Consider the following 265,595-nt stretch of genomic DNA (forward strand, 5'->3'; position numbering starts at 1 on the left):
TGTGTCATATCACAAAGTGGCAGGTTTTCCAATTGTCCAATAATGATCCATCTGCGGCGCAGACGAGATGTCAGGCGGATGTAGAATGAATAAAACATTGAATAGAGGGAATCGTGACAGTTTCATTTCAATCTCTCTATTCTCTCTCTGTCAGAAAACGTCTGAGACGACTTGTGAGCAATTGAGGTAAATAAGTAGTTGGACAGTTGCCTGAGTTTCTGCGCCTGTTTCTTTATCTCGCACTAGACGCCTACGTCGCACCGTCCTCTACATTTTCATACATCTGCTCAGTAAATTTGCCAACGTTTATGGAATCTGCAGTAAAACGTTTTTTGGCTAATTGGACTTCAGGGTCCAGAATAAAAAAGGGTGTTAAAATAAAAGCGTTTACTGTAAAAAACCTTGATATGATGAGTTTGTTTTTGTTGAAGAAAACTGTTTTTTTTATTTTATATGTACTAAATGCAATTACCATTTTCATTAAAAAAATTAAATACATAAATACAAGTTATTAAATAAAACCTTCTGGCCATATTATCATCATCATGAATCGTGAACTAAATAAAATCAAATATTAAAAGTTAATTTTTAACACGAGTTTATCAACGTAACCGGTGATATAGTAATTTATATGGATATTCAAAACACAAAATGCTTCCATCTTCATGGTTTTGGACAATAAAAGATTGAAAAACACTGGTTCCCAGCGAGAAGTTCTGATTTTTGCAAGAAGAATCATGTCATATGCATTTCATTTGACTGAAGGGATTTTGTTTAAAAGAGATTTTTATTTTTTTAAATTTTTTGACCATTACAGTTTCAATATTGTTGTCGTAGTTGGTGTTGATGTGCTCAAGACTGGTCTGCAGACCACTCATCTCTCATGTCTTTGTCTTCAGCATCTTTAGTCTTATCTTAGCTTCCCTCAGGTTCACCTTGTCTTTGGCCTATACTAGTGGTGTAAAATGTTACCTTTTTTTTTACTGTAACTTCTACTGTCTTTACTCCAATGGAATGATGGTTTGCTCTTACTTTAGCAAGTCATTGTGTTTATTGTGTGATTACTTTTCTTTTGGGGTTCACAGCCGTGGTCTTTATCTAGTTATGTCTTGGTCTTGATCCTGTCTTGGTTCTAGTCTTAACACTCTCCAATCCTGGCAGTGTCTTGATCTCATCAAAGCCCAGTTCTGGTAGTGTCTTAGTCAGGGTCTCAACAATCTCCAGTCCTGGTAGTGTCTTAGTCAGGGTCTCAACAATCTCCAGTCCTAGTGGTGTCTTGGTCTTGTTCTCAACAATCTCCAGTTCTAGTGGTGTCTTGGTCTTGTTCTCAACAATCTCCAGTTCTAGTGGTGTCTTGGTCTTGTTCTCAACAATCTCCAGTCCTAGTGGTGTCTTGGTCTTGTTCTCAACAATCTCCAGTCCTAGTTGTGTCTTGGTCTTGTTCTCAACAATCTCCAGTTCTAGTGGTGTCTTGGTCTTGTTCTCAACAATCTCCAGTTCTAGTGGTGTCTTGGTCTTGTTCTCAACAATCTCCAGTTCTAGTGGTGTCTTGGTCTTGTTCTCAACAATCTCTAGTTCTAGTGGTGACTTGGTCTTGTTCTCAACAATCTCCAGTCCTAGTGGTGTCTTGGTCTTGTTCTCAACAATCTCCAGTCCTAGTGGTGTCTTGGTCTTGTTCTCAACAATCTCTAGTTGTAGTGGTGTCTTGGTCTTATTCTCAACTGTCCCCAGTCCTAGTGGTGTATTGTTCTCAACTATCTATAGTCCAGGTAGTCTTGGTCATATTAAAGTATATTAATGCCACCCCCCCCACGTTTGCCAAGAGTGTGCAGGGGAGTAAGAATCTGATCCGTGCATAACTAATAGGATAAGATTTGCGAACAAGAAAAGAGGATTTGAAATATGTGGAAAAGGTTTATAATGTGTGAATATCTAAGAAAATCAAAGATGATATTCTGATGTATGACTCCAAATAAATTCATAATTTGTATTATGGGTCAGCATTAGAAGAAACAAGCTGTTGAGCAAACAGATGTTATAAATAAAAGAATCCCCAAAGTCAAATCTTTCCCGTCATTTTTGTTAAAAAATAAAAAAAAGGGTGTCATGAAGATTTTATTTTTGGTCTACCTTTTGACATTATACATCTTTTTTTTTGTAGTAAATCTCATCCATTTCTCCCACCTGGCTCTTTCCATTTAATGATCTGCAGGACACATATTGTGTATTCAGTTTTAGATTGAACTTTATTGGAAAAAACACACCAGTGAGCACAGATTTAATGCAAGACCGAGAGTGTGAAATACTCTTCTGAAATCCAGCTGCACAAGGCTGTTAAAATTCACGAGAAACACTCGACGCTGGGATACACACACGCGCAGACACACACACACACACACACTCTCATGAATTGGGTACATTCTGATGCCCCTCTCTCTCTCTCTCACTCTGTTACACACACTCACACACACGTCGTACATGTAATTTTAAAGAAGAAAAAAAAAATGTCCCAATTTGATCCGATAAAAGTGATATTTACAATCACGTGACAGCTCGGTCGACCCTCGACAGGTCATTAATATTAAAAACAAAACATTATTCTATCTTTTTTTCTTTTTTTTTTGTCAATGTTTTGTTCTTCCACCATCCCAAAGTCTAAATTTTTGGAGGCAAAGCTTCCGAGACACGGAGGCCTCCCTTCGCCCCAACCTACAAGGAGTTAATATTTCTCTACAGGACAAGACAAATTAGCCAGAAAACAATTTAGCAAGCCAGAAATAAATAAAGCAACAAAATATGAGCGTAGCGACGGAGTATTAAGGTCATGTGACGAAGTAGAAGTTGTATTTATGTCCAGAAATGTTACTGCTAATAATGCTAACAATTAGCATTGACTGCCCGATACGCAGAATTATGACCCTTTTTCTTAAAACACCCGTAAACTAAATATTTTCTTCATCTGTTGGCCGTAATACTCCGTCGTAATTCATACATTCAGTACTCAACTGGGAACTTAAATAATGTATGAAAAACAAAAACTGCCAGTTTTCAAAACGAACTGGTGCAAAAATTCTTTTTACTTAAAAATAAAAACAAGGAATAGAGGTCACGTTTAATTTGGCTTTGCAACTGAGAATGTAGAGACTTCTTTATGACGTGAAGATGTAAATAAATACTGCATCTTAGGTTATCCTAGGAGCTCCGAAGTAACTGTAAGAATATTTACATAATTTAATGTATCAAACACAGTGACTTTGTTTAAATACTAGATTTTTTTCAAACATGGTTTTGTGAAGTTTCTAACAAATAGGCCATTTTAATAACTTTTCTCCACCAGAAATGCATTTTGAAAAAAAGTTAGTTTTTACTCTTTGTTTTTAAATAAAAACATATTTTTTTGTATTTCTAATTTTTTTAAAGCAACATTAAGTAACATTTTGTCTTATTTTTTTTTCAACTTTATATGTTAAGTTCTTTTGAAGACTTTTTTAAATTAACTTTTTAACGAGAACTAAGACGTTACGACATTGTAGTATCATTGTTCCTACACACGAGGGAGCCAGAAACAATATTTAAGAACGTACTTATTGACGCTTTAAAACATGTCTGACCAAATATGTTTTCTGTAAAGATATATTTGGCTCTCTTTGCACCAAATCGATTATTGATTTATTAATTTATTTTCCACTGTGAGTCCAGAGCACATGTTTCAAACTAATCGGTTTATTACTAATTTAAAGTGCATTTAGAAATCAGTTTTGCTGTTTGACATGCTATATTCTAGCTATCTTAGATTGTTAATGCCAATTTTAAATTGGGATTCTTCAAAAAACGTTTCTCCAAAAGGAAGGAAATCTAAAGAAAGATGTAAAGTGGATGATTTTAATGAAGAAAAAACAGCAAAAAGCGGTAAAATCGTGGCTTTAAAACGCTGTGTGATGTCGTTTGTTTCATGTTATTTTACTTCTTATTATACAACACTTTCAGAAGCTACTAAACTTGAATTCCAAAAAAAAAAAGAATAAATGTCAGTGCAGCGCTCGTCGTGAAGAAGTCTTTACATTCTTTTCATATACAAAAATGAATCCATAAATCTTCTGACCGTTCACAAAGAGTTTCAAAATGTCTTATCGCGATATATTTCTGATAGGAAAAAATAAACAGATGAACAAAAGTTAGAAAAGAAAAAAAAAATCAGCTTCAAAAAAAACCCCAGAAGGTTTTCTTTGCACTCTAATTAAAGCTGGATGAGCTCCCTGTAACTTTGACGATGATGATGAAGATGATGATGATGAGGATGAGGATGAAGGGGAGCCTTATAAAGGGCATCAACACAGCAGAAGAGGGGGTATAAGGGGGAGAGGAAGGTGGCATTTATAAGTGCTTGGCAAAAATGAAACAGCGAGAAGTTTGCTAATACATTGAGTGGTTGAGACAGTAGTCATCTAGTCAAAAACTCTGGTCACAAATCTGCCTAGAAACCCAAAGAAATGACAGTTTCACTGGTAATTCTGGTATTTACATGAATGTGCACTGAATGTTACGCTGTGCATCGGGGGGGTGGGTGGGTGGGTGTGGGTGGGTGTTTTTTCGGGGGGTGAGCGTTGACTCCTCGCTGCTGTGTTTGTCGACAGTTTGATCTTCAGTTTCAGGTGAGGTAGAGGGGCTTGTCCCTGCCGATCATGCTGCCACTGCGAGGGGAAACACAACAGAGGGGTCAAAGGTCAGCGAGGCGAGCGGCAACAACAAGGATCGGATCGTAACAAAAATGACAGATGGTTTCTGTGATTCCGACAAATGAAACGTTCAATCAGCTCACCTCCCGAGCCTTACAACCCATTTAGTACAATAAAAGTTGTGTCGAGAACATCTGTTTTCTTTTCTTTCTTTTTTTTTTTGACGTTTAAACACACGACAAGCTCTATTATCTCACCATTACCGCCGCAGCTGTCTCGCTCGCTGCAGAGAGACGGCACTTTCTTAGCGTCGCGACAGCAGCGGGAGAGACACCTGACGGGCCTGTGGCGGCGTCATCGATCCCGGCGCTCGGAAAACCGACAATGAGTCTAATGTGCGGCGGAACATTATCGAAGAGACTCCGAATAACTGTTGAAACGGTTGATGGATAAACGCCTGAATAAAAAACCAACCTGCTTAAAATGTACAGTTGTTTGTTTTTTTTATCACATAAATAAAATGTCTTGCTATTATACGTTTAGTGAAAGAGCCAAACTGCCACAATTGATATTTAAACGGTTTTTCTAATATAATCTTTTAATAAAAGGGGTTTTTATTCAGTAACTTTTCCTTGAAAAATAAATGGATCTAGTATGAAAAAAAAACGTACAGATTAAAAGAAAAAAAGAAAATTAAAATCAATGTGATTAAAACAATATTTAATTGTTAAATTCTACTTGAAATAATTGGTTGGTTTGGTATAAAAATGTAGTGAAGTTATGTTGATGAAGCCTCATGATACAGCATCAGTTGTATCATTATACAGTGTTTTCATTTTGAAAGGCCACTAGATGGCACTCTCTACTTTATAATCTTTGAAGCTCTGATCTACTAATTCAATGAAACCTGGCATCGTTTTAACTAAGACTGCCATCTAGTGGCCATTCATAATGAAGACACTGTATCATGATTCATCATCAGCTGTTTCATGAAGCCTCAACAACCCATCATTACTTCTACACGCCTCTGAATTTCTTTTTGTTAAACCTGAACCTTCAAGTATTGCAGATGAAAGACAACAATGGAAACCAATGGTTTTTTTTGTTTGCATGCTAGATTTTTAGTAAAAGTAATAGCAATACATATAGTGTAAAAAAAAATAATTAAAATAATATAAAATAATAATAATAATAAATAAATAAAATATTTTTTTTTTTTTTTTTTAAATAGTGTAAGAATATTTGAGAAAAATATACTTATATTAATTGTGTAATTCTAATTGGAAGAATTGGTCTTTAAACATAATTTGGAGCTAAAAAAATGGAGTTTACTAATGAGGTCAATGATATTAAAATTGTGTCTTCGCTGATCATGTTCTTGATAAACATGGGAGTCATGTGTCACATGATGCTTTGAGTTAGGAACGTCAAACTTCATCACACGGGGGTTCCTAAATATAAGATCATCTATAAGTCATGCACCAAACAAAATATATATTTTTTAAAAACGTGTGTATCATGAAATATGACTCGGTGTTGTGATTTCAGGAGAATCGATTTATCTGAATTATCCTTCTTTCCCGAAATACATTTTATTTCGTACTGGTATTATAAGTCTATAGTTCTAGACATAAATCATCTCTGTGGCTGATCTTAAATTCTTATAGTTTAAAAAAACAAATTTCTTGAAATGACTCCGGGGGGGGGCTTGAGTCCTCACCTGCAGTGGCTTCCACACTCCCGATTGCAGTATTCACTGTCCCACTCGTGGCTCTGGGCCGGTCCAGGACCAGGTCCAGAAGCTCCTGGAGACTGGGAACCCCCGATGCTTTTCTGATACTCTGACTGGAGGTGGGCAAACCCCTGAGGACGGTGAGAGAGAGAGAGAGTGGGTGAGACGGAGAGAGGAAAAAGAGAGGGGAAGGAGGAGACCGGGGGTACCTGCTGGCCAGGTGGGGGGGAGTGCAGTGACGCCTGCAGCCCCATCTGGTGAGAGATGATGGGCTGGGACTGGACCTGCTGCATGCGGATGGGCTGGTTGAGCAGCGAGCTCTGGTGCAGGGAGAGCTGCTGGTGGGGGTGGAGCGGGGGGCTGATCTGGAAGGAGGAGGGGGGAGAGGCACTAATGCTGGGCAGCATCTGTGATTGGCTGAGCGTCTGGGACAGGGCGTGGCGGGGGGCGTGGCCGGCGTAGCTCTGCAGGTCTGAGAGCGGGAAGGCCCCGGGGCCCAGGTAGGGCGACGAGGGCTGCGGGGGAGGGGGCACGCTGTAGAGAGGGGCGTTGGCTGGCATCATGTGGGGGGACGTCTGGCTGCTCTGGGGGCCTTTGCTGTCCACCGGGTCGTTGTACGTCTGCGGAGGAGAGTCGAGTCAGTTAGAGGAGGTTTGACACGAGAACGTTTCCCAGGGAGCTGAACCCACAACCTCCTCACTCCTATTACATTGTCCTGCTGTAAGCTCTGCTCCACGTCTCACATGGATGACACCATTAGTAGATGTACGGAGGTGGACTCGCTTTTATTAGTCGATAAAAATGCAGCTTCGATCAACACATATTTACCATCTAAAAATAGATGTTTTAAAATTCTTGTTTGCAATTCAAAATAGTTTACTTATTTTTGCACCATATTTTGAACTTTTTCTTTTTTTATTGAAGAGAAAATAGTTTTGTCTAAATGTAATTCAACTGAAAAAAAAAAGGGTTTTATTTTTCATATTCGTTTGGGTCTTTTTTTAGTGATTTCTGCAAGCTTTTTAATTGAATTGAAAATTGAAAGTTTTGACGTAAATATTTTCAATCGAAGGCCTTTGTTACTGAAAAAATACGTCAAAACTTTTTTTTAACTTCAAGACAAAAGCTTGCAGAAATCACAAAAAAAGACAATACTTCCATCAAAATAGGTGCTTTAATTATTATAAGTTGCTTCAATAAAAAAATGTTCAATAAAAAAAAAAAGTCGCTCAACGAGTTGCTTTACAAAACAAAATTATATTTTATTTTTTATTTAGTTCAAGCACATTTTTTAACAGAAGTGAAAAATACTTTTTGAGCAACTTTTCTTTTTGATTAAACATTTTTTTTAGTGGAAGCAACTTAAAAAAACAAAACAAATATATATATATTTTTCATTCAAGCACCTATTTTGACTGAAGTATTACCTTCTTTGAAAGCAGTTTTTTTGTGAAGTCAAAATAGTCTTTTCTTTAAATTTCTTTTTAATAAAACTCTTCTTTAGATCGAAGCACCTTTTATTCCGATTGAAGCAGTTTTTTCAATTGAATAATAAAAACACAAATCCACCTTCTTAAAAGTGTACTTAAGTCAACTTTGTTCTCCATGTCTCTGATGGATCTGCTTCTTAACATGCCTTCTGGCTCAGCTCTCACAACCCAATCAATCCCGTGTTTTTTTTTTACAAACATAGAAAGGAAATTCATCGAGAAGAAAGAAATGTTTAACCACGTCTCGCTCGCGTTCTTTCACTTTTAAAAGCATATTTTGGGAACATTATTTTCACACATTGCGTGTTTATTGCCGACTCGGCGACACAATCGAGTCATTGAAGGGTTTTGTAAGATCCAGGGCAATATTTGAATAATCAAGGCGAGGGTTACGTCGATACTGAAACCAAGGTTGTTCCACGGCGATGTTTTTCCCCCGGGGGTCTATAAAAGTTGGTTGACATTTAACTTTCTTAAAAACGGGGGTTAAAAAAGAAAAAAAAATGCTCCTCATTCAGGATTCAATCCATTCGTCTCTGGATCCTGACGCGGCTCCTGCTGGAATAAAGGCAACAGGTGCTCGGCTGAGACGCTTTTGAATGACGCTCCAATTACCTCCAATTCCATCTCCGCCATTTTTTACTTTGAAAAGATTTCTTTTTGCTGGTAATTTAGAAAAATAATATCTTTTGAATGTTTCTTCTTCTTTTTTTTTTTTTTACTGGCAATCTACCAACTTATATATCAATCAAGCGCGTCTTAAAGCGCGGGCTGACATGAATGTGTAATTGCAGCGGCGACAAGAGATGAGAATGCAGCTTTATTTGGAAGTGCACACGTTGAAGAGGCTGATGAATTAACTATTCAAGCCTTAATCAAGGTGCTTGTTTTCGGGCCTGAGGAGGAAGTGTGGAGAGGGTGAGGTGGGGGAGGGAGAGGCCAAGAGTGGGGAGGCTCGCTATATGCTAATGCAATTTGGAGTTCTGTTTTTTTTTTTTTTTTTTTGGTTTCAAAAAAACAATGCAGAACCAGGAATAAAAGGTTGTTTCGGTCCCGGCTGTGAGTGTGTGGCTCACGTTTTTAAAAAGTGTGTTTCAACTGAAAAAAATGTATTTAAATTGACGACGCAATCTATCAATAATGAAGTAAAACTGAAGACGCGCTAGTCTTATCTTATATCACAAATATGTGTCATGTATTAGTGTAGTAAGTAAGTAAAAATAAGTTTAAAAAAAAGTAAACAATTTCCTGACGGAGAACTCCTGAGGGATCAATAAAGTTCTACCTAACATAAGTAATTAGCATTTGTAAGTAAGTAAGTAACTAGTTTTTATCTATATAGCGCTTTTCCAGACCAGGGTCATAAAGCGCTTAAACAATCAAAACAATATATATTTTAAAGATCAAGATAAAACTGATAACATAACAGGAGTTCCAGAAAATCCAAGAAAAGCCTGAACAAATATAAACGTCTTAAGATGTTTCTTCAAGGAGTCAGTAGACTCCATCAAGCGCAAAGAGAGAGTATAGCGCTTTTCCAGACCAGGGTCACAAAGCGCTTAAACAATCAAAACAATACTCAATAAAATAAATACTTTAAATGTCAAGATAAAACCGAGACAAACACAAGAGTCTGAGAGAATCAAGGAAAAGCCTGCACGAATAAAAGTGTCTTGAGATGTTACTTGAAGGAACCAGTGAAGAGATTTAAGGATCGGAGGAATGTGAGTTCTTCTACTAGAGCGGGTCAGAGTTCTCGAGTTTTGTATCCACTGCAGGCGAGACAGCTCCTTCTTGTAACATTTCACTCAATTAAATTGAATGTAAAGCGTAGAAATCATAACAAAATTAACAAGAAACATACTCTTCAATAACAAAATGTTTTTTTTCATGATACCGACAATACTCTATTGTCTGTATTCTTTTTTCATATTTAATGCTCAATATTAAAAATCAAAGTGTGCATAAAATAAAACTATTTTTTATTAACAATCCAATGAAAATACTCGAGGCCGCTCGCTTATTTTAGTGTCGCAATTAAAAACTCCGTCCACTAGATGGCAGCAGTCATTATGTCCATTCTGCAACACCAGAGTCAAGTACTCGGACAATACTACATATATATTTTTCGTTCCTACACTATCACAACATACATTGTTTTCCCTGTTTCACGATATGAAGCATAACACACCTATTAGCTGATACTGCTGCAACATTTTCAGTTTAGATATAAACATAAAATGTTTCCTAAATTAAATGAGATACAGTTATAAGTAGTTTAGTAGTAATTAATCTCAAGGAAACAAATATGTGTATATGTTATTAAATATATAATTGAGGCCAATTGTTTTCAAATTAATTACCAAAAGACCTGCGCATGGAGTTTAAGATTAAAAATAAGATTAACGAGTTTAAAAAAACAAACCAGAATTAAAGGCAATTCATCAGATAATTTCGTGCTAAAATAAAAATAATAAACCCTTTTTTTTCTTCTTTAGAGCAAATGTATGTATGACAGTTATTTATCTATAACATGAGGATAAACTCTTTACAACTGTGCCCTTCAGATCCAAAACTAGTCTAAAACCTTGATGTATTCCAGATGGTCGTATATAAAAAAAAGAAGCACATGATTTGTGTGTAGACGGACAGTGTTGAACGCACACATGTGAGCAAACATGTTGTGTGTCAGTCTCTTCTTCTTCCTCTACACACACACGGTTGTTGACTTATGACCCAATCATGCAGCTTTTTTGTCTCGGCGAATATGACTGAGAGCGATCCCGGCCGTCTCATTTATCATCCCGCACATCTGCGCTGACCCATGTATATCAAAGACGTGACCCCCGCGGTTACCTTGGAAACCAGACTGGCTCTGTAGGCGGCGAGGGCTTTCAGGTACTCCTTCTTCGCAGCCTCCGTTTTCCTCTTGTAGTTCTGCAGGAGCAACAACAACCATTGATTAGGAGGTGAGGACGAGAGGCTAAACTGATGCTGCTGGTTCACTTCCACAGGTGCCAGAGACATTTTTGGAGATGCCACAGGATGCCAGGAAATGATTCATGATGGAACGACTTCAAATAAAGGCTTTCGTTGAATCATTTAAAAAATATAAAAACTATATTTATTATTAGTTCATGTTTTTATATTGTAATTTTTTCATTATAATCTTGTATATTTACAGGTTTAAAATGATACAACTGTAGGAAACATCTCTTATATTTCATATTCTAGCATTTAAAATGTAAAAAAATTAGGTTTTTCCCGGCATAAAACACCTGAAGAAGAGCTTTTCATAGTTTTTCCGTACTGACTTTGTCTGCTTAGACCTACATTGCTAAATCTTAGAGACCATGAAATAGATTTTATTTTATTGATCCCTTGAGAAAGTTCCTTTGGGAGGTAAATACTAGTGGCCCCTAGGGGGGCGGGGGGCCAACTAAGAAAACATTTGTTCAAAAGATTGTTTTGAATAAGTGTGAAAATGGATGATAAAAACGAAATTGTATAGTTTGTAACGTCACCAGTGTTTCAAGAAGCACAATTTGTCCTTAAAACTTAAATAAAAGTTTTTAAATCTAACGTTTTGAAACAGATAAAAACTTCTTTACATAGTTTTACATTTTGTCGCAGTTTTGGGTTTAAAATGTGTTTTGTTGCATTATTTTTTCAACGCAAGAAATTTTGTAAATTGAAACACAATGAGTGAAATTCTCTTAGTGCCATTTTGAGAGAATCATTTGCTGTAGTGAAGTTCTCTCGGTGTAATTTGTAATTCTTACAATATGAGATACATTCTGACAGTGTAATTTTGGGGCAAAATGTTGTAAATTCTTACAATCTGAGATACATTCTGTCAGTGTGATTTTGTGGCAAAAATTATAAATTGTAACAAACTGAGATACATTCTGTCAGTGTGATTTTGTGGCAAAAATTATAAATTGTAACAAACTGAGATACATTCTGTCAGTGTGAATCTTGAGGAAAATCCTATAAATTGTAACAAATACTAGATATCTGTTAGATGCAACATTTTCACACCAATTCCCAGGAATTAAGTGTTACTTTTACCACCCAACGTCTTAATCAGAAACTCATTTGGTCTGAAGAACTACTTGTTTTTGATAAAACAGTTTGATTCTGAAAGGCAAGATATTCTTCACCACCTGACAACTCTGTTTAAAGTACAAAAAACAAAGGACTTGCGGAAGAAGTTTTAGCCTGAAATTGACTTTATTAAGATAAATTGAACTCAAATATCCTGCAGCAGCGAATTTAAAGAAGAGAATGTTTTTTTTTTTTTGTTGTTGGCTAGAATCCGAACATAGTGTCAGTGAAGTGGTTATTTAGTTTTAAAAATGCTTTGGAAAAAAAAAAAAAAGTCCATCAGAGCTCAGACATAAATGGAGTTTGCTACATAAAGGAGCCAAATGAACAGAGAGAGTCTGTTTGTGTTCACTGCCTTTCACTCTCATCTTCTATTAAAGCTGCTGCTCATCTCCTAATCAGAGCTGATGTCCCTGCAAATCACTCAGATGAGGAGGGAGAAAAAAAAAAAAAAATAGAATTGAAAACAACATTAGCAAAGAGTGCAATCTCCGGCCCCTGAATGCACCTTAGATGATGCGTTAAGACGGGGAGATTTGAGTTAATGTCATCATATGTCAGTCACCGGCTCAAAAATACATAAATACATGTAAAGAAAAAGTGGTGGATGATGAAGAGGAGGGAGATGAAGCTCTAGGTTTGTACGTGTGAACGCTGGCGGGTAATTACTGATCCTCTCTGAAAGATTGTGTGCGGGGTCATTTCTTTGAACGAGAGAAAGCAGGGCTAGAATAACCATTAAGCATTCATGTGATACCAGCGGACGCTGCCAGTCGCTAACACACACACCGTCGATTGAAAACAAACACAGAGGAGCAAACAAACACAAGAAGAATACAATCTCCTGCTCAAACAGCTGATGTTTATCCTGTCACTCGTATCCGTTTACGATATCTCAATTTCTGCTGCAGACGTGACGACTCGTCGACGATGGGGAATATATTTGCGTTAATATGCAGGACCGTAATCTTGTTGCTGCTTCTTTAGCGTCGAATGAGTCTCGTCGTTTTACAACGGCTACGTTTTTACACAAATAAACAGTCACATCGTTCACAAGAATGTTATTGAAAATGTAATTGTACTACGAATAAGGGGCGAGAAAAATAAATCGTAGACTATTTCTGTAAGAATTCTACAGCCATGAAAGCATAACAAACCTGTTTATTAGTGCGGTATAGAGATAAAATATGATTTAATCTCACTTTTAATCACACCTTCATATGGATTAGGAAAGCTCTTTTTTCATTTGAATTGTGGCAGATGAAAAGACTAATATCTATAAAGGGTCTTCATGGGATCATATGCAGTTCTAGTCATTTCTATTCTGCTGTAGTTGAGACTCACATGTTGCCTGCGACCTTTAAAGTACTATAGTTAACATGACTATTGTTTTTAGGATCTTAACATTATACCAGAATTTTAATATCATCTTCATATTGTTTTTTTTTATACAATCTTAGAACTAGAATTAGACAATTTGTCTGTAATCAACCACTTATATACTGTGATAAAGCAATTTTCTACTTTAATTAAACTATTTTTAACTGTAATCAAACAATTTTCAACTATAATCAAACAATTTTCAACTGTAATCCAACAATTTTCAACTGTAATCCAATAATTTCCAACTATAATCCAACTATTTTCAACTGTAATCCAACAATTTTCAACTATAATACAACAATTTTCAACCGTAATCCAACAATTTTCAACTGTAATCAAACCATTTTCAACTATAATCAAACAATTTTCAACCGTAATCAAACAATTTTCAACTATAATCAAACAATTTTCAACCGTAATCAAACACTTTTCAACAATAATCCAACTATTTTCAACTGTAATCAAACAATTTTCAACTGTCATCAAATAATTCTCAATTGTAACTAAAACAATTTTCAAACAATTATCAACTGAAATCAAACAACTTTCAACTGTAATTTAACAATTTTCTACTGTTATCGAACCATTTTAACTATAATCAAAGAATTGTCAACTGTAATCCAACAATCTTTAACTATAATCAAACAATTGTCAACTGTAATCCAAAATCTTTAACTATAATCAAACAATTTTCAACTGTAATCCAACAATTTTTAACTGTAATCAAACTATTTACAACTATAATCAAACAATTTTCAACTATAATCAAACAATTTCAACTGTAATCCAACAATTTTCAACTGTAAACCAACAATTTTCAACTGTAAACCAACAATTTTCAACTGTATTCCAACAATTTCCAACTATAATCCAACAATATTCAACTATAATCAAACCATTTTCAACTGTAATCAAACAATTTACAACTATATGCAAATTCCTTTACTAGTTATATCTACCAAATGTAAAGCTGTAATAAAGCCGAGACAACAGTTTATTTATTGATTCCTTCTGTCTCCACTTTACTTCCTCACTGAACAGAATATTTCCTTCCTCATCAAATAAAGTTACTATATCATAATAATAATTTCAACCTCTGTACTTAAACATTCTGTTTATCACAAGATCATTCTTATCAATAATTAAACGTAAACAAATATCCAAACATCCCAGCGCAGAGAAGGGAAAAGCCCCACATTTTTCAATGGTGCTGGTGAAATATTGATACCCTGATATTCCCAGCAGCTCACATTCTAAATGAATTTGAACACGGCTAATGATTAACACGGCTACTCTTAAATAAATTAGCCAGCCCGAGGAGCTCTAATTATTATACGAGTGGATTTGTTAGCAGTCGGAGGCGCGCCGAGCCGGAGGTCAGAGCGAATTAAAACTAACAAAGCTGCGAGTAAAGCGAGCGTCTGCCTCCACCTCTTCGTCCTGACACCAGGGGTTCCCCCCAGAATTAGCCCCCTAATTGTAGCGTAATGAAATGCCCTTGTTTGATAAGCAGTTAATTACAGGAGACAATAACGCGGCGACCCCGCTGACACGGACGGCGGCGATTAAGACGAGGAGTAACGGGGCGGCGGAGGACAGGTGGAAATTAGGAACACCACGAGGGGAAGGAAAGAGGAGGATGTGGATTTGAAAGGGAGGATGGGAATGAAAACGAGAACACGAAATACTGTCAATGCTGCCTTTCTGGACGTAACTTTTGATAAAATATAAGTATATATAATGTTTTTAAATCCTCCTAACGCTTCTCTAGTGTTAATATATTTATTATTATTGTATTTATTATTGTGTTTTATTTATTTGTTTTTATTATTGTTCCATGATTATTATGTTTTATTATTTTAATGTTGGTATAATTACAGTTATAATAACAAAGTATTGTTATAATAAAAATATATTTGAATGTTTTGTTTTGATGAGCGTCTTCTTCATTTTCTAAACGTGGGGGAAAAGTGATCATTTATTATTATACATAATATTTAAAACTTTACATCGAAACTATACTTTCAATTTCAATTGTATTTTTCATGTATTAATATTTTCTTAAATGTTTATATACTGTAAATATTTAACTTTTAAAGTGTAAGAATGAAAATGTTATGATTTTCAACCTGTAAATATTCAAGTCTAATATCAAAATTTGAAAAGGAAATAAAAAAATATATACTTTTAAAATTAACTAATTTAGGAAAAAATATGTTTTATTAAATGATTCATGTCTTAGTACTGTAGTACAATAAAACAACATACACTGATACTTCTATAACCCACAGACCAAATAATTAAATGAAAACTTACACCGTATCACGAAACCTCATTGGCTGTTTCATGAAACCCATTAAAACCATGTGGTAATCAGTTCATACTATTACATTTTTATATATAATAATAAGATAGTTAATATTTTCTATACTATAATATTAAAACATTTGGGCTGGAAAACTCTCCAAAATGAAGCTTTTAAAAAAACACAATGAAACTTTTGATCAGTCGTCTGTTCGCGGCCGCCGTAAACACACCTGTGTTTAATGTGTTTATCTTTGAAGAGCACTCCAGCTAATTGGAACCAGAGGGCCCAGTTCTGAACTGTGTATAGGGGCCGCCGGTGTTTACATTCTCCGGCTGCTGCTCGGCTCCGGCGGGTCTGACTGGGCCACTATAGAACACACCTCAGCCGGAGAGAGATGAGGTGACTAATCACAAATGGAAAAAATGTGCACAGCAGATTTTTTCGTAAATGTGGGTTTTTTCAAACGGAGCGATTAGACGTATAAATGTTTGGACTGTGGCTTTAATCGTGTACGAATTGTGCAGAAGTGTTTCCTTGTGATTTCTATTCAAATGTTTTTCTTTATTCGAGCGTTTATTATGGGATTAAATAATCTAGGATGGTTAGCATGTTGCGCCACATTCACCAAGTTCGGGCGTTCAACAACGTTTTGTAGGGAAATACATTCCTGTGAACAGGTTTTTGTCTTTTTAAAGATTAAATTAAACTCTGTAGATTTCAAAATCTGTAACTTTATATCTTGATAAGGTAGGAACTGAACAGTTATAGGGTGTATAGTCTTAAATATGAGTTAAATATGTACTGAGATGAAACTGTTTTTTCAATGTAAAGTTGAACTGAACAGTCCAAATGGGAGATATAAACAATGATATATAATTTTTGAGGGGTTTATTCTACCCAAATATACACTTTTGTAGGTTTCATGTTTGTAATGGTGATCATTTATCTACAGATGATTGTAAACTGCGACTGCGAAAAACAATGTATTATTAAATAAAATATGAAATATGAATAACAACATTTTTCTTTGTGAATAAATGATATTTTGGTTGTCAATAATTTGAATTACTATTGTATTTGTATTTAATTTATTTTAATTTATTCAAGTCATTGTTTTCATTAACAATGTTGATTTATTTACTTTGGTTTTGTTTCAGCCTTTGTTTCAATTCTAAATTTAATTTTATGTTTAGTATAGTTTGCTGCCAGAGGTGTAGATGCTAGGGCTGTTAATTGGCAAGAATCTGGCGATACACTACGTATCACGATACATGTGTGATGATACGATATATTGTGATACTGTAGTAACAACAATATATTGTTTCTTTTAAAGAAACACCACTTTTTCTGGCTTTTACAGCAAAGAAATGAGCAAATACTTTCTCTAATAAAATCTGAAAGTGCTTGTAGGAAAGTGCTTCTCAATATTAAAAAATAAATGTAAAATAATTTTACTTTAACAATGAACAATGAAGTACATTAACAGTTTCAAACAAACTGGAGCAATGTGCAATATCCAGCATCTGTCAGTGTTTAATTTTTCAACTTTAAACTTGGTTTTAAAGCCAAATTAGTCCAAATGTATCCTTTCTTTTCCACTCATTGCTGCCATTTCGCCGGTTTTGTTGTTAATTTGGCTCGAAGGAAATGACGAACTTTGCTGACTAGTGGCCAGAGGTGTAATTGCAGCACATAAATGAATAAACCCCATGAATATTTGAGTGTCAACTGTAATACAAAACATAGAATGAATGGGTTTTTTTTTATAATACACACACTATTGCAATATAAACCATAAAATAATTTTGAATTAAAATAAGATTTAATTTCAAGGGGAAACAAAACATGTAGATATTTTTAAAATATCACTACAAATACAAGCAATTTTAAACAGGATATGAATATGTCAAAACATGGATAAATAAATATATTTTCTACCAGGCAAATTATCAGTTGACAGAGACCGCAGCTAAAATGCATGTTTTGTTGTTGTTGTCGGGGGATTTAAAAAAATAAAAAACGACAGAAAAGCATCAAAGCAAATATTTTTGAACAGACGCTTTCGCTCCCGTAATGAGCAGCGACGCCGGCGTATCCATTAGTTCTTCGGCGGAGGCAGGTGACATTTGTGGAAATAATTAGAGCAATCGCGGCGTTATTGCCTAAACACTGTAATAGTACATTACATGTATAATGACATCATTACTGTTACTTAATTAGGTGTCCTGCGAGGTGACACATTTGATTTAACACATGGATGCACAGACAAATGAGAAAGAGGGAAAAAAAAAGAAATGGCGGCACAGGTGAGGAAGAGAAGGAGGGAGAAAGAGAGAGAGAAGGGAGAGAGAGAAAGAGAGAGAGAGAGAGAAAGAGAGAGAGAGAGAGAGAGAAAGAGAGAAAGGGGGGATTTGGATGAAACTAAAGGTGACGAGGAAGAAAAAGAACATGAAGGGTTAAGAAGCACAAACAATAACATTTCAGGAGCAGATGTCCTTGAGGCGAGAAAAGCAAGGACGCGGCGATGGCTAATCTCGTATTCGCAGCGTGATGGGATCACCAGGCAACAGATATAAATAAAGGGACAGGAAATGAGGAATTCACATTCAAGGGTGTCAGCGGCCAAATGAAGATTCATGGTGAAGAGCCGCGGAGAAGGCGGCAAAAATTAACTGCAAATAAAAGGGACAGACAGCCCGGCAAAGTCCGGCGAATAAACCATGTTTGCTGGGAGAAAACACACACACACACACACACACACATCTGTAGAGGCGGGGAGAGGGGAATGGGCTGCACTTTGTCTTGGAGACAGGTGCTTTTATTTGACAGCCAATAGTCTGAGTCCTGACTGGATATTCTTAAAATATGAGTCTGCGCATGATCATCAGACTGTCTCGTTTCCTCTTCATTTCACGCCATCATTTGTTACCCAAACACACAGAAATGGCTTTTTTTTTTTTTTTTTGTCTGTTGACGCTGAAAGTAAATCACCGGGCAAACAAACGACGTAATAAAATATCTCAAAATGAAGGATGAATAATTCTCCTGCACTGAAGGTGTGGATTCATGTAGACTATTATCAGCTTATAAGGAAATATTGCTAGTATTAACTGCTTAATATATATATATATATATATATATATATATATATATATATATTATAATTATAATATAATTGAAGTCACAATTTGCTGTGGATTCGGGTATAAAATAGGTATAAAATTACTTAAGATACTTTAAACTACTGATTGGTTGACAAGGTATCATGATACAGTATTTTTATCTTTGAAATACCACTAAATGCCACTATCTGATTTTATTATTTGGCTCTGATCTACTAATTTAATGAAACCTGGCATCATTTTCAATAACTGAGAGTGCCATCTAGTGGCCATTTTAAAAGACACGGTTTCATGATTCTTCATGTGTTTTAATGAACCTCATAAAACTCATCACTATTTTAAATAGCATAAACTAATTCCACGTTAAAACCACAATGGTTTTTAATGTGTTTCATGAAAACAGCCGATGAGGTTTCATGATACAGGCTCAGTTTAAAGCTAAGGGCGCCATCTAGTGGTCTTTAAAAATGAAGACACCGTATCATAAAAACCTCTAAGAGCCTTGGGTCTAGAAATAGCAGTGGAGGCCATAGAAATGATACTATTTCTATTAGTAATGCAACATTTATGGAGATTATTATCATGAATTTATTTAATAATTGGTCTACGAGTAAGAATAGCTGGCAAGTACTTTTTTGTATTCAGTACTAAGACAAAACAATGTTCAACAAAGAACATTATTCCTAAATTTCTTTGAAATTGTGATATTAATCCTTACAGTCTACACATGTAAATTATTGTCTTTCTTTTAAAATATTTATTTAAAGAAATATATTAAAAAAATATCTGTTATGACAACGATAACAGTAATTACTTGTTCTTCAGGTAAGTTTTAGTAACTAACATCTCTTTCTTTACTCTGGGTTCCTTCAGAGAAATGAAATATATCCGGAAATACACTATTATCGCAACTAATTTACTAACTTATAAACGTGTTGATTTAAGTCAAATCAATTGCTTTAAAATGATTTAAAACCCATTTTAAGATTTGAATTCTAAATAACTTTCTTCCTCCAAGATTTCTTAACAATACCATAAATAAAATCTCATAATGTAAATGTGTGTAGGAGGAAACCGGAGTGAACCCATGGAGGCTCGTTGAAAACTCTGGATAAACTGTATAAATTAAGCTTATTTACTTACTATAATAATGTCTGTATACAATATATTTAAGCATATCAACTTTAATTTTTGCTTGATGGCAAGTGTACAAAAATGAAATCGTCCACCACTGACCGACGCAAGTGAAGTGGTCGTAATGTTTCGGCACCCACCTGTTTCTGCTCCTCCCCCAGCCCGTCCCACATGGACGCCACGATCTTGGAGACGTCTCCGAAGGTGGCGTTGGGATTCTGGCCCTTGATGGCGGCCTGGGTGTCCCTGAAGAAGAGGGCGTACGCCGACACCGGCTTCGTGGGCTCGTTGGGGTCCTTCTTCTTCTTCTTCTTCTGAGGTTTGGGTTTGGGCTTCATCATCTCCGACAGCGGCCGCTTCTCTCCCGTGATCTGAAAGACCATCAACAAGGAGCAAAAACAAAAGCAGCTTATTGACACGGCACAGGCTGCTGACACGGTTCCCCGAGACGACGACGACGACTCACACTTGTTTAAATATTGCAGCAGCGGCTCACTGCCACTTTTCAACACATTCTCCCAGAAAAAGAAAAAAAAATACTCTTACTTGAATCTATCAAACCTTTTTTCAGTTGTTCAGCGAGTCATAAATACAGACTTTTCATGCTCGAGGTGAGAGGAATTTTAAATCACCTTCTGTATCTGCTGTGGCTTTGATGTGCTCCCGAAATGAATTGGAGGAGCAAATGGAATTACTGACTGATAGGAGAGATAGAAATCATTTTGATTCACACTCTCACTCAGACACACACACACACACACATGCAGCAGCAGCAGCTGCGGCGATAGCAGGGAAGTATTTTTAAACTTAAAGATCTAGTACATGATTCTTGCTCCCGATGTAACACGAACACGTTCGTCAATCGAAACAATTTATCGATGAGAAAAAATGGATTCTTGCATTTGAATGTGATTGCTGAACGTTAGCTAATGCTAGGTTTGTAGCATTTATACGCAGTAATTCGATTTAATAATACTTTTCAGTATAATGGATTATATACATTTCAGAACGGATATTTAAAAGTACATAAATATTTTCATTATTATTATAATTATAACTGTTCATGGTTAAAGGGTGATGTTGGGTTAAAAATAGTATGAAAAATAATACACTATTTATATTCTATGGATAGGAAAGTATTGACTCAGAACATATTTTTACCGAAATATTTTTTTTAATCATAAATGTAATGACCTTGGCTAATATAACATATTATTATCACATATTATATGTAGATGTCTTTTGTGTTTTGTGTTACTCTTGTATACAGACTCTCTCTCACAGTGTAACAGGACGAATAATCGTTTCAGTATCTTGTCTTCGTTCTTCACACATTCTCGATATACTTGCTATATTTACATCTTCGACGTCAATTTGCAATTTTGTCTCTCTTGTTTCCCCTTGTTTGTCAGCCACTCCTCCCTTCACCTTCTGCTCAGAGTAGGTCCACTTTTGCCCAATCATAACAGAAATAATTACAGCAAAAAAGAGGTAAAAAAAAAAGAGTAAAAGAAGAAAAGAACCGGCAGTTAATTGCGAGTCGGCTCTGTCACTTCAAAGAGTCCGGTTCACTTAATACACATGTGTCAAACCCACGGCCAAATACAGCCCCAGCACGTCATTATATGTGGCTCAACCGGATTGGTTCGCTCAAATCAAAGTAGAAAACTTGTAGATATAGTTATTATTTATAGATGGATTAATGTGATATTGTGACCTTTGAACCCAGGAATACAGGCTAGTGAATGTTAACAACTATAAAGAGACTTATTGAAGGATTAAAACCAAGGTTGGAGGAATTTGATTGGCATGTTTGATGAACAGAGATATCTTTAACAAAAAATCCAAACAAAAGCGACATGGAAAAAGATTTTGCCGCCCCGTGTGATTGACTTTAAAAACCTTTGACTTACTCTATATATAGCAGTTTAACCCCTTTTTCCCCCTTTAAACAAGTGAGAGAATGAGAGTGTGAAATTGTTAGGTATATATATTAAAAAAAAAACAAGCAAACAAATAAAATGTAAGCTAAGATGCGAATAACTAAAGATTTATCATATTTTTTTGTCCATGCAACATCTGTTGAATTGAGTCAAAGTGTCTCAAACTGGACGTCTATCAAGAATTATTCGATAAATAAGGGAAGATAGCATCGTATGCGATGATATGGTAAAATTTCAAGTAGCTGTCTTCGACATGCAAAACCATCTCAGAACAGCGCGGGGATGCAACGTCCAGTACCTTCGAATGAGGATCAGTCTCCTCTTCCTGATTGGAGCTGGAGGGGGAAGGGGTGGCCGATTTACTCCCGGGAGGTGAGGGGGAGCCGTGAGGCAGAGTGCTCCGGCTGACCTGAGGGTTCAGCTGGGACAGTGCGCTCATGGGATTGGTCAGTATCGGGGGTGAGGAGTTAATCAGGGGGTGGTTACGGGCGTGGTCATAATGAGCGCCGTCTGGGTGCTGGTGGTGGTGTTGCTGTTGTTGGTGGTGGTGGTGGTGATGGTGGTGGTGGTGCATAGCCATCTCCTGCATCTGGGACGAGAGAAGAACACCAGCTTAGCGATCATCTTCTCTGAGTGTGGTGAGCGATTATTTCAATAGAGGAGATGACAAGTTTTAGGGAGAGTGTGTGTGTGTGTGTGTCTTTGTGTGTGTGTTAGTGACAGAGGCTGGTGCTCCACATGAGATGCCTGTTCAATCTTTTTCATTTGGTTATCTAACCCGTGTCTAAAAATATGGTTTTCCTTCATCATGTAAGAGGAGAAGAAGTCATGCAGTCTTCTTCATGTCAATGATGCTGTCATTAAAGGCCTGGCAAGCTAGGGTAGCTGGCTCAGAATCCGATACTTCATCACAGTCAGAGGCAAATCTGGACTTTGATTGTTTGAGTTATTCTACAACACTTGGTTTTTTTTTTCTCCCACTTCGCATCTAAAGGAAATCATCACGGACAAGCCATTTTTAAGACAAAATATATTTCGCCAAAACAATATTTAGTGTAATTTTTCTGAAAGCAGATCATTTTTTATCTTTACCAGCCTGTTACAGACGTGACACGCTATAGCCGAGCTAAAAACCTCAACACAAATTATTATCATTAAAGACAAACTGGTCCGAACTATCTGTTTTCCATACATTTCTGAACTTAAATATACATTAAAAAGTGTTACGGGGTGCAGCTAGCACTAACTTATAAATAAAGATTCATTTTTTGAATGTGTATTACTTTAATATCGAACACATCATATAACCAGATCTAAACTTAAATATACAAAGATATAAAGTGTTACGGGCTGTTGCTAGCTGAGCTTGCAAGTTCTGTTTAGAATCTACTTGACCTATAAATAAAGATTAATTCTTTCTATATGTATTATGTCCATACTGACATATCAATGTAATATAAAAAATATCTAGATAAGTTTACCATAAATGTCATTTGAAAAAAAAATCGGAACACAAATATATAAAGAAAGAAAGTGTTACAGGGCTAGCTGGCTAGCAAGTAAAACGTTATCTATAAAATCTCCTTCACATAAAATGAAAAAATGTATATATACAGTGATCTGGTTTGGCTCAACATACACCGTATAGCTATAAAAAACATAATCTATAAAAAACAAAAATGTTTAAATAAACGTTACGGCTCGGTACCTTGGCTCCTGCAAGGGTTTTAACAATTCCATCTTCTATCTGAAAATTGTTAATGTAGTAACCTTACACAGAGTTAAGATATGATATATAAAATTCCTGATTTAATAAATTATGAAGAAAATACACGTTTATTTTAGTGTAGGTTGAAGTACATAGTTTAAATGCTAGGATTTCAAAAAATACAATAAAATAGGAGCTTAAATGGGTTAAAAAACAGCTAAAAAGGAGGAATTATATTCACGACGAGGTCACAATTAATATTTAAAAATGAATGATATACATTTTTGTGTGATAAAAGCAAAAAAAACCCTCATGTTTCATAGAAACACCCCGACATCAATAGTACACAAACACGAAGCAAGAATAGAGTAAAATGTCGGTGAGACTCTGAAGAAGTCAGTGTGAGCCGAAGATATAAAACAGTGGGAGCGTGTAAAGAAAGAGTGTAAGGTGCCGGCGGATCACTCCAGTTCAGCTCCGGGCCCAACAATCGTTCTGTCAATATTATTGATCAGCAGGAATGATCCCACTGCGAGGAGGAGGAGTGAACTATTACTAAGTCCAGGTTAAATAACTTGCTTTTGTAACACGGCCTCCGCAAATAGCAGCTAAAAACCGAATCGCTCAGCTGGATAAATGAGAAAAAAAAGAAAGTGAAAAATCTCTCTCACTTAGATCGGCTCTTTAATTACATCAAAAGCTTCTCTTCAAGATTCATGCGGACTGAACACGAGCGAAGGAGCGCCGCGTGGATTTAACTGCGGCATATGTGGAAAATGTTTGGCAATTTACAGATCAGAAAGTGATGAAATAGCATTTGTTAGCTCTCTGAAACATTTATGAGTTGAATAAAACATTACACATTAGCGCGCCGCTATAAAGATCAAGTTGAAAGCAGCCGTGCATACGGGGTCACCATAAACACAAGTAGGAGTTCAGAGATGAAGGCTAATCACGGTAGGTCCGTGGTAGATTCCCTCCATTAAAAAAAAAGAAAAAAAAAGAAAGAAAGAAAAAACGCACTTCAAAGTGGCGATGTTTTGAGGCTCCCGCCCGCTTTGAAAACTCATAATATTCACATTAGATTGGTCGCCGCAGCAGCTGCTCACAAAAACAAGATCTGTGACAAAGACATTCCTTTTGCATTTCAAATAAACCAGCTGTAACCTCCCCCCATCCCAAAACTTCTAGTCATAATTCAAAACACCATCAGCGCACTTGTTAAAAACACCAGGAAAAAAAAAAGGAGGCACAGAAAGAACGAGGGGGGGAGACACAGCAGAAGGGGAAGAAGATGAGGGGGTAGGGACTCTAGAAATCCATTAATTTTCCATTTTCCATGGGTTTGCTCTTTAAGGCTCCTCAGAATTGAAGAAGCATTGGGAAAGAAATTAATCAAACATGAACAGCCTATCATAGCTACAGCAGTTACGTCGCCATGGCAACAGCACGGTGGCCTGATTGACACCCTTTTTAAACGTACATATTTAACGCGGCAGCGAAGGGTCGTACACAAATCACTACTATTATTGTGTCTCACAGGTTATTTCTTTTATTATTAGTACAGTGCCGTGTTCATAATTTAAACACTTTAAAATAATATTTCAGTTTAAGTTCTGTTTTTAATTTCATCAAACTAACTGTATTCATTTCTATTAAAATTACACCTCAAAAATATATTTAAACAAATATTCTTCTATTTTAATTGTATATTTGTTGTACTTGATGATGAATAATTCGATAAATATGTTTACTTTATATATATATTTGCAACCCGGTGTTTCAGATACTCTCAAACTACTATTCATTTCAATTCAAATCTTTATTTCCAAAATCATTTAAATATACTCTTAATAAAAAAAAAATATATATTTTACTGTATGAACTGTATATTGTTCATGATGGATATATATAGTTTTTTTTATTTTCATTCATACAATCACTGTCTATCAGTTCAGTAGCTTTTATATGATAATAATATAATTTATTTGATGAATAATATTGATCCATGAGTAAAAACATCGGACAATGTCTATAATACTTCCACAATTCCGCGTCTTTATAAAGAGTAACACTCTTATATAACTCAAAGAAAGTTTCCTTTTAACAGTAGCCAGTGACATTTTCAAAAGTTCATTATGTATTTTTACCAACAAAAAAATAGAAGGAAAGAGAAGTTTATCACATTGATCCATCAAGCTAAAGATAAATAAAGAGAGTGGCAGACGGCTGCGGTGGACGGTTGCCATAGTTACTGTATGATAATTCCTAATGGAATCATCTAAATGCTTGGCCAGGAGAAGAAGAAGAAAAAAAAAAGAGGCAGAGAGTGGGGGGTTTAGTCAGGAACAGAAGTTTCTCGCTACAGTATATGAAACAGAATAAGTGATGACGCAGTTAGAGGAAGGATATATTGAAGTAATTCATGTTTTGAATTTAAAACGTTAATTTCTGCACAGAAAAATCTGTATTAGACAAATAATAACATACCAGCCATAAAACAGTATATTGTAGCTTCCTTATAAAACATTAAACATTAAAAACATACAAAATATGCTACATTGTTATCTTACTGTACGTGCGCTAAAATAACCATAGATCTACATTTCATTTTCCTGATTACTAAGTTGTTTTTGTAGCTAAGTAGCATAGCATTAACAAGCTAATGTTTAAGACGGGGGAATTGTTTGAATGATTATTTAAGTATTTTTATTATTGTTAAAGAATTAATATATGTTTTTTTATTTATAGTTGTTTTTTAAGGTTTCTAGAATAGACATTGTAGAATTGTTGCCAGCAAAGCTTAATCTCTAAGTGCGGATACCTTTTCATTTTGCTTTTGTTCCGGATCAATAAAAGATGATTATAGATCAATATCTATAAGTTTTTAAGACGGAATAAAAACACAATCAACAGAAAACTAAACCGATAATAAAGATGAAAAGAATACAATAACGTCGTGGAGCTTAGATAGCTATAACTGAGATCAAACGTGACGACAAGAGCATATTAATGTATTTTCCTCGTCATTTCGCGCATGTTTGTTGACGGCGGCGACAGATGCCACTCGGCTCTGATCACCATGAGGACGCACCAAGGTTAGCCATTCTAGCCTGCTCTGGTTTGAATCTCATTCTCCTTGTATCTGTATGACTCCCCCCTCCTCACTCGCCTCCCCCCGTCCCCTCCTTCTCTCATCTCAGTGCTGGTGGTCAAATCCCCTTAGCTAAATCAAATGGTGCAGGCAATTGGAGCGGCTCTGAAACCATTTCAAAGGTAAGGTCAGCAGGAGCAGAGGGAACAATGGCTTTGTGATATTCCATCTCACACACAATGTGCTGCACATAATTGGAAAGCCTTTGTTATTTGACTCCCATTTGACTATGATGTACAAGATGTGAATACAAACACGACAGGCGTAACGATGGGAGAGGAACACGTTCACAACCGGTTTCCTGCCTTTACATCAGCGTTTAGCTGCGCCTGGCCACTCATCACCATGCGGCCAAGTTTGGAGATGGATTTTTTCCGAACTTTTAACTTTCAAGTAACCTCTTGTTCCTTCCTGACACGGTTTTGGAAAGTAGCCGAACCTTCAATCAGGTGTTTTTAAAAGTTTTCAACTCAAGCGTTTGGTCATGTCTGACGACGGTCGAGCTCGTGCCTCAGATAAGATCTTCCCAAAAGACTTCGGTAGGTTGTTCGGTGGATGAGTCTCAAGGCCATAATTCCCAAATTCTGGGAATCAAAAGTTTTTTTTTGTATATTTTGCTATCCTGCCTTAGTTCAGTTTATCTTACCAGGTGTTACTGTGGGCTTTTATTGGCAAGAATCTGGCGATACCATACACGTCACAATACAGGGACAACAACACAATATATCACGATGTATGGCAACAAGGACATATTTGTATTGTTGAGTTCTTGACACCAATTTACAGACCACTTGACTCTTGACGAAGTTGTAACTACTTTTATGTGTTTTGAAACCAAAATATGTCCAAACATTCGCTTTAAAAGATGCTGGAGTCGACTGTATCCTCTCGTCCTCAGTCATTTTTGGGGATTTCATTGTTCTTTTAACTACATAGGGCGTAATGTCTGCTGCCATCTACCGACCAGAAGTTTAATTGCGACACGAACAATGAACAAACTGTTTGTACATTTGCATATTAATGGTTAATAACAAAAGATTAAAACATGAATTTCTGCAACAAAAAAAATCTGTACTTGACAAATAACAACATACCAGCGAGAAAACATGGTAATGCTGTGTTTTCACTTACTCATGTGAAAGTAGGTCCTTGGCAGAGGTATGCTCTATCTCAGTGCTTCTTCTTCTATGTCTCTTTAAAGAACATGTGACTTTAAGATAAAATGACGTTTCATTGGCTTTTCAAATAACCTGCACCACATCACCTTCCTTACATATCGCCAGCATCGAACCAACACTAAAAAAAATGAAATCACGTTACAAATGGTACCAAGAGAAGGACGGCAAAAATATTTCCCCTGTATTTGATCAGTGTATAACAAAATATAACATAATGGAAAATAAGTGTGTAATAAATATGGATTAGAGAAAACAGAGCATCTAAATCCAAGAAAAAGAGCAGAAGTAAACTGAAAATCAAGACAAAGCAGTGTTGTTTTCCCCATTGATTGCCTGCTACTTGAGAACTCTTTGAGTATGATTGGACCGCCATACGCCCGCCAAGAAAAACAAACAAACAAAAAAATGATGTGTGTTGGATCTAGTTGTTGCCTTATGTGACCTCAGGCAATAAAGGCGCTGACATAAATGGAATGACATCCTGGGAGCAGGGAACTGGAACTAACAGCTTTTAGTTGGATACATTATTGTGCTTCTAATGGCTACATAAAATGAATTTAATGATGAATAAAAACATCTGATTTGTCGTTTAGTAAAGAGCCCCAGACATGGTAAAAAAAATGATGAAGCCACAAATATTCAGATTTTTTTTTTTCTTTTTAAATGTAATCTTACGAATAAAAAAAAGAAAAGGAAATGATGTGAGAATAAAAAAAATGCCTAAAAGAAACAGTTTGACTTTTCTTTACCATTTAGTTATTCCTCAAAATAATGAATTGTATAGAGTCTAATGACAAACATATATAAAAAGCCCAGCAAAATAAGATTTCACTAATAATCACATAACAATTATAATCCTTAGTTGGGGATTGAACCCGGGGTTTGGGTCCAGAACGGTGTGCTTTAGCCACGAGCTATACCAGCTGTTGACATTGAGTGGGTAAACTGCCATTGATAAGTTACATGATTTAAATGCACTTAACTTCAGATGAAAACAGTAAAAAATAAAATAGAAAACCACTTTGTGACATTAAGCGCATTAAAAATACATCTCACCATAATGACGAATCAGAAGTAGCTCTAGAACTGATAGTCTGAGATATAATTTTTTTTTTGACAGAAACAAGTATCTTGACGTGTCATTAGTCAAAACCAAGTTGTGTTGATAAGGGATCAGCTGATCGATGCAGTGTCATGATACAGTGACTTAATTTTGAATACTTATAATCTTATTTGCTTAAATTAATTATTAATTAAAAAAAATTTAAAAATAAAAAATCAACACACTAAAATGACTAAAACACACACACAAAAACAACATAAAAACAACCAAGAAGTCCTTTGGAGGAAACAGTCCAGAATCAACGAAAAATCACTTATAAGCCTTGATTGAATATTTCAAATTAAAACTGGCATCATTTACGAACAGAGAGTACCATCTAGTGGCCTTTCAAGATTAAGACACTGTTTCATGATACTGCATCAAACAACTGATGCTGTATCATGAGGTGATCATGACTAACCCATCACAAGCTAATGGTATTTCAGAAAAAATGTTGTCTTAAATAAAATACCTTTGAGACAGTATTAACATATAAGTATTTTAAAAACGAATTATATTTTTTTCTTGCTGTTTGACCAACAAAACGGTCCCCAAACCCACTGGTTTAGAACTTGCATAAAGTACAACCGTAACAGTAAGTAACTGGATTATTTTGGTGACGACAAACTGAGCTTTTGTACAAGTGAACGAGATTGTAAAAGGTGCAATAAATATCTGGATATAAAAAAAAAGAAAGAATAATTCTCAATGAAAAGGGTTCAATTCTTCGACTTAATAGAAGCAATAATCCAGCACCAGCATGAATGGAACCACAGTAACCGAGGCAGCCAATAGAGTAAACCTCCTCCAGCTTGTTCCACTGTGATCAATTCCTCTCCGCGGTTTTGCCGCTGCTTCCCCGGCTCCTTCCCCGGCTGGCTGCTCGACTGGAGCCATCTTGTTGAGAATGATGGCTCACTCAGGCAGGTTCACGGCTGCTATTGTAAAATCAGCCAGCGTTTAATTGAAACAAATGACTATAATAATAGAACATTATCCCTGCAGGCAGCCAGCCATGACAGCTTTAATTAGAGGCGCGTCGCAGACTGATCCTTCAAAAGAACAGCCGCGGCACAACACGCCGGTAAACACGTCTTTAGGTGGGGAGGCGAGCCGTGGCCTCAAAGGTACTTCTCATTCACCCCGAGGGCAAAGCACTAACAACTCTCTTCCTCCCGGTGCCAACCCCAAACCCCCCTCCCGACTCTCTCGCTTTTTCGTCTCTGGTTGATCAACCTTCCCCCCGCGAGGGTCATTTGCACGAGCGGGCCCCGGAATTAATAAGTTGGGATTTATGAATCATCTGTTACTTAAAGCAAACTCCCGCCGCCTCCTTGTGACGCCAGACAGATGCCGATGCAAAGAGAGATGAATGGTGGCAGATGCTGGATGTTCACCAGAGAGAAACACATGTTGCAGGAAAACCCCTCAAAGCTTGGACACGTGTTGAAAGATCACGTCGGTACATCTTGTCCGTTTTGATGCTTCTGTTTTTTTTTTTTATAATGTCCGAGGAAGCATTGAAATGTGCAAGAAAGCGATCTTTCATATTTCCATACTCGTCTGTAGACGCTTCGTGTTCTTGTTAATTAGAAGAACGACAGGAGATGCTGCTCGGCTTGTAATTGGAACTTGGTTTGAGGAACAACATCTCAGATATTAGCTTTTTAGATAAGATTTTAGCTCGGCCTCGATACACAAAATTAAATCCTGAAGTACAACTTTTCATCACACATTTCCTTATTTTATCGTTATTATTTGTTTTCTTATGTAAAAGAAAATCAATTATATTGGTTTTCACCAAAATATAACCCAATGTATTAATTTGTTTTTTGGGTTCACTTCATTTTCAAAACCTTTGTGAAACCAATTTCGATATCTGTTTAGTACATGGATATTTTATACTTTAACATGTTGTGTATAGTGAGTGTGGTGTAGATAATATAAGAGCAGATGAGATATATGTTTTGTTTGGATATGAGTGCTTGTATATTATGTTTTTTTATGGATATCTGTGTAAAATTATGTGACAATTTGCTAGAATTAAAGAACAAGCTAAAAGGAGTTAAACATTTAAACAAGCATTTTTTCTTATTTCTACTAATTTTTCGAACTACAGTGTTTGGTTATTGTTGCTATTTTTTCTATTTGTACAAATAATTATACATTTTATGTATGTTCATTTACATTCTCATTATCCATTCTCAATTTGTATTGAATTACTGCATTAATCTATTTAGAAGTAACATTTTTTAAATTACATTTTCTCCCGCTAAAATAATAGTAAATTAACTTTTTTTTCAATCCTTATTAATAACTATTATTTAAATCGTCATTTTTATACTTATGATTTCTTCTCTTATTCTCTTGACTTCGCTTGAAATTCATATTTCTTTTCATTCTTTTTTAGATACCTTGTAACTAGTGATGATCTGATGAAGCTTCATGAAGCAGTGTCATTATTTTCAGAGTCCACTAGATGGCATTCTCTGCACTATTTTCCTTTTGTTTGAACAACTGAAACATCACATTATTTTTAAACTGATGGCGCCTCCTTCAGACCTCTGAACAACATGACACTGCTTCATGAAGCTTCATCAGCGCATCACTACTTGTAAATAGTGATGGGTTGATGAGGCTTCATGAAACATTTAATATTGTATCATGATACATTACCTCAATTTTGAAAATCTGATGGCGCCACCTACTGACCTCTGAACAACAAGACACTGACACTTCATGAAGCTTCATCAGACCATCACTACTTGTAACTAGTTGATGAAGCTTCATGAAACATCTAACGATGTATCACAATACATTGAAAATCCACTAGATGGCTCTGATTCTCTTATTCAATTAAACCTGACATTATTTTAAAACTGAGAGTGACAACTAGTGATCTTTCAAACCGGTATCATGATACAGCATCAAATGTTTCATGAAGCCTCATCAACCCATCACTACTGGTAACTATCAAATTGATTAAGGTGATTCATTCATTTAAAGGCTGATGTATTTTACATAAGTCTATATAAATGGATGTTCTTGTGGATATCAACTATTTATAAACATTCATATTTACGTTTTATTTTTAATTGGATTTGAGTTGAAAATTCAACTCGTATCATAGATATCGTCCATTTATGAATAGAAAGTAGTTCCTTTTAAGTAAATGTTTAAATATAAAAAACACGACGATGAAGGGAAACCTGAGACCGTTGGATTTGAAGTGCCGAGTGATTCCGAGACGAATGTTCGGAGCCTTGCTGATTTGCGAATGGTAATGTCATGATGTTCCCCCCTCGGCACCATGTTCCTCATTACTGCTGATGTCAGAACCTCCTTTTTTTTTTTTTTGCTTTTATTCTCCCCCCCCCACACCACCACCACCGCCGCCCTCCTTCTTCTCCGTCTCCCCCCACAGCTTACTCTTTTGTTCCTCAGTCATTTTTATCCCCCCTTTTTTTCTCTCCCTCTCTCTCTTGCTCTCCGCCCGGGTGTGTCTCGGCGCTCACCTCACAAAGCCGGGCGTCACACAATCAGAGGCTGGCTTGACGTGACATGTGGAAGACAGTAGTGAGCAGTGGTGGCGACACACACTCCTGACAGCAGAAGCCTCCTCTGCTCCCACTAATGAGACTCCTCACTGCCGTGTCAAACACACTCTCCGAGTGTGTCTGCGCCGTTGTGTGCGCGGGACAAAAACAACAACAACAAAAAAACAACACAACAACAACAACCGAGTTGCTGAAATAATGAACGGGGGGGGGGAACACAAGAAAAGAGCAGACAATAGAAAGTGCGTTCATGAGATGGAAGCAGAGGTCGTGTCAAGGTGATTGAATGAAAAAAAAAATTGATTGAAAAAAAAAAAAAAAAAAAATCCCATTACAATGAATTCCACTATTTAATCGAGGCTGTTTTCCATCAATAGTCTGGAGATTGTTTCGGGCAGAACCGACGAAATTAAATTGTTAGAGGACATTTACAACGGCTGCAAAGTAAAGCACTTTTAAGGGAAGATAAAGTTTTGCTTTTACTGGTTCAATGTCACTTCAAGCAGGACACGGATTTAACACGCAAAAATAACGGCTTCTTTATTCATAATTTCACGGATACGTGTTGAGGCAAATATAATTTGCAGAGGATTCTACATTAGCTACAGAAGTAGTGCTATGATTTATCATAATTCAAGTAAGGATGTGTATCAGCAACAATCTGATACGATATGGAACAAAGGATATATGTGTAGTATTGTCAAGTACTTGACTCTGGTGTTGACCAAACATCAGCTTTAAAAGATGCTGTATCCTCTTGTCCTCAGTCATCACCGGGATCTCTCATGATTTCCATGTTCTTTCAGCTGCATAGGAAGTAATTACTGCTGCCGTGTAGTGGCGGGAAGTTTAATTAAGTAAATGAATTGAATAATTTTATTTTATACACTCAAAAGAATGTTATCAATCCTGTGCTGTGGAATATTGACAGGGTATCATAAAGAAAACTTAAATTGCGATCTATGTGTATTGATTTCTTTTTTTGTTGTCAATACGATCCCTAACTTTAATCGGTAATAATGTTTAAAATGACGATGTTGTTGTTGTCCAGTGATTGGTGTTGTACTTTTTCTGATGTCACGCCTAAGGATAAACAGACCGAGGATAGTTTAGAGGGGATGAAAGATTATCTCGAGTGCTAACGGATGCTACTGCTAGCTGCTAGCTTTTATGTGTTCTCAAATCAATACACACACTGCCATACAAACAATTTCATATCACAAAATATAGGTTTGTGGAGATTTAAATAATTTAGTTTTTGGTCTTATTCGAAATATACAAAGAGACAAAGTGTTATGGGGTGGATAGCTGTTATTGACAAGCGACGCTAAGCAAGAATAGCTATTTATTTAATTAGTCAACAAATTCCAAGATACAAGTGCTAAGCTTGCATTGCTATTCCTGAATACTTAATGCTAACATCAACGTTTGTGCGTATTAATTGCAAAGCAAACCCCCCAATAATTGTGTTAATGCGGCAGGTTAAGCTAAATGTACCCAAGCTGAAAAAAAAGGTCATAGCAAACTGTCAGAACTTGCCAGTTTTAGACCTTGGCTCCTGCAAGAGTTTGAATGATTTCTACCAAAGAAGCCAGAATATTTGTTTCACAGGGTGGTGTGTACAGTTGCAGGTTGGCTTAAATCATGACTTTTATTATTAAAAGTGTCTACTTTTATTTTAAAGTTCAATTACATTATAACTGGGATTCATGTTGTAATTGTTTATTTCCTTAAAATCGTTGGCATTTATGGCTAATCGTCTGCCGAGCTCTTAAAATCGAGCGCACAAAAGGCACTCGATGGAAATATAAGTTGCGCCATCAAGAACGTACAGTACGTGTCCGTCCGTGCCCGCTGTGTGTTCCTGCAGCATTAATGGTTACGAAGTGTCTCGCATGAATAGAAAGTGTTTAAGCACTCGGGGGCTGGAGTCACACTTGTCAACGTTTGCCCCCAGTGGTGTTGAAACGGTGGCTGGTGGCACCGCAGGGGGGACGTCCCTGAGTGAGATGACACGGGTTGGGTTCTGCTCAGCCACACCAGGCCAGAATCATCCCCGGCGCTGAAAAGCCGAATGAGCTGATGGATGGTTGAGATAGGGCACAGTGCAATATGGACATGATTTCACGGCGTGATAAGTCTCAGCAGGAGCCCGTAGCTAAGTGTAATATGAAATCTCTTATCTACGTATCGGCTTCATAACAGCAGCCTATTGTTTCTTTTCTGCATTCCCTTCTTCTTCGTTTGTTCTTCACCAGGAGGAAGAAGATGTGTGTAATAAGATGTTTGTTTTTTTCCAAAGAAAAAGATGTGGCATTTTAAATTCAAATCTAAACTAGCATCAAGTCGACTGTATCCTCTCGTCCTCAGTCACCACCAGTACCTCACTGGATTTAGTTTTTCATCTTTCATGTTTAATTGCAACTCAAAAATGAACAAACTGAAAATATGCCCATGTTAACTGTAAATAAAATAATTTATACACACTTTATTCATACAATATTATTGTAACCACAACATAACTATGATAGTAGAAAACATTACTTGAAAGCAAAAAATAAGATACAAATATATGTTTATGGGATTTTTTTTAGTGTATCTATTTTTTTTTTTACAGTATTTACTTTAGCTCATAACTAATACATATTTCACTGATATATAATTTTAGCATATCCTGCTGTTATTTCCATTTTTAAGCTAAATGGTTCCAATTATCTTGGAGAAAACAAAGCTAGCAGGCTAATGTGGTGTTAGCTTCGTGTTCAAGTAAACACACTTGAAATTATATTTGTTATGATATAAACGTAGTTAAAAATGTGACATTTTCCATGGCGTGTCTCTGGAGTGTTCCTCTTCACTATTAGCGAATCAAAGTAGAGCCTCTCACTCCCGTTATCATTAATAGTCTTTATCGCGATGTAGATAAAAGATGAGCCGTCACTCCCGCCGACAATAAACATCGCTCCAAAATGGGAGAAGAGCTCATATTCCTTAAAAGACGATTCTTAATATATAACTACACTTTCATATCACATTGCCAGGAGAAAAAAAAAAAAAAAAAAAAAAGCACTTTCTCCTGGGAGATGAGAAAAGAATTGAATTTTTCCTTATCGGTCATCTATTTTTCCACAGAATGCTATTACTTGCTGCCTGCCGTTGCCTAGCAACAGGAAATATTAATAGGAGCTTTTATTAGCTGAGCTTTAACAGTACTAAAATGAGGAAGTGGAAAACACGAACGTGTTACATAAATCTCAGAACCTTTCGGGTTCTGCACAAGTCGGTGTTTGTCGGCTGATTTATGAGTGTGATGGTTCATTTATGGGAGGAGGAGGTGTGAAATGTCAGAGTGGAACGACTGGAAATTAATAATCACAAAGAGAAAGGAAAATAAAAACGTTTTTTTTTATTTTTTTAAAGCAGGTAATTATAGGTAACCAGGATTTTATGTATTTGCGTGCGCATTGGTTTATTATGTCTATGGCTCTTTTCCAGGGTCTTTAATGGTCACATTTTTGTGTGTTTCTCAGAATTTGTGTCGTACAAATGTTTTATATGCGTTATAAAGGGAGTCGAATGTAAGTGGAACGGGTTTTGTGGGTTTTTTTCTCTCTTTTTTTATATGACTGTTAATCTTTCGTTTTTATGCTTTTTGAGGATCTATAAATCAACAACACACATCTCACACATACACACAGATACACACTTAACTCATAAATAAGCATAACAAAACAAACTAAATTGGACAAAAGTCTTGTTTTGGTTAGTGTAGATGGTAGTTCCACAATATTTTCCTTGTGCATATATGTGTTCTTTACATGTGTGTTTTTTGTGGTAATTGTTTTTGTAGTGTGTTTTTTTTGGTTTGTCTATATTGTGTTGTTTTTATTTGATGTATATTTATTGTTTAGTACAATGTGATTTACTTTGGGGTTTGTGTGTATTTTAATCAATTGATGTGTTGATTTTAGTGTTTGTATATTATCTAATATATTTTTTCACATGTGTGTACTGTGTGTTCACTTTATCCGCGTCATAGTTATACATTCATGCATACGTTATTTTTAATTTGTGTTTTATGTATGTTTAAGTGTTTTCCTTATTTGTCATTAGAACTGACAAAAAACCTTGGATTGCGCTAACAAACAGCTAATGCTAATTTTGATTTACCTGCCAATCAGGTGAGTGACCTCATTTTGGATGTTTTTGTCTGTTTTTTAAAAAAAAGGAAACCTAGAGGGAAAAAACACATACTATGAGAGTCAGCTCACGGACTAAGCATGCTCCCCGGTCCAGTAGTTGAGCCCCGTCTGCAATAAACCTTCAACCAAACTGTTTTTTTTGGACGTTCAGAATGTTTCAGAATCAAAAAGTAATACAAGTTCTGCTCCATCAACGGGCTTGTTGAACTTTGGAGAAAAGCGACAGCCATTTCATCATTTTCTGCAGATGCTCTAATCTCCTTAAAAAATGACTGAAAAATGAAGGTCTTTGAACGAAGAAATGGGTTTTTCTTATGTGAAAGAAAAGTAGAGAATGAGGCTAAGCTTCAAAGAGCAGAGGGTCTTTACCAGAAAAGGTGCATTTAAGTCTATATTGGAAACATTTCTTTAAAAAAAACAAAAAAAACAAGGACTTGCTTGTATTTGTCTGAATGTCTCTGCATATCTGGAACCACTTTCTGTCCGTGTTTAGACAAAAAAAAACTGGGAGTACAGCTCTTGATAACGCAGAGACCTTCCGACAGCGAGGGAGCGTATTAAAACACACCTCTGCTCTTTTATCATTAATTCATACACGCTTGTTGGTGACAAGTGTTCGGTCGACATTGCAGCTCATATTTCATTCACACAGCGCTGGAGGATGAGAAGCTGCCAGTCGCACTTACATCTAGCAGCAGCTGAATCAAACTTGATAGGTCGAAGAAAACCTACTGGCGGTGTAATAAACTAATATTGTGGTTATGACTTTTACGATCATATAGAGCTTCTTTGTTATTTTTTCTTTCGTAGAACTTATCTGGAAACTGATACTTAGCTTAAAAATAATGATTTAACTCAAGTTTTCTCAATCTTTCTTTTTTGTGAATCAATATTTTCGTCTTGTATTCATTATTTTTTTCAACATGTATGAGTAATATTACTAGTTTTTTTTGTGGTTCTTAATTTAAACAGGACACTTTTTATTATACCATAATGTGATAAATGTTAAATGATAATATACTACTTTAAAAATAAAAAAAATCTTATATAACCACAAAGATTACTTAATAGAATTTGTGGAAAACAATTCATGTCATATTATTTATTATTCATTGAGGGAGAAGAAGATGAACTTTTCAACAAAAGGAAAATTTAAAAAAAAAGAAGTGTTTTTTTTGTTGAAAAAACAACGTACTTTTATTATTTAATAATAATTTGAAATAATAGCAAATCCACTTTGAGTATTGTTAATATTCCATTTGTAATAGTTTATAAAACTACTTATGTGTTCACAAATGTGGTCGTCGGCAAAAGCTGTTGAAATATTGAGATTTTATTTTTAGAATAGTATTTTACAACGTGGCTGATATTCTGTATTTAATGTAGGTTCTTTAATTAAAAGAGAACATGTGGTCCTTCAAATTTGTACTTTTATCTCAAGTTTAGATATTTCCATCATAACTTCCAAATGTCCAAGAATTAAATGTTTACTTCAGAAGGAAAACAAGAGATTCATCTTTGCATGAAATACAGAATAAAGGTTAAGAAAAAGTAAACGCTAACATAGTTTTATACAAAACTACACACACCCATTAAGATTCAACAGCTAAACACAATACGCTAGCAATCAGAACTAACAAAACCTTGCTAGCTAATAATAAAACATCAAATAATGGCATTAATCTACAACTAACCTAATAAGCTAAACAATAATTATAGGTTCATGTCTTTTCGTGCCATCTCTAGATTCACATCAAGTTGTAAACGTCAAGTACGTAATCACGGTTAAAGCTACAAGAATAGGTTTAATCTACGCGTCTATAGCTACAATCAAGGTGGGATTAAAACCGGATAATTAACCTGACCAGGAAAAAGACAAAAGTGCAGACGAAAAGACGACATCCCTACAATGATTAATTTGAATATGAATGCAGATATTTAGGGTTTTCCCTCCGAACCTCATTACTGACCCTTTTCGTTTGGGCCGAGTCGCTAAATGGTAAAGGAGATAATACCTGCGAGATGAGCCGGAGCTGCTCTTGCATATAGTCCTCACCGCTAATAGAACCGGAGTTATTCATAACATCTCCCAGCTGATTATTCATCATCTGTTACATATTCAAAACATCACACTCGAGCCAGTTTGATGATGGCTAATATTTCATGCATCATTGAGGAACATGAGCTAATATATTCTGGTAGAAGGCTAAACACACATCAGTCCACAGATGTTCGGAATAAACCCCTCGACCATCATTTACTTTCACGTATGCAGGACATGTTTTGGGCAAATAAGAAGCAGATGGAGTTAAAAAATGATTTGGAATGAGAGCGAGAGAGAGAGAGGTGTTAATCTGTTTGGGCCGTATTGATAAGATCACAGCAACCCGATCGCAGCTATTAAATGTCTAATGTGTTTTGAAAGGATGGAGGCATTAACAGGAAAGGAGGGAGAGAGATAGAAGGGATGGAGGTGAAGTGCATCAGAAAAAAGGGAGGTTTGGAAAGACACTACTTCGTATCTCTCCGGGTTTTAACTCGAGCCAACATTTCAAACAAGTCGTGGGCTGATGAATAATCGTTTGCACGGAACAATTCAAAAGTGTAATTTGGTATTCAAAAAGAATGACTCTGAAGTCTTGGTATAGCTTCTTCTAGCGTGCTACTATGGTCACCATTAGCTGCTCAATGAATGTTGGTTGTTTTGTTATTAGTTGTGGCTAGCATGCTACTATAGTCACCATTAACTGCTTATTGAATAATGGTTGTTTTGTTATTAGCTAAAGCTAGCGTGCTACTATGGTCAGCATTAGATTATCAATTAATGTTGTTTGTTGTGGTATTAGCTGTGGCTAATGTTCTACTATGGTCACCATTAGATGCTCAATGAATGTTGGTGGTTTGGTATTAGCTGTGGCTAGCATGCTACTATAGTCACCATTAACTGCTTATTGAGTAAGGGTTGTTTTGTTTTAGTTAAAACTAGCGGACTACTATGGTCACAATTAGATGCTTAATTAATGTTGTTTATTGTGTTATTAGCTGTGGCTAGTATTCTACTATAGTCAGCATTAGCTGCTCAATGAATGTTGGTTGTTTTATAATTAGCTTTGGCTAGCGTGCTACTATGGTCACCATTAGATACTCAATGAATGTTGGTTGTTTTGTTATAAGCTGTGGCTAGCATGCTACTATAGTCACCATTTAATGCTTATTGAATAATGGTTGTTTTGTTATTAGCTAAAGCTAGCGTGCTACTATGGTCACCATTAGCTGCTCAATGAATGTTGGTTGTTTTATTATTAGCTCTGGCTAGCGTGCTACTATGGTCACCATTAGATGCTCAATGAATGTTGGTTGTTTTGTTATTAGCTGTGGCTAGCATGCTACTATAGTCACCATTAGCTGCTCAATGAATGTTGGTTGTTTTATAATTAGCTTTGGCTAGCGTGCTACTATGGTCACCATTAACTGCTCAAAGAATGTTGGTTGTTTTGTTACTAGCTGTGGCTAGCGTGCTACTATGGTCACCATTAGATACTCAATGAATGTTGGTTGTTTTATTATTAGCTCTGGCCAGCGTGCTACTATGGTCACCATTAGATGCTCAATGAATGTTGGTTGTTTTGTTATTAGCTGTGGCTAGCATGCTACTACAGTCACCATTAGCTGCTCAATGAATGTTGGTTGTTTTATAATTAGCTTTGGCTAGCGTGCTACTATGGTCACCATTAGCTGCTCAAAGAATGCTGGTTGTTTTGTTACTAGCTGTGGCTAGCATGCTACTATGGTCACCATTAGCTGCTCAATGAATGTTGGTTGTTTTATAATTAGCTGAAGCTAGCGTTCTACTATGGTCACCATTAGATACTCAATGAATGTTGGTTGTTTTGTTATTAGCTGTAGCTAGTATGCTACTATAGTCACTATTAGCTGCTCAATGAATCTTGGTTGTTTGGTTATTAGCTGTGGCTAGCATGCTACTATGGTCACCATTGGATGCTCAATGAATGTTGGTTATTTGTTATTAGCTGTTCTTTTGGTATCTGTCAATTTTTAATAACTACAATGTCGAAAACAGTGTTGAGTATCAAATATCTTCCTGAATATACATGTAATATGTTTGAAGTTTGATTGTTATAACCTTCTGTAAAAAGTTTTTTCTGAAAAAATGTTTTATTTGTAGCAAAGCACCACGAAAAAAAATGTCTACATCTATTATTAATAAAAGAAGTAGTGCTGTCGTGATCTGAAAGGTTTAAGCTGTTGAAAAGTTAGTTATATAAAAGCCCCCTAAAAATGAATAAATAAAAATAAATGTTTCTAAAAGGTTGTGTACCTGCTGTCAGGAATTTGAGTGTTTTTCGATGTGACATTTCAAATGCTAAAAAAAAAGGCATTATATAAAAACGAATGACTCACGTTATGGGTCAAAATGAGCTGCTTGGTTGAGGTCCGTGTGTTATTCTAGTCATAAACGTCTCTGCCTTCCTTTGAAACACATCATTTCCTAACTAAATCATCTCAAAGAGTAACGTCTGATAATAAAAATCCAGAACATCAAGGAAAAATGAAGCAATATACTCATTTAGAGGAAGAGGCACCGCTCTGATCTATGTAATTTCTTCTTGCTCTCTTACCCACAATGCCCTCTGTTCTGCAACCCCCCCCAATCCCCTCCTCCCTTCATCCAACTCTATTGCACTCTCTTTTCATTGCCCTGCTCACGTATTGAATCTGCCTGATGAAAACAGATCTCACTGCAGCACCACAATAGAATGGCTGATGCAGGAAAGATGAACCCTAATGGATTTTTTTTTTCAATGTGCTCAAGATTGAATATAAGGCCTGACCTCCAGATGTAGTGGATCCATTTCAACAGCAGTGATAGTGCATGTGCCGAAGACACAGATTCGCACAGACGCGCATAAACAAGCCCGAAACCACAATCACACTCACGACATTCGTTGTGTTTTGAAATGAACCTTCATTATCTATCTGCCGGTGTCAAGTGAAGTTCTCATAATGACGACTCGGGATTGAAGCGCCGAGTTTGCTTAATTACTCTGCTCATCAGACTGTGTCAAGGTGAAGCTTTTAATAGACACCCGCTCCTCGGCACAAATGAACCTCTGCCACGGTTTGATAGTTTTGCCGGGGTTTCATTTAGAAATTTCTCAGTTTGTTTTACGTTTAGCAGCTGAACGGAAGCTTCGGTGAGAGGAGCTTGTCTGAGTGCCAATTAGAAATGTCAACATCACTGAGAGTCAAACATGAAATATATTTGGTTTTCGCTGGCGCATTTTCTTTTATGATTTTATCAAATAAAACTGCACAACATGTCCTTCATTCTGGACTATAGATGAGCAATTGTGGGGTCGGTTTGTAAACAATATATTAACCCATAAGTAACAAGTTTTTTATCAATTCAATCGCACAGTTTTTATATATATTACAGGGAAAATACATTGATTCTGAATATATATTTTTTGTCTTCTGTTGTTGGAAAAAAACGTATAAATAAACATCCTTCGAGCCAACGTTTAAACACTGAGAATGTGTCAAAAACCCTCGTTGTTACAAGTACCAAAAGATTAACGACAATAGTGCACTTAATAACCGCACCACAGATTGAGGGTGATTGACTAAGATTAAGATTGACTAATTCCATTGTTGTTTACAAAACAAAGAAAATATGAACCAAAGTGTCCTCGATCTTTGAAAATAAACGCTGCAGTGGAATCTATTTATCAAAGTAAAGTAAAAATAAAATAAAAAATATATATAATAATAATAATAATAATAATAATAATAATAATCTCTATTTATATAGCGCCTTTCTAGACCAGGGTCACAAAGCGCTTTGACAGCCATTCACACATATATATATCCTTAAAGGCATTGTTTTTAACACTGAAACTGTTTCCAAAGTACTCATTGTTACCAGTACCAACTACGGTGGTGTTTTTTTGCACAAATACCTGTACCACAGCTTGAGGGCAATAGACTAAGATTGGGGGCTCAATCTAAAACAGGTGCAAAACGTCAAAACAAGCCTATTTCAATAAGTATTTATGTGTTTCGTAGTTGCGTAACAAGCTAGCTCAATGAAGAGATTGTTAAATACTTCTCAAGTCATGAAAATACCTTTAATAAAACACACACACAAAAAATAAAATTGGATTAATAAGTGAGTGTCCTGCACAAAATTAAATGTTTGAAACATGTTTAATTTCGTTTCTGATACAGTGTTTTATTAAAAAAGAATTCTGCCAGATATTTTAGAAGTACTAACTCGGCAAATATGTGTTTTTGCAATTTACTTTTCTTTTTTGTCAACAACAAAAATTGTTTTATTTTAATATGAGCAGGCCAATTTTAATTGGACATTTAAGTAAGTGTTTCAGACAAACACAAGCTTCTTGAAATATTTCATAGTTGATTGGTTGAGTCTTTGATTCAACGTGCGAGTCAGATCAGTTTAAGGGAAGTTGTCGTCTTTTGTGGACTCATGAAATTGCATCAGCAAGCAAGTTAGAATGAATGAAAAAAGCTGATGTGCACACAACTGTGACACTGGTCGGCGTACAGCGGGTGTGCGTGACTCATGGAATGGCAAAGAGCCACACACTACTTCCACACCGGTTCAGAGCTAACTGACCAGATACGAGTTGCTCACTGTTGACTGGGTTTCATTTTAACTTAATGTGGAACAAGAAACACTTTTCTTTTCCTCTTAAACTAAGAAAAACATCATTTTGAATAGGGAATTGGTTCCAAGTTCTGATTTCTTTTTGCTAGCAGAAAAGATGCAAGAATTCAGAAAGCCCTGAAAATACATTTGAATTAAAATGAGAAATCACAGCAGCCCTTAAAAAACAAAAGGCGTCGATCTCTATAGATGGGATTTCATCAGGAAATAAATGAAGGAAAATCATAGTGCACTACATTCAGTGACAACATCATCAATAATTCAGTGGTTATTGTGATTTACAGCAGCTCCTGTATACTGGCAGTAAACGACGTGAACTGAAAGAAACAAATGCATTATTGCCATCATTAATCAGCAGCTTGCCTTCTTTTTTGCCATTATTGTATCAATAAATATCATTATTCTAACTTATTTCCGTACCTTTCCACCATCACCGTTTGGCCGGTGTGAGGACCGGCGCTGACTGAAGTACAGCAGACATATAAAAATGTAATTACAATATGAAATGGCCCCTATATGTTCAGCCACAACAAAAAAGAAAAACAGCCCAGTCCCACCGTTTGAGTAACAACCCCCATCATTTACAGTGAATGCACTTAAATTAAGCATGTTGATCACGCGCAGGCTTAACATTTCAAATCTAATGCATTTTTATCAGGCAACCTGCAGTATTCCATCTATTAAAACCACAGAGTGGCCCCTCTGTAGCAGTAACAAATAACCTAAGTGCTGAGAGAATGACTGGCCAATCAACCACTGTCTCCGCCATAAAGGTCATGACCAAAATGCGAATTGAATATGAAGATAAATGACACACGAATCCATAACCTGGAGCGATATCCCCGCACTAAACCTAATACACACTGCATTGTATTTAGATTTCAGATATGTATCACTGTGGATTTTTGCCTTTGTGTCTTTGCTCTTATCTCTGTCTTTTAAAACAAATGGTAAAAAAGTGCCCCTCGGCTTGATGTGTATCTGTTCAAATCACATTTTATTTTTTTGGGATTTATATTACAACAGGACAAAGAGGAGAAAATATCCACGACAGGGAGACGAAAACAAACCGATTTTTTAAAAGGGTTTATACATTAATATCGAATTCGATCTTTAATCAATTTAACATTTTTAACAGTTGCTTCAAAACTATTTCTTATGTTTATCAACGGTACAATACTGAGTTATTATTAGGGTTTGTCAACTTTTCAACTTGATACCGATACTCAAGAAAATATTCATTAATACCATTTTAGATACAGGATTAAAAAAGAGACCCCCACATTTAAAGTGTTCCTTCCATGGCTATGCTTGTCGCACAAACACCTTAAGACGTTTCTATTTGTTCAGGCTTTTCCTTGAATTTCTCGAGCTCCTGTGTTGTTCTCAGTATTATCTTGATCTTTAAAGTACAGTATGTACTTTTTTGAGTATTGTTTTGATTGTCTAAGCGCTTTGTGACCCTGGTCTCGAAAAGCGCTATATAAATAAATATTACTTACTTACTTACTTACATAGCAATATTGTATTGATACTTTAAATACTTTTTTGAGTTTTGGTACTTGTTGTACAGCAATGGCAGCCATCTTTGTGAAGTCACGTGACGGCTAATGTTAAAGGAGAGTAAAGATACAGAATATGCGGATTAACAAACATTTTTCCCAATAAAATCTTACCCAAATAGCTACTTTCAGTAGCATCCTGACATTATAAAGATGACAGGAGCCATCATGCAAATAAGCAAATCTCAAGACACAGTAAAACCAAATATTATTAGTATTCTTTTTTCTGCTGGAAATATTTTGGAGAAACTTTAAAAGCTCAAAAAGCAAAAAAAATGTAACATTAATTTTCTACAATTACAGAATTATTGGAGATGATTAGGTTTAATGTCTTTTTGAATTTAATTTTTGTCAAAATAAGAATGATACGCAAATATAGGACAATTAAATCAATTCCCTTTTAAACGCAGAATAAAAGCTGATCCATTTTCTCGAAAAACAAACATTTGTACGGCGGAAACTAGTTTTGCATTCTTCGCGGCTCCCGCCGATCCAATTATGGTCATAAGATGCTAATTTGTTGAGGTGGAGTGTGCGGCGTCGAGGGAGTAATCAGCCCCGTATTCAAGTTTGATGGCTTGACGGATTGACCGACGCTCGGTGTCCAAGCAGAGATGACGACGATGATGATGATGGATTCGCCCGCAACGCTCATCGTCATGCGGCATCACGGCCGTCACGGAAAACCGCCGTCTGATCATTCGTTTCAAATCGTGTTTTTGATTCTTGCGTCTGGTGATGCGGATTTTTTGACAGTTTACAAGCATCGAAAAGAAACTCATATTTTTTATGATAATATAAATCAATAAGAACAAAAGATGTGTCTAGAGTTGAGCGTGTACATCTGGCTGATGGACTCCGTCACACCTCAGTTTGGATCATGACCCTACAGCGAAATACTCTGGCAGTTGAAAGTAAAGTGAGGATGAAAGCTTTTGGCACAGTTTAGGTTTGCTTTGGTCAACATATGACGTAACACGGCAGGTTGGAGGAGGAAACGTGGAGGCTGGTGATTTGTTTTGAGCTCCTATGAGGGCAGAACGAGGACTCACTGGACGGGAAGAGAAGACTGAGCCTAAACTAGATGATGATGAGGCTTCATGAAACAGTTGATGAGGTATCATGATACAGTGTCTTCATTTCGAAGAGGCCACTAGATGGTGCTCTTTTTTGGCTTTGATCTACTATTCATTGAAACCTGGCATCATTTTCAAACTGAAGGTGCCACCGACTGTTCTCTCATGAAGCTTCATCAACGCATCACTTCAGAAAAGTCGTGGTAAAAAGCGATGAATGGATGGATGACTCCATACTTGCAGCCCTGAGGACTAAATAATGCTTTAAAATTACCTTTTAAAAGGGGTTTTCCAATGGATATCAAACTAATTTCTCAAGCCTACATTAATATTTGTTTCAAGAACTTTTTTCCATTCTTTTCTTTATCTATTTGTCCCTTTTATGGGTATTGCTGTCATTGTTTGTGTAAATCAACTGCTTTTATATTACATTTGATCTTGTGGTTTGAGAAATTAACTTATATATAATATAACTTAACACTTTTTGTTGCAAAAAAAAGGTTTTGACGATTCTTTCCAATATTAAAATATATAATAATAATAATAATAATAATCTCTATTTATATAGCGCCTTTCTAGACCAGGGTCACAAAGCGCTTTGACAGCCATTCACACATACTGATGGGAGTAGGCTGCACCACATGGCGCCGAATCTGCCATCAGGAGCAATCAGGGTAAAGTGTCTTGCTCAGGGACACAACGACACAAGCTTGTCTCATTTTTATCAATATAAATAAAAAAGATTTAAGGAAATTAAATAATGCAAATAATAATATACAGTCAGATAAAGACTTCATCTAATACCTAATTTATTTATTAAATTATTTATCCCTTCTTTCGTTTGGCTTAATTTCCATTCACAACAGTATATAATGTTGCCCAGGAGGACATTTATTTTCTCCACCCCTGAGCTAGTGGCTACATTTTGGGAAATACCATTAAAATTAAAAGAAAATGGAGCCCATAATCAACGCAGACTTCATGAGCAACAGTGGTCATAGCTCCTCTCATGTAGACAGCAGGTTAAGTGGAGCACCGCTGAGGTGCTTCTACTCACCGAGGGCATCTGTCCTGAGACAAGGTGGCCGTCCTGGGCCAGCATGTTGGACATCATGAGCGTGGGCAGCTCCGGGTAAGAGTACGGGTTGATGAGCCCGTTGTGTTGCAGTGAGTGGCACAGGTAGCCGGAGGAGTCGTGCTCCATCAGGTGCAGGAGAGGAGGCTCCGGGTGGTTGGGCGGAGTGATGGGAGGGATCTCGTAGTCCTCGTCCCCGTTGCCGCCGCCGCCGCCTCCTCCGCCTCCTCCGCCGCCTCCACCGCCGCCGCCACTCTGACCCGTGTAGCTCTGAGGAAGGAGGAGGAAGATGAGTGAGTTCAGGTCGACGACCGGCAAAATATTTGGGGTTATACATGAAGGGATGGGTTGATGAAGCCTCGTGACGCGGCGTCCTTATTTTCACAGCCCACTAGAGGGCAGTATTTCCTGGATAATCTTTTGCATTAAACTATTTGCTGTTTTATTGAAACCATAATTAAGGTTACTGCTTCATGAAGCTGCTTGAAACTAAATTTCTGATTTTTTTTTAAACTTATTATTAAGTAAGTAAGTAAGTAACTAGTATTTATAGAGCGCTTTTCTAGACCAGGGTCACAAGGCGCTTAAACAATCAAAACAATACCCAATAAAATAAATACTTAAAAGGTCAAGACAACACAGAGACAAACATAAGAGTCTCAGTATAATCAAGATGAAATTTGTTATAAGAAAATGTTAAACAAAATATTCAGATTGCTAGAATTTCAATGGCAATATTTATTAAATATTTATAAAAATTATTTGATATAAGTATGACAAAAAGTATTTTTACAAGGCAACATAAAAAGATGTTTGAAAGGATATTTCACCTAGAATTCAAATCTTGCTCGTGGCGACTAATTGTTGTGATATTTCTGAGTAATAAGTAAGAATTAATAAGTAAAATTGTCGTCTAAAAACACACACTTACAAACATACTGCCTGTATTTAACAAATACAAGAGGGACACTCTTGTATTAAAGCCTCAACGTGAGAAATTGTTACGAAAAAAACCCTCTAAAAACAAGACTAAAATAGAGACCTTATTTCTCAAAAGCAATTCCAAAAATGGAGGCTTCAATGCAAGATGGATGTTACAGACAAGCAGTATTTGGATGTTTTTGTGTCTTTATGGACGAAGATGAAGACGAAGACAGCATTTTTGCCTATAGCTATGAGGGTGAGAAAAAAATGAGTGAAGTTTGAATTTAGGGTGAACTATCACTTTAAGCTATTTCCTTTGTGATCAGTCTTCATTTGATTAAACAAGTCACTGCGGGAGCTTTCGTGGAAAGTTAATAACAACTGGCCTCTATATTTGCGAGCACGTCCCACTAACAATCCAATCAGATCGGAGGAGCAGCGAGAAGAAAGAGAAAAATAGCAGGGAGATTCAAAAGAGAACGAAAAAGCAATTTTGTCTCAGGCGATCCAACTTGACTCCCATTGTAATGACTGCGTGGAATTAATCATCACAAATAATATTCTGGTGTCAGCCATTCAAGGGTTTTTTAATAGAATTTTTATGATTCATGTCTGGCGGTATACATCAAACAGTCAGTTCTGCAACATTTCTGAAATCAATTCAATATCATCTTTGTGTAGGCTGTCAGCCTCGCCAGCAGACCGGTCATTTATCTCTCAAACAGATACTTTTGGAAAATAAAGGGAGTCGGCAGATGGAAGAAAAGAGGAGAAGCATGAAGGGCACATTTTTCTCTCCTTTCTCCCACCATTTCTCTTAAGTGAGATCTGTGAGGACATATTGTCGCTTCATGCAGATTTAAGAGGCTTTTTATTTTCTCTCTTGCTTTGCAGATGTATTCTCTTTTTATATCTCACTCTACATGAATTAAATATGAGGCTCATAAATCATGAGATTCATTAATTACCGTCACGATTAGTATTTTTTAAATCAAAAATATGTATTTACTGTTTTTGCTTAAAGGTTGCATTTTTGGAAAATTTTTTTGTTTGTGTGTCTTTTTCTGCTTGAGCTGTCGGTTGAAATCAATGCTCATCTACACCCTGAAGTAGACATTGATTTGTCTGGTGAATCGTATAATATTATTTTTTTTTATGTGTTAACTAACAGCACTCTACACAGACCTGATGCTTTATTTTCATTTTCTTAAAGATTCAGACGAAATGAAACAATATTCACCTGCTGGTGGAAACTAGAGGTCGCAGGAAACACTTGAATTTTAATTATAACAGAATGTAAATAACTATAAAGTATACATTACTCTGCAAATCAGCCACGATAATGGATGTAAAAAATAAAAAAAAACTTTTTAAGTTGCTATTTTTTTTTTAAGGTGGAATTAGATCAATTATTTCCAGATCAGAATGTATTTCTTAAAATCTCTTGCAGAATTCTTAAAATAATAATACATATATACATACAAAAGTTTTCCATGATACTTTTCAAAGTACACAAAGACTCATACATAAACCAAAATAAAAATAAAGATTACATCCATACAGAACGAGATACTGAGAAACAACAATTTGGGTTGGTGTGAAAATAGATGAACCTGTACATTAACAGATTTATTCAGAAGTACACATGAGATAAAAATGAATGAACTAAATACATAAGTGAGCAGTCTTTCTTTCTGGAATCACAGTGAATCAAGGTGGTTATTTCAACAGTGTGTACATTAAAATAATGGAGCTAAAACAATACTTTTTACCCAAAAAATATTTTTATTCTAGTATTGATTATTGTTGGTGTTTTTTAGATAAGGTTTTGATCCTACTAGTATCTTTTTCTGATTATTTAAGTATTGTCATGTCAGTAGTCGTAGAATACTAAGATATAAAGATCTAGATTTTTCTTTTTTCAATCGAATAACAATTTCTTTAGGTACAAATGGTAAAGAGTTCTCTTCTCACAGCTTGTAATGGAAGACACTGAAGTGAGTAACTTAATCTCTTATTCATCTTAAAACCACATTAAAATAAAATGCTGGACTCACAACAATAAACTAAACATAGTTTTTTAGAAAGTAAATATTGAAAAAAAAGGAAGATACTGCAGATAAGCTGACAATTATAAAATGCCAATTAAGATAAACATCTTACAAAGAAAGTGCTGCTAACCAAGATCTAGCATTAAAAGTACACAACTGTCAATAATAATAATGCGTTAAAGCGCTAATACTGATGAAGAACAAGAGATAATTAAAATAAAATTCAGATTAAGTGTTCATTAAGCTACTTCTCAGTACATTACATTATGTTCTTTTCATGTATAATTTGTAGCTAGAGACATTCAAAAACGATATTAAAGCTAATATATTCAGAGTTACATGCAGTATGCTTTCCTCCAGACCGAGCACTCTCAGATTTGTCGGCGCAGACCTTCATTGCTATTTGGCTCACAGATTGTTCCTTTTAAAAGGACATTGCTTTCTATCCCCCCCTGCCCCCCAAGAGCTTTCTGCTGGATTAAAATGTATCTAATGTTAAGTTAAATAAATACCAATCTGAGCCTGGCCAGATAAAAGCAATTTCATTAAAATACAATATCTTAACCAATCCAAACTTTATCTTTTAATTCTGACGTTTGGAAAATAAAAAAAAGATGTTTCATCGCGAGGAATTAGTGTCAACAGCACTTCCATCTTCTTAAATGGAAAGAAGCGTGGCTTGATTTACTTTGACCCGACGTGCACTGTGAGTGGGTTTGATATTAATTTTCGTGACCGTCCTTTTGAAGACAAATGGTTTCTGTGAACCGTCGGGGGATACTGTTATTGTTTGGTCTAATGGTCAAAAAAAAGGAACATTTCCTGAGATTCAATTTCCCTCATAATTGTTGGAAGGAAACTAGGTTGTCAGCTGTAAACATCCATGCCATTGTGTCAAGTGTAGTTCCCCCCTTGGATCCTGCTCCGCGGCGCTGGTTCTGACAGTGAGTGGACGTCGTAAACATGTGAGGGATGTGGAAGCCCGAACAACACGTATGCTTTTTTTCTAATTACCATCGTCCCATTCCAACAAATGTTATTAAACTAAATTAAAAGTTGCAAAACCTTTATTAGCCCTTGAGAGCTACTGAGTCATTTAAAGGGCAACGTGAAATCACAATTTCCTGACTCACTAAAATGTTGAAGTCTTCCTCTCAAAGAAGCAGAACTTTATAAAGTTCTCCCCTGTCTGAAATCCTGTCGAGGGAGAGGTTACGAGAGCAAAGTCCATTATGACGTAATAATGGCTTCCCTCCTCCTCTAGCCAACTGTAATCACGCCCTGCTTTGATTATACAAGGAGTACCTTAAAGGTGGAGACTTCTGGGATTGATGACCAACGTGATAAAACTTGATGCTTGACCAATCGCACCAGAGTGGGCGTGGTTTTGGCAAACAAGATTATAGCTCCAGAAAAACGTTAACAAAAAAGTTTTTTTTCTGTGGGCGGGGCTTAAGCATGTTTTCTAATGTAAATATTTTAATGGAAAGAGAGTTTTTACAAACAGACACATACTGATGAGTACAATAAATCTATTTAAGACACACTTAAATCAAAGCATTAGCTCATCTTTAATCATGATATGTTGTGATCATAGTTAAGAAAAAATGGTGCTAGCACTCTTTAAAGTCCATGCAAGCATGTTAACTGCTGGTTCATTTCAAAAAAATAACTGCCAACCTTTAAGCATTCTGACTAGAAATATTTTAATTCAAATTTCTGTACAAGCATGACTCAAAAGCCAGTTTTTCCAGAACTTGTTGAGTGAGACATCTTCTTAAATAAATGAAAAATAAAGGTACAGTAAACACACGCAGAATTAGCATCTTGATTTAAGACCGAACCTGCACTAAACTGCTGCCGCGTGTTTCCTCAGGATAGATAATTCCTCATCTTCTATGCATCCATATGTTGCCGCCACCGCCTCTTCACTCATTCATCACTTATGCATCCCCATCATTATGACTTCCTGACGGATGAAAAGAATGAATCCTGGTTGTGTGCGAGCGTGATGAGGTGATGGTTGGACGTCGGCCAGGGAAGAGAACTCCAGGCGGGGGGGTGGGGGGGTAGTTTGGTGGCAAAGGGAGTGTGTGGGGGGTTGAGTGTGTTTGGGATGAGCCAGACCAGTGAAGGAAGGAGAATGAGAGTGGAGGTGTAGGGTGACTGTAACCGAATCCCTCGCTCGGTTCTTGTCTGCTTTGGCTGTCTGAGATGTTGTGGTGTCCTGATACTCTCCTGACATGATGTCGCAGCGCAGCCATGGTTTTAATTAAGCCCGGGCTGAAAAGAAAAGAGGAATAACTAGCCTAGGGTACTTTAAGTGGGTTGTTTTTGAAGCTTAAAGTAATTAGATTTAATGTTGTTTTTCTTTTGTTGTTTTTTTATTGCATAATTACACCTTTATCAAATAGGTTTGTTCTTTGTTTAAAAGTATATTAAAAGTCAAATAACTACTGTATATTTATGAACAATACAATTAAATACCATTATTAGTGATTTATGAAACAGCTGACGACGTATCCTGATACAGTGTCCTCACTTAAAAGACCACTAGATGTCACTCTTTGCTTCATAATCTTTTGCTCTGATCTACTAATTCAATGAAGCCAGGCATCATTTTCCAACTGGGATTGACATCTAGTGGCCTTTCAAAACGAAGACACTGTATCATGATACCTTAGCATATCCATCGCTAACTAATATTATTCGTTTGAGAAAAGCTGTTGTTAAAAATGTTAAAAAATGATGTTATATCATCAATAAAATATAAAAACTAGAAAATCTGTCCGTATAATTCAACCCCCTTTTTAGCATTTGAAATACCGTTGATAGCGCTGAGCTATAAGGGACAGCAGATGGCAGTATTATTCTGTAACTTGCTTGGGCAACAAACAGGGGAAGTGAAGAAGAATAGGGTATTTGAGTGGCTATCCCTCCACCACAGAGAGTGACAAATCCATAAAGAGATTTGTGGCGCTGGATTGTTATCTGAACACTGGAGTAATCTGTTCATCTTTCTATCATCAACGTTAGCTAAAGCTTTCGCACAACATCAAGACGAATCACGTGTCAAGAGTAGGGATGAGGATCAGCTCCTCCAAATGGAAGATCATGATTGGTCATCGGAAAATTGTGGAATGTCCTGCCTCAGTTGAAATGTAGAATTCTAAATTGATTGGGATTTTGTTCACGAGTGGAAAAAAGTAAGTAGAATTAGATTAGCCATCGGGGCGGGGACTTGGAGGAAGGGTTCTGGGGAGTCTTTATCAATCTAACTGCCACCCCATGACCAGACCATAAATACGCTTTGTAAAATAGTTGAACCAAATTCAACTTGGCAACTGATTTCTCCGTTTTTTAACTCATGGAGCCGGATGTGTATTTAAATTTAACACCTTTGTATTGATAGTAAAAAGAAAACGACCAGTAAAATTGCTTTAAACCAGGATCGTGAGCAAAAATCTGTAAAGAAAATCTGGCATTTACCTTGACCTGCACTTCTGTCTGGTACAACACAGCCCTTAATAACAATCTAATATGCAAAGAACGCTCAGATAACGAACCATTAGCTACAGTCAATATCATCTCCAGAAGGAATTGAGCGCTCGGGCAGAGTTACAGAGCCACGTCGGTGCCAAGGAACGAAGAAAAAAAACAAAAAAATAAAACATTCCCCTATCAATGATCCGTTCAGTCCCACACCAACTGTCCAGTCATCTGTTTCCTTCAAGTAAAAGGTGCACTGCTATGTAACAATCGCTGTCCAGAGATCTGTGTCTTAATTAAAACCACACAGATTGTGTTTTCGCTCGTCGTGCTGCTCCGACATAATGTGTTTTGGACATAATAGAGGATGTTCTGGCGACGAGAGTGGCTGGTCGTACACTTCTGAAGCATTAGCTTCCGTGCGCATGTGACGGCAATAAAACATGCACATACAATAGAAGCGTATGAATAATTTATCACATTCCACGAGTCCTTGGTATTTACATTTTATCATCAAGGGCAGTGAGACGAGCCGGCGCAGCAGCCTCACACGTGACACGCCTCCTCGGGAATGTTTCGGAATCTTTGAAAACGGCTTTTTAAATTTAAATAAACATTCTAACGCTGAATGCAATCATTTGAATTGAAAAAAAAAATCGATTTATTGTCAGTTTTTAACAACAAATCTGAAGCAATAAAGTAGATTTTTCTTTAACCCTTGTGTTATCTCAGGGTCAAGGTGACCCGAGGGCACGATAATATGTATATCTTTTTTAAATCCCTTGTGTTGCCTCTGGGTCAACATTTATTTTCATTAAGCTAATGAAGCTTGTTTACTTTCCAGGCAGTTAATTTTATTTTGAAAGGTTTGCTTTTATATATTTAACAAGCTTTCTTTTCTACCATGCTTGCACTGCGCTGAGCTGAATTCATGGATTTCTGACAAATATTAAAACCTTGTGGGCCACCAATTAAAGTATCATGTTTTTCTCTGTAGCAGCCTTTTTTGGTGGCCTCAGCACAACCTGTACATCAAAGTCCTACTTTGAACTAACCGTTATAACAAGCATGTGATATCATGTGACCCACTTTCTCTATTATAAAGCATATTAATCCTTGAGTTTGACACGTGATCGATATTTAATAGAAATCCGAAAATCATCTTTTCCTTGCAAATTTCATTGAGCTTTGGCACGTTATCAAGAATAATGGAGCAGTGAACAAGGATCAGCTCACGAAAGTGCGTCAGGAAATTGTGGAATGACCTGCCTAAGTTGAGAATGAGAGTAAAAGTATGTTGGATCTTGTTCATGACCTGTCATTACCTTAGGTAAGATGAGGTAAAAAAAAAAAGTTGAACAAAACATATTTTGGTTCCTAATTTTGATCAAATTGCTTTATAAAATAAGCAGCTGATTTCCCTTTTTCTGGGTGTGTTTTTAACTCGTACATCCCAAATTGCTCTTAAAGATTAATGAAGTGATAAAATAAAACCTTTACAAGTTCAGTCAAGATCATTGTAATGGTTAAAACCTTAATAACACATATGGCCAAAGTCCAAAAGCCCAGTGCTACTTACTGCCCTTCATCACAACTTCTTGTGGCCCTCCATCTCAATTTTAAACAACATTATTCAAACCAAAACTAAAAACCAAACATTAATAATAGTAAAGTTCACCTTTTTAAACGTAACATACACTTTTTTTATTCCGGGACTAGACAAATGAAAACACAAGGAGTCGATGCTAAATACTGTTTCTTCTTGTATTGGACTGATAAATGGGCTTTTATTTTGAAGTGGAATGAGAATACTCTTGGAATGATGTCACTGATCACATTCTTGTTCTTTTTCACTTCATCAAATGTGGCCCCGTTCAAAAAAAAAAGTTTGGACAACTTTGAGCGATACGCAACCCATCCCTACTTTGAACCTCTTTTGAGTTCTGGTGAACTTTAGACCCTTCATTGAACTTCTTTGTTTTTCACAATTCACAAGATGACGTGAGGTTACCGAACCTCTCGCTCTTAACCCGAGTGCATGAAGAACCTTTCCTCCATGAATCTAAGCAGTATCTCCAGCGACTCTGCTGTGGGACTCATTAACTCATTGATCACCAACTAACCTGCCACAGACCAGCTAATTGGATCCACTTCCTCCCTCTTTCAAGTCTCCGTCACTCCTTTCCCCCCTTCGTGGATCCCTTTCCCCCCCCCAACGCTGGTCTCACTTGTCAGTCGGGGTCAAAGGGTCTCCCTCATCTGATCCAGTGTCGGGGCAGATTAGAATCAGAGCTTTTGTGCCACGTCATATTTCATTAGGCAGTTGACTCATCTCCCCAGTCAAGGGGTCAGTGGGATTTGATTGGATGACAGAAATGATGTAATTTGTGTTTAACCCGCGGCTGTGTGAGCCTCTGAGTGGCGTACTAATGCATTTTACAAAGACGGGGCCGAGCCTCTCCACCAGCCACTAATTTGAAGTGGCACACCGCGGAGTTGAAGGGGAGACGGCTCCGTTGCACGACATGTGTAGAGGTTGGAGGGGGAGCTTTTTATCCAATAATGAACGCAAACTCACCGTCTAACTTTGTTTGTCTGGGTGGCCCGGATCAGGGCCTTAAAAACACAATCCGGGGGGTTTTCTGCATGGCCGAGCTCAAGAGGGGGGGGTTATGACATCACTCATAAGTCATAACTTTCTCTGAATGTTACTCATGCTATGTCGTGGAATCTTTTTCTTATCAGCCTCAATGTGACAGAAAATTATCGGTACTTTTAAGATGAAAATAAAATGACAACTTTTAAAATAATCCACTTTATATATATATATTAAGTAAATAATTTGAAAGGTTATATACAGTATATATAAATATATAAAAATAATTAAATAATAATATGATATTATATAATAATATTATATATATATTTATATATATATAATATTATTTTGATTATATTTATATTATTTGTATTTAAAATCAATTGTCTATTTGAATCTATTTAAATATTGATTGCATTTTTATTTATTTGTCAGTTCATTACATTGATAAGATCTCAAATTAAATTGATTCAATTACTATTAAATGTTTGCATTTTCAAAGAAAACAAATGATCATTTCAATTTACAATGTTAATTGCTGTTTTTTTGTCAAATTAAAAAAAAGTTCCTAGATTACAGATTTGTGGTATTTACTTTTGAACTCAAAATGTACAAAATCAACAATTAAATAAGATAAGTATAAGTTTGTGTTTTTTTGTGTACTAAACATTTGACAATGATAACAACTGGTTTAAGTTTGCCAACAGTTTTTTGAACCATTGTTTATAACAAGGGTATCATTAAGGTTTTTGAGAAAGATCCCAAAATGGTTCTTGAAGAATATATAGTACACATTTTCCCACTCATTTTTGTTGTTATTTTGGAGCTAAATTGTAATTGCGAGATGGTTTTCGCTCTTACATTTTTGAATCACTGTCATGACTATTTATTTTTAAAACGTGTCGATTTTAGCATTGCAACATTTTTGGAACAATTTTAGGGGAAACTGAATTTAAGTGACATCTTGTAATTATACCACCAACTTTTGTTTGAATAAAAAGAACTGAAAGCAAAACTATGTCCAAACATCAGCTTTAATAGCAGCTGGAGTTTGTATCTGTATCCTCTCGTTCTCAGTCATCTCGCAGGATTTCATTGTTTCCTTTAGCTGCGGAGGACTTAATGACTCCCTGAGGTTTCATTTCACCACCAAAATGAACAAACGCTGTTAATAATTGCATGTTATTTGTTAGTATAAGAAAAAAATTAAACATTTTATTTTACACAGACTTTATGGACATACAGTATAACAATATAAGAAATATATACAGTATATATATATATATACTGTAAATATATAAAAAGATAATTTGAAACCTTAGCCCTCCACAAAGTGACATTTTTTAGTTTCATTATATAAATATACAGTACTGTTGAATATGGATACGTAACATGAAAAAAAATATCGATATGTTGCCTTTTTTCTCTACATTTCATTAAATTATAACTGAGTGGATGAAGCTAAAAATACAATGTCCCAGAGAGAAAAGCCAACAGTGAAAACTGACTAAAAATAGCTCTATATTTCCATACATTATCTCACAAAAAGTCAACCTTAATCAAAGAAAAACATTGAGCTAATATTATTCAAGATTAATTCAAAATGTTAGCATATAAAGGACTTAAAAATAAAAAATATTAAGAATAGTAACATAATCCAATGCGGTGGTTAGCTCAACAGTGACACTCGGCTAAATGACATGTAATGTACGGCGATAAAATAAGTGCTTCACGAACTAATTGCCGCTGCTTCGTTCCAGTCATCAAGGCCCGGGAATGAATCTACTGCCGTGTCACTAATGGTGCCAACTATGTGATGAACCACAGTGAGGGCTCAGTGTGTTCTTAATATGGACTTCAATCTACCCGTGATTTACAATCCTAATGTAACCCTCAATCCCCGGATCCAGATGTGAACAATACGGCATCAGTGTCTCGCTGACAAAAGCAGTGATTGTTGCGACATGAAAAAAAATAAAAAAGACAATAAAAAAAAAAAAGGCGCTGGTGGATCTGCACTGACTGACTCTAACAATGTGGGGAGCAACAATGGGATCGCTGATGATGCAGTCATCCAAACAAACGTGCATTATTCCTAGAATTGTTAGGACCCTGTCACCCATAAATAAAGGGAGCCTTACACAAAGAGGGGGGAGGTGGGGGTGTAAACGTGCACGTGGCTTCTGCTGTCTTCATGTTTGTGTGCACGCTCCATCCTTTTTTTTTATTTTATGCTTCTGTTCATTTACTGTCTGCACGTGCGACGGTGGTGTCAGTGTTTGTGTCGACGGACGAGCGAGATGCTGGCACAGCTGGAGGCAGCAACATCTGGACCCTCGCGTCATACATTAACACGCAAGGATCTTTATATACGGTCACAATTATGATATTAGTGGATGTTTAGTCAAATCAATGAGCTGTTATGGTCGTCTCTGACCTGACATCATGCCTTTACCTATCCCACGTTCACGCCCCCCCCCTCTCTCTTTATCTGTCTTTTTCTATCTCTCTCACTCACTACTTCTTTTGTGGAAATGAAAACAAAGAGCAGCCTGCCAAAATATTTCTATAGCCGTCCGCTGACAAAGCAGAGAGTTGGGACAAAGCAAGAAAAAAAAAAAAAGAAAAAAAAAGATGTGCAGGCATATTTGTTGTGGCAGAGCAAGAGATGGAACTCCGTCACCGGCAGGAAATAAAACACCTCCGCCCACTCCATCTCCCTCTTCGGACACTTCAAATCTGTGTTCCGACATACGTAGTGGCGGTGTGTGTGTTAGTGCGGGACTTTAACACGTCGCCCAGCTGTCCGTCACCTGTTGCCCGGGGCGATCGGACGCCACTAATGGCAACGCTAATGTGTTTGTGTAGGTCTCTGACAGAGATACACAATCGTGATGTTCGGTTTTCCTTTACGCCCTTCCCTGCTATCCCCAACCCTACACTGGAACTTACTTCTTTCTTTCTTTTTTAATAATGGGAACAAAATAGAAATGAATAGAAAAAAGGACCCGTTGGCCATTTACGGATTGTTATACCTTCTGATCCGGCCCCTCAGACTATGTATTTTTATTACAGATTTGCTTAAAAACAATCGTATTAAATAAATAAAAAATATATATAAAAAAATCAACTTAGTGTGACAAAGATGGACCATATATTGTCATGCCCCCCACCCAAAAAGACTAACTAAATCTTAATGACCCTCAAAAATATTTAAGTGAATATAAAAAAATATTTGGAAAAAAAATGCTTTTACATGAAATATTATTTGTAAATAAATGTTCTCAGGTATACAATTAAATAATAATGTTAGCATATTTATCTTGATTTTATGAATACTTTGTTTAATACTTCTAGCTCCATTACTTTTGCTTGACGACCCCTAACAACGTCCACTGAAGTGAACGACCACTGCCCTTACATGATGGGACACCTTGAAAATTAGATTAATGAGGAAAAAAATACAATTTTGTATTTATCCAATCCATAAAATGTACATATTTAATTAATAAATATGTTATTTTTTGTAGCCAACTTCGTTCCAGGCTAGCATGTTGCTAGCATGATCCCGATAACTTCACTTATACAAATTGGGTTTCCATGACAGTTTTTCTCACATAATAAAATAAATATTTATAAAAATGTCTAAGAATTGAAAATCTTTCAGTTGTTTCAGACAGAAGCTTCATAAATCTCGGTCGGAACCTTTTTACGTTTACCGTCTAATGAGTAATATTCTGTTTGCTATTAAGTATGATGCTAACACAATTATTGTGTTTTTCTTCTGTGCATAAATCTGTATTTTTTAATATATGTTAATTTAGTGATGGTCTGATGAAGCTTCATGGACCTTTGTCCTCATTTTCAGAGCCCACTAGATGGCACTCTCTGCCCCATGCCTTAGCAACTGAATTAAATGTTACGATATAGAAAGAGAATCACATATTTTAAATTAAATTGTGTATATAATTGAGTTATATCGCTCAAATAACGGTAGAAATGATGAAAATCATTGATCAAATGACTACAGGTGTACATAGGAATGCGAAAAAACAGCTTAGATGTTGAGGGCTCAGTAGTAAGAAAAGGTGGGGAACGATTCAGCTACTTAAGACCTCGGCCTCAATCTAAACAGCAGGAGGAAGCTGTAAATCAGGCTAATGTGACCCGGCTGTAATTCAGAACAGCAGTGCCCGGGCGCTGCCGCCTGGACCCTGAATGGCGGGAGCGCCACAAAAAAAAAAAAAAAACGCTGCCGTGAGGCTTTAATCAGTGCCTCGATCCAACGATACCGTCTCCCCCAATCAGCAGGCTTCCTGTCAGTCACACACCACTGAATCGGACCAATCAGGGCAGCGCCGGACTTCCAGACGGACTGGCTGAGATCTGGGCCGCTGCCAAACAAGAGTATTACTCATCTGAACCTAAAAGGTGGAATGGGCCTTTAATTCAGAGCATAAGGGGGAGCGACGATGTGATGGATCTGCCAAAGGTTGGACATAAAAGTCCACGATGGTTCATCAGAAACACATGGAGGAGAAGACGGCGGGCGGCGGGAGAGGAAGACTTCGTCACTCACCGGCTACTGGGACTTTCAACGACCATGACGGTCACAAACGTTTACACGGCTATGGATTAGTGTGAGAAGAAAATTGTTACTGTACTGAACTGTATTATACTGTATTGATATATATACGCACAAACACACACACACACACATATAGGTAAGGGTAAGCGTTGGGGTAGGAACCTAAAAGGTTGGGGTTGGGGTTAGCGTTAGGTAAATCAGGGGGAGAAAAGGCACGACTGAGTAAAAAAATAAAGAAAGGTCAGTTACAAAACTGACCATTACGACCTGTTGTTACGGACCTTTGTTTATTATTTCTTTACTCGCTGTGTTCCAGCCTGCAACCCCCCCTTCCCCCATTTCCCTTGTAAGATTAGACGTCAACAAACTCCCCCTCCCCACCCTCTCTGGGTCGACTTCCCCTCCCCACTCTCTCTAAGCATGTTGCCTCCTGTGGTGCCACAATGATCGCTCCGTTTACATTGCAAAATGATTGTCCGCAGGTTTTTTTTTTTTTGCCAATCTAGGTAGAAGAGCAAAATGCTGGGACTTCTAGTGTTAAGAGTCATGTGTAGTCTGTAAATTCTGCCACACGAGAGAGGAGTACTCTGACAGTACTACAAATATATCCTTGTTACTACAGTATCATTGGCATTGTTGCCGTTGTATATATTGCAGCTCCTAATTCCAATACACGTCCCTTTACCATTTCTGCATCTTCACAGCGTTTGTGAGATTTAAAAATAAGAGCCGGAGCTTTGAGCTGAGCTCAATCTGTCAACAGTGTTTCAAGAGTCTAATTATTATCACAACTGTTTTCAGCAGGAATAATAAAGAAAACAACACTTGCCATCAATCACTGTCTGTCGGATCTGCAGATCGGCTAATTACAGGAACAACACCCGAGGGGACGACTCGGTCCTCGCCAGCGATGACATAATAACGGAGACGGAAAGCTGGTTCAGACTTCTCGCTTCAACCCTTATTTAAGTTCATTTATTTGTCTTCCCTGTTTAGGTGGATTTGACTTCATTAAAGCAGGAAGTAATCAACGTTTAATCCATTTGCTCCTGGACCACATGGTAAATGAATGAGCTCTCCTTCGATATATATACACAGTAAACTCAAATAATGTAATAATAAAATAAATGTTAGAGACAAGATGTGAGCCACGTGAAAAACATTCTTAAAATCAAAGTTTTAAAAGCTTTAATCCTTTATTTATTATTTGTTTTTAATCACATTATGGGCTGAAGGTTGTACACGAGAACACTGTTGGTCCTGTTGGCTTGAAAAACGTATGAAGGACTTTCCTGCAACATCCACACAACTAATAAACAGTAAATACAGTTCTTAATTAAATCTTTTTAAATAGTTTGATTTGTCATCTATTCAACATTCTGGTCTAATCTGTGGTGTAGTAAGGTTTACTCTGGGCACTCCGGCTTCCTCCCACGATACAAAACGTAGAAGAAAATGGAGCACTTTTAACCGTCGGGTGTTTGAGTGAATGTTTTTCTCCGTGTTTCGAGCAAACCTCCACCAAAGGTTTCACACGACCTCATAAAAAGCAGAGAATTGAATCCATAAAAACGAATTCTAAAATAGAATAAAAATGTGTTTGTCATAAAAGTGCAGCGAATGAACTACTACACCAAACATCTGGTTACTTTAAAGTTTTTCATTTTCCAATGTGTCCTACCAGCTCTTAAACTATGTTCAATAAACAACAGAAATTTCATGAAAAGACCTCATAAACATGAGCATAGAATCAAACCTTTATTTTAAAAGTGTCAAAATCTACCAACAATAAAACTATGTTAAATAAATAAACAATAGACAACAGTCACCACAGAAATGGACTCATAGGGATAAAGTTTGTCTGAATATATTTCACTTTTTTAATATTTTTTTTTAAGCTTGAAAAATACTACCTAACTAAGCAATGCCAGCGAAAAGACAAAGGTCATCTCTCTGTTTGAAGTTCTTGAAAGAGAAATAATCTTGTGACTCCTGAGGTGAAATGCTATCCCGGCTTTTTTGGGGGGTGAGTTCCCAAAGGTATCTTGGTCTCAGATAATAAATAAAAACATAAACCTACAAACAAACTGGCAGGAAAACCCACCAATAAAAAAGAAAACAGGGTCTTAAGTGAGAGAAAAACAACTTTAATGGACTTTTTAGAGAAGACCTGTAAGTGTACGGCCGGTGTAGGAATAAGCTGCGGCTTCGCTCCCGGGGTCTCTTTTGGACGACGAGTCCACGTCGACGCGAGCACACGCTCTGCATGCTAAAACCACATGCAGCGTTATTTGGCAGCGGAGTCGCTGCAGCGGCAGCCAATCAATAAAACCTTGTTACACTAATTGCAAGATCATAATCTCCTTTCCTACTTCTGCTGAATATCCAAACAGTCACTCCATTAGCCGAATTATTCCCCTGTGCAGTTTCTCCATTTCTCCTGCCCTCCTTCCATCCATTTGCTTCCCTCCCTCTCTCTCTCTCTCTCTCTCTTTTTCTTCTTCTCAAGCAGGTTTCTCTTTAACAGCAGTTCTTGCTAAATGAATTCATAAGTCAGGGAAAAAAGACATGAAAGCGGAGCATTGTCAAGGTAAAGTGCTGATGAAGAATACTGTTGCTTTCGCTTCGCCGCGGCGCTATGAGAGGCCGTCTCCACCAGGCTTTATCTTTGATCATGTCGCTCCTCTCACACTCCTCTGTTTAGTATTAGCAAGACTTCACCTCACTTCAAGGTCTACTCCAGTCGGCGTGATGAGAACAGATTCTCCGGCGTCTCAGGTGTTATTTCACCATCTGCTCGGAACGTTTAGTGTCAGCGCCGAGTGGCTTGCTCATTTCTTACGGCGCTAAGTAGCCGCGGGGGCAGACGATGAGTCGCGTTGGAAGCGAGATCGCGATCCTTGACCTTGTCATCCAATCACTGTTGTCGTGTCACGTCCGAGGGGGAGCGAGGGACCCGAGGAGGGAAGGGGTCAGGAAGGGGCTCCCGAGGAACACTGACATGACACTGACCTCCTTTCTTTTTTTTTAAACAATAATCTGCAGAACAACCTCATGCGCACACACAACGTTTGAGTCAGAAAACATCACTTTAATTATCCCTAAAATGACAAAAGTAACATTCTTCTGCTCTAATAAAACTGTTTAAAAGCACAGAAAACTTCCGTCTTGAACAAGCTTAACAGTTTAATGACTCAAATTATGCTTTGAATGTCGGGTTTATTTAGATTTTATGCCTGTATAGTTTTGAAAAAGCAATATGAGCAGTTTTAGTCTAATTTCAAGAAAAAATGTCAACATCTTTTTGGCTATATAAACAGTTTAAATGGAAAAAAAGGTTAAAAAATATGTTTTTGACAATATTAACAGTTTGAATTGAAAAGAAAAATGTTAAAAAAGATTTTTTGACAATATAAACAGTTTAAATTTAAAAATAAAACGTTAAAAAATATATATTTTTGACAATATAAAAAGGTTAAAAGAGATCTTTTGACAATATAAAGTTTACATTTCAAAATAAAACTTAAAAAAATATATTTTTGACAATATAAACAGTTCAAATGTAAAAAGAAAACGTTAATATATATTTGACAATATTAACAGTTTAAATTGAAAAAGAAAACATTAAAAATAAAACTGTATATTTCCACTCAATAACACAATAAAAGCTGTAAAATGTATTGAATTGAGAATAAGGTATTATAGTTATTAAAGCAAATCTTCACCCAGATAAATGTTAACGCTGTCCAACTAGCATTTTTTGTCTCGCTCCCTCTCTGTGAACTCAGCAGTGCAACAGATGCCGTTTTACGTGTTTAATTAAATTTTAGATTCTCTAGTTTTCTATTCACTTGTGATTAAGTTTTGATGCATTACATCATAATTTAATGTATGTTAAGATATTATGCAGAAAGAAAAAAAACAAAAAACTTTCATGTATATCTTTAAAATCTTTGATTTACTTTTATGTTTGAGTTTTCTTTGTCTAAACTGTCTAAACACTAGTTTGTATTTCATAGCCATCTTTTTAATTGTACAAAAAATATAATTTAGTAGTATTTTTATAGATAAAAAAACATTGCAGGTTTTGTTATTGTTAAGTTGACATTTTCTCTTTTGTATTTTGTGCATGAACTGCTTATGAAAGTGGAATAACGGCTGATAAGGTTAATTGTTTCCGTCTTCTATCACACGAAAGCACTTACCTTCCATTATACTAAATTCTGAACAAAAATATAAACGTTGAACTCACTCTCTCTTTTTTACCATGAAATAGTATTTTTATCGTGGCTGGAGATTAAACGTAATTAAATGCAGCAACAAAATGAGATGTACTTTAATATAGGTTGTAGGCGGGGTTGCTGACCCAAATGCATTTAAATGCTTCGGTTGAAGAAGAAAAGTCAAAACAGAGGGGGAGTTTCGTGAAAAAAAAAGGTTAAAGAATAAAGCAGAATGCAGAGAAGAGTGAGCTTCAGGCTGCATGATTTGTTTTGCTTGAATATGCTGAGAACAATCCAGCCGCGGCAGCGATGTCTGCATCGTGTTGCTGGAAACAAACTAGTTAATAAAATATGTCCCTGCAGCGCTCTCATCGCAGAATAACTTTCACATCTATTTTTCTCTTGGAAACAAAACAAATGTAAACACGTTAAGAGACGAACACGAGCCTCTGCTGTCACAAGGAGCAGCGGGGAGACGAGTTTTAACTGTCGATGTGTTGATAGTTGAATAAACGGGATTTGGTTTAGATTTAAACTTAAAAAACGGATTAAATCAGTTGGAAGAATATATGTTTGAATAAATGAAATTATCTAAATCAAATCCAAACTATTTGGAAGAATATTGTTGAAGAAAATATCTTTTTTTTTGAATGTCATATCTTTCTTTTAACCACACAAATAATATTTTACATTTAGTTGGATTTATCTTTCTGTCGCTATGTTCTTGTTGTGTTGTTTAAATAATGGTGATTGTTTTTAAAAACAATTTTTTTTTTATATATTTTTAATCCAAAAATATGTTTTTATACAGTTAAAAATTATTTTTTTTCAATAATAATTTTTATTATCACTTTACTATCCATTTTTACATATATATTATCATTTAACTTTTTTAAAATAGTTTATTCTTTTAAGATATTAAAACATTTGAATTGTATTTTATGCTTTCTTAAATACTTGTTTTCTTTTTTTTTTTGGATTATATATATATATATATATATATATATATATAAATAAATGTTTGATCTAGTCTTGATAGGGTTTTATTAGTCTCTAAAACTATAAAATATATAATATAGTAGTATTTAGAAATAGGTTAAGGTGCACCAGCATCTCATCAAGAGTCAGACCTTGCTGTCGACTGACTGATGAAAAATGTGTCATTTGCTCTGGCGAACGTGTTTCACAAGTACAGGATATTCTGAATCTATTAAAAAAACCTTTTCAGTCTGGTGTGTGTACATGGTAGAAATGGTCTTGGGGAAAAAAAAGGTGCACTTCTTCCTCAATCTTCCGAAGCTTATTTGGGCTGTAGGACTGTGTGTCCACCCGGAGGCCTTTCCTGACTGTCAGATGGAAGGAGAGGTTAAACTTGCTGAAGCGGAGAATGGAGCAAGGCACATGTCAAATTTGAGGGGATCTTGAGTAAACAAAGTACAACACCGAGCAAAGCAAAATCACCTCTCATCCCGTCACTCTCCCCAGATCCACCCTCTCCACTCTCTCGTGTGTTTCTCCCTCCGTTTTCTTCCATGCTTTCGCCGCAACGTTTTACCTTTCTTCCCGTTTTCAGCATACATTTGAAAAAACGCTTGCATCAGCAGAAACGTCGATCGGATCTGGAGTCGACTAGATCTGAGTGACAGACTTTTCAACCTTCCACCTATACGACGGTGTATACCAGTGGTTTTAAAAGTAGGGGCCGCAGCCCGCGAGGGGGCCTCCGGCGTGTGCTCTAGGGATCGCCAAGAAAATTTGAAAGAAGGGATGACTGGAAATTTGATAAAAAAAATATGAAAAATTTCCCCTAAGATGCAACACAACAACTGCCTTAATCTTTTCATTCTTAATTTCCTGATTGTCCCTGAACACCCCATCAGTGACAGTCACATTCTGTGTCAACTTGACTTTTGGGGCCCTTTACCAAGTTAGCCTGTAGCTAGCTAGTAAGCAGGAATGAATGGGCTTCTGACAGGAAAAAGACAAAAAGTAGCAGACCATCCAAAATTAGAAATGATGAGGCAGCAAGTGTGGATTAATCAACAAAATGGCTAAATTGCCCAAAATACTTAACAAAAAATAAACATTGAGTTTAATAGAAGTGAGCAAATACACTTTCTTAATATCCTTTTAGATATATTTCTAAATTTACCCAATGAGGGAAGAATAAAAGCATATCTAGATTTTGAAGCTTTTGCTGACGCTTTTTTGTGGGGCCACTGTGTACTCTTGTTTTCTTCTTGGTTATCCATCAACTAGTAACTCTAGTTGAAAAGCCCTGTTTGAGTCAAAAACATGTAGGACTTGCTTATTATCAAGAGAAACATTAAAACAAGTTTAAATATCAGCTCTTAACTTGAACTTTTATGATATACTTTAGTTGTCCTTTAGCTGTACAAGGCTTTAAACGAGAATGCGAGTACTTTCTACTTCAATATGTTTCTCAATACGTCAACAGATGATAATAAACACTCGCCAACTTTGCCAACTTTTAATCGCATGATCCTTTGATACACAAACTTTGCTCTAAAGCCTTTTTAAATCAACTCATCTGATCACTTCTGTCTCGTTCTGGGCTCCGAGCCGAAATCTAATAAACCCCAGCATAAAGGAAACGACAAGTGCAATAGAACGGCAGGACTACTGTGGTTTTCGGGTCCATTTTGATAATTGCAATTGACGTGGACAAATTCCCGGCTCCCTCTTGTATGTCAGATGGGCTTATTCCCAGACTCCACAAATCCGCCTGTCCAAACACAACCATATGCTCCCCCAGTTGTTGCAGACCAGCTGTGCTACACTGTAGCTGGCAGCGCCGCGATGTTCCCCCGACTTTTATTCTAACTTCATAAATTCCCTGCAACAAGTCCAAGAACTCTGTTTGCAGCTTTCGCTGAAGAGAAAACGTGTTGGGAAAATGGTCGGCGATGCTGTCACCACACAGACTTCCCCGACCTTTATTTGGATATTGATTTGGCTTCACTTAGTCTCAATGGATTCTGTCCAGTAACTCATGTAAATAATTTTAGCGTAACTCTGGAAGTACATTTTTGGGTCCAGTCCAACTGGCTGTGGAGTTTAGCACATGTTGGAATGTTCCGCAATAATGGCAGCAGACTTGTTACAACTAGAGCAACATTGTATTAACTATCTGGAATTTCTAAACTCGGTTTATTGTAGAAATGATCTATAAAGCCTCATATAATTTGATTTAACGTTGTGTTATTGTGAGTGTCTAAAATGGCTTTTTGTGTTTTTTGTTCTTAGTGCTCATAGTTCTATAACTTTAACAGATATAAATAGATGTTAAAGCAAAAGTTCACCCAAAATTCAAAGTCATTTTCTACTCGCGCCCATCTCGACTAAAGGTTTGGATATTTTCAGAGTAATCCATGTCTCTTTGGAGTAACAGGCAAAAATGTATCTTTATCTTAATGTAGCGACCGGAGCTAAAACCTATTTTTCTCTGAAATAACGCACTTAAAAACTTCCACAAAGCACCATGGAGCGCGTCTTGTATTAAAGCCTCGATGAAAGGAATTAAAAATAAAATGAAACAAGTCTTAATTTAAGTTTGTTTTTAGCGGACGCTGCTAGGCTAGCTGGCTAAATCTTGCGCACTGACACTTTTCTTGCGCACAACACTCACGTTATGTTTTTTTCAAAGAGGAACGATTTCAGGCAGGAACTGAGAGACTGATGACGTCAACTTCAAACAAACTCAAATATAGACACTTGTTCAAGGATTTTTCGGAACAATTACAGTATCTACAATACAAGATTGACATTGCAGACGTAGACAATTGAGCTCCAGTCACTACGTTAAAATGGACTCACATTTTTTTGCTATAACTTTAAAAAACAAATGGAAACAATGCCAACCCTTAGTCGACATGAGGGTGAGTAGAAAAAGGGAATTTGAATTTTAGATGAACTTTCACTTCAAACAGATATTAAATTCTGCAGGTTTAAATAGATGTCAAATCAAAGAATGGCTGCAATAAATACAGTTCACTCCGCTATCCTCCGACTTACTTGAAATACAGGCTCACAATGGCCTCAGGACCTCCTCCATGGGGGACCTTGAAGTCCTACTCAGAAGAAGTATCTTCTGGAAAAATTGCCTTTTGTATCGGAGGCTGGTTTCTTTCACCATAGAGAAACGTTAGCAACCTTTAGGAGTCAAACCGTGAACCAATCCTCATGCTGCGACCTGTTGTGCAATTATTTTTTATTGTTTCTTTTTTTTTTTCTTGCTTACAAAACCACTACAGACCTTTCTATGAAACTGCATCTTTTCACGAAGGTGCCAGAAATTTTCCCAGCTACCTGGGGTGAAAGACAAGGGATTCTTTCCAGCATTTCACAAAGCCTTCATATAGAGAAAATATAACATCCTGAAAAGACAGCAGCACCTCAAACCTCAGCACCAACCACTACTCCACCTAGAGAAATCAAATAAATGGATGTTGACACAATTTATGTAGGAATGTATCAAAGTTATTGTAGGTTCAAAAACAACTTTTGTTTAGTGTTTTACTTGTGACTGGAGGCCAACATGTCCCACATAATTAGTTTAAAATAAGACTTTCATACACTCCTGCAAAAAAAAGCATCAGAAACTTTCACCGTTCGTTTCTTTCACATCATTAAAATTCAAAGACGAGATTCCTAGCATCAAAGTATTTCCTTTGTAGCCTTTGTTTTCTGCTCTGAGGCCTTACAAGACTGACTTCCTGAAGTGACCTGATCACACCGAAACTTTACAGTCAGGTAATGTTGCCATTAACTAGCCGAGAACACTGGCGCTCTCATCTGGTTGTGCTCATAGAAGTAATGATTATTGTTAAAGGTGCTGTTTTACAACAGGGAAAGAAAAAGGCTCCCATTGGAAAACCATTTGTTCCTGTGGAAATAAAAACGCTGGGGAAGCAAAGATATAAACACTTGAACAAGCGAAACGCGCCTGTTATGTTCATTTCTATTATCCGTCGGAGCAATTTGGCAAATAAATTCAATCGTCAAACGCAATTCTGCGAAGCGTCGTCATCGCTGGAATGGAAAAAAAATCACGGAAAGAATAGGAAAATTAGGGAATAGAGAGGGAGCCATTTAGAAGGGAATTGCACTCACCTGGTTGGGCGGAAGGAACTCGTGGTTGTTTTCATTCATGTACATGTTGTCACCATCAAACTGCAAGGAAGAGAGAGAGTGTGGGGAAGTGATTAGACGGACTGAAACATCCCGGCAGAGACGGAAAGCTGAGCTCCTCAGTCAGTCATTGAGTGAAGAGGCAGAGCCGGAGTAACACAGCAGCCTAATGACTGCGAGTCCTCCGTTTTAAAGACCTGAATACTCTGGTGGCTGTCAGTAATTACAGTTCATTAGAGACGTGTGTAATTAGGCCTTGTCAAAGCTTGTGTAACTCACACTTTCCCTCTCAGCTTGCCTAAAGCCTGAAGCTGTGTGAGCGCGCACACACACACACACACACACCTGACTGCTGGGAGTCTTTTGGTGTCATGAGTCGACAAAAGACACACCAGCGACAAACACACTTATCGTGTAATGTGTCAACGAGAAGGCATCTCACTTTTTTACTGTTTCATGCGGTGAATGTAAATTCTAAGTTTAGTTATCGGGGGCCACACGTCACACTCTTATTAAACTACACCATGATTATCAGCCAGTGATCTGGAAAACACTGTGACGTCACAACTGTACTCTTAATTATGAATACTTTATCATTTAATTTAATTATCATTTAACAGAAAATAATGTATCATTCTTTGAAACCGGTTGAGCATTTCACAAGATACTCATGACATGCATGTGTTCTTTTCCCCCCCACATTTTTCACCCATAAAACCTGTATTATTTTATTATTTTCCATCTTTACCAGCCCTTAACAAATGCAATTCATCTATCTATGTAAAGTAGCCATTGTTTTCTTGTCATAAAATGTCCTTAATTTTAATCATAGGTCGTTTTTTTTTGTTGAATATTCACAGATTATCTTTTTTTCTTTTTGGACTAACTAAGCTGGCTAGTATAGCATTTAAGTAAAATTGTCCTGCAAGTAACTTTGCAAGAGTATTAATATGTCGATGAGGCTTCATGAAACAGCTGATGAGGTATCATGATATAGTGTCTTTATTATGAAAGGCCACTAGATGGCACCCTCTGCTTTATAAACGTTGGATTTGATCTACTAATTTAATTAAACTGGTCTTTCAAAATAAATACACTGTATCATGATACCGCATCAGCTGTTTTATGAAGCCTCATGAATCCATAACTACTGTTTGTAACTTAAAAAAAGTGTCTTTGTAGTAGCAGAATGTGCATTTTGTGGTCCAATCTCAAGTTAGAGGATGGATGATATTTTAATGAAACAATTTTATTCGGAAAAATAACACTGTATTAGTTTCAAGAACTTCATTCTATTTCAGTAAATTCCTGTTAGGAAATTAGTATTTCAAATAAATGAGTCTGTGTGACTCAAGGGACATGTTCTTAGAAGAAATGACTTGAGTGTTGGTTTCATTTTGCAAAAGGCACATGTACTGTATTTGCTTTTTAATGACTCTTCACTTATACATTTCAATGCATTTAAAATACATTAGGATGCATTTGTTTTGTTTTTTTGCGAGCACATGAAATAGGCTTAAGACAGAACGTATCCGATCGCAACAGAGGAGGAATTAATGCATTAAAAAACAGGTATAAAAATATATATATTTGTCTTGTCTAATGTCATACACCTGAATCTAAATAATCCAATAAACACTGATCTAAAGCAACAAGCAAATGAGTTTCCCAGGGTGCTCGGCCAAAGCCGATCACTGATACAACCCTGATCATTCCTTCTATGATCCAGAGACCAGAAGGTCAAAGCCGTCACGTCCAGCCTTTGCACTCGGCCGCAGACATGACCGGAGTTTTCTCCGTGTAGCTGGAAGATTCACAGTTCACGCGCCCGAAGGGGGGAGAGCGGGGTGAGTCGGAGGCTGACGTACAGGGTCATGTGCAGAGGATGAGGCTGGGAACCCGGAACATGGAGGTGAGCGAGAGAGAATCACCCGTGGCTGTTGCAGTGAAGACGGAGTGGAAATAAATGTCCAGAGCGATGATCGCAGATGAACTGCGATTAGTGGAGCTTACACACAAACCTGAGGGTCACTCTGTTCCTTTGACACTTCAGAACCAGTTGGGTTCTACTCGTGATGCGCTGATGAAGCTTCATGAAGCAGTGTCATGTTGTTTAGAGGTCAGTAGGTGGCGCCATCAGTTTAAAATGATGTGCTGTTTCATTAAAACAGCTTTTTAAAACAAAGGAAAATAGTGCAGAGACCGCCATCTAGTGGACTCTGAAAAATAATGCCACTGCTTCAAGAAGCTTCATCAAACCATCACTAGTATCTATATGAAATATACATTAAAATCAAGTTATTATTTGATAGTTCATGGATAGTTAATATTGCAAATACCAAACTGATTATTAAACAGGCTTTTATATCCGCCTGTTCCTGCAAAATAAATCATCTCATCTGATCCACCAAGAGTAACCATCTGGCCTTCCAGAGGCATATCTGAGCATGCTTTTGAGGGATTATACCTAACCTCATCAGTCAAAGGTCATCATCATGACCTATAAAATACATATATACGTCAATGGTTTATATTGTAACTTATCTATATTTTCTCTTTTTATTCATCAATATATGGAACATTTTTCGAGCAATTACCCAAACCTTCTCTGCACCACTAATGTAGGCATTATTTAACCCTTGGGTAATCTCAATGTCAAGGTGACCCGAAGGCCCGAAAAACAAATGTGTTCATGATCTTAGGGTGAACGACCCCTTTGGCTTCCATAAATACATATGCAGTGGTGGAGGTTTATCACTCTGACCCAGAGACAACACAAGGGATACCTTCGGGTCACCTTGACCCTGTGACAACACAAGGGGTTTATGACCGGCCACACATCATGGAGTATGTGTAGGTAAGTAAAGGTTTTTTTTGTGTTTGGGACTAAAGTAAGGATTACAACAAAAGTGTTTTCTTATTTCTAAAGCAAGACCTTTTAACCCTGTCCTCTGTAAAATCATATTTTAGCTACATTCTAATTAAAACCAGAACGGCGGCCGCGCTCGAGCCGACGTGAGTCAGTCGGAGCTCCAAATACAAAAGCAATTCCTTTCAAGGTAATTCAATCTCTCGTCCCAATTCCATTTCCACGTTATCGTTCAGCCTCTGATGGAGCAGTTAGTTCTCCTGCTCTGATTTCTCTCTGATAGAACTATTAGTTTGCAGGAGGAACAATCATTCTCCTGCAACCCCAAAAAAATATCATTTTTCTTTATTGGTTTTGAAAAGAGATTTTACATGCCGGCCTAATCAAATCAGGCTGAATGTGACTGTGTAACAGAAGAGGCTGTTGTCTCACAGCGAGCCTGGGAAGAAGACAACGGTCGACAGTGAGAGAGAAACATTTGCATTTTTCCGTAAGAACCCAGACGCTTTGCTACAGTAGTCACAGATTTATACGTCTTCATGTGTTTTCTTTTCGTCAGTCTTAGAAACCGGGATCTGGGACAAGTTCAACAAAAGTCTCCAAAGGAAACGGCTTGTATAAAACCTTTATTTACAAATATCTGTAAAGATGATTTAAAGGTTGGACAAATCATTTTGTTTATTTAGATAAATAGTGAAAAAATTGCAAATTTCAGTATAAAACGAAAAAAAATTATAATTTAGATTTTTAAAGTGTCTTAATCGCACTCAATAGAGGCATTTGCTAACATCGTAACATGTAATTTTATTTAGAAAATTGAAGATATTCCAAGAAAAAAGTCAAAACTATACTTACATTACAAGAATAACAAGTGGTGCTATTACAGAGGACAAACTTACTGCTGGTGGACTCAAGTGGTTTGAGATACGACTCTGTAATTTGGAAAGAAAAACCTTGTTCTGGAGAGAAATTGTGATTCTGAGCAGTAGGGGGAGTCTGAGATACTAAGGACTCCAGAACTAGATGTTGGTATGTTTATGTAAATTAGAAGTTTTTATTAAAAGTATTATGGGTTGTGATGCATCAGCATCGTTCAACAGATACTCTCAACCCCAGACCTTTGCCTATAAGTGTATTTGCACCGAAGACATTACATTTATAACATACATGAATGAATGTACTTTTAAGCATTTGAAATACAATACTGCAATTTTTCCAACTGACTAATATTACTTTCTTAAAGCAATGATGGATACTCGTTTCTGTGTACTTAGCTGGTTCTTTCTATAAGATGAAATCTAAGGTACAATATCTTTCTGCACAACACAAATAATGGTATTAATCTCATTAATAAGGAAAAAAAAATCAAACTTAGTAACCTTGAAAAGACACACCTGTTAAGTAAACACTATGGAGGGTAACAAAAGTACATTTTGTTACTTTGAAAAAACTGGAATACATGACAAATTTTTTAGTTATTTCACACTTTTTTTGGTTAACTAGATAATTCCATTTGTGTTCCTTCTTCATTTTAATGTTTTAAGTGAGAATCTATTTAGTAATTAATCATAAAAACAAATACAAGGAATGAATGAGAAGGTGTGTCCCAACTTTGTTCCTGTCAACAACTATAAGTCAAATCAAAAATGAAAAGCCGCAACCAAGAGCAACACATCGTCAAAAAGACCATATTTTAACAAGGATTTATGGCTCAGCAGGCAACAAAACATTTTATCAACCGTTGGATTTCCATTTCTTTAGAATTGTGCTGACAACTAAAAGGCACAACGAAAAATGTGACAGTGCTAACATTAACTCCTTTTTTCTTTTCGTGAAAATTCTGTTGCACCGTTGCCACATACCGCATGTGCATTCGTTATAAATGGAATGCAAAGGTTCTTGTTGTGCCGGTTTCTCGTTTAGTCTTTCCATACTTCATATGAAAACTGACATACTGTTTGAAATTGGACACTCACAGACTCTCAAATAAATATAAATTGCAATAGCTTAACGAAAGTTATTTCTGGAGCTTCAGTCTCCAAAACAACCTTGTATGGTGTGACTGAGAAGTCTTGATCTTGTTTAAAAGACACGTTTGCAAGTTTTGTAGACACATTGGCAAGCTGTTTTAAAAAATAACTAAGAACAGACTTTCTCAAAACAAAATCCTTTCCCAAAGATTATACAAAAAATTAGAAAATCAAAATATGTTCAAATATTCCTTTTAAATAATAGTAATACAGCATGTTTGTCGAAGACTTATTAACTGCAACGTTTATTCCTATGCATCGCCCACTAACTCCCACAGTAGACTGAAACTGAAAATAACTATGCAACAAGTGGTTGATGACGAGTTATTCAAAGCAGAAAAAAAAACATCTCCAGGTGTAGCTTTAGAGTTACAGCATCGTTTTTTTTTTTCTCGCCCAAAAATCTGATTTACCTTTCTGAAGAATCCTTGACCGAGCGCCCACACGTCTGCCTCCATTCTAGAGTCCTCAGACTCTGATCTCTGAGGAGTAGCTTCGCTTATATTGCCGTGTTTATTTAACTTCCTGCGCGCATTAAAAAAAGCAGTAAAAACGACCTAGGAAACGTATTCGTGCTTGATAAAAACCCCTTCTGTGAAACACACAGAAAATTAGGCGTGCGTCGTGTTTTTTTTTAATTTACTTTAGTTCGTTACAAACATGGCAGAGAAAAATGTATTTTCAGGAGGGAAGGGCGAGGATGTCGTGTCTCTCTGTTTGCTTTCCTGAAGCTCCTAGGTCATTAATCATCGGGGTCAAATCTATAGCAAAACAATTGAGCAAAGAAAACATTAAGCTTGTAAAAGGAGAGAGAGAAAGAGCGAGAGAGAGAGAGAGCGCTATGTTTTTTTGTTTGATGTTTTATATTCAAAAGTACACCGTGTACAGTTCTGTGACTTGTTTTGCAGAAAGAAATGCAATTACACGCAAGTGAAAGAGAAACAGAGTGGGAGGGAAGAAAAATAAAGTAAAGAAGCCTCTAAAAATAGTGTTAGTGCAGAGCTGGAGCGTTATCAGTTAGAAACAGGAAGTGGAGTTTGTATGGAACCATTGTTGATTGTGAAACAAATGAAGATATCGGCGTCCAACCTTATTAAACCTATAAGATACAACAATGAAGAAATACGTCTATAGAACTTTAATGTTTTCTTATCATTCTTTAAATTACATTTCATCATTTACAAGTTTTAACTTTTACATGTATTGTGTTCTGGTTAAATCAACCCATCAAAAGCTTTTTAATCTAAATAAGCTAAACCATAAATCAGTAATCAGTCAGTTTTTTAAAGATGACAAAAGATAAAGAAAAATGTACATTAAGGTCGCAAATAATATTGAGCATTATTTTGTTTTTTGGATATGTTTGCGTCGGTTATTCTAGATTTAGTTAATAGACTCTGACTAAATACCGCCATGACTTATTAAAGAGAATTGAAAATACCTTTTTTTTATTTTACTGAAAATCTAAATCAGTTAAAATTTAATACGAGTGTAGTACAGTAGATCATTGGGTCTTGATCTTAAGTCCGATCTCTGTCTTGGACCAAATAGTACCACCTTTATTTGAAAATTAAATGCATTACTAGAAAAATTAGACAATTAGACATTTATAAAGAAGCAAAGTCAAGGACTGATTTTAAAACTCCTGGAAATTTCTAAAATTCTTGAATAAAAAAAGACTTTTTGGTTCGGCAGCACTTCACTGATGTATTTCCTAACTTTGCTTGTGTTTAATTCATTTTTAAGAATGCTAACTAGGGTTGTGTATTGGCAAGAATGTAGCATCATGATACGTGTCAAGATACGATACCATATTATTTTGCGATATATCCCATTTTCTATTCATCCGAAAATGTGATTCAGTGTGCAGTATATAAACTCTATATATCATCCTTCATTTTAAGATGTACAGTATTTTCTTGCCCAAAGATAGAGGTTCAATTCCAGTTTCCCCATTTTGCAAAATCAAACCTAAAATGAATACTTTGATGCTTGAACTGCAAATTTTTTTCTTTCAGATAACATAGAAATCATAACCATATATATTTTTTTTATCTTTGAATTTGTATCTCTAAACTTGATAACCAACCCACTTAATCCATGTTTTTATCATCCACGAGTCCATTTGTTTCCGTTTGGTTTGCGTCCTCCGGAGCTGCTGACCTTTCCTGACCAGAAGCTCGACCGTTGAGGTCACCGTGAACCCAAATATCCTGCTCAATGTTAAATCCTTCAACCGGTGAAAAGATGAAGAGACGACCCGGAGAGCTCTGACTCTCTCTCCCCCCCCATCACCCCTTCCTTTCCCTGTATTTTTCGGCCCACTGTAACTAATCGCTTGTCAGTCAATGCAGCGATGGAAAGAGACAGCAGTCAAAATACTTGAGTCAGGACTGTGGTCATTAGAGCATCCAGTGAGCCGCACACACACACACACACACACACACACACACACACACACACACACACACACACACACACACACACACACACACACACACACACACAAACACACACAGCGATGGGGGGGATGGTTGGCTATAGAGCAGACATGGATTGCAATGGTGTGTTTATGAATATCTGCAATTGCATTTCATCTTCCTATATTCCTAATCCACATAGAAACGCATGCCTTTTTCTACGTAACATCCTGTGTCACAATAGCATTGATCCCGTCCCAAGATAAAGACAACAAAGTTAAACCTTCTTTAATGTTTATTTTCCCATAACGAGCGGCCACGCCCTGTTGGGTCGGACGCAGATGAAATATGGTCTTTATTACCTTCAACAAACAGAGATAACCGGGAGCCCAAAACAGAAGTGGCGAGGAGAGGGAGATAGAAATAGAGAGAGAGAGAGGGAGAGAGAGCTCAATGTGAAGTGGAGCAGCTGAGGTTTTTTTTTACATTACCATGACAAATGTGGAGGAGAGAAGAAGAGAGGGAGGGCGGAGAGGGCTACAGCAGAGGGCAGATCACGTTCAATAAAGGAGGGGGAAAATAAATGACCTATTATCTCAACATATATCGTATAAATACATTGTTCCATCTTTTCTTATCAGTTGAAATAGTTGGATTACATCCAATTATACAACGTTTTCTACTGTATTCATACACGATTCTTCTTCTGGCAAATGTACCCCATGGATAATTTGATGATTTTTGTTAAGGTTTATGTCCATGTTGTTCATTATACTGTGTTTTTTTGGGCTGGTTACCGGATTTTGTTAAAGCATTTTTAAGAATAATTTTATTTATTTATTTTTTTGGGGTCATGTTTTGCAAGTATGCATCAGTTTAAGGAAATATTGCAGACGAGAAAAACAAAAGTATAAAATAAATGCCTCATTTGGTGTGTTTATTGAAAAATCTGAATAATTTGACAATATGGAAGGACAAAAAAAAAACCTGAGCTAAAATCTCTTAACTGTACAATGTATGGAAAAATAAATAAATAAATCATGGCAAAAAAATAACAAGTAAAAGGTAAAACAAATGTTATTACCTAAAAATGATAAAATGTGTTGAATTAAAATCAGAGAAGACAAACATAATTAATGATGAAGGAAAAAAACAAACTGGAAAAAAAAAAAGAATATGTATTTGTTTTGATTGCTCAGGTTGGTTTTAAATAAAATGCATTTGAAGTTTAATCTCTAAGTCGGTGGTCAAAGACTGACGGCTGGAGTCGCAGTAAAAAGGTCGTATTCATCATCTTAAGAAGAAAACTACTTGGAAGTTATTATTGTTGATGTGAACGGGAAGCGGCACATAACCTTAGATGTATTTTTTTGCCACAATTCTTATCATGTGGCAGCAAACGAAGAGACTGAAAACAACATCCACAAAAAAAAAAAAAAAAAGAGTTTCTGAATCCGTGCTTTCATTTCTAGTTCTGCTCTTTTTCTGTCTGCGAGAATCCCTATTTTAAGCTTCCTGCTAGGCCTTGTGTCTTTTAAATAAAGACTTGAGGAGTATCTCACTTCTGCTCTCTCTTTTCTGTCTTTTTCTTGCCTGTTTAAAATTGCACTTTGCAGGAGAGGAAGATCCTCACGTAGAAATTTGTGTTTTGGCTCTTTGTGAATGACTTGAGTCTGAAAGAGAGGCTCCTTTGTTGGCGTGCAGCGCTGCCCTTGAAAAGCTGCTATTGTCCGCGGCCACTACGCTATACGCAAGTGGAGTTAATAGATTTATTGCGAAGTGCAGACGTGGTTCTGAAGCTCTCTTGAGATGAGTCGCAGCTACTTTTAGGAGATTAGAGACACATTTTATCGTAATGAATGTCCATGTCGTTTTCTGCCACGGCCGTGACAAGCGACAGTATTGTTATGAAACGACGCAGCCGTGTTATCGGCTTCAAAAATACACATCCTGGAGTATATTTTACTTGTTTTCATGAATGCATAACATGAAATATTAGACTTAGTTACTACCTAAATCTAGATTTGAAGACTAAAAATGGCTGCTAATGCTAAATACTGTTTTTGTTAGGAATCATCTTCAGTACCGTTTATGTTCGGTAACTATTTGAAAATAAATTATTGAGTTCCTACGAGTAGGACTGCTCATTGACAAGAATCTCGCGATACAATATGTATCACAATACAGGGGCAACGATTCAATATATAGCAATGTGTTGCGATACCATAGTAACAAGGATATATTTGTAGTATAGTCGAGTACTTGACTCTGGTGACTCTGACTGCTGTGAATTGTTTTGAAACCAAATATGTCAAAACATCAGCTTTAAAAGCTACTTGAGTCTACTGTATCCTCTCGTTCTCGGTCATTGCCGGGATATCACAGGATTAAAATTTTCATTTAGCTGCAGAGGACAGAATGACTGATGCCATGAACGTTTAATTGCAACACAAAGATGAACAAAGCATGTACAGTATATTTGCGTTAATAATAGAATTATTTTATTTTACAAACACAATATTGTAACTAAAAACCCTATATAAAAAAACAATGGTTACAATTAAGTAAATATAATGTGCAAACCAAATGTATTTATTTATTTTTTTGATAATCGATACAGCGCTGTTGAATAACAAGTATCTTGTAAAAGAATGTCATGATATACCGCCATATGGATATTTTTAAACACCACTGCTTACTATAAAGCTACTAACCCTGGTTTGAAATGATTAGCATTAAAAACATGCTTAAAATACATAATTTTTAAGTAAAACCTTTTTTATGGGTAGCAAGGGCTAATAAATGTTAGCATGCAAGCGACTGAATTAAGCTTATGCCAGAAGTTACTTTCCTACTTATCTTAAACACATTAGCGATGTTGCGTTAGATGTTAGAGGAATTTGATGCCTTAGTTTGACGGTGACCAACCAGGAATCACAAAGATCGCCCATGTCGATAGTGAACACAAACAAATCTTCTGTTCATTGCTCGGTTTGTATTTGCCAGGAAAGTGTGAACACAATTGTTTTATTGTTTAGCATTGGCATTTGAATTAGCTTGACTTTTTGTTTTTCAAGTTTTGAAGTTACATAATGTTACATATGAATGGAGGGGAGCAACTGGATGTGACCAACATTTTTTGCCATTTGGAGTTAAAAAATGTAATATAAGAGCAGGAATTTTCATAGAAATCGTTTAAATAAAAATCTTTGTCACCTCGTATCACAACAAATTCCTTAGTTATCCTAGTATTTCATGAATATTTGGATTTATAAAACTCCAACAAGTGTTTTTCATTCTGACCTGAGTCGGTTTTGAAGACCAGTGATGTGTTTACTTTGTTTTCATTGTGATAACAAGCGCACAATGGCTTGATTGTGTGTCCATCTGAAACACTAAACCTTCCCCAGCTTATGTGGGTCAGAGGTGGGCGAGATGCGAGTGAGTTTAGTCCACCGACCCATGCATTTTTGGAAGACTGCAGAAACCCAAGAGTAATCCCAGCGAACATACCATCCCAACTGTCCCTATTGACACTGTGCATACCAGCGCTGCAGCTACCACTTGTTGTTTCTGTGGTTCTCTCTCGGTTAATATTAGCTTTTATGTGTTAACATGACGCTTATATAGTCAACATCGCTAACTATTAATCATCTTTTTTAACATCTCTGTTTATTCCCGTCACTTTTAAACCTATCACAGTCTAATAATGTTGACTTAAAAGACCAATTTCTTTACAGTGGCTAATGAAACAATCTAGTCATTCTGAAGGTTGTTTTCGCAAAGACTGCCGTCTCTTAAAGCCCCCGTCCTCGGATGGACAAGCCCATAAAGCTAAACGACAAACCCAAGATGAATGTTATATCTTAACACTGATAGAAGCAATTAAGTCCATCACAGGCAGAAGAGGGAGTGCTCTTCTCTGGGGGCTCGTTCACTTACTTTAACATGATTCTCAGCTAAAAGCCTTTTTTTTTTTCCTTTTTTTTTTTAATGCTCTTGCTTTACAGCTCACAGTTACACGGAAATGAGTGACATTGAATATAAACGAAGCGTGTTTGTGTAAGAAATGAGTGTCAAAGAAAATTATAATTCTCCCGCCATTAAATCAGATAATTGCTTTTATTGAGGCAACATAATGAATAAAACGGAAAATACTAAACTCAGATCAAGACCGGTTGCAAGAGGCACCTTGACCCACGGGATACCACAAACACATTTGTTTCCGAGGGACACAAGGAATAACAATTTAGTGTAAAACTTTTTAAAACAGGTCTTGATCTGAACTTAATATTTTCCATGTTTTCTTCACTGTAGTTTATTCAACACACCACGGGTGGATTTAAACGACTGATGTGAGACCTGTAATTTCAACTCCTTTCAATGACCCATGATCCTTCAGGGCCGAGATTAAAGTCAGGTTTACCAGTTGCAAAGTGTTTAAGAGAAAAGCTACAAACCTCAACTTGTCTTTATTTTCTTAACTGACGATTTGAAAGAAAATTGTCTTTTTACAAGCTTTTTTGTTGTTATTTACAGCAGGACACTCAAATCTTTTTGCACCTCAGAGTGGTTTACTGTAGGCTGAAAAGTACAGAAAAGTACATTATTTTTAGATGAGAATGTTCACACCACCATGATGCAACAAGTTAGAATTTCTACTTCATAATTTTCAATTATTTAGGGGCTGATTTGGTTTAGGTAAACTCTAGCGCTAGGAATTGCAGGCTAATGTAACTTTGGCAAAAAGCATCTGGTCTTTCATGTTATTTAAAACCGTTTCTGATAATAATGCAGTTTTAATACATGTATCAAAAACGACTACGAAAGCTAATAAATGTTAGCGCGTTAACAAGTGTGCGTACGCTAGCTCATTATAAAGATGTTGCCACTTTAAACGCTCAGCAATTTTTCTAATCTCTACTGCTTACGGACTAGAAGATCATGAATGTTAAAAAAAACAATATATATAGCTTCCAGTCATGAGTCATGACCTCTTGCTTGTTGCCGCACAGAAGCCAAAATTGAGTCTGATCCACAAAGTGACTCTAAAAAAGCGTATCCACCAACAAGCTTAAACGAAAGAACATTTTGGAATATTGAACCCTCAACATGTATTTAAATCTAAATGCAGCAGCAGCAGCAGCAGCAGCAGCATCTCCATCCTTGAATGGGGCCGAGAATAATTCACTGTTCCTTCATTCAGCGCCGCGCCGACTCTGCCGCTAAGCATTCAGGCAGATTTTTCTATTACCAATCTAATTGCACATTCCACCCTGACAAGAGCTCATTAAACCTTAATTATACACATGTTGTTTTCTACAAACATCTCCATTTGGGTCTCTCTGCCTTGTAATTGTTCTGCAGGGACATCCAGTTGAGATTTCACAGATTGAGGGGGAAAAGAAATGGAGTGAGAGAGAGAGAGGGAGAGGGAGAGAGAGAGAGAGAACGCCACAAAGAGAGAGGAGTGTCTGGAAGTAGGTCATGCCTCTCCATAAACAAGGCATGGTTTCTAAAATAATATACCCATCCAGTGGAAGTAATGCCAAACAACCAAGTGAATGTGGAGCTCATGTAATATTTACAGAGCACTAATACATAGATGGCAGGTCTTTTTCTCTGCACCCCCCAAACCCCCCCCCCCCCACACCCACCTCCTCCAAACCCAGGGGTTTCTTTCTTTTTCATCTGCTTTGACTTTTTTTTTTTCCTTGCCATTTGAATTTCAGAAAAAAAAGCCAACTACATTGATATGGCAGTGAACAATAAGGGGGTGCGAGAGAGAGAGAGAGAGAGGGGGATGTGGGGGGGTCTTCACTTTCTCTCTCCTTCCATCTGCTCACTGGATTTAGCTGTGATGTTTTTTCACACATTTCCACAGAAAGTAGTGGGCTTTAATCCAAAAAAAAAAAGAGGAACGGATGATAATGTTTCTGGAGGGAGTTATTTCTTCTTTAAAAAAAAAAGAAAAAAGCTTCTTTAAAATCCGTCTGGTGCTGTAAGGTCACCAAACACTTGTTCACCGTGTTTAAACAGCTTTAGCCTGGACCGCTTGTTTAAGAGTGAGTCAGAGATCTTCAAGAATTGTTTGCAAATCTTCCTGTCGGATCGAGGAGATGCACTTCCTATCGGTCCGCGGCCTTTTAGATCAGTTCATCAATCTTTTGAGAAAAGGTTCGTCGATGTATTTTTATTTTTAATATTTAGGATTGACAGAGACATAGCCTTTGACCCGGGTCCCCTGATTCAAATCCACTTTAACGCTCCCCTTGTGGGAACTCTGTTTTCCTCCCTCAGTCCAAATGTAGTTGGTAAAAGTCCAGTGCAAGGGTCGGCAATTCAATTTTCCTTAAAGGTCACATTATTTACTAGGACTGTTATGAGAAGCCGCAGAGCCAGAAGGAAAAAAGAAAAAAAAGATGATGGGAAAACAATGATAAAGAAAAGAAAATAGATATTTTAAAACTAAGAAAAAAAAAAGAAGTGATTTTATTGTATTTAATATAATTCTTAAATACATTTTAAGACTTAATATTACATTTAACATTTCTACATAATCAATCTAGTTTGACTCTGACCAAATGTATTTATAAAAGTTGTATTTGATTTGAATTTATCTTTCACCATAATACGTCAATAATAAGGCATATATAAGTTCATTTTTATATAACCATTAGCACAGAGGTGTCAAAATACCCCAAAAAGGGGTAAAAAAAAAGATTAAATCTAGGTCACAGACTGAAAAGTGTATCCGTCATCGACCATGTGTCTGATTTCATTCAATCATTTCTCTCTCGCATGGTTACAGTGCATTATGGAACTGATAGTTTTGAGTGCAATGTTATCTGTTCCCCCCCCGCACCCTCCCACCAATTTGATGACGAGAAATGTACTTCAATATTGCTACTCAATTTTCTTGGTATTAGGATACATTCCATCCATTTTAAGGTGTTTCTATAAAAAGGTTTTAGTTTTACAATAAAAAAAAAGAAGAGAAAACCTCTTCAGAAAAGGGTAAAAACCTTCCTATGAAGTATATCAGTGCAATCAAAATATTGTATAATAACTATTACTATTATTATTAGTTTTAGTATTGCAATGTTGCTGTTATTAAGCATTGACGTTTAAAAAAAGAAATATATATATATATATATATTTTTTATATTGGAATCTTTCATTTGTTTTAATTATTAAGAAATACAGTTTCTAAATTCAAAATTGTTTGAATCCATAAAGGTGCACATTTTTTCTAATAACAATGCAATCAGATGACACTTGCTAACATGCTATTATTAATTAGCTTCTGTATTTATTTGTTTTAAAGCTTATAATGTCACTTCATGCTAGTGGTTACATAAGTGCTTTTAAAAATAATTAGTCTCTCGCGTGGTTGCAGTACATTATGGAACTGATAGTTTGAGTGGCGGGTTGGTTTTTAATAGCCGATCATATTCATTAATAACTTGAAATGATGTTGATGATCATAAATATATCAATTTATGGCCACATATGGGTTTTCTTTTATACTTGATGAGGTCCATGACCCAGAAAAAAAACTTGGTGACATAAACCCTTCTCAGCTGCAGATGGAATAGTTTCATTGCTCTTAATGCATTTCAGAAAGAATAATAGAATTATTATAAATGGGTTTAATGGAGCCCTGCCTGGTTGCGGAGAAATGAGCCGTGACGTGGGAAAGGTTGAGCACCACAGTTTAAAATTGTCAGGGTGTAAAAAAAAAACAAAAAAAGAAAACCCTCCAATACTTTGAATATTATAAGAAAATATTACCCATACACGACTCAGTGATACTGAAATATTCTTAGATTTCTTTCCGCTCATTGTTAGTGTCTCTCTTTGATTGTCTGTTGACTTAAAGAATTCCATTCTTAGCACAATTATAGAGGAAGATCCGTCGGGTTGCTCGCACATCAGATGTCGCGATGTGAGGCTTGTCAACATAAACAAACATGACATATTAAACAGCAAAAATGAGTCACTCTTTTACCAGCGCAATGAACATTAATTAGAACAACGTGACTGCTTCACCCCTGCTCTCTGCTCGTACACATGTGTGTGTGTGTGTGTGTGTGTGTACGTGTGTGTGTACGTGTGTGTGTGTGTACGTGTGTGTACGTGTGTGTGTCATTCTGCTCCTGACGCCCTAATAGGCAGTCTCTTAGATATTCACAACAGAATAGCGCTCATGCAATATTAATATCACACCAAAATATGGAAGCTGGAGCCCCCACTCTATCTTTTACTCCCTACATAATTGACTATGCAAGACTCCAAATCAGCTCAGAAAGAGAAAGACAGGAACGAGACAAAGACGGCAAGAGAGAGAGAGAGAGAGAGAGAGACACGCAGCAAACAAGAGGTCGACGTTGAGAAAAAGGTCCTTAGATGATCCTGACATCCCTGCAGGCTCTGAACCTACAGCCTATTATTGTGGAGTGTAACTAAAAAGACAAAAAAAAAGAAAAAAAAGAAGCTGCTCAGGTTGTAGTGCGAGGCTATGAAAACAAAAATATTTAAGAAACTTTGTCACATTCCCTTTTTGTAAACTTACATAAACCAAATACATGTCTAAGTTACGATTCTTTTAAATAAACTTGCATATCCTGCTGTGAAGTGTCCACTTTGTTACTTACAAAAGAAAAATACTCAGAGTGCAGATCTCTGTCAAACACTTCATTTACACCGATAATCAGTTTCTTATCGCCCAACATTTGTTATATATAAACATAATTTGACACCTTTTTTTTAGCATTCGAATTACCCTTGATTGTGGTTGAGCTAGGTGGGACGACAGGTCGCAGTAACATTCTCACTACTCTCACAACATACAGAGTAAGAGTGGTAAGAAAGGGAGCTCAAGCTGCAGATCTCTATAAGAACATCACATATTATTTGTCTTTATCAGCATTCATTCTTGTGATCCTTTTCTCAGCATTAAAGAAAAGAAAATAATTTGGTAACAGACGGATTAATAATAGGAATAAAAAAAGGAACAATTGCATTTTTAAGGTGCTTTGTCTTCTTTTCAAATCTTTACTAAAGACAGGCAGACAGAAAGGCAGTCAGAGAAATTAATAAAATTAATATAAGAAATATAAATAACTAAAAAAATACACTTTTAATTCATTAAAGTCACAACAAAGCTGGTGAAACCCCAGGGTGTGTTTAGGGATCTCTGTCTATTTAAATCAATTGCATCACATTTATGCAATTTTATCGGTTTGTTCCTCAGATTAAATAGGTTAAATAAACTTAAATATTGCTATTTTCTGTGTTTCTTGGTATAATGAGACTATTAAACAATATAATAAATGCCTCACTAGGTTTCCGTGCTTTTTTCCACAAAAAGAAACAAGACATCTTTAAAATTGCAACAGTTTTAAGATGGTATTTATATAAAAAAGCTTTATTATTCAATTCATTAAATAGAAAACCTTTTCAGAAAAAGGGTAAAAACCTTTTTCATGATGACTTAGATTTTCTTTGCATTATTGTGAAATGTTGTTGTTGCTTTTTATGCAAAGCTTTTTTTATAATTTAATTCAATAACTTCCCTATTTAAAAGTAGGATTTGTTTGAATAATTTTTATAATGAAAGTTTAAATTTGTTATGTTTTTTAAAATGATGAAATTCTAATATTTTCAACATGATTTCTTTTAGTTTGGTATTCTAATTCCAATAATTGAGAAAAAACAATTCTAAATTCAATATTCTATTATCTGTTAAAAATATATATTAAAATGTTGCTGTAGTAGAGCTCCCATGATTGTCACTGGTATTGTCTGGTGACTATAATACCCAGATTTTTTTTTTTTTAATTTTAAAAGCTACAAACTAAAACATTTAATTTTAAATATATATATTTTATTAAATGTATCCAAGGATGATGGAAACCCAGCTACGATATGATAAAATATAACAATTTTCGATCAACACAAGTAAGGTTGACGGATCAAACTCGATTGCCTTTCTGTTTGATGTTACCACGGCAACGGGTCTCAAGTTATTTAAGACTCATTAACCTCGCCTTCCCCAGGTCGATTCACTTTGTGACGCAGATAACAGAAACCTGCATCATTCTGACCTTTTTTAAGTTTACTGTTGTTTACCTTTAGTTGTTTCTTCGTTTCTTCGTTTTTACTCTTGACTTTGCCAAAGTAAATCTATCCATCCAGTCACACGGACGGGGAAGATAAAAAGGGATTTGTTTTTACATTCTAAGGAAGGGTTAGTTGGTAGGTCGTTGATGTTGTTTATGTGCTGGTTGTGGAAAAGCTAAGTTATGCTAATACATGCTTTTGCTTGGATTTAAACAGACGACCTCGGCTGCCTAGTTTGAGAGAGAAAAGTCTGCGCCGAGTCTATTTTATACCACGAATATGAATGTTAACCGACTCGCAATGATAAGAGAAAGAAAATAGAACACAGTGTGGGTGGATCTGATGATCAGGGTGGTGGTGGTGGTGGTGTTGGAGGGGGTGGGGGGGGCATTGCACCTTGACAGGAAACATGGAGGCGCAGAGCTGGAGGTTGGTTTGACAGTAGGGGAGGTAAAGTGGGTGGGAAGTAGCAGCGGAAGTGCCCGGCCCCCTTTCAACTGAAAACAAAGGTGGCGTTTGAGGGGTGGGGGGGTGCGCACACAGATAGAGATCAGGGTGAAATATGAAGAGGTGTGCAATGGGAGGGGGTGAGGAAGTGGGAGGGGTTGCGAGGACCTTCTCCACCTTCACTTCGCTCTCACCGCAGCACCTGATGAGTGCAGTGGAAAAAAAAACAACAAACATCTGGTTTCCTCAGTGTAAGTGGTTTTGTTCTCTCCTCCCCGTGTGACCTGCTTACAGCTACTGTAATGAGGTCGAGAGACGACCGTGTGTTTACGCCGGAGTGTCTGTCCATCTGTGGTCCAAAGGACGGCGACGTCTCTTCTCAAACGAGCCGTCGCCGTCGTTTACAATCAGAAATGACGCCATTTTTTTCAGAATAAATCTTGTCCCCTTAAATACATTTTGGGGGCCCGGAGCAACCCCTAGCTAACTGGGAATAGAGATTATAGACGAAGAAATAAAGAACGTTGGTAATGAATGTCTAGTTTATACTTTGATTATCCTATTTAATTTGTTTTCTATCTCAATTTCTGCATTTTGTGATCCATTTCCAGCTACATGGGAGAAGAGTTGACTTTTACACCCCTGAAAATATTTTATCCATCAATAAAACCTGTATCTTTTAGGAAAACTAGAGTCCATGCTACTTAATGTGATAAAAAGTAAGTAAGTTAGGAATGGTTATTTGTAAAGCGCATTTCTAGACCAAAGTACTTTTTTTTATTGGATTGTAACATTATATATCATATACGCAATTATACAGATTTCTTAAAAGCCTTAAAAGTCAATCTTATTTTAAGTTAATTAAAAAAATATTCCTTTATGATCAATTTTATAGTTTGACTCTGACTACCTAAGGGCCACATGTACACAGAAAAAAATACTTTACAAGATGTGTCTAAAGAGACTGAAACGGAAAAACAAAAAGCTCCAAAAATGTTTTGCCTTTTGGCTCAGCTCAGAAAACATGCTTTAATTTCTCCATGTGTCTAAGAGGAATCTGTTCCTACGATAGGGTCCAAATTGAAGGTCATAGTCTTGGTGAAGGTGTAGAATAATTGAATGACGTATTTTACATTTCAGCGTGAAGATAGATTTGTGTGCCGCCTTTATTTTTTTTACACTCAAACAAAATGAACGTCCTTGATAAATAATTCAGGACATCAATACAATCTCACTCATCATAATCAAAAAGAGGTAACAACATTACACAGCTTTGTATGACTCCCTCTCTTTCCTCAGCCCTCTCTCCCTCTCTCTCTCTCTCTCCCTCTCTCTCCACATCACCCACTCCTCTCCTCGAGCCCCGCAGCACTGAAGAGATAATTCAAAAAGCACTTGCCACGGAGTGAAACATGAAAAAGCCCTGCATGAAATTAAATTCTCTCTTTTCAGCCCATTGTTCTTTCATTTTTCACTCCTTTGTTACATAAATGCATAAAAGCAAAGCTGGCTAGATTCTAATTATGATTCTTACAATACAAAAGCTTTTTCTTTTTTTTTCTTCATTATTAGTGCTTAAATAATGAAAGAAGGGTTTCACAAACAAAGTAGACTTACTGTTCCAGCACTTTGTCAAAGTCGCTTCACTTCAATAAACTTTATCTTCTACTGTCCGAGCAGAAAATTATATGATGAGAAAATACAAATGCTCTTAAATAAGAGGATTAGCATTAGCTTGTCGTTTTATAGACTTGAAACTCAAACCCTTCTCTGTAAAACAACACAACATTCGTGTCAGTCTTTAACAGTTTTTGTCGAAATTAAGCGAATATGGAATCGGGAACGACGTCAAAGTTTTATTTTAACGTAGTTTTAGATGCACATTAGCTCTTGATTGTTCAGAACATGTGCTCCTTTAGGGTTGTGTGAAGTTCAAATGAGTTTACCGTGTGGAAAACACAAATGTGTGGTCGAATAATTAGCATAGCTTTCAGTATTCATTCACTCCTTTCACTAAAAACTATTACTCATTTCTTCAAACGGTTGTAAGTGCCTGTTTAACCATACATTTATAAAAACGCAACAAGATCTACCTAAAGTAGAAAAGGGGCCACGATTTGTAACATGAGGCTTTTTCCGGTAACTAAGGGAGAAAGAAGCTGACATTTTTATTTAATGCATAAAATCGCTGGTAATGGACCATTTTCCTTAGAAACCCGACCACTTAAAGGTCAAAGGTTACCAGACTATATTCATTGTGCTCATACAGTAATTGTGGGAACACGTGGTAATGTCGTAATGAGGGAAGAAAATGGCGAGAACCGCAAAATGCAATCATTGTGTTAGCATGTTGCTATCCTCATACGAACACGAGTCCAAGTCGGATAAATGTCACCGCGGTCGAGAACTGTAGCTTCAATAAAAAGTGACCCAGAAAAGTCATTATCCATTTATCCCGCCTTCATAAGCTCGCGACGCTAATCCGATGCTTGTAGATAGTGAGGGGGGGAAATATCCTCCAAGTACATTGGTTAAAATACTGACATCTTGTCCTGGGTCTAGCCCTGGGCCTCCACCCAGCTGCACAGGCTTATAAGACCTCAATAGGGAGGTGTCTTAGAGGCATCCCAAAAAAGATTTTCAAGAGATCTCCACTAGTTTCTATTGATGTGAAAGAGAAGTGGTTCTACTCTGAGTCTCTTCCAGATGACGGAGCTATGAACGACTTCATTGTACTTAAGGTAATGCTAAATCTAGCAAGCTAACATGTCGATGTTGATTGGACAAACCGCTTCTGATCTGTTCGTGTAAAGACAGTAGAGTTAAGTATTGTTGAGAGTCTTACCCCAGAAGAGGGCAGTCGCTTGCCGTCGGGGTTCGGGCGCATGGGCAGGGAACTGTAGAGCCTCACACCTCTGTCAGGAGCTCCGTATCTGCTCTGAAAGTGGAGACAAAAGAAATGATTGTAACCATGTTCCAGCTCGGAATCAAAATTGAAAAATCAAGCGTTTCTAGAAGAGCACCTCAAAGAGTATAACCGTCCACCGAACCGCTCATTTCCACCCATATAGTTTTTCTAAGATCTGCTTTTACCATGTCATTAAATAACTTTTTTTTATCATTTTAAATATTGTTTACAGCAATGAGCTCAGTCAGACAGCAGGGGGCAGTTTTTGTGTTGTTTGAGCTTCATTATTTGTTCCTTTTACCATAATTTCCTGACTCTGTTCCTATGTTTATTACCTCCTTAGCAGAGGTAATAAACAGACACGTATAACAGGATGTGTTCCCATATTTTAGTCGCTAACTTGCAGACAATATTAAAAAAAAAACAGACAAGAAAAGCCATAAATGAAGCAGTTATTGAATATTTTGTATTATTTTCCCTCGTTATGAAGAAGAACAAAAGACTGAATCTCTTAAACTCCGTCTTGAAAGTGCTTCAAAAAGCCAAGTTTGTGTGACTCTAGTTCAAAGTTTTCTCTCTCTTGTAAAACATGAAAGCAATTACACATGTATTAGCCTGCATTGTACGTAAAAAAAAAATCCTCTTTGATGTTTTCATAATTGGGATTCGGGATTACAATTTTTTTTTTTTTTTTTTTTATGACACGGCACACATTTCTGCGCTCTCTCCTCGAGGCGGCCGTGAAAACTGAGACCTCTCCCCGGGTGACGATCTGAAGTTTATGTCGCGGGTTCAAAATGATTAAACTCTAAAAGCTCACGGATCAAAGAGGAAGCGGCGGCGCACACTTCTCGTTTTTGCTTCTTGGTCTCATATTGTTTACAAGGATTGTTTCATGCGTCTCTAGTCCGGGCAGGTCCGGCCGCCGTGTTAAATCACATCAGCTCACAGTCGTGTCCCTCACATAATAAGTGGATAAAAGCGGCTCAGAGCTGTTGTAATGGGTCGCCGGGGTTTTTTTGACTCTATTTTCACACTGCTGACTGCGACAGACCGCTGGGTTCTCCGCACCGTGTGGGTTTAAACCCAGAGCAGAAGCAGCGGATACCAAGGAAGCTAACGATTTGTAAAGAGCGGCCTCTGACAGGAAAAGACGAGAGCGTCTCAGTGGGGTTCACACTGTGGTCTGCAGGTCCCGTGCTAAGATCTACTTCACATCATCGCCCAACCAGTCATTCATATTCTGGAAGGTTTGCGGCTGTCGGCACCAACACGTGGGCCACGGTTTTGACTGTGAAGTTTACACAGCAATTACTTTTATCGCGACGATTCATCCATCACTCTAGTTGTTGTTGGAAATGTTTTGAAATGAAAATGCTGGAAGATGCTCAGTAATTTATCACTGGGTAAAAAGACAAAACAGGATTTTTTTTGTTTGTATTGTCAGATGATGTTTCTGTGTGAGTTTTAAATGTCTAACCTCGTTTTAAAAAACATGAATATTTTAATTATCAAATACTGGGCTGCATAAAACTTCTACCAAGTACACAGAATCAGTTGATTCACTTAATCACAATAAAGATACAACTCTTTTGTAACACACAACCTTATTAATTCTGTGTATTATTATTTAAGGTTCTTCTGGAATCAACTACTATATAATATCAGGAGACCAGAGAGAATTTCTTTTTTTAAATAAAATACAATTTTACCCCGTTATCTAGGGGTCAAAGTGACCCGAAGGCCACTTTTGCTTCCTTGAATACAAATGCAGTGGTGGTGGTCGTTCACCTTGACCCAGAGACTACACAAGGGATAAAACAAACACAAGGGTTCCTTTAATCCATACTATATAAATGACTTTCTTACTTACTAATATAACACTTGAGTTTTTTGCTCAGCGTATTATGTGCTCAACTTTGTTAACGATTTAAGTTAAATAAATCTCCTATTTTTCATATATATTTTTATTTTATTTTAAACAGTCTAGCGATGCACACAAACGTTCCAGGTTTCAGATATTAACTTAACACAACCTCTTAAAGTTGGACCAGGTATCGAAAAATGGTCAATCTTTTGAGCAGATCAAGGTGAATAATAACATGAAAAAGCTAACAGCAGAGGACCTTGCCACAAGATCCAACATTACTTACACCTAAAGAAGCACCATTTCAAAGAATATGAGCAATATGACAAAAAAAACACACACAGGATAGGCAGATAACTTTCCAGCTATATTTTAGAGACAAGAGAAGCTTTTCAGTTGATAGTATGAAAGCCAGAAACAATGTCATAAATCTTACCTATTGTATATATACATATATATATATATATACTGTATGCAACTCCCAATTGCATTTAGCATGTAGCATTAGCATTTTTTTAAGACGCTAACTAGCTTCCCATTCCTCTCTTCCAAAATCTTGGCTATATGGAATATTTTGTTAACGGGTAGCTAACTTATTGTTGCAACCCATGAGGGGAAAGGTTAAAAAATTAGTGATTTCTGCTTCGGTTTGCAACAGTCTCCACCGTCATTTCACCAGCATCACTAACCTCACTTTTTACAATGAACCACACCCCTGCAAGATTGTATTTATGGGTCTGCATAAGCATTACCATCATAACCCCGCACCGGAGCACATGCAGCCGGCCATGCATGAAACATACGTCAGGACTCTTGATTTATTCTCGGCGAGAAAACCTCTACGCAGAGCAGCTTTTATGCATTAACACTTTGCTGATCTGAAATCCTCGGGTGGACTGTGCAGACACTAGAGACGGTCCCCCGGGGGGGGGCATGAAAAAAAAAAGTGCTGAGTTGGTATTTGGTTTTGTGAACTCATTACCAAAGATGATGAGCAGACGGCCAACTTGTCGATTGGGTTTATAATAACGATGATGCAGGTTTATTAACAAGTTATCTTTCTCTTGACGCTGCATTACTCTGAAGTGCCACAAAAGATATTGATAGTAATGAGGACTTTTATTGAATATAGTTTATTTGTTTGACTGTTTAGATACAGAGAGTGTTGAGTGTTGTTCATAAAGCCACATAACATCAAATTATAAACATAATTACAAGTTGTTACTTTCAATTATGTAATGTATTTCTTATAAATGTCTTCCGCTTTGTAGCCCGGATAGCTGGACTAGGCATCGTCATTTTTTTGTGTTGCGGCTGCAGTAGCGGACTCGCGCCCTTAAGGGCATTTATAAATGACTTATGTATATCTGGATACAACGGTTTTTTTTGTGGCACGGACCGTAATGCTTTGGTTATACCAAGAATTGAAACATGCTTTGTCTTTTAGTGCCAAGTTTTGCTTCCCATGCATTATCGAAACTTGCTTGTTTTTTTACTAAAGAAAAATGAATAAGTGACAAAGGCAGAAATTGTATATTTTAACTCACCAAAATTGAAAATGTAACTCCAGATTTTTACCATTAGCAATGTAATTTTGTTTTTGTTAGCATTGATCAATAAAATTAAAAATAAATTTGAAAAAGTATCTTTCAGTACAAGGCCAAATTTTTAAGTTTTTCTTAAGTCATGTTCGTGGGAGTGTACATAACGGATTAAACAAGGTTAAAAGGTTGGAAAATGTTAATTAATCCGCCATAAACTACTAAATTAATTATTATTATTATATTATTTCTACATCAATTTGTTATTTAAAAAAAATAATCAAAAGGATGGGAACCCAGTTAGCGTACAGTCACGCTCCACACAATCCTCTCCCCGTCCTTGTGGAAGAGTCGTTGCCTTCATCTCTCAGCAGAGACTTTTTTAACATACGTGGCCTGCCAGCATCACAGCTCAGTTAATGCCTCACAGCTTCAGCCGGCAAAGGAGCCGCGGTAAGTGAATGTTTGATATTTGTCCAGTGTGCCGGGCTAATCTGGCCCTGTGGCGTACCATTACGATGCTAATAACAGCTGTCTGCAGCCTGAAGGGGCGCACAGGCCGCCCCGGCTGCGCTAACTGGCCCTGACAGACTCATTAGAGGCGCTGGCACCCAGAACGCTAACAGCCAAAATCCTCACATTTCCTTGCCCGCTCCTAACAGCGAGTTCACGAAGCGTTGGTCTCGACACTTGTTCCATGTTCGGGTGGGAATCACAGGCCGACGCGTAAAGAGGATGTAATACACGAGAGAGATTAACACAAATTCATTGTGTTTAGAAGAGACTAGATTTCAGACTCATGGTGCCAACAGGTGTGAAAATGAAGCAGATAAATTATACATTTTACTGTTTTAACTAGACTGTAAAGAGTTGATGGTGAGTGAACCGATGTATATCTGATGGGTGCGAAAGTACACTACACAGTGCACTACAACTACTACAACTGAACACAAATTATAGTTCTGTGATCTGGATGTAACTTAAAATAAGTGCATGATTTAATATGTGCATGTATATGACTCCACCAAAACTGTTAAAAAAAAACAACCAAGATGCTTTTTCTTACCTCTTTAGCATTATATTTCGGATGAGAGCAATATAAATATTTAGCTTTACCATAGAGAGTGAGATAATTCCATCTCTATTAGCTTCAATAGATGGTAACACGGTTAGCTAGCTAGCTATCTAGATGGTTGGACAGATGTGTAGATACAGTAGATTGATTGATAGAAACATATTCCTGTTTTTTGTGCAGCTTTTTCACCTATGATTGATAGAAAACGTACTAGTTAGCATGCTGACTTTATAACTCTTTGTATGTTATCGTATCCAACACATACGCAATATCAAATATTAAAAAACTGGATCCTGTTTTCTTGTAATAGGCACATCATGATCTACCAATTGATCAATAAGGCTTCTTGTGTACTATCACATTAAAAAGTTATATAAAAACTCTTCCAAGACCATATTTCAAAAGTTCTGGTAATTTCAGTTCTATAATTATTATATATCTACATTGAAATTATTATCAGAACTTGGTGGCAAACTATCAAATATGATTGATATTTGGTTAAATTGTGAAATTTTGGATATTTTTCTATTTAATTTTTCATGTAAAAATATATAATTAAAGCTGAATAAACAATAACATTTGATGTGATTATCTTTACTATCTTATATACTATCTACTACTATCTTATTATCACTTCCTCAGCCCTTTAAAGTGATTAATTTCACTCATTTTTTACTCACTCTTCTGTCGACTGCCAGTCATTTGTCTTCTTGGAGTTACAGTCAAAACTGTATGTCCTCATAGCGGGAGCGAAGGATACTCATTTTCTCCGTCCTCGTCAAAAATGACACCTAAATACCTCCTTACTGCTCGTCTTTTTTCGCGGGTTCGCGGCCATCATATAACTTATACTGTACATGTCGGCCCATAACTCTATTTGAATTACGTGTGAACTATCGCTTTAACCCAAATAAGATAAGATAATATTTACTGCAACAATGGGGAATTTTCAACAGTCTCAGCTGCACATTATTCACACTGAGTATCAGAATATAAATAATACATATATACAATACAAAGGATATACAGAAATATCCACAACAAAATGCACTGAACAAAAAAAGGAAGTTTGAGACTACAGACATAGGTTCAGTCAATCAGAAGACTTGCATTGACACATTTGCTACTGATTGACATTAGAAACTCATCTGTATTTTAGCCCATTTAAACTTCCTTCAATTTGATTCTAAAGTTCACCTTCTCAGGCTTGTTTCACCGGCGCACGTGTCGGTTCTGATCAGTCTGCGCTGACTTCGGAAAAGCTAGCTGAATAAACACATGAAAAGAATGCCACAGGAAGATGCTGCACCGCACCAGGAAGACGCTGGCATCCTCTCAGCCTCGTATCTGTTACTGTGCGAGGACGGCGGGGACTTCCCTAGACGCGACAAAAGCAAACAGCGGCTCGTTGCTTGGCAGTGCTGACCCAATCAGTATGTGGAGCGGCAGAAGATAAACAATGAAAGACAATAATGGCCAACTCCCCGCGGACACATTAACAGTAGCAGAGAGGAGGGAAGCCAGTTCCATTTACAGTGCTGGTGAATAAAAAGCTGCTTCTTATCGATAACTATAAGCATTGTACTTCGAGTATAGCAGTCGAGAAACAAACTTTTTTTTTGGCTCCTTCTTTTAATAAGTTCACTGTTTTGGAAACATGTCACGGTAGATTATATTTAGCCTAATATGCCTTAACATTATGACCACCTGAACAAAATCGTGTTTACCTAACGGCAGTCATTGGAAAGAAAAACAAAGAAATAAATAAATCATACTAATAAAAAAGAAATTATATATATATATATATATATATATATATATATATATATATATATATATATATTTCATTTACAATTACATTTTTGTGTTGCAAATAAACTTCAGATGTCCTTGGGAGCTGATGGAAAAAATTAAATGCTGCTAGATCCTTGCGATGACTGAGGACGAGAGGATACAGTCGACTCCTGCAGCTTTTAAAGCTGGCGTTTGGACATATTTTGGTGTTTTTTTTTAAATGAAAGCAAATACGAGTCAAAAGTCATGTGGTCTGTACTCAAGTACTCAGACAATACAACAAATATTTCATTTTTTTCCTGGAATTTCATTGTTAAACACATTGAAAACAATACTATAACTATAGATCTAAAGGTTAAAATACATAAAGCAATTGCTAAGGTAGTATAATACAAGGAGCCTCTTAGGAATCTGTCTGCAGGTTTGTTTTTAGAAGTTAGCATCACAGGTAATTCTACAACTTCTAATCTTCATAATAATAGAAGATTTGTATGGTCAAATAGACAATAAATGTTTATTTAATTTAAAGTGACGCTTCTTGAATAATTTTTGCTATTTTCAGTATCTTTTTCAACCCCGGCTGGTGTGAGGTTACGGCTGCTCCTCGCTTGTTACTTTAGGCAGCTTTACCATGTGGTCGCCCCCATTACGGCAAAGCCGCATTTAAAACGTAGTAATTGCGATTGAGTTGTTGTCTCGTACGATTGTAAAGGATCTTATTCATTTGGAATCATTATGAGTTGCTTTGTGTTTTCATAGTCATCAAAAGAATCATGGTCAAAGTGTGTTTCAAACTGATGACTAAGCGTTTGATTAAGATTTCACTCTAGAATCTTTTTTTTTTTTTTACTGTCGTTCGCGGACTGTGTAAAGCCGACCGCGCAGCTGTGTGGCTACAGTTACCTGTAACATTAGCCGCTGCATGTTATATTATTTACGCAGATCTGGACTTAATGGAACACATGTGTGTCTGCCGCCAACATTCTTCCCAGATTAGCAGAAAGGCGGGTTCACATTAGAGTCCATTGATGAGAGGAATGCAAGGTCTCGACGGGCTTACAGGGGGAAACTCTATCACTGGTACTGTACGTACAAATGCACGGCCCGTGTATATACACACACAAGCTTTGTTTATATATAATGGAGGCTGCGGGGCCACAATGTATGTACAGTATGCACTTAACAATGGACGTTGTCAGACATCAGGAGCTCAATAATGAATAGCACGACTGTCAGAGCATGTTATTCACTGCTGTCCCTTTAAGTGCAAATTCTTGATGGAAAAACGTGATCCCGTCCGTGACGCCGCATAAACACGTTAAATAATATCGCTCTGATTTGGAGCAGCTGGAGTCTAACAGCCAATAAAAGCCTGGTGTTCTCTATTGCAGTGTTATTAATGACTTTCGAAGACAGGCCCGGTCGTAAAGGATCATCTTGATCTCTGATGGTCGGCCTTGAATCTTTACTGACCCTCTGCAACTGAGCTGTTTTCTTACCAACGAAATGAAACATAACAAAACCGTCAAGAAGACTGTTTAAAACAACCATATTTTGTGGACTACATTGCACACTTAAAATCCTTAAATAATCCTTATGAACTGTTGTATCTATTAATTATGGTTCAGCCCAAACCTATTCAAGTAGTTCATTGTGCTTGAAAATCTGTCAAATGTTTTAGTACAACTTTGGTTAGCTGCGCAACCTCTGTAGTAATACTCTGCGAGGCGCCTTGGTATTACTGCAAGGCTTTGTAGTAATACTCCGCAAAGTTTTGTAGTAGTATTACGAGGCTCCGTATTATCAGTCCTTAAAGCAAGTATTGCTCTGCAAGACTCTGTAGTATTTCTCAGTGAGGCTCAGTGGTATTACTCTGCAATGCTCCTTAGTATTTTGTACCTAGCTCCTTGGTATTACTCTGCAAGCCTCTGTTGTATTATTCAGCGAGACACTATAAGGCTTGTTAGTACAGCGTGATGATTCGTAGTAAGAATCTGTCGTATTACCCCTCGAGGATTTGTAGTATTACTCCGAGGGACTCTGTAGTGTTACTCAGAAAAGCTCCATAGTATTGTTCTTTGAGGTTCTGTAGTATTACTGTGCAAGGATCTGTAGTATTACTCTGCAAGGCCCTGTATTATTACTCTGCAGGAATCCAACGCAATGTGAGAAACAATACATTTCTAATGTGCTTTAATAGACTCGTTCATTAAAAGGTGCAGTTTATAATCTGGTGTACTTTACGGGCTAAAAAATATGTTAAGGTGTCAAACCAAAAAGAGTTAAAGGGTAATCTTAACCCTAAATCTCCTCTAACAAAACTTCTTAAGTGCTTACATTGTTGTATAAGTCAAACAGTATATTAAGGCTTTAAAACGTTGTATGCCATAATAATTTCCTGCTTCACTGTAAAAATGCAACTCTGGCCTTATTAACTCACTTAGAAATACGCTGACATTTCAAGAGTACATAAAAAAAAGTCAGGGGATTATTTGCAGTAAATAATTTGCAGTTGTAATTTGTCCTCTTTATTGAAAATGTTTCCTCTTTAAGGTGATTTACTGAGGATGTTTTGCCATTTTCAACTCGTTCCCTCGTGCGACCTTCACGACGTTCCCTCCGAGCAGATCAACCAGAGCCAGGACACGAACCTCTGATCACACCATCGAGAACATCCAGGGTTTGAGTCCGTTATTTATAGCCAGAACGCTGCTTTTTACAATCGTTCTCCATCTGTTCGGGTCAGTTTCCATTCAGTGATATTCGGAAACGGAATTACGGCAGCATCAAATGAAAGCCATCGACGCGAACACTGTTGTTATTTTGGGTGATGATGGAGAGGTCGTCCGCTCAATTGCCGACTACCTCCGTAATGAGCCTAACTGTCCTTGAACAAAACTGTTATTGAAATAACACAGATAGAATTTAGATTAGAAGCTGAAAAGTGGCTCATTCCAGATACCCTTCAGGTTGTCATAACAACTGTGTATGTTCTCACACACTGCCAGAAATGTTCAATGATAATCCAGACGTGGTTTAATTAATTTTAATAGGGATAAGAAAAGGAAGACGCACCCTTCATGGACAAAAACATGTAGTAAAATTTGCTTTTTTATCTCTGCTGATTTGTATTTTGTTTCATTTCATCTCTTTTGACAGTGATGTAGAGATTAGTACTGGTTAATAGAGCCTTTTTTTTTACACACACACAACGAGAAAACCTTGAACAACAGATTCAAAGTAAATTGTTTTGCAATTTAATAAGGAAGGAGAAGTGCACCTAGCTTTAACCTTTTTCAATTCCCACTTGAGTGTACCCAGCTTTTAGGCACAATCTAACCAAACCTCAGATCAATTAATGATATAACACACATTAAAACTACATATTCTTTAGGCATAATGCATTTTAGTGTATTCCATTTTATTGATTTGAGTTGACTATGTTAGCTTAAAAGCTAATAAAACGATTAACAGTATATACAAATGTTAAAGATTTTGGTTTTACTGTTAAAAATAAGTAAACAATTGTTGAATTAGAAATATTGATTGTACATCTCAAATTATTACAGTAACAGTAAATTTAAACTAATAGCAGAAACAAATTTGATTAGCTTGTATCCTCATTGCCAAAAAAATATTTTGATGAAAATAAATTGTGGCAAAACCCAAATTATAGCTTTAAAATTAAAATAACTTTACATTTTGAAAAGGTGATTTCAACAAAAACAATATACAAAAGGCTGTAGCCAACCCTGGAGTCTAACACCAACTAAAAAAAAAAAAAATCAGTCGTTATAATTCTGGTAGGAAACAGAGCTTTTCACAACTGTCAAGCTGAGTAAAAAAAACAACTTCTTGTGCGTTTTAGCGTGAGTCACAGCTCGCTCTCTTATCAGTCGGTTAAATGGCAGCGTTATCAGATGAGAAGCTGCACCTGCCAGTCCACCAGTAGATCTATTAATACCAGAATGAAACAAAATAACGCTCGCAATCTGAACAAAACATGTGGAAACAATGCGTGAAATATGTTCGTTTTTTGGGGGGTAACAGACTTTTTCCACAATCTAAAGAAAAAGAAATAAAAGGAACCTGAGGAAAATGAAGCTTGTTATAAAAAAGTATTATTGCAAATACAATGTTAATTAAAAGCAGATTAGTTCAAACCCATCATTAAGAATAGCCTTTAGAACAAACTAATATAAGGATGAAATTAAGATGCATTAGTTTAAGAGAATATAAAATTATTGTTTTATCAATACAGACTTACTTTAATACTGATAAACTTTAAAAATGTATTAATTAGATTATGATTCAACTTGTTTTTCAGCCAATAATGTCATTAAACTTTAATTTTAAATGAGCTGATATGACTCTTTATTCACTTCCATATGAGTAAAAAATAACAAACCCAAACGGACACTAAGAACATAGAGAATATGAACTAGTCTAGTGTGTTGCTCAAGGACACGTCGGCAGTCTTCTCGACGGCCACTCGTGGGAAACATGTCATTCATTCACTAAGATCAAATATTATCGGTGAAACGGCACAGTGTTCAGAACCGTAATGACATGTGAGGTTTTTAAATAAAATATGTGCCTGTGCAAACATGTGTGTGTAGCAGCTGTGTAAAGTCAACCTGGAGGATCATATTTTATTTACAACACCTGCACCAGTTTGATTATTTTCCTCGCCCGGTTCTCGCCGATGCTGGTTTAGCCTTCCGTCGTAATTGTTTACTTAGCACGCTGAACAAGTCGTAATGGAGATGTTGTTATTTATTTGTGTTGCTGTGACTATTCTTTTCTATATAACAACACATTAAACATGGACAATTAGCACTTAAGTTAGCACTTCATTTAAGCTACATTGCACTTTGGCAGCATTAGCACTTCATAAAACAAACAAAAGTGAATTAGCTAGCATTGACTTTCAATTTGCAGGATCATCGAATCAATTTAAAACATTTCAGTATCTTGAGCAGCAGAAACATCATGATTTCTACCATGGTAGCAGCTTTTCTGTGTTAGCATTTAGTCATATCAGTATCACTGCAGCGACATTAGCATTTATACAGTTTTACATTATTAGATTCAGTCAAGCTACATTGCTGTATGGCAACATTAGTGTTTGCATTAGCTATACAAGCTAAAATTAATTAGCACTTTAGCGCTAGCACTTAAACTAAATCAACATTAAAGCTTGTTTAGTCATTTGAAAATGTAAAAACATCAACTTCCTTAAGTTTTATTTAAGGAAGTTCTATTTTTTTATTTGTTTATATAGTTTGTATCTGCTTCAACACGTCAACATTGTAAGCGCTACACGAAGAATAGTTTCTGTTATTAGCATGGTTAGCATCTATTGCCACAATTGTAGAATTAGTGAATTTGCAAAGCATTTAAATGATTAATATCTTGTGATTAAAAATAATGACTTGATAATGTTAAACACAAACAATAAGTACAATATAATTTTATTCATTTTTTAAGTAAATCAACTGTTAAAATAGTTATTTTTAACGATTCAACGATCCAAATGTTTCACACATTGAGACCAAAAAAAAAAGTTGTCCCCGTTACATTATTTAGAGGAAGAATAAACAAACTTCTCCGACTACATCACACTTGAGATTCCAGCTCGACGCAGCTAATGTTTGTCTATGTTTGGGAAAATGTTGTAAATGAAAAGTACAAGACACGGAGAAAAGTGGATGGAGACAGATGGAGGGAGAGAGAGAGAGGATGGAGGGAGAGAGAGAGAGAGAGAGAGAGTGTTAGTGGAGTTGATCTGCTGACTACGGGCAGTTGATTTGGTTTTCGGAGAGTTTCATTGTTGCACTGCTTTGAATTAATGCCACCCAAAGAGTCCAATTGTGATTCTTGGGCTGTGCTGACAGAATATTTGACAGTCGAGGGTGAGCTGCTGATCTCAGCTGAATCCTCTTTTCTATGAGTGTGTGTGTGTGTGTGTGTGAGTGAGTGTGTGTGTGTGTGTGCGTGTGTGTGTGTGTGTGTGTTCCGCTCTATGTATGGTACTCACAGTACACATGCATACACCTCCACATGTTCAGATATGTCTCGGTGTTCGGAACAACCCACACAAAATTCACACTCACACTACTACACACACACACAAATGAACATCTATGGGGACCGAAAATAAACAACAAAAAAAACAAAACAATAATTAGTCGCTGAAATTTTAATGGAAACACATGGGAAAAAAAAAATGCCATTAATCAATACTAAACTGCACAGGGAAGTGTGTTTGTGTAGATGTGTGTATTCCAGCTGGCTGCAGGAAATGTGTTGTCCCCGTGGGCTGTTGAATAAATGAAAAACAGTCGGCTGAATAAAAGAAAGATGTTCCGTCAAAATAAACGAGCGTCACTGTAACGGAGCGACAGGACTCTTGGATAAATAAAAGATTAATTGATAATTGTCGGATAATGTGTGGAGCAAATAAAATCATTACAAGTTTGATAAAAAGTGCTGGGTCGATGAGGCTTCATGAAACAGCAGGTGAGGTATCATGATACAGTGTATTTATTTTTGATGAGCCACTGGAGGGCGCTCTCAGTTTAAAAGTGATTATGAAGCAGAGGGTGCCATCTAGTGGCCTTTTTCAAAATAAAGACACTGTATCATGATACCTCGCCTGCTGTTTCATGAAGCCTCATCAACACATCACAAGTAGTGTGGATTTGTCAAGTCTTTTTTTTCTAATCCTTTAATTCTGGTCAGCTATCTGAAAGAATCTCTTTACCTAAATAATTAATTCCTTTTTTTTAAATGTTTAAATATATATGTATTATCTAAGATTCAGATTCAGAGATTCAAGAGTCTGCATCACTTCCTGTTTAGCGTCTCCAAATTAAAGGATCCTATAAAAGACTGTAAAGCAATACGATCAGCTGTATTTTGATTAAATATTTAAAATATAATATTAGTAAATTAGTGTGTGACTCGTTTTTTCCTCTGAGTTTAATTTGCTTCCTGTTTAGCAACTCAAATACAAGCATTACAATTAAAAAGAAAAGAAAATCACAAGATTTACATTGTTTCCAATTAGTCATTTGATTTTATCTAGGACTTCCTAGCTCGGCGTTGCCCTCTGGTGGCCGACAACTTCAGGGCATACGTAAAGCTAGATCGCCAGATAAATGGATTCAAAGACAGATAAACAACTCCAACGCTTCACTCGTTTCTTTCAGGTCCCATTTTAAAATAAAACTGACGGAATGTTTGAAAAATATGAAAAAGCCAGCTGCACCAGCCTCATCAATAGTTTTTCTAATTCGACTAATTACTTCCCATTTCATGGCCATGAAAGTCCTATTTTCGCTAATTTGATCTCCACACTCTCTAACAACTTGGGTCTGAACTTAATGATGCAGTTTCCCACCGCGAAAATATCAACATGTTTTCATAAATCTGGCCTTGAGGCAGAAAAATAAACCCTTTTCATGCATCACTTTTGGAATAAGCTTGGAACCCGGCGCTTCATTAAAATTAATTATCCTGTGAGCAAAACGAAAAGAAAGAGGGGAAAAAAAACAATGGGAAGATCTAGAGGAGGGGGGAAAAAAATAAAAAGATTGAATGTGGTGAAGGTGTTGATTTCTTGGAAACAATTCTCTGTATATTTCCGGCTCTTCGCTCTCTCACAGCGAGCGCTGATCCTCGCGCTAATTAGAAATTCTTCCTCCGACGGCCCAAATTGAATTGTCCATCATTTGCATAACGATGCCTCGCCGGGCAGACGGCCCGATTTACCGCCAGATGAAATGTAGCAATCACTTAAGTGAGTGACCATGAGGGATTGTGGGTAAAAAAAAGGCTGGCAGAGTTGAGCGAGCCTCAATCACAAATATACAAATATATGTATGCATTGAAAGTCAAAGTTATTGCCTTAAATACATGTGAAAGGAAGATAATTTCAATTAAGATCCGCAGTTTTTTTTCCTCCAGTGAAGACTTTTCGCCGAAGACGAACATTGTCTGCTTTTTTTTTTATAAATGTTTCATTCAGTCATTAAGCTGACAAAAGTAAACTGAGCAAGAAGTGATTTTCATTCTTGTGAGCGTCAAAGGGAGAAAGTACTGACAGTTTGAGAGATTAGGATTCGCCACATGAACAGACTAATTAATTTGAATTACTGTTAACTCCAGTACTTGGATTGGATTCAATGATGTTTTAATTTTTCACATCGTTTTTTTATATTTGCGTACAAAGAAGAGAACGAATGAATCACAACTGCCCTTGGAGGTTAATATGTGCAAAGCCTGGGAAGAACACATAGAACTGTATTTAAAAAAACATATAATATTTGAAAGTTTATATAAGAAAAAACGACTACTGTTGCTACTACAGTCGTGGTGTGTTGATGAGGCTTCATGAAACAGCTGATGAAGTATCATGATACATAGGTCTTTATTTTGAAAGTTGACTAGATGGTTTGAAAATATTGCCAGGTTTCATTGGATTAGTAGATCAGAACTAAAGATTATAAAGCAGAGAGTGACATCTAGTGGCCTTTTTAAAATACAGACACTGTTTCATGAAGCCTCATCAACCCATTACTACTATATGTTATTTTTTACCATGACTCTTTGGACAAGTATGAGATGATATGAGCATTTTGACAAAATATAAACCATGTACAAATCTACGCGTTTTTAAATCATTGAGTTGTTGATGCTAAAAAAAAAACGCAAAATATTTACATATTAACACCCTCCTCTGTCTTTTCTTCTTCACCACAAAAAAAAAAATATATTTATGTATTTTACTTTGCTATAAGCCCATTATCTTTAGAATAAAAAAAAATATATCGGTTACATTTTTTGTTTTGTCATTTTAAATAAGCTGCTATGGTACAAATAATGATTTCACTTAATAAAACAATTTTATTTATTCATGTTATCTTTTTAATTATTCACTTTTGTGGCTTAATTAAAAAAAAAAAAAAGGATTTTAACTCTAACTCTGAGGCAGAAAAAAATAACACTATATGAGTATATTTAGTTGTTATCACTTTAAACTATTACAATTGTGTATCACAAATGTAAAGGGATTAAAGTTATTTTCCATGTATATTATAGTATTACTATTTCTTTTTTTTTTTTTTTAAACCTGGTGATTTGAATCGGCTGGCACATGGGACGAGTTTTTCAAATTCATAGAAAGTAGATTAGACGTACGGGGGGAAGTGAGATATGAGCTCGGTCAATTAAACTCAAGGTCAAGTTATCACTGTATGAATGCGAGTCCTTTTACTGTAAGTGTTACTCGTCATTAATCACATGGTAACTCTGCTGCCCTTCGCTGGTCCACTGAACCTTGAGGAGATCCTTTTGGAAAAAAAGATCTCATTCCAACTAAAACCTGGTTATAATATACAGTTTCTACTATTTGTTTATGACTGAGGAAGTTTTTGTGACATTTACAAGACTGACTGCAGAAAGATTAATTAGGGTTCATGGGAAAAATAAGATGACACTTAAAAACATGGTTATTCAATCAAGTAAAAACTACTTTATGTATCATGTGACTCACTAAAATATGGGATGCCTAAAAAAACACTGTTTTAATAGTACAATATACAAGAAAGAAAAATAGAAATTGGCTCTTAAATCAAACTCTTGTGATATATTTCTGTTGTTTTTTAGTCATATTTGTCTAAAAAAAACATTGTTTTGTTGCAACAGGCTTTAGAATCAACAAGAAATTGAAGAAAACGTCCGTCTTTTTTAATTTTTTATCGATGACAGAAAATTTGATTAATTAAAAGAACTTTATTAAGTCGTAAATAGTAATAGTACACACATAATTGTATTGAAACCCCCTGAAATAAATGTAAGTAAGTAATGGTTATTTCTAGCGCCTTTCTAGACGTTTTTCTCGTATTATTTAACTTTATATATCTTAAAAAATTGACTCTTAAATAAGATTGACGACAGAAGAAATAGAATGAATGTTGTAAATAAGCCCTTGTGTTATCTAAGGGTCAAGGTGACCCGAAGGCCTGAAAACAAATGTATTTCAAGGCGAACGACCTCCACCACTGCATATGTATTTCTCGGAGACATAGAGGTTGTTCACCTTGACCCAGAGACAACAGAAGGGATACCCCAAACACATTTGTTTTTGGGCCATCATGACGCCAAACTGACCTTAAAACATAAAATCTGAACGACAAATCCTGATTTCTGTGACGTTAAAAGGTTATAACCTGTTCAACAAGAGTGTGTGTGGTTGAAGAAAAAGAGAAACTTGAGTGACAAGTGAGTGTCACGGCAGGTACATCTGAATATGAACCAGAAGGTTGTGACCTGCAAACATGGAGACAGATTTGAGTGAGCGGCGGAGAAGGGAGAAATGTCAGAGTGAGAATGGCAGGAAATATGTTAGTGACAAGGAAAAAGCTGCCACTGGTATTCTCGAGCCCCGATGAGTAAAAATAGGGCATTGGGCAAGAAGGCAGGAAACCAGCAGAGCGAGGCCTCTAGTAGGAATTTCTTCTGGGGAGGAGAGATAAGGGACTTAACTCCCTCCTGTCTGCGGCGGCTGATTGTAACATGTGATCACAGTATGCAAAGATGGACCGAGAAGAAAGATTGACGAGGAATATATTTGACTAGATGTCGGGAAGAGAGTGGCCATCACTGATCCGCTCCAATTAGGTCAACTTGAGCGAGAAGTTTTATTTCATTTTAAAGCGACGGCGACACAAAGGTAAGAGGAGAGTGAAGGGGCCGAGGTTCCTCAGGTTAGAAAGTGGAAGTTGGACAATAAACAAAGGCCTTATCAGACCCTCGCCAGAGCTTCCAAGCCCGATAGGCCGCCATATCGCTCCGACTATTAGAAACAAATATGACCTCTACACCACTTTCCCCTCGCTCCCCCGCATGAATAAGCAATTTTGACAGACAGGACCGGAGTTTATTCCGCTTTTAAGAGCGCGGCCATGTCAAGAACCGCCACATTTAATATCACTGTATACATTAACCTCCACTGGGAACAACCCTTGAAGCACTTATCGTTCATTTTTCCTTTTGATCTACATGTTCTGTCCATTTTGAGACCATTTTGAGAGGGTTAAGACCTTTTTTTTATTATTGTTCTCGTCATTTTTTGTCTCAATCTACATTAATCTTTTAGTGGAAATATTATCTGCCAGAACACAATACTAGGAAAAGATGTCGAGAAAGATATTGGATGTGATTTTATCCAAAACTAAAAAATGTCAATTTTCTATCATTTATTAACATGAAATATATATTTAAAACATATCCCCATTGACAAGATTGTTTGGACTTAAATACAGATTTTGATGATTAAAAAAATCTTTAATCCTTGTGTAATCTCTGGGTCAAGGTGACCCGAAAGCTCGAACACAAATGTGTTTGTGGTATCCCTTGTGTTACATCTGGTTCAAGGTGAACGACCTAGAGACATCACAAGGGATAGCATTTGTTTTCAGGGGCTTCGGGTCACCTTGACCCTGACATAAAATAAAGGTCAATTAAATTTTAAAGATATAATTTAAGGAAGAGTTATGCTTATAATGTAAACAATAATGTGCTGTCAATGTTATTGTTTGGAATTCGCCTATAATTTTATGAAAAATTTAAGGAATTTATTTGACAAACTCTTATCTGGTTACAAGTTTATCTGAAGTATTTAGTTTTTAAAAAAAAAACAGCTACTTAACGAGGAGAAAATTTCCTAAATGAGGCGTTGAAGTTGCGTACAAACACACATCAAGTGACGAACACAACAAGCTAATTGTCGTCGTTTTCTCTGCTTTAAATGGAAATGTTAGTTTTCAGATTCGTTCTGAGCAACCAGGGTCAACTAACAAGAGTACTTTGTTCTCGAAATACATAAAAATACCTCTTTTACCACAAAAGAAATGCGTGTATTCATCAGAAATAAGTCCTAGAATGGCAAAAAAAAATGTCCTCCTTTCCTGTAGATTCGATAATTGGAGAGAGATTGTGTGTTTGTCTTTTCAAACACTTATATGTTGATAATGACACAAAGAACATATAATAACATTGTGGTTCTGTAGTTCCATCTGGATCCAGGATAATTTTGAAGGAACCATTTTATTAAAAAATGTGTTGCTAATGTTCATTTAAAATGTCTTTCCGTTTTTTTTTAATATATTTAATATTACCCAGACAACATAGCAATGTGGTTAAGCTAAGCTTAGCATCCTGAACACGATCATTGGTTTTTGCTAGTTTTTGTTGCGTGTACACACAATGATAATTCTTAAATCAAAGAAGATGATTTATCGCAAATCTTATCCTTCACCTGCCAAGAACTATCATATCACCTATTGATACCTACGAATACTTTATGTCTGGTGACTTCTTCTTATTATTTTTTTTGTTTTTTTTACTGGGGATGAAGTATAAGGAAGTAGCTGATACATATTAAAACCAAGTCTTGTACATAAAAGGAAAATATACAATTTGAGGTAGTCAGTTGTTAACCAGTATTGTTATAAGCTGTAGAAGTCTTTCGCTGACATCCCTGCCACTGTGTTTTCACTTACATGGATGTAAAGTAAAAATAATGTCTTAAATTTTAAATTAATTACATTTCACCACAAAAAAATTATCAATATCTCAATATGTTTCTTATTAACAAAGACAAACTGCTTCCTTCTTATTATTTTATCTAGTTTTCCGATTAAAGATGAGTCACACTCTGTGTTGGGAACAGTCCAAAAGGTGAACAAGACTGTCTCATAAATATGATATGTCATAAACCCAGCAGCTGAAAAAACAAGTTTATCACAGGGATGATGTTTTTAACCGACTCGAGATAACCTTCGCATACAACTGGACGTCTCTGAATATTGACCCTGATAGAAATGCTATCGAGCTCCGGCGGCTCGGGTGACAAAGGGAGTCTCCATTTTACATCCCGATCATTGAGCGTTTGTTTGTCGGGACGAGTGTACATGTGGGTTTTCAATCTGAGGAGGAGCAGCAGGACATGTGAGTGAACAGTTCACGTGGTGCCAGTCGTCGGCAGGATGGAAAGAGTGTAATCAAACCATAAATCAGAAATCACTGAACTACCATCCACCCACTTCCTCTTTCTCTCCCTCTCTCTCTCTCTCTCTCTTTTGTTGCTCCCCTCCCACTCCTCTCTTTGTGCATGTACCATGTTCTCACACACAAACCCGCTCCAGGAGTGGCAAAACGCCGATCAATGAAAAATGCATTTCCCACATATCAAAGCTTTCTATCATCAGATCGCTGGAATCGTGGAGTGAAAGAAGAATTCGATATGAGCAGCTTGCTGGAACCTTCTAAAAGATGCTTTCAGAGTTAGGAACGTCTGCTTGTCCAGTTTGTGTCCAAGAGGAGTTTTAAAACAGCGATTTACAGGTCAATTATGAGAGGAGAGGCAGTTTTTAATCTTACGGATACATGTCAGTATAAATAGTAAATCGTTTATATGTTTAAAAAATGGTTGACTTGAACCTGCCCATTTATCGTCTGTAATGAGTTATACTTTAAATCAAGCATTGTTTCAAACAGCAGTCAGCCAACCACTAGGGGGCACCACATGGTTAAACTGCCTAAAAAAACAAGCAAGAAGCAGAGAAAGGTAGCACTTTGTGATAACATATTGATTCACTTGGTTGTAATATAATGAATAGTTTAGTTTATAATAGACTAGTTTAGAATTATTTATTATTAAATATCATAATTCTGCAGTTCAAGCTGTTAACATCTTCTTCCCTACGCTCTTGTATTATTCAGATTCTCACTGGAATTACAGTATCAATTAAAATAATGGTTTGTCATTTTGGCCATAATCCAGAAACCCCTTCCCAAGCCTATAAAATGCTTATTCCATTAAGGAAGTTTTTTTTTTTTTCATCAAACTATTGTTTGCCAGATGTCTCTGTGGAACAACCAGTTGGCGAATTGTTAGATGCACAGTTGGAAGTACAGCACTCCGATTTCCTCCTACAGGATGCTAATTGTTGTCTTTAAATTGTTGTCAGGTGCGATTTGTGTGTTTGTTGTTAGTTTGTATGTCTACACTTGATGATGATAGGTTGATGCTAAATGCATTATAAAATTTAAAAGGCCACTTGATGGCACTCTAAGTTTGACAATGATACAAGGTTTTATTGAATTAATCGAGCCAAAGATTATAAAGCAGATAGCGCCATCTAGTGGCCTCTCAAATTAAATACGCTGCATCATGACGCCTCATCAACCCATCAATAGTAAACACGGCTCTCACCCCATGTAGCTGGGACAGGCTTCAGCCCCCCCTTCAAACCACATGTTTTAAAAACTGCTTATGATGCAAATGTACGGTAATATTCTATAGATATATACACATAATTTTAAATTTTCATGAAGAACCGATGGATTATTACATGTATATGTTACTGGCTACATTAGCATTCCTCAATTCAATCTTTAATAAGTGGCTAAAACACATATTAATACATGTTAGTAAATAAAAAAAATGAACCCTACTGTGAAATGGACAAAAATATTCTTGTCTTTTCTTGTACATAGTTTTAATAGATATAGATAATGTATTACAGGCTAAAATAACATATTCTTTCCTCAAAACTTAAAAAGTTAAAAGGACCTTGACATACAAGTATCTCACGTATTAACGTTGTTATGTACCTGTGTATGCATGTGAAGTATACAAATATCGTTTTTTTCAAGTCCACCTCATATCAAGGTTGATGACGAACACATCCATCACTTTTGTCTCCTTATTCTTGTGGATATGATTTTGCTGGCGAGCCACCTGGTGCGCTGTAACAGCAGCCGAACAGAGGGCTGATTGTGACGGAGCTGTGTGATATCCAGGAGAGTGACCCATTTAGAGCGGAGCCACGGACCTGACAAGCCTCTGTTATGTCTGGGACATCTGGAAAGTCGGGGCCCGCTCGCCCTCCCGTGATCTCCATACAGTACGTGTAAATCTGAGAAAGCCTCACACGGTCATGTGTGTTTCCCACACTCGCCCATAGGTCAAGTTCAGAGGCTGCAGCAGAGGAGTCGCCGAGGTGTCGACGCCGCTTCGCTGATGCACACTTGACCGCGTGAAACAGGATTTTCTACTTGATAATGTGATGCAACGTTGTTAAAATAAGAAACTAACACAAGCTTCCTAACATCACCCTGATTCTCAAAACTAATGACAATATTATTTTAATACCATAAACCATGTTTTAGTTGTTTTTTTTCTAGACATTTTGGGCTACAGTTTTATGATGGGGGTGTATACAAGAATAGTAATTAATGATTTATAAATCCATTACTTACAAAACTACGAAACGATATGAATCAAAAGAAAATGTTTGGTTTATATCTGATGTTGCTTCTCTGATCCAGTAAAAAAAGAAATAAATTATATAGAGTATTAAATATCATTATCTCACTGAAAATAGTGCATAAAGACAAGATGAGTCAATGCCGGTTTTTCAGTTGGACGGCCATTTGGTTGCCAGTGAAAGGACTATTATTTTTCTTTTTGGACACGATCCTGCATCGATAGCATCTTGAGTTCTAAATATTATTATCGCAGCAAGAAGGTTGCTGGTTCACCTCCAGGTCAGGTGCCGAGCTCATTGCTAAGGGAATACATTATTTAGGTAAAATAAATAAAGGGAAATAACATTATTTTAAAAAATAGTTATTTTCCAATATATTGATTGAACTATGCTAATTCTACGCTTGAGGAGCTAAAACTCTCCAGTTTATATTTTCTTAACCTTTTCAAACTGCACAAAAAAACCAAAGTTTGTCCTAGAATTATTTTTGAGAAAAACATTTTGTCTACTGTTTACACTGGGAGCTCCCACGATATTCGCCCCATTTGTTTCCTGTCTGCGTAGCACGTTAGCATTTTAGCTTCTGCTTCGAACAACCTTAAAATAAAGACTTGTTGAATTATTTTCGAAACAATTCCTCATGTCGAGGCTTCAATAAAAGAAGGTTGTTACAGACAAGCAGTGTGGAGGTATTTTGGATGTTTTTTAAGAGTGTCTTTTTGGACAAGGAGGACAAAGAAACCAGAAAAGATGCAGTAGAAAGTGAGTGAAATTAGAATTTTGGGTGAACTATCTCTTTAACCATATACTGAATGAGTGTCCATATAGTATATTAGTGTCTGTTAAAGTGTCCCAACTAGCTGGGATAGACCGTAAGATAAGCCTTTGTTTTTCCCAAATCGTGGAGATTAAGGCTTCATCCTCGGAACTGCATTGAGGAACAACGGATAGAAAATGAACAAATTATTAAAGTACTGAGCACTTAATTCTGAATTATTTTCTATATATACTGATATGATCTTCGTAAAGATTCATCCTCGTGTCGAATCCAGATCGTAAACGGACGAAAAGTCTAAAAAAAACGACACCACTAAACTTGGCTGAGAACCTTAATTTAGGAACTTCAAATTTCAGCACAACACACACTCGCCATCGGCAAATCTGGACGGAATCCAAGCAACGATTTTTCACAGTTCCGTTCATCTTGCTGTGATTCTTTATTTTCCTGAGCGGTCGGTATCGTGAAGCAGCGCAGCGTTATCAGCAGCTCGGCAGAAGTGTCGCTTACAGATCGAGAGATCGAGAGAGAAATTTTCCCGCGTCATTATTTTTAATGAGAAACATTAGAGGAACTATTTTTTTGTGTGTTAAGATTTTAATGTCCCTGTGAACGTCAGCGTTGCATCTGCAGCCTGAGACGCAGTTTATCGTTGAAAGAAGAGAATATGTATTGTGTAAGAGCGCAGTACAATGTTGTTGAAGCGACTGATGTTCGTCCAGTGAGCTGCAGGCTTGAGAAAGGAAACGTAGACGAATGCATAAATGCATAATGGAAGTCGTAAATGAGCCAACAAAAGCAGTCAACAAGATCCCGAGGGGAGGAAATAATTCAAAATCATAGACATGAAAGAGTGTTTTTGGAGAAAGTGAAAGTTTGTTTTAGAAACATTGGCATCATAGGTTTTAGAGAGAACTCCATCGTCTACATAATGTAAATAAATGAACCATAATCGGAATACTGAAACAGCCTATTCAATTTCATAGATCCAAACAGTGGCTAGGAAATTATTTTGGCTAGTTTTTTAAGCAGGTATTTCTAATTTATTGCGGCCTGCGTTCTCCGTAACTATATCTATCTTTTCATTTATTAAAAATACAAATTGACGCTTATTCCTAAATACTGAAAGTGTCGGTCTATCAATAAGTTTTGTACTTACTGAACGGAATAATATATTTATACGGATCTTTTTCACTTCACTCTCTTCAAAAAACAACTTTGGACATCTTCAAGTCAAATAGGCTTTAAATCCACATAAAACTAGTATTCTTCGGTCACTGGATTCTACATTTTTTTTATCTGGTATTCTTTAATAATAGCCAATTTTACATCTACGCAGCCACAGTAAAGCTACTTGAATTCAGTTATTTCATATCATCTTCTCTCCATTATTTTCATGGCTCAAAGGCAACCTGTTCGAATGTTGGACTCGTATTTACAAAAAGGGTGAACGTTTTTACGTCATTTTCAATGAGCTGAGCGTGTATGTGTTCTTGTTTTAAAAGTGGGCAACTTTTATGCACAATCCTCTTTCTTTTTTTTGGCAAGAAAGCTCGAATCTCACAGTCAGGACTGACACGTTAACTTCAGAATCTTCTATGATTTTCTATTTATTTATATATATATATATAGCAGGGGAAAAAAAATGGACCGACAACCATCCTCACACACAACTTGACTTCAACAATCAATCTCTTTATGTTTTGGGACAGTGGGAAAAAAAACAAATTGTCCCGAGAAAACCCAGAAATACATAATTAATTTCCAACAAAACCGAGCTGATATAAAATGTTACAAAAGGATTTTTTGTACTCGAGAGGCTATTAATTTTTGTATGTCGACAGATTTGGCTGCAGAAATTGAATCATCATTCCTTGTTTCATTTGGCATGTAATTAAATCAGGGAGTGAAAAAAAAAAAAAAAAACGTGAATGTAAGCTGGCATACAATTCACGGGAAAATTAGCATTTTTAATCACAGTACATTACTTTAATAACTTGATAAATCCGTGGCAGCTGGAGCATCCGAGAATGTTGTCACAGCCACTTAGTTCTGCATTTGCAGCTAATACAAGCTGATGAGATGCAGCCAGATAGAGAGAATGAAACAAGAGAAGGAGCAGGAAAAAGATGAAGATGAGAGGGGGAAAAGTCCCGGCGTCAAAAAAAAGGAGCGAGGTTTCAAATCCGGAAGAGACGAGGAAGAAGAGCGCGGCAGGTGATAAGCAGCTGAAGCAGCCAGAGGAGGGATGGCGGCGGAGAGTCGCAGCGTTACTTCTTCTTTCTTTTAATGACGCTAAATCCTCAATTAGCTTGTGTTTCACCTTGTTGTCATGCACGAGACCTCCGCTCCCCCAGGACACTTTGTTAGGCTGCTGTGTAGAGGAGGCTTAACCGCATTAGCTGACAAATACACCAAATACCATTCACCGAGTTGTCTGGAAACCACAGAATTAAACTGATACTCTCAGATACTCAATGCATGAGGCATTACATTTGTCTTATCTAGACAAATGTAATATATATTATGGGATTTACACCTCATGCCTTACAGTCAGCACGATGCACTTAATATATCACATTTTATTTTAAGTTATGCTTCAGTGTTACATTAGAAATGAAAAGTATCAAACATTTGCATTATTTAATATCGAAATAATAAAGCTAATTACATTTAATTGACATTTCTGTAAAGTGGATTCCAGACTTGTATAATAATTGACTAGGGACCTATAGAATATGAAATATTATGAAAGTATTGGTGCAATTTTTGTGTTTTTTGTTATTTTTTATGGTAGGGAAAGGGTACTCTTGAAAACAAACATAGCAGCCTTGATGTTTAATCCACTGATTGTTAACTTAAAACAAAAGTCTTAAACATTGACTAATATACTCATGAATGTAATATTTGAACAAAAAAACATTTTAAACAAAGGGCAAACCATTGACTCTTGCAAATAAAATACATGCAATTACAGTTTTGAACTTTTGCTCTATTAAGATAAATGTCTCAGCATGTCAATGATCAATAAAAATGTGTACAAAAACTAAAACTAAGAATAAAATAAAGAATTCTGCAAAGGACACACAAGAAAAAAAAGTTTGAAATGGAAACAAGTGCCTAAAAATATTGTGTCACTGGAGCGCCTTAAACAGTGAATTACATAATAACATTTAAAGTAGCAGTTTTTGGAGTATCGTGTTTTCAACGTTTTACGGGCTAAGGTGCACAGACTGGTCAAGGGTTAAAATTGGCCCCCGGAGCCTAACTTTGAACGTTCCTACCTTAGAATATACAAGAAACAAACCTTAACCCTTCTGTTTTCTCAGGGTCAAGGTGACCCAGGGGCCCTAAAACAAATGTGTTTGTGGTATCCCTTGTTTGTGGTACACCCTTGACTTAGGGTGAACACAAGGGATACCACAAACACATTTGTTTCCGGGCCACTGGGTCACCTTGACCCTGAGAAAACACAAGGGTTAAGAGACGTTGACATTTTCTACAAGGCCTTCTATCAATTGAACACGATCCTTACACCCTCTGCCACTGACCACTGCAGATAAACGTGTGAGTCACAGAATCTCACTGCTACGTCTAAGGTTTCTATAAACAATCTGAGGATGAAAAAAAAAAGATGAATCCAACACTCTGTATGCTAAAGAGATGGAGCGACACTTTAACCTACGGAGAATAAAAACAACAGTTTCTGCTGGTGCAGCCTCTGAAAACGCTGTTGGTTTTTAATGTAAAATAACAGAGAAGCCAATTTACAGTTCATAACTGAAGCACACATCAATAATAGAAAAGGGGGAAAATTACCGTAAATCCACGGTTCAAAAGCTGCATACCTTTGAAATGTCAAAGGGGAAACCACAACGGATAACTCATCTCAAAACTCATTTCAACTGCACAATGCGAGCTGTATTACAAATATTCAACAGCCGAATGTTCCCCGCAGGTATTTTTTCAGCAAAACACTCTATACATTTTCATTTGAAATGAGAAGAAAGGAATGTAATTTTTTTTTTTTCACCGGCAAGCAGCCAAACCAATTTAATTACATTCCAAATGGGCTCAGTCTCCTCACAGCAACCCGCCTGTGTTGCATTTCTCAAACTTCAACAAGCTCCTTGACTTTCTCTGAGTAATTGAAATCTTCCTTGTTATTATGCAGAAAGTACAACACACCAAATGGGGAGAATCTGGCGCACGGCTGCTTCAGCCGGTTCTGTTACTTCATCACCAGATTCTCTGAAGTCAATTAAAAGGATATTAGCAAGGGTTATGTGCTGTCGGGGATGAGGGCCGTCTCTGGTGAGCTCGAATCTGATAAAACGTCAATCACTCGTACAGTCAGTCAAGGCTCGTGGCCACATACGTGGAAGGAAAACTCAAAAATGATTGCTTTTGATTTGGAAATATCTTCTTGATATTCGTCTGAACGAGGAAGCATCTGCATCCAAGACTTTAATAAACACTGGAGAGGTTACAACATTCTGCGGCAAACAGCCATCGTCGCTTTATTTGAGAGGAGAAAATCCTTTTTTCAAAAACATTTCATTTCATAAGTGTGTCTTAAATAGATCTTGGACGTCTATTGTATCATCAGGATGTGTCTGTTTGTACAAAACTCTCTATAAATTGAATTATTTACATTAGAATTATGTCCCACCCACTGAAAACACTTTGTTTTTCTTGAGATTAAGCACGGCCACTCTGTGATTGGTCAACCATCAAGGTTTGTCACAGCACGTCATCAACCACGGAAGTCTCCACCTCCAAGGGACTTATTGCTTAAACAAAGCGGGGCGTGATTACAGCTGGCTGGAGGAGGAGTGAAGCCATTATTACGTCATAATGGATTGCTCTCGTAACCTCTCTTTCGCCAGACGGGGGAGAACTTTATAAAATAATAGCAATAGAGCTAGTACCTAGAATACAGATCAGATAAACTTCACATCTTTGTACTACAATCTTTTGTTGTGTGTCTGACAAAATTGCCAGTTGCATCATTACCCTTTTCGATTTGGCATACTTTTGTACAGTTTTTATGTACTTGATGGAGTTTGTAAGTTTCTTATTTCCACCAGGAACTAAAATACATTTAGTACCTCATGAATCAGTCTTTAAAAAATCCCATAAAACCTCGGAGACATTGTATATTCTCATAAATTACATATTATACTGAACATATTCTTTCCCATTTCCTCCCTTTTTCTATTTTTCTCATATGTTTGCCTAGAAGGTGTTGCTGAGTTAGAGCCTGGCTGGGGAGTTTTACCTGCACACTGCCTTGGTCTTGTCCCCATAAAAGTGCTTTTCCCTGTAACTTCTAAAATATGCCGTATTTTATTTACCTTTACTGCGTTCCTGCAGTGACTCTTCTTTGTCATGTCAAGAACTCTATGTGGCATCTTCGTTTAGCGTTAACGTTTTATTTATTTATTTTTATTGTACTCTACTTTGCTTCCTACCATTGATACATGTTAGGTATTAAAGCCTAATTGAGAAATTATATTTGGACATTTAGTTATGTCAATATTCTATCTCTAAATATATTTGAGGTAAAAAAAAAAGGGTTTTAACTGAAAAATTGATTTATTTCTGCTCTTTAGAAATCGTGAAATGCATCAAAGGATGACTATGGTAGACAAAGAAGGAAGTTTCAAGAGACAAGATGAGTCAATCATAGCAATAAAATCAACTTTACATTGCGTATGCGTCACAAAACCAAATAGAGTGGAATAATCTCCTAGTGTGACAAAACTCCCAGGATGTGAATATTAAAAAAACAAATATCCCTTATGAAGTCTGCGTTTCACTTAGCCTCCAGAATTCCATATAGACAGTGGAGAAAAAAAGAAAAAACAAACACATTTAAATCCTTTAAAATGTGAGGTTTGCTTTCTTTTCAGCAATTATCAGAGTGTTTATGTACTCATGTCCACATGTGCTCTCCCGTTTCTCTTCACCCAACCACATGCCATACACCCTCCCCAGTTCCACTCCTCTTTATTCCACATTAAAATCAACCAAAACCCACTTTCTAGATTGAGAATCAATGTTGTAGATGGTTTAAACTCTAATTTTAATCCTGCAGCTTTAAAAAAAAGAGAGAGAGGAGGGTAAAAACTGGAGGATTACAGTGGTTGCCAAAACAGATTCAGCTCTGATCTGCATTGAAGAGAATGCAATTACATTCACATCTAAGTACAGGGCACAGCTCCTCTATAAGATTATGTCTGCTTATTTGATGCTATTATAGTGGGCTGTCATTCCAAATTACTATGTTGCGTCGACTATCAGCTCACAGCAAATGGAATTCCTGGAAAGTCGGGAAAAGCTCCAGAGAAAATATCGTGAACAAAGAGCAAAAGGGCCTGAGGTGGTTTACGAGACCGAGGCAACGAGGCTCCGGGGGGGACTGTGGGTTTGCGGTGATCGCAAAGGAGAGTAAATTTGGCTCGGAGCGCCACGGAGGCAGAACGTGGCAGAACAACAACCTCACTAACCAGATAAATAATTTCTCTATGATCACGACTGTACTTACAGGTGCTCAGTATCGGCCGTTTATGACTGACGGGATCCGTCCATGCCCCGGCTTCAGTGAGCTCTTTTTTTTTTAATTAGTCCTTCAGCTGAAATCTGCATCTTAGTTTCCATAGAGAACAATAACCAGAAATTCAGATTTCATTATCAGCAAAACACCCACTCACACACTAAAGGAAAATATATCGCATATATAAAATTAAGTGTATTTTCTTCAAAGCTGTAAACCAATGATAATGCCATTTAACATTGTTTTTTAAGAATCTGGATCATTTAAGATAAAATACAGTTTAGAACTGACATAAAAAATAAAGAGAAATTGTGTAAAGAACCAAATAATGTACATTTCAAGAAAGTATTTCTGCATGCATTTTGAAATAATCAAGATTGCGTGTTGTGAATCACAAAAATGATGTTTAAAATGTCCATCTTAATAAAAAAATCGACCCTATTTTTTTTAAAGATAAGCCATTGCAGGAGCCAAAGTCTCTTTTTTTTGTTTTTTTTGTTGTGATCTGTTCAGTTTAACCTTACCACCCCAGTACCAATGACACATAAGGAAAGATAGTGTTGTTGTTTTTTTAATTCTAACCTAAAGTGGAGGGAATTATGGTATAAATAGTATTCTTGTTAGCTTAGCTGGCTAATATGCTAGCTGCACAAAAATCCGCACACTATTACACTTTTTATAGCTAAATATTTTAAAACAAAAAGAGTAAAATGTTTGTAAGACTCCACTTAAATAAATAAAAAATCTATAACCAAAACATGCTTCGAGTAGAGCTGAGCTACTTTTAGCATCAATACTAGCAGTTGCACTTGCACTGAGAACAGAATTAGAAATACAAACTAACAGAAATAATGAAAGGCTGCTAAAGTAACCTTGACTTTAGGGAGTTTCTTTCAAGGCTCTGCAAACAAGCCTTTGATTTATAGATTGCAGTTTTGTGTGTGAGTGCATATAGTACTTTGCTTCTGCTTGAATCTTTATGACAAAACTAGTTTATATATATATAAACTAATGATACCACATTATTGCTCAGTGGCACAAACGCTAAATTAGCTGATCCCCAAAAAATAACATTATAAACTTAGATTTAGAAAAAAATGAATCATTTATTTATGTAACTGGTGGTCACGATTTGTTTGTCTTTGGACTTCATTTTGTGATTCCAACCTTTCTAGCTTCAGGTAAACACCGAGCTAGAAATAAAAGCATGACGTCGTGAGGGCGCCCACATACAGAAATATGTACTATCAACATGATCGCGATGCACAGACACGCTGCCATGCGAGTGTGTGTGAATCTTCCTATGGGACAGTGTATGTGAGCGAGTGTGTGTGTGTACTCAGGTCTGTGAATGTGGACCTGAAGCAGTTTTGTTTGTACAGGACATGCCTCAGGACGCTAAGACAACTGCTCGTGTTTGCCCAGGCTTGTGAACGTCTCTTAATACTCCCGACAGCTGCATTCTTCTGCCGCTCAGACACTGTGTTGATCAGTCTTTTCGTGCATATATCTCACAGAATACTCGTTCGCCTGTCTAAAACTTTACGACCGTTGTTCGACAACTTCATCGAGGCGTCGGACTTTTAGAAGACGCTACTTTAATTGCATCTCTCCGACTCATTATTCTGGTAGATGCTGAACAAACTTTGTCTTTTCACTGTTCTCACAGCATACGTTTCTCTGTTCCTTGCAAATGAGTTGTAGAAAGGTTTTCGACAGTTTGTAGGCAGAACGTGTTTACATGAGTTTCCTCTGTACACAAAAAATGTATAATAAGTAATTTGATAATTATTATACGTTGTCCATACTTCAGTTTTGGTTTGTCTATACCATCCCCTCCATGACCTTATGACCTGTCCACCTCCTATCTAGCTGTTTCTTCCCATAGAAAAGCACTGTGTCAGTGCATACAACCCCCTAGGCCCTTTTTTCTTTCGCTGTACCCACTAACCAAAAACTTACAGTCAAATGAACAAAAACTCATTTACGTAAAATAAAGGTGGATTTATCAAAGTGGTTGACAGAGTCAGCAGGGAAGCCCGTATATATATATATATATATATATATATATATATATAAAAAACAAAAGCAGTTGGCCAAACGTGCTGTACACGAACATATGATAAAACACAAAGTAAAAACGGTTGAAAACACAAAGATAATTCAATAAACTCAAATAAAGTAATTAAAAGGCACTAAAGCAGCTGCAGTCAGAGTTAAAAGCCAGGGAATAAAAGTGGGTTTTAAGATGAGTTTTTAAGTCATACCAGCATGTACAGGTTCTCCCGTCTGGTCTCCCGCCGCTGGGACCTACACTGAAACATTTTGACCTATAGTACCAGCGATCTTGTTCCTTAAGTCGTACCTGCTGTTCATGGTCATAGGTGATGGTACGGACATAGAAGGACCGGTATAGTATATAAGTTTTCGTCTTGTTGGTCCTAAACCTGCAAAAGACAGGGAGCGCCATCCAGTTTAGCCAGTGTCCATTGAAAGGCAGAAGCACTGTGCTATTGCTATCCAATGTGAATTTCAAGATGAAACAACAAAAAGACACATGTGACTTTCATTCTTGCTGATTGGCTAAAATGTGTCCCATGCCACCTATTTACCGTAGGAAGTCCACGGACCGTAAATGTACTTAAACCGGACGATTAAGCATATCCCGGTTTATTGTCCCCGTTTGAATGGATGTTGGAATTCTCCCATGAGCAACTGGGAAATTGCAGTGTGGCGTGGCCGGGGTGCGCCACGAAACTTCTAGTTGGGAGAGCAAGGCATCAACTTTCAGGGAAACCAGGGGTTACAGTAAAAGGCTGTCTCCGGATTGGTGAACACCATGAAAATAAATAAATACATCTGTTCTTTGTCCCATTATAAACTCATTAGAACATTTCCAGAACTTTTGTTTTTGCCTAAACCAGAAATTGAGTCAAAACCCCAAAATGACAAGGCAACAAAACGAGAAGTTGAAAAACACATGTGACCGTGGCTTCCTCCTCCTTCCTCTCTGATCTGGAATTCCAAACCTCTAAATATGCCAGCGACAGTGAGATTAAATGAAGATCAATTTCTGGGCAAACTGCGGCACGAGCGTGAACGCGGGGAGATGATGAGCTCCGTCTGTATTTATCAGGAATGTTGACACGGTTTTCATGTACGATCATTACACTAATTTATACAGCAAAGCCTGTTTCACACAAATCTGCCAAGACCAATAACCGCACTCATAATCTCCCACATAATGAATAATCACGCTGTGGTTTGTTTGTTTGTGAATGAAATGGAGCAATCACACAAACGAAGATCAGCGTCTCTTGTAGTCGCGGCGTCTTTTACACAACAATGCTTCTCCCCTCGCGTGTCGATGACGCCCGGATCTTGAAACAACGGAAGCTTAAAAGACGATCAGATACCAAACGGCGTTACAAGCGAAGGCAGGTTTTTTTCCTCGACGACATGAAATGAGCTGTCAACAACAACAACACAAATGCTGGCCTCGTATTCTTCCACTTATGTCGAGAACGCGAAGGAGAAATCACCGTCTCAGACTGATGATTCAGCATTTTTCTTATAAACAAAATCTTGGCGTCATGAGACGAATACATTTATTCACTGCCAGAAAATGTATGATCTCTTCAAAATAAAAGAAGATTTAAAAAAGATTGTTGCAAGCTAGCTTTATGAGCTACTTTGTGGTCCACACTAGGGTTTAAAGATAATGTAAAGGTTCCTTACATAATGTACTGTGACTGTTGAGCCAATGAAAGAACGTTCAAAAATAAATACCCAAGATGCAATAGTAGAACCTAAAATGGATACATGGAAACGATCTATTTGAAGCTGTAAAATATATATTTTTAGTAATGAATACTCACAAATAAGAAAGGGTCGGTTAAATAAATGAGTTTTAAATAATAATAATCATCAAAAACATCAAACCCAGGGATCAAATTTAACATTGAGGATCTCAGAATTTTGAACAATAACACATTGAGTTCACATAATGCAAGTGTTTTTTCTGGTTTAGTATCTGAACTAAAATCTGAAAGCATGCTTAAATGATACTTAACATCTAGTTTTAGTTAATCTATGCTCACACACACACACCAGAACACATGCATTCTTGAGTGAAATCCATCAATCAGCATTTCATGCAGTTTGGGTCTGAACCGCAGCAATTGCACTTAAAACAATAAACGCTTGTCTTGCAAGTGGTTATCTGGACTGGAACACATCTGGTGGCGAGACCCGGCTCTTGAATGACAGTGGTAGCTCCTAAATAAAGCCCCCCTTTTTGAAAAACGTTCTCCCACCCATCGGTCGCTCCTCCAGCTTCCCATCCCCCACGGACCAATCAAGTGGTGAATATCAAACGGCATCGAAATGGGGCGCGGGTGGGGGGGGGGGGGTGTATGTCGACACAACCCTCCCGAGGTGAAGACAGTTTAAATGTCCTGCCACACCGGACTCCTCGCCCTCTCAAGACAAGGGGATGAAAGACACAACAACTTCCAGCGAGGGGAGTGTGACTGGAGTATCCGGGGCTTCTCGGGGCAGTGACGATAATTAGGGTTAATGTGATTTAATGAGGGCCACGAGCGGGGCCGGCGCGGAGCCTGCTTCAATTTGCAATCAATGTCAAAATCGGAATTTCTCTGGCATCTTGAGATGCGGACGTGTTTTCCCCCCACTGCATACAGTTTGTCACGCGAGTCACAGAGCCCGAGCACTGCCTGGTGATTTATTGTGACCAGTGCTGCATGATCTTAGAACAGAAACACACGTGTCTGACTAACCTTTACAATAACGTTTGCTTTCTTATAATTACAAATTAAGTTACCGTGCAAAATCGGAATCACAGTTCATTCACAATATACAGTTTTGCATTCTCTCAAGTTATTTTGTGTTGTTCTTTGAATGCCAGGATGTGCTTGTGTACATAATGTATGGGGTTTTGTGTGTTTTGGTGCGGTTGTCTAACAAAGGGACTACACTATGTTTAACATTGTGTTTGTGCAAGTGTTGATGTGTAGGAATGTGTTCCATTGATTCACAGTAACCATTATAATGTTGGTTGAAAGGTAAAGATTGAATTACATTTTCAAGTATATGACTTAAGAATATAATGCATTTAATATTAATTTTGTATTCATTGCTCTTTTTAATATTTAATTTTTTAAAAATTATGTGTTTCTTTTGTTAAGTTCTGATGCAAGATTTGGAATTTTAACTTGCGATAATCAAACGTGTGGTTGAAAGTTTTAAAATGTGTACAACCGACCAAGTATGTGAAAATCACGGTCCCAAGGATTGAACCCTGTGGCACTCCATTCTACAACATTTTGATTATATTGTTTGGATATAAATAAGTCAGAATTTGAGATTTAGGAATAATAGGAACTCTCTCATGACATTTTATTATAACCCTTGGTAATAAATGTGTTTAAGTAAAACCAATGTATCGTTTGCCTGACCCTGATTTTAAGGGTTAATAAGGTATATTATAAGGTTATAGTTACTTGGTTGCATTGATTTTACTTGAATTTATTAGTTTGACATTTCCTCGTCAATAACTGACACATTTCTCTGCTTGTACTAAACCTTTCAAATACTGTTTATTTGGCAAACTAGCATCATGGTACCATCTTAATTACTCTGTTTTAAAAGCTTTAATTAAGACTCGAACACTAACAAGGACGCGAGTTCAATCAAATACTTCCACTGCTTTCCTGCAAAAGATTAATGAATTCAGAAGATAATATTCCACATTGAAATTAAAGTTTAACCTTCAAACGTTCCATCTGTTATTCGTTAATGATAATTAATTAAAGCAGCGGCAGAGATTGAGGGATACAAGTGAATTAATATAATTATAAAATATTACACATCAAATACTCACCGTGTTTGTTTGGAGCTTATTTATGTAGATAGTGTTTTTAATTTAAATCCTGACGGCGACATCAAATTTGATTAAAAAAAAAGAAGGTTTAGAGCAGAAAATGCACCTGAGCTCGGACGAATCCTGGGTTTGAGCTGAGATGACAGAAATAGCTGGTGGAGACTGACTGTGGTGATGAAGGAGCTAACCAGCCAAGATAAACTACACTATCTATTTTGGGCCGCACATGACTTATAACCCTTTTAACAGCTTGTAGCTGTGAGTCATGTCTGGACCGGATTATAAAGTAGCAGGTCCAGCAGCAGAACCGGGTTAAAGCTTTGTCATCCTCACCGGCCGCAGGTTAAACCGGAGAACGGGGCTGTTACCATCCAGTTACACATGAACCTGCATCCATCACACGCTAACTGCATTACATCGCTGCAGGTAGCTGCGGGTCAACCTGTTCCAATGTTTCTCCGAATCAACAAGATGTTCCTTTTTTTTAGAGAATACGAGGTGTTTAATGAAGAGGAAAACATCCCAACAACTGATTCCATATTGATGTTTTCGTTTCCAGATACAAAAGCAACGCATAGAAAAGCTGCCTCATTAAAAAAAAAAGAAGTTTTTACCTCATTAAAAACTGTTTTCAAAAATAAACAATGTGTATCGCTCATCATTTGTAGTTTGTTAAATTCGATATATTCTTTTCATGTTCGACCAACGTATTTAAGTCAATATATTCATAACGAAAGATTTACAGAAAGCATTAAAATAAAATGTCTTGCACATTTTTATACCCATATTTGTAGCAATTTATATATATTTATTAATGTTTAGGGATACCTCAAACACATTTGTTTTTGAGCCTTTGGGTCACCTTGACCCAGAGGTAACACAAGGTTAAAAAAATAGATTTTAAAAACTTGTTACAGATGCGTATAAAAGACTCAAGAAGTATTATTTCCCATATTTTCTCTTCAAATGATGACCTATTTTCCTTTCTTTATTTCCAAACAGGAATCCATGTAAAAAATCAATTTAGACAGAGTTGTGTTTAATGTAGTAGAGAATTCTGCACAAATAAACATCATGACTATTAGCAAATCATTTCAGTAATTCCTCGCCATTTCACGATTGACTTCTTGCAGACTCATTCCAGGCCATTATGGTGTGATATTCTGCAAACTAAATATTCTACTTGCTATTTTTTTGTCGATCATTAGCGAAGTAGCATCGATGAGTCGCCATCTTGGCAGTTGGCACTTAAGCTAAGGTCCAGAGGAAGATGCTAACTCTCGCTAAGACAGCAAAACATATAGATATGCTAAAGGAAGTACAAGAGCGAGAAAGGTTTATAAGATTAGAAGAACTATCTGCTTTTTATTTTCAAATCTCAAATTTCCCCCATTTTAATTAATTTAATCGTTTTTAATGAAGATGATATGTATTTTAACATATTATTTTCTCTTAACCCCTGTGTGATTTCAGGGTCAAGGTGACCCGGAAGGCCTGAAAACAAATGTGTTTGTGGTATCCCTTGTGTTGTTTCTGGGTCAAGGTGAACGACCTCCACCACCGCATATGTATTTATGGAAGCCAGGAAGGTTCACCTTGACCCAAGAGACAACACAAGGGATACCACAAACACTTTTGTTTTCTGCCTTTAGGTCAAAGGTTAAAATATCTCAAAAACGAAGAGAATGAATGAAATAAACTACCTTAAAAACGATCAAAATATCAACTAATGGAAGCATAAATAGAAAAAGAAAATAACAGATAAGGAAAAACTAATGAAATTCATTATTATAAACAATGTCTCAGACTATTAAACGTAGATTAGATCTTTCCGACACTCGTGTCAACATGAGAAAATGTTTTGAAGCATCTCATATTCGCAGCAGAAACCTCTATTGAAATTGGCAATTTCTTTAGCATATCTTTATTGACGTTCGTATCAAACCAATTTAAAAAAAAATGGCTGGGCATGTTATCCCCGCACTGCCACGGTCGCTGCACAGAACACAGCCCGTGCGAGCTCCAGTGCGCCGGGGAATATAACACTGTATCATTAACTCAAAGACACAATCAGCCGCGGGCCATGCAGCTTCCCTCCGTGACCTTTTGACTTTGCTGCTGGGAAGGTAAATGAAAGAAACGCTGGACCGCGGCGAGGAGGGCGAGCAGCCGTGATTATAAACACTCTCTGCTAGCTTAACATTTTTTTTTAACGCTGGAATAATGAGTCATTAAGCGAGATAGTTGCGTTACTGCAATAATAATCAGATAAGTGTTTCCACTTTCTGCTGTTTAAATGGTGTTCCCCCGCCCACCCCGGGGTTCATCCTGGAGCTATGCATGGGTTAACATTTTCCCCGGCGTGTGGATATTGCAGCTCGGACTGGCCAGTCAGCAGAATGTTATGAATGGGCACAATGAAAAAACCCCAAGTCCGAGAATGCTTGCCTCCATGTAATTAACTTCAGTGTGTGTGTGTGTGTGTGTGTGTGTGTGTGTGTGTGTGTGTGTGTACACAGAATGAGGCGCTGCTGAAATAACTATTCTTTCTCTGCTTCTATTACAGTAATGTTTGCAGAGGGGGAGGGAAAAGAAATCGACTTTCAGAGAAAATATTTCCACTTTGAAGTGCACCGTGACGAACAGTGATTTGGATAGAAGGAGAAACCAGCCTCAGAAATGATGGTACTCGCTTGACAAGAGCCTGACCTCTTTACTGTGACGTTTTCTTATTTGTATGATGAGACATGAAAAGCCTTTCAATCAAAGCTGCAGTTAAATTCACAAGCATATTTCATCGCAGCCATCTTAAGACTTTTTGAAAGATAAATGAGATTCACTTTGAGGAAGTGTCGAGCGACAGTGACATGAATACGTTTAAACCCGGTTGAAAATGAAAAAAAAAAATGTTATGCTAAATATGAGCTAAATATTTTTTCTTGATTTCTATCACGACTAAATTCTGTGAATTTGACCTGAAAGACACATTTTAACAGATTTACCTCAGACTCATGGTTCAGCTCACTTGCTGTTTTTTTCAATACCTAATAAATCGTAACCAACACATTAATTGTGACATAAGTTACATTTCTAGACCCTCAACTCATGAACGAAATGATCTAAAATCGAAAGGAAAATAGTTTTAGATCAGAAATATGAAGAAGGAATATCTATAAATATTTTAATAATAATAATAAATATGCAAAAACTGGTAAAAAATGTAAACGAGACAACAACTAATGACATTTTTATTAAATACATTTTTTTAAGTATATACAGTATATAAAAAGTGGAAAACTATTATGACTTATTTTATTCAGTATACATTTTCACAATAATTACAAAATCAATATATAAATAAATAAATGTACAAGAAAATAAAACTAACATAAGGAACAAACAATCCTTTTATTATGATTTTATTAGCTGAATACTAAAAAAAACAAGGGGAAAGAAGTAAACTACTACTAAGTAGCTCTAGATATGACATCGTGAAGAGTGATATACTCTACCAAATCAGCTAGTGATGAAACAGAAGTAGATTCTAAGAGATAAATGAAGTCATGTTAGGTCTAAATAAGAGGAACTAATCTGTTGCAGCTTTAACCCTTCGACACAATGAAGACTCTGCAACAATAAAAAGAATGTGTTGTGTAGGAAAAAAATGTTGACGACTCATCCACAATCCAACATTCATAGGCCAATGGTTATAACTTCTCTAGTCACAATCTAATTTACAAGCACATATCTCAACTTAAACGTCTCCTCCAAGGCTGAGCTTGAGTCCAACTGCTGAATTTGACTTCCAAATCAACGAAAAATGCACCATCACTCAAGAGCAAAGTTGTCTTACATGTTTTTAAGAAGGAAAATAATAACTTTTTTCTAATATTACCACCTTTGATATGTAATAAAGTGCAACTATAAGAAAGTTTTCAAGTAAACTAGACGACAGATTTAATTTTTAATAAAGATTCAGGGGATTTTTTCAATGGTTTACTTCAAAGGTACTGCACAACTAACTACAGGTTTTTGGAACATACACCACATTTTGCTGCTACAATGACTATATCTGGCGCAAACTCGACATAATCACTCAAGAACCTCACAGCTCATCAAAGCACGTCCAGCCACAACTATGTCACACGCAAAAGTACGACAAGAATTTCTTTCAGACCACACTTATAAACGCTGTCAGAAATCCATTCCAAACCACATTAAAGTACATTTCAGCAGATTGGTTTTCAAACCAAGCGTTTAAAATGTTGTTTAGGCAACCAATGATGACAGCAAATACACATTAAAGCTTCAGCAACTTTTTTTTTTTATTATGGGATGAACAATTGTGTACAAGTCTGTGTAACGATTGAGTGATCGTAGGCTGGAAACCAATAGAAATGTTTTCGGAATCTGTTAAACTGATAAGTTGATTCATTATAAATGACAAATAAACTGATAATCAGCTCAAAATATATCACTTCAAATGTTAATTCTGTATATTTTTACAATTTATTGACAGGTAAAATCATTTAAAGATTCCTTAGGCCCGTGGGCCATTTATGGCCGTTTATCAGTTATAATGTGGCCGGCTGCCTGCATTATAAAAAACAGAGAATGTAAATAATCAACTTTATGAAAATTTGAAAGTAATGTCACAAGGCCTTTATAACAAAATCAAAGGAAAAAAAGTTTTGCTTCTGCGCGTCAAACACTTTTTTTAGTATTTACACGTTTGTATGGTTGAAGACCTAGAAGCTTTTATTTTGAAGGCCCTTCTCAAATTAAGTGTTGACACTCCTGCCTTTTTGGGGCGTGGTATATTAATTAAATTGTATTGTGGCAAATTCAAATATAAAAGCAAACCTATGTTTGAGATGAGATCAGAGGCAAAAAAGAAGTGTAATATTTTCTGATCAAAATGAATAGAAAATCAAATATCACACAATCAGGCAAATGGAATGCGTATTTTAACATTCTTTGAAAATCATAAACGGTACATAAATATTGTTTATTATTTAAAATATAATTCAGGGACATCTAAAAAAATATAAAATTTAAATAAATGAAAAAACGAGTACAAAAAAAAAAGCACCATTTAGCACCAATGTATCAATAACACGTGGGCCCCGGGGCCCCACTAAGCACTACTCTTCGCTCCAGTAATGGAGTGAGGAAATTGGGGTTTATTACAGTGACATAAAAAAATCAAGTTCAATAACGTCCGCAGTTATCAGCAGGATGAATCAATGTAAAAACGAGGGTCATGATGTTGAAACACGCTTCATACACATCGCCCCGAGGAGCAATTATAAACATGAGCAGCAGCGTCCTTCATCCTTTCCGACATCGATTCAGTGTTTTAGGTCCGTGTGCTTCAATGAAACGTCGGCTCCGCACTGCGACGAAAACACTTTGTCGTATATAAATAATGCACAAGCGATGTGGTCGGAGTGGAGCTATGTAAAGAACAACATCTGCAAACCCCAGGATTATATAGCAACAGTAGGACTACAGTGTAATTACAGCGGGCTCTCTCCTGGGCGCTGTGCTGTTAGAGCGAAGAAGGATGAGGAGAAAGTAGAGCAGCTACAGTAATCTATCCAACTTCATTTCACCAGAGTGATTCCGCCGGAGGGTATGCACAAGTCATAATGCATTTGACAAATAGTCTCCCGCTAAAACAGGCATTTGCGAAGAAGTGGCCTTCAGCGCTGGTACACACAGCTGAGTGTACGCTGAACAAACAAGCCTCCCACTCAGCCTGCAAAGATACAGAGAGGCTTCAAAAAGATTAGGAGAAATCTTGGGTGAAAAGTAAAGATGACTCACGGTGATTGTGCAAGTGCAGGGCGACCAGAGCGGGATGAGTTGAGGAGGGGAACAACACAGCCGAGGGGGGTTCTGAGCTGGAATCGATGTTTCTCTTGATCTAAATGTGGAATTATTCATTTCTTTTTTAATACATGCTCGGACCCTCGAATGGATCGCACTCAGGTTTGAGGGAATGAAATGAAATGTAAAAGAAAATCATCTGTTTAAGATCAAAAATATAAAGAACAATTTCTGTGAAATAACTTAAAACTAAGGACGAACTAAGAAAGAGCAACTAGACAAGAATTATTGAATAAAACTATGGTTGTTATGATTAATTAGTTCACTTAAAAATTAAAAAAAATATATATATATATCTATATCTATATATAGATATATATAGATATAGATATATATAGATATATACAGTATATCTATATATATATCTATATAGATATTTGTATACAGTATATATATATATATATATATATATATATATATATAGAGAGAGAGAGAGAGAAAGAGAGAGAGAGAGAGAGAGAGATACTGTATATATATATATATATATAAACTGTCCATATTCATTACAAAATACATATAAAAATAATTATATGTACAAGTTAGAATATACTATAAACAACAGTACAATATAATAACGAACAAATCATCCTTTTTTATTATGTTATAATATCTTTAAATTAAAAAAAGAAAAAAATGCATAGAAAATAATGTCAGAATACTATGTAGCTCCAGACATACAGAAAGAAAAATCAAAAATATTGGTAGTCATGAAGTACTAATTTGAGTGCAGGGAGTGTTGTCCTCTATCAAGTAAATTTTAAGAGATAAAGAATTGAAAGTATTTAAGGCAACAATTTAATTATATATTTTTTACCAGGTCATATCTGGGGCTCCGTGGAACACACAAAAAATAGAAATATATATATATTTTAAACCTTATTTTACTTCATAGAGATATTATGGTAAAATTATTGATGATTCAAATGTGTTTTTTAATAAAAGTATACACCAAATAACAAAGAGATTCAACAAAAAAAAACGGCTAACGTAGCATTCTTCCATTCCCTTATTAACGCATCAGATACATATGTTTATATAAAGTCGGATACACTTTACTGAAGTTATTGATCAGTTATAGTGGACTTTAAAAAAAAGGGACTTGTTTTGCGATTTATTTTTTAATTCAAACCTGCTGACTTATCGTTAAATAAGATGCTAATGTAGCGTTTTGCTGATGCACTCAGCTTTTATAGCTGCCTCATTATTCCGAGTGTTGCATCGATTTTCTGGACGAAGAAGAAAAAGCGTGTCAAGCCAGTGTTAAAATGATATTTATCACGAGATATAATGAGTTAAAGCCATATATGCATCTTGGCTCCGCTGCCGGGGTCAAGTGTATTTATAGATTATCGATTACATCCAATGTTACTTCAATCACTGCAGAAGTTTCACTGTTTTTCCCTTCAAAAAAAAAAAATGAAAGCTGTCATTGCTGAATAAATTGCTGCACTTGCACGGCAGCAGATTGAAACGTGACCCGGTGATGTAGAACAGGAAGCCGGTGCTTTTTTTTCGTTGACATAACAGCACGTCCACTTCCTGTTGGGTTTAGTGCAGCATTGGTTTGGACTTTTATTTAGAGTTAAATAACATGATGAAAAAAAAAACGTTCGGTGACATCCTCTTGTCACAGAGGGAGGGGGAGGGGCCGGCGAGGGAGGGAGGGGTCAAAGCCATTCAAACATCCTGCTACTGTGGCGACCCGGGCCACGCAGACCAACCACTGCCAAAAACTGTCACGGCGAGCTCCCGCATCATTATTCAACATTAAGTTCAGCGGCAGCGGAGCAACGCAGATAATGTTTCTCTTTAGTCACAGATGTTACTTTGGTAATGACAATGTCACATGACTCTGCTCCTGAAACCCATACCCGGCTCTCATCCGAGGCCACTGATCCATAATAACGAGAGCATTGTGCCGAGAACCTGAGACCTGACCGCGCGAGCCCATGTGATGTTTACTGTACATCTGCGGCGAAAACTGGGTCCAGATCTGTTTGTGTTTACACCCTCGACCGAATCACAAAAAAACGCTGAACGTGTGTTTATCTTAAACATCTGCTGTCAAAGACACACACGTGTGTGTGTATGTGTGTGTGTGTGTTTGCACCATATCACTGAAAACACATTTGTGCGTTTATCTGCAGCAAAGCAGGGATTTGCATGTGTTTATGTGTGTTTGCACTCCACCACATGAGCAGATACTTTCAGAGGAAAAAAAAAAACGCAAATGAGATCATTCATGTTAACTCTACACGTTTGTCTACATGTTCCATTTCGACGTCTGCAGTCCAACATTTTTTTGACGCCATCTTGGAAAAAAACAATTTAAAGGAACGTTCATCTAGAAAAACGCATCTAGTCAAGTGCTCGTTGGCATCCTCCGTGTACAGTACGTGTGTTTGTGTTTCCGCTCCGCGAGTCTATTTGAATAGTATCGATGTGTGTGTGCCGACGCTGTAACAAGGACGAATGAGCGAACCAACGTGGAAACACATTGAGCTGAACCAGCGTCCATCGCTGCTTTTTTTTTTTTTATGCATGTATGTTTGTGCTCGTTCCTCCTAAACACACGTTTATGTTTGACTTGTACGCTCGCGTCATACAAATAAAGATTAATGGCACCTGGACGACTGTTGACAATCGTCAGCTTTGTTGGATTTTTCTTTTGTTGCGCCAGTCAACGGCTGAGATAAAATGTGAATTTGAAGTTATTTCATGTTTCACACAAGTGTAGATTGAGCGATATTATTGAAGTGATGTTATAAATAATATATATTCAATATCGATAACTAAGCGTTGTCTCCAGAGTCTACAAATGGAAAACTAACTACATAATTAATTTAGAACGTAAAAAAAAAGGCAATTTCCATTATATATATCTATATGTATAGATATAGATATATATAATAGCAATATTTAGGAATAAAAGCTGCATCTATAAACACTTAAAAACTGAGAAAAGTGTTGAAAAGGTTTTAATGGAGAGAAAGATTCTCAAATGTAAAAGAAAGAAAGACAAAAAAAAGAATTTTTTAAACATAATTCATGGTTAAAAGGTGGTTGAATTAATCAATAATGTATGTTTAATTCTTATCTGTGGACAGTAGCAAAGTTTCATTACTGTGTTGATGAATAAAAAAGCCTAATAAACAACGTTTGTTTCGACTATTACATTATAAAATGGCGGACTGATGCTAAGAAAACAATCTTCTCTTCCAACTCCATATATCCAGCCATGTTTTGTTGTATTGATCATGTGACTGGTGACGTCAGGTTCTGGGAAGTCAGTATTTCAGTTTTGCTACGTATTTCAATTAGAACATTTCAGAATCCTTTCTCAGTTTGAGTAGATTGAGTGCATTTCAAATGGGACTGGAAACTAGCTAATGTCATTTTCTTCCATACGTCACAAAGCTGCAGTGGGACGGCCACATGCAGCCCACAAGCCAGACTTTCCTAACCACACAAGTGCTGTTCCATAACATACAAACACAAAAACCGCAGATATATAGCAACATATTTCCATTTTGAAAAGCAAACAATTACCGATAAAAGCAGATTTGTGGCCCAGGAGCCACGGAGTCCACCTGATCAAGACTATTTTTCTGAATAATATCAATAACAAATCACAGTTTCACAAAAACCTGCGGCATTTCCAGTTGTTTCTAGTTTAAAAACCATTCTTTCATTCTTGTGTTTATATTTTTCCGTGTAAACAAGTTTTCTAGTTAAATGATTTGTCCTTTAAGTGATTGTGGCAGCAAAGAAATGAACAATACATGAAAACAAATGTTCATTTAACTATTGAAAGTACGTGTTTGGAGGTGTGTTTTTCCATCTGTTGGGCCCGTCACACAAACACAGGTGACGACGTGTGTGTGTGTGTGTTGGTGTGTGTGTGTGTGTGCAGGGATGAGATTACCAATTCAAATATTGTTCTGTGCTCTAATGTTTCACTTTGTCATGGCCAAATGTTGGGCTGCCTGCTGGCTCCGGTCCACGAGCTAGTGGATAGAAAATGCTCTTAGACAAGCTGCGGACACAAATGTTGCTTCTGGTTCCGAATGTTGGCACAAGTTTTCAACCTCGAAAATAATGTCAAATAAAACATGAATATAATAACTACAGTTAGGATTTGATCGATAGATGGATAGATAGATGGATAGATGGATAGATAGATAGATAGATAGATAGATAGATAGATAGATAGATAGATAGATAGATAGATAGATAGATGGATAGATGGATAGATGGATAGATGGATAGATGGATGGATAGATGGATAGATGGATAGATAGATAGATAGATAGATAGATAGATAGATAGATAGATAGATAGATAGATAGATAGATAGATAGATAGATAGATAGATAGATTAAAAAAAAACTTGCGTAAAATACTTCGTATAAATAAATAAACATATTTTAAATCAAACTTTGCAGAATGGCGCGAATTGAACTGGATTTCAAAATGCATTATGTTGGAAAATGCAAGTTATTTTTATGTGGGGTTTTTGTGTGAGTTAAACGTTCCGATAGTTTCCGTGTATTCCCTCGTCGTGCGCGGTTAACGTGGAAGGTGCGCTCCGGACACTTCTGCGCTGTTTACGCGCACGATTTCGCGACAGAAATGCGATCAAGAACAAAATCCCATTCATCCCTCTCTTCACTCTTAAACACTCCTAAACGTGCACGGAAGTAGTTTCTTGTCGACCCTCTTCTGCTCCACCAGGGAACACAAACACACGCACTTGTCAGCGGTGGGGGAAAAAACGGACCGTGTGTCCGGTCCGAGCCCAGAAAAAGAAAGAGAGAGAGAGAGAAAGAAAGAAAGAGAGAGAAGAGGAACTCCTTACCTTGTTGGCGTGGTAATAGTCCAAACCAGAGTCAGTACATGAACCCACGCTTGCAGGGGGAGCTGGATAAAATCTGACGTCCATCTCAGAGTCCGCAAGACTGACGGCATGAAAGCGTAGCTCCAAAAAAAAACGACTTCTCTCTCTCTCTCTCTCTCACTCTCTCTCTCTCTCCCTCTCTCGCTCTTTTGCTCTCTCTCTCTTTCTCTCTCGCTGACTCTCTTACTTTTTTCCCTATTTACCTTGTTTTTCCCCCTCTCTGAGCGAACCAAAAGTAGCAGAAAGAGAAGCGAAATGGAGAGAAGATGCTAGACTAGAACATCCATTCAACTTCAAGAGGAGTCACGTGACCCGCAGAAGTCGCTGCTGCCGATGAAGTGGGTTTTTGTTTTTGTTTTTTCTTATTCCCCCCAGAGAAAGAGGTGAACACAGAGGGAGCATTCGTTCCCTGGGTTTTTTTCCCAGACGCGCTGCACCTTTTGTCATGAGGGAGCGCTCGCATCCACGCACTGCTGCGCGCTCAGCAGCGACCTCAGCCGGCCACAGGTGGAAGAGCACAAGAGATTTGTTTCACAATGATTGAGAGATAGAAAAAAAAAGCACCTAATATTATCGAAGTATATAAGTATTGGGATTTAAATAATGTGTGTTTCAATGTCATCGTAATGTTTTAACTTAAAAAAAAAGAATACATAACATATTCAATTGAAAATTATTATTTGATCAAATATCATTTCATTATTGAAATCCCTTGAAACTGTATATTTGCGTTGGTGTGTGAAGATGAGGTGATTCCACAACAGATATAAACACATGTAGACACAAACAGAAATCGGTGTAAAGTATATTTATAACTTGTTAACTCAGAGGAGAGAAATCCTTCCAGGCTGTTGCTCCTAAGCTTTGGAACAATCTTCCTCTCTCTTTGCGCTTGATGGAGTCTACTGACTCCTTCAAGAAACATCTTAAGACGTTTTTATTTGTTCAGGCTTTTCCTTGATTTTCTGGAACTGCTGTTGTATTATCAGTATTATCTTGACCCTTAAAGTATATATTTGATTAAATATTGTTTTGATTGTTAAAGCGCTTTGTGACCCTGGTCTGGAAAAGCGCTATACAAATAAAAATTACTTACTTACTTACTTACTTCTTTAAATGTTTTTAAAGTTCGTTTTTTCCTATTTCCTATTTCTTTCATTGGGTCCTTTTTTCACTGCTGTAAACCTGAAATTTCCCTAAAAAGGGAACTAATAATGGATGCTTTTATTATTAAGAACAAATGTAAAAATCGTAAACCTGTCATCTTTTACAATGCCATATATGCGACAAAGCTCTAATATGATGTTTTTATTATCAATTTGTCTCAGATTCTACGTTCAAATGTAGTAGTCTGCTTCCTCTAGAAGATGATGATATAGATAGATATGATTGTAACACAGGGAAACGTTTGATTTAATGCATCATAAACTTGCCATTTTAAATGAGCTAAAATGTATTAACAGTGTGTATTTTTTTTAACAATCAATAGATAAGGCAAGAAAATAATTAAATGAGTGAATAATAAATGTGCATTTTACATAGTATCGAGTAAGACTGTGTTGACAACGGATTACGGGGTAGACTTTGCTCTTAATAAGAAGGATGTGTTAAAATGTTGCTACTGTAAGTTACGCTGACGCTCCATGTGCTGTTGTCTTTGTGTTGTTTGTGTACTGGGGTTGTAATTTTAAAGATACTTAGAGACAACAAGGTCTGTCGTATGTTGCTTCTGATTGGTTTATCTTGCGTGGTGCATCCTGTGGTTGAATAGATTTAGGCACAAATGAACAAAGACGAATAAAAAAAAATTAAAGAGTGTTTGAATTGGGTAAACATGTCAAGTTTGCCTTGTGGTCGAATTGTGTGACTGTAGCACTCAAAGTGTGACATTTTGAAGCTGTGCTAAGGTGTTACGACATTAATAACAACATTTAAAATAACCCCTTGGGTCACAATAATAGAGATATGTGGCTGATGTTGAAATATATCTTAATACTGCATGGGCACATTACAAGTTTCATAGCACCACTCACTACACTCCGGCTCAACATCTTCAGGTCTGTGCAAAGTTTTTCAGAAACATTAATACTTGTTCCTCAAAACCATTATTAACCATCATTATACTTCGCTTAAATTCACCTCTCATTTCACAATAATCTCAGCAGTTACAGGAACAGTTAGCCGCTTAGCAACACAAGCTAATTTAGCTGCCCCTTAACCTAGCATCCTCCTTATCAACTCTTCTTTGTATTTGTTTGTTGTTTGTCCTCTTTTCATGAGCTAAATTGAATTTTTATCCTTTTAACTCTTTATCAACATCATCTCAGTGTTATCTTATTTCATGACTTTTAAGATTTTTTATTACAAGGACACAAAGGAATGAATGAAGAATGAAAGGAAAGATTAATTTTTGGAACGATTGTGTCAATCACCATCTCTCTTCATATTTGATCAGTCAGCACCGTGTGAACGATCCTCTTAGCATGAGTTTCTGTTTATACAGCAGCGCGAGATGGAGATTTTAGTTGAAACTGCTGCATTGCAGAAACTAAACAAATGTCAACAATAGCACGGAAGTAGGATGCAATCGTTTTTAAGCAACACACTCTGCCTTTGATGGCCAAATTTAAAACTAGTTTCCTTGTGTTTACGAATCTGAAACACTTTAGTTTAGCCTCTTTTTGTCAATGTAATGTGTTTCAAAATCTTGTTTCTCAAGCGAACCTGGATCTCTAGTACAGCCATTGTTCACAGCTCACCATCTAATCTTGAGAATTATAATTTCCAATAGAAACCTTCCTGAAAGGATTAACAAAGTACTATCTATCTAGATCACAACCTAAGCTAGCTTAGCTGCTCTCTGACCCAGCACAAAGGCATGTAATTATTATTATAGGATGGAACTATGAGAATGTTTTGAACTTGCTAACTAACTAAAGTAACGCTAATTAACCGGTTGGTAAAGAACTCGATAAATAGGTAGGATGACAGCAAACGGTTTATTCACCTTTAAACAGAGACTAAAGCCGATCTGAAAAAAAAAATGTAGTTTGAAAGATTTGACTCCAAAATGTAATTATTCCTCTTCCATAACATCTGTTTCAAAGTATTCCACAGTCCACAGTTAAAATGTGTCCTTAGCTTTACTGATGAGTCTGACTTCAAGGTTAACAATCGCCAGAGCCTTTTTTTTAATTTGTTACCGCATTTAAAAAGCAAAACAAAGACCTTTGTTGCATCAATCTGTGCGTTTCCTTTTCAATCTTAATAATGTCACTAGAGCACTTGTCGAGTCTGGAAAAAGAACACTTCCCACTAAGTATCATATTTTACTGCAAAAGCACTTGTCTGTGAATGGTCTTTAAATGCCAGGACATAACGTTTTTAAAATGTAACCACGTCTTTTTCTTACCAGCATAGAAGAAGCCCCTTCGCACAAGATAACATGGGAAATGTGTTATTTCGTAATTCTTCTTGTCACGGTGAGTGGAGAATACCTGTCCTTACCTGGCCTTGAACCGTCCTGAGAAACACAGGGAGCATCGGTGTATCTGTCAAATCCCTACACACCTGACAGACACAATCTTCCTTCATACAATATCTTCAGATTTCTCCTCATATTCCCTTCACCATCTCCTAAGGCCACCACAAAAAAAGAGGTCTTTTACATGCGTCAAATGCTGCTGGACATGTTAAAAATATCGCCATCCTGTTTCTGACACCAATTGTCACGGTTAAAACTGACTGCAGACCTCTTTTCAGGCTCCTACACAGCCTCAGATATGTCCAACATTTGTAAAAGGTAAACCATATCAATGACCTACTAACTAAGGGAGATTTTGAGTATTTATTTATTTGTTTTTTCATCGTAATGAGGCGCAAAGGGAGACTACCCTAAAAATTGAAATAGGTCCAATTATGATGAAATTAAAACAATATGTATAATTTGTTTTGCAATTTCAATTAATTTCTTTATCATCAACCCCTTACTAAATCAAACCTACTGTATGTGTCAACCTACATATATATTTATATAAAGATTTCTACAAACAACATCTGAATAAAACAGCTTTGTTTTTCTGTGTCAGTCCACTGTTCCATCAACCTACATTCACAAATTGCAACGTATCCAATTTGTTCACGGTCTTTAAAAAAAAAAAAAAAAACGTCCACGTGTCTTCCATATCATGAAAGATAAACTAGACTGGCTCCAAGATTTCTTCTATCTCATCTTTGCTGAGCGTAGCCGATCCCTGAGATAAAAGCTTTTGGAACTTCTTTAAAGCCTCCTTCAGCATCTCTTTTTTTCAATCGCAACAAGAGCCGCAAAAAGAATGTTCCTTCACCCATTCCCTCTATGATGGTCCTCGGAAAAAAAAAAAGGTTTTTTATAGTAAAACATATGCAAGATGAAAATGTGTTGATATAATAAACCATGGAAATAGCTTTCTTCAGTAAGAAACTGTAACAAGAAATAAATTCTAAGATTTTTTTTTATCAACACTTTTTTGGATTAGAGATTGAATGTGCAGAGGCTGTGTGTGTTTTTCTTAAATACGGACAATGGTCAAAGAAAGGCGCAGTTCAAACCGAAGTTTAAACCAGTCCAAACAAAGGCTAATCTAAAAAAAACACTTGGAAATTTTCTATAGACATAACACTGGGGGCACTTTACTCCTTAATAGATCTTTGCTGCCCAGTGGGAGAAAACTGTTCATATGGCTCACATACGTTAAAGAAAAAAAGAAAGAAATGTTACAAAAAAACATTTTTGTTGATACATCAACAACTTCCAAGAAAATATCAACTACCTTTTAAGGTCAAAAACATTTGATGACTATTACAAACGACCATTTAGCATTACATTCAAATAACATTTTAAGAAAACATTTAAGATAAATCTACATCTTCAGGTCGCTACAAAGTTTTTCAGAAACATTAATACTTGTTTCATAACAAATCACTATATTTCACTTAAATTCACCTCTCATTTCTCAATAATCTCACAGCTAAATTAGCAACACTTGCTAATTTAGCTGCTCCATAATCTAGCATCCACACTTTTTTTTGTATTTGTTGTTGTTTATTTTGTCCTCTTTTTGGGAGCTAAATTGGATTCAATTAGAGCATAATTTGAATGATTAGGTTAAGTAGCATTGCTAAAAAGTAAAGGTTTATCCAAAACAGTCCACACAAACCATCTTAAATGATCCTTAATTGTAACATCATTGAGTTTTTTTAACATATTTTTTTAGTCTAGTTATATTCTTTGAATAAAGTAGAAATTACGAACTGTATGGAGTGGAAACCCAAGTGCGAGTGAGAAACCACGATCAAAAGTAAAGCATAACAGTAGAAGTTCTTTTGACGCTGTAGTCAATGACAACAAGGACGATGACACTGGTGTTGAGGTGTAGAAGGGTCGAACGGTAGTCTTTGGACGCGGTGCAATGGAATTCTTGTCAGATAACTGAAATGAGAGAGAAATAAAAGATAGTAAATTGAGATTTGAGCTAGTTTTAGGATCTGAGGAAGGCATTTGCAAAGTGTCCTAACTCGTTATTCCTGTTTTATGGCATTTGATGCAAAGAAAACGACCTGTACTCCTAAACACTTGACTACACATGCATATCTTCATATTTGAGAGCAAAGCAAACAAAATGAAAAATGAAAGCTCCACTGCTATATTCACAAACATACTCAACTTCAAACCAAACAAATTCTCTTTAGTGGACTTTCAGGTTTCTCTTGCTCTATTCAGCTCTGTTCGTTTAGAAACCTGGGCACAAGGGACTGTGAACAACTGCTGTGCCACTCAAAATGATGGATTGATGCAAACTTAGTGCAACACCGACATTGCTTTTAATGTTTCTTATAGAAGTTATAGAACTCTCAACAGGACGGGTCCAACTGACAAACTTTTCTTTGCTGAGATAATTCCAAAGCAAACTAACACTTGGTCAAATGTTTATACCCTGTTGAAAACGATGGCATACAGTCATATTACAATGAGTGTAGCAGCTGCTAACACAAGTCTATTCTTCCCTGGACACATAAATAAATGTCATTTAGTTTTGTGAATAAAAAATTATACATCTGGTTGTTTTGACGAAAAAAGCTAAACTAAACATTATCAGATTAACATGGACGTTTTAACTTCAAACAAAGTAGTCATCTACCGTTTTATAATGATTGAATCAAGCCTTTCGTGCTTGGTCCTGTTTATCTATTGCTTATTTTCTTTGTCGCCTTTTGTTATTATTGTCTTATTTTCTGTTAACACAAAAAAATCCCTGTGTTGTGTTTAAACACTGACAATACAATATGAAATACGAAAAATGGTTACTTAAAAACAAATACATGTTTAAAAATGTATCTAACAACATTAACATCCAGAAAACACAGTAAAGTAAATTATAAATTCCTGTATTAAAAAAAAACAACCCACGGACTATAAAACTACTCTAGCTGGTACACGTTTAATAGCATCACGCACTACTAGCTAAGTTAAATAAAGAGTGCCAGATGTGCTTTGCTGAGGATAATGATGCTGTGAAGTCATTCAACAATTGTCGAAGTGACCATAAAGATATTTAAGAACGCCCCTCCCACCCTTTTAAAACCCAATTATTCGTGTAGAACACAAGTGCAGCAAAGACTTTTTTTTTTATTGACCGGCTCAGAGCTCCCATGTGGGAGAGGAAATGAGATGAAGAAATAAAACAATAATTTTCCATTAAGGTTTACAACCCTTCTCGTGATGTCAGCGGTTCTGCTTTTATCCTACTGATTGTGAAGTTTAAATTTCCCAGTTGGTGATTATTTTTTTATGAGATTCTCTAGAATAAGTTGTTTACTTTCACACATTGTCAAAGCAGTTTATGTGTTAATGTGTTATTGTGATTCCATGCCAAGCTTCTAGGGTAATGCAAATTGTATTGTACGTTCATGGATATTAAAACTAGTTAAAAAAATAAAAATAAACGCTTGGAAAATAGCTTTCCTTGCCGTGATACTGTTCATCATTTATTCTATCTTTTATCCGAAAACAAAGTGTCTAAAGTCACGGAAATAAAATATATAAGGGTAATGGAGGTGAAAAAAAGAGTGCAGCCAGAGTGGAGTTGCAGCTGGAGTGAAAGATAAGAAGCTAACATGATGACGTGATAAAAAACAGGAAGCTTGAATTTTGGAAGAGCCTTAGAGACATGTTTCTTTGGACACATCTTATGAGCAACATACAGTAGTAGTCTCTGGTGATGTGTTGATGAGGCTTCATGAAACAGCTGATGATGTATCATGATACGGTGTCTTCCTTTTGATTAGGCCACTAGATGTCACTCTCTTCTTTATAATCATTGGCTCTGATCTACTCATTTAATAAAACCTGACATTATTTTCAAACTGAAAGTGATATCTAGTGGCCCCCTAAAAATTCAGCAACTGTATCATGATGTTTCATGAAGCCTCATCAACCCATCACTAATTGTCTCTCAGTACAAGGGTCAATTCCAGCTTCAACTTTGACCTTGGAGTAAAAATAGGTAATTTCCAAGTCTCTGTTCCCTCCCCTAGATGTGTTTCGTTTCCATTGGGACCACTGTCTACTCTGATTTCCTCCCATGGTCTTAAACTAAAAAGGTAGTTAGCAGCTTAGTACTGCCTGCCTACAGTATATCCACTCTTTCATATCCACTGTCCACCTGTCAATCATGTCCCTCGCACTAAATACACTTCATATTTTTCATCATAATTTCAATATTAATAATGTGTTTGATCATTTCAAATATGTACAGTTAATTTCAAATTAGGCTAAATTTCTTACATATTTTCGATCTGGAGCCTCGACTCAAAGGGTTGGTTCACCAAAATTCAGATTTCACTCATTTTCTACTCACCCTCATATTGTCCAAGATTTGACAAAACATCCAAATACCTCCATATTTCTCATCTGTAACGTCCCTCTTGTATGGAAAAAAAATCTATAATTTAAGCTTGTTTTTTTTGTAACCTCTCAGTTTCTCAGGGTATTTGTAAAAAGTCTATATTCAAGTTAGAAACATTTTGATTTAAATTGAATCTTGTATTACTCACACTTCAGCGAGACTCGTGTCGTACCAGATGTTTAAGCGATGAATGGTAGATTCGTCCAGAATCCGTTACAAATCGAATCAGGTTGCAAAGCAATTCCAACTGATGTTTGCGATATCTGCCATTTTTTTGGCTTTGATACACTTCAGAAGACGGTCCAGGTGATGTCATTTTGGATATCGGAAAATCAGTTTTGACTTTGCACAACCAGATTACAGATGTACCTCGCTGTTGCTTTGACAGGTCAAAATGCTGTTACACATATCTTGATTGAAAACATCTGCCTAGCAACAATATTGATCGAGGTTTGTGTCAACAGTGACTTATAGGAGCAAAAAAAAAAAAAAAGCTTTTCCTTTTCAATTATTAAGGTTTCTGGCAACAAATACTGGTTTATAAAATATTATTGATTCAGAAATGGAACAAGTAGTCGTTGACTTAGGAAGGGAAGCTCCATTGTTTAATAGTTTGTGGTTTATGAAGCAGCCGCCTCCCCCGCACGACTCTCTCATCTGTAACAAATAAGCCCAGTTACGCAAGTGTTATTTAACGTCGCTATAATAAGAGCTTCTCTCCCAACTCTGTGATAGCAAGTGAAGCTGTCAAGGTGCAGTTGTCGAATGTTGCAGGCTTCCAAAATAGAAACGCTCATGTTAATATGGAATAGATATTTGTTTTTTTTTAGGATAATGAAGATTAAAGCAAATAACAGACAAATCTTGTTAAAAATAATAAGATCATTATTCAGAAATGGCTTGTGTTAATAGATAATAATAAATAAAAAAAAACACAATTTAATCACTTCCTTGTTCCATTTAAAATTAAAAAGGTTAATATTTAATCTGCCCCGACTTTTGGCTCCTCTTTAACATCATGTTGTTCTTGGCCGGCACATGTGTTAAATTTAATTCAGATTATTCATGAGCAGTACGAAAAAAAACATTTAGAGCAGAGAATGGAATAATGAGTGAATAACTTTAAATATGATAGTAAAATAATAATAATAACAATGAATGAACTCCACAAATACTTGTAAGTGATTTAGTTAATGACAGGAAGTGTTTGTCATGCATCAAACCATGCAGGAAATAGGGTAGACTGTCAAGTTATCAGATATAACTACGTCTCTATGACTTTAGAACCTTAGCTAGTTAACCCAGAAGTGTGGTGCTACTCTGGTTTTTTCAGAGCAGGACCACCGTAAAAAAAACAGTCAGTTACCATGGCAACATGCTTCTTGAACCAAACCTGTTGTTTCAGGTTTCTCTTGGTAAAGGGCAAACACTCAGGATTACTAGATCTCAGATTGTGGTTATTGCCTTCTAAACCGAGTACTTCCTGCCTTGTCTATCATGAAATATGGTTTAAATTATAACTTCATCTCGCTATAGCAAACATGTGTCGACCCACAGCACGATAGCATTTCTGCGTTCATGTTAGTAAATGTTCCACTCAGTAGAAGTTGGAGGAGCAAAACTTTATTTTGGACTTACTGAGCAGACATGAGTCGCTCACGCTGTAGACTGGGTTTCACAAAAAGGAGGATGTATTTTTGAGTTTGTATTTTGCCTTACTCCCCCCCCCCATTCCCGTCCCCGTCCCCCCATGCCTGACTGTTTTAGCCGTTGTTTGTTGTTCTTGCAAGGTTTTTGACCTCAGTGTTTTCTTTTCTTTTTTCTTGGTTTCCTGTTCCATCCTTTGTTTTCTGTTTTATTCCCCGGTTTGGTGGACACTTTGGTTTTTGGACTTTTGGAAATGGACATTTGGTTTAATGTGTTTTAGACTTTCCTTTTAATAATTAATTGTATTCATATATTACAGTGCTTCTGTGTCTGCTCAAGAATTTCGGGTTTTGCTTCATTCAGGCCGTGACAGTGTCATTAATTCTCTACATAGTGTTTATTTAATTAAATATATTTAATTTAAATATAATAGGGCAACTAATGTGAAAACCCAACTCTCCTGACTCACTCACATGTTTCAAATGTTTAATTCTTTCTCTCCAGGATGCAGTAAGTCTCTCATCATGACCATGTTTTAAAGCTATTAGTTCTCCCCTGTCAGAAATCTCGGTAAACAAGAGGTTACAAGAGCAGAGTCCATTATAATTATGGATCTTAACTCCTCCAGCCAGCTGTAATTAAGTCCCACTTTGTTACTTTGCAATATATAATGAGTCCCTTGGTAGTAGAGACTTCCAGGATTGATGATGTGCGGTGATGAACCTTAATGTTTGACCAATCACAGCAGAGTGGGCGTGGTTATGGTGAACAAGATTGTATCTGTGGAAATAGTTTTCAGTGGGCGGGGCTTAAACACATTTTCTAATGTAAATATTTAAATAAAAGGAGAGTTTTGTATAAACACACACGTACTGACGATACAATAGAGGTTTAAGATCTATTTAAGACATTTAAATCAACACATTAGTTGATCAAGACATTAGTTGTCGTTAAAAAAAAAGTCATTATTACTTGATAATCACAAAAAATAAGGTTTGAAATGTAAATATAATAATGTTTTTAATCTTAATGTGGTATTTATTTAAAATATACTGTTTATATAAATATATGCTTGTGTATATATATATATATATATATGGTTAAAGAAGTCAGACCATTTCAGAAAAGTTAAATAATTTGAATAAATAATAAGAGCCTAAATATCTTAAATATTATAAGACTTTGTCAGACAGTAGCAATCAAACCTCCTGTTATTATTATCATCAATTCATTGACAAGATAGTGTTTAACCTGGCTGTGCTCTAAGAACCCTGGCTTTATAGCACGTTGTCTCATGAGTTTATTGTCTTCTGCTCTGAGCACCAATCACATTACAATGTGTTCATGCGTCTATGAACTGTGTTTGAAAGCACGGCTGAGTTCAAGTTGCAAAAAAATAAAGGTCTGTTGTTCAGCAAATATGAAATCGAAGTCCGAACTCAAACTATTGACAGAGCGATACTCCGAGGTCGCACTTTTACAAAAAGCTCCGCTCAGATGTGTATTCAAAGCTCGCGTAGTATGTGTTGCCACAAAGAGCCGTTCAGTGATGAACCTTTGCTAACCTTTCCTAGCCGCTGACCTTCAATAATGAGCCTGCGTTGTCTCTTGTTTCGTTGCACAATTGCCTATTGAAACCGGCGTCATTCGCAGAGTCTCTTTCTTGACCCTTTTTCATACATGTAATTAGTTGCTGTTGAACTAGGAACCGACCGGACAGTATTGAGTGTTCATGTTGGGAAATATGATGAGTTATTAGATTACATGTGTCAGTTGAGCTTGTCAGTAACGTCCCCCCTGACTCCATTGTATCTGTATCCTCCTGCTTGTTTCAACGTCATAGTCTTCAGTCATTTTAATATACATACTTATCCCTCTGTCTATCTGCTATATATATTTATATATATATATATATATATATATATATACACATCAAATATTGATAAATGAATGGCAATTTAACGTAAGAAAGTCATATTAGTTGTTTTTTTCCAAGTAAGCTAACTCACAATAGCCTTTGCAAGAGCTTAACCTTTGTTTTATCTCGGGGTCAAGGTGACCCGGTGGCCTGAAAGCAAATGAGTTTGGGGCTTCTAGAACTAGATATGCAGTGGCAACGCAAGGGATACCACAAAAAAAACATTTGTTTTTGGCCTCTGGGTCACGTTGACCCTGAGATATCACAATGGTTAATCATTTGGAGGCCACCAGTAGGTGGCGCTCGATCCTATGTACAGTAGGTTAGTTAGGAGACGATTGTTGACTGGTATGCTAAGAACTGGAGAAGCAAATAGTTTTTATTTGATGATATATTTGATGTTGTTGGAGTTAATAAAAATGTATATCAAAGACACAAAAGATGTTTGAGTTATTGTTGGGTGTCAGATAAAAGACTAGTTCAACCGATCATCACTGGCTGGTTTTATTGAGGGGACAAGCCAATGGAACAAGTTTAATTTGATTCTCAGTACTCAAGATATTTACCAGGAGTACTTCCTGTCTCTGTAGCATGTTAGCCTATTAGCTTCTGCTACAAACACTCTTACTATATAAGAGTTGTTGACGTTTTCTTTTTGGACAAAGATGAAGACAACTGAGCTACATCAAAATGAACATACATTTTTGCTTATAACGCTGACAATAATCCCAACCCTTAGTGATGGAGCATTGAACTATCACTTGAAGGGTATTGAGGCGGTTTATCAGATGTTAATCTAGACAATTTTCTTCATGATGTCACTTCCTTTCAGACCATTTTTTTGTAATGGAAGCAAATCTTAAATGATTGCTATTGCCCACCCATCATCCTCTCATCTGCCTCTCCTACACATCCACCCTCCTCTACATCATCCCCTCATCTCTCCGACCCCCCTCCCGACCGACCTTCTACATCTTGTGTTGCACATGAGAAATGAGAGAGGGGGGGATGGGAGAGAAGATGAATGAAATAAGGAGTGGGGAATGAAAGGGAGGGAAAAAAGGAGGAGAGCAAGATTGGGAAAAATGCCCTTTGACTGGATTTAAAAGTCTGTGGCATTTCATTTGCAGAGAGAGGGGAGCTTCATCTCCTTCAGATCCTTTAAGGGCCGGCCTAATTGATTAATGTTTCCATCTCATTTTGAAAGGGGGGGGGGGGTGCATTTGAAGCTTAACTCGAGCCCTTTTTTTTTTTTCAATCCCGAGTCTTAAAACAGAACCTCGCTGGAGAGAGAGAGAGATGATGACAGAATAAAAGGCAGCGTGATGAAACAAAAAATCTGAAATTCCAGTTGATGAGTGAAATAAGTTGAAGGTCGAAATCTTTTCGACCTAAACGGACAGAAATGGTCGTAATGAAATAACGCACAGAGGGTTTTTAAGCAATTTGGTTTTCAAGAAGACTGTTTAGGGTTCTGCACCTGTCACCGCGCGAGCCGGCGGCGAAGCACTTTGTGAGATTGAGAAATCTAATGTAAGAAAATCCATCGGCAGTCTCCTGGAATAAAGCAAGACGGGAGGAACGAGACGGACATTTAATTTGCAGTCAAAAGAAGAAACGTTTATTTGTATGATTGAAAGACCTTTTAGCTCTATCCCCTATACGTGTACTGCCTCCCATATTGATGTTAGCTTGTGTCGAACCTTTTTACCGACCCTGTGCGATAACTGACGAAAGTATTCACTTAAATTACGATAAAAACTCATAACTCCAGAGCCTTAAATGCTTTGTTAAAATAAGCATATAGTATTTATAATTCAAATGTTCAATGTCATTTTGATTGATATTGAAGATTCTATCCCGTTTTTATTACCTCTTCCAAGAAGATTATGGGATGCAAATAACAAAACATGATATATTCAGCAAATGTTTTTTTATTTTGTAGTTTTTTAATAATGTTGTCACTTTCTTTGGTGAGAATCAGCGTCAGCTCAAACAACTCTTCTTCGCCTACTACATGTGCTGCATGTTAATTCATAAAGCTTCTGCCACCTGCTGTTGGATGAAGATAACTCCAGATGAAGATATTTTAAATAATAAAAGAAAGTATCCAATTATATAGATACAATTTATTTTTCCATTGTGGCGTGAAGACAGAACAAGAAATAAAAAAGTGTTCCCTTTCTAGTTATTTTCATTCCTTAGTTAGATGAATCCCCAAATAATAAGAATAATAACATAACAAGACTAATACAAACATAAGGGCAATAAGTATGAAACTATTAAAACAACAACTGATAACACATTTTAAACAATTAAAAAATGATCTAATGTCACATCAACAAAATGTATAACATCAGTTAAGTAATGAGTCAATAGACTGTTTATGAAGTAGAAAAGTATGAAAAATGGGCAGATATATTAAGAACTCTTCAGCTTCTTCAATCTCTCTCACTTTAGAAAAATACGTATTTAAATCATTGTGTATGTTGTAAAGTGTACTATTATATATAAATCACAGAAACTGTAAATGATGCTTATAAAAGATGCAAATTCCTTTTATGTATTTATGATTCCAACTGCACATGGTAAATAAATAAACATGCTGTATCCCATGCCAACTGGCTCAAAGACAACATTTTAAAAAAGAAGTATGCGTTTGATGCGGAAAAATATATGTAATAAATTAAATAAAAGAAAATAAATGTTATTTAATATCAATAAATCCATAGACTTACAAAACAAGAGTCTGAATTCACAACCTCTTGAAAATGTTGCATTATTTCTGGGTTATTTTTGCATGATCTTGACAGCACCGGGAAAATATTTATATATTAAAGACAGCGTGAGCATTTCCAATCACAAAACAAAAGCAGCAGAGAGAAGCCAAAACACAAGTGACCTTTCGCCAACATGGTATATTAAATATGAAAGGTCAGCAGCGTGGTGGGGGGAGGGGAGTGATCCAGGTCTGAAGCACGGTACAAAGACAAAATACTGCACTGCCTTCAGATGCTGTTTGACTGTGGAGCAGAAACGAACCACGTCTTTTTTAAACCGGCTCCATTATCTGCCCAGATCTCCGCCAGGAGTAAATAAAGCAAAGTGTTTGGTACTTCATAATAAATCCGTTTTTTCAAAAAACTGCCATTCAAATGACTTCTGTCTACTTTAGAAACCCCAAACAAATGTCAGGAAGGCCTCGGCCTATTCAGCTCACAAGATATGCAAATATAAACACGGGGCTCATAATCTGTGTGTCGCCATGGCAACCGGAACAAAACAACAAGAACATAAAGTTGGAAGTGTTTTTTTATTCCTTGTGTGTGTGTGTGTGTGTATGTTATGGTTTACTTTGACCTAACAAACCTTGGCTGAGCTCCTGCCTGTCAGGAGTGACTCAGAAGAGCTACATACTCTTTTCAAAGGCGATAGGAAAACAAAAGTATGGCTGTACATGTGTTGATGGATACAGAAGAGGCAGTTCTAGCTTGAGAAACATTTGACTTTTGTGATTTAAACAAGCATGTATTTATTCAAGGAAAGCATTTTTGTTTAGTTCGAACATCTGTCACTGAGGCTAGAACACACTCTTTATTAAAGGGCAACTAATTTATTGATTTAAGTGTCTCTTAATTGTATCCTGGACTTCTATTGTACTCATCAGTATGTTTCTGTTTGCACAAAACTCTCTTTTCATTGAAATATTTACATTAGAAAATGTGTTTAAGTCCCGCCCACTGCAAACACTTTGTTTTTCTGGAGACAGAATCTTGTTTACCATAACCACGCCCACTCTGCTGTGATTGGTCAAACATTAAGGGTTGTCACCGCGTGTCATCATTCCCGGAAGTCTCCACCTCTGAGAGATTCGTTGTATAAACAAAGCGGGTGTGATTACAGATGGCTGGAGGAGGAGTAAAGACCATAATTATGTCATAATGGACTCTACTCTCGTAACCTCTCATTCGCTGAGATTTCAGACGTTGGAGAACTTTATCAAGTAATAACTTCAAAACATGGTCATGATGAGAGACTTAATTCATCTTGGAGAGGAAGACTTATACACTTGGAACATGTGAGTGAATCAGGAGCGTCAGAGTTTGACGTCAGTTGCCCTTTAAAGTACATAAGGCGCAAAATGAGCTTCAGTACTTTTAAGAAAAATGTGAACGTCAACATCCGGACCAATGAAGCCAAAGTGTTTTATATACTATATTATATATATATTATATACTATATTATTTTGTCTCCAATGTCAACAGAATCTACAACAGTTTTTACCATCTCAATACTAAAAATGCAAATAGATTAGAATTTGATGATAAATGGGAAGTGGTGGGTGTTGAAGAGGTGCCACGTATGTATTCGACACTTGGAACGTAGATGCTATTGTAATCTTTTTAGACTCATATTTCCTGTTTGAGAGTGCCAACAATAATCTCTTATATTATTGTAGCCCCGTGACAGGAAGGGTGTGAATTATGCACCTCTGCTTTGAGCAAAAACATTGTTTTAATCAGCAAATATATTTTAAATACTTAGTTTAAATGACTAGCTTTTGAGAACTAAATATAATTGCAAAAAATACAACATAGATATTTATGAATTATACTGTATAGTTACAATATACATCATACAATAATGATATATGTATATTTATATATAGTTGTGACTTTCAGATGTTGTCACTGTTGGTTTTGAATTCAGTTGAACTATTAATAAACTAGTTACTAACAACTCAACTTAATAATGCACAGAATTTTCTTTTTTCAAAGGCTCTGAATATATATCAGTACATTTTTAACACAACAGGAACTATTGAAAAAGTCCATCAAGCTACTTAAATGAGAACATAACTTCCTGCTTCTTATATCTCAGGATAAACTTAGAACTTTCTTCCGTTGTAAATTTAATTCTTACGTATGTGTTTCTTGGGCTGTTACAGAAGTTAAACTCGACCAATACTGAATGTTCTTCTTTTATATTTTGTATTTCCGTACGTTTTCAAGCTCACCAGGGGTCCCCATCATATTACACAGCGGACCATTTAAAAGTCAGCATTATGTTAATGGTCCTACCTTCAGAAAGATACATTTAAAAATAAAATTTTGTACACTTTGTGTTTCAGTCATTTTCACTTGTTTTATTTTGTGAGTAAACTTAATTGAAACATAAAGTGTCGAGTGTCACAGGCTAATGTTACTCCAGATGAATGTGTGAATTTTAAACAAAACACTTTTCCGTCAGTAATAATCAATAGAACATCAACTATACTTGTGTTTTTTTGGTAACATATTACTTTGTTACTACTGAATATAACCATATCTTTATTAATTTAAAAAAAACTTTTGATTTATCCTTCCTTGAAATAATAACAAATCTATGTACACTTTGTATACATCTAAAGTACATTAAAATAGTATTTAATCATCAACATGATGTTTAAAACTAGCCGAGTTATCTCTTTAAATACTCTATTTAGTCGACTTGATTTGAACTTTTTTTTTTTATCAAACTGAGTTGAGAGACATCTATTAACACGCTCACACTCCTCCCAGAACTTTAACCCCAAAAAATCTAAATTGCAATTTTCATTCAGACTTTGCAAACATCTGAGGCAAGAGAATCCACTTTAGAAATAAATCCGAGGGCCGTCTAATCTAATGATCACAGATAATAATCAGCGAAAATATCCCATGAGTGGTTGCAAGTTAAGCAGGGAGGCATCCATCCGAAGCAGAACTGTTATAGGAGGTCGATGAATCCATCTGAATTCCTTTGGGTTATGTAACGACCTGGCAAAAGTCCAGAGACTCGCAGCGTTTATTATTAGTCATCCATGTTTTAACGTTCTAATGCCACATTGTATGCTCAAGAACACAAGTGTCATTCAACTATTTGGATAAATAAGCCATTGATTTCCTTCTCTCTCTCTCTTTCTCTCTCTCTCTCTCGCTCTCTCTCTCCCTCTGGAACAAACGCTGCTTCATGTTGGTTATAAAAGGAGGAGATTTGTGGAGAAGTGAATCCACTTTACTGAAATTAATCTCATGCGTAACAATCAAGCAGCTGATTCTCTGAGAGCAATTTCCATCAGCTCTAAAGATGTATCGAGGATTTCAGATAAAGAAAAAAGAGGATCTACTGATTTATACCATCTTGTGCGGTTATATAAGCCACTCCGGGCTCATGACACACTTAAATAAGCAAAGGTTACGCAACAGCTCCATAACTGCATTCTGCCATTGAGCGGCAAAAAGCAAATTAAGTAGGTGCACAGGAATTTACAAGAGAAGCAAAAACATCGAGGCAGATTCCTGCTTTTGTTCTCTGTGTACATTAAGCCGTGTTTTTCACATAAAATATAAAAAGCTACAGCTGTAAAGTATTTCCTCTGCTGCTAGTGAGTCACAGGAAGTTGGAGGGAAGGGGGGGTGAAAAATAAGTCGGAGCTGCACAAACAGCGAGCGTGCACGGATCCACGTGCACGGCCGCAACACAAAAGACAGCAAAGCTATAAGTGTGTTTGAGAGAAGTTTTTTGGTGCTCATAAATACACATGGTGAGAAGCAAACATTACACTTAAGTCGTTCTTTCCTTTATTTTCTTCTACTTTTATCTTTCTTTGGGTGTGTAGAGTCGCGGTGAGAAGCAGGGATGTCCTGGACAGGTTGTCTGGGTACATACGTCGCCATTTAACCCCTTTATGTTTTTTGAACTGTGGGAGGAAACCGGAATTCCCGTCGGAAACCCCCTACACGCGCAAGGAGAACATGAAAACTCCAAATCCAGATTAGCAATCTATACACAATTTTTAAAAGATTTCTTATAACACAAAACCTTTTTTTTAAATCTTTCCTCAACGATTGAAAGTATCCTGACTGCATACCGGGCAGTGGTGGCTTGTCAAGAGACGTCAGAGGGGTAACACTTGTACAAAAAAAAAGGTTTGGGATATAGGTATTCTTATTGAGGCCTCGGTTGGCTCCACCACTGCATATGTATTTATGGAAGACAGGGAGGGTCACCTTGACCCAGTGACAACACAAGGTTAAAAGAGTTTGTTCATCTATTTTTAAATACTGTCATATGTCATATGTGTAATGAACAGGCGGAAGCGTCAGGCAATCATGTGACTCCTCCATTGTTTTCCGTCAGTCCTACATAAAAGTCAATGTTATCTTTAATTTTGGAAGAAAATATTTTCATAGGGATGTCATTTTAGATACTAGACTAACCTTTAAATTTCATGAATAATAGGAATGTATGTTTGTTTTAACCCTTTTCTTGTGTTGTTGTTAGATAAGAAAATGGTTAAAAGTTTGTGGTGATAGTGTACAATTTATTACAATGTATTTTAATGTTTTATGATAGAATTTAGTCACCAGCATGATAACACATTTCGTGGTAATTGACTATCTAGAAATGGATTAAAAAACATGTCTCAAACTCAAGGCACGTGGGGCCAAATCTGGCCTACCAACTGATTTTATTTGGCCCGATAGATGGTTTGCTCAAAAACAAAATGTATCGAAGTTCATGGTGACACCTGTGTTTCAGATAAGATAAGGAAAAGAGATTATGGAGGTAAACAACCAAACAGAGTAAGGTAAGGTAAGGTAAAACTTTATTGATCCCTCAGGAGGTCTCCTTTGGGAAATTGTTTGTAGTGATGGTTTGATAAGGCATCATGATACACTTTGAAAGACCACTAGATGTCACTATCAATTTTAAAAAATGATGCCAGGTTTTATTGAATTAGTGGATCAGAGCCAAAGAATATAAACTAGAGAGTGCCATCTAGTGGACTTTCAAAATGAAGACACTGTATCATGATACTTCCTCAGCTGTTTGTCTCATCAACCCATCACTAATACTGATATTTTAAATAATGAAACTGGTGTTGAAGTGAATAAATGTAATGGCAGTGTTTGTTGAAGGGGGACAAACTTAAAATTAATATATTTTTGATTATTTTTAGAGTAATTCGTTCCTTTTTAGAGTTATAGGCAAAGATGTATGTCAGTTTTAATGTAACTACTGAAGCTCAGTTGTCTTCATCTTCATCCAACAAACAACAAACTTAAAAACATTCAAATACCTCCATACTGTTCGTCTGTAATGTATATCTTGTATTGGAGCCTTGAAATAAAGAATTGTTTGGAAAAAACACAAAATAAACAAGTCTATATTTTAAGCTTGTTTGTATCAGAAGCTAAAATGCTAACATGCTACACAGACAAAGGGTAATCTGGTTAAACATTGCTAGCTCCAGTCTACTTTAAGATAGAAAAGGAATCTAAGAATAAAAAAATATATATTAGACACATACTTCCTGTTCACGACCTTGACTAGTAAAAGATTTTGGCTCTTTGTTTCATTGGGTTTGACACCTCTGTCATGGATGAAGTCATTTGACAATAATGGACATTGCTTTGACTGTTACCTAGCAACCAGTGGGCATGTCAATGTATTTAGATCACACGGATGGCTGCAAATATGACCTATATTATGAGCATGAAAAATGCTGGTAAAAAACACGAAACAATTCATCAGAGCGTGCATGTGAAATGTGCCCCACAAGCTGCGATGTAAACAGTGATGATGAAGGTGTTTGTGGTCGGACCATTATCTTTATAGGTGCAAGTCGGTTGTGCAGCACTAAACAAGAACAGCCTGTTTGCATTATCAGTGATGGGACTATAGTGCACGTTGCATCTGCTTTCCATTCTCCGTCCATGTCCATCAGGTACAGAGTACACAGAATGACGTACTTGGCCACGGCAAATTAATGATAATGGTGCAGATGTTAGAAATAATTGAGGTGCGCTGGTAAACGCCGTAACAACAGGAAACTGTGACTGCAGCAGATGCGGGTCCGAGGTAAAATAACTGAATGCGTTGTCTTCTAAAAAAAAAAAAAAACGAGGAGAAATCTTAATTCACGAGAGAAAGCCTGCAGATGGAGCAACAGACCCGAGCAAGATAAAAGCAAAACCCTGTAACGCGCGGCGACACAAGGCGTACATCAACGGCAGAGCAAAGAAATGATAAAAATGTTCATCTGATAAAAAGGCCATGTTTTCTGTCAAATATTAATGACACCATAAAAGGCTTTACTCATAACTGTATCTCTGCTGAATTTATGAAGGGGTCGTAGTTACTACAAGGTGAGGATAAATTATTTTCACTTCAGCAACACCCCTTTCTCTTCAGAAGCTTCTAACAACATTACAGTCTCATTTTTACAGTATTCATATTTCATCTGTTTGTAATTTAGAAAGTGTGACTGCTGCATAAATGCTACCATGCCTCGCAGCTCTGGTTCATGTTAGAAGTCTTTTCTTCTTTAATTGGATCACTGGTTGGTATTTCAGTAGAAAAAAAATTCAATTACAAGTTTTTTGCTAAATAAAATCGATATTTTTAAAGTTTTAGAAAAGTAAAGTTGTGTTGAACAGGAGCCTCCATATTCTCGGGAGATTTGTTGCAAAAATGTCTGTCTTGTATAGCAGAAGTATTTTTCTAGCGTTAGCATGATGCTAAACAAGACAAAACACACTTGCTCCTTTATCAGGACATTTATCAAAACAGCAGTAAAATAAATTAAATGAAGTTTTTTTTTCAGGTACTCATTCAGGAATGTATCCCCTAGTTGAAATAACAAGGGCTTTATGAAAAGGTTTTTCAAAATTCTAGTTTCCATTTACCATTGTGTTTTAAGGTTGTTCATTTCGTTAAGATTGTATACATTTTTAACGGTAATGAAACCACGGACAGTGAAGTGGTCAGGATTAAGGATAGGGTTGGAGTAAGGATAATGGTAGTGGTTAGGGTCACGGTTAGCGTTAGGCTAATGGCAAGGGTTAGAGTTAGGATAAGGATGAGGATGAGGATGAGGATGAGGATGAGGATGAGGATGAGGATGAGGATGAGGATGAGGATGAGGATGAGGATGAGGATGAGGATGAGGATGAGGATGAGGAAGAGGAAGAGGAAGAGGACGAGGATGAGGATGAGGATAATAATTAGGATTAGGATTGGGGTTAGGGTTAGGGTCATGATTAGGACAAGGACAAGGACAACGACGAGGACGAGGATGAGGATGAGGATGAGGATGAGGATGAGGATGAGGATGAGGATGAAGATGAAGATGAAGATGAGGATGAGGATGAGGATGAGGATGAGGATGAGGATGATGATAAGGATAAGGATAAGGATAAGGATAAGGATGAGGATGAGGATGAGGATGAGGATGAGGATGAGGATGATGATAAGGATAAGGATAAGGATAAGGATAAGGGTAAGGGTGAGGATAAGGATAAGGATAAGGATAAGGATAAGGATAAGGATAAGGATAAGGATAAGGATAAGGATAAGGATAAGGATAAGGAAAAGGATAAGGATAAGATAAGGGTCATGGTCAGGATAAGAGTCAAGATAAGGCATAGGATTAAGGATAAACTCAAACAAAACAACAATGTTTAGGAGTTAAGATGACCAGGAATGATTAACTATTATTCAAGATAGCTCTACAACCTTTGCTCTGAGTGTTGGAAAGATGGAAATGCAGGACACAAGCGATTGAGCTGAAACATACAGTAAGTTGTGTTGATATTGCTCCAATGTGAGGACCATGGTGAGTACATTTTTTTAATCACTTACATCGATGTATAAAGAGCAAAGAGTGTGATTCTTAGGGCTGACCTTCAAAGATGTAAATACAGTTCTGGTGCACTGCAATGATATGGACATTTACTGTCATGATCCACGAGTAGCTACATGTAGAGCTACCTTTGAATCACCATCTAATGTTAACTTAGAAACTTCCTAGATGTAAGAAACATGTTGTTTGTGTTTCTTAGTTCTGCTTGTTTGACATTTGCTGTAAAGCCTTTAAATCAGTGGTAAACTAGAGCAAGACAAGAAGAAAGACTTCAAAAATGATAGAAATGAACCGAATATTGTTGCACAGGGATCAAACACAAAGTGAGCAATCCATGGTCGTCACTACGTAACATCACACCAGAAAAATAAAAAGCGTTATCTGGCTCCGGCTTTGTTTATCAGCTAATGAATCTGGTGCTGATGTACAGTAATGACTCACTTAAGTGCAACAGCAGCCAGGCTGGTATCTCCATAACAACAGCCTCTGTCTGACACTCTCGGGCGATTATTCTCCGGCATAATGTGCGCAGGTGCAGCTTAATTCAATTGAGTCTGAACACAAATGTGTTTTCATGTTTACGGCGAGTTGCCACGCCGACAGAGGAGATTGTGTAACTGTTTAGAATTTACACACGACTGTAGCGTCTGACACTTAAAATATATTGTAAGTTCACTTTGTGCATTATCTATCAAGGGCGTCAGGAGGCACAGTGTCATTCATTATTCTACTGGTAACAAAATGTTTTAATAGTTTATGTTATGTTTATGTTTATTCTTATCAATAAAATCTTTTTTTTCTTCATGCTAAAATGTTATATAAGGTGTTAACATTCCAAACAACTTTCTTTCTGAATAAAAAAGTTATTTTAATTAATTGTCCTATGGGGTTTTTTTTGTAATTGAGGAAAAAAAGCTTATATTATATTAATAATTCTGTATTTCTTCTACTTCAAAAAACTACTGTCCAAACACACATTTCAACAAAAACAAAAATCCACATTTTATTTTTGACATAAGATCCTGTTAATTAATTTCCAGATTTTTCTTATATTTTTCTTATTTTGACATTGTAATAAATTGGGATATTTCTTTTTTCAAGTGGTGATTTAAAAACTAAATAATAACATATACTGTCTTAAAAGTGCCTCTTTATCGAGTTTCCTATTAAAATATGTTTTTTTAAAATCTTTTTTCTGTTTTGTATTTTATCTTCAGAAAGAATGTCTTACTGTAAATGTCAAGGCAAGGTGACAGTCCATGAGAAATTAGGTACTGGGCCTCAAGAAAAATAAATAAATAATGTATATAATTTCTCTTCTATTAATTATTTCTCTCTTAAAGGTCTTGTGTTTTTCAGAAAAGATGGTATTTTCTCTGAAGTAACATTAGCCTGCCTGTCTGGGCACTTCAAGATGCTTGTTTCAGTCAAGTTTATTCGTTTTTAAAGTTTTTATTTGACAGTCGCTCCATGAATATAATGCCAACATTAAATCGGTTGCGAAAAAAGGTTACACTCCTACACTAAATGACCTGATTTAGTCCAACTGCCCTTCACTTAAATTTGTTTTATTTGTAGTCGGTTCTTTCGTTCATTTACCAATTGTCCTCGTCTGTTATCGTAGGTAGGAGGAAACACAAACTCTTTTAGTTAAAGTTAAGTTAAACTTAAAGTAAGAAGACTTGTTTGCCCCAAAGTTGTCCATCTATGTGAAAACATGAGTTTGTATAAAGGAACTGGTAGAACACAACTGTCAAGAGAAAAGTGGACATAACACTCAAACACAATTTTATTGAAGAATTTAATTCCTCCTGTCGATGTCCAACTGTCACTTTTGACTGTAGAGTGTGAAAAATAGAGCTCCAAATTTTCTCTTAAACATCTACGCAAGCATTTCGGGTCACGCTGGAACGTGAAATGGGAGTTCTGGGAAGCGACGGGCCAGACAGTCGCTGCCTTTTATGACGAGGTAGGAAACCTTAACCTGTCAATCAAGTCACTCCTCTGTCAATAGTGGTTTAATCCTGCGTTGAAAGCTGACGGATCGGAGAGAGACACCGGGTCAGAGGTGAAGTGAACGATAATCCCAGCGCTGCATGAGTGTTTGAATCCTCACTGCATATTTGACTGAAGGGTCGAAGCTTTAATGATCTCGCTGTTCTGGTGCCAAACCAGACATCACCTTTCTCACCTCGCTGAGCGTCAGGTCCTAGCTTGTCTCATAGACCTTTCATCACTAAAGTAAAAAAAAAAAGACTCAACATAATATCCAATTAATTTCAATGATTATTCTCAGTTTGATGTCATGATGTAATTGAGATTTGTATCTGATTAGAAACATTTGTTACACCCCAGAGATCAGATCAGTGGATGTTGCAGGTCAAACCAAATTTGAGTTTATTGAAAAGTAGCTGGCAAAAACTCTCTGCTCTAATTATGAATGTAATTATTGATTTGAGCTCAAACCAGTTGTCCTCCTTCACCAACAAAGGCGCTCGTAATACAAGACAGACTTAATAAAAAAATGCATATTTATTGATGAGCCAAATTCAACTCAGAAAAGGATATTATTTTAGATATTAATTCAAAAATGTTGGGCACCTGGTTACTCAGCGACAGCCTGGTTGGTTTTTTTTCCGCATATGGTTTGTGGTTTTGTTTTTCCGCGTATAGTTTGTATGTTCTATGTACTGGACGGACTGGCAACTTGTTGGGGGTCCCCCTGCCTCTTGCCTCAAGTAGCTGCTAAGGAAATCCGAGATAGAAAATGAATGAATACATTTTGTAACTTGCTAATACAAGAAAGTTTTTTTTTGGTCATTTTTGTATTTGTTTTTTATGTTAAGAACATAGATAAAGAGATAGATAGATAATAAAAGATCTTTATTAATACATTGTGACACTGAATGTCTATTTATGAGGTGCTAGATAAATACAATTATTATTATTATTGTTGTTGAGTCCTTGAGTCTATTATATAATCTATTATATATATATATATATAGTATATAATGCGAGCCTGTTAATAATTCCAGTACATTATTATGAGACTCAGCAAGAGTGGGTTTTTATTCATGACCATATAAAAGGACAGGAAGTTGGCATCAGACCCGACCCTGCAAATCAATTGAGTCCAAACACCTTTAACATAAGAGACTAAACAGTTAAGATGTTTCCTACAATTGATAGATTTCCCACAATTCAGTTGGTTGTGTTGAGTTATTGCTGCGTGATTTAATAACAGACATAAACGCCGCCGACACAGTAAGGGACAGTAAAATGCTTGTGATTGGAATTCTTTCATTATTCCTAATATATGGAATAAGGGCCGTAATAAAGTCGGGGTAATGCTACGGGATGCTAACCTGGCGTGATTGCTTTGATGTGCTTTCATCAGGGGAATAGCTTCTTATTGACTGGAGACTTTTTTTTTCCGTTGGTGGTATTTGATTTGGATCATCACGCAGCTTCCGCCGCCGCCCACCGTCTCTTAAAGAGCAAGAGGGTGATTGAAAAGGTGTTTCGTGATAAATGAAACTTGAGTCGGCCCATTACGTGCCAAATGAGTTCCCGGTATGAATAGTACTGAAAGTTTTACACGGTTGTTCACTTTGAATGTGAACGGTCCATTTTTGAAATAACACTTGTCTGACACGATCGTCGTCTCCATTTGTAACAGAGATCCCCTGTTCCACGGTTTAGAACGGCTGTTACATTATGACCGCCTGCCAAACTACCATTCATAATCCTGACCCGTTGTTTTATAGCCACCCTGTAACGCTAATGTTCTGGCTATTACAAATACACTGATTCTTTAATTGGCAAAACAGACAGGAGGAGACAAGGTCTCAAGCAAGTTGTTGCATAATTTAACAAGTAACTTGCTTTTTTTTTCGTTAGTTAGCTAAGGTCAGTTTAGTTAACCCTAAGCCTAAACCACACATGTCAAACTATTGACAAAAATCCTGACATTTTTTTTTAGCCGACCGGATGGTTTGCTCAAAATCAAAGTATGTTATTGTTAACGTAGATATGTTGACCTATAAAAATATCCGTTAGGGATAAGGAAGATCAGGAACGAAGACTCTTAATATCTAGAATCATTCAGAGACTTCCAATAACTCTACAAACTTATTATTATTAAATATTAAATTAGTTTGGCCAGCGACCAAGATTTCTAAATGATTTTAACTCCTTGTTAGATTGCGTTTCACACCCTTGATCCAAATGATCCAAACCAAGAACAAAGCTATACAGTCATTTATAATATCAAATGATATTTTTAAAATATGTTCACATATGTCGTTAACTATAAAAACATTTGTCAATCGACTGTCTATAAACATCCTACAAATAATAATGTTAAATGCTAATTATTAAAGAAACCAAAGTTTATTGATTTATATGCCGATCTTTCCCTCTACTCTCATCTATAGACTGAAACTTTGGGTAGTGAACGAAAGGACGAGATACAAGCAGGGTTGTGAGTCGGAGAAAGTGTCAATTTGAGAACTATGGGGCCAAATCTGGATCTATTCAAAGCAGATTGATAATGTTGACATTGGACATCTAAGGATCCAAGTGTTTAAGATAAGAGAAGGAATATATATTATCTATGTCAGCAGTAAAACTGGCGTTGAAGGAATGGAATGAGGGCGTTTGATGACTACGAAGATAAATTCAGCCTCTAGGATTAACAAGACAATAACGCAATCATACTCATAATCCGGACTATTTGTTCAGCCTGCTCAATGGTTACGTTTGAACACGTTAATCTTTGTAAATCAGACCGTTTTAAATGAGTCTACTATTCTACTGGGGGAAATTTGGCCCCTCCATGCCATTAATTTGGCACCTTATATATGCTGATCTATGTTTTTTTTTGTTTTTTTTATAATAATTGACCACAAACTATTAAAAATAATTTGTGTTCAAATCAACAGGTTTTTTAACAGGAGTCATGCCAAACATACGGCCCGCAGGCCACAATCAACACACAATATATGACACCAAGAGTAAACTGACTTTGAAGGAAAGATATAATTGTTTGATCAATACAAAGATAACGAGGATAAATCGAGCCTCCGAGAATAAAAAGACAATATCGAAATCATGCTTAAGTTAAGCTAGTTTGAGTTAAGAGTTTGGTGAATAAAGATTTTTTAGATTGTTATAGGATGTTGGCCCCTGTGTGATTGAGTTTGACACCCCTGTCTTACAATATCAAATATATAACTTTGGTAAATTATCGATAAATCCATTCCAGTGACCACGATTTGCCCACTTAGCTCGGCTACATACAAAACAGTCACTTGACTATTGGTTAAGTGTGATCAATAATTTAAACAGGAGGGAAACTCTTACGACCACAATATCATTCTTTTACATCAGGGGTGTCAAACCCAATCCCACAAGGGGCCAAAATGTTTAAGCCACTTCAAGTGTCAGATCAAAAAAAATTAATGTTAACCTAACAGGAAGTGGTACATTTTGTCTTTTGTTTTTTTTGTCTCAAGAGGCTGAATTGAATTGAAGCTATTGTTGACATCCATCATCTCTGTGTCTTGTCTTAGCTTAAACTCTGACGTCTTTATAGGTCACCATATCACCATAAACCTAAATCTATGTTGATGTCATTGAAAAGATGATGATATTCCATGTTAATCTTTGTATCCTTTTCTTTTTTATTTTTCCTTAGATTTAGATTGTGTCATCTTGCACTTTCTTTTTATTGCACTTTGTTCTTGTTCTCGTTTTATGAATTGCCTGTGTTGCTGTGTGCTGAAAAAACAATTTCCCGAAATCTCCAGAGGGATTAATAAAATCAATATATCTATCTATCTATTTCTGGCCGGTCACTATGTCATGAGTTCATGAGAACATTGGCTACATGTAAAAGACATTTTTCTCTTCCTGGCTAAACGATGGAGCTTCCTTTGTTCGCAAATACAATTCAGTTCATTCTTCCGATCATCCCATAAATAATCATTCAAATGTGATTAAAACTCTCACATTACGTGTCGGTGCGTGATCGAATCTGGTGTCATCGGACCTCATCCAGGTTAATCTCCAGACCTCCACGTCCACCAATAACGGTTAAGGACGTTGCCGTGCAATTAGCAGTGTAATGTAACCTGATGACATCATCAGCACAACATTGAAAACCTCGGCTTGAGTCACACTTTCCATCATCGAGAAGCATTACCGAAACGAGATCCAGGGCGGCGTGTGCGTGGGAACGAGAGGAAAAAAAGTCTCTACATCCAGATAAAGTGGATATGACAGGACGGTTACTTTCTCTCTTTGCTGTGACAGTTAATTCTGGACAAGGAAAAAACGTCAAAAATGTTTAGCCGCGCTCGAGCAGAGTTAATTACGGAGCCCTCGGCAACTCCTCGGCTTCTAATGGCTTTGACTTTCAGATAAAAACTGTTTGCTTAAGATCGTTTTTTTTGGGGGTTTTTTCAGCTCCTGATCAAATGTGTTTTTTCGTCTTTGTTTTTATGAATCAGCGTCTCAAACTGCTCGCCAGTCATTATGTTTTAAATTAAGGTTTAATTGATGAGCGACTTCACGGCTCTATTGGCCCCACATGGACTATCAAGCACAAAACAATCATCCATGTTTAATAGTCACATGACCTCAGGAGGACCAGATCAATTGTTCTTTCAAAGACTCCTGTTGTTTATGGAGGTTTTTTTTTTATAATATCGTGAAACTGTTTTCAACCAGGCTTCCCGCTCCTCTCTCATCCTGCCGCCAGCTCGTGGTCCGTCTTGAGCTCCTGGGTTATTTGACAATGGGTACGACAAAAATATCAGGAAGGAAAACTGGATTGTTTAATTTTTGCATGACTGGATTTATCGCTCCCGCTGCCCTCCATGATGAATTACATGCATGAGTGTCGAGCAGCAGGAAAAAACAAAATATCTAATGGAAATAATGAGGAGTAAAATAAAATGACTGAATTTAAAATCCTAAACCTCACAAGCTTTATTTCTAAGAGTGCATATTAGACCTTTTCAACCAGACATGGGTATATTATTATATTATTCACTGTTGTGTGTTCTGTGTTCATACTTTTTGTTTTCACTTTTAAATAGTTAAAATATTCTATTTTATAATCTATTTTGTTTGTTACCTTAGAGGTAACAATAAGGAAAAGATAAATACACAATAATAATAATACTTTTAATAGTTTTAACTGATACACACTTTAATTTAAAATAGTACAAAACCAACACTAATAATACAATTACATACATGTTCCTCATATTCATGGTTAATGTTGAAGAAATGTTGATTAGAAAACATGATTTCATCATAAATGTGTGACTTTTCGTTAGATTTTGCCTTTCAATATTGACTTTTGTTCAATTGAATTATATTTAAATTCATGTTATTTTGCCCTTGTGTTGTTCTCAGTATTATCTTGATCTTTAAAGTATATACTTTTTTGAGTATTGTTTTGATTGTTAAAGCGCTTTGTGACCCTGGTCTGGAAAAGCGCTATATAAATAAATATTACTTACTTACTTACTTACTTACTTAGATGATAGAATATAGATTGTATTAGGTGGTGGTATCTTTACACGCAGTAAACGATATATTACGTCATCAAAACACATTAAAAATCCTTTATTTCTTCATTGTTATTATTACTAGTATAGTTTTATTTTTTTATATTATAAATACTATCAACCTTGACGCATCACCTTACATTCCTCAGGGTGTGAGTAGAGAGCACTCGAGGCTGCTCCTGCAACTTAACAAAGATGTCAGTGCATGGGTTTCTGTCTCTGTGTAAGAACTTTTCAGCGATGGAAAAAAAAGTAAAAAAGTACCTCTGTCATAGCACCACCACAGACGTGACCGGTTCATCAGAAAAAAAGACCACATGCATGCGAAACACAACCTGGACTGTACATAAAAACTCACATCTTCCTTCACATTAGAAACCATCAGACCAAAGCAACTCTCTTTATTAGTCATCTGAGGTCAACGGTGCGACGCCTCACGTTTCTTGCACATGTGAATCTTAAAGGAGCACAAACAAGTCCCAGACATGGAGATACAGATTAAAGGAGCTGATGTTTCACAATCAGCAGCAAATTTCACAGTCAAAATTCAGCGTCGGCTCGAGGAGTCCATCAAAAGAGCAGCAGTTTTTCTGCTGACGCTGGATAAGACTTTTTTTTTATAGAGCAGAGATGAGATAGACTTATGAGGGAGCTGATGTGTGGAAGAATTTCACTTGTTAAACTAAAGTTTGAAATGAAAAAGTGATATAAAAACTATGTTTCTGGCTGCTTGTTGTCAGATAACTGCCAAGATTATCGATTTGTATTGTATTAAAGTTATATCTGTGGTATCCTATGTACAGTTCTTTACTCTTGTGTCGGTGCTGAAGTAGACTTTTCATTTTCAGCTCTGACCCATGGAACATAAGGATGGAACATTTAAAACTATTTAAAAAACTATAATAATAATAATAAATTAAGTAACTAAGTAAGTAATTTGTATTTATATAGCGCTTTTCCAGACCAGGGTAACAAAGCGCTTAAACAAACAAAACAAAATTAAATAAAATATATACTTTAAAGGTCAAGATAATACTGAGAACAACACAGGTGTTCCAGAAAATCAAGGAAAAGCCTGAACAAATAAAAATGTCTTATGATGTTTCTTGAATGTGACGTTAAATCTACTGTTTTATAGGTTTTATATAAAAAAAGAAATTCTAATGATATTTGTTTTGCATTTAACTTTGACTTATAAGACAAACAATCTTTTTTAATTCATTGATATCTCATAATTTTCCTATTATTATCAAATCAGGGTACCTTTTAATTCGTTCTATATATGTTTATTACATTTAAATCAAGGCATGTTTGCACATATTAAAAGCTCACTTAAATTAAATGATCCAGCCTCAGTCTATAATCTTTAATCTTGCTAGTTTTCTCAATCAAACTAATTCATTTTTCCATTATTTCTTCTATTCAGACACGCATGCTTTCCCAACATGCACAGTGATGATGGGGAAATTAGCTTTCAGTTATTAATTCTCATTATTACATGGTGAAATTAGGTTTTGTTGACGTGTGCTAGGTTAAAAGATCCAATCAAGAGTAGAGCCTTCTCTCTTATCTGACCTTAGAATGTCTAAGAACACAGAGTTGAGTTGAAGATGTTTGGGAAGTTTGGAGTTCTAATATATGACCTCTCAGGCTGAACAAATGTTGAAAAACTACATATGTTGGATAAAAAGGTTTACTGTGCAACATTATAAAAGAAAAATGTCATGACAAGAAGAATAAACCGCCGTGGAAAAAGTACCTGAAAAAGACTGAAACTTTCAGCAAATGTTTAAGAGTTTGACCAAACCCACAAGTCCAAGTAAAAAGGTTCTCACACATTTCTGATTATTCTCAGAATTACCACAGAAAGTATACGTGAGGCCCGAACCTCACAAGCCAACGGTCATTTTGAAGATGCGCGAAAACAAAATGTATCTCGGGTTCCCTTTGATCCAAGTTCTTAGCAGTTCACACTTGGTATGTTGTAGATTCAAAAAATAAATTATATATATATATATAAAACATATAACTTGGGAATGTTTTTTAAATTAACATTGTCTCATAAAGTGTATATCACAAAAACAAATATCGTCATTTTGATTAATAATCAAATTGTAAAATGTAAACTTTTAACATTGTTCTAAACCTCCTTATTGTTCAATACTGTGTGTTCGTACATTAACAGATATTTTGCTGTCAGAAATGAAAAAGAAAATGCAATTTAGCTAGTTAAGCTAAAATGCTAAACCGAGGAAACACTGATGCATTCTGGGGAAAAGTGTCCAGCTTTTTGCAAATTTGGTTCTATCCTTACAAATATACTATAAACTGGTAACATTATTCAAATCAATATTTTTTCCTTATACTGTTTATCCTTACTATTAATTAAAATGTATACGTTTAAAATATATAATATTAAATAAATATATGTCTTGATTAGCTAAGCAAAAATTCCAACAGGGAGTAGCAAATATGTCATGAGAAAATAAACATCCACACGAACGATAAAACAGTCATTTATGGAAGATTTACTCAATATTCAATTTAAAATGTCTTGTATGCTTGAAAAATCTATAAACTTGTAACATTGTTCAAAAAACTTTCTCTCAATACTGTTTGTATTTATTGAATTTATTGAAAGATAATTCTATTTCAAACATTTAAAACTGCTGTTAGCTTACTTAGCTAAAATGCTAACATAGAGTTGCAAATGAAGAATAAACAGTCATTTTACCCATTGAAGGCCCGGAAACAAATGGGTTTGTGGTATCCCTTGTGTCGCAACTGGGTCAAGGTGAACGACCTCCATGGCTTCTGGTGAGTGGTGAGGACGTTCATACCTCAAACACATTTGTGTTTAACAAGGGTTAAAAAAAAAAACATATTTATGGAAGTTTAACGGTTAAAAAAAATCTGAATTAATGACAAATAATTTAAGTGATGTGCTAACTTCTTGAAAATGGAGAGACAAAAAAGGAAATAAAATAAATACATTTGACAGAATATAATCCATTAAAATATCCAACATTCATAGGTTCAACATTGTCTCTAGTCCTGTGAACCAGGGTCACAAAGCGCTTAAACAATCAAAACAATACTCAATAAAATATATACTTAAAAGGTCCAGATGACACCGAGAACCACACAGGAGTTCCAGAAAATCAAGGAAAAATGTGGTAAGAAACATCAGGAAATGATTATACCCAGGGGAATCAAGTACAGCAAAAACAATAAAGGACCCAGAACAGAACCTTGAGGGACTCCACACAACAGATCCGCCGATTCAGACCTAATTTGTGTACAAACTTCCTGGTTAAGCCCAAAATGTATTAAAAATGATGATATATTTATACTAATCATTGGCCTCCATATGGAAGAGTATTGCACTCACTTAAAGAAAAAGAATTCCTGTTTTCAGGGTGATTTATTTTCTGGGATGTCTTTCGTACCAACTTTTATTTACTCTATGTATTTTTAAGTTTAAGCTACAGGAACCAGCACATCTACTCCACATGTCATAGAGCTGGAAACAGAAATCTATATCTGTAGAATGAGCTGCTGCCTCATCTGTTTTTTTTTTTCTTTTTTTCTTTTTCTTTTCCCTCCTCACTGTAAATCTACTGCATCCATCCCTCGGCAGCCTCCATCCTCCCTCCACGTTCATCTGCTTCTGCCATGAATACGCCTGTCAGTCCAATAACCAGCGTCACAATAGAACAGCCTCATTAGTTTTGTGTTGCGCGTCAGCATCAAGCGACTACCACCCTTGACTAATTTTCTGTTTGTACCGGGAAACAAAAGCCCAACAAATCCCCCCGTGGCCTCCAGAGTGGCTTTAATGCACATCAAACTATACTAATTACCTTTTTGCATGATTAATTGAACCAATTAAAATCAGTGTGGGAAGAAAATGATTCTTGGCAAGGTGCAAAACATTAATTAGTCGCGAGAAACATTTATTAGTGTTCGGAATTTAATCTCGCCGAGCACAATGGGATTAAGAAGGGAAGACGGTTAATACGCGGCGTGTTCAATCACTTTTAGCTACAGATGGAATAATGAGTGTCAGCGCTCAAACTTCTCCTCGCACACACATGCATGTCCAAGCGTCAATCCGGGGACCTCCAAATCTGACCAGCTTTTTTTTAGCTCCTTTCAAAACGGTTATTATGTAAAATTGTTTCTTTTTTTTTTAAAAAAACAGATGTTATACAAAAAGGGAGATGATTCAGGGGCACGCGGCAAACCGCCGTGGCCGGACGTGCTACTGTACAGCGAAAAAAACACGCCCGTCCTCATCCATCATACAAAGTGGCAGTTGTAACGCAAACATTCAAGCCCTGATTGATGAGTCAGGACCAAACAACTGACTCGCACACTGTGATTCTGTGGAAGATTTATGGTCCGAAGGTGATGCCTTGCAAAAAATTTGCGATAACAAAATCAACAGCAATAGCGGCTGTTGCGGCTAATGGCGGCGCGCACGGTTGACAAATGTTGCTCAGTGTACGGTGTTTTTAAAAGGAACGGTAGTCTTGAATCTGGTGTTTTATTTTGTAATATCCAAATGTATTCAATTAGGGTGGTTTTTTTTTTTTTACTGATCATGACTTACTCCTCTACCATGTGATTAACTATTTTTGAATAAACTAATCAATTGTAATATAATTTCTTAAATAACTTTTCAAAAACATTTTAACAAGTAAGCAATCAAACGCAGCAGCATAGTAATAAAAAACTAGATGATCATACTGGTTATATTATATTATTAATAATTCTATTATTATATTATATATATTATATTATGAAACATATTTGTTTTTTAATGCTATAAAGTACTACAATTGTATTCAGAAGATTGAACAACATACAAGATAGAAAAAAAGTGGTCAAAGTGACCAAAAGGCACCTTAATATACACCAAATGAAAACAAAATAAAGTCACACATTCGTTGCTTGCGAAGATGCTAATGTAGCCCGAAAGCTAAAGTTACATATTTACATAATGTACTTTCTTTTTACTAAACAAACCAATACAACAAGAAACAATTTCATTAATTTGTATTTTCAACAAAGGATCGTTTTTTAAAGCCTTACATTCTTATAAATTCACTTGTGTTACAATCTTAGCTTTATTGCTATAATGCTAGCTCAAGAGTAATGCTAACAGCCAATCGTTCTGACTATGAGTAACCATGGCAACATAATGCTTATCCAGGTTTTTATTACTTTCCTTTAATACATTTTTATGTTAAGATAGAATGCTAACAAACGGCAGCATTTTCAGGTTTTTTATTCAGGTTTTTATTTAGTTGCATGATATTGGCGGAAAATTAATAATAAGGAAACAATGGTATGTGACATTTTTATGGTTTTAAATAACATATCACATGTTCAATTAATATAAATTACTTTGTGCAGAGGCAAAGTAAAGGAAAATTAAAAGATTAAAAATTAAGATTATAAGATTAATATTTTAAAATTATGGCTTTAAACTTCTCAATTTAAACGGAACGATTCCCCTAATAATGCAGAAGAAATATGCGTACGTATATACATTAAAATATAAATTGCTACTTAATGTCAGATTTAAATGATCCTGCCTTAGTAAAGGAAGTATTTTCCCCATGATTTACATTTAAATAGGTTTTTGCTTGATTATACATTGTTTTAGAATCTAAAAAAAATAAATAATACCTACCCACCTCATGTTTATATTTATCCTGCACTGACCCTTGAGAAAACGAAGTGATTTAGTTGATCTACCGTTGTAATTATACAGTTTTAATGAACATTAGCAAAAGCCAACAGACTGATCGTGCATCTGTTCAAACCTGAGGAATCTCAATGCCCAAACCGACTCTAAAAACCGGGAAACTACAGGTGGATCACGCCAGCAAATCTGCTTTAAAATCTCATTTATTTTTCTGTTTTATGTGACTTATATTAGAATCTTTGGAAGGGAAGCGATATGGAAGAGCAATAATGTCCAGCACTAATTTAATACCTTATTACCATAAGCTCGCTGCAATGCATGCATAATAAATTGTTGTATCTTTTACATGGCTCAGGCATATGGCGGGATTCTCCTCAAACTGCACCACATTTGCATGATAGGATGTGAGAGTTGGATGGATTTGGGGATTATATGAAACACAGCTTCCATTTCCAGTTCATTGTACTAAAGAGAGGTATCACATTTACACAGATGGCGAAGAATTTGGAAATGCAGAGCTTCTGCAAATCACCAAAATGAGCACAGGAGGAATAACACTTCAAAGGGAGACTATTTTATGACTCCAAAGAGAAGAGAATGTGTTTTTTTTTCTTTATGCAGCATGGAGGGAGCTGCTGGTGCTGGTGACACTGGAGCGTCAGGAAGATCCTGGAGAAGTCGTTCATGAATGCAACACCTTCATTCATTCTATTAAATGACACACAATCCAGAATGCTATTCCATTTTTTTTTAAATCAATCTCAACTTGTTTTTAATTAAATAGCCATTCAATAAGGCAGGGTAGTCTAAAGTATGTTCCAGGGGCCCTTTGTGGCTCTTGATCAAACCTTCTTTTATTTTGCAGACACTGTCAATCAAAGATTTTACAACGTTAAAGTGCTGCCAAATTTATTTTTCCAACCTGCTTTGTGGGTTATTTATTACTTAAAAAAATGTAGTTTTCTGGTGTTTTTATTGTATTTTCGAATTTTGGTGAATTTTAAAAGATGTAAGTCAAAACACAGCGAAATAAGGAAGAATATTTTCACATAATATTAGTTGAGGATGATGTTGTGTTATGGGTCAGGGTCATGGTGACCCAAAGGCCCAAAGACAAACAAAGCTTCCCTGGCTTCCTTAAAAACATATGCAGTGGTGGAGGTCGTTCACCTTGACCCAAGGAATACCACAAAGGCCTTTGGTGCACCTTGACCCTGAGATAACACAAGGGTTAAAACTAGTTTTATAATAAATCATAAATGATTGTTATGCACTACTTAATACACACTCAGGTGATGAAAACACATTTAGATATGTTTAAATACAGCACAGAAAATTAAGTCTTTTTTGATCAGTGCTTTACAATAATTGACATTTGGGAGGATACTGTATAAATATATGCTGATTTTAAAAATGAAATCAAAATAACTTGGATATTAAAATAGTATAAAAGCTTAAATAACACAGATAAGGTTTCAGTGAACTTCAGGAGAATATTACAGCAGAGATTATAACATAAAAGTAACAGACCTGTCAGAATGACAACAACATATAACAGTTCTATGAGATATGAACCTATGATATAGAGATTGAAGTGAAGAACTTACATAGTGTCTTATATCATGACAGTCAATCTCAATTATTCAGAGAATATACAAAATAATACTGTCATAATGCTACTTATTTTTGCTCCAGTTTGTCAAAATATATTATTTAAAGTGACTGAAATACTTGTGTGTCCAAGTGTGGTTTTTTGATAAGATGATTTTAGTTAAAAATATTCACAAACAAAATCGTAAACACCAAAATCATCAGGAGACAAATGAGATAACACAAGGGTTAAAACTAGTTTTATAATAAATCATAAATGATTGTTATGCACTACTTAATACACACTCAGGTGATGAAAACACATTTAGATATGTTTAAATACAGCACAGAAAATTAAGTCTTTTTTGATCAGTGCTTTACAATAATTGACATTTGGGAGGATACTGTATAAATATATGCTGATTTTAAAAATGAAATCAAAATAACTTGGATATTAAAATAGTATAAAAGCTTAAATAACACAGATAAGGTTTCAGTGAACTTCAGGAGAATATTACAGCAGAGATTATAACATAAAAGTAACAGACCTGTCAGAATGACAACAACATATAACAGTTCTATGAGATATGAACCTATGATATAGAGATTGAAGTGAAGAACTTACATAGTGTCTTATATCATGACAGTCAATCTCAATTATTCAGAGAATATACAAAATAATACTGTCATAATGCTACTTATTTTTGCTCCAGTTTGTCAAAATATATTATTTAAAGTGACTGAAATACTTGTGTGTCCAAGTGTGGTTTTTTGATAAGATGATTTTAGTTAAAAATATTCACAAACAAAATCGTAAACACCAAAATCATCAGGAGACAAATGTTCTCGGAGGTGATCATCACTGTTGTTTCATTCCGATGATGCTAACATGCCTCGTTTGTTTGGAAAAGGTCACCCACGTTCAAAACAGACCCAGTTAGATTCACCTCCTTAAATTCAAGCTCAATCAGGTTAATTGTTGTGACCATCGAACCCCCCAAGAGTTACCTGATTATTTATGATAATATCTAGAAAATGAAGTTAGCAACATTATTGTTAGTGTTTCAACTTCATCGAAATCCAGTAGATTAATCCTATATCTTATGTTGATGTATCATTAAAATATGAAACTAATTTCACATGAAAATTATAAATGGAAAACACATTTTACTTTTCTTTTTAAACTTCAGAATAAATGCCCATATGTCTCTTTATTTTGTAGTTATTTTCCCTAATAAGTTAATACTTCACTAACATTGAGTTTACCAAGAATCTTTTTATAAATATACATTTAGAAGCTTTTTAAACCTATTCTAAACCGTCAGCTCATTTACATACAAGTGATTTTCTTCATCTTTTTACCCCATTTCCTCTCAACTCAGTCGAAACTAACAGGAAAAGAAAGCCAAGTTTTTTCTGAAACTGTCCAACAAAGGTTACACTATTCTCAATCAAGGGGGTTATGACTGTGAAACAAACCACAATGACCTGAACCTGTGCTGTTGCAAATGTTTCTTCCTACGGAAGAGAAGGGGAGGTTTTGAAAAAAAAAAAAACAGTAGAAGTTCACATGAAATTCTAAATAATTTAAAACCAATTCAGCAAGACACAGTACACGGAATTCAATTTAATTTTAGAATTGGATTTAAATAAGTATTCCATTCATTGTCACAATAATTATTTTTAAAAATACTATCTTTTAGAAATATGATTTTGACAATATTCGTAAAACAAAAATAGATATGTTTATTAACATTATTTTATTTACCTCCTCTTATTGCATTTCAAATAAATTGAAAAGAAATCAACCTGTAATGACGTCACCATCCTCTAGGTGTTAGGAAGCAAACAGTCTCGTTAGCATCATAAAGACAGGAAGCAAAATGCTCACGTTGTTACACACAATTTCACACTTTTCTCTAACTTCAGTCGCACCTCTGCAGTTACTATTAACACTCCAGTATTCTCTCTCTGTTGGTTTATTTAGTATCTGTGTGCACCTGGCCTGTTACTTGTTGTTAAAAGTGATCATGTAGAGAGGAGTGAGGGAAACATTCTTGACTGCGTGAAGGTAATTCATATGTATTATTCATCGCTGCCTCCATCACATCTGGATAGAAAATGTGTTGCCGGAGAGAGTCGAGGGCTGCTGCTGTTTCATGTTGTTATTCACGTTACATTATTATTGCTTTAAATACAATGAAAATGTTTTGTTATTTTCAATAGCTCCCTGTTTTAAATGTTGGAAAGTTGTTGCACAAAATATTTTTTTATCTGAGGGAAGATGCATTTTTCATGTTGACTTAATATATTTTTTAGTTTTATTGCAATATTGTTTGTTTATTTCCTTTATTTTTGTTTTATTCATGTTTTTCTTTTAAAATATGTTCAATTACTCTAAGAAACATTTATAAGGAGTGATAATATGTTTGTTTTTTTCTATCAATAAGGCCTCATAATGGCACTCTTATTTGAAAGTTATGTCAGGTTTCATTGAATAAGGATATCAAAGCAAGTGATGGGTTGATGAGACCTCAGGAAACAGCGTCTTACATTTAAAAACCCACTAGATGGCACTCTCTGCTTAATCATCCGTGGCTCCAATCTTCCAATTCAATGCAACCTGGCATCATTTAAATCAACGGAGAATGCCAGCTAGTGGCCTTTATTAAAGTATTAAATACACTACACCATGATACTAGTGATGGTCTGATGAAGCTTCATGAAGCAGTGTCATTATTTTCTTAGTCCAATAGATGGCGGTCTCTGCACTATTTTCCTTTGTTTTGATCAACTGTTCCAATGAAACATCCCATCATTTTTAAACTGATGGCGCCACCTACTGTCATCGAAACAACATGACACTGTTTCATGAAGCTTCATCAGCGCATCACTACATGATACCTGTTCAGGTGTTTCATGATGCCTTATCAACCTATCACTAGTCAATAACACCACTGAATGTCACTCTGTGTTTTATAATCTTTGGCTCTGATCTTCTAATTCCCTGAAACCTGGCATCATTTTCACTGAGTGCGCCATCTAGTGGCCTTTCAAACTGTATCATGATACAGCATCAGCTGCCTCGTGGGGCCTAATCAACCCATCTCTGATGAGACCCATCACTGGTGTATAAACAAATATTGAATCATGTGCATTAACCCTCCATTTCATCTGAAAATGTTTCGTCTCATTTGCTTTGTAGGTCAGATTAAAGGAAATAAGAAAAAAGGGTACAGGAGACTTCCATCACTGCTGTGCCTTTTCAACAAGAAATGTATTTTTCCTGTGACACTGGTGCTCTCGTAAATTGTTGTTTGCTGATGTATTATTGGAAAAAAAAAAATTTTCTTTTTCAAATGAAGTGTTTTAAGAAAAAAAAAAAATCCTTGCGAGGACTCGCACCCACAGAGATAGGTAATATAAACTCAACCGGGAAAACACTGTAGGAGAGAAGAAGCAGTTTCATACAACCTTCCATCAGCAGAGACCACCACCACATACAGACAAGACCAACGACCAGGAGTGACTATGAGTTGCTATATATACAAAAGCAATATAGTATCCACTGTTACCAAAACATAATAGAAGGATATTTTTTTTTTAAATATTGAAATGGTATATTTTGCTGATGTATTATAAACACGACTTAATAACAATAACCATTGAAATCTCTGTTGAAATTCACAGACGACCTGCAAAAGAGACCTGTATGTGTTTTTGCATGTTTCCAAAAAACATAAATCCGTCTTTGTCTGTATTTCTGCCTTTGTGCGCCGCACAGCTGACAGTATTTTTTGAGCTTTAAAGAGCAGCCTCTTAAGTAATAATGAGGGTGAGAAATGCGGTGCATTTAAGTGAAAATTTTGATCAATTATGTATGATTAGAGGACTCTTAAAAGCTTTCGCTCACGAGGAAAAAAAAAAAGGAAAGAAACTACATAAACAGAACATGAAGTCCACAATGGAGGGATGGACAGCAAATGTGAAATTACAAATGAACCTGAAGTATACAGGTGAGTGCAGAATGAAGCTTCTGCATGATGGAACTGCTTCTCTGCAGGGTAGAGTTAGGAATTTGAATCCGTGGCTTCCATTTTTGCATTCTTTTATTTGGCATTCACTTCTTTTTATACATGTTTATATACTGTAACTATATGTCCGATTGTAATGCTTGATTAACGTTAAACATAATGTTATTTTAAGGATATGTATGTTACTTAAAAGAGGTATTAGTATCACTGAAAACATGTTTTTTCTAATGTTACTATAATACAAAATAATATAATAAAACATAGCATTAAATCACCACCATCACTAAAACTAAATCAACACTATATTTTGACAAATCCTGTTGTTATCGTGATGGATATATGTTAGCAATGACAGGTGATAAGCATTACTGTTTAAGGATTTGTTTGGTTGTACCATAGTAAAAAGATGTTTTTTTTCATGGAACATTCCACCAATAATGGCAATAAAAATAATTCTGATTTGTTTTTCCAGTGAGTCAACATATTCCTTGAATCATAAATGTTTTGTTTTTTATTTGATTTTACGTCATGTTTTATTAAAACAAATCTCGTTGCTTTTCTACAATGTTCCTTTCCTTCTGAAATATTATTTTAGGTTAATTTGCCCACAAATGTATTCCGCTAAACGCTCTTGATGGCTTTCGTGCTTTTCCCAACTCCTGCCTTGATTCCTCCTCCTTTCCCCTTCCTGTCAGGGGTGATGTGCATGTTTTCACCTCTAAAGTGATTGTACTTGATATATATGACAGGTCTTTAACCTGGCGTGTGCCTGTCCATCAGCATCAGACAGAAAACACCCAAGGGCACGTGTAAGCACCACCAAATCTGGTTCTCTGTCATTCAATTGCTGTTTCCTCCAAACACCTCGCCCGGCAACAAATCACCTTCATTTCTGCTCTTCTGCAAAATGAGAGACGCTGGTAAAAACATGTTCAATAAATGTTACTAAAAGTAATGTGTGGTTTCCACGAAAAAGTTGGAGGTGGATTCTGTTTTAAAAGTAACTTGTTAGTATCTCTATGTTCAATTATTTAAAGCAAACACGTGTCACACTGAGCTCCAGATAGATTTTCAAACACACATTTCAGAATGTGCAAATCGCACAGATGAAGCGAAGAGAATTGAACGACATCGCCGCCTGTTGGTTTTCCATGGCCACTGTCTTGACTGTATTAACGATACGGTGGCGGCATCTAGTGGTCGCAAGGAGTACCAGACAAAATGTATTTAAATCCTAACCCTGAACACGTATTTTAATTGAATAATCGATTTAAAAAAAAATGTTTTATCAACTACAGCAATATATTTGATCTATATTTGATCTATATTTTTAAAGCTTAAAAGTTGATTTAATTCAGTCATATTATGTTTTTTAAAGTAAGAGAAAATACAATATTCAAATTTCAACTGAAAACGGCTCAGGCAGAAGTTAAACTTATTAATTACCACCTTCCATACACTTTAACATATATACATACGTCTCATATATATATATATATATAAAACAACACATTTTCCATTATTTAAATTTCAGATTTTAACCCCCAAATATGAATGCAAATACACATTTTTTGAACATAACGAACAAAGTCATTAGATCCGCACTTTCCTTTTAGTATTCCACGGCTAAGCCGCTTTAAATTGAATGCATCTTCTTTTAACTTGTTAGCTTTTGGTTACACACATTTACACATTTATCTCTCTTCACGCATTAAGCAAAATACAAACTTTGAAACAAATGCACAAACTAAAACTAATTTACAAGCAAATACACACTTTATTAAAATTGTAAATTTGTTCCATGAGTTTTTTACATTTATTTGCACTTCTGGGCCACAGAACATATCTTCTCTCAAACCCAGGGGAAAAACTTACGACACACTGTTTGTATTCTATTTTTTTTTTGGTTTACACTTGATTTGCATTGTTTAATAACCAAGTAATTAATAAGTACCATCATATTATCCAGCTTCTCTTTATATTCTTTATAATGTGTATGGATTGTTAATGTGGTGGAAACACGTTTATCAGTTGAGGCTTTAAACATAGAATCTTATAATCCAGTTAGTTAAATAAGGAAGTATCAGCCGCGATGGAAGTTCAATCATGTTATGTTATGTTATGTTATGTTATGCTATGCTATGCTATGCTATGTTATGTTATGTTATGTTATGTTATGTTATGTTGTATTGTATTGTATTGTATTGTATTGTATTGTATCGTATCGTATCGTATCGTATCGTATTGTTTTATATTATATTATATTATAGTATATTATAATATATTATAGTATATTATTTTATTTTATATTGAATTATTTTATTTTATTTTATTTTATTTTATTTTATTTTATTTTATTTTATTTTATTTTATTTTATTTTATTTTATATACTTGACCGCTTTAAAGTGCGCCCACGTGACTCTTCTGTTTACAGACATCCGGAGAAACATGGAGGACTCCAATGGCAGTAATCCTCAATCTCTCGGATTTACAGAGAAATTAAAGTCTTGGCTTTCATGGTCATGGACGTACGTCTGCTGCATCTGGTTCGGCATGGTCCTGGTCATGGTCTACGTCCTGTGGGGTCCACTGAAACTGCAGGAAACTCTAACTTCAGGTGATTTATTGCGAGCAGTTAGCATTGTTAGCCTAGCCATGTAGCCACCAGCAGCTATTGCAGGGTTTGGTTTGACAGTTGAGGGTTTGTGCGCTGCTAGCACGAGCAAAGCAGGTCGCTAACAGAGATGGAAAATGTGTCTTTAACCTTTCGAATGTTCCGCTTCCATTTCTAAGTGTAACTTTAGCGACATAAGCAGTCATTCAGGAGGATGTTGAGCTAGTAAGTTTGCTACTATTGTCATGACAACGGATGTCTCGACTGCTCTTTCGTGAAGCTAACTATGCTACTAATGCTTGGATATAAATGTACGCCGAGATGTCTGAGACATATTTAAGATCGCTATCTCACGTGTTTATTCACTGCCTTTTCTTGTTCTTACAGCAACAGTGTTTTTGAACACACTGACGCCCAAGTTTTACGTTGCACTGACTGGAACCTCCTCCCTCATCTCTGGACTCATCCTGGTGAATGTTACCTTTGATTTCTGTTCAAAGTCACGTTTGTTTGTTTTTTTTAATATCTGGACATGTACCAGTACTATACAAGTACTACTATAACAGTAGCTTTTAGTGCGGCTTCACTTTGAATAAGTGTCAAGCAGTACAAGAGCTTAAAAGTATTATATTGTGGTCACAAGTGAGGTCGAATCGTTGGACAATAGGCTCATGTGCAAATATTGAGCTTTGGAACTTATCATGTATGCACGTGGCTCTGAATAATGCACAAAGACAAGTTTACAGATATCAGCAAAAGTGTGTTTACTTGGTCCGCTATCGAGGTAGTTTTCAGATTCCTGCAGGCCACCTCGACTTGAAGTAGAGCTGGAGTAAAGGCTATAAAATACGTTAATATCCTAACTTGGTTTTCCCTCAAATGTTTAAGTGAATTAAAAAATAATAAAAGATTTGCTGTTATATCGGATTAAAACATTTTTAAGTACACTAAAATAATAACGTAAGCATATTTAGCTTGATTGTATTACTTGGTTTATATAGTTTCAGCCACCGTATTAAATGTGGACCTAGGACATTTGATAGACCACCACGCTGTTCCTTTTATTAGAATCAATATTTCTTGCTATAAATCATTAGAATTATTTATTAGCTTCAGTTTTGAAAAAGAATACTTCGACAGGTTCTATTGCCAGTTGTTAAAATTCAATCTATCCGGTCACTTGCTTTAGTAATTTATAATTAAGATTCCATTTTTTATTCAATTTAAAACCCCCAAAAGATATAGATTTGATTCATGATATATTTGTTTGTTCTCCGTCATTGCAGAAAGACATGCATGAATGTAATTGTGCTTAATTTAATTGATAACCGCTATTTACTTTTAGTGTTTTTGAAGTTAAACATAGCAACAACAAAAAAAGATCAAGTAATAAAAGTAAAAATTTCTCCTCACAGATATTTGAGTGGTGGTACTTTCGTAAATATGGCACTTCTTTTATCGAGCAAGTGTCGGTGAGCCATCTCCGACCTCTCCTGGGTGGAGTGGAGAGCAGCTCCACTACAGGTCTCTTCACGTCCGTCAACGGGGACGCTGAGCCGCGACCCAGTGTGTCAGGTGAACACAAGCAAAATGAAAATGGAGGTTTTCTCGTGTTAAAACATTTATATTTTTGTCTCTATTTTCTAGAGTGTAAGGTCTGGAGGAATCCTCTAAATCTATTCAGGGGAGCTGAATACAACAGGTGAGTTGGTAAAAAAAAATAAACTTGAAAACATGATTATTCACTGCTTGGAAATGCACATCCAGATACACCTGGGTGACCGGGAAGGAACCGCTAACATACTACGACATGAACCTCTCTGCTCAAGACCACCAGACCTTCTTCACAGGAGACACTCAGCAGTTGAGGGCAGAAGATGCAGGTACGTTTTTTTTAAGGCACAACTTTTGTACATAATGCCATTAGCTGCTTATTGGCTGCTAACCATGACCTCATCATCTTGCAGTGATGCAGAAAGCCTGGAGGGAGAGAAATCCTCAAGCTAGGATCAGAGCAGCTTACCAGGCCATAGAGATGAACCACGAGTAAGTCTCTCTCCACACTATTGTGCGCTTTTTTAAAATATATTAGCTTTATTGTCTGCTTTGATTACTGATTATTGTATACTATGTAGTTGTAGTATGCTTAAAGGAATATCTTGTTAAATAATTTAACAACGTACTTTTGTACTTTTTTCTTTCTTAAAATGTCAATCCCATCATTCTTCTTATCCTCTCGGGTTCCATCATAACCTGTTGATGTCCTTGAGTGTCTGAGGGTTTCAGTCAAAACATCAAGTCATCAATTACTTTATTATGATCTCATTGGTTGGGGTCTTCATTGTGTTCTTAACCAACTAACTTGCTCCAATCTTTGTTTTATCTACTGAGCATTTGCAGTATATCTGAGTATATCTCGATTATTTGATTTTATAGAATGCTATTTTGAAACAAATACTTTGTTGGTAATGTGTTTAATATATATTTGATATATATCAATATACTTCAGTGTACAGATTCAATATTTGATTTTCTTTAAACAAAATCATTTACTATAGGCTCTGGTAAATGATGGATAATCAATACAATTATTTTTTTTTTGCAGTTTATAAATAAATTAGTTTGGTGAGATTTAAGAATGCTTTGCTAACATCTTAGTTATTATTTATTTCAGTAGATATTTGCTCACAAGACTATTATTATTTTTCTAATTAATGTGGTTTGTGTTCTCAACAAAAGATGAACAAAACTGTTTGATAAGAACGACGGTTTCCAGCATGTCTTGTCTTTCCAGATGTGCAGCTGCTTATGTGCTTTTAGCCGAAGAAGAAGCCACAACCATCACAGAGGCAGAGCGCCTCTTCAAAAAAGCTCTAACTATTGGTGAATATTGACACAATATTTGGTGGTTTTGCACCGTAGAACTTTCCAACAACGACGTCTTTGATTTCAAGTTCTTTGTTTTTACTTCCACAGCTGGGAAAGATATCAATTTGCTAGTTTACATTAAACGCAGATTGGCCATGTGCGCCAGAAAGCTGGGACGCATTAAAGAAGCAGTGAAAATGATGAGAGATGTAAGTTAATCCGTCGTTTTTATTATGACCACCTCACCTATAGGTACCTATTCAGCAAATAAAAAAGAAGTATATCTGATTTTTTTTTTTTTTTTTAATCTAGATGGAAAGAGTAGATGCAAAACATTTTTCTTTTACTTTTCTCTATTTCTTGTTTTAAGAGACAACTTACATTTGTGAAATAATTTTCTATTAATTTCTTGTGGGGTTGGAGACCTTATCCAGCAACATGGAGTGAATGGCATGAGACACGCCTCTAACCCTGAAAAATATCTGTTTTTAAATTGTATTCGTGGTTACAATTTATAATTGCAAGTGTTTGTTTATAAAGACAGACATTTCTTAGTGATAGTGATTGGTTGTTGAGGCTTCATTCTGTTCCTAATTTTCCCTATTATGATAGAATCTTTGACTGTCAAAGGTAGATCGGTTACTGTGTAAAAATAATAATATGACTCTTGATCCATATTTTTAGTGAATAGGTGCAGGTGGTCATAATGTTATTACCAATCATGTTTTCGTAGGTGAAAGTTTGGTAATGCTTTCAATTCCTCTCTTCAGTTAATGAAAGAGTTCCCATTGTTGGGAATGTTAAATATCCATGAAAATCTCCTGGAAGCACTTTTAGAGCTGCAAGCGTACGCTGATGTCCAGGCTGTCCTCGCCAAATATGATGGTATGTCAGTTTTTTTTAATTTTGTGTGGTTGTTTTCTGTGCGTGTCCACTAACTAATGTGTCACCATAGACATCAGTCTACCAAAGTCGGCTACAATATGTTACACATCTGCGCTGCTGAAAGCTCGGGCAGTTTCAGATAAGTAAGTATTATTCTCATTAGGATTGGATTAAAAAGAAAACTTTGATTTATTTTTTGTGGGTTTTTTCCCCCCTCAGGTTTTCTCCAGAGGCAGCGTCACGGCGAGGGCTCAGCACCGCAGAGATGAACGCTGTGGAGGCGATACACAGAGCAGTGGAGTTCAATCCACACGTGCCAAAGGTCAGTCGCCGCAATTGAGTTGGTAAAAATTACTTTTTGGTAAAATGGACCGGATGCAATGATGGAGAAGTTGAAGACATTTACACTCGACTTTTTTCTTTGTGTTTCATAGTCAAACTTGCTTTCCCGGCCACAACCCATTTTAAAGATCATACTTTGAATTATAATCATTTTAGTTCTAATACTTATTCTTCAGTAAGTAGGTTTTTGGTCTTGGTAGGATCTTTGTTAAAGAAGAATTGTTATAGCGTAACCTTTTGTGGTCCGTTTCTCGAGCTATACCAGAAGCTCCCTTGTGTCCATTGTTTTTCTTTATTTGAATGCAGGATATACATTGACCAGCAGGTGTCAGTATTGGCTCTCGAATAAATTTGCCGTAACCTTTAAACGTCACAGAACATCACAAGTGATTGACTCATGCTTAAATTAGTATTCTAACGTGAATCAATACTCGCTTTTATCTTCCCTGACTTAGTTAGGCCTTTAATATCAGTTCCTAGATAAAACAACTTTTGAACTTCCACAAAAACAAGTATCAGCAGAGTTTTGTCTGAATGCAGCCTTTGTAGTTCTCTATTGTTTCATCAAACAAGGTCAGTTTGAAAAATAAAAAATAAGCCCAGTGGATCTGGGTGTGAAGGGGGAGGATGTCAGGTTGCTCTTTGATTTTCAAGTGAGGACCCTCATCCTCAATATCTTTCCGACCCACCTCACTTTTCTGCACCCACAGGCAGATGCCCCCGCTTCCCCCCCAGATACCCTCATCGTTCTTCTTATCCTCTCGGGTTCCATCATAACCTGTTCATGACCTTGAGTGTCTGAGGGTTTCAGTCAAAACATAAAGTCATCAATTACTTGATTATGATCTCATTGGTTGGGGTCTTCATTGTGTTCTTGACCAACTAACTTGCTCCCATATAACGGTCTAAACACCAATACGAAACCCCTGTAAAACACAAACAAAAACATAGACACAACTATACAACCGCACTAAAACCAACACACTTTGCTGCAGACAGAAACCTCCCACACTATCAGAAACACGCATAGAAAACCATAAACAAAAGATGCACACAAAATCACTCGCATGCACAAAAAACATCACGCTAAGCATGCACAAGAAATGCACACTAACACACAAATCAAACATGAACCTGCAAAATATCTGGTTAAAGTTTACGACAATGGCTGATTAAACATGAGATCACATAAAATACTTGTGACATGTTCTCAGCGTTTTCCTCTTATTTACCTTTGTGTCCCCCCTACTCAACCTATTTGTTCTACCCCTCTCTCTCCTTCACCGCCTCCGATAAGATGTCCGATCCAATGAGGTGTTCCGTTGCTAAACACTTACGAGGCTGACAGTTTTCCACATGATCAGAAAGCTTGCTAAGTGGTGCTGAATCTGTTTTGCATTTACATTTTTTCGGGCCACTTCCGTCCATCAACATGTCGTTTTAAATAAGGATTCCAAAGACATTTTTGTGATCTGGCCTCGCTCTGCTTGACGTCCAGATCACCTGTCAAGTGTGGGCTCAGATCGGAGATTGGTTTTCTTGGTTTTTAAATTGAGATAAAGGAGCAGCCGCTGATGTGAATGAAGAGGAATGGGATGGAGAAACTGCCTTCACAATCTCATTTACTCGACAGAAAACTACTTTGGACGCACATTTTCACATGGTGCTGCTAGATTAACCGACGTGCGTATCCATATCTATATCTTTGCACAGAAATTAAAACTATATAGTTAAAATATTAGAATCTCATCTTCTTGATAAACTATGACAGATCGAGCTTCTGTTCATAGGGCTGTGAGATTTAATTCTCATGTCTTGCTGTGAACTCCAATGCAGCAAGAAGTGAGAATAAATGTTTGGTTAGACTATCCTTTTCTTGTTGGTCCAGCAGGCAGAGGGATGATGATGTCATCAATGCCATCGTAAAAGAGGCTGCAGATTAGCATCAGACCGCGGCTTATGCTTTACGCTCCGGGGCGATTGACTGCCCCGGGATAAAAGGAGAACACATGAAACTCAATCCCCTCATCAAAGAGGCGACGGAGAGAGGAGGAACTGGCCGAAGAACAGAAGTGAAGGGGAGAATTGTGGGTGGGGGGGGGTTCAACACAGAGGATCGGGGTGTCACCAGGTCTATCGCCGCGGAATGCAAGGAGGGACAGCTGAGCGGCCCGTCGATCTAAATGGTTAATCTTAAAATAAGGAGGACAAACTTTTATAGTTTCACAGGAAGGAGAGTTTTTACTGAGCTGTATACATGCAGTAAGATCATGAAGAGGCCGATTTGAAGAATGGATTCAGCAGCTTCTTTTTATGATGTGTACTACGGGTGTGAGAAAATATTGATACACCAATAGATCATATTTTTACAATAATGTATCTATATTCAACAGCACTGTATTATTTATTTACTCACGATATTCTTTTCCACAATACTTTATCAATGTTTGATAGTTTTAATAATCAATTTTCTCAATTATTACATTTTATTTAAACAAAATTCTGGCTTGCAAATGAATACTGTATGTTCACCATAGGGTTTTATGGTTTATAGTTCAATAATTTGGGTGTAAAATACAATTATTCTATCTTTAACAGTTAAGATTCAAATATTCACTCCGTTTGTTCATTTTTCTATTGCAATTAAACTTCCGATAGATGGCATGGATGTCATTCTTATGCAGGTATCGCATCGGTGCAATCATAATATTGAATGTTTGAATTTAATATTTCAGGGTTTGTTATATTTTAATTTCAATTATTCAATAATTTTCTAATTCATAGCCTTTTAAATTCAATATTAATAATGTGTAGCTTTGCAAATTCAATATAGAAAAATTCGAAGCCTTTTATATTCAATATTTTAAATATCTGAAGCCTTTTAAATTCAATATTAAAAAATTCTGAGCTTTAAAATTCAGCATAACAGTGCCACCAGACAAAACCAAACGAATACCGAGCTACATGATCATACTCTCAGCCAATCATGCATAAATGATCAGGTGACAACATCGAAGTACTGCCTTGTCTAGTGATCACATTTCTCTCCGCTTTAAGTGAGACTTTTGCATGGCTTCTATGTTTCTGTGGCTGTAGATCTGTTAAAAATGTCAACCAAGACTTTAAACGAGACTCTGAATTAAAATAGGATCACAATACACTTTCTTGATCAAACATTCTGCAACGTACCCTTCAAGCATTGCTTTCTTTATTCTCTGTATCCACATTATGTTGATAAACTCTTGCTGTATGTTTCAGAATTATTTGTAATCGCACAGATCACTCAGACATGGAGTCTCTGAGTAGCAGGTGTAGCACTGGATGCATATGCCATAATGACATGAGATATATATATATACAGTATATATATATATTTTATTTTTTTTGATCGATGATGGCTTATTGATCTGTTTGGAAATTAGGGCTCCAGTCACGAGGAAGAAGTCAACAGAAGAACAATGTAGAACAGAGGGCAAAGAACAAAGTTAACAGAGAGAGAGAAAATGAGAGAACAAATGCATGAGTTATACTTTTGATGGCACGATAGATTATCTAGATAAGGGGTCTCAAACTCAACTGCTGGGGGGGGGCAAAAGTGGTAAGCGTGATCACCTCACAACAAGAAGGTTGCAGGTTCACTTCCCGGTTGGGAGGGAGGTCAAATCGTGACCTCTCTGTGTGGAGTTTGTATGTTCTCCCTGTGTTGCACGGGTTTCCTCCCACAATCCAAAAACATACAGAGGTATAGTTTGTGATCTTGGAGTATGAGTGTGTGTCTTTGTGGCGTCCTGTTCAGACGCCTCTTGCCCAAAGAAGCCAGGATTGGCTCCTGGTAGAAACTAATTAAATAAACAGTGTTTTGTTGATGTGTACTATTCCTGCAAATTTGTTCAATTTATCCCCAATTTGTCATGTTATTTTAGTTAGGAAATCTATCCCATCTTAACTCTACAATCAAAGCGATTAGAAAATGATAACATTCGATAGGGTTATGTTTATTCCTTATCTATCTCATGTTGAACAGAAATCAAGCCCCTTCCTCTGCCTGCACTTGTTAAAATATTGGACTATAAGTAGTGGGCTGCATACTGTATCACTAATTTAGATAAAACATGTTGATGTTTTTTGTAATCATGACCTGATTGTAAGGAAAGCATATGTTGCATCACAAGAGCAGCAGAAAGCAGCCTTATGTTAAGGAGACATTATTCTTCTGGTTGAGGAATCAATCATTCTGATGACAAACAGACCATGAAGACTTAATGTGTATCTTGAAGACGTGGCCAGAGTTCGACTATTCTGTCGTGTCATCCACTTACAAAGGTTTCCAGTTAAGCGTAGCCAGCTCTTGAGAGGGACGATCAGTGTTGTTGTGTAAGGCTTGTGTTCTGAGGCAGAAAGGTATACAGAAGTTGAACAACGAGACGTCGCTAAAGCGTGTTCAGGAGGGGAATAACAGGGGAGATGGAAAACTACAAAACAACCGTGGTCCGGCAGGATGGATGGATGGATGGATAGATGGATGGATGGATGGATGGCTGAGCCTGTGACCATGGAGGGGATTAGACAGGATTAGCTCGGGGGTAACCTTCCCAAAGTGTCAGTCTGAGATCCAGAGCGCTGTGAAGCCGCCCGCCTGGGAATCCAGCCCAGGAGGCCTCAGTCGGGCAGTTGCCTTTTGTTCGACACAGATCTCCGGACACCGTGGATGTAAATGAGTCACAGAGTGGCAAATTGGGGACATTACTCTCTCGACAATTCCAAACCGGTGCTTGTAAAACACACCATATCCACAGGGACTCTTTGCTGGGAGTTTACCTGCTCTATAAGCTGCTGCGGCGGCATGTGAGCGTTTGTCAGCACCGCGAACCCAGTGACTCGCCGAGACAAACTTACACTGGAGAGAAGAGGGGAGGGGATGTTACACATTCATGGAATGAGTGTACTGTACTGTAACAATAACATGCACTAAGCTTTGGAAAGCATTTCCCTCCCACCTTGAGTGATTGTAAAACAAGACTGTGGACAAAGAACACGAGGAGAGAATGTATTTTGTTGGGAGGATTCCTGGAAAGACTGTCCACAAATATGATGTATTACACACGTTCAATAGTCATATATTCTACTGGTTATATTCTTTAAAACCATGCTTAAATAAAAAATAAAAAAGTTGCTTCAATCAAAGGAAATGTTGCTTTGAAAGAAAAGTTGCTTTAATACAAATTTGTTCCAATAAAAAACTAACCTTTTCAATCCAAAGAAATGATTTCCATTAAAAGAAAAGTTGTATTCATCAAAAATATATATTTAAATTTAAAAAAAAGAAGCTACTCCAATGAAAATAAAGATTTTCTATAATAAAGTTATGATATAATAAAGTGGCTCCAATCAAAGAAAATGCTTTAAATTGAAAAAAAAAAAAAAGCTACTCCAATGAAATAAAGATTTGCTATGATAAAGTAGCTCCAAAGACAATGTTTTCAATTTAAAAAGAAGAAAAATGTCTTGTAATCGAAAGAAAAGTTGCTTCAATCAAAGAAATATTTTCAACTAATAGAAAAAAGAAATCATTTTTAGTTATTTATTTATTTAAGTTATTTCAATAAGAAAGTGGCTCCAATCATAGAATAAATATTTTCTATTAAGTTACTTCACTGAAGTGTGCTCCAATCAAAGAAAATATATTCAATTCAAAAAGTTACTCCAAGAGGCCCATGGACCACCCATTAAAAGTATTCTCAAACACCATCTCAACTCTTAAGGTATCTTTTTTGTGTCTTGGTCGTATTATGTGTATTTTTTCTCAATGTATTAAATTCTGTCTATATATATTTTTGTATTAAAAGCAAGTTAAAAGAAACAGAACAACTTTAGTATGATTATGAGTATAAAAGTATTGTGTTGTCTTTTGTTTTTTCTCTGCACATACACTGGATGAAAAACCCAATTGGATTGATTTCAAACTAGCAGTTGAAATGCAGCCAGTGTCGACGTGCTCGCCAAGATCAACAGAAATCCATCAATGTCTGAATGTATGTTTTTTTTATCGACTTTCTCTCTCGCAGTATTTGTTAGAGATGAAGAGCCTGATCCTTCCTCCGGAGCACATATTGAAGAGGGGGGACAGCGAAGCCGTCGCATACTCCTTCTTCCACCTGCAGCACTGGAAGAGAGCGGAGGGAGCGCTCAACCTGCTGCACTGCACGTGGGAAGGAAGTATGTTGAACATCGAGCATTTTGCTCTACAAAAAGTTTAAAAAAATGAACTTGATTTTGTATTGTTTTCGCACACATTGCATCAAATTGAATCCTGTCAGTATTCAGTATGTTTACTGTTATTTTAATATTTGTCCTTTTTTTTTTCTTCGTCCTCAGCCTTCAGGATAATTCCGTACCCACTAGAGAAGGGTCATCTCTTTTATCCTTATCCAGGGTGCACAGAAACAGCAGACAGAGAACTACTGCCAAGTAAGAGTTTGTCCCTTAATGCATACAACGTGAATTTATATGTGATTATTCCAGGAGTCTCACTATTATTGCAGGACATACAATAATCCTGGAAGAGTGGTAATCAACCATCTACGTCGATATGACCATTCACCACAATGGGTTGGATTCATAAGGAAAAATTATAAACATAAAAAAAAATTGAATAACCTTGAAAAAACACAAGTAATAAGTCACAAAAATCAATAAATTCTCAATATTAATGAAGTTGATTATAAAAAAAAAAAAGTAAAAAGTAAATAAAGTAATAATAATAATACAGATGTATTTTTTAATCAATATTTTAATGGATGAAAAATATTTAAGATACAGGTCATTACTTTTTATAATATTTTGAATTAAACATATCAATATGAATATGCTTGAGAGGAAAATAGAGACACAAAGAGTGTGAGGAGAGCCATGAGCCAGCACTTTATCCAGGTCAGATTGAACCCATTCTAACTATTGTCAAACATATTTCAAACACTGTGTTAACTCTTATGTAAATCTTGCATTAGATCAACACAGCCTGACGTCCTCTTGCTCAAAAAATGTCAAAGGTGTAGATGTCAAATATCCTCTTGTTATTCAACTGAGTGATTATTGTATTAGAACGGTCGAGTAGATTTACTCATTTATATTCAGAAGTGAGGTGAAGTAAGATCGATTTGTTCAGTTTGTTTGTCATTCGAGAAGTTCCGGCCGAAAGAGGGTTCTAGGACACTCGAGCTCTACGAATGTTCTCAAACAGATTCATGAGAAATGAATCCGTCCACATTATAAACTCATCAGGCGGTTCATCCAAGACAGAAGTGTCAAACTCAATCACAGCAGAGGACAAAACTCTGTAAAAGGTTTATATCTGGCGCCTCCTCAACAGAAAACAACTCTCCAAAACAAAATGTGGTGTCAGTGTTGAGGCTAAATTCAACATGTTTGTCTTTATTTGGTGCCAAAATACATCAAGATGTCCTTCAGACATTGTTTTCTCAAACGCAACTGTACATCCTTCAGATTTCCTTTATCTTTCATTCTCATTTGAGTCACCACATAATTGTTGACATATTCAATCTGTCAAACATAGACAGTCAGTCATAAGAAAATGTAGCTATTTCTGCCCTCTATTTTTACTTCATCTTTTTTATTATACATTCTTTACATTAGGGTCCCATAAATCTATCACAACCTACTAGTCACTCTCAATGGTAGGGATCATATTCCTCATCACTTTGGTGTCTGATACTGGAGGTCTTGATGAGTTATTTCACTTTAAGATTGTGATTTTTGATAATTTATTTAAAGTTTTTATTCAAAAATTTAAGCTATTTTATTGTGAAAGGTTTAGACACCTCTAATTTGAAGGGAAGCTTTTGTGTTGATTTATTGATCTTGGACTTCTATTGTACTCATCAGTAAGTCTCTGTTTGTAAAAAAAACTATTTTCATTGAAATATGTATATTAGAAAATGAAATGTTGTTTTCTTTAACCACGCCCACTCTGCTGTGATTGGGCAACATTGGGGTTGGTCATTCTGTGTCATCAATCCTAGAAGTCTCCACCTCCAAGGGACTTTGTTGTATAAACAAAGGGGGGCGTGGAGGAGGAGTGAACCCATTATTATGTCATAATGAATTCTGCTTTCGTAACCTCTCGTTTACCAAAGTTTTCAGTGGAGAACTTTATGAAGTAATAATTTCAAAACATGGTCATGATGAGGGACTTACTGCATCTTGGAGAGGAAGACCTTAATATTTGAAACATGTGAGTTAGTCAGGAGAGTTGGGTTAAACATAAGTTGCCCTATAAACAACAAAAAATGTATATATTTCAATATCTGCTGTAGATTTTCACCTTCCTTGCTCTTCTATATCTCTCACTACACTGTTTTTCTATCTGTTTTAGAAAGATTTTAGTCAGACATAAGGTAACCACGACGACCTGACCTGTTGGAGCTCAGCTAACACTAAAGCGATTGTTTACGGCCTTGAAGTTGAAACTGGAGTGAAGGAAGTGAGCGGAGGGAAGGTGGTGATTGAACTTCTCAGGAATATTATCTCAACAACTTTGTCGCCCTAATATCGTTGACGACAAATGAGCCCCAACAGCTGCGACCATCTTAGACAAAGACATGATGTGTGAAGTATCAGATTTTTTAATCGTTCTTCTTTCAACTTACGATTGTCCGCTCGTTGTTTTCCTTCTGTTCCAGCGTTCCACGAGGTGTCCGTGTACCCCAAAAAAGAGCTTCCCTTCTTCATCCTCTTCACCGCCGGCCTTTGCTCCTTCACTGCCACGCTGGCGATGCTCACACACCAGTTCCCAGAGCTCATGGGAGTCTTCGCCAAAGCGGTACGTACGACCCTTCACCCCCCCGCCCCTCCACCGCCACCGTTGACTTCTGGCACGGGAAGCTTTTGTAGACAGCAGAAAACATTTTAAAGTGCATAAATGCTTTTATTGGCCCCGTAAACTGGACGATCTGCTTTTAGTCTGTTTTTAACACGTTTTTATTTGAAACCTGAATCTGGCGCTAATCGCTGTCTTCTATCACTGTCAGTAACACTGGAGGCTCCTGGGAGTCGCGGCCGTGTTGCAGCCAGTGTTTTCTCCTCTAAAACAAGTCCAGTGAAGGCTGCTCGTAAACACAGAGGCGAATAGCGTGTTCCTCCGGTAAACACTCATGTGGAATCATTTTGAAAGATTTGAAAGCTGAAGACACACGACCCTCTTCAGCGCGCACTTATTGTGAAAGTGTTGTCTTTTATTGTGGGTTCGGCGCTCCCTCTAATCCAGCTAATGCTTTGTTGCTTATGCTTCGGAATTCTTCTCTCACGTGGCCAGAAGGAACATCCCGTACTCGTCCTTTTTTTCTGTTGTTTTGCCACAAATAGAAGTTTTTTTCAAAAGGCGTGTCAGCACTTTCTGTTATTGTAGAATGTTGTGAGATTACAGAGGGAGGTTAGAGAACATCACAGTCATGTCGAAACTAGTGTCGCCGCCGGTGTGTGCCAGGCAGATGGTGGCACACGGATTCCTAAAAACAGAAGCGTGATTTACGGCCGAGGCGCTGTCCGCACCGAGCACTATGTCCGCGCAGTTGTTTCCATGGCGTGACACCTCAGCACTTTATCACCGAGGCCACATTCAAATTTAGGCCTCTGATGACATCACTCATCGCCGCTGACAACACCACTGACCCAGAGAGTGTTCGCAGGTCAAATCAGAGTACTTTTATACAGCGTCGGTCTCATCGTCTACAAGACACCTTCCAGACATTCACGATCAACACATAAATGAAAGGCTTTTGCACGTTTAATGAAAAATTGTGACTACTTTTTATTATATTATTATTTGTTCAGGCTTTCCCTTGATTTTCTGGAACTCCTGTGTTGTTCTCAGTTTTATCTTGACCTTTAAAGTATATATTTTATTAAATATTGTTTTGATTGTTTAAGCGCTTTGTGACCCTGGTCTGGAAAAGCACTATATGAATATAAATGACTTTCTTACTTAATACTTACTTGTGACCCTGGTCTAGAAAAGTGCTCTACAGATATTACTTACCGGTACTTACTTCTGTTTTTAAACTAGCTTTGAAGTCAAGGATATACTGTATATTGCAAGTATAGAACATTTGTAAGCTGTAGTTTCCAAATTTCATTTGTTGCCTTTTTTAAGGTAATTCCACAAATATCTTCATTCAGAGATGCAAGTTTTTAAATCAATGGAACATTCATTATTTTTTACATTTTCACACCATGCAATTGCCCAATTCACAGATATTATTTATTCCTATTATTACAGTATTTATTAAGAATCCATTAATTTGGAAGTCATTGTTTTTCCTAAATGCATTAGCTCTTCTACTATTTAGTACATATTTCATTCATTCATTACATTTTAGAAAATAAATGTTTGACCATTATGATGGCGTCTCATGTTCTTCAGAATATTTTGGTCCCTTAAACCTGATACATTAAAATATGTAAATTTGGGATTTATGTAGTTTACCAGCCGAGATTAAGACTGAAAAAAAAAGAATTCCATGTATGATCCATCAACCTTAAAGGTTAAACTGCAATTCATTCCAGTCCTGATCTCGCCCACATGCAGACAAGTTCTTGGGTGAGATCTTTGTATTCACTTGCACATTTATGCGCACATGACAAATATCCTTCCCTGGTTCATACAAGAGCATTACAACGCCACATACACGATGTGTACGACATTGTCAGTCAGATCAGGTTTGCAGTGTTTGCTTCGGTAGGAAAATCCTTTTTTTTTTTTATCAAGTGGACAGTTTTTTTTTCCAAGTATAAACTTGTATGATTAATGCTAAGGTCAAAAAGTAAAGAGGTTTGATCATAAACATCTTAAATTCTAAGCATTTACTAGTGATGGGTTGATGAAGCTTCATGAAACAGCTGATGAGGTGTCATGATACAGTGTCTTGTCTCTGTTTGAAGATGATTTCTGGTTTCATTGAATTAGTAGATCAGAGACAAAGATAAAAAAAATAGTTTGGATTTTTCAAAATAAAGGTACTGTATCATGATACCTCTTCAACTGTTTCACGAGGCCTCATCAAGCCATCACTGGCATTTACCCTTCGTGATGGTCTGATGAAGCTTCATGAAGCAGTGTCATTGTTTTCAGAGTCCACTAGATGGCAGTCTCTGCACTATATTCCTTTTGTTTTGAACATCCGTTCTAATGAAACATCACATCATTTTTAAACTAATAGCGCCACCTACTGACCTCTTAACAACATGACACTGTTTCACGAAGCTTCATCAGCGCATCACTACTTGTAAGTGTCACCAGCGACCAAACTGGGATTAGACTTGAACTATTGTCGCCACATTTCCTCTTGTAGATGTTGTGCGTCAACTTTGGTTGACCCAGGTTTCCTCTTACTCTCCTGACCTTGGTTCTGTTAACTGGTTAAAGTCTTGATCGCCAACAACCTCCTGATGACTCGTCTTCCTCCTCCACAGTTCTTCAGCACACTCTTTGCACCGTTGGGCTTCTTCGCAGACAAGATGGAAAGCTTCATGCCGTCCAGCTTCTGGCATCAACTGACCCGGATCTGACCACAATCTTACGAACACACACACACACACTCTCACACACACACACGCACGCACACTACAATCCACATACGAAGTGTGTTTTCTCTCCTGTCTTCAGCATTTCTCTAACTTGGCTCCTCCGGTGCTCACTGGCTGCCGTTGTGTCAACACGAGCGTCAACACAAGCGTCCCGCTCTTTAGATGCTTCCAGGGGTTTTTCCAAGAAGTTTCCTCTCTAATCATTTCACGCGGTATTTGGAGGATTTCACCAGAATCTGCTTGCGGATTTGGAAGCTCACCAAAGATATTCAAAAGCATGTTGCCATCAACTCGAGTGAATTAAATTTAAACACAATATTAAAGAAACCCGCAGCAGCACGTCCAAGCTGGGATTCAAACCAGGAATGGGAAGTCGATGCCCCTTTTTGACCCTTAGGACTACCTATAGTTATCGACTCTTATCTCTTCATAAATGGACAGGGACCCCAAAACAACGTCCTCGGAGAGACACTAATAGGAAACACAAGTACTCGCTTGGGCAACCAAGACGAATAAAAACAAGAATATCAACCAGATATTAGCGAGTAGAAGTTTTAGTGATGGATTCGTGAGGTTTTCACGATATACCGATACTTTCTCGGTTTAAAAAAACGACGTGAGGTTTTTATAAATTACAGAATAGGAGACGTTTCATCGAATCACTTTTCAAAATGAGCTCTTTTTTTAATGAAACCTCATCAACCCATCGCTTGAAGTAGCATTACAAATTTACTTTACACTAAAACAACATCCGAAAAAGAGTGGCTGCCACCCGCTATATTTGGACGAAGTAGAATACTTTTCCCAGGCTTCAAGTTTGACTCCCGTCCTTTGAGTCTTTATTCCTTCCTTTAATTCAGCTCTTTTCTCATAAGCATTTTCATCTGTTAGCATGTTGCTAATTCACACACTAGTTTGGAAAGTGTTGAGTTAAGCTCACTTCCTCGTGACATGCCTGTTTGGATCTAGTTTGTTTAAATTGAATAGTTGTGCTGACAATATGTAGGAATGTGCAGGAAAGTGTTGAACATACAAGCACACGACTCGTCTGAAGAAGCTCGGAGTCAAAACAGTACATTGATGGTCGTCGTGTCGCTCTCAAAGCTTCTGTTTTATTCCTTCAAACTTCAGTTTAAAGTGTAGATTTAATGATTCACACAACAAACTTCCACAAAATTCCTTGAAGGTCTTTAGTGCCTTTCTTAACAAAGGGTTAAATATCAACAAATGTTTGTTGAGACTGAGTTGATGCCTTAATAATCTTCTAACCTCCGGTGCAAACGTGAAAGCTTGTTTATTTGGGACGTTAAAGAAGCCGATGCTGGAGACGGGAGACTCATCCATTAACTACTGTTGGACCAGTTTGAGACAATAAATGACTCCTTTGGTGAACTTTCTATGGTTTCATTTACTGACTTGTGAATTATACACATCAATACAATTTTTATATCACACTGGCGTTGATGGATGAATAGATGGAGAAAGAAAAATATCTAAATTAAACATACAATTTTTAATATTAAAATTGAAGAAAAATCAACTTAAAACTTAAAAAATATTTTTGAACAATATCTTATGCTTAATTTAAAAAACATGGTAATTTGGAATGGATGGATGTAGAAAGGAAGACAGAATATCTGAATTTAACATAGAAATCTAACTATTAAAATGATAGAAAAATCAACTTAAGACTAACATAAACAAAAATACTGTCGAATAGTATCTTATGCTCAATAAAAACAACTAAGTACTTTGACATGGATGGATAGAGAAAGAAAAAAAAATTCAAATTTACAGAAATCATATAGTAATATGGTGGAAAAATCAACTTAAAACTAACATAAACAAAAATACTGTTGAACGGTATCTTATGCTCAATAAAAACAACTTGGTATTTGACATGGATGGATGGAGAAAAAAAAAAACTTTATTAACATAAAAATCTTACTATAAAAATGGTGGAAAAATCAAATTAAAACTAACAAAAACTAAATATTGTTGAACGTATCATGTGCTCAATAAAAACAACTTGGTAATTTGGGATGGATGGATGGAGAAAGAAAGACAAAATATCTTAATTTAACATAGAAATCTAACTATTAAAATGGTGGGAAAATCAACTTAAAACTAACGTAAACAAAAATACTGTTGAACGTATCTTGTGCTCAATAAAAACAACCAAGTACTTTGATATGGATGGATAGAGGAAAAAAATCCAAACTTAACAGAAATTTTACTAGTAATATGGTGGAAAAATCAACTTAAAACTAACATAAACAAAAATACTGTTGAACGGTATCTTATGCTCAATAAAAACAACTTGGTATTTGACATGGATGGATGGAGAAAAAAAAAAACTATTAACATAGAAATCTTACTATTAAAATGGTGGAAAAATCAAATTAAAACTAACATAAACTAAAATATTGTTGAACGTATCTTGTGCTCAATAAAAACAACTTGGTAAATTGACATGGATGGATGGATGGAGAAAGAAAGAAAAAATATCTAAATTTAACATATCAATCTATCTATTAAAATGATAGAAATAAGGTCCAGATTAACCCACATTATCCTGGTTAACACTCAACAAGTATTTAAAGGGAGTTCTTGTATGTTTTCAAGGAGAGCGAACAGGCGTCGTGTGTCTTCTCTCTGTAGAAACACAATACATGTGAGATGAAGGCAGCGAGCCAGGACGTGAAGTACACAATAGCAGCACAAATCAGGTCCAATTGGACATCTTCGATGAGCTCCTAATTACCCCCGATGGGGTCACGAGGTTCCCCCTGAAGGTCCAACAATAACAGGCAGACGTGCCAAAGGGCTTCAGCTCTTGTTGACGGAGCCACGATTCCATAATGTACACACATCAAAGTCCATCCCGTGCACCCGGCAGATCGTATGGACGCTGGAGGAACGAGCAGAGATTTGGCTCGCGATAAGGAAACGAATGAAGAAAATGTGTATCATGAGAGCCGACTGAAGACCACACGCTGAGTCCCGACGGATGGAGTGTGTTCGCTGGAGATGTCGGTGCCGAAGCCTCACAGGATTGTTTGCTGTTTCTCTTTGTTTCCTCGTTTGGCTGATTCTTGGAGATGTTTGTCGACTCGACTTCACCTAAACAAGAAACAACAAGCGGCTGGAAGTTTGAAGTGACATCTCTGGAAGATGGATCTGGAACTGAAGAATAAAAAACAAATGAAAACATCTAATTTGACGTGGAAATATTGAATATTAGAAAATAAACTCGGACAAAATGTATGAAATAATATTACTAAAAGAAATTAACTTCAAGCCTTGGTATTTATTTAAACTCAATAGATGAATTATGAATAAATAAAAGATAATTATTTTAAATCTAACCGATATTGTTTGTTTGTTTTTTTTTCTTCTCCCTCGGATTTGAGATAAAACGACCTTGTTTAGTTTTTTGCCTTTTAAAAAAATTGGAAAACAAGTTTTAATGTCTGTATTTTGACAGTTGAGTTTTTTATAATCATTATGTTTATATTAACTTATCAACTTTATTGATAGAATGTAAGAAGAAACTCTTTTTTGCTCATGCTTGTGTCTTGAGTGAGCTTTGTGTTTTATATATATATATATATATATATATATATATATATATATATATATATATATATATATATATATATATATATATATAAAATGCTTTTTTATTATTAATAAAACCTAATTGTAAAAAAAATTGAAAAAAACAAACACTTTATTTGAAAATAATTTAAAGTACAGTAAACAGTAAAATTGAAATTGCAAAAAAAATTGTTATTGGTATTTACATAAAAAAAAAAAAAAAATCCTGATTTAAGAACTAAAATTCTTAATTAAAATCAACAACAGGACAATTGCCTGCAGCAGAAGATAGTATAGATTGTATAGATCGTAAGTTTAGTGTGTATTGATGCAATAAAAAACTTTTTCTTCTACATTTTTTTGAGAAAAATCTCAATATTTACACAATAAATTACAATAAATTGGGAAATTTAAATCATGATAAAAATTAATTGTTCTACAAACAAAAAAAACCCTAGATTTAAAAAATAAATTAACAATTTCGATTTATGCACAACAAAACAAAACTCTCGGCTAGGCCTTTTATTCCATTTGTTTCCACTCCGACCGGTTTTTCTGCTGTTTTATCTCCAACTAATAATTTCTAAAAAACACCACATTCTCCCTTTCCTTCCTCGTCTGTGGCGTCTTGACTTCCTGTCCAGGCTCATCAACAATCCTGTCAGGTCCTGGACTGCACACGATGTAGCTCCGGTCGTTCCAAAGTTCACTTTCAAACTTTGAATGAATTGAATATTTGACGGACCTTCAAGACTCAACAGCAGTCAGAAGTATTCCTCGTATCATCGCGGCGCTCCAACCCTTCGATGTGAACGCGACTCGTCGGCGACTCTCACACTTCCGATCCCAACAAAAACACCACAACAGCAACTTTATTGACAGTCAAAACAGTAGAGTTCGAAATCAACGGAGGAATGTTTGCGTCACTTGACCTTGTTCAAAGCACTTTACTTTGGCCATCGTCCTCATTACAGCGACGTGAAAACATCTCTTCACTCACTGCACTCGCGGCCTGTTGTCAGATTCATTTACGTCCATAAATCCCTCCAGGATTGTATCTCCGGCAGACGAGCGCGGGCCGCGGCACCAGATGTGGATTTGTCAAATTTGAGGGTGTGCGGCTACTTTTCTTTATCGTCTTGGCCCGTTTTCTACTTTGGGCCGATTTTAACTTAAGGAACTCGAATGATTTAGTTCTGGATGAAAATCTGCTGCCAAAATAAAAATAAAAATCATCTGAAGACCAGTTTTTCCATGTTCGCTCTGGATCAACATTTGACTGTGTGGCTTGTTGTTGACAGTGATGGTTGTGTTGTTGACAGTTATGGTTGTGTTGTTGCCAGTGATTGTTGTGTTGTTGTCAGTGATGGTTGTGTGGTTGACAGTGATGGTTGTGTTGTTGACAGTTATGGTTGTGTTGTTGACAGTTATGGTTGTGTTGTTGCCAGTGATTGTTGTGTTGTTGTCAGTGATGGTTGTGTGGTTGACAGTGATGGTTGTGTTGTTGACAGTTATGGTTGTGTTGTTGCCAGTGATTGTTGTGTTGTTGTCAGTGATGGTTGTGTGATTGACAGTGATTGTTGTGTTGTTGTCAGTGATGGTTGTGTGGTTGACAGTGATTGTTGTGTTGTTGTCAGTGATGGTTGTGTTGTTGACAGTGTTGGTTGTGCTGTTGACAGTGATGTTGTGTTGTTGACATTCATGGTTGTGTTGTTGACAGTGATGGTTGTGTTGTTGTCAGTAATGGTTGTGTAGTTGTCATTGATGGTTGTGAAGTTGTTAGTGATGGTTGTGTTGTTGTCAGTGATGGTTGTGTGGTTTTCAGTGATGGTTGTGTCGTTGTCAGTGATGGTTGTGTGGTTTTCAGTGATGGTTGTGTCGCTGTCAGTGATGGTTGTGTCGTTGTCATTGATGATTGTGTTGTTGTCATTGATGGTTGTGTTGTTGACACTGATCGTTGTGTTGTTGACAGTGATGGTTGTGTTGTTGTCAGTGATGGTTGTGTGGTTGTCAGTGATGGGTGTGTCGTTGTCATTGATGGTTGTGTTGTTAACAGTGATAGTTGTGTTGTTGACAGTGATGGTTGTGTTGTTGTCAGTGATGGTTGTGTTGTTGTCAGTGATGGTTGTGTGGTTGTCATTGATGGTTGTGTCGTTGACATTGATGGTTGTGTCGTTGTCAGTGATGGTTGTGTTGTTGTCAGTGTTGGTTGTGTTGTTGACAGGGATGGTTGTGTCGTTGTCATTGATGATTGTGTTGTTGTCATTGATAGTTGTGTTGTTACAGTGACGGTTGTGTCGTTGTCATTGATGATTGTGTTGTTGTCATTGATAGTTGTGTTGTTGACAGTGACGGTTGTGTCGTTGTCAGTGATGGTTGTGTTGTTGACAGTGATGGTTGTGTCGTTGTCATTGATGATTGTGTTGTTGTCATTGATAGTTGTGTTGTTGACAGTGACGCTTGTGTTGTTGACATTGATGGTTGTGTCGTTGTCAGTGATGGTTGTGTTGTTGTCAGTGTTGGTTGTGTTGTTGACAGTGATGGTTGTGTCGTTGTCATTGATGATTGTGTTGTTGTCATTGATAGTTGTGTTGTTGACAGTGACGGTTGTGTTGTTGACAGTGATGGTTGTGTCGTTGACATTGATGGTTGTGTCGTTGTCAGTGATGGTTGTGTTGTTGTCAGTGTTGGTTGTGTTGTTGACAGTGTTGGTTGTGTTGTTGTCATTGATGGTTGTGTCGTTGTCAGTGATGGTTGTGTTGTTGTCAGTGTTGGTTGTGTTGTTGACAGTGATGGTTGTGTCGTTGTCATTGATGATTATGTTGTTGTCATTGATAGTTGTGTTGTTGACAGTGACGGTTGTGTTGTTGACAGTGATGGTTGTGTCGTTGACATTGATGGTTGTGTCGTTGTCAGTGATGGTTGTGTTGTTGTCAGTGTTGGTTGTGTTGTTGACAGTGTTGGTTGTGTCGTTGTCATTGATGATTGTGTTGTTGTCATTGATAGTTGTGCTGTTGACAGTGACGGTTGTGTCGTTGACATTGATGGTTGTGTCGTTGTCAGTGATGGTTGTGTTGTTGTCAGTGTTGGTTGTGTTGTTGACAGTGATGGTTGTGTCGTTGTCATTGATGATTGTGTTGTTGTCATTGATAGTTGTGTTGTTGACAGTGACGGTTGTGTTGTTGACAGTGATGGTTGTGTCGTTGACATTGATGGTTGTGTCGTTGTCAGTGATGGTTGTGTAGTTGTCATTGATGGTTGTGTTGTTGACAGTGATTGTTGTGTCGTTGTCAGTGATGGTTGTGTCGTTGTCAGTGATGGTTGTGTAGTTGTCAGTGATGGTTGTGTGGTTGTCAGTGATGGTTGTGTCGTTGTCATTGATGGTTGTGTTGGTGTCATTGATGGTTGTGTCGTTGTCAGTGATGGTTGTGTAGTTGTCAGTGATGGTTGTGTAGTTGTCAGTGATGGTTGTGAGTGATGGTTGTGTCATTGTCATTGATGGTTGTGTCGTTTTCAGTGATGGTTGTGTTGTTGTCAGTGATGGTTGTGTAGTTGTCAGTGATGGTTGTGAGTAATGGTTGTGTCATTGTCATTGATGGTTGTGTCGTTTTCAGTGATGGTTGTGTCGTTGTCAGTGATGGTTGTGTAGTTGTCAGTGATGGTTGTGTTGGTGTCATTGATGGTTGTGTCGTTGTCAGTGATGACTGTGTCGTTGTCAGTGATGTTTTTTTTGTTGACAGTGATGGTTGTGTCGTTGTCATTGATGGTTGTGTTGTTAACAGGTATCGTTGTGTACTGTCTGACTATTGAGATGTCAAGTCTGATTGATACCTGTTCAGCTGATGTTAGTTTTCAAGAAACAAAAGTGTTTCCAGTGAGGTTCAGCGTTATCATCCCTCCCTCTTCTTCCTCTTCTAAACACGGTTTCAACTGTATTTTGACAAGTCCAGTTGGATCTCTGGATCATGATGACACATGACAGATCCTGAACTGGTCATCACTCAGTTGAACTTCTGATCCAGAGATGATGTTAACGGTGCCCGACAGGTGACTGAAGTGAGCTCAGCAACATGAACCAACACAAAACAACTTCATTTAATCATTAAAAAAAAGTTTATGTTTAAAACTGTAATCATGATGATATTGATGGATTAACTATTTGTACTTTCACAACGTCGACCTGGAAATCATCGCTCTGTGTTATGGGAGATTTATTTAAAATAAGACACACATATGAATTTTAATACACGTTTACATGCATTTTCCAGATAGTGATATTAGTTAAGTGCAACTAGGTTCACAAATTAAACTAAAAAATATATATTTTTTTATTTTCTCTTCTTTTTTAATGAAAATAAAAGACACAAATGGCAGAGGTGTACACAGACTCACATTTAGTAATCTCTCAACCTTCTACTCTCTTTTCACTTCAGCTGACATTTATCTTTGATTGATCATACCTGACTGTCGTCTCTACCCTACCTGCACTCTCTTCTTCACCTCCCTGTAAATCTGTCCATCATTGCTGAATCACTGACACCTGATCATTTTTACAACATCTTCCATTCACCTCAGTGCCATTCACACATGTTTATATTAAAAAAAAACAATTATTTATAATATATAGTTTCACACTTTCAACATTTCCATCCTTCAGACTCAATATCATAGTTTTTCCGTTCAAATCAGGTCATCAACTATTAAACCAAAAATGATAATATAGAACATTTATCAAACTCATGACATCAAAGTAGATTCATGTTCTTGTTGATATCTTCATCTACAAAAATGCAAGTGACTAAGATAAGATAAAGGAACAAAAATGAGTTCTGATAACGTTAAAACTGATTTTATACGTCCAGTAAGAGACAGTTTGGTCAAAACTAAGATTTGCTCCGCCCACAACCAAGAGCTCTAAAAAATTTTGGCCCCTTATCTGATTGAGTTGGACAACTCTGCCATGTATCAATAGAAAAAAACCCATTATGGTCATAAAAAGGAAGTAGATATTGTCACTTCCTGTTACACATCATCAGCTGAGGGTTGGGTTCTGGGTATATTTAAAAAACTCGTACAAATCAAAGAATGTCTACATATATAAGTGGTTTTATTTCAAAAGTTACATTTTCGTCATCGTGACCGTGTCACCTCAGGTACACACAGACACACAAACACACAGATAACGGTGTGAATTTATTGACCTAATCCTGAACACAGGCTGCAGTCTGGACACACACATTCTTCTCCGCACCACTGGTTGACGCCACGGCGGTCAATCGTTCCGTCCCGTTGGCCCCGGACCCCCCGCCCCCCCGAGGACAAACTCTTCTCCGCGACAAACAGTGAAACTCTTAACATGAAGTAATATCGAAGTGTAGCAGCAGTCTGTCCGGTCCATGGCCCGGCTCTACTCCCACTCTCTCACGGATGTACTTTTTTTTGTGACGTAAAAACTATAGAAGTAAAAAAAAAAAGAAATAGCAGCACGCAGTTGAAAGAGCTTCAGGAAGATCGTCGAAACAAGTGTATCGTTGTCACATTTCAACACTGCATTGCAGTAACACTTAAAATGAACACCAGTGTTTTTTTTATCTGCGTTATATCGTTGTTATTATTTGTGACTCAAACAACAAGACGACACTAAAGTCCCCCGGACGTCTCCGGTTCATCGTCTCTCCCAGGTTAAAGTTCAACGCTCGGCGATGGGAGTTTCTTTAGGTCAAATCCAGCCAGTCGGGTCGCTTGTGCGGCTTGCAGGTGTGAACGTCCACCACCTCCTCGCAGTCCCTGCACTCCACCGCGCAACACCACTTGAACTTGCACTCGCACTTGGTGACGCGCTTGACGCGCATGGTGTCGTAGCCCCGCCCACAGCACATGACCTCGCAGCCGTCGGCGCCTCGCGAGGACTTGCTGCAAACCCGGCCCGCCGTCCCCAAAGATCCTGGAGACAGAACAAAACCAGTTACTGATTCGCCTGTGGATTAGCAAGAATCTAGAGATACACGATCAAGATACAGGGGCGACATTGCTCTATATCGTGATAATGTAGTAACAAGGATATACTGTATCTGTAGTATTGTCGAGTACTTGACTCTAGTGTTGCATAATTTACAGACCACATGACTCTTGACGAAGTCGTAACTGCTTTCATTTGTTTTGAAACCAAAATATGTCCAAACATCAGCTTTAAAAACTGCTGGAATCGACCGTATCCTCTCGTCCTCAGTCATCACCAAGATCTCGCGAGGAGTTCATTGTTCCTTAAGCTGCCATCTAGCGGCCGGAAATTTAATTGCGACACAAAAATGACCAAAGCCCTGAATATTGCATGTTAATAATACTTTTCTAATTATTTTACATTTTACTCAGACTTTTTTTGGAACATAAACCATAAAGAAATTTTTTAAAAAAAATGCAGTGCTCTTGAAATAAAAGATGAAGATAATATATAACATTTATCAAACTCATGACATATAAGTAGATTCAAGTGACTAAGATAAGATAAGATAAAGAAACAAAAATGAGTTCTGATAACGTTAAAACTGATTTTATACTACCAGTAAGAGACAGTTTGGTCAAAACTAAGATTTGCTCCGCCCACAACCAAGAGCTCTAAAAGATTTTGGCCCCTTATCTGATTGATTGGACAAGCCCTGAATATTGCATGTTAATAATACTTTTCTAATTATTTTACATTTACTCAGACTTTTTTTGGAATATAAACCATAAAGAAATTTTAAAAAAAATGCAGTGCTCTTGACAGTACCTTGAAAGAAAAAGTTCAACCTTTTTTTCTTCTTCAAAGTTCTCAAAATCCTGTCCCGCTCTTTTAGCGAGTAAACAATTGCCTACACTTTGTTTGCGACGAGCATGATAAATGGCGTCAGAGATGGGATGGTCACACGAGACAGTGGAGTGCATACCATAAATGTGTATAAACGTACCACAAACGTGGAGGACCAGAGAGGTGATGAAGTACGTGATGGAGCTGTGCGGCTGACCACAGTTGAATCACACGCTACATGGACTCAACCACTCACACACACTCGCATCCACGGCCAATTTAGAGTCATTAGTAGACCTCTGCGGGTTTCTGGGTAGTGGGAGGGAACCGGAGTGTCCTGGGAAATCCCCCCCACACACACACAAGGGGAGATCATACAAACTCCACATGAAGCTCTGAAGATGAAACTCGTCGCAAATTGGATGATGATAGTGTTGTCGTTCTCTAGATCTGTCTTCGTCTCGAGGGGTCTACGATCTGGGGTTCTTTCCATCTGGCCTGGTCTCGGCCCATAATAATCTTGAAGAGGAGCCGATCGAGCGATTTTTTCCATTGGTGAATCACATTTTTTATTATGTTTTTTGTCCCGCTTCTGAACAAGTTGCACCATAAAGAGTCACAAACATCTGTACGTTATAATAGTATAAATACCCTCATTGCACACAGTTCAATGAGGGGGAGTGAGACAAAAAAAAAAGGATTATGTAGCATAATATTAGAGTGTTTGTTAAGTCAGAAAGTGACTCATAAAGTGAATTTTATTTTGAGTTATAAGGGCTATTTGGGAAAGTTTTGAGTATGTGTGATTCCATGAAATTATATTACTAGAAATATTAGTTTTATTTGCAATTTGAGTAGTAGTAGTTGAAGTCTTCCTCTCCAAGATGCAGTAAGTCCCTCATCATGTTTTGAAGTAATTACTTTATAAAGTTCTGTAATCTCAGCGAACGAGAGGTTACGAGAGCGGAGTCCATTATAACGTAATAATGGCTTCACTCCTCCACCAGCCGGCTGTAATCACACCCCGCTTTGTTTATACAACAAGTTCCTTGGAGCTGGGGACTTCTAGTATTGATGACGTGAAGTGACAAACCTTTATGCTTTACCAATTGCAGAAGAGTGGGCTGGATTTAATCTCCAGTATAAAAAAAAATTAAAAGCAAATTTATTTTCCATTGTAAATATTTCCATTAAAAGAGAGTTTTGTACAAACAGATACATACTGATAATACAATAGAGGTTCAAGATCTATTTAAGACACACTTAAATCAACAGATTAGTTGATATTTAAATAAAAGTTATAACCATGTTGTAAAGTTTTCAATTTTTTTTTTTTTTTTGCCATTTCAACTTTAACTTCGCATTTAAAAACCCAAATAATGTTGAATATCTGCCTGAAATTGAACACGTCACTCCAGAACTCACTCACATTTCCTAACAATTCAAAAACATCAAATATAAGTAAACTTAAGTCATATCAATGTAATTACGGCCATAAATAGGTTCGACTGTGAATGAGGTCGCACCGAGAGCGACTCGTGTTTATGTGTAATCATCCGTGTGGCTGCCGAAAAGTGACACTTCCCACAATCTAAAGTGGAGTATTTCCCGCCGCATCAAAGAAATGACAACCAAAACAGCGCAGTGTTCAGGTGTAAACTCTAATCCTCAGATCAGATGCCGCGGATAACAACAGAGCATTCCCGATGCGGAGAGATAAGAGCAGTTATTCCCCCGAGGCTGTGGGGAGTGGAGCTTAATATTGACCAAAGGAAGGATTTGGAAAACAAGCCTGCGTGTATCCTCGGGCGCTGAATTCCTTTACAATGGAGATTAGTGACAAGGAAGGTCATAAGCTCCTTTTAAGATCACTCTTTAACAAAGCTCGACAGGTTCTGCTTTGAGCCAGCACCACCTTTATCACCCAGGTGATCAACCTACTGCCGCCCGGCGTGGAAGGATGTGGACTCATCAACACGACTGAAGCACAAACCTCATTCATCTGGAGGGTAGATGAGCTCAGATTGTTTATCTTTTCACTCGCAGTTCCTTCCACTGACTCACTTAAACACATACTTGTGTCGACCAGACACTGTCGTCAATCAGAGAAAGCGGTTGAATACTTCCAGATATTCACTTCCAAACTTGTGGCACCAGTTAGCATGTTAGCTTGTGATGCTATCGACAACAAATATGAACCAAAAACACAGATGAATAATAATTTCAAGCTTGTAAAAAACATGTTGGTTGAAGATCCTCAATACAGATTTTTAATAAGTTTTAAACTCATGGCCACTAAGTTATTTTACTTGGCCCGATGGTTCCAGATCAAAGTAGATACATAATTGCGTAGATTTGGTGACCTGTAAAGACGCTGGTGTTTAAGATAAGATAAGGAACAAATAATAGATGTCAACAATTATACATAGGCGTCCAATTAAGTTAAAGGTAATGTTGCAGTAAAGGAGAATTGATGGGGTTGTCTGGCGTTGGTTGAAAAACGCAAAGATAATTAAGATACCGCTACAGTTTTACATCCCTGGTTTGACAAATTTCCTGAAACAACGAGGATTCCTTTATTATTTTTTGACTTCTTAGTTAAGTTAAGTTCATGCAACATGTTTAACAGAAAACAGAAAAAAATATGATGTGTCTGTTGATATGATTATGGTTTTTTTTTGGTTGGTTGTTTTGAATAAAACATATATTGCCTGGTGCATACATTTTTTGTGAAAGAAGTTTATGCAACACAAAATATTTATTTTTATGTCTTTTGTTAGTTTTTTTTGTTTTTAACAAAAATTAACTTCTTGTGCATAAATGTCTTCAAAGTTTTTTTTCAATGCGATGCTAAAGCGACATTCATTTGTTAAAAGTTGGTTGGTAAGTTTCATGTGTATATAAATAGTTTTTTATTACTCGATTAAATCTATTAATCGAATATTTAAATATATTTAAGACCTAATGTAATAAGCATTTCCCAAACTTCCACTTTTTTTAGGGATGTGTTTTTCACTTCCGACTCATCGTGGTTTATTCATGACAAAATGTTCACAGATGAATTCATCAGTAGTGATGTGTCGATGAGGCCTCAAGAGGCAGCTGATGCTGTATCATGATACAGTTTGAAAGGCCACTTGATGGCACTATCTGTGAAAATGATGCCAGGTTTCATTGAATTAGTATATCAGAGCCAAATATTATAAAGCAGAGAGTGCCATCTAGTGGCCTTTCAAATGAAGACACTGTATCATGATACCTCATCAGCTGTTTCATGAAGCCTCGTCAACCCATCACTAGGTACGAGTGTATAACACAGATGGCTCTTTGGATCTCAACCATCTCTCACCTGCAGAGCGGTCCATGAGACAGTAATCCGGCGAATTTTCCACGTAAACCAGCTCGTTCTTGGTGGTCCCCTTGAAGTCTCTGTCGGCCACCATGAAACCGGTGCCATCCTGGTTCATGGTCACCTCGATGGCCGTGTTGTACTTCTTGCGCAGGTAGTCGCCGGTCCTCCTGAAGTCGGACATGGTCTGCCAGCAGGTCCTCAGCGAACAGGAGCCGCTGACCCCGTGACACTTGCACTCCAGCTTCATAAAGCGCTTCACCGCCTGCAGCAGGGGGTCAAAGGTGAGATGGTGTTAAGTCTGTGTTGTTGCCTGCGGCGAGGTGTCGTCGTAATCAAGCCTGTTAACATGCTTCGGTCTGACTTTTGTGGAAACCGAAGACGAGATCTTCTTATTTTAAGATTTCAATTCCTCTAGCTGTGACTTGACTTTCACAAGTCTTTAGTTAGTTACTATAGTTGGTGAACTCTGCTCACCATGCGGCCGCATCGGTTGTTGTGCAGGTTCATCAGCGCTCGGGCGTCCTTCACCATCCTCTCCCGGGCGTCCACGAAAGCCTTGGCAAACCGGACGCCGAAGTTGATGTTGTCGCTGCATCCTCCCCAGTCGAAGCTCCCCCGTTCGTCGCTGGACTGTCCTCGCTTGTCGCCGTCACAGCTGCAGATCTTCAGCTCCCCCTGGCTGCAGGCCCTGGTGATGGCGTAGACCACTCCGGCCGAGGAGATGGCGTACACGAACGCTGCCTCTTTGCTGCCTGAGACGGAACGTTTTGGGGTTTCACTCACACTGCTTTGAAACATAAGTTACTTAGACCACTAAGTGCAGATTGAACTTATTTGTTTATGGCTCCCCCAATGTTAGAAAAGTGGAACTACAATGGTTTAAACTGAGAGAAATGCACTTTTTGTGTCGGTTTTCTTTTCCTTTAACCTTCAAAATGCACTGCAATGGTTTGTAGGGAACAAAGACTATAAACATTTAAAAAAAATAGGCTTTTGGAACGCAAGCCATGGTCATCACTTCATGACAAGGGTAAATCTAGTCCAGCAAAAGACCAGTCTTTGATTTGAAGGAGATACAACTAAGAAGAAGTCCATTAAAATAAGACACAAAAAATGTTTAGAGAGTTGAATCACAAGACATCAGCATTTTCCAGTGAAAAGTTTCTCACAGTTCTGACTCAGACCATTTATGGAGGGAAGGTCCAGACAGTCAACAACATCTCTCAGTTTCACCTTGGCAGCTTTCAGTCACTGCTGTGTTTTCATTTCGGAGTGAGGAAGATTTCGGGTGATATTTGGTCTAGCCTTCGCCCCCCCCCCCCTCCCTAGTCTTGCTCACGCAACGAGGCAGAACACAGACGATGTGTCAGAGGGTAAAGCTTTGTCTGGCTGCCAGAAACATCTACCCAAATATTTACATCTCCTATTACTGTTTATACATTACCGACGTGTATCTCTAGATCTGCTACTTGTTTTTGGAGAACGTCCACTTTTCCAATCTCCAACCCATTCCCAGGAAGGTAAAGAAACACTTTTTTGTTTTACTCTGACCGACTATAAATTCAGCGCTTATCTGGTCACAGACGTTTACGACGATGATTCACTTGAGATGTATCGATATAACAACTATCGTCGCACGCTTTCAAGACGGCCAGATGTGATGACTCACTTCGCAGCATCACCCTGCCGAACACGGTGTGGTCCCGCTCCATGGTGCTGCAGTTCCAGCGGTGGTGCCGGAACTGGTGCTGGCACTCCAGGATCCACTCCTTGGCTCCCTCCGCGATGGACTGCATCAGGTCCGGGTGCCGCTGGCACAGCTGGCGCTGCTTGTTCACCAGACCGGGAATGTTGTTACAGATCACCCGAGCACCCAGAGCTCCGATGTACCTGAATGTGAACATGAATAACACACAAGAAAAGATTGATTCAACACCAGGACACTGTGATTACCTCATTTATTACCGGCATGATTTATTAGGTTTTATTCAACTCACAACTCTCACCATCATCCTCAAGAGGTGATCCTTTTCAAATTAACGCTTGTGTTATCTCAAGATGAAGGCGACCCAAAGGCCACAATTGCTATTAGGCCTTCGGGTCACCTTGACCCTGAGGTACCACAAGGGTTAACAGTATGGTTTGTATCGACAATCAATTGGAACCAGGATTAGCATTTGATTCTGAGAATCATTCAAAAGTTTAAAAGTTCGATTTGCAGATTTTATTACCAATACACGAACTGAAAGAAAAAGCCGCTGAACACCAACGAAGAAGTGGATTCCTAACCTGAGTGAGTTGAGTGGAAAACTTGTAATTTGAAACTTGAAAAAAAAGAAATAAATAAGTGCCTGGTCTTTGACGGAATTGATGTGGAACATAACACTATTTCATTGAGAAAGACTGAATATCCTAAACATCTGCGACACCATACTAACTGGAATCGAAACAAGAAATCAGAATCGGAATCATTCAAATTTAAACCATACCCAAATCTAATTTACAAGTAATAAAGGCCATCTGAATTATAGGTGATGTTAATGATATTGCAATCACAATACGAAACAGCAACTTATCTTTGAACTAATGCATTTCCTGTTATAAATGAAAATAAAATGAACTTGTGTCTTCTGTAATTGAATCTTCAAGCATCTGTCAGTCATTTTCATCAAAGAAACATTCGATTTCTTTTATTTTTTTTAATGAAACATCCTTCGATGACTACCCACATACAAGTCTAGTAAGATTTTAATTCGACCACTTGACGGCCCATAATGCACTACAACTGATCACTGGAATAGATTTTGACAATCGGAAATTTAAAATACAACCCCCCCCCCAATGGTATCGAGTTCCATTGAGTTGAAAGATGCTTACAATATGTTGAGTAATGACTACGTTGAACGGTTTCTCCAGCATGAGATAAAAGTGCTCAAAATATTCACATATTGGGCCTAAATTAGAGTTCAGAACTGCTGATCCATTTCTACTTTTATTTATTTGATCAGAATTTAGAATCTGAACGATGTATTACATGAATAAACAAATACAGTTTTACATGAAAATTTGCCTTTGCCATTTTGACTCGTTTTAACCTGATCTCTCACTGAAAAACCTTTGGATAGGAACGAAGAGTTGATGGTAGTTATGACTCTAATTAATGATATAGGATATAATTGGTTTATTAATGGTTAAAATGTGATCTCTAGTAATGGGAGGATAAGGCCTCTCACTGGAACCTAGCATCCAGTGAGAGGCCTTATCCTCCCATTACTAGAGATCACATTTTAACCATTAATAAACCAATGTCATGATACAGTTTTAAGGTCACTAGGTGGCACTATTATTTTTCATTGAATAGGTGGATCAAACCCAAAGCTTATAATGCAGAGAGCACCATCTAGTGGTCTTTCAGAATGAAAACATTGTATCATGATACCTCATCAGCTGCTTCATGAAGCCTCATCAACACATCACTGTTCCCTAATCGAAAGGGTAAATATTCATTTTTATGGAAAATTCTTTTGAATTGAAAAACAAGGATAATCTGACTTCATTGTGTATGTTTTTAAAACATCCTTTAGGGAGAAGTCATAGATTTTTTTTTTTTCCTTTGTAGTGTTTTGGACTTTAAGACCACACCTGAGTTGACATTTGAACCAATATTTTTCACATTCAGGTCGGTGACTCTGTTCCTGGCAGTTAAATTTTAACAGTCACATATTCCGGATGTGGACCAGATTATGAAATTCCTCAGTATAAAGCGCCTCTTACCCTGTCACAGGCCTGTGCTTCCTGCTCTATTCAGACATAATCCCTCACTCTGCTTCTAAAAAGATCACATGCTGGTTGTTTTGTGTCACTGGAAGAGGTGCTCGGAGGGGGGGGGGCGCTCATCGAGGACAGTCGCCTATACAGTACAAGTGTACCCAACACTTCTGGGATGGTACCCGCCGGTGCATCCCATCCCTCCCGAGCCCTTTCAAGCTCCCGTGCTCCGGCTTCATCCGGATATCATTATAGCTAATCACTGGCACTTTTGTGTCGCCTGGCCACCGACACAGAAACAGTCATGGCAGGCAGTTTCCACTCCTCTTATGGCCGTCCAGCAACCCCTGTTCTCAGCGCCACTCTCTGCCTGAGCGGTAAAGCTGAGCAGAAGCACTACTTGTGTTTATTGTGCGTCGTACATACCGACTGTGCCAAGAGACCCCTGACTGTCTCCAAGAGGACACACACAGAGATGGAGGAGGGACACATGATGCTCATCTTAATGATCGCCCGCCATTAAACCCGACGCTCACAACACAAACCAGGATTAAATAAACGTAAATCATCCGGACGTGAAGTTTTAAAGACTCTCCAGGTTCACAGATATGTAGGTGAAGGTGCAAGAGCGACCGTAGGGACTTTAAATAGACTTTATAGAACCTGGCGATCACGATACATTTCACGATACAAACGAGAATTACAACCTTTAACCTACAAATATGTCCTTGCTCCTACAGGATATACTGTGATACTGTAGTAATAAGGATGCATTTGCTGCATTTGTTTTGAAACCAAAATATGTCTAAACATCAGCTTTAAAAGCTGCTGGAGTCGACTGTATCCTCTCGTCCTCAGTCATCTCCTGGATCTTATTGTAGGACTTAATGAGCTGCCCGTAGTTTAATTACAACACAAATAATTGTATTTTATTCACAATTATTTGTAGAAGCTGCAGAATGAATTGCCGCCCTTGTGCTTGGTACCGTTTTTCTTTCTTGTGTTTAAACACTGGCAGCAAAAGTTTCTGATTCTGAAATATAAACCCTAAAATAAGTATAATCAAGTGTACCCCTTAAGTCTTGACCTGTGTTTGGTGTAAAGTTTTATATATGTGTAAAGATGATTGGTTTTGCTTAAACTCAACAAAAGTTTAGTTTTTGTTAAAAAGTGAGTCCGATGCTTGGACTTCCACACATGTGGACCATTTTTTTTAGTGTTAATAGTTTTTATATTTTAAAAAAATCAAAAAAATTTTGAAACGAAAACGAAAAACTGAACACTGGACTTGATGGATGAGTTTATTAACAATAACTATGACGTATTTTAGCTCCATTAACACCTGACATACAATTCTATTCATTTCAAATAAGAAATTTAATGTAAAAAAAACCTTACTTAAAGTAAAAATAGCCTTGTAGCTTATAGCAAAGTGTTGAAAAGAGTGACGGAGCAACAGGAAAACAAGTTTGACTCTCTCGGTAGAAATTACTATTCACGGCATCATTTAGGCGGCGTCCACTTGAATCTGAATGTTTATGTAAATCGAGGCGAGAATGTGAGTTTGAAAGAAGATTTTTGTCTCGTTCTTCAACTCCTCAGGTAGGTGGGATGAAAAGACGAAGCACCTAACTCTGTTTTTCTCTGCTGTGTTGGAACCTCCAGAGAAATCAGCCGGCGGCATGTATTCATGCACCAGCGCCCGCACCTGCCACTTAGCCTTGATAAGATGGATGGATATGTGGGGGGGGGGGGGATTCCCCTGGGAACCATTAATCTTCATAAAGCACATGACAAGTATATCGGATCATCTCACTTCGTATTCACGCTTTAAAGCAAGAGTTCTCAACACATTTTCTTCATTCATATATGTATTTAAAATAATAAAATAAAAGCAATGTACATGTACAATTGTGTTTCCATTGTTCCAGACTTTAATCTGTGTTACTGTATGTTCTGTCAGACTTATTTTGGGGTCTAATTGTGTGTTGGTGACGATGTGCATCACTAGCGTGCTCTGAGATGCAGTAAGTCTCTCATCATGAACATGTTTTGAAGTTATTACTTTATAAAGTTCTCCCCCATCTTAGCGAACAAGAGGTTACAAGGGCAGAGTCCATCATGACGTAATAATGGCTTCACTCCTCCTCCAGCCAGCTGTAATCCCGCCGGACTTTGTTCATACAACGAGTCCTTTGGAGGTGGAGAATTCCGGGATTGATGACGTGCAGTGACAATCCTTAATGTGTGACCAATCATGGCTGAGTGGGTGTGGTTACAGTGAACAAGATTTTATCTCCAGAAAAAGTGTTTTCAGTGGGCGGGTCTTAAGCACATTTTCTAATGTAAATATTTAAATGAAAAGAGAGTTTTGTACAAACAGATACATACTGATGAGTACAATAGAGGTCCAACATATATTTAGGACACACTTAAATCAACACAAAAGTCGTACTTTAAGTCTGTATCGACAACGTCTCTTCTGTCCATCAATTAAAACATACTCATGAGTAATATTGCGTCGGCCAAAATTGTCAATGTTTAGGATCATTTTACCTTTTTTAGAAAGATTTTTTAAAGATACATTTTATTTTGAACAGTCACGTCACATTCAGTCTCTAAATCTCAATTTATTGACCATGTTCTTTGCTATGTTTCAAACTGATTTACAGCAGTGGGTCAGAGACACTGTTTTCTTGTGAAGTATTAAGATACTTTTTTAAAGATAAAACCAGAACTTACATATTGGGACTTTAATGCTAACCTTCCTAATTGTCTCAAATAACAATAGACAAACTTATGTGATGAACTTAATGATGCATAGACTGTATAAAATATGGATGTTGTTTCTAAAGTCATCCATTTGATGAACCATGATTTTAAAGCCAACCTACAGTCGTGGCCATTTTGAAATGCAGTATTTAGCTTCAGCCAGACCCTGGTCTTGAGACGAGGATTATGATTGGGCGATGAAACCACACACATGCAGTTAAGGCCACAGTGGCAAATACACACTTGCCGCTCAACCAATAAACTACTTGTAAATTGAAAAACATATTATCCTACAGGAAATGTAAGAAAACAAAGCACCTGATGTATTATAAGTATATAAGTGTTCCAAGACATTTTTGTCATTATACTTTTAATGCTGTAAAATCATCTCTTTTAGCTGGTTGTGTGAGAGACTTCCTGTCTTTGTGCAGCCAGCCTCAAGTGGACACTTGTTGAACTGCATCTTTTTGCCACATTGCCTTACATTTCTTTAAATGTCTTTTATGTAAATTACCTAGTATTACCTTCATACAACTCAGGTTTTGGCAGACGTATAAACTATACTAAATCTAAATGTTTAGCTGATTCTTCACTCATTTCTAACACTGGCTAAAACACAACCGAGTCATTAGCCTCTTTGTGGATGCTTGTGCAAAAAATAATCAATCAATTAAAAAAGAATCAACATTTAATTAAATTAATTGTTTTATTTCTGACTCAGGCTTTACCGAAAATAATATAGAAACCTTTTTTTCTGCATACATGAACTTTATTAACAAGTAATATTTTAAGTAAAGCAAATGTTTTATTTTAATAATGATGAATTAAATCATCATCTTTTAATAATTAAATGTATTTGAATAATGTTTGATGAAAACAACTTAAGTGTTTTACTCGAAAAATTTAAATTATGAGTAATGGGACGATGAGAAAGAAAGTGTATTGATAACACATCGTATTTGACTTATCGTATTTTCAACTGCCAATTGCAGGGTTTTCGAATCCAAAGGTTACATTTTGTGGTGTTTTACTGGACTTTTGGGATCTTGCTTAAAAATGTATTAGTATGTCATTTATTTTTACATTCGGCACTAATCCTGGTGGACAGAAGGTCCAACAATTATTGATTTTATAAGAGAGATGGTGGGCCGTATGAAATCGTATTTAGGAAGTCACAAACTATTTTTCTCATATGCCTGCCAGGCTGCCAAAATGCCATTGAAATCCCTATTAATAAGAAATGCTAACACATGCTCATATTATATTGACTTGCCTGGACGTTGTACTCACAGTGTTTTCAGGGTTTCTAGAACATGATGTTTAGGACTATAAAATAATTAATTAAATAGATATATATATCTCCAAGCAATGCAAAGTTTACATTTGAGATCTTTTTTATCGTTTTCTTCTTAAATAACTATTTTGAAAGTTAAAATATCTGCAAACAAATGAAATAGAAACAGACACTTTAGAAAACTGTTTAACTTTCATAGGGATTTATATGTTGTATAAATCTCACAAATCTAATACATTTTTCTAGTATTGTTCATTTAATGCTATCCTTTACTTGCCTATCTTAGTCACCTTTATTGGCAAGTAATACAATTCAACAAATATTAATAGTTTAAACCACTTTTGAACAATAATCCATTAAACTGGGTCAACAATTTGCTTTGACAATGATATTAAAATAAACCCATTTCAAACAAAACGGATTTTAAAACTTTTGAAGCACAAGCTAGCACATGCTAATATCCCAGATAGTTTAGTAGGAGATGGAAGCTTTTACTTTTAAATGTTTTGGTTTTAACGAGAGTTATTTTGAATTTGTACATGGATTATTGTGTTTTTTAATTAATATAAATATGTTTAGGAAAATAAAGCTAATTATTTTTCAAAAGCTAAATGTGATCATGTGATCAAATCATTTATTAATAATTGATAATTAATAGTTTTTAAATGTGTCCTTAACTGTAGAAATGTGAAACAATATATATATAAATATATATTTATTCTTCTGTTGCAACTTTAAATCTGGACTCCATCAGTCAGTAAGCGACAGAAAAGTTGAGACTCACCACCATGAAGAGTCCACTCTGGGCGTGAATATGAGCAGAAGCAAAAAGTATATTTTGGGTTTGGAGTTGTGTTGTGGTTTGGCCCCGCGTGGGATCCCCATGGTGCCGCCGCTGTCCTTCAGACTCCCAGACATGTCTCATGAAGCTCCTCGGTCAGGTGCGAGAGTGTGAGCCCTCCATCCACCGTCCATCCTCGACACACGACCACCGCCAGTGAGACCTCCAGAGACCAGGGATCGATCAGATGTCGAGAAAATCACTTTTATTTTCTTCTCGTGACTCCATAGCGTTTTCAAATCATCCAGGCTCGTGCGTGAAAAAACAACACTTTTCTCCACTCACGACGAGGACAGGTGACACACAACTACACAATCCGGTTCAGTCATTAGAAATGACGCGAGTAAGTCACCGGGAGAGTTGAGGAGAAAGATGTCCGTGCGCGCACTTTCACTCCTGCAGACGCAATGAAGATGCGCACCATGAGCTCAGCTGTCTGGACCCCCGCCTCCCTCCCTCTCTCCCCCTCCCTCCCTCCCTTATCTCCCCCCTTCTCTACACTCACAACGATACTTTCTGATCCTTAACTTAAACTTAAACTTTCACGTCAGTGATGTAGTACGATTTATTTATTTACATTGTGTTTCATTATCGGTCAAACCTCACATACACTGTATACTTTTATTTCAAATCTGTATTTATATTAGTTGTTAATACCGATTTAAGAAGAGCAAATTAATTAGATATATACTTAAGGTGAACAATATTATTAGTTATAGACTTAAGGTGAGCAATATTATTAGTTATAGACTTAAGGTGAGCAATATTAGTTATAGACTTAAGTTGAGGAACATCATTCCTTAAGACTTATGGTTACCAACAATATTAGTTATAGACTTAAGGTGAGCAATATTATTAGTTATAGCCTTAAGGTGAGCAGCATAATTAGTTGTAGACGTATGGTTACCAGCAATATTAGTTATAGACTTAAGGTGAGCAATATTATTAGTTATAGCCTAAAGGTGAGCAACATAATCAGTTATAGACTTATGGTTACCAATAATATTGGTTATAGACTTAAGGTGAGCAACATCATTAGTTATAGACTAGCAATATTAGTTATAGACTTAAGGTGAGCAACATCATTCGTTATAGACGTATGGTTACCAACAATATTAGTTATAGACTTAAGGTGAGCAATATTATTAGTTATAGCCTTAAGGTGAGCAACATCATTAGTTGTAGACGTATGGTTACCAACAATATTACTTATAGACTTAAGTTGAGCAAAATCATTCGTTATAGACTTATGGTTACCAACAATATTAGTTATAGACTTAAGGTGAGCAACATCACTAGTTATAGACGTATGGTTACCAACAATATTAATTATAGACTTAAGGTGAGCAACATCATTAGATATACACTTATGGTTAGCAACAATATTAGTTATGGACAAAAGGTGAGCAACATCATTAGTTATAGACTTATGCTTAGCAACAATATTAGTTATAGACTTAAGGTGAGCAACATCACTAGTTAACTAGTTATAGACGTATGGTTACCAACAATTTTAATTATAGACTTAAGGTGAGCAACATCATTAGATATAGACTTATGGTTAGCAACAATATTAGTTATGGACAAAAGGTGAGCAACATCATTCGTTATAGATGTATGGTTACCAGCAATATTAGTTATAGACTTAAGTTGAGCAACATCATTCCTTAAGACTTATGGTTACCAACAATATTAGTTATAAACTTAAGGTGAGCAATATTATTAGATATAGCCTTAAGGTGAGCAGCATAATTAGTTGTAGACGTATGGTTACCAGCAATATTAGTTATAGACTTAAGGTGAGCAATATTATTAGTTATAGCCTTAAGGTGAGCAACATAATCAGTTTTAGACTTATGGTTACCAATAATATTGGTTATAGACTTAAAGTGAGCAACATCATTCGTTATAGACGTATGGTTACCAGCAATATTAGTTATAGACTTAAGTTGAGCAACATCATTCCTTAAGACTTATGGTTACCAACAATATTAGTTATAGACTTAAGGTGAGCAATATTATTAGTTATAGCCTTAAGGTGAGCAGCATAATTAGTTGTAGACGTATGGTTACCAGCAATATTAGTTATAGACTTAAGGTGAGCAATATTATTAGTTATAGCCTTAAGGTGAGCAACATAATCAGTTATAGACTTATGGTTACCAATAATATTGGTTATAGACTTAAGGTGAGCAACATCATTAGTTATAGACTAGCAATATTAGTTATAGACTTAAGGTGAGCAACATCATTCGTTATAGACGTATGGTTACCAACAATATTAGTTATAGACTTAAGGTGAGCAACATCACTAGTTATAGACGTATGGTTACCAACAATATTAATTATTGACTTAAGGTGAGCAACATCATTATATAGACTTATGGTTAGCAACAATATTAGTTATAGACTTAAGGGGAGCAACATCATTAGTTATAGACGTATGGTTACCAACAATATTAGTTATAGACTTAAGGTGAGCAACATCATTAGTTATAGACATATGGTTTGCAACAATATTAGTTATAGACTCAAGGTAAGTAACATCATGAGTTATAGACTTAAGGTGAGCAACATCATTAGTTATAGACGTATGGTTACCGACAATATTAGTTATAGACTTAAGGTGAGCAACATCATTAGTTATAGACTTATGGTTTGTAACAATATTAGTTATAGACTTACGGTGAGCAACATCATTAGTTATAGACTTAAGGTGAGCAACATCATTAGTTATAGACTGAAGTTTTCAATCTTCCTCATCCAAATCAACTGATCAACTGATAATTCTATAATGAAGCTGGATAAATCAAAGATCACTTCCTATTACCTGTTGCTGTTACAAACACACAAGAAACAATTTGTTTGATGTAACTTTGTGTTTACGCTACAACAACACCGTCGACATCATGTCTCACTGATGCGGTTTAGAGAAGACCGCCTGAGGGGACAGACTCTCGTCATTCACAGTCTCGCTGCACTTGAAGTCAGACGTTTAAAGTCTGTTTGAAGATCCAGGAGCAGATTTGTTGCGTGGATCCTGCCACTGTGGAAACCTGACCTGCTCTCTCTCTCTTTTTATTGAATGGATGCAGCAGTTAGACGACACACTGGTGTGTATTCAGGTCAGTGAGATCAGTTTGAATCCAGAGGTGTTAGCTTCAGTGAAGGTCAAACTATCTGTTTAAAAATAGTGTTTGCATTTTGTGTTTCGATTTGATCTAGTGTTACATATATATTAGTATATAGTTGTTGCAAATTGTCCTCTTATTTTAGATGATGCTGCAGTGAGAGGGTCAGCACCTCCATATCCTTCTTAGAAACTGGTCTGAAACCTTGTTTTAAAGTTTTTTATTTATAAAGTGAGTGTGACTTCTGGACAAAGCGTCAGCGGTGTCTAAACCTTTTTTTTTAAGAGGTATATGTTTGATGACATGACTTTAATTTGAAAAGTGACATCATACCAAAAATGATCTCATTTAGAAGTTGAAAATACACCTTCATCCCAGTACAACACAACAGAGAGAACTTCTTTACAGACAGGAAAAAACTATCCCAGTATTTATGTAACAGTTTTAAAGGCCACTAGATGTCACTCTCATTTTGAAAATTATTAGATTTTATTGAATCAATAGATCAGAAGCAAAGATTATAAAGCAGAGAGTGCCATCTAGTGGCCTTTCATAATGAAGACACTGTATCATGATGCAGCATCAGCTGTTTCATGAAGCCTCATCAATCCATCAATATGAATTAGTATTGACACTTCATTAGCAGCTTCTCTTTGTGGTGTTTTCATTGACTCATGATTATGTGTGAAATGAGATAAGTTGTATTCTCACAGTTCAAATAAAATGTGTGTTTTACATCACCTGGTTATATTATACAGTTTATACACAAGGGCTTGACTTGTATTCAGTCCTCTGGCAAACAAACCCAACATATACAGTAGTTGTCGTCTCAACTGAGCCTGAACTAGTGAAGTTGACACATCATTATGCAATTTTGTTTTGTTGTTGCTGCCAACAAAAAACAATAACCTGCCTTGATATATGTTGACTTGAAATTCCCCCGAAAAAGAGTTAAAAAACTGCGTATTAAGCAGTTTCATTTATAGCTACATTGTCTGGTCTCGAAAAGCGCTATATAAATAAATATTACTTACTTACTTACTTACTTACTAACTAGCGTTAGGCTAATTAAGCTTTGAGGGGAAAAAAAGGCCAATTTCTTTCAGCCGAGCAGGTGACAAATGATGTCAGGTTTAACATAGTCATTGAATGTAATGGAATAGAGAAGGTCTACTAATGGGCACTTAAAATAAGTGTAGCGCTTCATGAAGCTTCACAAGCCTACCACAACTGATAATTGGATCATTCAAGATGGATATGACTCTTTTTATGTGGTTTATGGTAGCATGAGCATTTTCAGTCGAAAGATGTTGGTACTAGTGATGTGTTGATGAGGTCTCATGAAACACCTGATGCTGTATCATGATACAATTTGAAAGTCCACTAGATGGCACCCTCAGATTGATGCCAGGTTTTGTCAGAGTTAGTACATTATAAAGTAGAGACTGCCATCTAGTGGTCTTTCAAAAGGACGGCATTGTATCATGAAGCCTCATCAGCTGTTTCATGAAGCCTCATCATTCCATAACTGGTCAGTGCTTTTAAGAAAATGATGAAGACAGTAAAACATAAGCCCCATAATAGTTGATCGTGGACAAAATACGTGAAAGATGAATCACCAGGTTCATGCAACATGTGGTGCAAGTCACTCACATTCCCGACACACAGATAAGTCCCTGCAGTTTGTCCTTCACTTATGTCAGTCCTGGATTTGGATCGACACCAGGATCTTCATTACATGTGACCTGGTCTTTCTTTACCCGGGGACGAGCTGTGGATTGTACACTGACAACTCTATAACAAATTGCTTTACAGGCAGCAGGTGATGGTGGCGATAACACTCGTCATCCGTTCCCCCTCTCCCTTTTGAGCCTCCTCCAGCTGTGCTCCGGCTCCGACTGGGGGGCCCCCCGGTTCCTATTTTTGGAACATCTCATGGCCTGGAATCAATTTGGATTAGACCCAGATAAACAAGATGGAGGGATAAAAGCAATCAAACCTCACGTAACAATGATGGGAACTCTGTCCGAGCGCCGCGATCACTCATGTCGTCGGCGAGCCGTAGGAAGGTTTTTGGCAACTCTTCTGGACACAGCGCCGACATCAACAGGCCGTAAATTTTTGCTCCAACTCCTGACTGGCTCCCTGATCCCTCCTTGACCCTCAGTTTGGTCATCTCAAGTCTCACAACACTGCAGCCCTGTGTCTTATTCCAGCTCTGCCGTCATGCCTCAAAGTGGAGGAGCCGACTTTTTAATTTTTGTGAACAAAAGCAGCTAACACTTTCCTTTATGACATTCAAAGTGATGTGTTGATGAGGCCTCATGAAACAGCTGATCAGGTATCATGATACGGTGTCTTCCTTTTTATTTTGAAAGGCCACTAGATGGCACTCTATGCTTTATAATATTTGGCTTTGATCTACTTACTCAATGAAACATGGAATGATTTTCAAACAAAGAGTGGGTCAATGAGGCTTCACAAAACAGCTGATGAGGTATCACGATACAGTGTCTTCTTTAGAAACTTGATGTCACTCTCTGCTTTATAATAATTGGATCTACTAATTCAATTAAACCTGGCATCATTTTCAAACTAAAAGCATCAGCTAGTGGACTTTCAAAACTAAGACACTGTATCATGACACCTCATCAGCTGTTTCATGAAGCCTCATCAACCCACCTCTGTTCATTAACTTTTGGTTGATGCCCTGAACTGATCCAAGACCTGACAAGTGAAAGTATATGAATAATGAGGTCTCATGAAACAGCATCAGGCCAAATTAAACAGTATCAGTTGTATCATGATACAATGTCTTCAGTTTGGAAGATTCCACAGCTATTTTGAATATAATGAAACGTGGCATCATTTTCAAACTGAGAGTGCCATCTAGTGGCCTTTCAAATTGTATCGTCATCGAAGATCAGCTGCAACATAAGGCCTCATCAACCTGTCACTAAGTAAAGTACATTAAACAATTTAATATATACTGTTAATGTCTCAGAAGTGACTTAATTTGACATATTGTGCTTGTGATCTCATTTAGAGTTAATGTTTATGAATTTTTGTTTCATTGGTTAATGCCTTGGGCGAGGCTCCAGAACTGCTGTTTCCAGGTCACTTTAGGATAGGTACTGACCACTGCAGACAAAAAAACTTCACATAAAACACAATGTTTTTAAGGCAATAAATGTGGTCATAATGTTACTGGTTGTGAGCGTATAGACATGAATGCATTCTATTATAACATAAGTTTAACAAAGAGGTGAATTAAATAATTTTCTGAAATTTAACTAAATTCACTTAGAGAGCAATAATATAAAGTAACATTATAATAGATAACAAATGTTTGGTTTTGCAATATAATGATTTATTTTGTGGTTTAATACGGCGGCAATAAAAATGGATCTACGTTCTACTGCTAACTGCTGCCATCTACTGGGGAAATGTGAGCAATACATCTCCAGAACCAACTATTAAATGGATAAAAAGTGGAAAACGCTGCTTCAATGTATGAAATAAGTGAAGAAATTAAAAAAAAAAATTAAAACATGTGACATTTATTACTAGCGTGACCGACTCTAATGACATATTTTTTCAAAAACATTTACGATCAACATTAAAATATAAAATTGACACACATTTTTTATTTAACAAATATGGTGATTTTAAAAAGTGTTACAGTAAATGATATGAAGAAATAAAAAAAACTAATCTATAATTTACAATCATTTCATTTTCATTTTCACTTCATAACAGTAACTAACTGCACATGGTTATGAAGAAAACGTAAATAGTTTGGTCCAATAACTCTTTGATTATTCAAACAAGTATCAAAAATTACTGCATGATTTGACAAAGGGAGGAGCTACAAACTAATGAAAACAGATCCGATATAAACCAGAAACACGGTTGGTGATGAAGACGGTAGTGATGTGTTGATGAAGCTTCATGAAGCCGTGTCATTATTTTCAGAGTCCACTAGATGGCGGTCTCTGCACTATTTTCCTTTTGTTTTGAACAACTGTTCTAATGAAACATCATTTTTAAACTGATGGCGCCACCTACTGACCTCTAAACAACATGACACTGCTTCATGAAGCTTCATCAGCCCTTCAATAGAAGACAGGGTTGACTTTAAACACACCTTACAAATTCAAGGTAAACGTTCATATCAGTCGCTTAAAACTAACAGAGCTGCTTGTGATGTTGTTTTTAAAAAAATTCAAATCTGAAAAATTCATCAACAACATCATTCCTTTTGGCAATTCTTCAGGATCTGTACTCGTGCAGCATGAAATCCAAACATGGAATCACTTGGTGTGTACATTCAAAGATACACTGGAAAAAATATTAAAAAGGAAAAAAATATATATATTCTGGCGGAAATCTGGGATTTTGGTCAAGTTATTAATGTTCAGATAAGCTCGAGATCTCGTCATACTAGAAAAAGACGACAGCAAGGTAGGTAGTAGATGTTTTCTGGTTTTTGGTTTGCTTTAAATTAAGTACTTCGACATTTTCTTACAAATCTCTATTCCTCCGGTCCTCATAAAATAACATCATGGGTTAGATTTGGACCCTGAGCCTTAAGTTCCCGGAGTTTAACAAGTCAAAAAGTAGTTTTATATCTCTTATATGAAAGTAGATTTATTTTCTCTTTATTATTCATTAAAAATGCCTCAATAAAAAATAAAAAAAAGACTCTGGATTTAATAATCAAGACAAAAAATGTCAGTGTTAATGTTGAACCGATTAAATGGATCGAACACAAAAAAATTATAATTTAATGAAAGAAAACAGTTTTACTTGAAAAACAGGATTCGGACCCTTTTTTAAAAAAAATTGAATATATTTTGGATTGAAGCCCCTTTTTTCTGTTAAAATTTTGACTGAAGCTATTTTTTTTATATTTGAAAAATACATTTTGATTAAGCAACTCTATTTTTGATGTAAAATGTATCTATTTTTTCATAGAAGCAAGTTTTTCTTAAATCAAATATTTCTTTGATTGAATAAGTAAGAAAGAAATGTTCCTTCACTAAAACAACCGACTTGTATGACGTCCTCAGTGCATTTAAACGAAGAACATATTTCTGGCTCAGAAGGATCTGAGAAAAAGGGAATTTCCTTCTGGGCTGGGAAAGCATTACTCAGCACATCTCAATACTTGGGGAGCAGATAAAGGAAAGGATGGAAGACGAGTAACAATAAATAAAAAACAGTGTTCAAACTTCAGTCAATTGGAGGAAACGACCACGTCCAGTTCTTTGACTCCGTCCTGACCGGAGGTGAGACCGCAGCTCCCCGACAGAGGTCCGTCGGTCATGTGACCGGTCGACCTCGGCGCCGGGGCGGGGGACGAGGGGGCGTGGGCCAGGCCGGGCTTCTTGGGCGGGATGGGCGGAGGGTTCCCTCGCTCCGCTCTGGGGATCGTGGGCGACCGGACGCCCGCCGGCAGAACTCCGGCGGCTCGGCCGATCACGGGGGACAGCGGCGCCGCCAGGCTGCGGTAGTCCGTCCCGAAGGGGGAGTTGTTGGATGGCGCCAGTTTGGGGGCGTTCTGAGCGGTGGTGAAGCGAGACAGGACCTGGGTGACGGTGCTGCGGGCCATCTGCTTGACCGGACTGGTCTCGGTGACCGAGGCGACGGGGGAAGCGGCGCTCGGAGGAGGCGGGGCCGACTGAGGCTCCGGGTCGGCGACACCCTGGAATCTGTGGCGAGCGGCGTGGAAGCGCTGGTGGATCCCGGCCTGGTAGGGAGACTGGAAGTTTGGTGATGTTTTAGAAGGAGTTGAGGGGTTCTCGGTTCCATTTAGAGGGCAGACGTGTGGACCGTCAGTCTCAGGGGAAATGTGGTGACCGTTGACCTTCTGGTCCTCCTCGAGTCTGGGGATCTGGTCCTCGACATCGACCACAATTTTCACTGAAGAAACTTTGGTGGCCCACTTGTCTCCCTCGACCGACTGGGGAACATCCTCCTGACACGTCACGGTCACGCCCTGCAACTGTCTCTCCAGCTCCTCCACCTGGTCATAGACGGAACAACATCAGATTCAACTTGTTGCTACTGGCCGTTAGCATGGTTAGCATCACGTTGCGGGGACGACACGATATAACGTGATACTGCAGTAACAAGGATATATTTGTAGTATTGTCGAGTACTTGACAATTCACTATGCAATTTTGTTTTTTATTGTTGCTGCCTTAAAAAAAAAAAAACCTGCCTTGGTATATGTTGAGTTAAAATGGCCTCGAAAAAGAGTTGAAAAACTGAGTATTAAGCAGTTTAATTTATAGCTACGTTGTGCTAACAAGCGTTAGGCTAGCTTTGTCAAAAAAAACAATTTTTTTCAGCTCAGTAGTTGACAAATGATATCAGGCATAATAAAGTTGTTCAAAGAATTAGACATTGGAGTAGAGAGTGCCCTCTAATGCGCCGTTAGCATTGCTATCGTTAGCGCAGCTGGGACGACACGATATAACGTGATACTGTAGTAACAAGAATATATTTGTAGTATTGTCGAGTACTTGACAATTCTACCGTTTTCTTACCAAAATATGTCCAAACATTAGCTTTAAAAGCTGCTGGACTCGACTGTATCCTCTTGTCCTCAGTCATCACTGGGATTTAATTGTTCCTCTTGCTCAGACCTGGGCAAACTGGGGCCCCCAGGGACCACATTCAGCCTTTATGTAGGAGACCCTAGTGAGGTCAAAGTAAGACTATGTAGAAATGTTTCTGATCGCTTAACAACAATTTAATTCTGTATTTATTTGTAATCTTCATTTTAACATATCACACCATAACATGTTGATATTTTAATTTAAATTCTAGAAAAAAAGTATAGCATAACATTTTCATAAAACATCATGCCATAATCACATTTTTTTTCAGTACGTTTCTTTTTGCACAAATTTAATAAAGATATTTACATTAGAAAATACACTTAAGCCCCGCCCAAAAACACAAGTTGCATTCAAGGACTCACGTAAATTTCAAACTCTCCCCTGAAACTCCCACTTTGTACATTAAAAACGAATAAGAAAAATAAGGTTTGCTGCTTAATGTACACATTACAAAAACACCTAAAGGCAGAAGTAACTCTCACCATGTTTACATAAATATTTATTTTGTTTCATGATTAACATGTAGGTACTTTAATTTAGGGCTTCTAGGGGAGGACACCTCCACCAGTGTGATGTCAGAATGTATAATTTAAACCGTGATCTCATTTGGCAAGATTTCAGACTGGACATTGAAATAGTATCGCAGTGTTTAAGCGTGTTGATATTTTCTTACACCTCCAATCATCCCTCCATCCATAGAGTCTAGTGTCACACTTAACTCCTCACCTGTAGTTTGAGTCGACAGCACAGCGCCTCCTCTTTCTTCAGCCGGGAGCGCAGCTGCTCCCGCTCCGTGTCGAACTCAGCCAGCTGCTCCTCCACCCGGGCCTCCATCCTGAGCGCTCGCCTCCTCTCCTCCTCCAGCTCCGTCCTCAGGGCCTCGCAGCTCTCCCTCTCCTACAAGTGGACACGGTCACATCGGGTCGTTCTGACCCGTCGCCGCCATCGCCGGCACCGTCGTACCTTGTCCAGCTTGCGGTTGACCTCCACCAGCCGGTGACCCTCCTCCAGCGCCCGGGCGCTCGCCCACTTGCACTCCTTGGCCAGAGCGCAGGAGAGCTGTTTGTGCTGAGCTCGCTCTTCCTCCAGCTGCTCGCTCACCCGCCGCTGATCCTTCTCCAGACGCCTCACCTGGCTGCGCTCGAAGTCCAGCTGCACAGATGGACATGTTTAGAGCTCGACCCGGGAAGCGTCCATTTATTTTCCGGGTAAACTTTTTTTTCTAAAGTGACCTGTTGCTGCAGACGCTCCCGCTCCTTCTCCAAGATGTAGGTGACGTCATCGCCCTCTGCCGTGTCCTCCGCGTGTCGCCTCCTCTCCTCCTCCAGATCAGCAATGACCTGAAGCGGACAGCAGGGGGAGACAGAGGTTAAGAAAACGTTTCACTGTTAGAAACGAGAAGCACATTTACATTTTTTAAGGAAAAATCTATTTTTATTCGTTGTCAACACTTAAAGTTACATATTCAACGTTAAAGGCTGCGGAAAATGTTATAGTATATAATAAATGTGAATGAATGATACATTTAATTACTTAATAAATGCATCTATGTATTTCTTGTAAACACTTTTGACCTTCTATGAGTTCAAATGCATGTTTTTGCTGCTAAAATACTTAAGTTTATCATTGTTAAAATATGAATGATATAAAAATATGTATTAATACAAATATTATGGGCATACTATTGCAGTATAAAGGACTGTAAATTATGGAAAGGAAAACACAACTAATGGCAGTTATTACTGAAAAAATGAAAACAATAGTAATTAAAAGATATGTAGCCCTAAAAAAAACAAACTTAAATCGAGTCAATAATAACAAAATAATTGGTGATCAATCTTGTTGTGATTTTGAAACACTACAAATAATAATAAAATAAAAAAATAATACTAAAACTTTAGTACTGTAATGCAAAAGATGAAAATTAGTCTGTTTATCAGATAGAAAATATTTTTTTTAATTAAGTATATACTGTACATTGAATTAAGTTTAAAAAAAAAAAGACAAAACATAGCTACATATTAGGAAACACAAGCTGAGTGGAAACAAAATCCCTGCAAACATATTCCATTATGTTAAGTTTTAAAGTTTTAACAATCAGACTGTCAATCATCCTGAATGTATTAGCAGTTTTTTAGGAGAATCTGATCAAATGTCGACCCACTGTTCTGTGTCTGTTCTCTGCTGCCGCCAACTGTGCCAGCATCTTCTCCTGCATCTTCCGACAGTGGCTCACCACCAGCTTGAGGACGACCAGGGGGTTAGAGGTCGGGGACACAGGGGTGCCAGCTTCCTTGTTTTGTCCTCCCACGGCCTCTCGGTCTCTCTGCAGGGCCATGAAGGGGTCGCTGAGGTTGTACCTTCCGTAGCGCTCCTGGACGAAGAGCTCTTTGCGCTGAGCCTGAAACATTATGATCGTTTAATGTGCTTTTATCGAGCTTAAAGGTTAAGGTTTACATCTAAACTTCGATACACACATCCATCCATTCATCTTTAGCAAAACCTGATATACATGATCTGTGTTTTAAAAGCTGTTTTGGGTCAGAAAAGATCAAAAGGAGGGCGAGATTTACCCCCAAGACCTTGAGTTTGAAACGTGTCTCCCAAGTTCCTGGCTTGTAGAAACACAGAAGTATGGACCTCTTTTAAGGTGTGAGAAAATATTGTTACACCGATATATCACAATATTTATTTTACCATTCAGTCTTCAGATTTTTTTTCTTTTTTAAATTTCAAATCATATTTATTTTTTTATTGTAGTTCTTTTATGGTTTATATTTCATTGAACATATGGTTTCAATTTGATGTTTTAATTACAGTTAACATGCAACTATTCACTGCAATTGTTCATTTTTGTGTTGCAATTAAACTTCCGGCAGATAGATGGCAGCAGTCATTATGTCCTTTTGCAGCTAAAGAAACAATAAAATACGCAAGATCCTGGTGATCAGGACGAGGGGATACCGCCGACTCCAGCAAATTTTAAAGCTGATATTTTGGTTTCAAAACAAAAGAACCAGAACGTTTTCTGCAGATTAAATGTCTTTTTGTTTTCTTCGACAGAATTGTCTTATTTAAATAAATCCACCTCCTCAATGCTGAGGCATCTTTTTGTTTGTTTTCCACAGCAGGAGAAATGATATCGAAAAGAGACCGGACTTGATTTTAAAACTTTTAAAACTTTTTAAAAATAGAAATTCCAGTCCACAAGCGCAGTATGCATCCTAATTCATAAAACATTTACTTATACAGTCACATTATGATACATTTTTACATTTTTTTGTATAAAAATATCTTGGATATTTTAAATTCAATGAAGTTATGAAAATAACACAATATAAAATATAATGGCTTTTATATACTAGGTCATAAAATCAGTGTCAGTTGAGCCTGTCAACTCAGTTTTTCTGTAGGGATTTTTAACGTCCAGCAGGTGTCAGTATTCAGTGACACAGTATCAATACAATGTTGCTATGTGTTGAAGCGCTTCATGACGCCTCATTGACCCATCACTATTGTCTACTTGACGATCATAACCTTGTGAGACAGTAACCGGCTGATCAGGAAATGTGTGTCTTTGATGGGGAAGAATGTGGATTCTGTAGGAGAAAAATATTAAAGGCTCTTATGCGGAGCATCCAGAGAAACCCTCGACACCCGCTGTATGACACTATTGCAGCTAAGAAGAGGAACCGCAGCAACAGGCTCCTTTCCATGCACTGCACGGAACATTTTCAAACACCCTTTGTTGCTGCCAAGGTGCTACAATAGATCTCTGCCTCATGCTTGACATGCACTTTAACTGTCAGTTGGCAACTTTACAATGATTATTTAAGTATTTTTATATGTTTTGCATTTATTTATTATTAATATTTATGCATCTGTCTGTGTGTCTGTCGTTTTTCATTTCCTCGGTTGACAGTAGAAGAGCCCAAAATCTCCAGCGAGAAAGGGAGGAAGTTGAAAAAGAGGACAGAGCAGGCAGCAGAGAAGAGCAACAGATGGTGCGAGTGCGTCTGTCTGCAGCTGGACAGCTGGTATGTGGCCAGACCTTTCTTTAACTCCTGAGGTGCCAGCTCTGACGGCAGATCGATTCTCAACCTGACGTCGGACTGTCAGCGGAGGAAAAGAGGGTCATGGAGTGGAGGAGAGTGAGACGAGGTCTCTCCAAGCTGATGGGTCGTCTCGTCTCGTTTCAACAAAAGAGGATGATGGGATTAGAGAGGACACAGTACAGTGTTGTGGGTGAAGATGAGGTCTTGGTGGCTGATAGCAGATTACCTGTTCAAGAGTGAGCCGTGAGGACACAGACTGGAAAAACAATCTGTGGCTGTTCTGTCCTCGAACCAAGTAAAACCTGATCAATGAGTATTTATCATTTCATTCATTTCATTTTCATTAAAAATATATATTTCAGTAGACAAAAAGGTTTACGTGAGTGTGTCGGTTTTTGGGTGTTGCCTGTGTTGGTGTGATTGTATGTTGGTACGCACACGTCTCAGGACCAGAGGAGAGAAATCTTTTCAGGCTGTTGCTCCTAAGCTTTGGAACAATCTTCCTCTCTCTTTGCGCTTGATGGAGTCTACTGACTCCTTTAAGAAACACCTTAAGACGTTTCTATTTGTTCAGGCTTTTCCTTGATTTTCTGGAACTCCTGTTATGTTATCAGTTGTATCTTGATCTTTAAAGTATATACTTTATTGAATATTGTTTTGATTGTTTAAGCGCTTTGTGACCCTGGTCTGGAAAAGCGCTATATAAATAAAAATTACTTACTTACTTACTGTATGCGTGTTATTGTTTTGGGGTTGTGTGTGATTGAATGTTTGTATGATGATAACGTTCTAGGGTTGAGTCAGTACTTGGGTGACTTAGGTCAGTCTGTCAAACTGGGCCTGAGAAACCTGGGTGTTGTATTTGACAAAGACATGTCTCTAGTACAAAACTGCAGAAAACTGACCAGAAACTGTTTCCTTCAACTGATAAAAATCTCTAAACTTAGTAAAATGATGTCAAAACACGATCTGGATCTTAGAATCCATGCGTGTGTGTCTTCTCGTCTGGACTAATGTAACAGTTTGTTTTCATGTCTTAACAAGAAGGAGCTGTCACATCTGCAGTTGATACAAAAATCTGCAGCAAAAATTCTGACCTGCTCTGGTAGAAGAACTCACATTTCCCCGATCCTTAAAACTTTTCACTGGCTGCCACTGGTTTCTTTAAGGATCAATTAAAAAAATTCAGATTTTCACTTTCAGAGCTTTTCATGGTCAGGCTGTTGCTCCTAAGTTTTGGAACGATCTTCCTTTCTTTGATGATCTACTGACTCCTTCAAGAAACATCTTAAGACCTTTTTATTTGTGGAGGCTTTTCCATGATTTTCTGGGACTCCTGTGTTTGTCTCTATGTTGTCTTTGTCATTAAGAGTTTTTAAATTTTTATGCATTTTTAACTGTGTATTGCTTTTGATTGTTCAAGTGCTTTGTGACCCTGGTCTAGAAACGCACTTTACAAATAACTGTTACTTACTGTATGTATGTATGTGATTGTATGGGGTTACTATATGCATGTGTAATTTTGTTGGTGTAGTGTGTGATTGTATTGTGCTACTGTATGCATTTTTCTTTGTTGGGCTGGTGTGTGTGTTTCCTTAATGCAAGTGTGTCTGTGTCAGTGATTTTGAGTGTTTCCATGATGGGGTTATGTTTTTTGCCTTAATGTGTATGTTGTGTGTGTTTCTGTTTCTCTGTTGGGGTGGTGTATTTGGCTGGTTTGTGTGTGTATCCGGGTTTTTTACGTGATTGTTTTTTGTATGTGTGTTTTTGTGTTGGGGTGATGGATTTGGCTGGTGTGTGTTTATGTGCTGTGTGTGTATTTGTCCTTGTTTGTTGTGTGTTAATCTTGTCTGTGTGTGTCTCTTCTATGTTAGGGTGGAGTGGATCTTAGAGTGTTGTTGGGTAGGTGTTTATAGTTCTGTATGTTTTTGTGTATGTAAGTAAGTAAGTAATTTTTATTTATAGAGTGCTTTTCCAGACCAGGGTCACAAAGCGCTTAAACAATAAAAACAATACTCAATAAAGTATATACTTTAAAGGGCAAGATAAAACTGATAACACAACAGGAGTTCCAGAAAATCAAGGAAAAGCCTGAACAAATAAAAACGTCTTAAGATGTTTCTTAAAGGATTCAGTAGACTCATGTGGGGGTTGTGTTTAGGCGTCGTCTCGGCTTATGATGATTAAGTGCAACAAGGTTAACTTAACACTCGACATTATAAAAGGTCAAACTGTGGAAGATGACATAAGTTTGTTCTATTCAGATTTTGTCATATTTTTTCTTAGTTTTTTAGGTTGACTTGAACACAACAGCGAAGTTTATACACAGTCAAACACTCACAGTTATTTTGAAAAAAAATTATTTACTTTAAGCATATTTCTACAACCATGAAACTAAATTAAAAAAAAACAAACGAACACTTAAGACTTTTAAACGTGTCATTGATGACCAACATAAAAGACCTTTTCATCCTACTTCACAAAGAGATCAAGTTCTGTGCGCCCATCAGATCATCTGGCACAGAGCGACGGGGAATGATTGGCGTTTGGCTTTTAAGCTCCTCTGCTGTTATTTAATCTGTCCCTGCGAGGGCGCCGTGGAGGAGGATCACACAGGGTGAAACAGGAAAGCACGGAGCTCAAGAGAGTAGAAAAATGTCTTTGGTTGGGATTTCATCAAAGCCTGGCGTCCACTCAACATCCTGCGTCCACCCGAGGTGACGGTGCAAAACTCTGGTGGAGGATCGTACAATGATCTCACTCCGTTCGCTTCCAGTTTGCTTCTTCTTCTTCTTTGCTGCGTTTTTTGAGAAGTGTGAGTGCAGACGCGGCACACTGACTCGACCCACTGACTCCTGTCGCCGGTGATTCAGTGGGAGATTAGACGAGCTTAGTTTCCATTCTTGTCACCGGAGGTCGTTCACCGGTTCATCAAAGCATGACAAACTCAAGGCCAGCGGACAAACAGTTGAAACTGTGAAGGTTATGGAAGAGAATGGAAGTATATCGGTGGCATCAGAATATTGAATGATTGAATTACATTTAAAATCTTGCAATTTTACTATAAATAGATCAAATACATTTATTTCTGGGGGGGATTAATTAAATCCAATATTTTTATAATGAAGGGTTGAGTTTTTTGTTTACTAAATAATTCAATTCAATTCATATATTGAAAGGTAGAAGTTTTATTCTTACCGAATACCGATAAATTGAATTCCTATAATCTCTATTTAACTTTTTTTTTTTAAATAATTGATCTTTCTACAAGTATCGTTTAATATACTTATACCATTAATTCCAAAATAAATGTTCTAAATAGAGTATTTTTTTTTTCAATTTGTAGCCTCATAAATTAAATATTAAACGTTTGTGTCAATAGTGCAAACAGAAAATATAACATTTAAAAAAATGATATAAAAAAATTGAATTTAGAAATGATTGAAATAAGAACAGCAAACTATCTGTAAAAAAAAAAAAAAACCTCATTCATGTTTAAACCAACTACTAAACAATCCACAAAATCAACATTTCAATAAACAAATAATAAATTAAATTGTTCAATAAAAGCAAACTAAACTTTTCAACCCACAATTATTTAATGACATTATTCAATTTAAAAGCATTTCAATATAAAACAAATGTAATTCAATTGTGCAATAAGAAAAACCAACATATTCAGTCTTCCAATAAAGGCATTATCAAAAACAGGAATTCAAAGCTTTTAAAAAATCCCTAAGGAAATGCTTAAAACAAAATGTTTTAATAAAAAAAAACACAACATTTGAAATGTTAAATTCAATCGTTATCCATTCAGATACCACTGATATACTCTTTAACCATTTAAGACCACTAAACTCTCAACTATTGCTAACAAAAGTTGGTTATTTTCTCGTTGTTTTCCTCATAAAACTAACTTCACAGCTCCATCAACAGACAATAGGTCTTTTATTTTCGCTTCTAAAACACAGAATAATATCACACAAGACACAGTCGCTGGTTTCACAGCAGCAGCTCCGTCACAAAGACCGACTGTGAGCAGCAGAAAGGAAGGATTGATGGATTGTACGGAAGGAAAAAGAAGCTCAAAGATGTTTTCCATCACTCAAGTGTAGAGTTTCATCTTTACAACAAGAATTTCAAGTTCAAGCAGGAGATGTAAGAACAGAACATTATAGACTACTTCAATAAAGTGTTAAATAAAAGCGTTTTGCTCTTTTATCCCTAGTACCGATGATGGAGGCTAGATACATAAATTGCACGTTAGATTTGTGACCACACAAACAATAGTAAAGTTGAAAAACATGCTGTAGAGATACACCAATCTCACAATACAATTCGATACGATATATTCAGCTGAACTATACTTCCAAATAACAATACAAAATATCTCATCAAAATTGCATAGTTTTTGTTAAGATTTTAGGGGAATTTTAGTGACATCTTGTAATTGTTATACTCCCTTCTAGTTGATGCAATATAACTGACATGCCCAAATATGCCAAACATCAGCTTCAAAAGCAACTGGGGCCCGCTGTATCTTCTCGTCCTCAGTCACCACAGGGATCTCGCAGAATTTGATTGTTTCTTTAGCTGCGGAGGTAATAACTGCTGCCATCTTGCAGCCGGAAGTTTAATAAAATGTATACAGAGTGAATATTGTTCACAGTGTATATTGTGTACATATGTAGTGAACTGTAGAATGTTGCAAAATAATAATAACAACATCAAATAAAATGAATTATTATTATTATTATTATTATTATGTGTATGGTATCATGATGTGTATCATATCTTGATGTGTATCGTATCATGTGTTTTGTGATGTGTATTATATCAAGATATGTATTGTGGTGAGGATCGTATGGTGATGTTTATCATGTCATGTGTATCATACCGTGATGTGTATCGTATTGTGATGTGTATTGTATAATGATGTTTATTTATTTGTTCAGGCTTTTCCTTGATTTTCTGGAATTCCTGTTGTGTTATCAGTTTAACTTTTCCTTTAAAGTATATACTTTATTGAATATTGATTTGATTATTTAAGCGCTTTGTGACCCTGGTCTGGAAAAGCGCTATATAAATAAAATGTACTTACTTACTTATATCGTATTGTGATGTGTAACGTATTGTGATGTGTATCGTATTGGGATGTGTATATTGCATCATGATGCGAATCGTATTGTGATGTGTATTGTGCTGTGATGTGTATCGTATTGTGATGTGTATTGTGCTGTGATGTGTATCGGATTGTGATACGTATTGTATTGTGATGTGTATCGTGCTGTGATGTGTATCGTATTGTGATGTGTATTGTGCTGTGATGTGTATCGGATTGTGATACGTATTGTATTGTGATGTGTATCTCATTGTGATGCATATTGTATTGTTACGTGTATTGTATTTGTTTGTAACACTCACCTGTGAATAAGCAACAACTGTGTAACTAACCAATATAATCCATTATTCGTGGTTGTCAAGGCTTCGATTCAAAGCTTACAATCAAAGTCATACATAAGTCGTACACTTCCCAAATTCAGGTTCATGGCTTGCCTTAGCTTTGTGTGACAAGTCTTGGCAGAAACACACTTCCTTTAGAAAACCACAGAGTTTAAAGAGAGAAGTGAACAGCTGCAGAGAGTGAGTCAGCAAGAGGAAGAAACAGCAGATATTTGGAATGCCCCGACGGTTTATGGGAAACTGAATGTGGGAGAACGTTAACTGTGATTAAAGTCATTACAGTTACTGAAGATAGAAATGAGATCAGACAGGAAAACCTAAAAAAGAAATTAGCTTCTGTTTTAGTTTCAATTTATTAGGAAATACAGGAAGAACATCCAGCAGCTGAGGTTCTTTCCACGATCATTAACTGCTGATCCTGAACCGTCCACTTGGTCTGCTCTGAAGGTTAAATTCATCAAAGACGGATATAAAGTTGCCTTTTTCCGACAAGTAAATGTATCTTCATGACATGATGAGACTCATCAGCAAAAAGTAATTCCAATATCTTGTTTCCTTAACAGTATACCGCTGACCTCGCACTGATGTATGGTGCAAGCTTCAAGGACATATGTAGCAAAATAAAGTAAGAACACCAAGCTTTCTCTTCAAAAGTAACAAGCACGGACTGACATCAACCAATAAAACCGTGAGCTTCATGTTTCACTGCTGCTTTGAAACAACAAGTACCCGTGACTGGAATCAACAGGATGGAGCTTGAAGTTAAGGTACACTTAATCACTTTGTTAGCTCTGCTCACACAGTTATGTCCACTTACTTTTATCATCCATTATGGTTGTACACTAATGGTCCTATTAGAACTTCTATTTGAGGATACAACAACAGTCTCTGCTGTTTTTTCCCAACACAGCCAAAGATACATTGATAAAATCGAGAATAGATTTTCAGGGTATTTAGTTAGGATTCTTTAGAAATAGGGGAACAAAAAAGTTGCCTGCATCTAGATCACTGTTAGGGAAGTTGTTTACAGTTTCATCAATGACTTGTATGGCTTCTAACTGCTGCAGCATGCTCCAGTGGAGGTTTGAGGTCGCTTGCTAGTACTGACAACCAAACAGTAATTTATTAGGGACCTATCAGAATGTGAGTTTATAGCTAAAGCCACATTTTATCAAACACTTGAACAAATAAAAACAAATAAATTTGGTTACTAAATATTTGGTACATCCTCTGAGCTACTTCTCAAACGACCAAGCTTCCATTTAATTGTCAACTTCACCGTTGTTTCGTTGATACAAATCTAAGTGGAAGTTATGTATGTAGCCTCCATCATAAGTACCAAAGTCAGGAAGTTAATATTAAAGGCTTTTATTTAACACTTTATTGAAGTAGTCTACTAGTAGATTGTGACCCCAAAGGTAGTCGAGTAGATGTAGTTCTTCACTTTCGGAAAGTTGGCCAAGGTTTGATTCCTGGTCAGGATACTTAAACACAATAAAAAAAACTTTATTGAGTTGTCAAAGCAGGGGGTGGTTTCATGCCCTTTCTTAGTGCTTTACTATTTGATCAAGCAATTGTTTTATTCTTCAGGATAATCGTTTACTGAGAGTGATGTAAAAAGGTGGTCGTTTGTGTGCAACACCAGATGTGACACCTACACTGAAAGATTATCTTCTTGGAATTTCAAGATGACTTTTGCAGGAGAAGGATTGAGAAAAATAGACAATGACTCAAAGTTTGTGAAACTGGTGAAGACCAGGAATAAAAATCGAACTATCACTTTCTAACTAGGTAATAGAATCTCAGAGAAGCTTGAACTCAACAGTATGTATGTATTGTAATCCAATCGTCTCTTTGATCATTTGTAAACCACAGTTTCAGCTTGAAACGTCACATTTAATTTCATCCCAGCCCTGACTTGATGAAAACTCATGCTGCTCTCGCTCTCCACTTACGGCCATTGTTTATTTGTTCACTCCTACTCTTGCTCACGTTGACTCATCCAGGCGGCCAGCGCTGAGAGACTCCTCTTGCCTTAGATGGTTCGCTCCCAGGAGAGAAGGAGGAATGTGGTCTAGACACAGCACACACCAGCCAGCTTTTGTTCCACGGATGACTTCAGTCTTTTCTCGTGAAATCCAATCAACCGTCACACACAACGCTGTCATTTCCTGCATCACGAGCTGACCAACACACGGCAGTTATGGTTTTAAAACTTCTCCCCTGGACTTGCATCAGATCTCAGACCTGCTAAACCCGCAAAGGACTCTGGGTAAAGAGCCAGACAATCCTTTAATTGACACTCTAGATAATCCCGCTAAAGTGAAACTTGGTGCAGTTGGAGGCAGCTGCTCTGCGTCTGCGTTGCAGCCATTTCTAAATGAGTTCATGTTCAAGTTCACTGGAATCCATTTGCTCACTCCAGCTTTTAGGATTTGGGCTGTTATGAGACAAAAAGCTTCACGAGGGTTAACAGTCTCCCAGAGACACAGTTTCTAATTAAAATCTGCTTACAGTTGCAGAGAAAACACAACCGATTCCTTTGGAGAGACGACAGAATATCACTTGAAATTACAGAAACTTATATTACTTAAATTTTATGAAACGTGTTTCATAAGAGATCAAGAGGATTTAGGGATTTGTGCTTTGGATAACATCTTAAATTAGAAACTGGGATGATGATGCTGTGTGCAGGAATGTAAATGAAAAGAAACGCTAAATAAAAGATAAAGATAAAACCTATTTTATGCTGTTTTTCTGGGAGCTTTCACACAAAATTAGTCTGACTGTACCTTCAGAGCCTCGATGACCAGGTCGCGAGCCTCCAGCTCACCTTCCAGAACGCTGAAGAGCATCAGCAACTCCGGTTTTGACAAACTCTCCATGTTCAGATTGGACTGTTAAAGGAGAAAAAGACTTTTTACATGTTTTATTCAACATTCAATCCTTCACAACACCGCCACGTTCTTTGTTATGTCTTTGCAACCACTCAGAATTTCTGATCCTTGTCTGAATTCAATCGGGATGAAAAATTCCCTATGCTTGTAAATCATAATATTGATGGGAAATAATGTTTCGAGAGATTGTGTCAGACAGTTGTGGCCTTTTGGACTGTATCTCAATGAGCTCCAAGGTACAAATATTGTGTTCTTGCGGTTGACTGTTGTGAGAGGATGTCAAGAAAAATCAAGATAAAATAGTTCTGTTTTCTCAAGAGAGAGAGATCAGTATTTTTTCGAACTATAATGCACTCGTAAAATTCTTTAAAGAAACGAGTGTGTATAGAACTCCAATTTAACTCCAGTTGTACTGACTTCGTATCAGTTTTCTGTTGCACCAGATGCTAAAATTAAGGCTAACATATTTCAGCTAAAATAGTTGTTTGTTTGCATGCTTTTCGCTATACATATTTTTGTTGAATGATTCTCAATATAACTCAAACAAGAACTGAGGACAATAAGTTTAAAAATGTTTCATTTTGAAAACGTTTTTTTTTTCGATTTTTGTTAAAACAGAAAAAGTCCCAAAACAAAGACAGGTTTGTTTCAAAATAGAATTAAAGTAAAATTCTTAGCAAGCTATCAGAAACTTTCTGACATGAATAGCTTTACAGGTTTAACAAGGTGGTGCACGAAAGGTACCAGGTAGCCTGTAGACACCAAACAGTAGTCCATGTTAAAATATAAAATCATATAAAAACTAACAGCCTTAATATTTACAACTTTTCTACACAATTATCTGAAGCTTCTAAGATTAATGATCTCTCATACGCCATCTCTCTGTCGCATTTGCGCTACATAACCACTAGAAAGTTACGTAGTATTCGTTCTGTAATAGTAACTAATAGGGCTGTGTATTGGCAAGAATCTGGCGATACGATACATATCACGATACATGTGTGACAATAAGATATATCGCGATGTATTGCAATACTTTAGTAACAACAACATATTGTTTCTTTTACAGATTAAACACTTACTACTTACTAAACTTACTTTAACAACAAACAATGAAGTGCATTAACAGTCTCAAACAACCTGGAGCAACATGCAATATCCAGCATCTGTTGGTGTTTAATTTTGAATTAAACTCTGCTTCAAAACCAAAATGAGCTCAAAAATCAGATTTAAAAGCTGCTGTTAAATATATATTTCAGTTGAAATACCATTTTACTTTAATTGTAAAATAATAATTTGATCTAATCTAATAATTTGATGACGCCTTTAATGGTGTTATGACTAAACTAAACTCGTATGTATTTGTGTCATCATTGATCGTCCTCAAGTTTGTTAAATTAGCGGAGCGTCCAGTGACGTCACACACACAGAACTCTGCGCTGTCAGCCTTTATTCAACGAGTATTAAACACTATTTATTGGATTGAGGCATATTCCAATGATGAAGTCAACATTAACAAGAAACGTTTGTTAGTGTTGACTTTCATGCGTCGACTGGAAGTTTCTCTCGTCTCTACAGAACAGAAAAGTTAACTGCTTCGTTTAGTTTCGTCCTTCTTGTTTCTTCGATTTGCTCATATTCTTTGTTGTGACGCATCTTTATATTTTTAATAAAGTTAGTGCCGTTGAATCATTTAGCGAATTTTCTCTCCTCCACACCTCCACTCACATCAGCATGACGTCAGTGCAAAAAAAAAAAAATACATTTTTTAAATATCGATACAGTGCTATTGAATATCGATAAAGTATTGTGAATAAAAATATTGGGATATATCGTTATAGCGATATCTTTTTTAGACCCCTAATACCTAAGATAAGGCCAACATAAATATTAAATCACAGAAGGTAATGTACAGTTTGCAATGTGGCGCACCTTAAATGTATAATTCTGACTGACATTGAACCTATTGCACCCAAAGATCTAAATGTAAGTTAACTATGAAGCCGCATCGCGAGACACTGTAGTATTACTATGAAAGGCTCCATGTATGCCTCTCGGAGAGAAAATATGAAGCTGCTTTGAATTTTTGGGTGATTAACGGACGTTTTAAACCATGTTTAATTACAATAAACACGTATTTATAAATACAATGGTTGTATCTTTCAAAAAATCTTGATTAAAAACGTTTGATTCTCAAAATTAAACCCAGTTTCCCATCGTACATCACATGACCGAAAAAAACACACCTCATTGCTCAACAGCGGCTCTTGTCACTTACAGGCATCTTTAAATTGATGGTAAATTAGAGAAAAGTTAAGATTTGATATCGATGGAATGGCATAAAGGTTAAGACGTTGATAACAAAAAACATTTTGTTATATTTTATGTGATTCGTGTGTTAGTATCATTTACGATCCATAATTATACAGTATATACAAGTCATTGCAGAAGTGTGTAACAAACTGATCGTAGCCCTTTGTGTCACAGCCCTTGGTGTAACTTGCAGTTTCAAATGAGGTCGGTGACCCCTGCTTTATAGTTTAACCCCCGAGAAGGCTGCATAAATGCAGGCAAAAGGTCACTTATGTACCTCGGGCGAGACTTTGCAAAGGTCTGACTTGTAGCAAACGTCTGCAGAAGCAGTGCGACAATGGGTTCTCTCATTGCTGTTACACAATAAACCCAAACCAGCTTTTAGCCTTTCTTCATTTAACTATCCAACTAAAAAACATCAAGAGAAAATTTAAACTGACGAAATACTTAACAAAACACGCTCATGTCTGCTGTGGTTCTGCGAGCGTGTATCATTCATGAGATATATAGAAGTATGATGTGGTCTCTTTGTAGCGTCTCTGGACTGCCACGGCACAGCTGTGTTGATTCTGCAGACAAGCCCTGTGGAGTCCGCGCCACAAACATCCAGCTAAACTTGAACCAAGTGCACATATGCAGGCTCTTTGAAACGCGATCAAAGCGGCCGATATTATTACACCAACAGCTTCCTCTATTTCGATGGTGCCCAGGGGCCTGTGATAAGCTGAATAGTTAATAACAGACAATATTCTGTGATGTGGTTTCTGAAGATCTATCCTTCATGCTGCTGTTTGACAGACTGCTCTCGTCCACTTTAGCTTCCATTCATTCAACAGAGCGAGCGTTGTGTGGTCGCCGTAACTTTCCACATCATCGAGTCATCAGGAGCGGGTTGCGTAACACGAGACAGCAACGTTTCATATCCGAGATGCAAGCTTTACAACTCCACTGGAAGAGAGACCAGACGAAGAAGAAGATATACAGCCTGTGAGATAATTTAAAAAAGTGTGGCTCAGAATTTACAGTTTTTAAATGAGTTTGTGTAAAAAGAACCTACTAAAAATGAAGTGGATCTGTGTTAGAATTCATCGAGCAAAGACGATACATTGTGGAAAAAAAGGCTTAATATATTTACATAATTGAAATACTTGTATCCAAGTGTAAGAGTGAACAGTACGTAATAGGGATGAGTGAAGATTTTGGAAACTTTTATATCAAGATAACAATAAGCCACGATATATATTTTCATGCCATAACTTAAAAATAAATTGTGTTCAACATACTTAAGAAACGTTTTACTTTTTCTCTCTTGAAACTTTGTAATATCACTTTTGTCATCACCATACCATAATGTCAGTAGTGGATACCAAAACTAGGACCATTGTTTTGATACCATTTATATAACGATTATATGAAACACACTGTACTTCTGGTCATTGTAATTGGCAACAAAGTGTTGCTTCTTGTAAGATGTAAGATTTTTTTGACATCCTTAATCCGTGTTCCTTATCTTATCTTAAACCCCTGGCATCTTTATAGTTCATCATATCAACATGAACATAAATCTTCTAGTCAACATACATACATATAAAGAGGTGGATTAGGCCCCCAAGCTTTGAGTTTGACATATCTGACATTGAGGGTAAACATTTTAACACCTTTAGTGAGATAGATATTTTGTTTGTTGATGTACCAAATACCATCCAAGATTGGATGCCTTGGACTTGTTTGGGGAGTAGATTTTTCAGTACAATGTGTCAGCAGCCATCAAAGGCATCTTTTTATATAGTTATTTTATGGTTTGTAGTTTACTAAACTGTGTTGAGTAAAATAATTTGATATTTTTATTTATAATTAACATGCAAATATATTCACACAGTGTTCATTTTTGTTTTGCAATTAAACCTTTGGCCACCAGATGGACGCATTCATTACATCCTCCGCGGCTAAAGCAACAATGAAATACCGAAAGATTCCGGTATTGACAAGAGGATACAGGCGACTCCATCAGCTTTTAACGCATATTTTTAGACATATTTTGGTTTTAAAATAAATGAAAGCAGTTATGAATTAGTCAAAAGTCATGTGGTCTGTAAATTCTTCCATACCTGAGCCAAGTACTCGTTTTTACAGTATCACAATATATTTTATCGTTGCCCCTGTTCCTTTATACGTATCACCAGATTTTTGTCAATACAAACCCAAAAGTATGCAGAGTAATTTCTATTAAAGTGTATTAAAAATCACGTTGCCTGTCACTTCTTTAAGATTCATTGTTCCTTTTTATTTTCGGAATTTACATAAATAATTGGGAAATAAATCATTTCCCCATTATTCTGCTTGTTTTCTTCGTATTGTTCGCACGATTGAAATGAATGTCACTGGGAGCTAATGCTAACTAGTAACATAGCTAACGGTCGCCCCGAAATTATTGTGCTGCATTTTCCTGAAACTGAAATTTGATTTAAGTCACTTTGCTTGTGAACCAACAACCTAACAAAAAAAATCTATTGACATCTATTATATGATGCAGCTGATATCAGGTTTGTGTATTCGACAAAAAACAGAGGACCAATTCAGTTTTCTTGTTTTATACACACAAGAAACTTCCCAGACAGTTTTTGGTTTGTTTATTTTTATTTCTGAAAGTCTATGAACGCTGGCTTAGCTTACACAGGCACATATGTACCTTAGTCATTAAGGTGCATCCTAAAAATAAGTTTTTACTTGGTTGTCAATAACAGAGGAAATTAATTTGACCTAATTCACCAGACTATTCAATGTTTTTTTTAAGTACAACACCCCAATAATACTATGATGACTGTGTGCTCTCTGGCTCTTGACGAAGCAGCCTCTCGCACAGAGTCTCTTCAGTTCCTCATGGTCTGTGGTTGAACCACATGCTTATTAAACTGCAGCGTACACATCTACCTCGGTTAGGGTCTGCAGCCCATCTCGCTAATTTAACAGGCTGTAATACTCCGGGAGGAGCAGAGTGTGTTCTGTGTTTTCACGGAACGCGACGCGAGACTTCATGAATCACCGCTCTGTTTAAATACTCGTAATCTTTAAACACGTTCTTGTGTAAACATGGTACCTGCAGTATAAATATTCCCACACGTTTCGATCATCCTCGCATCCGGTGACGACAATCCTTTTTACCCAATGGTTGTTTTAAGCTCGGTCAGCCATGACTCTTGCGTGTGACACTGTAAACCTATTAAATACACACAAACTTTTACTGCAGCAGCTTTAACTAGACCGTGTGTGTGAACTCATCCACCAAGATTAGACTTGAGGTCCATGCCAGGAGACTAAGAATGACAACAAACAACACACCAATCACAACACTGCTGGGTTATTTCTGCCAATACCTTTTGGAACTTAAGAGGATTTATCAGAACTTCCTGACCAGAGAGGATGCTATAAACACAGCGCGGTGCACTTTAAAGGTAGCATAACAAATGATGTAATGCAGTCACTTGAGTTTTCTATAGATCATGTGTTTACCGCACATGAGACGCTCCTCAGGCTCATTCTTGTATTGTATGTATCATTTTAGGAAAACAAAAGAAAGAAATCAGTGTTGCTATAGGGAAATAAACATTGCAAAAAATGAGAAAACTTTCAGTATATCCATGGGTACATAAGTATTTATTAATAAAGTGAATTGATTAATTAATACATTTGAGATAATACGGAACTGTAATACCTACATATGATGATAGAAGATTAAATATAAAATGTAGAATCATTATTTAGGACATTTTTTCGATATGTTTTGAAAAAATCTGCTTAAATAATGAAAAGTATACATTCACTTTAAAACATTTATGTTGATCTACCTGTTCATCCAACCTTCTCTACATCCACCACAACCACCTGTCATCCCAAACTTCCTTCTGATATATGTCCTTTTTTTTAAACTTATAAATCAAAACCTCAACAACCTCAAGTTATTGTTAACCTGCTATTATAGACCTGTGTCTATATAAGCTTGTGTCCCATTATATAATCAGATTTATGTATTTTTAAATTGTTTATTTAACTTGACATGTGTGAACTGAGCTTTGTAAATAAATGTAACAACTCAATCTTCAGGTGTTTTTTCAGCCTCTTAACTTTCTAAAACTTTCCACGGTTGTGGGTCACTCGAGGAGATCCGTCTGCTTGGTTCTGTAATTTGCTTATAATGGATCACCAGATGCATCTTGTCTGAAGTCCAAATTGGATTTGGTTCTGCAACCTTATTTACGAGTTTCCCTGTCACGTCATTGCTTTTCTTTCCTTTATTAAAGTTACAACTTGTTCATTAAAAATACAAACAAATGACTTAAGACTATTCTTGTATCTTACATGTTGAGCTTTAAGCATCACAACATTCTTAAAAGATCGCTTATGTGTTGAAGTGCAGAAGAAAACGAATGAAAAAAAGAACTTTTCCTAAATCAAAACAATGATCTAAAGAACCATCAGAAAAAGTGAAGCGACTCGTTTCTAACAATTGACTTAAAAAAGAAGGATGTTTTTATGGATTTGCTTACCTTCATCTGGCCCTCGGATGTCTTTAAAAAGTCCAGCATGAACTTTTCTTGTGAGGAAAGATTCCTTTGACTTATAAAACTGCGTCCTCTTGAATCTCAGAAGCAGCGGAACTCAAGGCTGCAGAGCACTTCCTGAGGGGCAGATGCGTGAGCCAATGAGAATGAGGCTTAAGCGGAATACTAGCCAATCACGGAGGAGCTTTGAGGAACGTCAACGTTGCTGTTCCCGCCCGCAGGATTAGTTTGGACTCTTTGTTTGGTGATGTTTGAGCAGAAGAGCCTCAGCAGATCCACTTCTCCCGCTGTTCTGAGCTGTAAAACTGTCCAAACCATCACCTTCCTCCTGACTTTGTTGCACTTTGTACAACCTGGGAGCCATAATTCTGCACTTAGAGAGTAATTCTTGTTTTTACTTTAAAATGACACGATTTAAACTTAATTTTAATTTTTCACATTTATTTATGTGTTCTATTAACCATTTAACGACCACAGTTATTTATTTACGCATGGATTTAGTGAGTATTTTCAAGACTTTATTGAAAAATACTGTAGATTTTTGAATGTTTAATAAGAGTAGTAATGGGGGGGAGGGAAGTACATCAAGTAGAATAATTCTAAATAAAACAATAACAGTTTAAAGGCGTTGAAGTCTCAACCTCCCTATAACAAAAGCAGCAACTAAAGAAGGCAAATGCAAAGTAATCATTTTTAACCTGACTTAAATTTTTAAAAATGACTGATCCTCTTTGTATTTTCTTCATCCTGAAGTTTTTATTTCCCTCATCAAACTCCAAACTTCTCGGTCCACCCTTTGATAGTCTGCAGTCTAAACAGGATGTGCCCACACCAATCTCTACTGAAAACATCAACAAAATTATTGTTGATCATCGCTTGATTCCTGCACTTCAGCAATGAACATACATGTTGTTTCATTTTAACACATATTATTAAATGTCAAAAATTGTTTGAAAATAGTGAATACAATGTGAGAGCCATGATAAATGTAATGTGGAAGGATCATAAATACACCATGATAAAAGCTAAAAGTATTACAACCATTAACAAATGGCAACATAAGAAATAAACTCTATTTTATGTGTATTTTATAATTATATACAACACTGTATGATTGATAGTGGTAGCAAACTCAAACACTCTTGTACTTTATGAACATCTTGAAACTAAATTTAGAGATTTCAAGTCAATTTCACGTGATTTATTTTCTTAGATAGAGATAATGTCAAACTGTGTTAGACTATACTATCAAGTATGCTCACTTGGGTTGTTTAAATCTAAGTGAAGACTTTCCGACAATTAAGGATTCTGGGATTTAGGGGGGACACCCTGGAAAGGGCGCACGTCTGATCCAGGTCTTATTTCTTATCAACTAGATGTAAGATCTTTTTTTGTTATTGAGTGGGCTTTATCACAATAAAAAGAGTTATACTTCTAATTTAATTTGAAAAGAGATACATCAATAGACAGTTTTGACCGTTAAAATGTATTAATTCGACATGGACTAAGGGTTTGAAAAGGGGTTTTATTTACCGCCATCTAGTGGCATTGTGTAGACGACAGTATGCTCTCGGCCTAGCTGTGAAATAAAACCTTTTTTTCCCAGCTTTTCTTTTCCACTTCAGTGAGCACATGAAGTTGTCAACAGACGATAATCTCAGACCATAATTGTATGTTAATCTGTATTCGTGATTGTATCTGACACCTACAATCCACACAAACCGCTTTTTTTTTCTCCATCAAACCCGAATAAAACGCTTCTAAATCTGTAGGGGGGCTCGGATGCAGCTGTTTAGTTGTTTATGTTGGTGCTGCTCAGCTGTCGGGCTCCAGATGCTATGTGACAACAAATCTAATGAGATATTTGTGCCACTGTATGGAAGCTGAGGCGTTTTATGTGATCTATAAAATCTGCTGTAGAGAGCAAAGTAATATATTAGCGCTGTCAGGCTGAAGTTGTGATCACATTCCTCAAGTCTCAGTCGAACAATAGCCAGGATGAAGTCGTTTCATTAAGAAACAAACCAGTCATTTTTCACACTGTATTAGCTTAAATTGTTTTATTCTTCCACAATCCTCTGTTCAGATAATGTCATAGATAACAAATGTCACAATACTATAGTGGAGTATAAGGGCCACACATATTTTTTGACATTACAAGATTGAAAATCCTAATATTACTTGAATATACGTATAATGTTAGCCATAAGATCGTGCTACTTAGCTTAGCCCTTCTAAGCAACCTGTAGGTGGTCCAGTGATGGCAACACTGACACCTACCACTTCCTGTGCTCACTTTTATGTAAAATGATGATTATTGGTTGTTTACTTTAATTTATATATTAGAAATGTCAACCAAAAATGTTCACCAGTTCACACATGGAGCCATGAGCAATTCAAATTAAAACCAAGTTTAAATATAAACAATAAGATCTGGATATTTTAATCATATTCAAAATGTTTTAGTTATATTTTCTCAAAAAACCTTTTCCAAATGTAACGTTTTTAAATGAAAAATAAATATATAAATAAAAATGAGATCAGTACTGTTTATATAGAAGTCAACAAGTGTCACCAATCAAAGGAATTAAACTTAAAATTAAATAAAGGACATTTGTAAATAGATGTTCAATCAAGTTTTAAGAAACAAAAACAAATAACACAACATTGAGAGTACTGGGTCTTTACCACTAGAAAAAATTCAGGGGCTTTTTTTAATACTCAATTTTTCCTCTCCAATTCTCCATTTTGACATTACCTTAACTTTAGACCATCATCCACAGTTTCAGCTAATTATTTAGGTGCAATAAGATGTTTTTTAAGTGTTTACCATTTACTGGTTGGTAACAATAAACAGATATGCGTTCCCTGGCCGGGGAACCAAACGCCAGATCTTTACGGCAAGACTGTCCGGAGTGTTTTGTTTTGTCAGATGCTAACCACTAGACCTTCAGCGACATTCGCACATCGCACATTATATCGCACATCGGGTAACACATCGGAAGGGACTGTCTGGGACTGTGTTTCATTGGTTCTCGTCATACCTTTCTGGGGGCAGTTTCAGTGTATATGCCAATCTAATGAGGTCTGAATCGGCGGATCTGTAGTGTGGAGTCCCTCAAGGTTCTGTTCTGGGTCCTTTATTTTTTTTGCTGTACTTGATTCCCCTCGGTATAATCATTCAGAGATTTCCTGATGTTTCTTACCACATTTTTGCTGATGACATCCAGCTCTACTGCTCCTTTGATCCAACTGAGCTCCAGAGGCTAAACCGCTTAGTCAATTGTTTGCCAGAAATCAAACAATGGCTGAGTGAAAACACGTTGGAGCTAAATGTGGACAAAACTAAAACTCTGGTTATTGCTCCTGATGATAAGGTTCCAGGGTTGAGTCAGTACTTGGGTGACTTAGGTCAGTGTATCAAACTGAGCCTGAGAAACCTGGGTGTTGTATTGGACAAAGACATGTCTCTAGTTCAACACTGCAGAAAACTGACCAGAAACTGTTTCCTTCAACTGAGAAAAATCTCTAAATTTAGGAAAATGATGTCACAACATGATCTGGAGCTTGTAATCCATGCATCTGTGTCTTCTCGTTTAGACTATTGTAACAGTTTGTTTTCATATATTAACAAGAAGGAACTGTCTCGCCTGCAGTTGATACAGAACTCTGCAGCAAGAATTCTGACCCGCTCTAGTAGAAGAACTCACATTTCACCAATCCTTATTTTTTTTATTCGTGCAGGCTTTTTCCTGTTTTTCTGGAACTTTTTCTGGACTGTGTTATTCTCGGTGTTATCTTGACCTTTTAAGTATATATTTTATTGAGTATTATTTTGATTGTTTAAGCGCTTTGTGACCCTGGTCTGGAAAAGCGCTCTATAAATATAAATTACTTACTTACTTACTTACTTACTTACATCTGGATTTGGCAGAATAACAACCCATTGGAATTCTTCCCTTTTCCTGTTTTTTGTTCCAACCCGTTATCTTAACAATTACATCCTTTCACTGGACGCTGGTGTTAAGAGTCTATTTTAATAATGAACCTCTATTTCAGGAGGTTTGATTAAGTTGTCGTGTTCAGCTGCGGTTGTGGTGAATCAGTGTCCTCGCCGCTCAAGTGGTGCTGCAAATGCTGGACCTGGCTGATAAGAACATATCGACACATCACTCAACATCCTTTTTTAGCTTTATTCTGCTAACAGGAATATGGATTTAAAAATAAAGTGATATGATCAGTTTGATTCTGAAGAGTTGCCATGAGTTTTTTTGGTATATGGTTTTGTGGAGGCTAGAATAGTGTAGCGCCACCTATAGATCTGAAGACCATTAGTTCCTACTTACTTTATTAAGACATATGCATTTACCTTGACTATTGTGGGCATGTAAACATGATTCAGCTGAGAACACAAGAATAATTAATTTAAAGCATATCATGGGGAAAAAATCTGTCTGCAGTTTAATTTTCTATTCTATATTTTTGGTTGTTGCTGGTGGTAATGTCTTTATATTTTCACCTCCATCTTTTGAAAATATGTTTTGAACCTTCAAGCCATCGTTCTAACTAATATATCTGCAGGTTTTTCTCAAGGATCACCTTCAATAGCAGATGAAAGGGTCAGATGTAGGATGAAGAATAGTGTTTTGATTGTGCACAGTTGAAGGACATATCGTATCATTGAAGTACTGAAAATGTTGAATGACACACTGAGTGATGCACAAAGGTATAGTAGGCAGAAGGTCGGCAGAATCAGGTAAAATTGTCCAGACAAGGTTGTCGTTGTTCTCTGAAGGCTAGACTGACACAGAAGCTGTTTGTGTGGTTTGGAAAAGCGAGGCCATGCCCGGACATTTATTGTCTACTTTCCCTCTGAGTCTGTTTTTTTTTTTTTATAGCATTTCCAGCAACAGCTCAGGGGCTCCATGATAAGCACTGGATGGACACGCTCTCAAACAGACTGAACAAGAAAACAGAGAAAAGACAATGGCAGATCACTCAAATGGAAAGGTTTCATCAGGAGAGTACATTTAAAGCCATAGAACAACTCAGTCTTATCTGTTCCACAACCTTGCAACAACCTGGTCACTCGGCGGATCAGGAGAAATTGAAGCGGTGAATATATCATCCTGCAACAATCTCGGTCCTGATCTGAGGCGGTCGTCTGCATCTGTTGCCTGGTACCTGCTTCTGAGAAGCCTTTCATCTATCATTCTTTTTTTTTTACTCTTTACTCTGACTCCAGCGAGGAAGCTACCGCTCCACACCCTGCAGAGAGAGCGTCTGTCGGACATATCGGAGTATTTGTGTTTGTCTCACAATTGTGAAGGATCAGACATTGATATGTCTTATCTATTGGCTGTGTCAAATTGAAATTGTCCGTGTATGTAACCTTCAGGCGTTGTAGATAAATCATCTCCCACACTCTCCAGATTGTTTATAAATGTCAGGTTAGGAGTCTGACATAAAGCTGTGAGCGCCGTCAAAGATCAGATATCAGATTTAGTTCCAAAACACAATCATTTTACTTGTACAAGGAGAGATTAATACAGAATATTCCCACAGTTTGTCACTCTGAAGTAAGAATTGTTTCGGCCCCATTTTTATACGGGAGACAAGAACGAAGTTTAAAATCGTAAAAACACAGACATGAATGAATTACAACCGGTCTTAAGTGAAGCATACAAGTTGGTGTTGTTCCGGATGGCTTTTCTTAACCTGGTATTTGTCCTTTCCAGACATTCGCACACATTCCATTCCTAACTCAAACCAAGCAGTGCCTTAAACAGTGGTCGCCAACCTTAATTGCACCATGGACCAGTTTAATGTTAGCACTATCTTTATGGACAGATAAAACAAAAATAAAGCCTCACGACCTACATAAACCTCTACTATTTTTTTGTGTAAGCTTGACCAAAATAGTATCTTAACATGACTAGAGTCACATGCTTATATTTCAAAAATAAAACATCTTTAAGAGAATAATAATCGGTACCGGTCTCCGGCCTGGTGGTTGAGGACCACTGCTCTGAAACACTAGCAATGATTAACATGTAAATACATGTTGCATAACACACTTTACACACTAGCGCAGTCATGTTACATCAATTAATCGATTTGTTTTTCTTTTAATTTATTACATGATTTCAGCAGGATAAATGTCTGATAATTAGCTCAAATATTTTTCTGCATTATAATGTATTACTTTTGTATGATACATATTAAGACATGAGTATTCATTAAAAGTACTACTGTCAGAAAATTAATTAATTATGAATTGTTTCCTATCTCACCCAAAAATAGCTAAGAAAAGTATGTGCATTTAAATCCATTATTGTGTCAGATGAAAATTGGTAAGTTTTGAACAGATGCAATTATACATTCTAAAAGAAATCAGGTCTGAAATACTTATATTTTCTCCCACATTTTTGTCTTCCTTCATCAAAACGTTAACTCTTGATAAATCGAGTGCCTTGAAATGTAGAAACATGTGATTATATTAGTTATAAGAGCCAAATTTCTTATCAGCGTTTGTGTGTTTACAAATGATCCTGCTTTCTGAATTATATTTAGTCACTTTAGTCATTTTTAGTCTTTATTTAGATTTTGGCAGAAAAAAACTTCTAATAAAATGACAGATTGCTTTTCAGAGCCGGTGATGTCTCCTGTGGTGGAAGGCCTTTTTCATCAGGTGCTGCTTTGGAAGCTTTTATGTCTATAACAGTAAATCTATTGACTCAAAAAAACACGAGCAGAGATTTACACTCCTTTTGACACCCCTCTGTATGTATGGCCTGTATTTAAATAAATCAAAAACATTTAAAAAAAAAGTATAAGTACTCCCCCAACCCGTGGCTTTGCGCCATATAAATTCAACTGTATTGTTTTGGTATTCCCAGGGCATTGGTTAGTGACATCTACAGAGAAACGTCAGCCAAGCATGTGACACAAGGCTGCTCTACAATTTGTTTTTACACAAGAATACATCCTACAAGCAAAATAAATGGAGTAACTGTATTATTATTTTGATACTACTACTACTACTGTAATGCTGCTGCTACCTATACTTCTAGTACTCCTAATACGATTACTACTACGACAACTATTACTGCTGCTACAAATGCTAATATTTCTACCATTATTAGTAGTACTACTACTACTACTACTACTACAAATACTACTACTACTAATACTATTACTACCATTACTGCTGCTGCTTCTACTACTACTGCTACTACTACTACTACATTTGTTATTATTACTACTACTACTTCTACTACTACTACTACTACTGCTGCTAGATCTACCTATTCCTCTACTACTGCTGCTACTTCTACTACTACTACTAATATTACTACTACTACTACAACTACTACTACTGCTAATACTACTGATGCTGCAATACTACTACTTTTAATACTTCTACAACTTATTCTACTACTACTACAACTACTACTACCACTACTACTACTTCTAGTAGATGTTATATTTTATAGATGCACAGGATTAATAACAACTGACCAAGTCCTCAGCTTTCTAATGGAGCTATTGTTGTCGAGCCAGTGGACTTTATGGTGATTTACATAGTGCTGAGCTCACCCGGGAGGAAATGATGCTCTCCCCAAAAACCCAGTCAAGCCTCACCGTAATCTATTTGAGCTGGAAATTAAAATCCCAGAATAAGGTTAGTGACAGAACCTTTATAAATGAGGGATAATAATAGCCAAAGAAAATTGGATGTAATATCAAGTTCTGGAGTTGTGTGAGAAGGAAGGTTTCCTTCCTTTTTCTTTTTTTTTTGATACAAATTGATGGATAGGTGGGAGGACAGCTACGCAGCGTAATGATACATGGAGTAGTTTGTAACCCAAAAGAGGTCGAACAATTGAACCCTGAAGATTCAAAGTGGGAGTTGCTCGTAAAACAGATTTAATGTCTTTAAATTATCACATAAAAGAGATTATGTGAGGTCATGACAATGAAGGATGACACTGGCTTGTTGTTTCAAAAACACTTTGAAACCACGCATTCGTCCCGAGCTCACCCTGAGCCGCCGTGGAGCTTTCAAGCTAAAAGCAACCCTGGTCCTTGAAAATATCACCTAAATGTCATCGTATCATCACCACTGAGCTGCACCTGCTGGGCCCAACTCTCTGGTGTTCTCGTCCACAAATGTTCGTCTGCATCTCCGTGCCGGAGCTGAAACGCCTGCCAAAAACTGCTTTTAAATTCAGTGTGACGAACACTTTTCAAGGATATCATCATCTCTTCTAGGCGGATTGAAAAAGAGAAATGACTGTAATGAAATAGAACATTTTCATATTCTTACATCTAATCATCAGAATCCAGTTTTTTCAACATGATAGAAGTAACAGAAAAAATGTGTGCCAAGTCTGAAATATGCACGCCTTCTTGTCTAAGCACTGACGTGTGCATATAACTTCTGACTGAAAATCCACAAATGCTAGATTTGCAATGTCTCCAATAAAGCCAAGATTCCAAAATGCATCTGTGACATTCTGCTACTTGAAATATGAAGTTTGGACCTGTTTAATTGAAATTTCGACTTTTCTAAAGTGAAACGGGTCAAAAGTAAAGCGTAAAGTTCGGGCCATGGTTGACTGAGTCGACACAAACAAGTGTCTGGAAAATTAGTTTCTGAAAAAGTCGAACAAAATGCAACAAAATTGGAAAATGGCTAAAAAATTTAAAAAAGACAATGCCAGTGTCTAAAAACATATCCAGTGTTGATAAGCGACATTCCAAAAGGAAGAACAAATTAATTCAGCAAAATTTTCAATCATGATCTAATAAAAAGGGGGAAAAGAAAAATTCTGAGATAATATTATGTTATCTTGTTTTTAACCATCAGTGCTTGTGTGGAAAAGGAATGTGGACTCGATCCGCCACCCCCAACCTTAATAAATCATTGAAGTTTGTTTTGGGTTGAAAACCTTTGGAGTAGGATAATTCACAGCTTGCGTGTGCAAAGCAGATATAACAGCAAACCAACAGCTCTGTGCTTCAGAGAGAAATTAGACAGACATGTATGTCCTGTATTGCTCTCTCCTTGCAAGTAAAACGATTATGTAAACGTACCAGAGACTTTTTTTGTATTTTCCATAACGTCTTTAGTCGTCTGAATTAAGACGTCTCCAAGACCTGATAGAGACTTAAAATCGTCTGCAAAAAATCATACGTTTTAAATACCTGCAATTCCCAAAGTCGCCACAAGGTAGCGAACCAGTCTCCAAGCCGATGATGTAGGCCCTTGACCTGAAAAAGGGTTACCACGAACAAGTGAAATAAAAACAACCATTAAAGTAAAGACAGAGAAGAAGAATATGGGTTAGACGAGTCCAATCGGAAAGACAAACAATAAAAAAGACAATTGCTTGGAACCTTCATTTTGCCACAATAATCAAACTAATTAGGGTGCGCTACACAGCTTGATGAAATAACTGATCGTCTGACACAACATGTTGTTGTGAAGTCTGTCTCTCAGTCACCAGGAGGAGGAGGTTGTTTTCCTTTCGCCTTGACGTCTGAACAAGTCTTTTGCAATAATGATGCAAACCATTAAACAGCAAGTAGGTCAAGACTGGAGAGACCCGGTTCAGCTTTTACACCGTTTTGTTGTCACACTTCCATCACTGTGTGTACTCAAAACAAGATGAAAACTTTCTTTCGCTTCAGGAAGTTTTTGCGAAATTGAAAGTCAATGAGGCTGATTATTTTGGTCACTGAGGACTTCATTAATGAATATTCATATGATTTATGATTTATAATGAGCCAGACTTCCTGAAAGATTTTATTAAGTTATTTCACATCTTTTTTTCTATCAAGCACTGCTCAATTTTGACAATAGATCATTAAATAACAATGGATTTCACTTTTTATATTCAATTAAATTTCTAAAGATATTTTCAATTTATGAAATTGGTTTCTTGTTTTTGTTTTTGGAATTTATACAGGAGCTATAACTAATTATACTGGGAGGAGGACTTGTGGCCGATCCAAAACGCACTCTAAATGAGATCTCTTAGTTGACCTCTGTATTTCTGGAGTTTGGTTCTCTCCCTTATTTTCATTCCGACAAAAAAAATCATATTTGCCCTATAAATGTAGAGTTTTTGTTTGGTTTTTAAATTAATGATGTTTTCCTCTCTGGCTCTAAAAGCTTCCCGAGTTCTAATTATTTCTGTTTAAATTGCAGCCTTTTGAGTTGCTTTGTAAAAAACAAGAAATGAAATGACCTGATACGATTTTGTTATCCAACTTTTAAAATCAGAAATCTTAAAGCTTAAACAAACATACTCTTCTGGTGTCATTCAGACAAGGTTCTGGTTTTTTAACCTTTCGTTTTAAGTACATCTAAAGACCTTGAAGTTTTCTGCTCCATTGTTGTGCCACAGGACACCTGAGGCTCCAGTTATTTATTTTCCTCCTTCAATTGACTGAAATGTTTGTTTAGGGACACACAGTATTCACTTGACATTGCTTTAATAAAGCTTCCAACCCTTTTATTACAACAAATACAGATATGTGGGCTGAGTTTGTTTGATTTTAGTGATGTAGAATTAAAAGATGTACCATGAGTGATTTATTTCAAGCCTTTTCCGAGATAAATATTTCTTTTCCGACAGATATTTGAAGTTACGGTGAATTCTAGGATGTTCAATAACAGTTACAATGTGAGCAAGAAAAAAAACGGGTGTGCCACTTCACAACATTGTAACTCTAAACAATTTGATCAATAAAGTTTTACCTTACCTTACCTTACCTTAAAATGACATTTACAAGCGATCTGAGATGATAAACGTAACCTGATTTGGTGTTTTCAGCTGATGTGATAGCACATAATAAACTTCCTGGACAAAACTTTGACATTAAGATTTCTTTATATATGATTTTGTGCTAGAAAAACGCCTTTAATATAAAATAAAGTCGCTTAATAACTGATTTAACAGCTAAACTCGCTTTCCAATACCGCGCTGTATATCTCACCTCCTCTCAGTGAACTATTGCAACATAATGCATGGGCATACATCGTTGGACAGCTCTTGTTTTCTGTTTTCAAAAAAAATGATTCGGTCATTTCTAGATAGGATTTCTGGGTCTACAGAACAAAAGCCAAAAGCTGACCCAGAACAAACCTTTATTTGGATCTATTATAGAGACACCTGTGATAAATCTGAGAAGAGTAACTTGGGAAATGTGTTATTAGCAGTTCCCAGAAGTTTTGGTAGGGGGCGCTGTAACATTTTAAAAGGTAGCTGCGTAACAAAAACACTATGGAGTAACTCATCAATAGAAAAGCAATATTTTATTCCACAGCCGACTTGCATTCATGTCAAGCCAAAAGTAAAACCAGCTGCCAATAGAAAGTAGTTTTTTTTTTCAATCGATTCATCCTTTGCTTCAACCCAAAGTTGTAGTACAGAAGTACTTGCAAAACTACTGATTGCTTTGACGTCAAAGGAGCTCTACTCTCGAATCTCTAGGAAATACTTGTTTCATCTTCAAGATGCAGTAAGTCCCTCATTATGCCATCTCCACCGTGTAAAATATCGGCGAACGAGAGGTTACGAGAGTCCATTGTGATGTAATAATCGCTTCACTTTTCCTCCAGACAGCTGTTATCACACCCCGCTTTGTTTATACAATGGGAATAATGGATACAGTGGTGTCTTCTAAAGAATATTATTTTAAATCCCAGTATCAAACTGGCATGATTAACTTAAAATGGAGTTACTTTCAGTTGCTCAAAGGGAGACGACTGTTAGCAGCAGCAGCTCCACCAGCAACAGAAACCTCCAAGTTCATGCTACTTTTGTGACAACAGTCCCCAAGTATTACCTATATTATTAGAAATTCTACTAACTTATGAGCATGAGCTTCACAAGCCTTAGAGAAAGGAGCAGCTGGAATGAAGAATCTCACCAGTTTAATTGACTTTACACAATCCCTGAGGCCATTTATCTTCTATGAACTCTTCAGGTTTTGAAAAACTTCTACCAGTTCTAGCAGATAGCACAACTGCCTGTGTACGCTGCTATTATCTGCTGAAACGGATCCAAAATAAATCATCAGAAGAGAAAGGGTTGTTATTTTCAATTTCTTTGGCTTGACTACCCCTATAATGTGGCCCCTTGAGATATTTCCTTGTCCACCTCTGGCCTATAGCAACCCCAAAACAATGGTAAATGATGAAGAAAAAAAAAAAGTTTTTGGTTTGTGCTTTAAAAATATTATGCAGAATGGCACTGGTATCTACCACTACAGCTAGTGGGTAATACTACAACGATTTATGGACCCAGATGGTTCTAAACTCCAACAGAATTCCTTCATCTCTTCCTGGTCCTATTATTGTACGTCTTGCGGCGGAAAGACAGGCAACCCTGATGCTAGATGGCGCTAACATGCATGGACCCATAGAGTGAAGAAAACAGACTTTGGGGGACTGCTGTGCTATTTTCTTTGCAGGGATTCAAAAAGTGAGTGACAGTCTGAGGAAGATGAATGAAAAAAGGAATTACCCAGTGTCGACGCAGCAGCAACAGAGGAAGCACAAGGATCAGCAGGAAAGATGCTAAACAGAGGAATGGAATTAGATAAAAGAAAGCTAAACGTTTGGGGATTGATTTAAAACTGAATTCTTTTTTTATTCATGTTGCCGAGCAATTGATTTGACACATCAGTTGAGAGCTCAGATGGGTCATAGCCTGATAGATAGAAAAGAGTACTTTCTGTAAAACTACATTTGTTCATACTTAGATTTAAAAGTGTACTTGTCAAGTTTTTAGCTTTACACATGTTGTCGGTGTGACTTAATTTTTTTATTGTATTTTTCACATTGTTTCTTTTAATTTATCTCTTAATCTATTCTTTATTCTTTGACCTTCCCTCTTACAGTATTCCAGTCTCTGTTTTTACTATTTAAGTCTAATTCCCCAACAACAATATCATCAATTTCACTCACATCAAGATGGAATGGTTTAGTATAGTATAGTCTAGTCTCTATAGTATAGTCTGGAGGTGACAAGTCAGCTGCTCTAGACCGAGTCACTTTTAATACGGTAAAAATAAAATTATGCATCATATGGTATTCTGGGATTAACTGTTTACTGTTACAACTTAGACTCAGGAAGATATAATGTCTCTAACAGGCTAGATTTGTCTGCTTTTCCGCTAATCCTAAACTTTGCATTTCTTAATCATGTGTCCCAGGGCCCTAGCTTGTCCAGATCGTGCCATTTGTCGTGATCAACAGGTTCATCATCATCACAGACATAGTCCATAGTGCAGTGTAAGGGGTCCACGGGTGGTTCATAGGATTGAAGCTCTATTATCCACTTTTCCAAAGTCCCAAAAGTCTTTTCAAGTTCAGAGAAACCATCAGCTGGTTCAATCACGTTGAACAAGTACAGCTGCCTCCCTCTCTGGAGGAGGCAGAAGTTCATTCTTGGTGGAGAGTTGGGCGAGTTTGTGTTCATGCTTGTACAGCTCAGGGTAATCACAGCAATTGTTGGTGTCATCATTTGGGACCTGGACGATGGGACCCTGTAAAAAACTATCATCATCTCTCTATTTTTAGAGAAGCTCTTTCAAGTCTTTAAGTTGAATCTTGGTGAGCTGTATCTGGAGCTCAATGAGAGCACTTTGTTTAATTATTTATTGTGAATTATCCTAATAAGATTGACCATTAAGTTAAAAACAGAGTAAAGGTTCTTATTTTCTTCCCTGTCAGGAGCTTTAACTTGTCACCTGCAGTAAAAGTTACTTTTCTGTTGAAAATAAGAGGTCAATGAATTAATAGAACAAATTAATAATAATATTAATAATAATATGATTATTATTATTAATAATAGGTAAAGAAGCAAGAACAAAAATAAATAATTTGAAATATGAAAGAGGAAGAAGGAGAAAAAATCTAAATCAAAGAACCAAAACTTTATTAACTAATTAAAATCCATTTTAAAATCAGAGATCAATAACAAAAATAGTAAATAAAGCTATGAATTATAAAAACAATAAAATTAAAATCAAATGTAATAACTTGAAAATCGAAAGTTATAATATTAACCATGTCAGATAAATGCATTAGGTATAATCAAATGTTATACTAATGAATTAAAATGATTCAAATCAAAACAATAGTCAATTAAGAATGTATTATTATTTGTATTATTATTATTTATTTAACTTCCTTAATAGTTGCATATAAATATATATAAACCCCAAATGAATCCCAACTTTACAAGTACTGCAGCAAGAAGAAATTTCCAAAGATCAAAATATACAGACACAAACAATTTAAACAAAATGACTGAAAACACGACGACAACAGTATTTTTACAAAAACACACCTTCAAGGATTGAGCCCAATCTCGAACACAACACTCCAAACACAGAAGTCGATCTGACGTCTCACAAATCCAATTTTTAACATGAAGGGTGAAGAGACCAAATCAAAACAACAGACAGAGAGACCCACTATGCTACATGGACCGAGACTCTACCAGCCTGTCGTGTCTAGTGTCGAAGTCAATAATGAGGAGAAACCCCTGAACTATTCCACCTATTTCAACACCAGTCGAACCAACTCTAACTAAATGCCAAATACCTGTGGAGCCCCTCAACATAGAAAAACAATGAGATCCAACTGGCAGAGCCTCCAGACCTGGATATCTCTACATGAGAGACCTCTTAAATCCCAAATATCCTCAAATTTATGATAGTTACTTGGCTTACCCAAAAATTAGATCTACATCAATCAACCCGAGGCCAAAGCATCCTAACTATCTTATTTAAGAATCTGGAAATATCTCAGATGCCCTGTAGGGGAGCCACCTAGCTACCATCCCTACTCTGAATTCCAGGGGTCACCAGGTAGTGTTACCCCGTCTCTTCTGCTAATCAATTCAACCTAAATTCTCATCAAGCGTTCTTTCAACAATTCCTCGAGATAAAACTTCAAACAGGGAGACGATAATGTCGTCTTCACATAATACAACAACAAACAACAACTATGCAATACTATAGAAAACGAGCACCAGAGCTAAAATGAACACTATCGAAAAATATTTGACAGAACCAGAGACTTACGTTATTCGTCCATGCAACCAAAACTAAAAAATATATGTAAGCTTTCCTAACCAAAAAATACAAATAAAAAAAATAAATGAAAAATCTATTTGAAAATAAGGAAAAAACTTTCTCACCTGATTCCTGAAATACAGTATAGCGGCGCCTCTGGTTTCCTGGAGAACAATCAGCTCAAAGTTCGTCTCGGAATCAAATAGGCCTTCAAACCACCAATCCACACCAAGATTCACGGCCACCAAGTTGTTGGGCATTTGTTCCGATGAACCGACCCTACCCCAGTCATGATATGTGGTGGTGGTAAAGAAGGACATAGACACAGGAATGTGTTTAAGAGAAAATGCTCATTTTGTGAAATATGCAAAAGTAAAAGAAACAATTTACATTATCATGGGCTCTTAGGAAAGCTGAGATCTATCGCAGAGACATCTTCGAATGCCAAAGTTCTAACGAAAAGGCGGATCTTTTCTAGTATGAATATTCAGGTAAACGCCTCTAGTCATTTGTGCATGTATGATCAGATACTCTAAACACTTGTCTTCTAAGATGGCCGTGCCACGTGCTGGTTGTTGAAAGTTACTGCAGTTTGATGTCTTCTAAAGAGAAACTGTTTATCAGTTGACTTACGCAGATGTCTGTCCTTGTCCTTTAAGGCTTCAAGGCTTCAGCATTTTCCTGGTCTGGTCTTCAATGTCATTTAATATAAACAGAAAAAAAAAGAAGTTTCAAGAAAAGACTTCTGGCACACGTCACATATCTAGTGTCCTTTTACTCCTAGGTTTCCAAATCCATCATGCTTTGTTGTTCTCTCGTGCTGAGAGTCTACAGAGAAACTCTTGATCTTTAATGGAGAAAATCATGTGATGTTACATTACTTCTCTTCTTCGTCGTGTTGAGTTCTGAAACTAGCTTTTGATTGAAGCTGTCGATGTGTTGTCGTGCTGGCTGGAAGCTCAACACTGACTTTAGCTCCAGTTGACTCCCAGCAACGGATGAGGGTCACAGGTTCGAAACCTTTTAGTCTTCGCCATCTTAGATTTTACTCTGGGCACTCCGGTTTCCTCCCACAGTCCAACAAAAATGAACAAAGTTTATTCGATAATTTGTCAATGTCCATAGACATGAATGTGTCTAGAAGAGCCCTGGTACAGCTTTTAACTGGTTTCACATTCATTCATTTTTTATTTTTTCACTGAAAAGATCTAATAAAATTGTTTTTCTTAATCTTTAGTGTTAAACTCATTTTTGCTCGAAGGCCACATGGAAGGAAATCTATTCAAAAGTGAGTAAAGGTATAAGAGTTAAAATCAACAACTTCAGTATGTTTCAATTCAGTCTCTACCGTCCTTGAAAGTTACTGTATTTATCGTCATGGCAACGAATGTTAAATTCTTCCAGTACTAAAACATGCAGGTAGAATGGATTAAGATTTTTGTTTTACTCTGATTTATTATGGTAAAAACACATAGATGATCTTAGTAGCTGCACTCGTTTGATCTAATTGTTCAATTGCGCAATTGCTAATGTGCCATCTGGTGGACGCAGTTACAACAGCAGGTAATATGATCAGTAACTTGCAACTCATTTTTACTTAAAACTTAAAAATAAATTCTCCCGGACCAGATTAAACCTGGTCATTGGCCTCGACTGACACCTCGAACAATGCACAGCATCATTAGTGTCTCTGAATACAAAGATACTGCCACCTACACTCAAGCACACAGGCTCTACCAGCACAGATGCATCTCAGAGTCCTCTCTGAAAGTCCTCTCTGCCCGGGTTTTGAAGTGAAAGAGGAGTTTTCCTTTGACACCTCCATGAAAAGCCTGTCGGAGCAAAAAAGGAGGAGGGACATTTTTTTTCTCGCTCGACTTCAAAGAACCTTAAAATGCACTCTAGGTTGTGTATAATATGTCAACACACTTTTGTCCGACAATAGGCCGTAAAAACACGAGTAGAATTCCCTTTGAGAAAAAAAGGATTTTGATCTGATCAAAACATAAATGCAATTGTCTGTAGTTTACTCTTACAAGTGACTTTGATAACAGAAACTATGTTTAATAAACGGTTTCGATGCATATGAATAGTGATTAAAATAAATTTACAAGGACATCTCAAAAAATTAGAATATCATGAAAAAGTTCAATATTTTTTGTTACTCATTTCAGAATGTGACACTGCATTTTGGGTTTTCCTTATCTATAAGCCACATTTATCAAAATTTCAAGGAATACATATTTGTAATGTTTTACTCTATGTCTAATGAATCTATATAATATATGGGTTTCACATTCTGAAATGAGTAACAAAAAATATGGAACTTTTTCATGATATTTTTTTGAGATGTACCTGTAAATCTATTTTAATCACTGTTCATATGCATCGAAACCGTTTATTAAACATAGTTTATGTGGAGATGTACCTGTAAATGATTAATATTTAACTGTCATTCATCAGTCTGTCCTTTAGTGATTCATTAAAAGGGAAAAAGAAAAGAGTCTCATGTGTGAGATTTTATTACTCTGTTTAATCATATTTCTATTTCAACACAGTTTTCTTATGAATAGTGATTTCAAAAGTGTCGTTTTAGCAAGTTTTTTTTTCTAATATATTTTTCTCAATCTCTTTAAATGATCTTAAGTCTATCATAACAATTTAAGATAGAAAGATATAACTTTATTGATCCCTCAGGGATTGTTTTTCCAATTAGCAATACACAGCAATACAGAAGATATTCATAAAAATAAAAATAATAACAAGAACAAAGTTTCTATAAAAAGAAATAAAAGAAACAGAATCTAAGTCTAAAGATAAAGAACATAGATCAAAGAATAAAAACATTTATATAAGACTTGGGGACACCCTGGAAAGCCCCCGGATTATCTCAAGAGACAAATTAATTTAACATATATATGGTTTGAACCGAG

The 265,595-nt window shown here is 36.7% G+C and overlaps 4 protein-coding genes across 5 annotated transcripts; 1 reads left to right on the top strand and 3 right to left on the bottom strand.

Annotated features, from left to right (window-relative positions):
- Nucleotides 1-2,220: 2,220 nt before the first annotated feature.
- On the bottom strand, nucleotides 2,221-136,838 carry tox2 (TOX high mobility group box family member 2). Of its 2 annotated transcripts, XM_087801460.1 has the most exons (10): nucleotides 136,653-136,838; nucleotides 90,983-91,075; nucleotides 70,229-70,288; nucleotides 47,204-47,491; nucleotides 22,194-22,484; nucleotides 20,093-20,323; nucleotides 10,755-10,835; nucleotides 6,618-7,028; nucleotides 6,397-6,539; nucleotides 2,221-4,691 (listed from the first exon to the last, which is right to left on the bottom strand). In XM_087801460.1, exons 1-10 carry the CDS (start codon nucleotides 136,734-136,736, stop codon nucleotides 4,649-4,651), a joined length of 1,725 nt encoding a protein of 574 aa, XP_087657586.1. In that variant the 5' UTR covers nucleotides 136,737-136,838; the 3' UTR covers nucleotides 2,221-4,648. The 2 variants fall into 2 exon arrangements, with proteins under 2 accessions (XP_087657586.1, XP_087657587.1); XM_087801461.1 differs by lacking the exon at nucleotides 22,194-22,484.
- A 43,365-nt stretch (nucleotides 136,839-180,203) lies between these two features.
- On the top strand, nucleotides 180,204-197,499 carry st7l (suppression of tumorigenicity 7 like). Its single transcript, XM_087801462.1, has 15 exons — nucleotides 180,204-180,409; nucleotides 180,794-180,876; nucleotides 181,822-181,981; nucleotides 182,054-182,108; nucleotides 182,174-182,289; nucleotides 182,374-182,452; nucleotides 183,201-183,289; nucleotides 183,383-183,483; nucleotides 184,045-184,159; nucleotides 184,230-184,302; nucleotides 184,379-184,481; nucleotides 190,567-190,717; nucleotides 190,877-190,969; nucleotides 193,201-193,340; nucleotides 195,989-197,499. Exons 1-15 carry the CDS (start codon nucleotides 180,241-180,243, stop codon nucleotides 196,082-196,084), a joined length of 1,623 nt encoding a protein of 540 aa, XP_087657588.1. The 5' UTR covers nucleotides 180,204-180,240; the 3' UTR covers nucleotides 196,085-197,499.
- Nucleotides 197,500-205,370: 7,871 nt separating this feature from the next.
- LOC148070992 (protein Wnt-2b-A-like) lies at nucleotides 205,371-218,882 on the bottom strand. Its single transcript, XM_087800165.1, has 5 exons — nucleotides 218,460-218,882; nucleotides 211,511-211,731; nucleotides 210,316-210,593; nucleotides 209,839-210,103; nucleotides 205,371-205,646 (listed from the first exon to the last, which is right to left on the bottom strand). Exons 1-5 carry the CDS (start codon nucleotides 218,591-218,593, stop codon nucleotides 205,417-205,419), a joined length of 1,128 nt encoding a protein of 375 aa, XP_087656291.1. The 5' UTR covers nucleotides 218,594-218,882; the 3' UTR covers nucleotides 205,371-205,416.
- A 6,309-nt stretch (nucleotides 218,883-225,191) lies between these two features.
- On the bottom strand, nucleotides 225,192-247,642 carry LOC148070993 (CTTNBP2 N-terminal-like protein). Its single transcript, XM_087801295.1, has 7 exons — nucleotides 247,549-247,642; nucleotides 240,587-240,691; nucleotides 230,441-230,677; nucleotides 229,509-229,616; nucleotides 229,240-229,428; nucleotides 229,003-229,173; nucleotides 225,192-227,675 (listed from the first exon to the last, which is right to left on the bottom strand). The coding sequence occupies exons 1-7, from the start codon at nucleotides 247,585-247,587 to the stop codon at nucleotides 226,887-226,889; spliced, it is 1,638 nt and encodes a 545-aa protein (XP_087657421.1). The 5' UTR covers nucleotides 247,588-247,642; the 3' UTR covers nucleotides 225,192-226,886.
- Nucleotides 247,643-265,595: the final 17,953 nt, after the last annotated feature.

This window comes from Callionymus lyra, chromosome 10, assembly GCF_982586985.1.
Source record: "Callionymus lyra chromosome 10, fCalLyr1.hap1.1, whole genome shotgun sequence".
NCBI classification, from domain to species: Eukaryota; Metazoa; Chordata; class Actinopteri; order Syngnathiformes; family Callionymidae; genus Callionymus; species Callionymus lyra.

Bases quoted from the DNA above. Each gene is read 5' to 3' on its own strand.
- LOC148070993 (XM_087801295.1), bottom strand. From the start codon at position 247,587: ATGCTGGACTTTTTAAAGACATCCGAGGGCCAGATGAAG. The intron at 230,678-240,586 runs GTACAGTCAGAC...ATAATGTTTCAG, and splicing joins TGGTCATCGAGGCTCTGAAG to GCTCAGCGCAAAGAGCTCTT. The intron at 227,676-229,002 runs GTGAGGAGTTAA...GTCTATGACCAG, and splicing joins GCTGTCGACTCAAACTACAG to GTGGAGGAGCTGGAGAGACA.
- st7l (XM_087801462.1), top strand. From the start codon at position 180,241: ATGGAGGACTCCAATGGCAGTAATCCTCAATCTCTCGGATTTACAGAG. The intron at 180,877-181,821 runs GTGAATGTTACC...TTCTCCTCACAG, and splicing joins TCATCTCTGGACTCATCCTG to ATATTTGAGTGGTGGTACTT. The intron at 184,482-190,566 runs GTCAGTCGCCGC...TCTCTCTCGCAG, and splicing joins TCAATCCACACGTGCCAAAG to TATTTGTTAGAGATGAAGAG.
- tox2 (XM_087801460.1), bottom strand. From the start codon at position 136,736: ATGGACGTCAGATTTTATCCAGCTCCCCCTGCAAGCGTGGGTTCATGT. The intron at 91,076-136,652 runs GTAAGGAGTTCC...CTCCACTTTCAG, and splicing joins ACTATTACCACGCCAACAAG to AGCAGATACGGAGCTCCTGA. The intron at 20,324-22,193 runs GTACTGGACGTT...ATGGTCTTTCAG, and splicing joins AGACTGATCCTCATTCGAAG to ATCACGGGAGAGAAGCGGCC.
- LOC148070992 (XM_087800165.1), bottom strand. From the start codon at position 218,593: ATGTCTGGGAGTCTGAAGGACAGCGGCGGCACCATGGGGATCCCACGC. The intron at 211,732-218,459 runs GTGAGTCTCAAC...GTTCACATTCAG, and splicing joins AGAGTGGACTCTTCATGGTG to GTACATCGGAGCTCTGGGTG. The intron at 210,594-211,510 runs GTGAGTCATCAC...GTTCCGTCTCAG, and splicing joins CGGCAGGGTGATGCTGCGAA to GCAGCAAAGAGGCAGCGTTC.